Genomic DNA, 278,906 nt, shown 5'->3' with positions numbered 1-278,906 from the left:
GGGTCATGCGGGATCCCCCCACCTCCACAGGGCATGGAATATGAGAGCCGTGGTGATTAAGGCCCGTAATGTGCAGTGAGGCCTTTTGAAATCACATGATATGGACAAATGTGGCCATTTAATGGTAAGCGAGAGAGATGCTGTGAGCAGGCGGGGCTGTGGGGCGGCTGCGTCGAATGGAATGGATGACAACGGCATTTTTACAGCTTTGTTTTCTCAAACTGGTCATTGTGGGCTCAGGGAGGGGAAGAAAGGAGAGTAAATAAAACAGCCAAAGTAAATGTGTTTGGAAAATAACCCCTCAGAGTCCTTCGCCTTTCCTCTTGCATCAATAGCTGATTTCTTTGGTGAAGATTCTATCATCCATGCTTTGTTATCACCCAAAGTCTGCAGAAGCACGCCGCCGTTGTTTCTGCTGATCTCAGCCTGCAATATCACAGTTTGCCTGCTAATCCCACCCTTTGACCGAAGGATACTGTTATTGAGCAGGTGATGCCATTCGGTTCTTCCCAGTGATGAGACAAAGCAGGGTTGGGGGATTCTGGCATTGCTCCCACCCTCATAGGAGGATTTGAAATCGAGCTTGCTGTTATCTTGTGATAGGGCAGTATGTTCACTTCTAGCTACTGCCTGTGGATGTCATTGTGGAGCTCTCTCTCATGTGCTGCTGGAAGGCCAATTCATACTTCACTTTCCCCCGTGTGCTTTCAGTTGTAGACAAGGGCACACGATGTAATTTTGTCATCAGGGGTTGGCTGCAGCGTGAAGCCCAGATTTCTATGCCTAGCAGAAACTTTGCACATCCTTGCACATCGATCATGCATGTGCAAGATAATTCATTAGGTATTTCCAGTAGGCAGCAGCGTGAAATTTCACAGATCAGCGGTCAACGATGTTAAAGTAGAGAAAGAATAGCTGTTTTTGTTGCAGTAGTTAAAATTCACTAGTAAAATTCACCGTTGGGGGCTGGGTTGGGGGGCTAATTTTGTCATAAAGATTTCAGAATACTGTGGTCTTCCTTAGTGCAATACCGCCAAGCCTTGACTAATAACTTCAAAACTGTTCATAAAAGTTTACCAGTTTCACTCCACTGTTTGTATTTGTGTTTATTCCTTGTTGCCCTCTCCTGGTCTAATGGTATGCCATGTGGAGATCCGTCTGCAGCCCGAAAGCACAAGAAAGAACATGAAAGCGCACGCTGGAGTATGAATGAGGCTTGAGGCTCTGAGGAAGAAAGATATAAATAAGTGGTATATTTATACAGGACTTCTCATGACTCCCAAAGCACTTCACAGAGGTTGCTTCAACCACCTGGATAATGCAATAGTGGCCATTCTGCTCACCATATAGTAGCTAAGATCTTTTATGCCCTCAGAGAGTCAGGAACTCAGTTTCATGTCTCATCTAACAACCAGATCACAGGATGAGCTACCCTGTCACTATATTCGGGGATTAGAATCCACACAGACCACAGGATCAGTTACCCTGTTGCCCACACCAACACCTCATCCAGCAGCAACTCAGCTTCCCTAGCTGGTCTCCCATCCAAGTACAAACCAGGTTCAAACCTGCTTAGCTTCAGATGGATTATCTAGCTTGAACCACAGGTGGCATATGTAGAATATACGGACTGAGGGGCCATTTTCCCCAGCATTAATATCCCCTGTATACTTTTTAACTTTTGTCAGATTCAAGCAGTTAGTTTGTATAAATGAAAAAGCATTTTGCACATTTATCATTTTTTAAGCTACAAAGAACTCAGTAAAGAAGTTTTTCATTGTAAACTGCACTCATTGCAATATGTGCACATGGAATTCTGACTAAAGAAATATTCATCGTAAAAAGCTTTATTTTAAACATTAGGTATTATTCATAACTAGTCATATTGTAACCATAGCAATGGAACTTAAACCAGACGGTGTGTGCCCAGTTCCCAGAACACCTGACTCCAGCCTTCAGGAGCTCTATATACCTTGCAGGTGTGTTGGGAACTGACTGTGATAAAACAAAACTGTGAGTCAATCCAATGTGACTCAGGGAAAAACTGAGGTAAGGTACAGATATGCTAGTTTGACCACTATTGAGAGCTGCAGATTTTGATGAAAGCCTTTCAGCAGTTAAAAACTTACACAAACCTTAACATGTTCTGTATTTTTCATTTCTGCTTTTCTCACAAGAGCTATATACTGAGAACAAACTTGTGCTGCTAGGAGGATCAGCAGAAACATTATCCCTTGTTGGCCTGGGTATCATATTAATGTCCACTGGAATCTGTGTTTCTTTTCCTCGTTCTCCCAGGGATTTAAATGTTTCTATACCAAGTACGTTTTTAGGCGAATCTTCTATTAAATCAAGTGCTATTTCCACATATGGTGACACAGAGTCATATGCAGATACAACCAGCATGAGAGCTTAAAACATCCAGCAAAGTCCTTAAGGAAACAACAAGGGGGAGGGACTGTCAGCAGAAGAATTCCTGATGTGGGGGCTGGTGTGAATTTGTTAGCTGATTACAGGGTATAAATAGCACTGCTTGCCTGTTTTTAGGCTTTGCTCTGGGATCCTTGTGTTCACTGACAAGCGAGCACTCCACAGTTCCCTGTCACCTTTTCTCCTGCCCCTCAGCTGTTATTACCGCCCTCTTTACTTTCTCCACTCCTTGTAATATTCTGGAAATCCTATAGCTTCTGAGCTTGGTTTTGTTTCGGTTTTCGCACCAGGGTTATTGCCACCTGTCCCAGGTCCCTAAGGGAGATAAAACACTTTGCGAGGGATAATGTTTATGCATGGAGGAAGTGAGATAAAACGAGAGGAATTCTTCTTCTTCTCCTGTCACATATTGATAACTTCAAAGCCCCGGTCTGTGCGCCTCCTTCCAGGGGTGTCGGGACAGGGCCGTGGCTAAACAGCATTGTGAGAGGTCACAGAGGACAGGTTGGCACTGTGTGGATTCCTTGTGGGAGGCTTGGGGGGGAGCATTTGCATAGCAGCAGAATTGCAGCCTGTGGAGAAGTCATGGGGGCATTAGATTATTAAGGCCATGAGGTCACCAGAAAGCTATCTGAGATTCCTCCTTGACCTTCCACCCGGGGGTCAGAAGGGGTACTATCAGGGAAACATGACATGAATTTCTGTTTTTTTTCTTTTACCCCTTTAAGGTTATCACAATTTCATTTATGGTTATTAGTTAATATTTAAAAAAAACAAAGAAATAACAGGCTTTTGTACTTAACACCAATTAATTTCTCTTCATTTGGACACAGTGCCCAGTGTGAGGTAGCTACAGCCAAGGGTGGCATGGTGACTCATTGGGTCGCTCTGTTTTTGTTTTTCGAGTCATATCATCAGGAGCTGATCTGATCATCCATGTATCCACCATTCTCTCCTCTTATCGAGAGAGTACAGGGTTGTGTGGGCAGAACAGGGCAGAAGGCAGGGGCTAGGCTTAGGTTTAGGGTTAGGTTTAGCCTGATGCTAGTCACAAGGCACACAGACACAAACACAGAGACACACACATACAGTGGTGGTTCTAGACCATTTCAACTGGGAGGGCCAGACCTGGGCCAGTTGTTCTGTTAGGGGGGGCAGATGCATTTGAGCTTAATGTCCTCCATGTATTACTTGCTTACTAGTTTTCTTACTCACTAGATTGCTGCATTAAGAAGCAAAAGACAATTTTGTAAACCGATAAGTTATTTATGAAATGCTTTGCAGTCATCCATCCATCCTCTACTGCTTGTTCGGGTTGGGTTGTGGGGGCAGCAGTTTAAGCAAGGAAACCCAGACTTCCCTCTCCCTGGCCACTTCATCCAACTCCTCCGGGGGAAATCTTAAGGCGTTTCCAGGCCAGCCGAGAGACATAGTCCCTCCAGCGTGTCCTGGGTCTTCCCCGGGGCCTCCTCCCAGTGGGATATGCCCGGAACACCTCACCAGGGAGGCGTCCAGGAGGCATCCTAAGCAGATGCCCGAGCCACCTCATCTGGCTCCTCTCAATGCAGGAGGAGCAGCGGCTCTACTCTGAGTCTCTCCCGAATGACCGAGCTCCTCACCCTATCTCTAAGGGAGAGCCAGGCCACCCTGCAGAGGAAACTCATTTCTTTGCAGTCACGTTTTACAATTTTTCCAAATATATAACTCATCCTAATTTCTTGTTTACACACAAGCTTGATTATTTTTTTCTGTCGTTAACTTTACTTTTCCCCAGCTCAAGCGAGCTGACCACCCAGCACAAAGAGTCTGTCAAGGAAATGTGCTTACGTTTGTGTTTCACCTGTTCCTAGCCTACAAAATTTTAGCCCATGTTGTCATGGGGGCACTGCTCCCCCCCAGAACCCAGAACCATGCACTATGGGCAACTTAGAGTTGATTTGTAACTGATTAATCTAGCTGCATGCCTTTGGACTGTGAGAAGAAACCAACATATTTAGAGAAAGAAAACCTACTCGACTCTAAGAAAACATACCTACTCAGCACACAGAGCAGAGGCAGATTTCAAACCCCAAGCCCCGGAGGCATGGCGTTCTGTTACTCACTGAGTCACAATAATTTAAACACCTTCCAGCTAACCCTTCACATCATCCATACAGCACAACCAGGAACAAAGGCCAAACAAAGATAACAGAAATATGGTACAAAAAGTTTATTTAGTAAGAGGTTTGTAAACATTTGAGGTAAATGAACATTTATGTCAACTTGTTCTTACAAAAATTCATACAGAAGGCACTTCTTTTGAGACAGCATTTACAGAGGCTGCCATTGTTGGCAGATGTAGGTGATTGCCACTCCCTGACTGGCCAGAGGAATCTCATTCTGTACAAGAAATTCAAAGTCAAAAGCAGACCATCCTTATCCTAGGGTGGGTGAGTTGCTATTCTTAGACCTTGTCACCTATATGACTGCATGTGCACGGGTGAGGATTGTCGACTGGAGAAGACTCCTGTAAATAAAAAAAGCTGAGATGTTTGTGTGAGCGAAGTGGGCTGTGGGGAGTTTACGTACCACCTAATTCTTTCAGTGTTTGTTTGATGTCGTAAGGACACAGTAACATTATTGTAATGTTGCAAATGTATTAGAGGAGCTTCTTATCAATGCATTGAGCAACCAGGAAGAGTCTCTTGGTCATTATTCCATTGTTAAAATTCACACTTTCTGCAGTCATTTCAGACAATATTAAGAGTCCAATACTCAACAAATAAGCAACTTAAATTATCAGCATAATTTTAAATCACATTCAATATATAGTTATTTTAATACTGTCCTTAATTCTAAGAACCATTGTGTCTGCTATTAAGACATTCTCTTTTAAAGAGTCATAAACATTGCAGAATCTCGTCCATCCCTAACAATATGAATTTCATAAAACAGCATGTTTGTCTAAATGTGCAAATCTTTACCTAAATACTAAAATGTAAACTTTTGAAATCAGAGGACATAATACCACACTTTCTTGTTTTTATACATTGAAATGTGTGAAAATGAAAGTGCACGTACATCTGAAAGGAAAAAAATATTCATTGTTTCGCAACGATAAAAGTAACCAAGTCTTGAGAGAATCACGGTATATTCTCCCATCTGCCTCTGCATAGTACAGTAGCTTAAACTGATTAGTTCTTGTTTGGCGTTGCATATATTTCTATTTAAGTAATATTCAGACACCACTGAATAATGTGCAATGTACCTAAAACCAGGCATGAGAAAATGACAAAAAGAACATGTCATACATTGGCAGGCCACCTCATTTAGCACCTTTAAAAATTGGCATTTGTTAAGAAGTGAACTCTGGATAGAAAACAAAGGCAAAGTTCATGATGGGTAAAAGAGAAAATACCTACCACTTTTTTCATACCCCCCCCCCCCCCCCCCCAGAAAAGTGAATCCATAATTTAGATCACTGCTTTGGGAGTGTATTAAACATAGAAACACACAAAAGCTTTGCTAGATATTGATTCTGGTTGATAGACCCCACTTCTGTTGACACTATAAACCAATAGCAATTGAATTATCACATATGCTATTAATCTACTTGTAGGCTACTAATCTATCCACAAGATTCTCCTTACTTAAAGAGGGATTAAAAATTAATAGCTCTATTGACAGTGGTTAGATTAAAAATAACAGTGCTCTCAGTCTTAAGGGTTTGTGTTTCATTTGAAATGATCAAATTATCTGATCTATTTTATTTTATTATTTAACTTCAGCAGATGAAGTCTGCAACTTAGCCTGAAGTTTGTACTGTCAAAGCCACTTTTCAATGGTTAATTGAAAAGTCATATTAACTGCAGGGTCTGGAGTTACAAATATTTTATGCTCGGTGATTTTCTTGCATAAACAGAGCAGATTCAATGTTTGGATTTCACTTTCTTTTCAGAATTGCACTGCAGCTGCATTCACGTTTTGCTCTATACGATGATATACATGTCTGTGTTATGAATATGTGGGAGGATGTGAACTTGCATGCTGACATGTTTACAGGTGTGTAAACAGCACAACTTGAGTGAACAACTGATCAATTTTCCATCAGCCTCATTTTCAGTTAATAAACTAATTAACAAACTGCTCCATTGCTCACAGGAACATTTGTCTGAGCAGCTGATACCAGATGTAAAACCAAAACGGTGAAATGCACTCAAATTGTTGCCAAAGCAATGACTTGTAGTTTCACCTGAACAGGTATCACCTGCATCATCAAACACTGACGTAAAAGGCATCCTTCCTTATACAAGCGGCTGAGCTACTGCAAGTCCACACAGATAGTAATATATCTGCGTGTCCATTAATGTCCATTAATATAGTGGACAAAATCACAATTTGTACTGATAGATAGATAAAAATAAGAGATGAATCAACTTAAAAAATAAAAAAGATAAAAAGTAATTTCACTGAAATATCCATTTCCTGTAACTGCTTGTCCTACTCAGGGGTGTGGGGGGATCTGGAGTCTATGGGTGCAAGGCAGGGAACCACCCAGGATGGGACACCAACCCGTCACAGAGACACTCTCACCAGCAATGAGGTAACTCTGATTGACCTCAGCATGTTTTGGGAGTTTGTGGCAGGGGGGAACCAGGGTATGCAGAGAAAAGCCCACGACAACACATGGGAGAACATGCAAACTGCACACAGAAAGAGCCATGGTAGAGACTTGAATTCTGGTCCCAGAGGTGTGAGGCAACAGTGCTATAACCACTACACCACCCCAGCTTCAGCAAAACATTTCAGCAATAAAAAAATTGCAAACCGGGCTACCTGTTCCTCTAACGCAATGTCATAAATGGCAGTATTCCTTTATGAATATGCAGAGCATGTTTCATATATATTTCTTGCAGCTCAAGGAACAGGAGATTCTTAAATTTACCATTAAGGTAAATCTGATCTTATGACCCTGTGCGGTGGAGTTGTAAGGTCCAACAGCTGGCCCCTGTTTAGGAAGGCCAAACCCATCATTTACTGAGGGGAGCTGGACAGCAAAGGCTGTCCAGTGTTTTCTAAAATTCTCAGAAAATGACCTGTCAAACTAAACTCCCACTTCTTCAGAGGCAAATTGAATTTTCAGGATGAATAACTGAAACAGTTAACAGTTAAATTAACAGAAGAGGTTTCACTGAGACTTACCAGCCCAAAAACAACCTAGTGCTCAGAATGCTTTTCCAGAAAATGAAATAAAATAAATTAATAAAAGAAAGGGAAATACATATTTCTGCACAAATTTCCTGACAAATCTGGAAATGCTGTTGAGGTTGTCCCCTACATCTCTATCTTCCTGCTATTCAACCGGTCCTCAGGTAACATTTGCATAAGCACCACAACTCCACAGATGGACCTGTTCACAAGATACTACAATCCACCAACCACAATGCAATGCTGCTGTTTACAGATTTATGTTGTGAGATTTGTACCCTCCAGTGCCCTGCTTTATGCTATTTTTCATTCATCATTTCCACTTTTTATATAAAAGTGGGATGGGCAGAGACAGCTGTCCGGGCTAGACAGACAGGTCATCTGACCGGGCCCTGGCGTGGGCGGCCTTGTTGAGGCACCGCATGTCCGTGACACCTGGGGGTGGCGGCTTGTGCATCTCAGCGATGGTGGTAAAGTGGCCCTGGGCTGGGCCTCCCGCAAGGTCGCCTGCACTCCCCCGGCTCAAGCCGGCAGGTGTCAATGAATCTGCATTCTTGGCCGGCCACAACTTCTGGCCATCGTGTCTGCTGCTGTCAGCGGAAGAGGGTGAGGTGGCAGCGGAGGAGGAAGATGAAACTGACATGACCTTACTCTCTGCAGTCTGCTGCTCAACAGCCACATTAACCCAGTTATGATTGGAGGCCTGGTTGTTGTTGTTACTTTTATTTTTAACTGCTGCCCAGTGAGATCCCCTGCTGCCCAGGTAGACCGTCGAGGGGGGGTCCCGTATTTCCTCCAGGAGGGGATCCATCTTATACTTACCCACAGGTAGGAAAGAAGCACCCCCACTCACCACCGCTGCATCCCTGTAATTAGGCAGGTAGCCAAGGGTCTGGGCATCCATGCCTGCTGTGGGCTTGGGGGAGGCCAGTATCTCTTCATCCATGCCTGTAAGGAGCGGGGACTCACGCTGAGCTGGGAGCTCGTTGTTCATGCCCTGCTTGAGCTTCTTCCAGCCTAGATGGTAGATCTCTAGCAGGTTCAACAGTAGTGAGGCACAGGCTACCCCAAGCATGAAGATGATGAAGATGGTCTTCTCTGTGGGCCGGGAGATGAAGCAGTCCACGGTGTTGGGACAGGGCCAACGGGAACACTTATACAGCGGCCTCAGCCGAAAGCCATAGAGAAAGTATTGGCCCAGGATGAAACCAACCTCAAATACCGTCTTGAAGATAATGTTGAACACATAAGTACGCAGCAGAGCCCCACGAATGCGGACCTTGCCATGTTCATCTCGAATGGGCAGCTTCTCCTTCCTGCCCTTTCCACCATCATCCCTCCATGAGCTTTCTCCAATTTTATAGAGGAGCTCGTCGGCCTCCTGAAGGTGTCCTGCCTTGCGCAGCTCCTCCTCCTTCTGCTTCTCCTCCATGTGGATGATGTGGAGCACATGGCCCAGGTAAATAAGAGTGGGCGTGGAGATAAAGATGATCTGTAACACCCAAAATCGAATGTGCGAGATGGGGAAGGCTTCGTCGTAGCAGACGTTCTCACAGCCGGGCTGCTGCGTGTTGCAGCTGAAGTCGGATTGCTCGTCGCCCCAGACCTCCTCCGCAGCTGCCCCAAGCACAAGAATGCGGAAGATGAACAGCACGGTGAGCCAGACCTTGCCGACCACAGTTGAGTGCTCCTGCGCATTTTCCAGCAGTCGTCCCAGGGAGCTCCAGTCCCCCATCCTGTGTGATCTGTGCCCTGTTTGTGCCCTGAGAAGAAAGTGTGGTGTAGTGTGAGAGAGGGACTGAAGCAGGTGATGAAGTGTGTTTGGATTTGGGGGGGGGGCACTCCTTCCCTCCATCTTTCAACTACTTTCAGAACATGTCTGTGGGGGGGGGCTATTCCAGACACAAAGCACAGGACCACCCTCAATGTCCATCACATTATACGATTATGCGCATTTATTTCTTAAGTCACAGCAACAGGTTATAGGCTGCTGATAACTTGGCTAGGTGGCCCAATGGTTAGGAAAGTGCCCTTGTGATTGAAAGGTTGCTTGTTTAAATCCCCGACTAGCAAGATACCAATAAGGTACCCTGTGTAAGGTACTGCTCCCTGGGCGATAAACAACAGCTACCCAATGCTATGTCACATAAGGTTTAATGCAGTGGATGCATTTTGTAGTGGCACACTGCGGTGAATCTACAATTAATCACTTTCACTAGATGTGTAATATGTTATTGCCTTTCTGGCTTCTGGAACAAGCTCAGGACCCCTACAAATCTGCACAGGGCAGGTGGGTATCAGCTGTGGATGGATATCACATTATTAATGAATTCCAATTTACTGTTACAATATCATATTATATAATATCATTATAATATATTATTATAATATAACTATGAAATGTATATGTCAGTACTATATGCAATCATTATACTTATTATAATTTTATATAATTTAGAGAGCTGTGGACAAAACAGTGGCTAGTACTATTGTCTCACAATTCCAGGTTTGGGGTTCAAACATTAAACATTACTATATGTTAAATATCTCTTTTTTTCCATTTTTTAAATTCATTTGCATATTATAGCAGACAGCAAAGTTCTCAGCAAGTACTAGTAAACATAATGGTAATGTTGGCTAACATAAAGTACAATTATCTAAAAAAGAAGAACACTTTTCATGGTATCGTATTACTTAAATTACCTAGCCTGCAATTTGCACAACAAAGTGCCCTGGATAGGTCGCATGTACTCTAGTGTATTTTAAAGTAGGCCTACCTCCCTCTTCGGCTCTACCTTCGGCTGTACCTGTTCGACAATTCTTCAAGCAGAAATGAATTCATTTATGTTACTTGTATTAATCGAACGAGTAAAATAAGTAATAACTGTTAATGAGAATGCAGTAAATAAAAAACGTTGATTTTTTAAAACTAAATTCTATATTAGATGCTTTACGCATGGACATATAATTTAAAGACAGGCCCAAATGCTTAAAATGGAAAACTTATTAATATGTCTTTGTATAATAAGCAACAAATACATGGACTGTGCTTGCGGTTAGTCATCTTAGGATAATGAATACATACACGCTACTCTAATTGTTCTGACAGGCAGAGTAATAGCATTTCCCAATACGATAAAATTAACTACGTTTATTTGTGATTATGAGTAATGCGCTGCTCTAATTTGAACTTTTACTAAAGTTCAAATTACTAAGTTTTACTAAGTTACTTTTTATACTTTTATTCACCGGAGGTAGTCGCTACAGAAAATAACAATAGCCTATAATTTGTGTATATTTGTACTGGACTTTGTGAATTTTATTTGATTTTAATACGAGGAATATAGTCATGTTAATTTAAATAACAAACCGGCAATTGCTTTCTTGGAGTTGAAACATGCACACCGTTTTCGAAGAAAACAAAACTAAATTATTAAAACAATTTCAATTTGAATATGCTTATTATTGAAAAATGGTCCTGCCCCGGCCGAATGCCGGTCTCATCAAATTCCGAAGTGCTGATGAACGAAAACATTTAATCGGATGAACAGACGCTAATTGAATCAGACGTACTTAGCTATACAAAAAGGAATGTATGCATGCGTTACATGTATAATGCTATACTGTTATTAACATATGTCGTTATAGGCTTAGTATAGTGTTTAGATAGATAGATAGATAGATAGATAGATAGATATGGTCATTTGCTATTTGGAATGGGAAACCATGTTATAGAGGTTAAAATAACGTATATGACTACTGTTATGATCTTATCACACATACAAACAAAAACAAAGACTAAATAAATTCTTGACGGTTCCTTCTGTGTAGTATTGTAACAATCACATACACAAATAGGCCATGAGCTAACAATATAAAGCCTTCTTTAAAACTTCTACACATTAATGGTATTGTGCACTGTAAGGACTTTTCAATTGAACTTTTGTGAAAATAATCCCATATATCCTTTATATATCATTGATTTTGAATAGTTGCACTAGGTCCCCTTACCCCCCCCCCCCCCCCCCTCCGGGGCAGCCATTAAAAAAATGACTGGTATTATAGTCACTGTCAAGAATGATCAGAACACGTAAAAATCTAGTGGGAATTAGGCCTTTGTTAATATTTTATCTGTTAATTTTGCCATTATGTAAAATATAATATAAAATAAAATCGCTTGTTCTGTCACTGGTATTATAGTTCTAAAGCATCATTGTAATTTGATTATTTAAATGGAATTCCCACAGTAAATGCAGACATGTTAAAATAAATTTCAACATAAATAAATGTATATGACAAAACTGGTGTCTCAAGATGTCATAACACCAGTGACAAACTGAGCATTTAATGCACTTTGCGCTAAAATATATTTAAATATATTATATATATATTATTATTTGTGCTACGTTAATTTTGTCTATGCTAGATTATTTTGCATTTTCATTTTAGATGTACTATAATTATACTAATCTAATAATTAAATGTTACTTGATTAAGCGTTAAAACTATTTTGAATGGACATGTTAATAAAAAAATATTCACAGCGTCTGACACCCCGACAATAGGGAAATTTCTAGTTTGTCTTAGTGACAGCAGTGAAAAATATATGCAAACCATGTCCTTTTTGTCTTGTTCATTGTTTATAGCCTTTGGTCTGATGGCTGGCAGCAACAGAAACTTTTAATTATCAATAATAAAAATAAGTCAACGAAATATATGCAAAATAATGATACTGTATTCTGATGCGAGCAACCAATTCTGGATCCACCTGAAATAAAAGTCCAGCATGGAAAGTGAAGCCTTGATCGATAATCACTACCTTACATTGGGCTAGGGAACTTTAGAAACTGAAATCAATAGCTTTCTGCCTGCGGTGCTGTATTTTGAGGGCGTTGTATATCATACAAAGCGTACTAGGCAGCGTAACCCTCCCTTTTCCGCACCCACGCAATGAAGTCCTAGCAGCTGTTCCGCTTTACCAACTGTCTGGAGAGCTGCCACGCAGCCGACTTACTAAATCGCGGGTCTCCTTCACACGTGGATTCAGGTCTTGCGCAGAAGGCTAGTTTTTCGTGGCGTGTGGGATTCGAGATGGGATCCGTTGAAGCGCAGCAGCCGCCCGTCCCCAGCCATCGCGACTGTCACATTGCATGACCATGCATGATCGAATCACAAGAGTCATCAGACTGCAAGAGCACATGCCACGCCCATGCCCACCACCAAAAACTGATCACCCGGTCTGCGAATAGGCCCTACTCCAAGCAGCGAGAAAAATAGGCTCAAAAGTGTTTTATTTTCTGTGTTCTTGGACTGCTGTATTTATTGTTATGGAGTACTGGGTTATAAAATGTTACAGCTATTAATCAGTTGGTTAAATTGTCTGCTGTATGATGAATAATCAGAATGTATTCTGAATTATCGATTGATGTGTCTTAATTGAAAGTGTTGTTAAACGGCATTACGAATGGATATTAATTAAAAAAACGTGCATCTTACTGAACCTCTGTCCGTTGCAGGGACACAAGAAGATGTAAAAAGCAAGAAATACTAATAAAGGAAGCCAGAGAGCGCGAATGAGTTTTTTCCATGTACAGAATGTGTTGTCAATATGTTATAGTATACTGCACGTTTTGTATTTAATATTATCCTACAATTTTAATTACTTTTTGTAGACCTATTAGTCAGCATTTAATAATGAGGTACCACTTTTTAAGTCTATAAAACTATGGACGTGAATTATGCTGTTTATTGATTTAGGTTATATGAATGGAAAACACCTCATAGTTAGATGACCGAATCAAATTTACCTGGTTGGGGAAAAAAACGTCAAAACACCTTAAACTGTCTATTGTCGCCCTCTTCTGACCGCCCTCTGAAATTTTACACTGGCGACTTGGTTGCAACCGTGGGGAATACTGTAAACACGTAAATTTATCTAAATATTTCTGTGACAGTATAAAAGGCAATATCGTTAAATAACTCAGATAAATGGATCATTAGACATTTCAGTAAAAACTATAATAAACACAAACTCCAAGGTGATACTTTTATTAAAGCCGTTGTAACAAAATGTTTTGTATTCGCACTGGAATAAAATGTAGCTTGTAGTTTGCATATACAAATTTTAAACAATGCAATTATAAACGATAAAATAACATAGATATGACCACTGCTATGGTCATATCACACATATAGGCTATGTATAGACTAAATAAATTTTAAACGATTTCTTGTGGGCAGCATGTGAACAATCACATAGTTTTCATTATTATGGACAAACATACAAGCCGTAAACTTACGTTCAGACTGCATATAGAAATCGCTACAGTTACGGTTCCCGACGAGCTCACTTGTCAGCATGTTCTCGCAGTAGGAGAATAACCTAGACTCACCGTCAGTCACTAACGACGAAATTTTCTAATTATTCTCATGTGCGCATATCACAAAGACTGGAAGATTGGGAGCAATGGCATCTGTAAGAGTATCGCAAGCTTCCAGACGGAATAAGATATATACTAGCAAGAGAATGCTGTATCAGTATAGCACCTTCAAACACTGAGCAGGCGAGAGGAGATGAATACCTTTAAATCGGAAAGCAAGGAGACATTACAGTGAATTATTTCTCAGATATCAATTTCAATATAATTAACTCCCTGCCCCTACTTTAAACGTTCAAAAAAAACTCAATAAACATGACTCTACTTGGTTATCATTGTAATCCTTTATCCTTCACATAATAAATTCTTTACTAAACTAGACTTCTTGGAGGAAGGCTGGTGTAATAGTAGGCTACTAGCAAGTCAAAGGGTACACGACATACACCTGACTGTACGATAACAGTTTGAGGCATGTGGCTTTGGTTTCTTGGACTTGGTGTAACTGGTTAAGTATAGTTCTTTAACTGTTATACCAACTAGAAATCCATCAACAAAAGAACAGGAGCTGAGTATTAGCCTATTTGCTTTCTAACACTGAACGCCAATTTCATTGATCCACAAGCTGAAAACTACCTAAGTCCTAAGCCATACCTACTTATAGAGGCAGAGCCACACAAAATTAAATACTTCCCTTTTGACTGAGCAACTGACACAGTTAAGTTCACTGAGAGAAAACATTTAATAATCCTGTCAGATTTTTTCCTGCAATTTAGCCTTAGACCCAAATTTATTCATCTGCTTTCAATCATAAGTGAAAGTTTGGGATGTGAAGGTGTTTTAAGTAACATAGAATATGGAGGGTGTCAGTTAGCATCAATGACAAAGGCAATCCTTCTTCAGATTCTGACTTTTTCATAGCCATCTTTACGAAGTTATTGCATCGCGGAAAGTGCTTTTGTTACACGGCAGGGTATCTAACACTTCAATTATACGGAAGGAATACTATGGGTCTGTGTATTTGCAAGTCTTTGTGTAATGCTAAAGTGCACCACTAGATGTCCCCACGAGGACAAGCCCTCTGGCTCAAGTCACTGATTTGGCAGTTGAAGTACTGAAAAAACGAGAAAAAAAGGAAATCAATCGCATCTCTGTGAACATAAACTAAACCAGCACTTATTTCACGTTTTATTTGGAGTGGCGAGGATAGAAATTATAATACAAATAAAACAAAAAGCAAGCAAATACAAATGGTCCTATCCAGTCTTCTTGTGAGAGAGTAACAAAGCTGGATTGTGGGGAAGTTAAGCCGTTAAGGTGGTGGACAACAACCTCTCATTCCGTATGTTCTGTCGGCAGGCCTTATCCTTGACCCTTCTATCTGAGGCAGCATAAGAGTCCCCAGAACACCTAATCAGTGCCTTAGCAATCAGGTAAAACAGCTCTGCCACATTGAGAACGATGCAAAGGCCCGAGGAAGCCACCATGAAGATGGTGAAGATGGTCTTTTCTGTTGGACGGGAGATGAAACAGTCAACCTTGTTGGGACATGGCCACTGCTCGCACTTGACCAGCCGCGGCATTCGGAAGCCATCGTAGACAAAGTAGAGGCCGTACATGAAGCCCGCCTCAAATATCAGGCGGAAGAGCAGACTCATGGCGTATGTCCACCAGAGTGGCCCAGTAATGGAGATGCGCCTGTTTTTCAGGGTTTTCAGGTCATCCTCAGCTTTGTCGCCCCTGGCGCGGAGGATGCTCCGCTTGGCTTCACGCTTGCTGTAGGCCACATGCATCGCCACAAGCAGTGCAGGTGTGGAGACGAAGATCAGCTGAAGACACCACAGACGGATGTGTGAGACGGGAAAAAAATGGTCGTAGCACACATTCTTGCAGCCGGGCTGTTGCGTGTTGCATGTGAAGTCAGACTGTTCATCGCCCCACACGCTCTCTGCCGCCACCACCAGAATCATGATGCGGAAGATGAAGATCACTGACAGCCAGACCTTTCCCAGGCTGGTGGAATGCCTGTTCACTCCTCCTAGCTGCACATACAGCGCCGCCCAATTCATGCTGTCTGCAGCACCTTACGGCTCCTGCAAGGGATAGGGTTAAGAGTTCACAGGGTAAAATAAAGAAAAAAAACAGGCACAAAATTAAAACAGAGCTTATTCCAGTTCACACAAGTATTTACTTTTAGTTGCTCGCCTAGTATAATAATTTCGATCAGACCAAGAGCTTTGAAGATGTAAGGGTGGGTGTACGTTCCCCCTAAGGCTTCTATTCATAGCAAGACCGTCTTACCCACTTGTACAGCTGAGTATTGTGCTAGGGTACTTCCCATTAAATCTCAGTGAAAGTTACAGCAGCTGGACATGAGCTGGCAACGTGCTGCACTGCAGTCATAGTAAAAACTTTACTTCACTGATTTCTAAGCCTCGTTATGTCCGAAGCTTGTAAAGTATGCACTGGTAATTTACGAGCAATCGACACCACTCATTAAAATGTGCGTCGAAAACAAACAAACAGTATTGTTTTATAACATAGTTCGTTAATGAATCATTTCTCCGAAACAATGCCGCATAACGTATAATTACCAATGACGGAATCTTACGAAACAAACGAATTTGTGCTGAATGCGCGTTATATGCACGTCTTCAGCCCCAAACGTTTATGCCTTAAAACCGCATTCGTTACATCAATAGAACAAAAACTCCGCAAACCAAGGACATATTTAATTAAGAAGTAGTGCTCAATAGCAAGGCTGGCCCGCCCTATAGGCCGATCGCCTACGGCACCATTTGATTAGGGGGCGCAAGAGAGAGAGTTTAATAATTAGTAATACCTCTGGTTGCATTCTGTGACATTACAGTTATTTACAGTAGATGTAATATTTCAATATTTTTCTTGTGAAACAGACGCGAGGTACTGAGCAGCCAAATACCCCGTGTTACTGAAATGTTTTTAATATAGCGGAGTCTCGCCTACGGCGCAAGAACACCCAGGGCCGGCCCTGCTAAGTAGTGATACATCTCAAATTGTCATTTATTACCTCTCATCTTTAACTAAATCCTCGCTATTAGACGGTCATTGTCACTTCATTATTGTAATGTGTAATTAATCTTGCAGGTTAAGTGCCACCCTCCATACGCCAAGCGTTTTTTGTTCATCCCAGTTATGTCAGATTCGAGGAAAAAAGGACACTGATTATTGAGCACAATATCATATAGCAATTTTTCAGCGAGAGTTTGTAGTTGGTTTTACAGTGAATGTAAGTGCAAAGTATTTTAATCGAAGCTGGTACTGCAATTACAATTACATCCTAGATAAACGATTGACCAGAAGAAAATGTCGGCTGAGCTATACATCAAGAAAACTGTGTTCTTGCTTTAGTTTAAAGAAGCGCTGTTAATATCGACTCAACCTGCACAGGGCAAAATCATATTTTTAAATTTCTGAATAGCTTTTGACCAGAATAAAACCCGTGTTTTATAGGTCGGTACGTGATTAAGTAAACAAATAGTTTCTGAGGCATAAATGGTTATTCTTTCATGAAGATTGGAGTAATGTATCATATAAACCATTTATTTTTAAGCATTTCGTCCAAGTCAATACTTATGTGGTAGCGTTGTGTGGATATAAAACGTCTTAGTAAAAGTTTTGTTATTTCATAAAATAACTACTCATTGGTCGGGATATCGTAATGCCTCAATATACAATTATATAATAAGTAAATCAGACTGCCCTAATTTGTCTGTCTTACCTTCGTCCAGGTTTCAGCACACATCCATCAAAATTCAGCTCACTCTTCGCTGCCGCGACGTACGCGAGTAAGCAGAGTGAAATTAAGTAGCAATTATCAAATGTCAGACACCGACGTAAAACAGGTCAGATTTACTTATGAAGTTTTAGACGGCTCACTTGATCTGCCAGTTCTCCCTCTTAAGTGTCCACCTGCTTTAATCTGATGAGGGCGGGGCAAATTCTGGCACAGTACATTATGAATGCAGCTTTTTTTTTTTTTTTTACTTTCCACTACTTATATAGTCCTAGAAAAAATACGTTTAATATATTGTTTCACATAGTCTATTCACAAATCAGTCTTGGATGAGGTTCTCTTGTTACGTCTTACATGCTTAAACGTATTTGCTTCAATGAAACCCCCACGGGCATGTGAATTTGGTATGGTAAACGGTGAATTAAATGAAAAACAAATTAACTACATAAACAAAACATGTTCCGGTGGAATGACTTTCAACATTTTTTTAATATTAGCCTATAGCGCACTTCTATCACATCCGACGATATCAAATCAGCAACAGGAGAAACTGTTAGAAATGGTCATGTTATAAAGCACACTACATAACGCTAAATCAAAATACTACCAAACCATATTGGATAATTTATTTCAAAATTAAGTAATGCGGCTTAATCAGTATTTCATACTTAGACGAATACTTTCATATATTTTTCTTTTTCTGTTTGTTGGATGTTAGAAGGTATATGAGCTATTTTAACGACGTTAACCATTTAGTTTATATTAATGACACAATTTCTAAAAAAAAACGCATCGCACCAATTAGGCTGTTCAAGCCAGTATCGTTCAATTACATGAAAAAATAAGCCAACGATTAAATCACGAATTTGCACAAATTAAAGGATAATTATGCAATTTGTCTAATTTATTAAATATTACTGAATGGCTACATTGTTTTATGATAATGACGATTAAATTTGTTCTTGAGTTTTATTTTTTAGTCCTTTGAATTAGTTTGGAAAAACAATTACCCCTGGCACAACTTGTACCAAGCTGTGAGGGGCGATAAACCCACCTGTAGGATTTTGCTCTAACCATTGTATATTTACCGTAAAACGATTCACTACGTTACGTGAAATTAACTGAGAAAGATTTTCTACCGCCGCCCACTGCCCTCAAACAAACCAAACGGTGTTTAACCACGTTCTGCAATGCTGGAACCATAATATTTTAAAGACATAGAAGATACTAAATCTGATATGGGGATGAATAAGAATTTCCTTTGACTGAAAAGGTATGCTGTTTCTTCCTTTTGCTTTACCGTGAATTTACCCATTCAAGGTTAAAGGCTAAGTCATCAACCTCGTGCCATTGCCCACTACAGCTTCCTGCATGCCAGTCTCCATGAGGGTGAGTTTTGTGACGAATTGTAAGTGCAGGTGCTGTTCTCTCTCTTTTGCTGTTAAAAAGCTTAAACTTCACATTATTAGTCATTGAATGCAGAGTCTATCGCGGACCCCTAAAGAGTCCACGTTTTTGCAAGCTTTGTCTGTGGGGTGTGGTCCGCTATTTATGAATTTCATTTTTGTAGTGAAAACGGGCATTTTGGTGCTCTGTGAAGAACCCCAGTAAACAGGAGAAAATCTTATTGCACTAATTGCATTTTGTAATTGTAATATGGTTCCATAGGCTAGATGTCTGTGCCTGTGATTGGTAAGTTGCCAGTGCAAATCCTACATACTGATTTTTCTGATGGGCCCTTGAGGAAGACTCTAACCCCCAGTTTCCCCAGGGATGCTGATCCTGGTCTCTCAATAAATGTGTGTCATTTTGGGCAAATGCCTTCTAAGTAAAATGTGAATTAATAATTAATAATTGTTTTGTATTAATCAAGGGAGTTAAGTCAAGGTGAAAGAATGTATAATAAAAAAGACTCACAAGAGATTCACAAAAAGGTTATTGATGGTCTTGTTTGATCATGATTGAGTTTTAAAACTTAATTATCAAGTAGCCCTGTAAACAGTTCAACCACAGAGCAGCATAGAGGATAGAGTAGATTTATTGATATTCTGACCTTCCAGGACTGGGGTATAATTACATCATCCATTGAAACCAAATCTTAGCATGATGATCAGTGTGTTCATTTTTGCATTTCTCTACCAGCTCACAAAGTATTTCAGAAACTTGACAACATACCTCAAAATCCTTAATGTGTTGCCATTCCACTATAGGTACAAAGCCTAAAAATACCACCCAATATCCAAGATGAAGATGTTAATTCCCCTGGGCTGACAAAAGAGTAACATGTCGGTCCTCTGTCCCACTTTGGGAAGCAGATCTTTGGTAAGAGAAGGAAAGCTGCCAGCACGACTTAAGTATTAGATTTCCGATCCAAGTGGCAGCCTTTTGGAGACTAAGATTTTCTGCTTTTGTTTACTATGGTGAAAGCACTTCAAAGATAACTGCTAATGCAAAACATTTTATTCCCAACTTCATGAAGCAGACAGAAGCAGGACTTTGTTCAAAATAACACTGAAAGACAACCATGACATGGACAAGTGGTTGAAAGGTGGATTGGTTTGATGGATGGATGGATTGAACTAAATTATTTAATTGCTAATCAGCATACCAAAGCAGGACACACACACACACACAGGTTTGCAATTTTATCTTTGTGGGGACTCTCTATTAATTTTTATGGGGAAAACCCTAATCCCAACAAGAACAACCTTAACCCCTACCCAGCCCTAACCTTAACCATAAGTAACCAAACAAAATATGAGGCTTTTGGCACTTTTAGATTTTTCATTGCATTCACAGACCTTTGCGGGGACCTGAAAAATGTTCCTCGTAATGTAGTGTGAACATAATGTATGTATGTCTTTGTGGAGACTCTCAGTTCATTTCTATGGTCATAACCCTAATCCAAGCTATGGAAACCTACCCAGCACTAACCTTAACTGTAAGTAACCAAGCAGAATAGAAGACTTTTGGCATTTAGTTTTTTGATTGTGTTCAGAGATTTTTTATATGAATATTGCACTTTATATAGCACTTTTCAAGAGACCCAAAGTGCATTACAGAAACATTGGGGAGCCACTGCAGCCACCACCACTATGTAGCCCCCACCTAGATGATGCGATGGCAGCCATTTTGTGCCAGTATGCACACAACACAGTAGCTAAGGTGGTGAAGGGGACGGAGAGAATTCACTCCTTAGATGTAGGGGATGCATAGGAGGCCAGATCTGAAAGGGCCACAGGTGGCAATTTTAGCCCGGGGTACCACCCCTAATCTTTCAAAAGACGCCCAGGGATCTTTTGTGACCTCAGAGAGCCAGAACCTTGGTTTTACATGCCTTCTGAAGGATGGCACCGTTTTTTACAGCACAGTGTTCACGTCATTGCACCGGGGCGTTGGGATCCACACAGACCACAGGATGGGCTAACCTGTTGGCCACACCAACAACACCTCTTCCACCCGCTTTCCAAGGTGTTCTCCTATTCAAGTAATGACCAGGCCCAAACCTCCTTAGCTTCAGGGGATTAACTAGTCTGAACTACAGGTGGTATGGCTGGTTGGCATGTAACCGTGTTACACATTGACAAGACAAAAAAATGGTCCCCCTAATGCCAAAATAAGTTGTTTTTTTTTTTACCTCATTGTGGGAATATTTGGCCCCACAACATAATATATACCTAACCCGCACAAACATGCAGAAATATGTATTCAAAAGCCATTCATGCATGTGTATGCATTTTTAGAAACCCTTCACAAACAAAACACACACATACAGAAAGAAGCATACACTGTAGACAGAAAGACACAGCAGTACAAAGGAGGCTCAGTACACCGTTTTTGTATCATTCTTCATTTACACGAATCTGAGTAGGGTCCAGCTCTTGGGTTACTGATGTGAGAACCACATTCAGTTGGAGATCAAAGGGGACTGTTGTTTTCTCACAGTCTAACAGAGCATACCAATCCAAGAAACTGGGCTCACCTTCATAAACTCCAGTGCTGCGCTCTACCCCATTTCTCCACAACCGTTTCTGTACAAAAACTGGTGGTAGTAGTCATCAAAATATTGATGGTATGCAGCTGCAAACTGCTGTAGTAATAATATTCATTATGACCCCCCTGTGATGTCACAAGGCCAAAGGCAGACAGTGCTGATCTAAAGGTTCTCTGTCTCAATTAAAGACAGGAAGCTATAAAGAGGCCCATTGTGTAACAGAACATAAAATAAGGTTAAACTGGCTGGAACTGAAAGAGCTTAACATGGTGCTATAAAGACCTAAAATCAATTTAAATATGTGAATTAAAATACTGAAGCCAGCTCATTGTAACCCTTGGCTTGGCAGTTAAGACAATTTCAGAAAGCATTCTGTCCCTTGACTTCAAGCAGCCAGTTTATCCCTGTCCCCATCCCAGAGCTGAGCGGTTTCATCAGGACTGGCTTGACTTCTTTAGCTGAGACATCTGTAGGCATGGGCTGGTGATTAATTTCCACAGTAACACACAGTCAGCAAAGCTCTCGTGCCTCGTCTTCTACCTCCCAATGGCTCACAATAGACAAAAGTGCATTATGTTTAGGATTTTTTCATTAACTGGCACACCTGTGAGGTGTGTCTTAAAGCTACACACAAAGCAACAAAGATGCACTAAATTACCACAGGGAAAGCCAAAAACAACCCGCTTCAAAATCACCCAGACTCTGGTTGTTTGCTCGAGTCGGGTCCATGACCCCATAGCGTTGAAACAATCAAGCACCCATTACAGATTTCCTAACTGCATTTTATTCTGCAATGTCCTCAAGCAGAGACAGAGGTTTCTGAGAACAGCGAATGGACCATGTGACATACGGATTGGGCAGGGAATATGAGATTTCCCATCAGGGTTTAGAGGGATGGGAGGAGCAACACAATACAGAAAGGAAACCCAAAAATAAACAAAGGAGTCATACCAGCTAAGATAAAGACAAAGACACGCACACTCGAACAAAACTGAATCACTGCAGTATCTGCAAAGGATGTCAGGAGTTTCTTTGTGGTCACAGGGGGGCAAGAAAGAACAGAATACACCAAAATATGAAGGAGGGATGGGGGATGAATAACAGAACAGCCCCTGTCACCTGACTCTCCCACCCAGGAGAGCCACGCCCCCCCCCCCCCTTCTTAAGGCTTTTGTTCAGCAAAACGACAGGAAGACCTTTTCTGAAAGCGTGTTGGAGTATGCACTCTCCAGTGTTTACCCTGATTAAATTCACACTTATCTCAAAATATCTAATGCATTTCTTCAACTGCAAATTATGAATAGGGCAACTATTTGAAAGGGAATCAGGAGAAAATTAGGAGAAAGGAAATTGAAATAATGAAACCCATTCTACATTCTGTGGCAAAGTGGGGGGGTGGGGGGGGGGGATCTGTCCAGGCAACCCATGAGGATTCAGAAAACCTACTGCCCAGTTTTAAATGCCCCCCCCCCCCCCCCCCCCCCCAGAAAAAGGTCTGCAAACAAACGCTCATCTGTCTTTAGGTTATGGGAACCCAGAGATGGGTGTTGTGAAACCCAGAGAGCTTCCATTTTACTTTCCTTTTATGACACAGCCCTCATCCCAGCATATTTCATTACTGTGATCCTCTGTCCCCTACAGTAATAGGAAGGCCCCATGTAGGGTGAGGATGTAGGGTCGCTGTCATTGTCCTCTTGGGTTACCTGGCCAACAAGCAGCAGAGATGGAATTGGAAGGTGGGAGGGGTACTTGTGCACAATGTTGTCTTTGTTGCCCATTATCCCAGCGTTATCGCCACTGGCCTGGCCCAGCTCAGAGGGTTGCTACCCTCAGGGGAGGCCGGTGGAGAGAAGCCATTCTGTTCTCCAATCACCAGGGAGGATACAGCTGGCTCAATTCACAGGCGCTGACCTCGTGGGGAGCTGGAGGCCGGGAAGGGAAAGTGGATAGCAAACTAATTCACTGGTACCCATAGTCTCCCTCTGGTCCCGTAGAGAAGAGTAAAATGGCTGCTTTTCATAGAAAATACACTCACCGTGCATCATTTGTGCGTTCCTGAGCACAACAACATATGCATTCACCAGGGTTAAAGGAAAGCCTACATCAGGACCAGTGCTGAGTCAGGTTACCCTGTGCAGATTCTGCACTTAATTTTGTGTGAGTGAGGTTCAGTTTGACATCTCCCCATCTGGCCCTGGACAGTGAATCAGCAGACTGCAGAGCTTTGCCTAACTTTTCTGCCATCTTACTCTTGTTCTTCCTTGTCCTTCCATCTTACTCGTCTTATGTACAAATGATCCTTGTTTCCCCCCAGTAAACCTGACTCAGGGGTCATTGACTGTGCCGCAAGATGTTTTGTCTGATTTTCCACGAAATGACATTTGCTTTTACACCACAAGTATTTTTGTTCTTTGTATTACGTAGTTTACTCCACCCTCTCGCCCCTCTCCCCTGCCAATAAGAGCTTTGCCTCTGTACAGGTTCTTTTATGCACATTTACAATGTAGGGGTTCTTAGCCAAGCCTAAGTTGCGAGAAAATTCCACCAAGCCATTGACCTGCCCTGGCTGCATTTTTTGGCCTCTGACTATACAATAGCATTTTTACAGCTTGGTACTAGAACAACCTGATGGGTCAGGATTGCATAAGTTCTTGAAATTATACAGGCACTGTAACAATGACAGCAATGCCAGACCATTTGTTTTCCATGTTCAGTGCCACAGTGTCTATGATAAAAAAAAAAAAACTGTCTTGTCATCCTGTAAATTACAACCACAGAAAAATCTGTGGGATATCTTACATACAAAAAAAATATTTCACGCCCCTAAACCTGAGAGTACAATCTGAATCTGACAATTGACAGAATGTTCACTGTACTGTAAACATAGATCATTATGTCCTCAGAAACCAACTTTAGCTTTTAATTGTACTTGTTCCTGGCTATTAATACAAACATTTAAATTTTTAATGACTTTAACAAACTTAATCTTTGACATTTTCTGTAAATAAACTCAGTATGTGATTCAGCAAAATGACAGAGGAATGCCCTGAAGCTAGGTAGAGTCAAACTCTGATGATGTATGGAAAAAGCTGGTTTTACGCTGAAGAATGTGTGAAGTGTTTTGGAGTCATTTCTTTTGATGGATCGCATGTCAATACGCTGAAGTGAACATTCATTTGGTCTGATTTTTGCAAAGGTACTTTGGGTTTGTTACTGGGCTCATTCTTGGCCTTGAGAAAATATAACATTTAAGTCTTTTTTGACTAGGAGGTTGGCTGATACAAAAGCAGATGCACCAGCTACCTGCAGTGATGAGATATTAGAGCCTGGGAAAGTTGACTGACATTTAGCTCAATAGAACAATTATCTAAATGTGGTAGCTGATTCACAAAGCCAAACCACCTACTTCTGGAATGTACAATCTCTATTCAAATGTGGAAATGACGTGTACATTACCTAAATAGGCTTCATTTATTCTCTGTGGTAGATATCTGTCTATCAGAATATTAACATAAGAGTAAACGGTTACTTTCCCTTTTAAGTCAACATAAAGGAAACTGTCCCATTACAAACAACTAACTCTGCCATAACTGGTGTGTGACACATATGACAAGCTTCAGAATAACATTGGTATTATGCTTCCATTAAGAGTAATTGCCACTTATGTGCTAATTGTTAAACATGGCCTATGTATATCCTGAGTGTCATATAACAGGACCTGCTGAAAGCTACATTTTGTTTGCTGTTGTGAGTAGCATGACTACAGCAACCATCAACACAATGGGTAGCTTTCTTTTCAGGTAGAAAGAATGCGGAACCAAGTTACCAGGGAGGATGTGTGTGTCCCTGGATGGAGGGGGGTGTTGCCCCTACTCACTGTGTAGAGGAAGAACAATTTCATCTTTATTTGCCTGCCGTCTTCCTGGCACCAGCTATGGAGGAGCCGTTTATCCTGGTTAGCATTTCCGCCTGCAGAGGTTGGGCAGGTGAGATGTTCCATCGCCTACTTGGCATCAGGCATCCTGGTGGACCTGTGGGAAAAGTGAATGCATGGACATAAATTATGGGGGGTGGAGGGTTGTAACCCCCCCCCCTCCCCCCAAGGAATGGAAACCAGCCAATATAATGCCTCCCTTAAAACACAAACAAGCTAGCAAACATATAGGCAACATATACATGCTGTGAACATATCATGCTGCTGACTGACACAACAGGATGATTACGGTCATCAGCACTACTGCGACATTGCAGACCCTGGGATTTTTTATCCTACAATGCAGGGGTCAAAAATAGTAGTAAATGATAAAACAGCATCATCTCTCATTTCCTTAGACATTTCATTTCCGCAAAACTGCACCACAGAGCCATGTCTCTAGTCTGTTTGCAGAAACTGTCACAGGAGACCTTGTAAAGAATCACGATAGATGCGGATTAATGTTTAAGAAACATTTTTAGGTAAATAGGGAAGGACTTACAGTCGCATTCTGGCTGGAAGTTATGATTAGATTAACGATCAAATAGCATGTTGCCCCCTGGGTATTTACACAGGCCCTGTGCTAAAAATAATTTACTAGGATTTTTTTTTTTTTAACAAAAACTTGCCAGGTGGAATTCAGTAGCTTGCAAGTACGGGTCAAAGTCCTTTCTTGTTTTTACTTTGACATCTTATGTTCTGGCATTATGTGACATTGGCTTTAGCCGCTGAAAACTTTATCAGAAAACACTGATTTGAGAAGCTGGGGTTGGAAGGGGTTTATAGGAGACCTGTAGATATGAGTAGGAATCCGATATGATAGAAAGCATAAGCAAGCAGATAGTGGTTGAATTCTGTATGAAAAGTAGTGCAGAATACTTTGGAGACCTATATGCAATATGAAGGTGGACATTTAGGTGAATTTTCAATAATGAAACAGAGGGACAGGGGTTGACATTGCACAGTGCGTCACTGGGCAGTGTACGTCTCTGGACAGCAGGCCTGACGCAGTGCTGTTCCACTTCCCCTGGGGCCTTCAAAATCTCTCCTGGATTTTACTACAGCAGTGGGAGGAAAAAGGCAGAATGGCGGGAAAAATTCTTTCAGTCTTACCCACAATTCCTTTTTGGCTTCCTGTCAGGTCTCTGCCCCCTGGTGAAACTGTTAAAACAGTGTCATTGTTCCTTATCATGGCACTGCATCATGGGCCAGGAGACAGGACAACGGCACCCAGTGTCGCAGGCCTCGGAGCAGGCTGGTAACGCCCCACGCGTCCAGCATGTGACCTGTGCTACAGGGCTGTCCAGCAGGTCCAAGCGTGACTGCCCCTTGTTCTGTTCCTCGCATTTCAAGTGCTTGGCATTGCCAGTGCGGCCCTAGCGGGGGCTGCAGGGGGCGCTGTAACCCAGGGGTTATCCCCTCTACACTCACATAATCACACACGCAACATCTGACCCAGTTGCTCCACTTACAAATAGTAATTCACATAACATTATATGTTGCACAAACACAGATACTGATGCACATGCAGCCATGAACACACTTACACAAAGTCACACAATGGAAGGGAAAGTACAAGTGAGTGCTTTAATAAAAAAAGAATGATAATGATGTCCTATTGTACTGCCCATCTTTATGCAAAAGAGATGCCATTAACAGTACAGTGAGGAAGGAAAATATATATGGCTGTTATGATCTAAAAGCCAATCATACTGGCAGACCTCACTAATTTGTGAAACTTAGACATGGCATGCAACTTTGTTGAATAATTAGAGAATTAAGAATTAATCATCTCCCAGTTAGTCCTGTCTTCTTCACTTATACATTTCAACAGAGACACACTGCTGCCGGACTTCTGGCCTAAATGACTAGGGTGCAGTTACATAAAAATGCATCTATTGGCTTTCACCAACCTAGTCCAAAACAGGACACCCCAAACTGGGCCAACTAGCTCTTCTGTTTACTGGCCTCTGAGACCTTAAGACAGCGTACTATAGAAAACAGGTAATCAATGGGACACTGGGATGCTGACTAGATGGGCACTTCCAGGATAAGGTGCACAAAAGACAGACCCAAGTGAAGGGGACTAGAGAACAGGAACAGGGACCGGGAAACAGGAAGCAGGCCTAATACACAAAACCAGAGTAATCAGGCAAATCTAAGAATAAGACATGAGTGGCCTGATCACACCAGCTTCAGAACTCTAGCTAACCAGGGTCATGAATCCAGGAACAAGGCACTGGCTTTCAATTTTTCATTCTAGGAATCAAACGTTACGATTAAGGTATGGAAATGCTCAAAGAGTCCAGTTTCCCAGAACTTCATCTCACCACTACAACTAAGAAAAATAATGCAGAAGCCAGTGAAGGGCATGGTACAGCAGTGGGTAATACTATTGCTTTGCTCCTCAGAGGTCATGGGTTCAAGGTTGGAGTGTGTTCGTAGGTTACACAAATAGCACTTTTCTGGGAATGTTCCCTGTCAGCTGGGAACCTGACCACCGTCCGGAACCTTTATGATGCCACAGCTAAAAATCTGCAAGCAAGACAACTGCTGAGTCCCCCCACATGGGCAGCTGTGTCATCGATGCACTCCCTCCCAGGAAGAGACTCTGGACCACAAGACATGGAAGCAGATTCTTACCTCAAACAATATCTTTGTCGGCCAAATTTGTCTCCGACCTGCATAATTAGTCACATCTCACTTAAGCGATCATTCCGATTAACTGCTAGAACAGGAATTTTGTGTTTTTTTTTTAGCTGGGTTCCTTGTATCTCACAAAACACATAACTTATAGCACTTTGCAAAAATTATGTATATAGATATTTATTTGGCAATATGTGCATATTTGCTCAGAAAAATATATAATTTAATATTAGAATGTGTACAACTGTACAGTAATACAATAAAAAGCTATGAGAATTTTCTTTTTTTCTCCAAAAAATATCTTGGATAGCTAGAAGAACACAACTTTGTTTTCCACATTTATCTTTGGAGGTATAGCAGCCATTTTGTGTATTTGTTGCATTTCACCACCAGCTCACTTAAGTAACAGAATTAAGCCATGTGGGCCTTGTGACCTGGAATAGAACAAACAGGTATAGAACATGGATGGTATTGATTAGCCAAACAAGATGCGCTAGTGGTTGAGTTCACCAAATATGTTGGATGGATTTGAAGAGAGATTTAAAGATGGCTAAGCTGACACACTTTAACAGATTTAAAATAGTTTTATGGCAATATAAAGATCCTTTAAATAATTTCCAAATATACTTTACTTGAGGAGGCACAAGTAACTTAGTCACTCAGTTACTACTCAAATACTGTGGGAGCCATTTATAACTTTGGGGTGTATTTGTATTTTGGCCACTGCGGGTTGTATTGTATGTGGTGGTATGATCTCGTGAGGATAGGTGGGTATGTGGTCATGTGAGGACAGGTGGGTATGAATGCGTGTTGTCCGCTTGGACGGTGTGGATGGCGGAGGGAACAAGGTTCTTACCATAGCACCTATAAGACAGCATGGTACAAACAGCACGCCGCCAGCACATCATACAGCACAAGTGTTGTAGGTTAAAGCAAAAGGTCCTTTTTATGTGAACCAAAGATTTGGAATAAACGGGAACATCACCCGATTGCAGAGACCGCTTGGACTTTGGTTATTTAAAGCTACGCGTTGAGAACACTTGGCCATCCACTCTGAGGCTTACAGGAAAGCCTCTACAAATACAAATCATGAATGAATATAATAACTGCATGAAATACATGAATCTTTATGATTAATGATGAATAAATATAACAAATGCTTCTGATTAATGAATACATTAAGTAAGATTATACTGCTACATTATTTGTGCCTTCTGAAGTAGTGTCACCAAATTTCCTTTGTTGGCTTGACGCTTGTGTACTGTACTGTACCATTTATAATATCTTTATTGTATAAAGAAACATTTGACACCATAATAAGAATTAGTAACATACTGTGCTAAAAAAATCATCATTAATTCTAAATGATTTCTCTGTTAATTAGATGTAAGAGGAGAACAGTCAGAATCACAAAAGCTAACAGGAAGGCCACAAAAATAATGGCTTAGTATAGCATTCACTTCTGCAGTCTGGTATGAGGTTTTGCAGCATTAGAATGCTGCTGATTCTGTCCCAAACTATTCATATCATCAATAGCTAAATCTGGGTACTGCAATATTAGAGGTTTTGCACTTCATGTGAATTGTACTGTCAAAATTGTTGTTTCACTGCATTATGGCATGTCTATTGTCTAATTATTTATTTGTGCTGTGTTGTTCTTTATACTGGGTGTCACTGAATGAGTAAGCCTGTTGAATCTTGAAATGCGTATGTAACCTAATTATGTCAGTTTCAGACTGAGTAATGCCCCAGCAGCATCTCATATTCAAATACTATTTTAACAAAATTATGTGAGTTGTTAAGAGACAATTGTGTGAATTTATAGAACCTTTGCTCCCCCTGTTGGTAAATATGCCATATAAAGTATATAGACAATTCTAGGGTGGAGGTAATGATTAAACTGTTAACATTTAATGTAGGGGTATGCAAATCCTCAGATGATACAACACACAAAGTGGTACATGGATCATGATCGAATTAGATTTTTCATCCTTATGTTGGGGGGGGGGGGGGAACTTGGTGGGCTGGGGTATGTCAGATTGAGAAGAAAATTAAACAGAATTTTAAGATATGTTTCTGTCCAAATTATAAGACAGTTGAAAGGCATTAAAAACGAAAGAGGGTTGCACGCTTACTTTCTATTGCAGCAATGTAAGGTGGCTGCAACCTTAATATGGAACGTGTGCTTCCAAGAGGTGTGTGTGTCAAAGCTGTTAGGGGTGTGTAGTCACAGTTATGCTTTTATATATTTATGATTCAGAGACTTTAGCAGTGACAGGACATGCCCTTTCTAGTGAAAAATCACGCCTTTCCCACGTATCCTGCTGTGCCGGCTGTTACAACATACAGAGTTCTTAGTCAGCAGTAGCTCTTGAGGGGGTGTCGGGGGGGTCGCCAAAAAAGCATGCTCAATTAGCATGGCATAAAGAGTTCTTCTTTTTGACAGAACCCTTATGGCTTATTGAGGGTCCTCGACGCCACTCAGAACCCCAGCATTCTGATCTGTGACGACGTTAATCCAGTCATTAAATAATTTATCGATGGCTTGCCCTGCACCGGGTTGTTACTTATAGTATGTTTTAATTCACTGCTAACATAATTTTGCACTGTAATACAAACAGTACAGTCTGTTAGAACTGTCTGTTCTCTGATCCTCACTTGTATGTCACTTTGGACAAAGGCATTTGTTAAATAAACGTTAATTTAACGGACCCACAGGTGTTCCCAAGCCAGCCCTGAAACGTATCCCCACCCGTTTCCTGGGTCCACCCTAAAGGAACATGGATGATGGAAAATGTCTCACCATTATACACACTGCCTCTCTGGGTGTTTTCATGTAATTTTTAAAATATGTGTGTTTCTGGTAGGTAGGGAGTGTTTTGTGTGTATTTTTCTATGCTTGGGGCTGTTATCTGTTTGTGTATATCCAGTGGCTGGGTGTAGAAAGTGACTGACCTCTTGTCCAGGCAGTCAGTGTCCAGGTGTGAGGGCAGATCCTGCAGACACTACGTAAGGAGTGTGTGTATTTTTTTTTCTGGGTATAGGGTGTGCTTGCTTTTGCATGTACAGAGAGAAAAGACAGAGAAACACTCTCGACCATGTATATAGTGACATAAAATGTGTGTTCAAGGCTGTACCCCACCTGCCATTTCTGGGTCAGTCTGGTTCGGAAACTGCTCTTCAGAGAACAGCAAAGCCCTGCAGTGTGTGGTAAAACTGCCCCAACCATTTCAGGGACAGCTCTACCAGCTCTGGTGAGCATTTACCACCCCAAGCTCATCAGGGGGACCCACAGCATCATAAAGGACAGTACCCACCCCTGCACAGCCAATTCACACTCCCATCACCAGGAAGGTGCTGCAGGAGTGTGATATCAAGGACCACGAGATTACAGGACTGTTTCTACACGCAGGCCATTAGGCTTGTGAACAACTCATGTCCACTGCCCCCCCCCCCCCGCCCCCCCACTCCCTACACCCCGATTCCATTGATGCGATCCACCTAGAACCAATGAGATGCTCTTTTTTGGCACTAATACTCTGGCACATATGGTTGGCCAGCTATCTACCTCTACCTCCCTCTCCGTTTAAATTGTTTGCTATGTTTGCATTACACGACATGTTACATTGCATGTCTATGTATTTATTGTGATAATTTTCATTATATTTATTCTGTTACTGTGCTTGCACCTTAAGTTGTACTTGCACCTTAATCTGTACCCCAGGCCTGTGCTTTGTGTTAATTTGTGTTTAGTGGAAGGGCATGTACAGTAACATTTTCATTGCATAGAGTAACTGACTGTTTACAGTGAACATTACAAATAGCATTTTTGGATGCTACACAGTGATGAAGTGGCTCCCCATTGCTTCTGTAAAAGCACTTTGGACGTCTTGAAAAGTGCTATGTAAATGCAACATTCATTCATAAACTCTTGAATCTTGAATATACAGGACTCCTGTTGCTGTTTAGAGTATTCAGAGCTGAGTTAAGCATCAGAAATTCTTTGAATAAGGATGCATTTTACTGCATATGTAATGCTTTACAACAAATGATAAAATTACGCGTGTACTGTAGCGGCACACTTTTAATTATTGTTGTGACTTTTTACTTCAGGTCTGTGACAGGCATCTCTTGCTGGTTTGTTTGCTCTCCTGCAACCTGGCAAGAGTCTCATCCCACTGTTATAACCATATTTAGTTAAATTCATTGAAATATACTGTATGTGGCAACATGCTTGGTTTTAGATGCAGGTTATGGTTTTGTGATTAAAAATTTTACTTCTTTTTTTCATTGACTAGATCAGATTGAATTTGGTTCAGTAGCAATTTTGGCTGCAGTTGTATTATATCAGGCCATTTGTGTTTCATCACAACACCATCAGGAACCAGCAGAGGGCGTGTGCAGCCTCTCTGCAGAGTTCCACTATGAGCTCACCTAACTGCTTCTACCGGTTCTGATCGGCACACCTGCCTCTAGTTCCCACATTCCCCTCTGTCTGTTTAAGCCCTGGGTTCCCAGTAGTCCTTGTTTGGACACTGAACTGCTGGTCTGTGTTTCCCTATCTGTCTTAGTCCTTGTTCTCTTACCCCATGTTTCTCCTTTTTTTACATTTACTGTACATTGTTCACATTTTTTAGGATGCAAACAATAAATAAGAAGTGTACACCGCTGTTAAAATGCTTTGTAAGCTCTCTGCGAACCATGGCTTTTGCTGTAGGATGCAACTGAGTAAATGTCAGGAAAATCCTACTAGGACAGCTGAACTATATTTGGGGTTAATCAGTCACTTTACCTGATGGCTGTTGTGTATCCAAAAAGACTGAATGCTGTAATTAAACTAAAAGGTGCTTCAATAAAGTACTAGTTTTACACACTTATGCATCAAGCTTATTGTATGTTTTTATTTTTTATATTTTGTTTTTCAATTGAATTGTACAGGTTAAAGGTCACATTAAAGGTGGGAAAAGTTTTGAAATGATTTATCATGGTCTCATTTTTTTACATCACAAAAACCTTGCATTTTACCAGGGGTGTGTACACTTTTTATTTCCACTGTACATGTGGACGTGTCTGCGGGAACATTTATGATGCGAATGAAGTAAATGTGGTTCTCTGTGGTTAAATGCTTGCAGTATCGGAATTCTGTATCTGTGTGGCCACCGACCGCAGCGATCCACAACAACTGTGCATGTTTGACACGGCCACAAAAACAACGCTTTTGGGTGCTCATTGAATTTCAAGCTTGGTACCGTGATAGGATGCCACCTGTGGAATAAGTCCATTCATGAAATTTCCTCAATTGTTAGTGCTATTATAACCAGGGGTAGAAAGTTCAGGCGCAGAAAGTACAAATCCAGACTAAGATTTTGTTTCAACCAACCAGTTGCGTATGAAGAGTCGCACTCAACTGGTTGGTTGAAACAAAATTTTGGTCTGGATTTATACTTTCTGCACTTAAAGTTTCCACACCTAATTATAACAAAGTGGAAGCAACAGGGAACAATGGCAACTCAGCCACGAAGTGGTAGGCCACATAAAATCACAGAGCGGGGGCCACGCATGCTGAGGCACACAGTGTGCAGAAGTCGCCAACTGACTGCAGAGTCAAAAGCTACTGACCTCCAAACTTTGTGTGGCCTTCAGATTAGCTCAAGAGAGCTTCATGGAATGGGATTCCATGGCTGAGCAGCTGCATCCAAGCCTTATGAGACCGCACAACCAGATGGAATACCTTTCATTTTAATAAGACTACACAAGAGACGTGATTTCCCCACATACAAATACAGATGTTTATTCAACAATGTAACAAGGCAGGTTAAAACAATTACAACCAGTAGATAAAACCATAACTCCCAGGACTTCTAAGTCCTGATTGGTCATGAAACATAAACAAACTGAGCTGAAACGTATAACAAACACAATTCTCCTGCTCCATTGGTTCACCTTGGTAGCAAGGTAAAGTCCACCCATTGTACGCAACTTACTGGAGACAGCCTCGGCTTCTAGACTCTCCTTGAGATATGTATATAGATATTAATTATATGACATTGAATCACTATTAATGATTGGGTGTTCCATTGATTAATGATTAACACATTGACATATTGTCACTGAATCACTTAAAACACATGGTTAACATATGATTAGTATGATGCGATCAACTGCGTAACATATTATATATTGACTACTACTACTATTCATTAAGCTATAACTCTTTGTGCACCAGTTGGGGTGGCTTCGAGTCTCTTCCTGCAAGTGGTTTCTCTCCCCCCTTTGCTCCACTGTCTGCTCCTCCAAGGTCCGAGCTTCTGCGGAACCACCTGCAGGCAGCTATCACAAAGCGAGGTCACACAGTATTCAAAACAATCTCTTCTGGCCTAAGGCCTAAGACATAACAGACCCAATATGCCTCCCCTCCCGCGCCTACTAATGTCCAATTTTACTTCCACACTGTAAAGCACGCCGCCACTGGACTCTAGAGCAGTGGAGATGTGTTCTCTGGAGTGACGAATCACGCTTTTCTGTCTGAAAATCCGATGGATGAGTCTGGGTTTGGCGGTTGCCAAGAGAATGGTACTTGCCTGACTGCATTGTGCCAAGTGTAAAGTTTGGTGGAGGGGGAATTATGGTGTGGGGTTGTTTTTCAGGGGTTGGACTTGGCCCCATAGTTCTAGTGAAAGGAATTTGTAATACTGCAGAATTCTAAGCCATTTTGCACAATTTCATGCTCCCAACTTTGTGGGAACAGTTTGGGGATGGCCCCTTCCTGTTCTAACATGACTGCGCACCAGTGCACAAAGCAAGTTCCATAAGGACGTGGATGAACTTGACTGGCCTGCACAGAGCCCTGACCTAAACCCGATAGAACACCTTTGGGATGAATTATAGCGTAGACTGCGAGCCAGGCCTTCTCATGTTCTTCTGGAAGAATGCTCAACAATTCCTATAAACACACTCCTAAACCTTGTGGACAGCCTTCCCAGAAGAGTTGAAGCTGTTATATCTGCAAAGGGTGGGTCAACTCCATATTAAAGTCTATGTACAGTATTAAGAATGGGATGTCATTAAAGTTAATGTGTGTGTAAAGGCAGGTGTCCCAATACTTTTGACAATATAGTGTACTTTGCAATTGTGGTAACTGTTTAACATATGAATCCATGTCCGGATTATGTGTGCAGACTCATGAACAATCTGCGTGCAGAGAGTATCTCCAGGCCTTCAGTTTTGTCTTATTCTGATTGCCCTGTTTTCCAGTTTGCCCCAGTTACCCTGATCTTTTTGGTCCAGTCCAATGCCCAGATTTGACCTTTATTAAACCTAGTTCTCATCCAGCCTTGCCCCTGGATCTCTGCCTCCTTGTCCACCACCAATTGTACCTGACAGAGTTCTAACTTCATTGTCTGCTGTATGTGGCACATCAAAGTGCTGCAAACCCACCACACACCACCAGGGCGCATTCAGCACCACACAGGCCAATGTTAACCATGGTTTCCTTACCGTTGGCCTACAGGGGTGATACCTGGACATGACTAGCAACTAGTACTTGCCCTAACCAAGGGGTGGGGCAGTCCTCCACAGTAACGTTTCCCATGCAGGGAAGAATCTGTATGGGAGAGAAGAGAAGGACCAGCAAATTGGACTCGCTGACCTTTTCTTAAGGAAAACTGGGGGACTGCCACCTATTACCAAATGCTCCCCACAATGTAATAAAAACCTGTTATTTTGATGCTGTGGGGACCATTTCTCAGGTCCCCACAAAGATCTGTGAATGCAATCAAAAAACTAAAAATAGCTCTAGTACTTTGTTTATCTACTTATGGTTAAGGTTAGGGCTGGGTAGGGGTTAAGGTCGTCATGTTGGGATTACAGTGTTCCCCATAGAAATGAATGAAGAGTCCCCATATGTATGCGTGTGAGTGTATGTGCCTTTTGAATAACTAGCACCCAATCCAGAATGTACCCTGTACATGCCCTGTTCCCTGTGCTTTCTGGGAATTAAAGAAATTAAATGGTGGCCGTACTGTGCTTATATGGACTGTAACTGAAGCATCATGACAACTGTGCCTTGTTCTGTGCATGTATGTATTGGTGATGAGTGGTGAAGGGACACCATTTGGCCTCTCCCCTAGAGCACCAAAATGGTCAGAGAGGAGCCTATAGGAAATGTGATAGCTAAGGATAATTTAATTTATTGAAATGGAACAGGTGATTAGAATTGGAAGCTGCCTCCTGTCTTACAGTGTTTCTCCAAGCTGCCCCAAGACACAGAGAAGTCTTCCTCATCCAAGCCAAGGAGACCTTTGAAATTGGCCCGATAACGAAAACACAGAGATGGCTTGGATCCTCAGCAGGCTGAGTCAGACAGATATGTCAGGAGGCTATGGAAAGCCTGTATAGCTATAGCTTTGGTGCAGATAAGGATCAGTTCAGTATGGAGATTATGTGCTTGTTGGGGGAGGTGAAAAAGCTTCAACCTTTCTCAAATTCAGATGAGAGGTCCTTCTTTGTCCATAGATACATATCCATGGAGGAACTCTCTGTGCAATTGTTTGTGTACAGGCAGGCAGGCAATGGAGAGGGTACACATTGGTGTGCACCAATGCAGATTATCAGAATCCAATGTAGATTTCACTTATTTGTGTTCTACCAGATAGCATGAACAATGCAGATTAACAGAATCCAATGTAGATTTCACTTATTTGTGTCCTACCAGATAGCATACCCAGGTATGGGCCTCCAGAAAGATCCTGATGCCCCTCTCTCAAAAGTTCATCCTGCTGCCAAGTGCCCTGAGAGAATGGATCTGAGGGTCTCTGAGGTGGGTTAGTTCCTTACCAGTTACTGTTACCCAACCTGTGGAAACAGCCAAGAGCCTAGTCATTATGGATTTTACAAATATTATTAATCCATTTCATTAAAAAATAAAGCAGATGTATGAACAGTGCTTGTAGTGGGCCGGAACGCAGCGGAACACAGTTCCGGAACTTCTGTATTTTCGTCTTTTGGGTTCCACCACTTTTTTCTGCGTTCTGGTACTTACTGAAACTGATCCAACGCAGCAACAGTGGCCCGAGAATAGACAATATCACAAGACCGATAAAAGACTACATTACCCACGAGCCACGACAGTGCCCTATCATATGCATTCACTGAGTCCCAACCAATCGCATCAATAGCCCTAGTCTATTGTTAGGCCACAAGTATCACACTGGTCTGGTTCATGTTGTTTAAATGGTTTTTCAGTATTCCATTTGTGAATTAGAAAAAAGTAGCCTATGCCTATAGGTTATTGCTTGGAAGAATGATTAAATTAAAATAGTTTTTGAACCAACACATCCTAAAGACTTAATTGTTTTTCAACGCACAAATGTCAAATGTCGGAAAATTAGAGTTCCTGCACTTATTTTTTCCCACTTCAAGCACTGCGTATGAATATGACTTGTCAAAAAGGCCCAGCAGAGAATGTACTTCCTATGGCTAAAAAAAAATCAGCCAACCTCAAAGCATACCAGTTAAACACCCAATCTGTCCTAATCATCTCCTCTAACTACAGCACTATTCTAACTGGTAGCAAGCACATTCCATTTTTTTTGTTTGCTTCCGGCCCAGCCCCAAGTGGCTGCCTGCTATAGTCATTCCCATATGTTTGTTTTCTTTATTTTATATATTGCAAGTGTGTATTTTTATCTATAACTTTTAATATACACTATATTGCCAAAAGTATTGGGACACCTGCCTTTAAACACACATGAACTTTAATGACATACCATTCTTAATACATAGGCTTTAATATGGAGTTGGCCCACCGTTTGCAGTTATAACAGCTTCAACTGTCCTTATGGACCTTGCTTTGTGTACTGGTGTGCAGTCATGTTGAAACAGGAATGGGCCATCCCCAAATTGTTCCCACAAAGTTGGGAGCGTGAAATTGTGCAAAATGATGGCAAATTAATGGAACTATGGGGGCAAGTCCAACCCCTGAAAAAAAAACCCACACCATAATCCCCCCTCCACCAAACTTGGCACAATGCAGTCAGGCAAGTACCATTCTCTTGGTAACCACCAAACTCAGACTCGACCGTAGGTTTTCCAGACAAATAAGCGTGATTCGTCACTCCAGAGAACACGGCTCCACTGCTCTAGAGTCCAGTGGCGGCGTGCTTTACAGCACTGCATCTGACGCTTTGCATTGCACTTGGTGATGTAAGCTGCTTGGCCATGGAAACCCATTCGATGAAGTTCTCTACACACTGTTATTGAGCTAATCTGAAGGCCATACAAAGTTTGGAGGTCTGTAGCTATTGACTCTGCAGACAGTTGGTGACTTCTGCACACTGTGTGCCTCAACATACATTGTCCCTGCTCTGTGATTTTACATGGCCTGCCACTTCGTGGCTGTGTTGTTGTTGTTCCCAATTGCTTCCACTTTGTTGTAATACCACTAATAGTTGACCATGGAATATTTAGTAGCAAGGAAATTTCATGAATGGACTTATTGCACAGGTGGCATCCTATCATGGTACCACTGAGCTCCTGAGATTGAGCCATTCTTTTGCAAATGTTTGTAGAAGCAATCTGCATGCCTATGTGCTATATTTTATATACCTGTGGCTATGGAAGTGATTGGAACACCTGAAGTCAATGATTTGGAGGGGTGTCCCAATACTTTTGGCAATATAGTGTACGTTTACCATTACCATGGTGTGACACAGGAATATTTTCCTGCTTTTTATGGCCATTAGTGTACTTATTTCAATCACAGATAGCAGAATATGTGAGTAGGGATTGAGATTTCTCTACACATGAAAGGACCAGCTGGATCTCCACCCCCTGTCCCCGCCAAAGCTGGCAGTGCCGGCCGAACTGCCAGCGGAGCCAGTGCGGCACCCCAGGGGAAGAAAGCTAAAGCTTAGTTGTGGAACAAAGACAGGAGGCACAAACCTTACCTGCCTTCTATTATCATGCGCAAGTATGTTCACTGGCAAACAAGTCAGGAAAGTTATCAGCTCTGACCAGGAGCTACATGGAGTACAAACACTGCAACTTCATGTGCTTGTCAGAAACCTGAGCCAGTGCTGGACTTTTTCCAGCATTTCCGCGCATTTCCACTGCAAGAAACTGGCCCTGGCCCAGAAAAATGGCACCACAGAAAAACTGGTCTCAGAATTTGGAACTGTTGGCGTAGCCATTTACTTTAGGCGTATGTAGAGATAGATCATATATCACTTTATATGGAGGAAAAACACACTTCATACATCGGTTCTCCGTAAACCGGAAAAGGGGGGCTTCTTTATTGGTACAGGTGCATTTATACAAAAAGGTACATTGTACACATGACGTATGAGATCACATACGTTAACACCCCCACTTGATCTCATACAATACAGAATACAACAACAACAACAAATTTATTTTTGTATAGCGCATTATCACAACATTACATTGGCCCAAAGCGCTTTACAGCATCCCAACCCAAAGCCCCCAGTGAGTAAGCCATAGGCGACAGTGGCAAGGAAAAACTCCCCAGAAGGAAGAAACCTTGGGAGGGACCAGACTCAAAGGGGGAGCCCATCCTCCAGGGGCCGGCAGGGAGAGTCAAATACAGTTAAGTCTGAAACACAAACGGGGAGCAGGGGGGAGATGACAAGCCGGTGCCACCACTCCCTCCAATCGCCAGGCAGCCAGAAGGCAGGGAGCGGGTCATACAAGGAAGATGACACAGGCAGAATGGCGAGCTGGATGCACGGTCGTCATATCGACTACTGCAACAGTATAACAGAGACACTAATATCTCTTAATTGGGGTTGTTTGTATTTTACACACCAAACATAAATTTCACAAATCTCTCCACCTTAAACTTAGTCATGGGCTTAGTCATAACGTCTGCCACCATATCCACTGTAGGACAGTACTCAATCAAAATCTTCCCATAAGTAACAGCTGAACAAACAAAATGATACGTAATGTCAATGTGCTTACATCTTTGGCGGCAAACTGGATCTTTGGACAACGCTATCGTGCCTTGATTGTCCTCAAAGATTTTTACTGGTGCATACTGACAATTATTCTCCATCCCATTCATCAGTTGTATAAGATACAGACTCTCCTGTGTAGTCACAGCTAGTGCCATGTATTCAGCTTCACATGTTGATTAAGCAATTAACTGTGGCCTGCTTTTTGGACTTCCACAAAATCAGTGGACCATCTTTAGTAAGACTAAAGCAATATCCTGTGCTGCTTCGTCTATCATTTAAATCAGCTGCCCAATCGGAATCGCTATATGCCACAAGTTTCAGATTTGTCTCACTTTTTCATTATGTACTTTTTCTGACTCATTTTACCATTATCCTGTTCAAAATCAATTCCAAGGAAATGTCTCAGTTTTTCAAGATCCTTCATCTTAAATTTTACAGCAAGTGTCTTCTTTATATCATTCAACAAATCATCATTGCTAGCAGCAATAAGTAAATCATCAACCCAAATTACAAGTATTGCTCTCTCATTCCCAATTTCTTTTGTATAGACACAATGGTCTGCAGGGTTTTGTGCAAAACCATTTTCAGTTAAGTAATCACTAAGCATTCTGTTCCAGTTTCTACCGGATTGTTTGAGACCATAAAGTGACTTGTTTAGTTTACAGACTAACTTTTCACCCATGTCAGATTTTACCTCAAATCCCTCTGGTTGTTCCATATATACATCACAATCAATAGGAGCATGCAAATATGCCGTCTTAACATCCATCTGGTGTAAATTAAGATCATATTGTGCTGCTAATTGCATCAGAACACGTATTGAGGTAAGACTGGCAGTTGGAGAGAAAGTCTCATTGTAGTCCACCCCCATCACCTGATTGTAACCTTTAGCGACATATCTGGCCTTATAGGTTTCTGTCTGATCTGCATTACTTTTGACAGCATAGACCCATCTACCCCCCCTTCATGTTTGCCCTCTGTTAGGGTAGTTAGTGTAAATGTATTGTTCTCCTGAAGAGAATCCATCTCATCTTTCATAGCTTTACCCTAAATCTCTGCTTTAGGTGAGCTCATAGCTTCTTTGAATGTTTGTGGTACATCACACATCCTATAACAGTAGTCAATGCTAATTGATACCTGATCATTAGACCTTGCATCAGTAACATACTCAGAGAGGTACTGTAGAGCCCTCCTATCTCTTTTGGGGTAGCGAGACTCAATTCCCTCAATCTGAGTTGTATCTGTCATATCCCAGCTATCAGAAGTACCCTGGGATTGTTTTACCTTCCCTTCCTTCTGCTTAGTTACAGTTACCATCGGTCTAGATGACACATATCATTCCTCAAGAAAATCCTCATCAATCATCAATGGGTCTGTCTGAGTTTCCTTCTCACTTACATTCTTTGTGACAAACCTCACCAGTCGGTGTTTCAGAACTTTCTTTGTGTCAGGGTAGTAGACTAGATATGCAGGGCTGTTTTTGTCATAACCTACGAAAATTCCCTTATCACATCTTGTGTCTAACTTCTTCTTATCATGCTTGTATGCATAACATACAGATCCAAATACTCTCATCCTAGAAAAGTTGGGTTTCTTGCCTGTAAGCATGTAGTTAGAGTTTAGATTCTCTGCCCGAGCCCGAGCCCAGACCCGACCCGACCCGACCCGTGGGCCGGGTCGGGCCGATATTTCCTGCCACTATCTTCGGGCCGGGCCGGGCTGGGCCGGGCCGGGCCATGATCAAGCATTTGTGTGTGTTTTTTTTTTTTTAAATCATTACTTAATTAGCCTAATTGGGTGGAGAGCTATGCCATAATTATAAATGTAGCTCCCTCCCGTAAGGCACGAGCACAAGAGTCCTTTGCATTTAACTGAGCCGACGGTTTATTCGAAAGACAGTGGCTTCGTTATTATCACCATCATGGCAGACGTGAGAACTAAATACAGATACGGAAACACAAAATCAAGCACATTTACTTACAATATTAGCTAACAAACATTGAAATTCAAATGAAATATAAACATAAATAACAATAAAGACAGCTTAGAGAATTCATATACAGTTAACACGAACCTCAGTTAGCATTTACATTTACATGGCTAAATACAACAAACTTAACTAAAACTTAATTAACACATACCTCGTTGGCTGCTTACGGAAGGATTTAACCTTTTTCTTAACCCTTTACTTAAAGTTCGATGCCGAGCACACAAACTGGTTCCAGCAGCAAGCGAACTGGATAAGTGAAAACGTGCTTTTCTTCTAAACGTGTCTCAAAAATCCATTCTGAATAAACAAACAATGCAGTTTACATGCTTCGTCCTTGTTGCATTTTTCATTAAGATAAATCTAAACTAATTTCTGTAGTTCAAACAACTTAGAATTGTAGTTGAGAACGTCTGTTACAACGGCTCACGTATTAAAAAATAGTCGGGTTTAAATCGGGCTCGGGCTCATAATTACAGTTAATGTGTCGGACCGGGTCGGGCTCGGACACAAGGTGCACGGGCTCGGGTAGGGTCGGGTTTAATTTTTTGGGCCCAATCTAAGCTCTACATGTAGTAGGGCGTTTGCCTTGTTCTGCTATTAAAGCATCTATTGCGTATCACTGCAGCTGTCATTATAGCATACGTCCACAACTCTTTTGGTAGATTACACTCAATTAACATGCACCTCGACATGTCAAATAGTGTGCGTCAAATCCTCTCTACTGTGCCATTTTGATGTGGCGAATACGGTGCAGAGGACTCATGTCTAATGCTATTCTTACTAAGCAAAGACTGAAATTCCTGTCCCGTAAACTCAGTGCCATTATGAGACCTAATGCATTTCACATTCCCATAAGGGGTTACATCGGCTAGAAATCTTTCTGCAGCTTTCGCTGTGTCACTCTTAGCTTTCAGGAAATATACAAACACTGTACCTGAATAGTCATCTGAAAGCAAGAGCATACTTAAATCCATCTTTTGCTATAGGGTCTATAGGACCGGCCAAATCAGTATGAATGAGCTCAAGTGCTGCTTTCGCACGAGCATCTGCTTCCCTGTTTCTGCTTTGCACAAATTTACCTTGTGTGCATACCTCACAATTCAGTTTAGACTTGTCAAATTTACCCTTAATCTGTATTCCCTCTACAACATCCTGCAACCTGGAAACATCATAATTGCAGTGACCTAGTATTTCGTGCCAAGCTTGAATATCATAACAACTATTACAAAAATCACTGGTGCCATTACTTTCACTAACAGTGTCCAAGTAATACAGTCTATTATATTCTTTTATCTCAAACTTTGTACCACTTTGATGGATGAGTTCATCATGTCCCTGCTCGAACTTGATTGAAGCTCCGCTGGTTGTCGCCACTTTTACCGAGAAGATGTCTTGTGGATATGTCGGGATGAACAGCGCGTCTCTCAGTGTAGCCTTCACTCGCTCTCCCTCGCAGTTCATCAGGTTCACCTCCGCATCGCCTCTTTTGAGCGCAACACCGTTTGCCCTGGTGCCATCGGGCAATTCAATAAAGTGTTTCTCTGACCGGAAAGTGTGATCAAACTTCTTGAACTTTGCGACGTTGCTCCGGTATCAACCATCAGGCCTCTGTCTTTCAGTCCGCTTGGTTGGAGATGGCTGGCCATGAACGTATATGTGCTCGCATTCAGCCTCATCAGCCACTTGTTTCACAATGTCCTTTCTCTTACGCCTGCAAAGTGCATCTGTGTGTGTCGCGCTTTTGCAGTGCCCGCACCATTGCTTTCTCTGTCATTCGCTTGGACATGCCCGGGCCTTGTGTCCCTTCACTCCGCAGTTGTAACAGACAATGTCGGAGCCTGTAACGATCCTTCTCCCTCGAAAAGTAGCATTTGCTTTCATCACGTTATCATCCGAGCTGGTGCGATATTTCTCAGTGTCCTCTCAGTTTTGTTTTAAATTCTGCGAATGTTAAATTCTTGTCGCCTTCAGTAACGTGGATAACGAATGGCTTAAACAACTCCGGCAAACCTTTCAGAATCACCGCAATCAAAAGTCCATCACTCAGTTTTTCTTCAGCATTTCTAAGTGCTGTAATTGCCGTTTCAGCTTTAATAATATAATCCGTATTACTTTCATCAGTATTTTTCTGTAGAGAAGTTAACTCCGTGTACAGGCTAATCACTCTAGGTTTCCCTTTACCTGTGTAATAGTCTCTTAAATTAATATCTAAAGAGCTTTTCTTCCGTTATCTGTTGTATCTCTCATAACTAATGAGAGGCTTTTATCATCCAAGAACTGAATCATTTCTGCATATACCTCTTCATTTTTCTTTCTGTCGTTTTCAAAATCGTCGTCCTCATCGTCTGAGGTGGGCTCACTCAGGATGGTATCCTTCAGCCCCAGCAAGCGCAGATGGCCTAAAAACTTTGTCTCCCAAAGTTCATAAAAAGCACAACCTATGCCACCTACTTCCTACATCTCGTGCCCTGGGCCCATAACCTGTTGGCGTAGCCATTTACTTTAGGCGTATGTAGGGATAGATCATATATCACTTTACATGGAGGAAAAACACACTTCATACATCGGTTCTCCGTAAACCGGAAAAGGGGGGCTTCTTTATTGGTACAGGCGCATTTATACAAAAAGGTATGTTGTACACATGACGTATGAGACTGCAAGATGCTATCCTATCAATATGGGCCAACATTTCTAAAGAATGCTTTCAGCACCTTGTTGAATCAATGCCACGAAGAATTAAGGCAGTTCTGAAGGCGAAAGGGGGTCAAACACCGTATGGTGTTCCTAATAATCCTTTAGGTGAGTGTATAATGCAACTACAATTACAAGCCATCTCAGCATCCAGCCTGTCTTCTCTGTTTGGCCACAACACTTCATCAACATCTACAGTCTTGTCTTCCAAGGCAGAGGGAGAACTTTCTTGAATGTCGCATACACCCTTGGCATGTTTCCATGGAGATGTCTTCACAAGCAGCATCCATTGCCCCCAGTAAAGACAACTGGTCATGGGGCCAATGGTCATATACATGCCACCTCCATGCTGAGAAGAATTTCTCTATTGGGTTGAGGAAGGGGCAGTAAGGTGGTAAGAACACCACTGATGTGCGGTAATGGGCAGTGAACCATTCCCTGATGAGATTGGAGTGGTGAAAACCGACATTGTCCCAAGTAACTCCATATTGTAGCATATCAGGTCTCACCATTCCCCCCTCATTCTCAGGAATGTGAGCATCACAAAACCAAGGAGACGAGCTGTGTTATTGGGTCCAATGGTGGGAGCGTGGAGTATGACCCCATCCTCTGACAGTGCTGTACACATGGTTATATTACTGCCACAATAATCTGGCACACCCACTGTGGCTCAGTGGACGATAATGTTTCAGGCACATTGCCTGACTTTGTTCAGGTTGAATCCTGCACCAGCATGAATCCACGAGTTCAACAGTACAAATATCGATTACAGTATTACCAGATCACAGAAACAGTAAAAAATACATGCTATATGCAGGATTTTGGTTATACAGTGGTCCCTCGTTAATCGCGGGAGTTACGTTCTAAAAATAACCCGCAATAGGCGAAATCCGCGAAGTAGGATTCTTTATTTATAAATCGAATATTTTCGTAGTTAGAGCACTGGAAACCTCTTTACGACCTTCTAAAAACAGTTTTTAACATTATTAGAACCCTCTAGACATGAAATAACACCCTTTAGTCACCATTACTTTATGACTGCTGGACATGGAAGCTGGAATGGGGAGACGAGGAATCAGGATTGAAGGGTTTATTTGGAATCACTCCAAATGCAGGACACAGGAACATGTAACATCAAAACGTCAATGACAGACCTGGGGTTATACTGAAGTGGACTGGTCACAATGTGTGGTTAATAAGGGGGCGTGGCACACAAGAGGATCGGACAGGCATGTCATGACAATTACACTCGTATTACCCAAAATATTAGAAAAAATAATAGAAAATAAGAAATATTAGACGTTATAAATATCATATTGTTATTATTGTACATTTAATTACGAAGAGCAAAGATGCTTCCGATGCGTAGCTTTGTATCATTTTCATTGTCTCGATCAACTTTTTAATCAGACAAAAAATCGCGATAGAGTGAAGCCGCGAAAGTTGAAGCGCGAAGTGGCGAGAGACGATTGTATACCTGTTTTCATTTTTGAACATTCGTATTATGGATGCCCATGAGGTGCGACTTAGTTGTGGCTGGACCCTTCACCCAGCCTCAGCCGCGCTTAGGTCATGGTTTATTACATGGTCAACAATGGTGGCCCTGATTTCATTTGATATGTTTAGTCTCCTTTGACGCCCCCTGCCTCTTCCTCGTACTCTCGGCTCTCCTCTCACCCCTCCACCACACATTCTGAAATGTCTGTCTCTTGCCCTTGCATTTGCTACTTGCTCCATTGTTTTCCTGCAACAACACTGGGGTAGACCTACAAAGGTTTGTACTTAGTAATTGGATAGAATTTGCCATGATATACACATGTAGAATGGAGGGGTGCTCGTTATTCTTATATACCTTCTAACAAACTGCCAAATAAATACACTGCTCGTTGTACATTATATTTAACATACAACGATTTATACAATGACCCATTGTGCTGATATGAATGAGAAATATAAATTCCAAAACAGCAGCTTAGAAAAACTTAAAATCTGAAACAAATCAAAATGAATAAAAAAAAATGGAATGCATATGAACCATTACTTTATTCTCACGTCTGCCTGTGTAACATTTCCGTTCCATTCTTTTTTTTAAACCAGTGGAAATGTGGGCAGATTCTCAAAAGGCTGGAAAAAACTTCACACTGTTCCATTCCATTCGAACTGATGTGGTGCTGAGGTATTGCCCACCGCACACCTGGACTTAAGTTCTCATTCCTGAGGTGATTTGTCATGTGGTGGGTGCAGCAATGTGCTATATCAGTGAGTGCTTCTTACCTCGCAAAGGCACCAAGCGAGAACCAGCCCAGTATTGGCACCAGGCTGGTGGAAATAGGGCATATAAGGTAAGAGTCAGAGTTCCCTGTGAGGTATGGGCAAGAGTCCCTGGTGAAGTAGGGGCTAGAGTCCCCTGTGAGGTAAGTAGAATCCCCTGTGAGGGAGAGGCAAAGAGTTCCTTGTTACATAGATTTAACTTGTTGATATTCTAAAAATCAATTCTTGTTAATCCCATATCTTTTAACTAATATGTGAAAGGGGATAAAGTCTATTTCTTCGAATATATGTTCCAAGTATTTAATACCTTTACAACTCCAATCCGGGAAATTTATCATATTATTGTTTAGTAGTACATCAGGGTTTTTCCAGATCGGAGTACGTTTGCATGGGATTAATGACGACTCAGTCGTTTTTTAGAAACTCCCACCATGCTGTCAGAAAAGAGCTGATACTGATGCTTTTGAAGCATTCGTGTCGTTTAATGTTTGAGCTAATGAATGGTAGAACCGAAATCTCTATATTATTGCATAATGCCTGTTCTACGTCTAGCTAAGGTTCGTCTAAGAGGGTATGTTTTAGCCACCCTGAGATGTTTTGAAGCATGTTGGCTAAGAAGTAGTGGTGAAAGTTAGGCAGATCTAGTCCTCCTTTGTCCTTGGCCCTTTGCAGCGTTTTTAAGGTAATATGCAGGGGTTTATCTTTCCAAAGGAATTTAGAGATGGCGGAGTCCAGAGATCTAAAAATGATGGTTTGCTCGGGATCATTGCAAATAAATAATTAATTCTTGGCAAAACCATCATTTTTATTGAGGTGACCCTTCCCATCAGTGATATGGGTAGGGACTTCCATCTAACCAGATCATCCTCTGCCTTCTTTAAAAGTGGGATGTGGTTTAATTTTGTTAAATCTGCCAGCCTAGGTGAAACATTAATACCTAAATATTTAATATCTCCAGATTGCGGTGGAGTGGAGGAAGAATTCTGAAAGGAGCAGTTAATTGGAAGAACTGTAGATTTTAAGCAGTTTATCGAATAATCTGAGACTCTCAAGAAAGAGTTTATTAATGTAATTACCTCAGAGAGAGTGGTTTGTGAATGCTGGAGCAAGAGTAACACATCATCCGCATAAAGACTGACCTTATGTTCTACATTCTTGCATTTAATGCCTTTAATCACTATAGCCTGTCTAATTTCTGCTGCTAGTGGTTCAATAAAAATTGCGAACAGTGAGGGGGAGAGAGGGCATCCCTGCCTGGTGCCCCTCTTGAGACAGAAGCTGGAGGATGTTTGGTCATTTGTCCTAACACATGCTGTTGGGGAACTTTATAATATTTTTAACCTGTTTCCAAAACCAAATTTGTGTAACACTGCAAATAAAAAATTCCAGTTAACTCAATCAAATGCTTTTTCTGCATCTAGAGACAATATTGTAATTTGAAGGTTTTTATTGCACGAATAGTCTATCAGATTAAGTAATCTACGTGTGTTTGTTGATGAGTGCCTCCCTTTTATGAAACCAGTTTGGTCAGGATGAATTATGTGAGGGGTTATCTTCTCTATTCTTTTTGAGAGAGCTTTGCAGATTATTTTAAGGTCAACAGTAATAAGGGATATTGGATGATAGCTGGTAGGCAATATAGGGTCTTTGCCTGGTTTTAGCAAGAGACTAATGTTGGCAGAATTCATATTTGGTGGTAGTCTACCATTTTCCTTGGTTTCCTGCAACATTCTGTAGAATGTTGGTGACAGAATTGTCCAGAATTCTTTATAGAATTCTACTGGAAATCCATCTGGGCCTGGAGCCTTATTATTGGGCATACTATTCAAAGCTTCCTGGAGTTCACCTGGTGTCAATAGAGAATCCAGTGCCATCGTTTGATTATCTGATAATTTCGGAAGGGTTATACTATCAAGAAATTGATCAATTTCATCTTTAGATGGGTTTATCTGTGGTGAGTATAAAGATTTGTAGAAGTCCCTGAAAGTGTTGTTTATTCTTTCAGGGTCATATACTGTATCCCCAGTTAAGTCTTTAACAGCACATATAGTTGTTTTTTCTTTATTTATTTTTAACCATGTCCACTTTTTCAAAACACTTAACACATGCACCATACCATTGGACTATGTGAGCTAAACTATGTACTAGTGATGTGCAGGTCGACCCGTGACATAACCAAAGTCGTTATCTCGAGATCATGACTTATTTTTTTCTTATTTTTCTTTCAAACATCACCCGGTAACCATGGAGACGTCCCGGACTCTCCAGTTGGTTGGTAATGAAACTGACTACTTGTTCAGGCTCACTATAATTTCTCTGATGGTATAGCTGCAAATTTCGGAGCCTCCTTCTCAAATGACGAACACTAATATGACAATTTTCTAGCACCGACAGACAGTGTTATTTCCTTGTATCCATGATTCGGTGCAATTTATCTTGACTTTTTCCCACAGTTTCAAGTCTAACTTGGTTTTACAAACAAGTGCAATATAACCACTTATGATATTGGTGCAATATACTTTTACTTTTCCTGTAACTTTTGAGCAAAGGTACTTTAGATTCCTGTACAGAGATTTTCTATCTTATTTTATTTATTAGAATGTTTAACAGTGCCGTAATTTGTTTTACACTTCATTCCTATTTTTATACTTGTATTGTTCTTGTCTTCTTGTTTATATGTGATTGTGCAGTCGCAATGTGAACAATTTCCTCCAGGATTAATAAAGTCTTCTGATTATGATTATGATTGGGACAGTCCACAATCAAAGTAAAATCTGATGCATTCGTCCATGAGGATAATACTAAACCTCGAGATCATGGGAAAGTAACATGGGTTATGTCGAGATCACGAGAAAAATAAGTCGTGATCTCGAGATAACGACTTTGGTTGTAACGCCCAGTGAGGATGGAGGAGGCGGACCCCGGAATGCGGTGGCAAGCAGGTTCATTGAGAAACTCGTGTGCAAACAAAACCAGGAGGGGAATCCGAAATCGAGGTCGAGTCACAGGCGTGGGTCAAGTACTGGAGAGATCAATCCTACAAAGACTGACGAGTCGAGGGTCCGATGGGAAGGGATGAAAGGGACCGGGCAGGATGGGCAGGACGGGCAGGCAGAAGACAGCAGGCAGGACAAACTGGGGAGACAGGAGACAGAGAAATTGCTCAGCAAGGCGCATTCGGAAATGGCAACAATACTTCTAGGAGAAGTCGGTTCAAATAGTAGCGCTAGTAGCGCTATTGGCTGTCGATTGGTCACCGGTGCTCAGCCCCGCCTTTGTGGGCGTGACATTGGTTATGTCGAAATCACAAGAAAAATAAGTCGTGATCTCAAGATAACGAAAAGAAAAAAAAGTCTATGCAAGTCCTCCACAGACTTCCGTACGAGCAGGTCAAAAAGTTACAAAACGCATTTCATTATCGATCAAAACGTGTTGTAAATGGGGTCCGAATTACCACGAGGATCTCCTAGTTCCACTCGCAATCACAATCAGGGAAAGAATTAACCAGACACTCAGAAAATATTATTCTTGGATAGCCTGCGCAGCACACGTAATCAACACCGTTCTGAAGCATACATTCGAAGAAAGGGATGCACCATATTTTATGAGCGACGTGACTGACCAAATTACTCAATGCAAGCATCTGGTTGCTTACCTTAAAAAATCTGGTAGCACACTCAGCCTTCCGCATGCTGTGGTTCAGGAGAGCGAAACAAGGTGGAACACTAAGGCCGAGATGCTGAAATGAATCGCGAGGCAACACAGTGAGATTCGATGACTACTCGAAGACAAGGGTCAAGAGGGCATACAGATGGAGGTCCTCAATGCAGTTGGCGAATTCTTGACCCCCTTCAAACATGCCTCAGAGGATATGGAGGGAAACCGCTATCCAACTATCAATTCAGTTTTGTTGTGGCACCACAGGCTACGAAGACTGTGAGCCTAGGTGCGGGGACGCATTGTACATGCAGCACATCCGCAGATGTGCCGGAGAGCTCTTGAACGAAAAGATCATGGGGAAGCTATCATCTCCCCTATCCCCTATCCCTATCCTATCCAGACCCTAAAGATGCTCGTGCCAGATGAAAGCTTGGCAGTCCACGTTGAAACAAGGAGACTGACAACAGCCCTCATTCCAGCTCTGCAGGCTCAGTCTGTGCAAAGTACAAGTCAAGGTAAACTGAAGCCTCAGTTAGCTTCCAGCTAAGTTCTACTAAGTTCATTTAAATCTGATAGAGTTCTCAGATCTGATGTTACATCAGATGTTACAGTTTTGACAACTAGTGTGTTTTGCATACATGCACGCTTGTGTGTGTTTGTGAGTGTGCGAGAGAGATGTCTTTCGTGCAATTTTCCGCGACCCTTCAATAAATAACGACATAAAAATCAATCTTTCGGTTTCTTTGTTGTTGTTTGGTACACAGTTAATCTTGCATAAAATTGTGTCATCATCTTCAATGCAAACCTAGCACAAATCTATGTCATCTATGGGTTACAGTGTCACAAATGACACTTCATTGGTAGGTTCCATGGCAATACAGCCTCACTGGTGTTTTTTTTTTTTCCTCGGGTCGGGTCAGGTTTTGGGTCATTATCCACACGTATTTTTGCGGGTTGGGCGGGGCGGTTTGGATCTCCTGACGGGTCGGTTTGGGGCGGGTGTTAAAAAAAGCCGACCCGCGCAACACTACTATGTATACTTTTACATTGCTTTGACACAATATGCATTCAATCATCACTTCCCCCAAATTTCATGAATACTTCTCTCAGTCAGTGTTCGCCACCAGCAAAACTTTGTACAACTACAGCCGATTTTTCAGACGTTTAGATAATCTGTTCAAAACAGTTAACTTTCAGGTCAAAACCTAATGAAATTTAGAGCACTGTAAATTGAAATATGCTGCATTTTGACAGACAAAGAACACTATGCACTTGCACTAACATAAATACAGTTTTTCTTAGTTGTTTACACACAATTACTTGTACTTGAGACACAATGACTACGACATGTAACTGATGCACCAACCCCCTGAACCAATTCTGCTAAACTACAAGCACAATTCCTGCTTTACACTCAAATTGCAGTTTTAAAACACACTTTTTTCAAAATGCTAAACACAATTCTCTCCATTTGGCACAATTTTCATGAAGAAAATCTCTTGTTTTCACAAGGAACACACTGTCATTCAAAATTGTAAAGTCAGTTGCCCTACTTTGCATACTAACTCATCACATGGGTAAACACCTGTCACACATAATTGCAATTTAGAAATCAGAGCTTTATAAAAGGGCAACAGGTGAGCTCTTCTGTTTTGGAGCAATGGATGCCAATGTTTGAAACAGAGGCAGAGCCAGAGGAGTGAGAGTAAGAGGAGGAGAACGGGGAGGACGAAGACGAGGAAGGCCAAGGAACTGATGAGATCAAAGCCACTTTGGTTGACCATGTGGTCAAACATGGTCTAACAATGAGGGAGGTTGGGCAAAGAGTACAGCCAAATTCGAGCAGGTACACTGTAGCATCCATCATCCGGACTTTCCGAAATGAGAATAGGTAAGAAATCTCACTGTACTCAATGAGTACATTACTGTAGTACATTATTGCCTGTGGACTGTTCTGTAGACTGTGAAAATACTGTAAAGTATGTTTCAAGTATTTGGGAAATGTATTCCTACTTTGTATTCCTACACAGTAGGCCTATTTACAGTATTTTACAGTATACTATTTGCATTGCAGACTGAAAGATTACCAACACGAGGTGGTCGGGAACGTCTTCTGTCTCCTGAACAGGAGACTGAAATCATAAACATAGTTCTAGAAAAAACAACATACAGTGGTACCTCAGAACTCGAATTTACAGTTTTTTCCAATTGCTAACACACTAAAATCTAATGTAAAGCTCAACTGCAGAAACTGACACTCAGAGAGCAAAATCTCTCCTCACATTTGCTATATTCAAAACACAAATCACACCTTTGAACACAATAAGCAATTAACTTGACTTCTTTTGCATTAGAGTACACACACTTTCCTACAGAAAACACAGGAATCTCACACCAAGACACTTTTAGGCATTTCCAAACACACCCAATCAGAAAGCCACACCCATGTGCCCATTAGGCTAAAACAAATGTCACCTGGTCAAACACCTGACTGCTTATTAGTTAACTCAGCAATCAGAATGTGAGAACTATAAAACTCCACAGATTTACCAACATTAAAGAACAATGGAAGCCGGAGGGAGAGGAAGAGACGTTAGAGGTAGAGGACGCGTAAGAGGTGGAGGTGGAGGTAGGGGTAGGGGTAGGGGTAGGGGTAGGGGTGCACAGAGAGGTGAAAGAGGACAAAGACAAAGAAGACAAGCACTCTCCAATGAAATTCGGGCAACATTAGTCGACCATGTTATAAATCATGGATTGACAATGAGAGAGGCTGGACAGAGAGTCCAACCCAACCTGAGTCGATTTACTGTTGCTTCTGTCATCCGTACATTTCGACTTGAGAACAGGTATGTTCTGTAACACCTACTCTGTATATATACAGCAATTCAAAGTATCTACAGTATGTATATTGTATATAGAGTAGGCTAATACTGCATTCTATATTTACAGTATATGTGTATGTGTTCTTTACTTGTACAATACTACTGCATAATCTTCATTATAAGCAAGAGAGGCTGCATACCAATATATACATTGTTGTCTTCTCTAAGGACTGAGAGACAAGTAGGACGTGGTGGAAGAGGTCGGATGTTCACAGAGGCACAGGAGCTAGAGATCATAAACATGGTTTTGGCAAATAATGCCATAAGACTTAGGGAAATTCAAAGCCACATTGTGAGAGACGACACTGTTTTTGGCAACATTAGGCAAGTTGCCTTGTCTACCCTCGCTCGTGTTCTCCAGCGACACCAGGTACGAATGAAACAGATATACCGGGTGCCTTTTGAGAGGAACTCCGAAAGAGTCAAAGAACTGAGGCACAATTACGTGCAGGTAACTATTAGACTACAGGACGCTACATATAATGCTGCATTTCTCCAGTACTAAACATAAACCTAAACCATTGCTTATGTAATCTTTTTTTTTTGTTTTCAGACAGTGCTGGAAATGGATTCAAATGTGATCCCACATGAGTTCATTTTTATTGATGAGGCTGGCTTCAACCTTACCAGAACCAGAAGAAGGGGAAGAAACATAATAGGTCACAGAGCTATTGTGAATGTTCCTGGCGTACGTGGGGGAAACATCACAATGTGTGCTGCCATCACAGGACATGGAGTTCTACACCACCATGCCATTCTTGGTCCATACAACACAGGGTTGATCCTGACATTTCTGGACAGATTGAGAGACATCGTAGAACAGGCAAACCACACAGATGATGAAGGGCAACAGCACAGATATGTTGTAGTGTGGGACAATGTGGCTTTTCATCGTGCAGCCATGGTGCAAAATTGGTTTGCCAACAACCCACATTTTATAGTGCTTTACCTTCCCCCTTATTCTCCATTTCTGAACCCAATAGAAGAGTTCTTTTCAGCATGGCGTTGGAAGGTCTATGATCATCAACCCCATGTGCGTGAGGGGCTTCTACAAGCAATGGAGGAGGCATGTGAGGAAGTTGACGTAGGAGCCATCCAGGGATGGATAAGACACTCCCGACGCTTCTTTCCTCGCTGTCTAGCAAGGGAAGATGTCGCATGTGAAGTGGATGAGGTGCTGTGGCCAGATCCACTGAGAAGACATGACGCTGCATAAATCTTGTTTCGTTTTTCATTTGTTTTTTCACTTGCACGTTTCTCATTCTGTTTTCAAAGGTTTAGAATTTGTTGAATTGTACAGTAATATGGATTTTGTTGGTTTTTCTGTTGCAAATTGTAGCTAAATAAATGATTTGTTGGAACCGAATTTATTTCTGCACATATGTCTCTGTGTCCAATTCTCAGCATTTGCAGTTCTGACAGTCCCTAAAGAGATAAAAGTGTTTTGGATTTTACATAGTGGTGTTTGGTTGGTTGGAGGAAAAATTTAGGCATGGGAAAGAAATGTTTACTATTTGGGGCAAAAGTTTGGTTTTCATAAGTGTTTATATAGTTTTGACTGGAGAGCTTCATTTTGCAGGATATGTGAGGTGTTTTGCTCTTTGGGTGAGGTGTTTTGTGAATTGTGCTAAATGATTTGCAAAAATGAGCCTTGTTGTCAAAATTGTGCTTTAGCAATTGGAAAAAACTGTAATCCATTCAGAACTCCAGATCAAATCCTAAAGAGTTCGAGTTGTGATCGAATTTTCCCTATAAAAAATAATGGAAAACCAATTAATTGGTTCCCGGCCCCGAAAAAATACATCTAAATATGTTTTTTTTTAGCATTTTAACACAACATGAACTGGATAAAACAAGAATAGAATATACTGTACTAAACATATCTAAGCACATTTATCAAAACAGTAATTTGTAAAGTAAGAAAATAAATGTATCCAAACAATGTGTAAAGTTAAAAAAAACAATGTGTCCTGCCCCGATCGTCCGCTCCTTCTGTGTGCCACGCCCCCTCGTTAACCCCATGTGGAATCCCCTTGTGATCAGCTGTTTCTGGTTGTTGTCATTAGTCCTCTGTATTTCGTCCACGTTTCAGTTTATTTCCCCAGCCCGGTCATTGTATTGTCCATCTGCGTTTTGCCTGCCTTACCTGTAATTAAACCCAGTATTCCCTGTTACCCTGACGTCTGCGTCTTTGTCTCCGTTCCATCCCCGCTCGGCACGACAATATTATTATAATTAAATGTATTAATGGTTTATTATTAATATTAAAATAATTAATAAGTAATCTTTATTTTTAAATGTATTTTATTATATAATAATTACTGTTACTGTCTATCATTGTCTAAATGTATTTTTACTGTCTAAATATACTGTATGTATTCAGCTAGTGTAAACATGCATGATGCTATCACAGCGAATGCGAGGCTGAAACTGAAGCGTTACCCTATGTTTCCGCTGAGAGACATGCCGCGTGACTCATTTCCCCACGTGTACAAGTTATCTTAGGTCGGCGTTCATGGTTTGACTTCTGAGATTCAGATCGAGTTCTAAGTAATTTTTTTTTTTAACTGGTTGGTTCGACTTTTAAGAAATTCGAGTTCTAATGAGTTTGAGAACTGAGGTACCACTGTATTTCAAAATATTGATAGGGTAAGCTTATCAACACTGGACCGTCTCTTGCACAGAAATAATCTGAAGATGAAGCAGGTCTACAGGGTGCCATTTGAACGCAATTCAGAAAGAGTCAAAGAATTGCGATATAACTATGTGCAAGTAAGTCCCATACAATCCCACAATTGATGCATACTCTCAACACTGTATAAATTACAGTTGACATATTTCAGTACTGTACAGTAATCATACTCTGATTGTGCTTCACAATAGTGACCACTCCAAGTCTGTATTACATATCATGTGTGTTTCAGAGAGTCCTTGAGGTAGAGGTGGCTGCAGTGGAGCACCAGTTCATCTTCATTGATGAGGTTGGATTCAACCTCACAAAAAGACGAAGGTGGGGAAGGAATGTCATTGGCCAGTGTGCCATTGTTGAAGTCCCTGGCCAGCGTGGTGGGAACATCACAATGTGTGCAGCAATTACCAACTATGGTGTCATCCATCACCATGCTACCCTTGGCCCCTACAACACTGCCCATCTGATCACATTCCTGGAAATCCTACACAACACACTCATTCCACCAGATCAGATAGATGGCCCAGAGCAGCTCAGGTATGTTGTCATTTGGGACAACGTAAGTTTCCACCGGGCTGCTCTGGTTCGTAACTGGTTCACTGCCCACCCACGTTTTTTAGTTGTTTATCTCCCTCCATATTCAATCTCAAAGCTATTGAGGAATTTTTTTCTGCCTGGAGATGGAAAGTGCATGACCGAAATCCACACACACGTATACCCCTTCTCCAAGCTATGGAAGATGCATGTGGAGATATAGCAGTTGATGCTTTTCATGGCTGGATTCGCCATGCTAGGCGATATTTCCCCCGCTGCTTGGCCAGGGCAAACATTGCTTGTGATGTGGATGAGGTGCTGTGGCCAGACCGAAACAGAAGAGAGGATGCAGCATAGTTGTTTTTTTTACTGTAACTGTATTCAGTAAATTCTTCTGTTGTTTGTATATGTAGACCACGGTATGTGCAACTTTGTGTTGGTTGGGATGAACACTGTGTCGCCTGCTTATCACGACACGAACACCAAAATCCAGGCAACCAGGTTTATTGGGGGAAGTACAGCGAGTCGTCAGTAGCCAAGTCCGGGTCGTAGCCAAAATCTGGCCGAGAAGAGCACCAAAAGCCGGGGGGTCGTCCAAAATCGTAGTCGGGTGAAAGGATTCCAGGGGTCGGTTAGCCAGGAGGTCAATCCGGAGACATGGATGGCACACACAGGTAAAGACATGGGGAAAGTCACGGGAGGGGCGGACTGGCAGGAGGCGCGGGAGGTTCGGGAAGGGCCAGGAAGACAGATCGTAACTGGGGAGACAAAACGAAGTTAGACCGCTCAGTAAGTGCATAGCAACAATACCTCGCACCGTGCTGTTGTCAGTGCAAGGTTTAAGTATCGTCTGTTCAATTGACAGTGGGAGGCGCTTGTTGGGCTGTGGGCGTGACAGAGCCCCCCCTCTGATGGCCGCCTCCTGGAGGGGGGACGGCCGTGGGGCCGGACGGCCCAGGTGGGCCCTGTGGAATTGAGCGATGAGGGAGGGATCCAGGACGTCCTTAGCAGGGATCCAGCTCCGCTCGTCAGGGCCAAAACCCTCCCAGTCCACCAGGTACTGGATTTGGCCCCGCCGGCGGCGAGAATCCAACAGTTCGCGGACAGCGTAAACGTCCTCACCTTGAATGGGAAGGGGAGCAGGGACGTCCAGGGGCCCACAGGGGGGATGGTTTGAGTAGGGACACATGAAAAGTGGGATTAATACTATATACACGAAGGAGTTGCAGGCGGTAGGTCACTGGTCCCACTCGTCTAGTCACCCAGAAGGGCCCGATAAACTTGGGACCCAGCTTGCGTCCTGCAGGGAGACGGAGATTTTCAGTTGCCAACCAGACTCTGTCACCTTCCTTGAACCGGGGTCCAGGTCGTCGTCTGCGATCCTGGAAGGTCTTGGTCCTAGTGGCTCCTTGTTCCAGTAAATGATGCATCTGCTCCCATATTTGCTTGCTGCGTCGATACCAGTCTTCAAGGGCGGGAACGTCAATGGAAGTGGGACTCCAAGGGAACAAGGGGGGCTGGAAGCCGAGAACACACTGGAAAGGGGTTAGACCGGTCACTGCGTGCGGTATTGAGTTGAAGGCATACTCCGCCCATGGGAGGAAGCGCGACCATTCGTGGGAGTTGGATATACACATAATCCTGAGCATCTTCCCTACCTCTTGGTTGGTCCTCTCCATTTGGCCATTGGTCTGGGGGTGGTAGGCTGAGGAGAGACTGAGTGAGATGTTCAATTGCGAACACATACCCCTGAAGACGCGGGAGGTAAACTGGGGTCCTCTGTCCGATACTATGTCTTCTGGGAGCCCATAGTACCGAAAGACTCCTTGTAACAGCAAATCAGCCAACTCGAAGGACATTGGTAACTTCGGTAAGGGAAATAGTCGGCACATCTTCGAAAAGCGGTCAACTAAGGTCAGGGCCATGCACAGACCTTTTGAGGGGCATGTGCTGAAACTGAAAAAAGGGCAACCCCCAACCCCTCCACGAACCCCTCCACCAACAGTAGTAAACCATGTTTTTCTATGTTTATACATGTGAAGACGAGCGGGGAGTATACAATACTAGATTTAAAAAAAAATCTAGCCAGCAAACACATGCATAATATAATTGCATCGTAAACTTTAACCTACCATGCTGTGTGACCATAGGCTATATAATATGATGAAATGTTAATAAATTACATGCATCAGCATGCACATTCAGCAGATAGCCATAAAATCAAAATAGAAATTTCTTATAATATATTTTACCTAGCTGACAAGGATCACTCGGTTGCTTTGTGTCAAACTCAAATGCAGTTACACCGCGGGTTTTTGACCAGCGAATGTGTGCAATTTGTCCATCATTTAAACGACGACATCACATTACGTCAACATCACACCAGTGTGGTGATGCATTATATGAACCTTTATAGACATACTAGTGTTTATTTCATAAAGACAACGTTGCGCTTATTCAAACAACAAGATATTTTACCGTTACAAGACGAAGACGTTCATCTGCTTCTGCTCTATGACTCTGTCTCTGATGTGCTGAAACGTAAGTTTGCGGCGCTCAGGGGGCAGAGTTGTGAAGTTTGACTGACAGTTTGAGCGGTTCTAAGAGATGCGCTTTTTAATGCCTTTAATTGGTTAAATATTTGTTAAAAAGACAAACAGACATAAAGGGTTACCAATAGCATTGATTTTTTATTTTTTTTTTAAAACTCCCCAAAAAAAAGGGCACTTCCGAGTGTAATTACAAAAAGGGCATGTGCTCTGCACAGGTTGAGCCCTACCTGTGCACGTGCCTGACTAAGGTGAGGATGGTGACGCGATATGGGACTAAGGGCGATTGGGCACCGGGAGAGGTTGTAGGAGCCCCGCGGGTGGACCCGTGAGGGTTTTATGTTGCGCAGAGAGGGGACATGAGAGGACATACCTTTCCGTCTTTTTTTTTCCACCCCGGCCACCAATAGTACTTCTCCAGAATGCGAATGGTGGCTTTCACCCCGGGATGTCCAGAGCCTAGCAAAGTGTGTACCCATTGAAGTACCTCATTTCACAGCTGAGAGGGAACAAAGGTTTTTTCTGGTGGACATTCAGGAGGAGGCGGCATCTTCTGGTTCCACTCCAGCAGACGTGGTTCCAAATCCCAGGTCACAGGGCTCAGAAAGCAGGAGGGAGGTAAGATAGGTGAGATGGGTTCGAGGATCCTGTTCGAGGGAAATAGACGTGAGAGGGCATCCGCCTTGGCGTTCTTGGACCCTGGGAGGTAGGTGACCTTAAAATCAAAATGGGTAAAAAACAGAGCCCAGCGAGACTGGCGTGCGCTAAGACGTTTGGCTTCCCGGAGATATTGCAAGTTGCGGTGATCCGTAACTACTTGGAAGGGGTGTAATGCCCCTTCCAGCCAGTGTCTCCATTCCTCTAATGCCCTTTTTATGGCTAACAGTTCACGATTCCCAACGTCGTAATTACATTCTGCTGCAGTTAGTTTACGGGACAGGAAGGCACATGGATGGGTCTTACCGGTAAGAGGGTCCTTTTAGGCCAGGACTGCCCCGATGCCTGCCTCTGAGTCATCTACTTCCACCAGGAACGGGAGTTGGGGGTCGGGCTGTCTCAGGATAGGAGCCGACGAACCGTTGTTTGAGATTCTCGAAGGCGAGAAGTGCCTCTGGTGTCCGTTTCAGCCTTCTTTCTCCATGTTTAATCAGATCTGTGCATGGGGCGGCTACGGTACTGAAGTTCTGAATAAACCTTCTATAAAAATTTGCAAAACCCAAGAATCGTTGAAGGGCCTTGACTGTCATAGGCTGAGGCCAATCTCGTACAGCGGCGACCTTGTCTTGGTCCATAGCCACACCCCCAGGGGAGATTACATACCCCAGGAACTTCACGGTGTGACGATGGAACTGGCACTTCTCACCTGTAAAGTTGAGCTGATTCTGTCTAAGGCGCTGGAGTACTTTTCGGACATGCTCGACATGCTGTTCCTCTGTGTCAGAATAAATCAGAATATCATCAATATAGGCAATTACAAACATGTTCAGCATGTCCCCCAATATGCCATTGATAAAGGACTGAAAGACCGAGGGGCTATTAGAGAGCCCATAAGGCATCACGAGATACTCGTATTGCCCAGTAGTAGTGATGAACGAGGTCTTCCACTTGTCACCCTCCTTTATTCTGATTAGATTATACGCACTCCGTAAATCCAACTTGGTAATAATACGAGCAGATCGATGTTGCTCTAAGGCTGAGGGGATTAATGGAAGGGGCTCTCTTCTTCTCTGTGTAATCTTGTTCAGGGCTCGATAGTCTATACAAGGCCTAAGTCCACCGTCCTTTTTAGCCACAAAAAAGAACCCGGATGCAAAGGGGGACGTGGAGGGACGTATGATTCCCTGTTTCAGGGATTCCTGTATATATGTTTTCATGGCCTCTTCTTCCGGGCGAGACAGAGAGAAGAGACGTCTCCGGGGAAGTACAGCATTCTCGACGAGGTCAATCGCACAGTCGGAGGGGCGATGAGGCGGGAGACCGCAAGCTTGGGCTTTACTAAACACATCACTAAAATCACTGTAAATTTCCAGAATACCTGACAGATCCTCGGGGCAAGGGCTCTCGATGGAGGAGACTCGACAGGGTATGCTTAAACATCCCATAAAGCAGTCCGATGACCAGGCCTGGATCTCCCCGCTTCTCCAATCTATTTTGCGATTGTGGCAGCGCAACCAAGGGAATCCGAGAATGACCTTATCTCGTAGAGAATGAACCACAATTAATCGGATAGTTTCAGTGTGCAATACTCCCGTCTTAACTCTCTGGGGTCGAGTATGTCGACATCGCGTACTTTTCGCATCTATTTCAGTTTATATCTCGCTGAAATCTTAATGTAGAATCATGAAAAAAACGCTGGATAAATCCGTAATCTGTCTTCTTTTCAAAACGTCCATTGTCAGAAGTATTAAAGTTTTTTTAATTAGGTTAAATCGGCAAAAAAGTAAACCTTGTCATCTTACTTTGTTTTACCTGCATCGGGGGCGTGTATACCGCTCTCACCTGAAGATCACTATTCACATTCTAAATAGCCGCATTAGCGCGTATTCAAATCGTTTTCGCATGGTAATTTGATTAACAGCGCAACGGTGAAACGCGATCCAGATACATCCCCTTCAGCGCCATAAAAGGGGGTTGGGGACGTGGCCAGGTGACAATGGCTCATTCATACACATGAAAGTTGCTACATATTCAATGAAAGGAGCCAGAAATAGTTACATGAGTTAGGTTTTTCTTATTTATTTATCCAAATGAATGTTGCAACTACACCATTTAGTCATCTTCATGTAGCCAAGACTTTGGTGATCAGATATCTGGGATCAAAACAAACTGCCAGCATTGCTTACTATGTACTTTTATAATGTTTCTGCAAATGTTCCAAACTGCATTTTGCAATGTCTATATTTTGATGTCAAATTTCAAACTTAACAAAAATCTGACATATTTACAATATATATTAAAATAAAGATGAGTGTGATGGCAAAACAAATATATAAGAAATAATTTATTTTTCATGAATTAAGTTTATGATATTTGAAGAAATGTGTGATCATGCCCCAGTCAGTGAAAGTGTGTTTCCTACCCCTAGGCTCCAGAGGGTTAAGGGTCAGGGGTACAGTCTGATGGGTCACCAGACCAGAAGAGAGGGGTCTACCATCTACACCCCTTACTACTAATGGCTGAGACATTTCCTCCAGGGGAATTTGATGCGATCGTGCAAATTCGGTGCCCACAAAATTTCCAGCGGCACCCGAATCTAGCAGGCCTACCCCCTTAACATTACTCGTTTCCCAACATAGTATGATCGGCACTACTAACTGTGTTTTAGTCAGATCAGGAGGAATTAATGTCCTTACTTGCATCTCTCCTGCGGGGCTCCATGGGGTTCGTTTAGGACAAAGGCGCACGAAATGCCCCGCTTCTCCGCAGTAAATACACAAGCCTCTGCTCTGCCGTCTTTCACGCTCTTCCGGGGTGAGCGCCGCACGCCCTAACACCATAGGTTCCGGTTCCCTCTGACGTGATAATGGGGTTGACGCTATAGCCTCCACCCGGGCTGGTGTGCATCTTTGCTCCCGGAGAATGGTATCCAGGGTGATAGACAGCCGTACATATTCTCCGAAGGTATAGGTTGGTCCGCGACAAGCTAATTCAGCCCGGAGTTCAGGGCGAAGAGCGCGCCGGTAGAGAGTCTGCAGACAGTCCGTGGTCCAATCCAGGCCGCCGGTTAAGGTCCTGAATTCCAGGGAGAAGTCAGCCACCGAACGGTTTCCCTGTCGCATGTCTAACAGCTGATCGCCGATGTTCCGTCGTACTGCTAGATGATCGAAGACCTCCTTGAATGCCCATTGGAACTCGCGTGAGGACTGAAGCAAAATGCTGCCTTCTGACCATAAAGCGGTGGCCCAGGTAATCGCTTTTCCACCAAGTAAAGACATCAGAAAGTGAACTTGGTCTTCATCGGAGGCGAACAGGTCAGGGTGATGTTCGATGTACAATCCACATTGTATCAAAAAGGCTTTGCAATGGTCAGGATTCCCATCGTACCTGTTCGGGAGAGCCACAGGCACGGAAGGTCGAGGAGGTATCGCAGCTGCTCCGGTAAGCTGTAGTTGCCGCACTGCGTCTGTAAGACGGGAGATTTGCTCTTGGGCTTGCTGGAGCTGATCCTGCACCTCCTGGTCCATGTTTTGGGTGAGGTATTCTCTCCTGCTTATCACGACACAAACACCAAAATCCAGGCAACCAGGTTTATTGGGGGAAGTACAGCGAGTCGTCAGTAGCCAAGTCCGGGTCGTAGCCAAAATACACACCCGCCTGTAATTTCAGCTAAGCTCCTATCTAGGAATTTGTGTGGTTAGTGCCAATTTGCCATATGTACAAAAGGGGCCATCTTTGGATTGGCATTTTCCATTGCCATTTTTCTTTAGCTAGTGAAAAATGGATGCTGCAAGAGGCAGAGGAAGAGCAAGAAGACATCAACGAAGAGAAAGAGGAAGAACCATGTTTACTGATGAAATCAGAGCCACAGTAATTGACCATGTTGTAACTCATGGTCTGTCCCTGAGGGAAGCGGGTCTAAGAGTTCAACCCCACCTGCCTAGATCCACAGTGGCATCAATTGTCAGGATTTTTAGACAAAGCAACAGATACTGTACTATACACTATTTAAAGCATTCTGACTGAAGGCATTTGCTTGATGTATATATTACTGTAGTGGTGTGATTTGAGGAAAGTCTCTGGGGAAAAAACTGATGCTTCGGTATACATTTGTCTTTACTGTAACCTACTAATGTGGGATTTAGCGTTTACCTCCCACAGGAGGGAGAGGAAGAATTTACCAGTATTTGTGATTGTGTGGGACAATGTGGCCTTTCATCATTCCCGCCAAGTCACAGAGTGGTTTATTGCCCATCCCAGGATAATGTCATTATTCTTGCCACCATACTCTCCATTCCTCAACCCCATTGAAGAATTTTTTTCTGCATGGGGATGGAAGGTATATGACCATCGGCCACATGATAAGATGTTGCTTTTAGATGCAATGGCTGCTGGGTGTATGGACATCCATGTGGAGGACATCCAGAGCTGGATAAGGCACTTTTCAAGATTTTTTCCTCGGTGTATTGAAAATATTCTGTGTGATGTCGATGAAAATTTATGGCCAAATGCGAAGGACCGAATGGATCAGGCCAGGTCAACAGTATACTTGACTGTTTACAGTGAAACTTTGCTATTTAGTGTTTTTTTATTGAATGTAATGTACTTTCAGTAGGTGGTTGTAATGTATTTTTTTTTCTTTTCCAGTGTAATGCGCAGCAGAATTTATTTACTGTATTACAATGTTTACTGTAAGAAATGTCATACGTTTTTCTTTTATTTTGCAATAAACTGTGTGAAAATATAGGATACAACAACACATCATATATATGCATTTTGCAGTGCTTCAAATTGTTTGTGTTTTTTCATGCATTGTACTTTGTGTGACAAAGTCGTCTTGTGAGAGTGTGCATGTGCTATAGTTTTGGCAGCATGAGTCACTTTTGGGTGAAGTGTGAAGTGTTTTGGTGGTTTTAGTGCATTTTGCACCAAAAGTTAACTGATATGCTCAGGTGCAAGTTTGTAAAGTTCACAGTGTGAAGTGTTTTGAAAAAGTGGACATGGTGTTGAGACAAGTGTGAAAATGATTGGAAAAAACTGTAATTTCTTTTTCTTTTAAAAGCACTTAAACCCTGTAATTGAAACGGTGCCGTATAAATAAAGACTGATTAATGTCACGGGGGTTATTGCACACCGTTGTTTTGGCCCTCGTTGGCAGATACTGCAGTAAGCATGGAGAAAACATCAACCATGTTTCACTCTCCTCCACCTTCACCAATGTTTAGTAGATTGACTGCACCACTAGGGGAAATGGGACATTCGATTTTGTTATATACTTATGCTAAGGAAGCATGCCAGTCTGTCTCTCTGCCACCCTTTTCGAGCTCAGATCATAACATAATTCATCTTACCCCAATCTACAAACTAGCAGTTCAACGACTACCAGCACGGGAAGGAAGTGGATGAAGGATGCTGAGCAGGCTCTGCAGGACAGGAAACAAACTGGGACATGCTCTGTGAATCATATGGGGCGAACACTGAGTGACTCATCCACTGTATCCTGGACTACGTCTAGTTCTGTGTGGATAACACAGTCCCCATAAAGTCAGTGCGCTGCTTTCCTAATAAACCCTGAAAGCGGGTGCAGGAGGAACTGAAGATTCAACTTCTCCAGGGGAAAATACGCTACAGGGTCAAGAAGGAGAAAAAGCTACAGCAGAACAGCCTGAAGGAGGTGAGCAATGGGATGAGAACCATCATGAGCTAGAAGCAATGAGGCACCATTGTGGTAAAAGGAAGCAAGGACAGGGCTAATTGGCTGAATCTGCTTTTCAACAGACATGATTCTCATGAGTCAATCCAGCCCTCCCCTGATGCCATCAGCCTCAGTGTGCTGCCTGAGGGGGTTCCAGGCCCCACACTTCTGCCTGAGCACGCTTTTGCCAGCACTTTATGACTTATTTGTGTTGAAGAAAACATAGGTAGGAAAGCGCCATTGCACAGCAGAATGTAATTCATGATTAATATCCTTATTTTGTGGCTTATTTGGAGTGGTTTTGGGCATGACTGCACATATAGATTTATCAAGTATAAGAAGATAGTCCTACATTTTACCAAATATCTCATTTTAGTAGTGCAGCCTAATGTTGCATATGATACCGCTACTGAAAAGGTACCGTGGTATCGCATTTGTGCAAGCTGTTCAGTATTACATTTCTTTAGTACTGGTACTAATTACAGTATTACAGACATTGCTAACACCATTTATAGGTAACAGTAACCATAAATTCAGAACCATGTATGTCTGAATCAGTGTCACCAACTTTGGTCAGCTGGCAGGTTTTCAATTCAAGACGAGTGCACACTCATTTACATGAATGCAACAGTTTTTATCAACTTACATGTAGTCTGTAGGTTTGCAAACTACCACACACTTTCGACTTCTGGGAGTTGGTAACCCTACTGAACCACTGCTGAAACTTAGTTATATCCTATCTCAGAACTGCATGCATCATGTTATATATAATATTAAAATGTTAAATATCATCTCTCTAGCTTCAAGTCAGTGATTTATGAAAGGGATCTTATAATATAGCAAGATCTTACAATATAGCATCTGTACCTACAGGTTATTATGCTACATTATGTTTTAAGCAGTTAGACAAGCATAATGCATTGTTATCCTTGCAGTATTTTGGTATCCTTGCAGTACTTTGGTATCCTTGCAGAATTGTGAAACCTAAAGTACTGTAGTTAAAATTTTGGTATCATGACAACACCACCGTAGACCAAAGTGATCCTTTGCTGCCATGTTTGTGAAATGCTTGTTGCTACCTGATATGTATATGTCTTTATATATATATATATATATATATATATATATATATATATATATAAAATACGGCCTACCCGATCCATTCCTTCTGGATACTGGACACTGTGTTATGTACAGTGTGCGCGTGCGTATGCGTATGCGTATGTCAGTCGCATCATTGATGTCATGTCTGTTCCGTGTTCAGGTATGATTAGTGATCACCAGGGGCGTTTCTAGGATTTTCATTTAAGGGGTGCTCAGCCCCCATAGATGTTTAACACATATTTGGCTTGTTCAGAATCAGTACTCAAATGAGTCTTCCTGATTCCTCATAAATAAGACAGTAGGTTCTACATTCAACCCTTTAAAACATTATATCTACTAGGCTATTTATTCCAATTCATTAATATAGACAAACATTGTTTTAATGTAATTAAACAAAACATCTTTTTTATATCATTCTTCTTTTGTTTCTATTCATTAAAAAAGTAACTTTTTCTAAATCAAAGTGACAAAAAACGCTACTCTAAGGCTAATAAATGTTTTTTACGATCTGGGACATTATTTAATACAATATTTATTACAAAAAAACAGGATTTTTCTATCTCTGTAAATCACACTGCTATGCAGTTAAAACGAGTGTATTGAATGCTGTCTGTCACTGTTTTTAATCATTTATGTGCATAACTCTATGGCAGTTAATGCCATGCACTGTGTAATGTTTTATATAGACAGTTAGGTTTTCCAATTAAAACAGCATCATTGTTTTATAAAGTAGACTATAGGTTAATTGGGTAAGTATTAAGGGCTTCCTATTCGCTAGAGGAAACAGCTGGTGTGATGACGTAACACAGCGAAAATTTTGACATTTTTTGTAAACTGTATTTATGAAAAAGGACTGCACTGATGCAGATATAATAATTTATCGAAAAACACACACCTTGGTTTAATCCTCGCTCTGTGATGCCGCAGTCTGTGATGCTTCAGTTGAAGACCGCGCTGAAAGACGTTGCGGAGCCGAAGTCTGCCGCCGTTTTCATATGAAATTTAAAGGGGACGTGGCCGATCACCAATTTGTGTAAAGTTTATGGAGAATTTTTAGGGGGGCTGAGTCCAAATGTTAGGGGGGCTAAATCCCATGGTGATCACCTTGCCTGAAATTCAATAATAATACTAACAGCCCTGCCTGGCACATCCCTCACCATGGAGTATATCACCAATTTGTGATGTCAAAATGGGGTCACAGGCAAAAAAAGGTTGGGAACCATTGCACTAATGAGTACATATAATCAACAGTAGAAATATGAGCCCAGGAGTTATTTGTATTTTTTTATGTTTTAATGTAAGTTAAATGTAATTACACGCGTCTGCAGCATCAAAGCCGGAACTCCACTACCCCCTCCCCCCACGGGCACACACCTACTACATACCTCTCCTAACTCAGCCAAAGACGAAAGCTGCGTGTGCGTGCATCATAATATCACCATCTCTAATGTATTTTTCTCCTTCCAACGTTATGGTTGCGCTCGTGCGCAAAGCGCATTTCCTTCGGCCGCTCTCTGAGCTCGATGGAAATTTCTGCGCTCGCGTTCTGCCGGGGGGAGGTTTTGACAGTTTGGGGGCGGAGTCATGCCGTTTCTGACAGCGAACGCTATTGGCGGATGAAGTATGGTTTATCTATGTTATAAGTATAATTTCACTGACTTCATTGCCCCCTTGCCTGTTTCCCCATCAATATAAAACAGATGCAGTTACAGAATGCAGCGACACATGTAATTGGGATGCTGAGGCAGGCATTAGGTTCGGCATCTCCATACGCTACAGTATAACGTTATCATGTGTTACGAGATTCCAAAGACCATACATAATTTCTACACCTCGTCATTCCTCGGCAGGAATAAATGGAAGCAAGTATGGGACAAATACATAGTGGAACATTATGGAGAGACAGAGTTCAGCCAATTATGTTTTGTCCCAAAATTATTAAACATCTGAGATGGATACAAAACTTTTGATTGAGTTAGCAGAGCACACCACATGCTACTGTTTTGGTAATATCATATATATAGTGATAATTATTGATATTGAACGATACAAAAAAGTATTATGATAAATTATTTTGCCCTATTGCCCAGCCTTAATGTTAATTGTTGCAGTTATGTTAAAGGGATTCTATAAGTCGATCAGTAGTGATTAGCTAGGCTAACAGTCCCTGCTGCATTCTTTGGCAAATTTTGAGGGTTTGGTTTTCATTTACCTTAATTATAATTGTTTTAACCTGCCTAGTACTTAAATTTATAGACACATTGTTATGATAACGGAGAAGAAAAGACACTAGCGCGGAAATCAGGAGCGAGGAGCAGCTTTATTATAGATTGAAACCTCTCCAAAAAGCGATGGGAGCGAAAAAATAACTCGTCGTAAATCCAAAACGGCAGACAGAGATCGTATAGTCAGACAGGCGGGGTTCGGGCGGTGAGTGTCGGCGATCGGAGGGCTAGGCAGGTAATCGGTGGTCAATGGACAGGCAGAGGTCGGTCTCGGGGTCTCAGAAGGGTAATCCTCGTCGGGGTCTCCCCGAGGGCGTGGTCCTCCCAATGTTACTAGAGGATCTCCGGGGTTGGTCCGTGACACACATACGTTTCTGTCCAGTTATTTTCTATCTAGTTATTCTTAGTTAACCTAATGTTATTCTGCCAACATTTTTCCTTCTCGTGAATTGGATTGTTTTTTAATTGTTATTCATTAATTTACCGATGCCTTATCCTATACAAGGTGGGGGGCAGTGTAGTATGACCCGCACCACCCCCAGCCCTAAGTTACATGAAAATACCAGTTCACATTTTGTTGCACTGAATGAAATCTCTTTATAATTTGTGGTTCATAGTAAATGGTGTATTTCACATACTATTTGGACCATTACATTGAAAATCAACAAGTACAGTGTAAATCTCAGGCAAATCTATTCCCAGTGGGCACAACATGTGTAATCCACGTGGATTTTTGGTGGATATTTGGTGAAGTGGTGGATCCACCAGTTTTCACCTGATATCCACGTAGATTCCATGTGATTTTAGGCACGTGGAAAACCTGTTCTAAATTAACGTGGAATACATGTGGAGTTTTACATCTCATTCCACTGTACGTGGAACTCACGTAGATATCACGTGGAAAATAAGGAACCATTCTCGTACTCATCCTATTGATGGTTGATTGACCTAATTTGTGGTATAATCTCAGTTCAAACAAGAATTTTTGTATGTTTTACATAAATGTGGCAATCATTAATTAAACATTAAACATCTCACTACCAAAATTGTCCAAAGCCCTAGCTGGTGCACACTGATGGAATAAAGCAAACTTAGTGTTCATAAGTATTAATAGATGTATTAATTGCATATACATCTATTCATTTCTTGTGTATTTGGGTATAATTATAGAATATTTACCATTGCAATTGCACATTCAATCCTAATTGTAAATCTGTGAAAAGAAAATCAGAGAACAGAGAATTAGAAAATTCATAAATGTCAAACATTTTGTGTGTTTTGTGTGTGTGATTGTATAATGTAATTCAGTAAATTGTATTAAAAGCCAAAAAAGACTAGAACACATCCCCTCTTTTGCAAAATATATTAACATCTGAAATATCTAGTTTTTAACTTTTTGTATTTTTGTGCTAATACAAATAATACAGATAGGCTTTACTTGCCCTGGACAGCTTAAACTCAAGCTGGCAACCCGTGGATTTTTGGTGGATATTTGGTGAAGTGGCGGATCCAAGTGATTTTATCCACGTAGATTCCACGTGATGTTATAGACATGCAGCATGTTCTAAATTAACGTGGAATTCATGTGCAATCCACGTGAAATCCATTTAGATCCATTTCCTTCACCCTCTGAACATGGAAGTCAATATCCTACAAACAATATAATATAATACTTTGTTCTACATATTAAACATTCATTTAGTTCAGTTATTTTTATTTGATATTCTAATCACTGTTTAACAGTTTTTTTTTTTTGGATTGACATCTTAAGCTGGCAAACGGTAAGCATTAACAAGCAGGAGACTGGTGGGGGCGGGGCTTATACATTTCGTCGTATAAGCGTCGCAAACGTTTGACGCCATCCAATTTTGAACCGGTATTAACTAGTTTTAACGTACGCAAACTGCATCCCTGAAAGTAGTCTTACGCGCTGGTTTCTCCTGTCTGCTGTTACCTCCTGAGCGATTATCAGGTTTTCCCATGTGAGTAATTCAGATTTTAGTAATTTTCAAGACTGTTTTTTATTGAATTTTCTCATTTTAAATTTCAGCTAAAATCACTTATAAAAGTGACTAGCGCATAATATTACATTTTAAAAATAAGCAATTTCGGTCGATTCTGATGTGATTTTGATGTTATCTTGTATCCCTCACTAAAATATCTGCTTATAATATGAAATCACACTCGTATCTACAACAATTGTGTCAGACATTAATTGATACAATAATTTCCTTAGATCATAGTTTGAATACCAGGTAGATCTTATTTGCCTTTTGTTAATCATGTGAAATAGTTCTGTTCTCTTCTAGATTCTTTACCAATTCACTTATGCGTCAACTAAACATGAAGGGATCACGAGGGGATAAAATATCATTTGAGAAGACAGCGCTGTGCAAATTAATAACTGGTAAGTAATTGAACAGTGCCTTATGTGGTCGTGTCTTTTTTTATATCGACATAATGATTGTATTGATACATTGAAGTCCATGCATCTGAATTATACTAAACATTTTTGTCCTTTGATTGACAGACAGAGTAGTAAAGGCCCATGATGTTACAGGAGCCTTTGCCCTCAGCATCATTGCCAACCGGTTGAGAAATGCACCTAAGAGGAAAGAAAGACTGGACACAGTGTAAATGTTACTGTATTTTTGTTTATTTTGGTGTTTTAGACAGTTGTCTATCTTGTCTTAGCTGTTCTGTTTGTTTCATTAGTCTTAATTAGTATTGGCATTTTTATAAGTTATGTCAGTATTATGCACTACACCCAGTTTTTATGTGCATTTTGTATTGTTTGTTTTGAAATATGACTAAATAATTGATAAAAATATGACAAAACTTTTATGTGATTTGTGTCTGCTTTGTAGACATTTTGAACTTTGTGGAATTTACGTTGAACACAACATGTATTTTCCACGGGCCAACATCCACGTGAATTCAACTTGCCTTTACACCTAAATTCCACGTCTTTTCCACGTGGTGAAAACACGTGGATTCCATGTGTCAACATCCACGTGGAATTCAACTTGCCTTTTACGCCTAAATTACCCATCTTTTCCACGTGGTGAAAACACATCTTTTCCACGTGGATTCCATGAGTGTGTGCCCACTGGGTTGTTACCTAAATCTTTCAGGTGGTTATACATTTAACCATACAAAATATGGTTAAAAAATACATTTGTTTAAATATGTAAAATATATCTAACAGTGCATAGCTACATGTTAATTTGACTGGGCATCTTAGCAGATTAATACCAGAGTCCCTCCTGAACATATTTTGGTATCACACCTCAAATCTTCTATTAACTGCCCATGTGTGCATGTATATAAGTGTCTGTTTATACAGTACTATATAAAGGAGAGGATGACCCTGTATGGGACAAGCAGATATGGGAAGTGGATGGAGGCCTTCCAAATGATGCTTCAAAAGTTACTCAGGCTAAGGCCCAGGCGCATGGGCGCCAGTGCCATTAAATCTGAAGGGGACGTGTCCCCCTCACATTTCATAATTATTCATTTGGACCCCCCCCCTCCCCCACATTTAACATAAAATATTAGTTTTATGCCAGTGTGTCCCCCCCACATTCAAAATGCTTCGGATGCCCCTGCCCAGGTGGCAGTGTGCTCCATCCCTGGTGGTAAAAGTAGCTGATGTAGTGGTTTATGGCTTTGCTACTTTAAACATTTCTAGTGTAACTCCCAAAAGTTGTCCTTTTGTAATACCTACTTAATTAGCCTGAATTAATCGAGTAAAATATTTATCCATACTAATGGTTAAAATTTAGAAGCTGTTTAGGATAGTAATGTCAAGCAAGCAGATGAAGATTTAAAGATATGCACATTTTGAGGCCTTACAGCAGGCAAATGAACAGATATTTAGATGGACAGTGGCTAAGGTAGCAAAACAGGAACCACCCCCAGTACTGAACTACCATCCCACCCAGCAGGCCTACTATGAAGTATCTTTAAGGCTTAAGCTTATCTCAGACGTATCGTTGCTGGTTTCGGAACCTGGTAGCAAAACTACAATTCTACTAAACCCAACTTCTGTATTTGAGGAGGCCTTTGTTTTCAGGTCAAAAAAACTTTGATTTTGATGTAGCACACCAAAATTGATTCAAATTTTGAGTGAATTGAAGTACAAATCATAAACAAATATGGTAACTGCATGAAATATATGAACTGTTATGACTGATTAATGATGAACAAACATGGAATCAGTACAGAACATTTAGATTCTGGTTAACTAGTACATTAAGTAAGAGTGTACTACTACATTACTTGTGGCTCCTAAACTAAAATGATTTGCAACCTTGCCAGCGAAAAGGGCATTCAATAATACTGCTCATATTCACTTTTGTTAATTTCTCTGAACCTGGAAGACAAATCTTGTTTTATGAATAGTTTTTTTGTTGTTGAAGAAGAATAAGAAATTGTCATTTTATCAGTAACTCCTTTGGGAAAGGAGTCACTTCAATATTTGGGACTTGTCTGTTTTTCCATGGGAATCGTCTCCTCAAACTTACTGGCTAAATGGTTGCAATCCTGCCTTCTGTTGGAGAGCTGAAAGCTCCGTATCAGTGCCTTAGCAATCAGGTAGAAGAGTTCAGCTAGGTTGAGCAAAATACATAGACTTGAGGACACCACCATGAAGATGGTGAATATGGTCTTTTCGGTGGGACGAGAAATATAGCAATTTGCTTGGTTTTCACAGGGCTTTACATTGCACAGCACAGCTCGACTGATGTAGAAGCTACCGTAGATGGTGTACAGGGCATACATGAAGCCCCCCTCAAACAGGAGCCGGAGAAGCAGGCTGAAAAAGTAGATCCACCAGAGCTGTCCGGTGATGGGCAGACGTTTATTCTTCAGAGCCTTCAGGTCTCCCTCTATGTTTTCATTGCCTGAGCGCAGAATAACTCTTTTGGTTCCATGCTTGTTGTATGCTACGTACATGGCCACAAGCAAAGCTGGCGTGGACACGAAGATCAGCTGCAGGCACCACAGGCGTATGTGTGAAATGGGGAAGTAATGGTCGTAGCAGACACTTTCGCAACCAGGGCTCAACGTGTTGCATGAAAATTCTGATTTTTCATCTCCCCATACTTTCTCAGCCGCCAGCATTAGAATCATGATACGGAAGAATAACAGTACAGAGAGCCAGACCTTCCCAAGGCTGGTAGAGTGTTTGTTTACTCCGGTCAGCTGGGAGTACAGCGTTAGCCAGCTCATCTTGTTTGATGGCAAATCACAGTTCCTGCAGAAAACATTGTTGGGGTAAGTCGAGGTAAGATATGATGGAGCAGGGATCATAGTATTACAGTGAAAATTACTTTGCAAAAGCAGAGTGGATATTCTTCCTTCTCACAAAACTAAAAGTCAAGCCAAGCACATTTTCTTTTCATCCCAAACACCATGGAAATTGGTCGCATACAAGACACTGATTCTGAAAAGCTGATGAACGGGTCTCCTTAGCAGTGATTTTTCAAACCATATAGTTTGTAGTGTATTAATGTTTCTAGCTTCTTAATGTTTCATTAAACTAAATAATATTTATGAATACGTCATGAACATTATGTTCGATATCTGATGTTTTGATCTATTTGTATATTTATTATGGCCCTTGTAAGCCAAAACGTAGGAATATTCATACTGATTTATTTATACAAAAAACGCATCACATAAGATTTTACTGTGTTAAGAAATTATTTGTGTTCTGTCCCTTTTTTGTTAGAATGATAACGGTATTCATCTGTTGTAATGCGGCTTTAATTTTTAACTGAATAATTATGAAAATATGCTACAAACAGATTTGCTCTGATTATGAGAATATTCTATTTATTGGTGAAAGAAACAACAGTGACCATAAAGTAACGACAGACAACTTAAAAGTATATTATGATTATCCAAATGGTATATAGTACGTCTTACCTTTCAAAACCGGTTTTCTTTCCTTTGCTAATATCAAGGAATTCCCAAGTATAATGTACTGTATCAAAGGAGACAAAATTCAACTTAGGTATCTACAACTTTCTTTGCTGATACTGTCTTTCCCAGTCTTTCCACCACGCTCTTAGCTTATGACTTTTCACCAATGGGGCGGAGCTAAATTGACCTCATTTAGGAATAAATTAAATTATATGCAGTATAGTGAACAGTATAACAATCGCCTTCGTTAAGCCATTTTTGTTTATGAATAACGGAAGATTGGTTAAAAATATCTGAAATTCTTTACCGCAGTCCCGATCAAATAGCTGGGAAATTTAAAGATAAATGACCTGATTTTGTAACACGTACGATTGGATAATGAAATACAATAACAATAATAATGGTTCAAACTGGTCACACCTTTCATATAGTTCATAAAGAATTAACCGCAATGAAGTGCGAGAATCACATCCATTTCCTGTAAATTTAGTTTATAAACCAAAGTATTTAAAATGAACACATTTTCGTGAAATAATATAAGGTGTATCTAAGCAGCAAGCCTCTCTGGACAGCAATGGCAATATCTGTAATTCTTTTACAATTATATCCTCCTGAGACCCAAGGAAAAAAGTGTCCTTCAATTATAGGTTATTTGTCTTTGGAGGAAATAAGACATCTTACAATTTAGATTTTTTCAAATGTATTTTTATTTTTAATTTCACAGTGTTCTTTAGTGTACAACAGGAATAAATATGTTTCCTTACATCAGTGAAAAGATAGATGCAAAAACAACATGCCCACTACAATGGACATAAATGAATGGGTGGGGTCTCAGGAGGATATTTGAATTTACTTGAACAAACAAATAAGTGAAAACTTTGTCTAGAAGTTAATTCAAAATGCAATTTGTAGCCAAAATATGGTCAATGCTTAGTCAGTTGAGACCCAAGTGGGAAACTATGCTTTTAATTATTTAGCATGTGCTGAATAGGAGAGGAGATTTGGCAAAGTAAAGACAGAGCCATGCTGCATGTAGGAATGGAGCAGATTGCATTGATTACAATCATCTACAGTAAGACTGGGGGAGGTAAGATGCAGTGGAAACTTATTCATGGTTTTTACACGTAATTCCAAAAAAAAAAAAAAAAAAAGTCATAAACTCCCACACCCTAGCTGACAGTAGATATCATGACAGAGTAGTAGGGGCTAGTTTCCATCTACTGCAGGGGTGGCCAATCTTATCTGCAAAGGGTTAGTGTGTTTGCAGGTTTTAGGGGTAACCTTTAGGTCAGCTGTTCAAATCGGGGTGTGGACTCTTCAGCCAATCAGTCCTCTAATTAGTAATCTAATTATGGAGTTGCAGTGAAAACCCGCACCACGGCCCTTCCTGGATAAGATTGGCCACCCCTGAGCTATTGCTTACGCGGACGCACCACAGCACACGCAGCTGTTGTGACATAATTCTTGTCACAGATGTTGAGAGCAAAGATTGCATTTAGCAGCTTTGCGCAAGGGTGATGTTACATAAACATTGAAACAATTTGAAATTTATTGTAAAATTTCAACTTTTGTATAAATATTTGGCAAGGAGGGCTCGAATTTAAACATTGATGGTCTGGTCAAGAGTTAGTGGAGTTATTTAAATGAAATGCATTGGTATTAAATGGTGTCAGTGCTTGCATGACTGATAACGAAAAGATTTTTCGCCTCATCTCTTAGAGGGGATTATTTTTTGGTTTTTTTAGATTGACAGTGTTGACTTAAGTATTGTTTTCAAGACTCAAACTGTATATCTGGGTAATGAGACTGTCCTTCCATCCATCCATCCATCCATTTACTTCTGCTTATCCGAGGTCGGGTCGCGGGGGCAGCAGGAAAACCCAGACTTCCCCCTCCCTGGCCACTTCATTCAGCTCCTCTGGGGGGATCCCGAGGCGTTCCCAGGCCAGCCGAGAGACATAGTCCCTCCAGCGTGTCCTGGGTCTTCCCCGGGGCCTCCTCCCAGTGGGACATGCCCAGAACACCTCACCAGGGAGGCGTCCTGGAGGCATCCTAAGCAGATGCCCGAGCCACCTCATCTGGCTCCTCTCAATGCGGAGGAGCAGCGGCTCTACTCTGAGTCTCTCCCGAATGACCGAGCCACCCTGCGGAGAAAACTCATTTCAGCCGCTTGCACTCGTGATCTCGTTCTTTCGGTCACTACCCACAGCTCATGACCATAGGTGAGGGTAGGAACGTAGATTGAGATTTGCCTTTTGGCTCAGCTCCTTCTTCACCACGACAGACCGATGCAGCACCCGCATCACTGCTGATGCCGCACCGATCCGCCTGTCGATCTCCCGCTCCATCCTTCCCTCACTCGTGAACAAGACCCCGAGATACTTAAACTCCTCCACTTGGGGAAGGACCTCCTCCCCGACCTGGAGAGAGCACTCCACCCTTTTCCGGCTGAGGACCATGGTCTCGGATTTGGAGGTGCTGATTTTCATTCCAGCCGCTTCACACTCGGCTGCGAACTGTTCCAGTGAGAGCCGAAGGTCACGGTCTGATGAGGCCAACAGAACCACATCATCTGCAAAAAGCAGAGACCTAATCCTGATGTCACCAAACCGGACACCCTCAACGCCCTGGTTGCGCCTAGAAATTCTGTCCATAAAGGTTATGAACAGAATCGGTGATAAAGGGCAGCCCTGGCGGAGTCCAACCCTCACCGGGAACGAGTCCGACTTACTACCGGCAATGCGGACCAAGCTCTGACACTGGTCGTACAGGGACCGAAGAGCCCTTATAAGGCAGTCCGGCACCCCGTACTCCCGGAGCACTCCCCACAGGACTCCCCGAAGGACGCGGTCGAATGCCTTCTCCAAGTCCACAAAGCACATGTAGACTGGTTGGGCAAACTCCCACGCACCCTCCAGGACCCTGCCGAGAGTATAGAGCTGGTCCACTGTTCCACGGCCAGGACGAAAACCACACTGCTCCTCCTGAATCCGAGGTTCGACTATCCGACGGACCCTCCTCTCCAGCACCCCCGAATAGACCTTACCAGGGAGGCTGAGGAGTGTGATCCCCCTATAGTTGGAACACACCCTCCAGTCTCCCTTCTTAAAGATGGGGACCACCACCCCGGTCTGCCAATCCAGAGGCACCGCCCCCGATGTCCACGCAATGCCGCAGATGCGTGTCAACCAAGACAGCCCCGCAACATCCAGAGCCTTGAGGAACTCCGGGCGGAACTCATCCACCCCCGGGGCCCGGCCACCAAGGAGCTTTTTAACCACCTCAGCAACCTCTGCCCCAGAGATAGGTAAGTCCACCCCCAAGTCCCCAGACTCTGCTTCCTCATTGGAAGGCGTGTCGGTGGGATTGAGGGGGTCTTCGAAGTATTCCTTCCACCGACCCACAACTTCCCGAGCTGAGGTCAGCAGCGCACCATCCACACCATAAACAGTGTTGATGCTGCACCGCTTTCCCGCCCTGAGACGCCGGATGGTGGACCAGAATCTCCTCGAAGCCGTCCGGAAGTCATTCTCCATGGCCTCGCCAAACTTCTCCCATACCCGAGTTTTTGCCTCAGCGACCGCCGAAGCCGCGTTCCACTTAGCCTGCCGGTACTCATCAGCTGCTTCCGGAGTCCCACAGGCTAAAAAGGCCCGAAGACTCCTTCTTCAGCTTGACGGCATCCCTCACCACCAGTGTCCACCAGCGGGTTCGGGGATTGCCGCCGCGACCAGCACCGACCACCTTACAGCCACAGCTCCGGTCAGCCGCCTCCACAATGGAGGCGCGGAACATGGCCCATTCGGACTCTATGTCCCCCGCCTCCCCCGGAACATGGGAGAAGTTCTGCCGGAGGTAGGAGTTGAAACTCCCTCTGACAGGGGATTCCGCCAGACGTTCCCAACAGACCCTCACTATACGCTTGGGCCTACCAGGCCTGGCCGGCTTCCTCCCCCACCAGCGGAGCCAACCCACCACCAGGTAGTGATCAGTTGACAGCTCCGCCCCTCTCTTCACCCGAGTGTCTAAGACATGTGGCCGCGAGTCCGATGACAGAACTACAAAGTCGATCATCGAACTGCGGCCTAGGGTGTCCTGGTGCCAAGTGCACATATGAACACCCTTATGCCTGAACATGGTGTTCGTTATGGACAATCCGTGACGAGCACAGAAGTCCAACAACAGAACACCACTCGGGTTCAAATCGGGGGGGCCGTTCCTCCCAATCACGCCACTCCAGGTCTCACTGTCATTGCCCACGTGGGCATTGAAGTCCTCCAGCAGAACAAGAGAGTCCCCGGGGGGAGCGCTCTCCAACACCCATTCCAAGGACTCCAAAAAGGGTGGGTATTCTGAACTGCCGTTTGGCGCATAAGCACAAACAACAGTCAGGACCCGTCCCCCCACTCGAAGGCGAAGGGAGGCTACCCTCTCGTCTACTGCGGTAAACCCCAATGTACAGGCGCCCAGCCAGGGAGCAATAAATATGCCCACCCCAGCTCGGCGCTTCTCCCCGTGAGCAACTCCAGAGTGGAAGAGGGTCCAACCCCCTTCGAGGAGACTGGTTCCAGAGCCCAAGCCGTGCGTCGAGGCGAGCCCAACTATATCTAGTCGGAACCTCGCAGCCTCGCGCACCAGCTCAGGCTCCTTCCCCACCAGAGAGGTGACATTCCATGTCCCTAGAGCTAGCTTCTGCAGCCGAGGATCGGACCGCCAAAGTCCTCACCTTTGGCCACTGCCCAGCTCACAACGCACCCGACCCCTATGGCCCTTCCTACAGGTGGTGAGCCCATTGGAGGGGGGACCCACGTACCTTGTTCGGGCTGTGCCCGACCAGGCCCCATGGGTGTAGGCCTGGCCACCAGGCGCTCGCCATCGAGCCCCACCCCCAGGCCTGGCTCCAGGAGGGGGCCCCGGTGATCCGCGTCCGGGCAAGGGAAATCGTGAATCCATGTTTGTATTCATCATAAGGGTCTGACGAGCCGCACTTTGTCTGGTTCCTCACCCAGGACCTGTTTGCCTTGGGTGACCCTACCAGGGGCATAAAGCCCCGGGCAACTTAGCTCCTGGGATCATTGGAACACGCAAACCCCTCCACCATGATAAGGTGTCGGCAACCGGAGAGGAGACTGTCCTTGTTAGCAGTAAACATGTTATTCACTCAGCATAGTATATAAAGTTGAATATAGAAATTAATTGCATCAGTGAAGTAGCTGTTTTCCAATTCACCAAGCAGAGAATTGTCAGGGCCTAGAACACTCACAGAGACAGAAGTGCACGATACCCTTATCTATACTTAAACAAGGGGCAAACGCTAGCAAAATCAGCACACTGAAGCTTGGCTGGGCCCACTGAGCTCTGGGTCTGGAAAGCCAATGTGGGGGATTCAAGCCGACTCAAAAAACATATGACAGAGGTCTGCACTCAGCAGGGATTCAAGGAGTTGGGGTACAGATTGGAACTCGGTAGGCAGGACAGGATCAGGGCTGGATGGAGAACAAGGAAGATCTGCTCAGTTAGTCACAGTAACATCAGCAATACCTCACAGTGGGTGCAAGTTCACTCTTTTAAGGAGCTGGATACAGGTGCAGCTGATTCCCACTAATCAGCTCTCAGGATGGGCATGACAAGAATAAGCTCAGAAAGAACCTTCTGGAATACCAGACAACTCCATAGTTCATAAACACACATTTAGGCCCACATAATCATCCACATACAGTTTTTCTCAACTGTAATTACTTATTAATTTTTTTTGTATTAGTCTGTTACCATTGTATCTTGCTTGTAAAACATACCTTTATAATATAGTGACTTCATAAAAAAATTGAATGTAATTTGAAGTTTATCTTTAAACACTGAAGGGATGTGGTCATATGTCTTTGTCTTAGTTTCCTCTATTGTTCCTGAAAATCCTGAGTCACAAATTGCTTTGTAACTACAAATGTTTGTTTCAGGTTACTGCCCTGCTTATGACCTCTGATGTCAGATGATGCTCAGAAGTGTCATCTACACCTAACAACAGAATAATGAAAAAAAGTGCATCATGCAGAGTCATTTAGCAGCTCCCACCTGTGTGCGTGCACACAGAAAGCTCACACTCTTGTGCAATTGTTTCAGGAGAAAAAGCAGTAGATAATTCAGCCGCAAACTACATTCTGGCTGCTTGCTCAAATAAGGACATTTTCAGGTCAATGTCATAATCTGGTCCATGATCCTGTACAAATGAGAACCAAACTTGCCAGCTAAAAAGCAAGGATGAGGTGAACATGTTAATATTCCCTAGTTCTGCTTCAAGACCACCCATAGTAAGCAGCCCTGCTTTAGTCCTTCATGTGCATATAGATGGCTGATAATCATTTGACTGGTAGGAGAACATGTAGTCCTCTTGAGACCATAAACTGAAATGTCTAAGTTTCTTTATACATATAATATGTTGAAAATATTGACCGTTTGGGGAGGGTGTGTGTTTTCACATTTATATTATGATGCCTGTTATGCAGTTGAGCAACTCACATGATAATATCCAACAATGACACTCAGCACCAAGTGTTGAAGTGTTTTCATGTTCTATTGTCTGTATGACATGTACTGTATAGTGTGTGTGTGTGCGTGTGATGCTTGTGAAATAACTATTGTCCATGGGAAATCAAAAAGGGCATGGAGTGGAATAAAAAAGAGTAGAATTAAAAGGTAAAATAGCAATTTTTTTTTCATGCACAACCCTTTAACCCCCAATTGTATTAGATACATTGATTACACAGGACAACAAAAAAAATTCTGCTACTTGGCAAAATGTATGTGTCCTATACTAAATCGAGCGTGCTGATTCCAAATCTGAAGTCAGATTTATTGTAGCACGTCAGAATTTAAAGTTAAGTCAACTCGTTTAAAAATTAATCTGTACATTACGCAAAACTAAAACTTGGTACATCATCATCATCCCATTGATGCATTCACAGTAACAAAACAGCTAAAGATTCAACTTGGGCTTATTGAATAGGCCTAGTGTTTAAAGCATTTGCTTTTGCGTTTGTGGATGGTAGTAGTATCCTGTTGTAGAAACCAACAGTAGTCGCCCATCATGTTGGGATTAAAGTGGCCTTGATATCTTGTTTCCATGAGCGAAATATCTTGATGGAATCTCTCTCCATGTTGATCGCTTACATCACCCAAATTTGGTGGAAAGAAATCCAGATGGGAGGCACTTGCATTGACCAGACATATTATATTTTCCACAAATGTAACAGAAATTGTCGAGATGATTTATGCAGCTGCGCCTATCCATTTTGAATTCAAAATCGACAAGTTATCTAACTAATAAAATCTTAGGAATTTGATGCAGTTTGCCTAGTCATATATATTCACTACTGACTGTTAGCAGACCTGGCGTCAGCTAGTCACTGCTGACTCAGCAGTTCTGACGTCAGCATGCTGAACTGCCCAAACTTGTCTGTGAAGTTTCAGGGAAGTATTCATTGCCAACATTGCACGGGTGGAGGGAAGAATGGATTCCACTAAATACCAGCAAATTCTGGAAGCAAACATCACACCATCTGTAAAAAAGCTGAAGCTGAAAAGAGGCTGGCTTCTACAACAGGACAATGATCCTAAATAAACCTTGAAATCCACCATGGACTCAAGAGATGCAAGCTGAAGGTCTTGGAATGGCCATCACAGTCCCCTGATTTAAACATCATTGAAAATTTGTAGGTAGATCTTAAGAGCTGTGCATGCAAGACGACCAAAGAATATTACAGTACTAGAAGCCTTTTGCAAGGAAGAAAGGGAGAAAATCCAAAGTACGAGAAGTGAAAGACTTTTAGCTGGCTATAAAAAGCATTTGCAAGCTGTTATATCTGCCAGAGGAGGTGCTACTAAGTACTGATTATATAGGGTGCCCAAACTTTTGCAGAGTGCCACAGTAATGTTTTTATTTTTTATCTTTGTTCAATTTATGACATGAAAAATAACTATGCATCAGTGCTTGCTGAAAATATTGTACATTTTTTCCATTTCATAGAAAGACTTTGTTTACATCTTTTCAATTAAAAAATTACCAAAATATATTTGAGGGGTGGCCAAACTTTTGCATAAGTGACTTCCAGTTACTTATCCAGGTTATTAAGACAGACTTATCCCTGAAAGCACAAGGTACCAGGTTAGATGCACTATAAATGGGATGCTGGATTATCACAGGGCAGACACACAAACACATATGCACACAAATACAGACTAGAAGAAACTGGACTATGGGAGCAAATTGGAGGACCTGTTAGGAATCTCATACAAACCAAGGGAGAACAGACAAACCCCCCACACACAGAGCTGTTAGAACTGAATCTCTGACTCTGGAAGTATGAAGCCACCACAATGCCCAGAATGCTCAACACAGTTAATCAGTTAACTGGTCAGTTCTGCATGTCAGTGTGCTGGTGTTGATGTGAAATTTGAGTACATGAAGTCATGAGAAGATTCTGTATCTCACTGATCATTGGTAATTAAGTGGATGGAAAAAAGAATTCAGAGGAATTGTAAAGAAATAGCATTTGCTTATTCTGCAGATTATGGGTAAAAAAAGAAGAAGTGTAATTGATGACACATCCCTATTGACCAGGATCTGCAGTTATAACACAATCATATGATGAAATCCACTGGTGTTTTTCTACCAAAGCACAAGTTTTCTTGTATCCATGACCGTTTTTAGCCTGCAGTTGTCATGGAGAGTGTCTGTTCTGACCCCGACCTCTTCCTCTTCCCTATCTGGCCAGCAGGTATTACGGGCCATTCTGCCTTTTCCCCTCTCTGTAGTTGAACCCTGTGTGGCTCGGTCTGTCAATCCACACAGTGTGTTGATTAGTTCCACCTGTTACCCATTACCTTGTGTTTTCTGTGACTGGTCGATTAGTTAATGTTGCACTTCTGTGTCTTCATTAGCCCAGGTCAGTTTGGTGTATTTAGGTTCCTTTCTGTGTCCAGTACCACAGCGAGTCATTGTATGTGATTTTGTAAGTGTTATGCTGTATGTCTGTTTGTATGCCTTATTTAGTCAATAAACCCCTTGTGTCGTCTTCTTTATGCCTGCCCCATGCCCCCCTGCTTCTAACCCCGCCCTCATGCTCACAGCTATAATCCGTAGTTTTCTCTTTCACACATCCACGCACACATTCATCACAAAATTCCAACGTTAAAAAGCGGTTACTTCCCTGGAGGTCACACCCGGCTCCCCCGCGTTCTCCTGGGGAGGGTGATTCAAGTTCCTCAGTCGACAGGGCTTGTATCATTCCTCAGGTCCTCGCTGCCAGCCCTAAAACAAATGCAGTTCCCATTCTTCCCCCCCAATAACTAACTATCTTCATCCATGGCCGGTCTAACACCAGTGACGGACACACTGCGTTTTCCCCCAAAATGCTGACAGCAGTCCCAGCCCAAAGTTTCTCATACAGTCTCTATTCATTACTGCCAGCCATTCCCCCGCCTTTCCCCAACTTGGCATCCTATTTATAAATTCCCCCCCCATCCCAGTCACAGGTGTTCCTCATTTACATGCAGGGAGCAACCACACCCAGAGCCGTTCACTACATACAGGCCTGGGTGAACTCCCCCTAAACCCCCCCCCCCCAGGCAACAAAAATCGTGTGTCCAACAACATTGGGCATTGTCAGTTTTATTAAGACATTTAGAATGATACAAATAATGATAATTTTAAAATAAATACATAATGGTGCTTGAACGTTAGTGAAACCTTCAGAATTGTTCATATTCCTGCATAAATATGACTTAAAACATCATCAGGGCGCATATTCACAAAGCATTTTATCTTACCACTAAGAGCACTCCAAAGTCATAGTCAAAGTTTCTAAGTTTTCTCCTAAATCCTATTCACAAAGCTGCTCAGATTAACTTTTACTAAGGAAAAACAGGAACTCCTAAGCTAAGAGTGAGACACTGATGCTATGGCTGACGTCAGTTCTCATGCACGAGCTTCCCTGCAATAACCACGGGATTGGTTGATGAGAGGCCAGTATGTGCTGGTGAAAATGTACGTGCACCATCCCATGAGCGCAAATACAGTGGAAAAAGCGTATAGTGATCATGGATATGGAGTTAAACTGCTTATATGGATCAAAAAGCTTGGGACAGAATCATTCCTGTACAAATACTGTTTAATAACTTCATTTGGTTATAGTAATCAAGTAGTCCGCTTACAGTCTTCATCTTGGGTATTTTTAAACATGATAACATACGGAAAAAATGAAACTGCAGTAATTCTTTTTTTTTCTTTACCCTGATAAGCCTACTTTGCCTTGCAGTAACACATCTGCTTCTGGCTACCTAAGGCTAGACACAGAAAACATGATGGGAAAAAGAAAGTAATTTTCTCTTAATGACAAATAAAGACTCATCAAAGCTTATGATAAACTGCCAAAAACGAGCCATGGAGGTGCTTCAGTGAAATCACAGTAAGCTGTATTTTATGTACAGTACTGTACTGTATTATAGCATATTTCAATTATACACAGTTCAGTAATTTAATCTTAATTTGAGAAACGTTTGAAACAACTGTATTGTATTTTGAAAGAGTCAATAAAATTCAGTAAATAGTGACGCTGTCCGGTTTATTACCTTATATTGATATAATAAATATACAAATGTCAATTGAATGGTAATCTGCCTGAGACATAAAGAAAACGAAAAAAATTGGTTATAATGATCACAAGCGGTTTCCACTGTATATGATTGGGTTGTTTTGGTTTGTTGGAGATGTTATTGCATCCCTCACAAGCTCCACAACAATCATTATTTCCTCCCGACTGAGGCTGTATCCTTTAAGTAATTTAGTGTTCGTTTAATGTTTCCATGACATTGCGACTTGGATTGACAGCAGCCATTTTGTGACTGTTTGTGAGTTGGTCTTAGTGACTTAGTCCTCCCGAGTACTTTTTAGTTCTCCCAGACTTAAATGCTACTTTTAGCATAAGGTGCTTTGTGAATTGCTCTTAGTAAAATAAAAAAAATAGGAGTCCTACATTTAAGACTGACACACCCATTATTTTTTAGGAGTTTCTCGTAAATAGGCAAGTTAGGAGCTACTTTTAGCCTTAAGATGCTTTGTGAATATGGGCCCAGGGGCGGTATGCATAGAACTTCTCAGAAATGCTCTTAAGAATAGTCCTACACTTTGAATTAAGAGATTGAAAAATCTCACCAAAAAGTCAGACCCAAGAGCTTTGTATAAAGCTCAGCAAAGTCTAAGCCCAATTCTTAAGTGCTGACAGAGCAAACACTTAAGTGTCATGAAAAAAGAACTACAAATAAATGCCCACCTCAACTACTGAGTCAGCCAATAGAGGGCATGCATGGGTAATATATCACAGTGACATCATACCTTTCATGAAAAAAAGACTGCAAATAAACACCCGCCTCAACTACTGAGACAGCCAATAGAGGACCAGCATGAGTGATTTATTATAGTGACATCACACCTTTTATCTATGGTTTTATATAAGACCCCTTGTTGTGATTACCCTGTAATAGCTAATACTAATGTCTACCAATTACAAGTCAGTTTCCACTAACAAATGCATATTTTGTATATATTATGGGTCAAAGACTGAAGTCATCTCAAAATACAGTGTATTCTAAAAAAACTGAAACAGCCCTCTTGGCACAGTTAGTGCTTAAATGGAAGGAAGTAGTGCTTGGAAAATTTGGCCCAATTGCTACAAGCAAGGACAAAGGAAATGCTTGACAAGCCATTGCAAGCTCCATAAATGCCGTATTTCCTCAGACAAGGCGTACAGCAGGGAACCTTTCTTCGCTGGAAAGTGTGCAGTCTCCATCTGATTTTAAAACAAAAAAGTAGGTGAAAACGACACAATTGAACAAATGAGACGAAAATATCGTACTTGGTCATTCATTTATTGAGGAAAATGATCCAGTGTTACAAATCTGTGGGTGGCAAAAATATGTGAACCTTTGCTTTTAGTATTTGGTGTGACCCCCTTTTGCAGCAATAACGGCAAATAAACATTTCCGATAGATCATCATCAGTCCTGCACATTGGCTTGGAAGAATTTTATCTCATTCCTCCATACAGAATTGCCTCAATTCAGGGATGTTGTTGGGTTTTCTCAAATGAATGGCACACTTCAGGTCCTTCCACAACATTTATATTGGGTTAAGGACAGGATTTTGACTTGGCCGTTCAAAAACCTTTATTTTATTCTTCTTCAACCAATCTTTGGTAGAATGACTTGTGTGCTTGGGGCTGTTGTCTTGCTGCATGATCCAGTTTCTCTTGAGACGTAGTCCATAGAGAGATGTCCTGAAATTTTCCTTTAAAATTCCCTGGCATAATTCAGAATTCATTGTCCCGTCGACAATGGCAAGCTGTCCTGGTCCAGATGCAAAACAAGCCCAAAGCATGATACTACAGCTACCATGTTTCACAGATGCTGCGAGGACCCCGAGAGAGAAAAAGGAAAAAGGGGAAAAAAGTTTTTCATAGGTTAGCTTTTAAAAGGACAGTGTGTTTTGAGTTTGGTTTTTATGCTGATTTCCTTAGTTTAATTAGAATTTAAGTTATTGTACAAGGGCTATCCTATACACTATTCTCTGACATGTGAGGATCGTATTTAAAGTTTAAGGACTAATTTACATGACTGCACCTTTGGGAGAGCAGAGCGAGGTATGAGACTCGAATACTGTATGTATGAGTGCATTCCTTTATTATTGAAATTGTTTGCTGTGAAGCTGCAACTGAACATTTGTGCATTTGAGCGTTTGTTTTTTTTTTTTCTCTCTCCAGTTTTCACAGTGTTCAACACGGAAGCAATAAATGCTCATATCACCCGTTGAGACTCTCCGAATTAGTTAAGTCATCCAAACCAAAGGGCTGTTACACAAAGGTTAATTAAGGGCCTTGCTCAAGGACCCAGTGGAGTAGAATCACTCCAGGCATTCATGGGATTCAAACCAGCAACCTTTTGATTGCCAGCACATATCCATAGCCTCAGAACCATCACTCCACCTACAATTAATTGTTTTTTTTCACAGTTAATCTGGAAACCTTAATGTGCTGTTTTGTTTTTAACACAAACTTGATAGCGGCTCACCCTCCAGCGACCAAAGCAGTCTGGTTTTACGCCTAACAAGCAACCTGGCACTGAGGGGTTCTCATCGAACGCAAACATGAATATCGGTACAGGTTCTTTGCAGCCTTTGTCGATTTTCATAAGGCATTTGACTCTGTGCAACATCCTGAGTCTTTGCTGGATCCCCCCAAAGTTGCTGAATGTCATGGCTGGCCTGTTCACTGATACTGTGAGTGCTGTGGAGGAAGAACCTCCGCGTTCTTCCCAGTTGATTCTGGGGTTCTCAAGGGGAGTGTTCTTGATCCTGCTCTGTTCAATGCTTGTATGGACTGGGTGTTGGGCAGGGTCATGGGGACCAGTGGCTGTGGGGCATCTGTTGGTGAAGAAAGATTTACTGATTTTGACTTTGCCGATGATGCTGTGATCTTCGCGAAGTCAATGGAGGCTCTTATCAAGGCTCTGAAGAGACTGAGTGAGGAGTCTGAGTGTCTGGGATTGCGGGTGTCCTGGATAAAAAGATCCGCACCTTTAACGACTTCTCAGGCACAGCCAGCAGTAGTGTGTCTGTCTGTGGGGAGAATGTCGACCTCATCGAAAACTTCACTCACCTTGGCAACAATATTCACGTGTCTGGTGACTCTTCCTATGAAGTCAGTAGACAGATTGCAAGAGCATGGAAAAGGGTGTGTGGCGTTCCCGATATCTTTGCAGAAGGACGAAGGTCCAAGTCTTTAGAATCCTGGTGCTCCCTGTCTTGCTGTATGGCTGTGAGACATGGACGCTATCCAGTGAGCTGAGACTACCTAAATTTGCCAGTGATAGCATCCAATCCCCGTGGTTATTGCATAAATAGTGTTGTCAATATTAATATCACACAGCGTGCAAGCCTAGGTTGAGGGCAGCAAAGTGAGTAACACCCCAGAAGTGCCTAAATTAACCATATATGTGGATGAGTAAGTGGGCACCTTGCAGTGGGGCCCCACCCTGTATATTATATTATATTATATTACATATAAACATTGATTCAGTTAATCATCAAATTAATTGTTAGATTACTCGATTATTAATATAATTAAAAGTAAGAAGCCTACATAAATATTGTGGCTTTATAAAGGTAATTCACAGGGTACAGTATACAGAAAACAGGGCATCTTCTGTGTCAACTGTTTTAAGGTCAGAATGACAAAAAATTCCTGCAACACACAGATTTGCAAATGAGCAGTACTAGCTAAATGGCCTCATAAATGCCACAATGTTTGAGTATGAATGTATAGAAAAGTGTGGACTTCCCTTGTCTGTGCTGTTGGTTCTTATTTCTGGCAGTGTGCTGTTAATAAACACAGAACTAACATTACGTTATTATAAAAAAACTGTCTCCGCTTTGTCATTAAAAGCATGATCCACCATACAAATAGCTGTAAACTTGAATAGCTGTAAACTTGCAAATAGGAAAGGAAACTGCATTTGTGACATTCAATTTAATTCAATTCAATTCAATTCAATTCATTTTTATATAGCACCTTTCACAACAAAGTCGTCCCAAAGTGCTTTACATGGATGTGTTGTGATATATAAAACATTATTAGAGAGAGATACAGAATGGGAAAAGGGGAAGGAAAGAAATTAAATAAAGCCAGAAGACAATGGAGGAGAGGAACCAAAAACTCCTAAGTAAGGAGAAAAAGAACCTTTGGGGGTCTAAGGTCTAGTGGCCGCCCAACCCCCCTGGGTATACTAACATTACTGAAAACAGAAAAGAGTGGACATGCTTGCTAAAAGGTAGGTATAAGCTGTGATTAGAATAAAGACTAAATCCATTAATGGGTCTGTTATCCATGTTGACCTGTGAAGGGTGGCCAAAGTCCGGGCACCATCCAGACATGTGGGAAGGCAGAGAGCATGGATGGTCAGATCATGCATTGACACATAAACGTACAAGCATAGTAGATAAAAATGACATGTACAGCAGCACCAACAGCCATAGTTCTGTTGTGTTAGGTTGCGGATAAGCTAAACTGAAGTAATAGGTCTTCAGTCGAGATTTAAAGACATCGGCATCCCGACCATCCATCCATCCATCTCCTACCGCTTTTCTGGGTCGGGTCGCGGAGGCAGCAGTCTAAGCATGGAAACCCAGACTTCCCTCTCACCAGCCACTTCGTCCAGCTCCTCTGGGGGAATCCCGAGGCGTTCCCAGACCAGCCGAGAGACATAGTCTCTCCAGTGAGTCCTGGGTCTTCCCCGGGGCCTCCTCCCCGTCCAGGAGGCATCCTGAGCAGATGCCCGAGCCACCTCATCTGGCTCCTCTCTATGCGGAGGAGCAGCAGCACTGCTTTGAGTCCCTCCCGAATGACTGACCTCCTCACTCTCTAAGGGAGAGCCCAGCCACCCTGCGGAGGAAACTCATTTCAAGTGTTTGAATAGTTAAACAAGCTGATTGGTAGCTGCAATCAGGTGATCTCTGGGAGTGGGAGACTAGACACATTCAAAACACAGGTATTGGGAACAATGAGCCAGAACACCACCAGGGGGCAGCACAGACAGGACAAAACATATCAGAAACTGCTGACTTAAAACACATGAAAAACTACATGGAAAATGATCCCTCACTTATATGGCAGTTCGGCTTTCGTGCCCCCGCTATATTGCGGATTTTTCCCCAACATCACAGTTCTCTGCGATGTGTGTATATATGTATACATATACATTACATATTGTAGCGCAGAGGTACCAGCAGCATGTTGGACTGATGCCAGTTGTAAACAGTTCGCAGTAATCACTTCCCACATAGCAAGATGAGTATGAAATGGGTCTGGGCCAAATGTTGTTCAGAAATTGACACAGATCCGTAAACCAGATCTGGCCCAGTGTCTTTTTGCACAACGGACCAATACTGGTCTGAATCCGTTTTCTGGATTTGAAACAGATAAGGGCCACATGTGGGCCAGAGTTACATTGAATGTTACCAAATCTGGATCGTATCGGCACCAGAGTCAAAAGTTAAATTCAGAGCAGCTTCCAGTGGCGGCAGTGAGTGGCTCTGTGGGCTGGTTCAGGCCCTGGCCTCAGCAGAGAATGCTGCAGGTTAGGTGGCCCTGCACTGTGATCCCCAAGCTATGAAGGGTGAGATGATGGTAGTGAAGAGAAGCATTCCAATGTATATGTACCTGATGCAATTTTTGAACAACATTTGGCCCAGACCCGGTTCAGACTCATTTCGCTATGTGGGACGATTGTCCTTCAGATTCTTAGCTTATCAGCTGTGCATCTGGGAAGTGAGTGATCATACATATACGGCCAGGCGAATGTGCGCTGGATCTTCGAAGCATATACAGACCAACAGTATCATTTAGAACTCTGGACAGATTCTGGTGCAGACTCTCTTGCCCAGACGTCACCGGTGCCGGAATTTAAGGAGATGCAGGCAGATCTGGCCCAGAATCACTTGTTATGTGGGTAATTGTGTCGTTGTAAATGTGCTGTGTGTTATGTCATGTATAGTAGTTAATGTTTATTGTTGTACGTAGTGTGTGTGAGTATGTGTGTGTGCGCCCACCGTGTGTATGAGGAGTAAATGGAGTGATGAGCACGGAAGGCAGTGTGAGTGTGTGTTTTGCAGTGGTATGGGCGTAATAAACGCCATCTGGTGATGAACTGTCTCTGCTGTCCAATTATTGAGAACATGGCTCAGTGACCCACTGTTACAATATTGTCATTATGTTACTCATATCCTTAGCCCGACGTCCACATATCATATGTGTTTACACAGTGTGTTCTGGGGGGCAGCATGTGGCTCAGCAGGCTAAGCCCGTGTGCCTGTAATCACAAGGTCACTGGTTGAAACCCAGCCTCAGCACGTCTGCAGGTCCTTGAGCAAGGCCCTTAACCCCCAGCTCTCTGGGCACCTCAACAGGTGGCTGCCCTTCACGGACAGCTTGAGGGAGACTCTGGATGAGCTTAAGGCCGCTATCGAAGCATCCTGGGCCTCCATAACACCTCAGCAGTGCCACAGGCTGATTGCCTCCATGCCACGCCGCATTGAAGCAGTCATTTCTGCAAAAGGATTCCCGACCAAGTATTGAGTGCATAACTGAACATAATTATTTGAAGGTTGACTTTTTTTGTATTAAAAACACTTTCCTTTTATTGGTCGGATGAAATATGCTAATTTTTTGAGATAGGAATTTTGGGTTTTCATGAGCTGTATGCCAAAATCATCAATATTAAAACAATAAAAGGCTTGAACTACTTCAGTTGTGTGTAATGAATCTAACATATATGAAAGTCTAATGTTTATCAGTCTATTACAGAAAATAATGAACTTTATCACAATATGCTAATTTTTTGAGAAGGACCTGTATTACACATTCTTCCAGGCCGATGGTGAGCATAAAATGCAACGAAATTTCGTTCTGTTGTGCACTAACCGGTGTATTTCTGAATTACAATAAAAGTGGCCATTCTATTCTATTCTATTCATAATGCTCATCAGGTTTGATAATGGAAACAGCTACAGTATGCTGTTATAATCTTCTAGTTTTAATAAGTTCAAAAATTCAAAATTTTATTGTCATATATACAAAAGTACTGTGTACAGAGTACAATGAAATTCTTACCTGAATGCTTCTTCAGAGACTAGACAACAATTAACAGTGCAGTGTAACATAACAGTAACATTAAATCAACAACAGACAGGTAACAACTAACAAATAACGTATGCTATTGACAGGGTGCCCATGACTGACCATAAGAGTGCAGGTGTCAAATTTTTTTAAATAGTCTGTAGCATATGTGTAGTGTGTGTTAGCAATATTGCACATAAGGTTGTTCAACACACTGTTAGTATACAGTATATTGCACATTATACTGCACATCGTAAGCATCATTATTATTGTATGTTGAACAGTCTAACAACACTGGAGTAAAAGCTATCCCTAAATCTTTTGTGTGGAATGAACCCAAAAATCAGCTAAATATGAGGAATCTCTATGGCGTCGTCATTTGGTTTCTTTGGTTTAACTTTTGATTTTTTTCTAGAAAGTTTATTTCGACTCTTGAAATGCATTATATTTTTTCCATTTAGGTGGCCCTAATACTGTTCCGTAGAAAGCGATCAAATAACCCGTAAGACAATATCTTGCTTGTAATCTGTGTAATCGCCACGAATGAAATTTGCTTCTGGGAATTCGCAGTAAGCGTGTCTCCTTTTCTGTATCCTAGCAACAGGTATAGTTCGTTCTTAACCAATTACTTTATCTTAAGACACCTTTGAAAATGAATGACTTACCAATTCTCCAATCCACGTATCTAAAATAGTTTGAGGTTACGCCCAGTCTATTGCATTATGGGACTGCATGGTTTTCTTACTGTAAACAAGATTTCTCACTAGAGAGCGAGGAAGCCAGTTAGTCTTATATCTGTTGAGATCTTTTATTAAATGGTTGTTGCCCAGGAAATGTGAAGTTGCTAGAGATGTGCTTAACATTTCTATGAAATTTTGCATTCGCTACACATTGGATAGCATTTAGACGGCTAACATGCTAAGTTACCGATAACAGCATATAGCTATCAATAGAACAAAATTTAAAAAATAAGTTTTTTCTTATTTCTGCCGGAAAATAAATGAGACCCCACAAGTTTGTAAATTGTCGGTGAGTTTTAAAGAACTGTGGCATTTTGCAGCATTTGTGTTGACAAAGTTGAATATAATTGCTTGCGAAAAAACAGTCATTTGCAGGATAATGTATATATTGTATCTTCATCGCGATTCATTATTGTAGCAAAACGTTCTCTTCGTATATTTGTGTGTAGTTCATATGCATTTTAATATTTATGGCTAGGGTCGAATTATAACGTTTTGTACGTCAAGTGCAATTAAGTACACGTTTTTAAAATAATGTAATGGTTTTTTTTTTATTAGACTATGACTTTTGAAGTTATCACATATATAGCTTCTTAAATACCGAAAAATGTTTTTTAACCATCAATAGTTATCCGTTGCCATGATGGAAAACGTCCACCTAGCTGGAGAGGAAGACGATGATTTGTATTCGGGATATAATGACTACAATCCGACATTTGACACTGAGGTAGGGCCACTGGGTGTTACAGTGGTTAAGGACTTACTGTATATCCAAGGATATTTACAGAAAGGAATCTACTATTGTGTTCTTGTGCTTTAATATACCGAAATATTACTTAAAAAAATGTTTTTCCTTGTTTATTTTTAACTTGATGGTATTTTAAAGTGTTTTTGCTATACAGCACTTTGTGACCTCTTTTCTTTGAACAATACTTTATAAATAAGTTTTACTGTACTTATTTACTTATGTACCCAAAAGTCATATACTTTGATAAATCAGATGAGACTATACTGTAACAGTCAATCAGTGTCAAAGTTCAGGGTATTCTGAAACACCATTGCATGTTTTCAGGAGCTTGACAATGATGTTGGCTTCCAACAAGCACTGCGGACAAGCCACGGAAGGCGGCCTCCGGTAATGTTGGATCATTGTGTCATTGTACTGCTATACTTAGACGTCCATCCGTCCGTCCATCCCTCCATCCATTTTCTGTTACAGCTTGTCCTATTCAAGATTCAGATATCATTTAAACTTCTAATTACCTTCTGGCTACCATCTTGCCAGAAACAGGTCTATTAAGCACGGGTATCATTTACCAGAATTCTGTATGGCTGGTTTCTTTCTCAGATGACCGCAAAGTTTCCTGGTACTGCAGTTGGAACACGGGTCCTGGGAACAGCATTTAATGTGAGTGAAATTTGTTTGTATGGTCCTTTTTTCCTCCATCTCCTGCTCAGGCAACACTAGATTGACCACTTACCATATAATTAAGAATCATAAAGGGTTTCCAGTGATGTTTAGATCTCTAAAGGCTAAGTTGGTTAATAAAGCTTTCGATGGCCAGTCAGACAGATAAGCTTTTCACATTCTTAATTGAGCCAAGCCTTATGTCACTGTGAAAATGCTAAATTCAACAAATTTCCAAAACATTTTTGCACCACCATTTTTGATTTTGATGAAATTTAGCATGTGAATTACACATACCTTCCTGGGCAGAGAAATGTTTTTTTTCCAATTCCTTTTGAGATTTAGTGCCTTTTCAGCATCCCAGGTAGCAAAAAGTATGATAAGAAATACTTATACCATGAAAATGTACTCTCTTTGAATTTTCCAACAAGCTATAGCTGAGCCATGTAGCTGTAAAATTTAAAAAATACAGCTAATAAGAACAGCCTGAATGAAATATTTTTGCTACCCAGGTGTAGAAAAGGATTTTTTTTAAATAAACAACAAACATTTCTGAGGTCTGAAAGGTATGTCTAATTCACACGCCTAATTTCATTAAAATCAAAAATGGTAATGCAAATGTCATTTGTTTAATTAAAATGTAATGATCAATATTGTTTTGATTTATATATTTATTGATAAAGTGTACTTCTTCATCTGGAATTCTTCTTTTTTTCCTTCTTACAAAACACAAAGTCACGGGTGCCTATGAGCTCCTCTATGGGTCGACCCATGACAGGTTCTGTACAGGTGAGAGGATCCAGGCTACATATTATCCCTGCTTGCATGTGTTGTGCATTTCCTATCACAGTGTTTAGACCTTAAGGACATCCTACCTCAGCAATAAGGCTCTTCGTTGAACAATTAGTTGAAAGCTTTGTAGCCCATTTAACATTTAGTGCCCCACAATGTTGGAATATCTCCAGAAACTAATAGTGCCAGCTCAGTGAAAAGAGTCTGTTTGTTTTTCTGTGTTGATATGCGTACTGATCTAATGTTGGCCGATTGAATGTTGGTGGCTTCGGCAAACCATGCTCTTGTGTGTTTCATTTGGCCTGGATGTTGCTCCTGTCTGTCTCAGTGTCGTCTCACTGCATCCTTCTTTTTGATAGGATGGAGTGGCTCGGCCCATGACAGCAGTGCGAGCAGCTGGGTACTCCTCAGCCATGTCAAGAGGTTAGTTTGGCCTCCAGAGGAGAGAAAGGTGAAACACTAGGGAAAGCAGAGTCTATGCTAATGGTTAAGATTTTGACTTAGACTTTGTAACTGTAATGTTTTGAGTATTTCTGAGAGATATTTCTTTAGTCTGTTGTTTAGTATTACATATTTTTTGTATATTCTTGTTTTGTTACTGCATCACCTTTTTATTTGCAATGTGGCTCCCATGTACTAGGAGAATGAGGCTGGACCTGGACTCCAAGGTCTGTTTTTAATGGGTTTGCACTCAGTTTGTGTGAGGAATTTGCATACTTAGGTGTGACAGGTGGTGAACCAGCTGGGGATAGGGAAGGCTGCAGGGATCTGTGGCATCCGGGGTGAACTTCTCCAAGCTGATGGTAAAGCTATCTTCGTGGAGTTGCAAGCAGTCCTTGCTTCCAGTTGAGAGGCAGACATCATCCCAACCAAATGCATAATGGGACTTGTTGTCTTTATCTGGAAAGGGAAGGGTGATTGCCTGGATTGCGGCAACTACACTGCTGTCAGTGCCAGGCAAGGTCCTTGCTACAGTCATTCTTAACAGGGTTCATGACCACTTAGTCACCTGTCAACGATTGGAGTAGTCTGGTTTTACGCCTAAGAAATCTACCATCATCCACCTCCTGGCATGGAAGATTCTTATCGAGCACAAACACCAGGGTTTCTTTGCAGCCTTTGTATTTTTCGGAAAGGGTTTGACCCTTATGGGGTCAATAGAGGCTCTGCTAATAATAATCAATAATTTCCCCAGGGGGAAATTCTTTTTTACACCTCCCTTAACTTGCTCTTTGCAGAGTAAGTTGTCTGCGAAGGGCAGCCACCCGTAGCGGCACCCAGGGAGCTGGGGGTTAAGGGCCTTGCTCAAGGACCCACAGACGTGCTAAGGCTGGGTTTGAACCGGCAACCTTGTGATTATAGGCACACAGGCTTAGCCCACTGAGCTACACACTGCCCTCCCCGATCGGGGGCCTCCAGAGACTGAGTGTGGAGTCTGTGTCTTTGGCTTTGCGAGTGTCCTGGATCAAAACTAAGATCCAGGGGCCAGTTGCACAAAAAACCTAGACCAAGGGGTTGACCCACATAACACCTCACTGACATAGAGATAGATGGGCATTTCCGGAGGGTGGATCTGGAACAAGTTGTTTCGTTGTGGTGGGCTTGGCCACGTGCTGTATAAGTGCATGTGCCCCAACTTGACCTGACCTGTGGCTTCCTTGGATAATTGTGTAAATTTGTAGAAACATTTTGGTTTAGAAATACTGATGTATTGCATACACACTTAGCCTGACCACACCTGATACAGTAGGTTCTCCAGTGTAAATTTATTCTATTATGCATGTGAGATGTGAGGGCTGGCACAATTCAGCTAGAAGTTGCAGAAATACTTGTTCCAGCCTTTTTAGTTCAGCTTCTATTTTCTGGAAGGCCATTAGTATTACCATTATTTTGTTGTGCTTTCTAGGCTCTACGTTTGACCCGCTGGGCCAGTCCAAAGGACCCGCACCTCCACTGGAATCTAAAAATGAGGACACGTAGGTTAATTTTATAATTGATATATTGCTTTGCATTAGTTTGTGTCAAGAAAAACATGCTGATGTGTCTAACAGTTGTACTTTTTCTGTATGTACCATTAAGCTGTGCTGGTTTTTGATATGCATTGTGTGCATTGGTGAAATGTTTCTATAGCATAATTCCTTGGTAATATAATGTTATGTTTATGATAGTGGTGCCCTGATGTGGACATTTTGGCTGATACCCATATCAATATATTATTGTCTAATACGGCCGATTAGCTAACCACTGAACTCCCCAAGTCTGTAGTGAAACTGATGTTTCACTAGTGTAACCACATCATATAATGCAGGCAGTGAGGCATCAACAAAGTAGCACTGACTTGGGAGACTGTAGGGAGCTTCTAAGTGGTGAATGAGCTGACGAAATCTCTTGTCTTCCACAATGGACAACAGCTGATCAGTCATCCCCATTATTTTTCTAGTTATGTCTTAAGCTCTTGTGCCGCTAACTTTGAATATCGACTAAAGTCTACATATTGGCTGTCCGATGTTTTGATACCGATACCAAAATATCATGCATCTCATTTAACATTATTGTGATATATTACATCATCAATCTTCTGCATTATGTTGCCTGTTGCAGTGGGCTCACAGAAATCTCCTGTCTAACCATGTTCTTTCAGACCTGAGGAAAAAATTAAGATTCTGGAGAAGAAGGTGAACGACTTGATTGAGGAGAGTTGCATTGCTCATGTTCGAGGTGACTTGCAGCTGGTAGGTGTGTGTGTGTGGATTGGAACTCACGTGTTTGTTTGAATCTGTGTGTATGTGTATGTATGTGTGTGTGTGTGTGTGTGTGTGTGTGTGTGTGTGTGAGCGGGTATACCTTACCTTATGGGGACATAATGTCCCCACAATGTGATGAATCCCCATTTTTTTTCCCTTATGGGGACCAGTTTCCTGGTCAACTCAATTTAATAAAAATCTGTGACTGCAATGAAGAAACTAAAAATGCAAAAACCCTTGTATTTTGTTTGGTTACTTATGGTTATGGTTAGGGCTGGGTAGGGGTTAAGCTTGTCATAGTTAGCGTTAGCATTTTTCCCATAGAAATGAATGAGCGGTGTTACGCACTCCCTGGTCTAGGGCAGGGTAGCGAACATGAGGATGTGGGACCAATTCACCAAATGTGCAAAGGCAGCCATTAACAAGCCCAAACACGCCACAGGATACAAGAGATTGTTTACATATAATCTGTTATTCTGTTTACACCCACATTAACAGTATCTTGTGGAGGAGCAGAAGGCGACGCTAAATCAAAGAAATAAGCAAACAATACTTACCCTAGATCGTTTAACTGTCTAATTACCAAACCTAGCTAACTAAGCTAACTGACCCTTTAAAACTTACAGGGGTTGGCACCCGCCTACTTTACCAAGTGTGAATAGACAGGTTCCGTTCTACGGATGATTATGTAAGTGCGCGTAAAACTAATTTACCTACATATAATTTACAAGTACATATAAAAACATCATTATAAATCCAAGCCTCCCAAGGTATATAAAAGTTTACAATCCCACCAAAGTCACATATACCAGTACAAAGAACAATCTCAGCCCAAACAAAGCAAAGCCTATCACACAGAAGGGCGACAGCGTGGAACTGAACGCCGCCATCTTGCCACGCCAGTATATTCATATATGCCAAGCACCGCCCCCAGTACACATCTGGTTGGATAAGGACGGTGTCAGTCTTCATTATTTTGTCACCACCAGGACAACATAAGACACACCTGAAAAACAAACACACGTGCCCTCGACAAGCATGTAACAGTGGTCCTCATAAGGATATCCTCATAAGGTTTACCTGTGTGTGTGTGTGTGTGTGTGTGCGTGTGCGTGTGCAGTGGGTATAGCACCCCCTTTTAAAAAAATCACATTTTGTCACTTCATTTTCTGCTTCAGTCTCAAGCTGGTCATTTGACCTGGAATATATATTTCCTGAAAACATAGCAAAATTACCCAGTTTTACTACACAGTCCCAATATTTTTGCTTCTCGCTGTATGCATCTGTCTCTGACTGTATGTGTTTGTTTGTGTGCACAAACTGGCTGTTGGTTTCCAGGCACTGGAAAAGGCCAAGGATGCTGGGCGGAAGGAGAGGACTCTGGTCAGGCAGAGGGACCAAACAGGGACAGCTGATCACATTAACCTGGACTTAACCTACTCTGTAAGTCTGTCATGTGATACAAGGAGAGAGCCGAGAGGAAGGTGTTGTATAATGGCATTGTTAAGTTTTTCTGGTTTCTGTCCAGGTTCTCTTTAATTTGGCCAACCAATACGCCAACAATGACATGTTCCCAGAAGCTCTTAACACCTACCAGGTTATTGTGAAGAACAAGATGTTTACTAATGCAGGTAAGCTATGGAAGACTGACCATGCAGGTTCAGAATACAGTACAAATGTGTCCTTTAAAAAGGTATATATCTAGCTTTGTTAGAGACAACATTTTGCAATAATGAGACAATGACTGTTTTAGTGTTTATCTCAGCTCATATTTATTGTGTTTTTTAATACCTGTAGAGACTTCTTCAAACATCTTCTTTATTTTTGTACAGGTTTAAGCTGAACAGTGTGTATTACGAGGCGTGTACCTGATGCTCATTTTGTTTCTGCAGGACGTTTGAAAGTGAACATGGCTAACATTTACTTCAAACAGAAGAACTACCCAAAGGCTATTAAGTTCTACCGAATGGCACTGGATCAGATCTCTAACACACACAAGGACATGCGGTGAGCTGGGGTCTACCCCCCAAACCCACGGGTGGGCAGTGGCCAAAGGCGGGGACCCTGGCGGTCCGATCCTCGGCTGCAGAAGCTAGCTCTTGGGACATGGAATGTCACCTCTCTGATGGGGAAGGAGCCTGAGCTGGTGCGCGAGATTGTGAAGTTCCGGCTAGATATAGTTGGACTCGCCTCGAGGCATGGCTTGGGCTCCTTGAGGGGGGTTGGACCCTCTTCCACTCTGGAGTTGCCCGTGGGGAGAGGCGCCGAGTTGGCGTGGGCATACTTATTGGCCCCTGGCTGGACACCTGTACATTGGGGTTTACCGCAGTGGACGAGAGGGTAGCCTCCCTTCACCTTTGGGTGGGGGGACGGGTCCTAACTGTTGTTTGCGCTTATGCGCCAAGCGGCAGTTCAGAATACCCACCCTTTTTGGAGTCCTTGGAAGGGGTGTTGGAGAGCACTCCTCCTGGGGACTCTCTTTTTCTGCTGGGGGACTTCAATGCTCACGTGGGCAATGGCAGTGAAACCTGGAGTGGCGTGATTGGGAGGAACAGCCCCCCCGATCTGAACCCAAGTGGTGCTTTGTTGTTGGACTTCTGTGCTTGTCACGGATTGTCCATAATGAACACCATGTTCAGGCATAAGGGTGTCCATATGTGCACTTAGCACCAGGACACCCTAGGCCGCAGTTCAATGATCGACTTTGTAGTCATGTCATCGGACTTGCGGCCGCATGTCTTGGACACTCGGGTGAAGAGAGGGGCGGAGCTGTCAATTGATCACTACCTGGTGGACGGTTGGCTCCGCTGGTGGGGGAGGAAGCTGGCCAGGCCTGGCAGGCCCAAACGTATAGTGAGGAATCACCTGTCAGGAGGAGTTTCAACTCCTACCTCCAGCAGAACTTCTCCCATGTCCCGGGGGAGGCAGGATAATGTATATATTATCCCAGTAACTGTTGGCCCTACACACTCCATTGTGTAGGCGGCTGACCAGAGCTGTGACCGTAAGGTGGTCGCTGCCTGTCGCGGCAGCAATCCCTGAACCCACCAGTGGTGAGGGATGCTGTCAAGCTGAAGAAGGAGTCCTATCGGGCCTTTTTAGCCTGTGGGACTCCAGAGGCAGCTGACGGGTATCGGCAGGCCAAGCGGGATGTGGCTTCGACGATCACTGAGGCAAAAACTCGGGTTTGGGAGGAGTTTGGCGAGGCCATGGAAAACGACTTCCGGACGGCTTCGAGGCGATTCTGGTCCACCATCCAGCGGCTCCGGGCAGGAAAGCGGTACAACATCAACACTTTAAGATGGGGATGGGGTGCTGCTGACCTCAACTCAGGACATTTTGGGTCGGTGGAGGGAGTACTTCGAAGACCTCCTCAATCCCACCGACACGCCTTCCAATGTGGAAGCAGAGTATGGGGACTTTGGTGTGGACTCCCCTATCTCTGGGGCAGAGGTTGCTGAGGTAGTTAAAAAGCTCCTCAGTGGCCGGACCCCGGGGGTGGATGAGATTCGCCCGGAGTTCCTCAAGGCTCTGGATGCTGTGGAGCTGTCCTGGTTGACACGCATCTGCAGCATCACGTGGACATCGGGGGCAGTGCTTCTGGACTGGCAGACTGGGGTGGTGGTCCCCCTCTTTAAGAAGGGGGGGACCAGAGGGTGTGCTCCAACTATAGGGGGATCACACTCCTCAGCCTCCCTGGTAAGGTCTATTCGGGGGTTCTGGAGAGGAGGGTCCGCCGGATTGTCGAACCTCGGATTCAGGAGGAGCAGTGTGGTTTTCGCCCTGGCCGTGGAACAGTGGACCAGCTCTATACTCTCTGCAGGGTTTTGGAGGGTTCATGGGAGTTTTCCCAACCAGTCTACATGTGTTTTGTGGAATTGGAGAAGGCATTCAACCGTGTCTCTCGGGGAGTCCTGTGGGAGGTGCTCCGGGAGTATGGGGTGCCGGGCTTCCTTTTAAGGGCTGTTCGGTCCTTGTATGACCGGTGCCACAGCCTGGTCCGCATGGGCGGCAATAAGTCGGACTTGTTTCCAGTGAGGGTTGGACTCCGTCAGGGCTGCCCTTTGTCACCGATTCTGTTCATAGTTTTTATGGACAGAATTTCTAGGCGCAGCCAGGGCGTTGAGGGTGTCCGGTTTGGTGACCTCAGGATTAGATCTCTGCTTTTTGCAGATGATGTGGTTCTGTTGGCCTCATCGGACCGTGACCTTCACCTCTCACTGGGACAGTTCGCAGCCGAGTGTGAAGCAGCTGGGATGAGACTCAGCACCTCCAAATCCGAGACCGTGGTCCTCAGCTGGAAAAGGGTAGAATGCTCTCTCCGGGTCAGGGATGGGGTCCTCCCTTAAGTGGAGGAGTTTAAGTATCTCAGGGTTTTGTTCACGAGTGAGGGGACAATGGAATGGGAGATCGACAGGCGGATCGGTGCGGCATCCGCAGTGATGCGGGCGCTGTATCGGTCTGTCAAGGTGAAGAAAGAGCTGAGCCAAAAGGCAAAGCTCTCGATTTACCAGTCGATCTACGTTACTTCCCTCACCTATGGTCACGAGCTGTGGGTAGTGACCGAAAGAACGAGATCGCGAGTGCAAGCGGCCGAAATGAGTTTCCTCCGCAGGGTGGCTGGGCTCTCCCTTCGAGATAGGGTAAGGAGCTCGGTCATTCGGGAGGGACTCAGAGTAGAGCCGCTGCTCCTCTGCACTGAGAGGAGCAAGATGAGGTGGCTCGGGCATCTGATTAGGATGCCTCCTGGACGCCTCCCTGGTGAGGTGTTCCGAGCATGTCCCATTGGTAGGAGGCCCCGGGGAAGACCCAGGGCACGCTGGAGGGACTATGTCTCTCGGCTGACCTGGGAACGCCTCGGGATTCCCCCAGAGGAGCTGAATGAAGTGGCCAGGGAGAGGGAAGTCTGGGTTTCCCTGCTAAGACTGCTGCCCCCGCGACCCGACCTTGGATTCAGCGAGATAATGGATGGATAGATGGATGATGTTCACTTCAGTTTCAAATGTTGCAAAGCAGGGTCCCTGTAATGACATGCTGTCTCCAATTCCTTGTACAGGATAAAAATAATGCAGAACATTGGGGTAGTTTTCATCTGCATGGGTCAATACTCAGATGCCATCAGCTCTTTTGAGCACATCATGACGGAAAGTCCCAACATCAGGACAGGTTTCAACCTGATCCTGTGTTACTATGCCATCGGTGACCGTGAACGGATGAAGAAGGCCTTCCAAAAGCTCATCTATGTTCCACTGGGGATTGAGGATGAAGAGAAGTACACTCCCTCCAATGTGAGTACAGTGCATGTGCTCCAGCTGTTTGTTGGCAGTGCTGGCCTTTGTTTCACGCAGACATTTTCTCAGAAGTACAGTGGTACCTCAGAACTCGAATTTAATCCGTTCAGAACTCCGGATCGAATCCTAAAAAGTTCGAGTTGTGATCGAATTTTCCCCGTAAGAAATAATGGAAAACCAATTAATTGGTTCCCGGCACCAAAAAATTACACCCAAATATGTTTTTTTTAGCATTTAAACATTAAGATGAACCGGATTAAACAAGAAGAGCATATACTGTACTAAACACATCTAAGCACATTTATCAAAACAGTAATTTGTAAAGTAAGAAAATAAATGTATCCAAACAATGTGTCCTGCCCCGATCGTCCGCTCCTTCCGTGTGCCACGCCCCCTCGTTAACCCCGTGTGGAATCCCCGTGTGATCAGCTGTTTCTGGTTGTTGTCATTAGTCCTCTGTATTTAGTCCGCGTTTCAGTTTGTTTCCCCAGTCTGGTCATTGTATTGTTCTTCTGTGTTTCCCTGCCTTACCTGTAATTAAACTCCGTAGTCCCCGATAGCCTGACGTCTGCGCCTTTGTCTCCGATCCATCCCCGCTGGGCACAATAGTATTATAATTAAATGTATTAATGGTTTATTATTAATATTAAAATAATGAATAAGAAATCTTTTTTAGGGCAGCGTGTGGCTCAGTGGGCTAAGCCTGTGTGCCTGTAATCACAAGGTCGCCGGTTCAAACCCAGCCTCAGCACATCTGTGGGTCCTTGAGCAAGACCCTTAACCCCCAGCTCCCTGGGCGCCCCAACAGGTGGCTGCCCTTCACGGACAACTTACTCTACAAAGAGCAAGTTGAGGGAGGCGTAAAAAAAACAGTTTCCCCACGGGGATCAATAAAGTATCAATTATTATTATTATTATTATTATTATTATTTATTTTGAAATGTATTTTATTGTATAATAATTACTGTTACTGTCTATCATTGTCTAAATGTATTTTTACTGTCTAAATATATGTATTCAGCTAGTGTAAACATGCAGGATGCTATCACAGCGACTGCGAGGCTGAGACTGAAGCGTTACCCTTTGATTCTGCTGAGAGATGTGCTGCGTGACTCATTTCCCCGCGCGTACAAGTTATCTTAGGTCGGCGTTCACGGTTTGACTTCTGAGATTCAGATCAAGTTCCAGGTAAATTTTTTTCGAACTGGTTGGTTTGACTTTTAAGAAATTCGAGTTCTAATGAGTTCGAGAACTGAGGTACCACTGTATCTTTATAATGAAATGTTGGTATCTGTAGACAATGCTTATATACTGTATATAGTAGACAATAGTCTTCTAGTTATTTGATTAATAACCAATAATTAAAGTCACTTAAATTGATATGACAGTTAATTTAGTGAAGTTGGTTTAATTAACATACATAAGGAAGCAGAATCCATAGAGTCCTTCGACAGTGCAGTAATTCAGCTTAAAATTGAATAGTGATACTTATTAATCCCCATGGGATCATTTTCTTTCCGCTACCCCATCCTGCTCTCCATGAGACACACAGACACATGTACATGTGAGAGCAAGCTTGGGGATCAGCCAGCATGCTGCACCCCTGGAGCTGGGGGTTAAGGGCCTTGCTCAAGGGCCCACAGCCATGTGACTATTCTGCCGAGGCTGGGCCTTAGCCAACAACCTTCTAATCACAGTCACAGAGGCTTAGCTTAGTTGTGCAGTTAGTCTGAAGTTGAGGACTATAAGAGGTAGCTTTAGTGGGTGTTTTTCTGTTCTGGCATTGAACTGTTTCCAATAAATCAAACATGCATCTACAAATGAGAAAAATGTTTATACTCAAAGATAAAAGTTAACTTATGATGAGACTGCATGCAAAAATGTGTGAAGGGTTTGTTTTGTGCAAGACAGGATGAGATATGCCAAAATAAGAAAAGAATTTCTTTGTCCAGTAGTTCAGAAAAATAAATACATGTAACAAAGGATAATGTAAGTGCAAAACAGACAATAAGTATGTAAAGGAAAATCAGTAATAAACATAAAAATAGTCAGTTAAAAATTAGAACTATGCCAAAGAATGTACCACTATGGTAAATGCAGTGCAAAAATCGATGTTGGGCAAATGGCGCATGTACATTCAATGTGCATTCACAATATGGGTGCCATTGTGCAGTCGAATGGCAGTGGGTAAGAAAGAGCATCTGTAGTGGTTTCACATTTGGGGGGATGTGAGCCTGTGGTTCTGTTGGACAGTGACAATGCACATGTCTCTTGGTGTCCTTAATGTGGGACTGTTGTCTTTTCACAGGATGACCCTCATGCTAATCTTGTGATCGAAGCCATCAAGAATGATCAGCTCCACCAGATGGAAAGGGAGAGGTACTCTATCTTACTGTGATGATCAAAGAAACTGGTTCACATAAGGGGCTTACAGATCGCTTGCGGTTTTAACTTTTGATTAGCAGAACAGATTGTTGAAATTCACATAAGGAACAGTATAATGGTTTAGTGCATGAAGTGATTATAAACAGATAAACAACAAGCCCTGTATTTACCACAGAAAGGCGCTGGCAGAGAAGTACATCATGACAGCAGCGAAGCTTATTGCTCCGGCCATTGAGGCGTCCTTTGCCGCAGGGTTTGACTGGTGAGAGTGGAGATACCAACAGAGGGTGTGCTGTGGCCTGTGGCTGTTTGCATTGAATTGTTTTGTTTTTTTTATTTTTACTAGGTGTGTGGAAATGGTGAAGAGCTCCCAGTATGTGGAATTGGCCAATGATTTGGAGATCAGCAAAGCCATCACATACCTCAGGCAGAAGGAGTTCAATCAGGTAAGCCTGCAGCACATGAATGGTGATGTCTGCACTGGATCATGTAGGTGTGTTTGCCTTCTTGGTGGCCAATCCTTCTCCAATGTACCTGCCTGATTGTCTGGCATTTTCCCCCTTTTGCTTTATCAGCACATTCTCCATCCCATTTGTTTATTACAGTTTCTGTTCTGTTTCTTGCCCTCTGTCCGTCTCCACGGGCCTTAAGAGTGAGGTATGTCTAAGGTCTCTCTGTTTTTAAGGCCTCCATGTTACTGTAAGCTGTACTTGACTGAACTACCCATAGGTATTTATAACTGTCGTAGATCCATGTGAACTTGTAGATCCATAAAGCAATTTTAGTTTTGCTCATAACGCTGATGCTGAGGCCAACAGAGGATATAGCATTTAAGGATATCGAATTGTGAGAATTCACATGCTATAGAACTGCAGTGTGTTGAAGTTGCTTTGGGTAAATATTTGTTTTCAGGCTGTGGAGACACTGAAGATGTTTGAGAAGAAGGACACTAGAGTGAAAAGTGCTGCAGCAACCAACCTGTCCTTCCTCTACTTCCTGGTGAGAATGTGACCCTCTACTGAGCATGTCACTAAAACATGAATGCCCCCCACTTGTCTTTCCGTCACTTAGATATATGACATTCAATATTGCCATAACTGTTTAAAATAAGGCATACTGTCATTAAATAAATAACCAAGCAAAGTATTATGTGTTCTGCCTTATTAGTGTTAACTTATAAATGCTACTCAATGAACTGTTGTATAAAAGCAATAACATATTTGAAGTTGTGCGGTTGTACTCCAGTATATAACGGCTGTGATCATCTTTGGCAGTCGACCTGCAGCCTTGTGCCTACAACCGAATCACAACCGTGATATATTGCAGCGCAACTGCACTCCTCCTCGCATGTTATTGCTAAAATGTAAGGGTCTTCATTGTCACATAAATCCATGTGGTCCCAGCACTATTTTACATGGTTAAAGCAGTTTTCTGTGTATTGCCTTTAAGAGTCATGAGCTCCCCCTGACACCACTTCCAAGTCCCAACTCAAAATGGTATCATCTAGAAATGTCCTGTGCTTTCCTCAGGAGAAGGACTATGACCAGGCAGACCGCTATGCAGACCTGGCCATGATGGCTGACCGCTACAATCCTGCTGCCCTCATCAACAAGGGCAATACACTGTTTGTGCGAGGTGACCATGAGAAGGCTGGCGAGTTCTTTAAGGAGGCCTTGAGGAATGACTCCTCATGCACAGAGGCCCTCTACAACTTGGGTAAACTCAATATGCAGTAAAAATTTTTATTTTATACCCACACACACACAAGTTGGTCTTCCTATCTAAATGGGGACCGTCCTTTCATTTCTATGGTAAAAACCCTAATCACAATCATGACACCCTTAACCCCTACCCATCCCTAACCTTAACCATAAGTAACCAGCCCAAATACAAGACTTCTGTCATTTCTACTTTTTGATTGCATTCACAGATCTTTATAAAACTGAGGTTATCCAAATGGGGACCTCAAAAGATGTCCCCAAAAGTATGGAAATTTCAGGTTTTACTACACTTTGGTGACAATTTGGTCCTCAAATGTGATCTATGCAAACACACACACACACACACGAGGGCGCATCAAAAAGTAAAGGTGATTTGAAAATCATGCAGTAACTGCAATGCCTCCTGATGCTGTCCCTTGAAGTAAATGCAGGAGCTCCACAACTCCAGAAATATTGGCACCCTTCATGGAAAATATTGCTGTGTAAAAGGGGACCACACATACAATGAGTGATATTTTGTGCTTAAACAAGCCTCATGCTTTTATTGATTTTTGAAAATCAGTTTGAAAATAAAGTTTTCCTTTAGTAACACAAATTTTCAAAATAAAGCAGATTCCAAAAATATTGGCACCCCAAATGTGAGTAGCCTCCCCTTGTGAGAATGACAGCAAACACCCTCTTTCTATAGTGTTTATCAAGGTTGTAAAATACTTGTGGAGGGATCTTGGAAAACTCTTCCATGCAGAACATTTCCATGGACATTCTTGGGTTTTCTCTTGTTTTCTCTTCAATTGTGACCACAAATTTTCAATTGGATTTAAATCTGAAGACTGAGAGGACCATTGCAAAACCTTGATTCTTTGTTTCTGTGCCCAATTCTTTGTTGATTTTGATGTGTGCTTAGAATCATTATCTTGTTGTGAGACCCAGACACGGCCAGTTTTAGCATTCTCACAGAGGCAACGGCATTTTCGCCTAAAATATTCTGGCATTAGGCGGCTCTGTGGCACAGTGGTTAGCCCTGCTGCCTCACCGCAAGAAGGTCCAGGGTTCAGTCCCTGGGTCGGACGTACAACCTTTCTGCGGGGAGTTCGCATGCTCTCCCCATGTTCGTGTGGTTTTTCCACCGGGGATCTGGTTTCTTCCCACAGTCCAAAAGCGTGCGCCCTGGTTAACTGTGTACCCCCTGTGGTGTGTTGGCGCCTGCCTAGGGTTGGTTCCTGCCTGTACCCGTTGTTCCTGGGATAGGCTCTGGTCCCCCCGTGACCCCGGTTGGGATTAAGCTGTTACGATGATGGATGTTTTGGTATTTAATGGAATTCACTATGCCACTGACCTTAACAAGAGTCCCTGGTCCACTGGCAACAAAACAGCTCCAAAGCATTAAAAAGCCACCATCATATTTTACCATGGGTATGAGGTGCCCTGCTTTGTATGTAGTTCTTTTTTTTGCCAAACATGGTGTGTATGGCCAAAAAGGCCAGTTGTATCTCCACTGTTGCTTGACAAAGTTAAAGAGTTCAGGAGAGGCTGCTTTCGTTCCACTTGTCCGTGAAGCTTCTGGTCATGTGTCCCCTTCCTGGCATATTTTCAACAGTTCCAAGCTTTTCAAACTTATTTATTATGGCCCTGATCGTGCGTACTGGTAATTTCAATTGAATACCTATCTTTTTGTAAAACTTCCCCAATCTATGCAGATCAACAACTTTTTTTCTCATTAGAGTTGAGAACTCTTTGGATTTACCCTTGGTGATGGGTGAAAAAAGGATTTTACCTGTGTGTTACCTCATATTGATACCCCAGTGAAACAGGAAATGACCATAGAAAACAGTTCTGAAGCACCAAAACTTCCCAGATACTAAAAGCAACATCAAGAAACATTTTTTCCCCCAAGATGCAGTATTCTTCAAGGGTGCCAATAATGTTTCCGCATACTGTATGTATTTGACAAGATAAACTATTCTGTAGATATAACTGCACTTGCAGGTGGTGTTTTCATTAAGTAAATAGTCAAGAATTTATCCAAACATTTGAGGAATATTAGAATCATTGTATGTATTATCTGTATTATATTAATGTTGTTTTTGTTCAATTTTTTTTGAGGGGTGCCAATATTTCTGGAGTTGACTATGTATGTATGTAAAAGCAGCACATATTCAGGAATTCTGATAAATTTCAGAAGAGAAGGGCAGATTGTGGAAAAAAATGCTAAATGCTAAAAATAATAGCTAAATGTTGTTACGAAGGCAGTGTTCCCCACGCTTGATCCCCAGGCCTGACTTATAAGCGATTGGGCCGCCTAGAAGAGGCTCTGGACTGCTTTCTGAAACTGCACGCTATCCTGAGAAACAATGCCCAGGTCATGTACCAGCTTGCTAGCCTGTATCCTTCTACCAAAAGCTGTTGCCGCTTAGTGATACGTCAGATGGGTTCAGATATGTTATAATATGAGGTTTATGTCTGTAGCACGATAATAATTCATACACATTTCTAAATCACACAGTAAAATGTTGATTGGAGATGCTGTCCGATGTCTAGATCAATGATGGCTTGCAGGATACCTGCAAGATCACTCCTCTGACTCCTGACTCTAACATGAAAAGTTCTAGGTTATGGTCCGTAACACACATCCTTCAGATATGAGGTACTGGATGACCCCAACCAGGCGATCCAGTGGCTGATGCAACTCATCAGTGTCACGCCTACGGACGCCCAGGTTCTGGCCAAGCTGGGAGAGCTATACGATGGGGAGGGGGACAAGTCCCAAGCCTTTCAGTACTACTACGAGGTAGGTTCTGGTCAGTTCCACATGGTGATGTGACTAAGGTTAATGTTCCAAGAGGACTGAGTAGGTAAACTTTTTTATGAACAATTTTAAAGTTGTTCATCTAGGTTGGGTGATATTAAGGTAATACAGCATACTGTGGCATTTTGAAATCTCTGTGACAAAATTAGCCAAGACCTGTAAACCATGGACCCATGTACCACAGTATAATGTTTGGACAATAGAAAACTATCATCCTTCGACTCTTCGTTGATCTCTGTTCTGTGAAAATCAGATTTGCCACCTACTGGAATCACCTAGTCAATTTCCGTGCACGTGCACAGTCGAGATGCACTGAGGCACATGATGTTCACCAGACATAAAAATCTGGGCTACACTACACAGTCCATCACACACCCCTGGTGAAGAACTTTACTTTACTCACCCGGTCTGTGGACTGTAAGTGCTTGAGAAATAGTGAAGCAAGAACGCAAATAACCAAAACTTAAAAATATATTCTAGAATTTTAAATTTGAGGGTGCAAGAAGTAAATTGTGTGCACATTTTAGGGATTATGTGAGCTTGACTGAGTATTTTGTGGGAATGTTAAACTAAATCGTGCGACCATCTAATCCATGCCCACAAAAAAACAACTGTCCATGGTCCTCCAGGGCTGCATTTACACCATTTGTGTGTTGCAGTTCTCACTGTTATGTTATGTTGGTTGAAGTGCAAATGAGAAATAGATTGAATATAAATACGTAGACCCAAAAGTATGAATAATATAAGTGACATTTTAAGACATGGACATTAAGACATATACAAAGAAATGCAGGTAACCTAATCGGTGGGGAGATGTTCTGAAAATTGGCATGTAAGAGGAATACACAATATATGACAAGGTTTAGTTTCAGATTTACTTTTCACAAGCATTCGGGTAAAAACACATTTATTGGCTTTTATATTTCCAATTGATCCATTCAGTACTTCTAGAATTGTAGAGTTTGGTGAATATAGGAGGAATACAGATTAGATGGATGGAGCAGGTGACGGGGCTGTCTGGGGAATACAGTGATGTCATTCCAATAGCCCCCTATTCTAGTTATGTCATGGGATCTTTAAATTTTGAGGTCAGTGCCTAAGGTGTTGCACAAATAGGATTGCAACAGTAACCGGGTGGTTTACAACAGGCTCCAAGTAAATGTAGGAACTCCGTCAGTCCCTCTCCTTCGATTCTCCCAGTCATTTAGGTACTTTCCTTCCAACATTGACGTCATTGAGTGGTTGGGGGCCTACTACATAGACACCCAGTTCTGTGAAAAAGCCATCCAGTATTTCGAGAGAGCCACACTCATTCAGTAAGTATTTAATTTAACTCTCCACACAATTTTTCTAAGTGGGGCAAAGAAGTTTGAGTTTCTATTGTCTGCCTTTGTGAATTTGCAGGCCCACTCAGGTGAAATGGCAGCTCATGGTGGCCAGTTGCTATAGGAGAAGTGGTAAGATCTATGCTATTTTCTATTCTATTGGTTGGAAGCCTACCCTCAGACAGACTGCTAAGGATACAGTTGTTGTTCTGATAGATTATGAACATTCACAAAGAAATCTCTCAGTGTCTGAGAAATTAACTCAAACACCCCTTAAATGTACTGCATATCATACTGTAACCTCCATATTTACCCAGTTGCTGATATTGTGTAATCAAGAATTTAGATCACTTAAATCATGTTTATGGTTCTTCTGTGTTTTGTGCCTGCTGATATGTACACTGCTCAAAAAAATTAAAGGAGCACTTTGGAAACACATCAGATCTCAATGGGGAAAAAAAGTCATGCTAGATATCTATACTGATATGGACTGGGTAATGTGTTAGGAACAAAAAGATGCCACACCGTTTGATAGAAATGAAGATTATCAACCTACAGAGGGCTGAATTCAAAGATACCCCGAAAATCTAAGTGAAAAAATGATGCAGCAGGCTAGTCCTTTTTGCTGAAAATTCATTGCAGCAACTCAAAATCGTACTCAGTAGTTTGTATGGCCCCCATGTGCTTGTATGCATGCCTGACATTGTCAGGACATCCTCCTAATGAGATGATGGATGGTGTCCTGGGGGATCTCCTCCCAGATCTGGACCAGGGCATCACTGAGCTCCTGGACAGTCTGAGGTGCAGCCTGGTGGCGTTGGATGGACCGAAACATAATGTCCCAGAGGTGTTCTATTGGATGTAGGTCATGCAAACCTGGGGACCCGACAATGGTATCAATTCCTTCATGTTCCAGGAACTGCCTGCATACTCTCGCCACATGAGGCTGGGCATTGTCGTGCACCAGGAGGAACCCAGGACCCACTGCACCAGCAAAGGGTCTGACATTGGGTCCAAGGATTTCATCCTGATACCTAATGGCAGTCAAGGTGCCATTGTCTAGCCTGTAGGGGTATGTGTGTCCCTCCATGGATATGCCTCCCCAGACCATCACTGACCCCCCACCAAACCGGTCATGCTGAACAATGTTACAGGCAGCATAATGTTCTCCGCAGCTTCTCCAGACCTTTTCACTTCTGTCGCATGTGCTCAGGGTGAATCTGCTGTCATCTGTGAAAGGCACAGGGTGCCAGTGACGGACCTGTCAATACCGGTATTCTATGGCAAATGCCAATCGAGCTCCACGGTGCCGGGCAGTGAGCACAGGGCCCACTTGAGGATGTCGGGCCCTCAGGTCACCCTCATGATGTCTATTTCTGATTGTTTGGTCAGAGACATGCACACCAGTGGCCTGCTGGAGGTCATTTTGTAGGGCTCTGGCAGTGTTCATCCTGTTCCTCCTTGCACAAAGGAGCAGATACCAATCCTGCTGATGGGTTAAGGACCTTCTATGGCCCTGTCCATCTCTCCTAGAGTAACTGCCTGTCTCATGGAATCTCCTCCATGCCCTTGAGACTGTGCTGGGAGACGCAGCAAAACTTTTGGCAATGACACATCAGTATGCGCCATCCTGGAGGAGTCGGACTACCTGTGCAACCTCTGTAGGGTCCAGGTTTCACCTCATGCTACCAGTAGTGACACTGACCGTAGCCAAATGAAATACTAGTGAAAAAGCAGTCAGAAGAGATTAGGACGGAAAAATGTCAGTGGCCCCCACCTGTTAAACCATTCCTGCTTTGGGGGTCGTCTCATTGTTGCCTCTCTAGTGCACCTGTTGTTAATTTCATTAACACCAAAGCAGCTGAAACTGATTAACAACCCCCTCTGCTACTTAACTGACCAGATGAATATACAGAAGTTTAGTTTACTTGATGCTATACTCTGATTAATAAGCGTTCCTTTAATTTTTTTGAGCAGTGTATTTTAGGGCCACGAATTGGCTTGTTTTTTCATGTAAGACTACTCTGTGCAGTGATAAGCTATGCTGTCCTGTTTGTGTGTGATACCTCTGTCCTTGGGGGACCTCAAGTGCGCAGGTGTGAGTGGTAAGCTATGTACTATGCGCCATACTGAATGGGTGTTTTTTCTGTTCGTCAGGAAACTACCAGAAGGCCTTGGAGACATACAAAGATATCCATCGCAAGTTCCCAGAGAACACAGAATGTAAAGGATCGTTCCGTATTCTTTAGCCGGCTTGTTGAGTAGTAAAGTGCTGCCTTAGCTGAAGTGTGGATCCTTAGCATGTTCTGTACCTACAGACTGGGAATCCTTTGGCTGTATGTTTGTTACCTGCAGGTTTGCGATTCCTGGTGAGACTTTGCACTGACATGGGTCTGAAGGAGGTACAGGACTATGCCACCAAATTAAAGAAGGTGGAGAAGATGAAGGAGATCAAGGAGCAGGTAGGGCGCTCTCCAGACTCAGAGAGTGTGAGTAGATGTGCTGCACTAAGAATACCTCAGCCTTGTGCCGTCATGTTTAATGTTGTAAACATAGGCTATCGCTTGGTTCTTGCCCAGTATTACTCTAACAACTAAACAGCTTACCTGCAGAGGAAAAGAAATTGGGCTCCTACAGGGGTTTTCCTGTAGTGAGCAGGCAGACACAATGTAAGCAGCTGCGAAACTACCCGGGCTGGCAGGATCCAAGGTGACCTGCTTAATGGACCTTAACTCTCTTTGAGTTTAAATGCAAGAGGATTATCCTAATTAGCGTGTTTGCCTCTGCCTGTCTGCAGCGGGTGAAGTCTGCCAGAGACAACAGTGCCCGGGGGCGCAGAGAGGGCAGTGCCAGCAGTGGTGAGTACAGTGGGTATGTGGCTCACTGGGTTAAGCCTCTACCTGGTCGCTGGTTTGAGCCCAGCCTTGGCAGAATAACCAAACGTCAGTGGGCCCTTGTGTGTGAGGCCTTTAACCTCATTCTCCATGGGTACCACAAGTGGCTGACCCTTCACTGTCACCCACAAGCCGCATATGCCTCTGCATGTCTCATTGAGGGCAAGGCGAGGTAGATGAAAAGAGAATTATCCCATGAGGATTAATAAAGCGTCATAAAATTATTAATACCATGTATGGCACTCTGGGTATCGAAGACTGTTAAGAAACTAATTGGAAGGGCATACAGATTGAGTGCTAGTGGATGCTAGTCTGACACAGATTTTAGGGTAGGGGGGGCTTTGTGGGGCATGGAACTGGCAGTGCGGTGGGAGGTGTAGACAGTAACACGTGGAGGGGAGTGAGAAGAATCCATGGGCTTCTACCTGGCTCTCACAACAGTCAAAGTGTATATGACTGGAAGGTCTGGTGCCCTGCAGTCCTTTCTGATTTAAATGGTCTTATCCTTCCTCATTAGGGACTCTTGTTCCCCATACTTGTGTGATGGCCTGTGAAAGGTCTGTGTGAATTCTGCGTTCTTGTTTTTCCTGTCTTTGTTCCACTCTTTCTTCGTGCTTTAAAGTCAGTACAGCCTTATACTGTTTCTCTTCACTTCTCATTGTCTTTCCACATCCGTCTTATGCCTGTTGCTCATCCAGTGGACTCGCCTATCAGCACTCCATCCAGGAAGACCAGTGGTATGATTCATTCTTTCTCACCCTAGACTGCATAGCTCTATCCTAGATCACTTATGCTCCCACACTTTGCGTGGGGGAGTGAGCAGTGGTAGGTCAAGACTGATTTATATTTATTTTTAACATTAATCACAGGGCTTTTCTTAGGTACTAAAGGTTACCCGTGTAGAACTTCTATAGGGACCTGATTTGGGAACCTTGAAGTTTAGAGTCTGTGAACTTAATCACTTTGCTCTCTGCTAACACCAATAGTGTATCCTGGCTCCCTCCAAGCTTCCTTCTTGCCTTGGGGTCAGGAATGTAAGACTTCAGTGGGGAGTGATGGAACAGTGGGCCTCTATTTGAGTGGGAACTGCAGAAACCCGTAAATGTTGCATGGAAGTATCAGCATTCTGGCAATTCGCTGTTCTTACGTCATTTGGTTGCCAGCGTCACCTGTGTGCCTTTGCTTTTGCTTGTTTGTACCGGCTTCTATGTGTTGTTCATGCATGTTTCCAAGCCGGACACTGAAACAGTTGTGTAGCTGATGTTACTGGTATTTAGCTCTTAATTAATTGACATGTTTTTTCGACTTTTAACTTCAGAAGTGGATAGGAAAACAGGTCGGTACTTCTTAAATGTAGATTGCGACTGTCTTGGAAGGACTATTTTCTGTTACTTTCTGTATTAGGACTGTGTGTGTGGTTTTTTTATATTACATTGTGGGGACCTAATGTGATTAAAAACCTGATAGAAACTTTTTACCTTGTGGAGACATTTCTCCAGTCCCTGCAAGGAGAAAATCTACTTTATACAAATCTGTGAATGCAATCAAAAAACTACAAGTACCAAACGTCTTGAATTTTGTTTGGTTACTTATGGTTAAGGTTAAGGCTGGGTAGGGGTTAAGGTTGTCACAGTTGGGATTAGGATTTTTCCCATATAAATTAATGATGAGTCCCCACAAAGATATAGATAGCTAATCTGTGTGTGTGTTTCAGCTCTCTGCTATGAGGGTATTTGTGAACTGCTGTCTTTGTTTTGGACCTCATTTCACTTTCCTAAAGTTTGAAACACTCTACATAAATGTGTTGTATTTCTCTGCTTTTTCCACGCCTCTCTTCTGTTAGTGGGCTCCTCATCCCCAAGAAGCACCCCTCCCAAGAAGGCCAATGGTATGACCAGCCCATCCCTAACCCATTGTGTCGCATTCCCCACGAGTTTGTGCCTTTGGACCTACTCAAATATTTACAGTAAAATTCTGTTTTTCCTAAATATGTCTGTCTACTTAATCATTTAAATCAACATTACTTAAGAAATCAAAAGGATGAAGTAAAAATATTGGATGAGACATGGTCCAGCAGGACAAGGCTTTTAGGCTGGGAAACACCTTGGTCAGGTGCCAGTCCACTGCGGGTCACATCCATGCTTGCACTCAGTCATATAACATGGATGATTTAGAGGAAACCTCCAACCCATGGGGAGAAGATGCAAACCCCACACACGCTCAGGACAGAAGTGGGATTTGATGCAGTGCAGTACTACTTACTGGAACCTCAACACCACGATATTGCTACAAACCTAAATGTACTGATTTGACATATCACACATGTGCTCTCCAGCACTTCTCGTACCGATTTCATTTTATTTACTATTCTAGAGACTGCAAGTAGCCTTTAAATAAAAAATCTGTTCAGAACTGAACACAAATACCATCACGGCGTTCTTTTCCAATGCAAGGTTGCAACGAACATGGAGCCTGGCCCAGGCAATAGTGCTGCCCACTGATGTTAAACCATTTGTGACAAAGCAGTAAGCTGGTCAATGGGATGTACAGATTTTCTTTATTCCGGAAAGTCATTTAAGCTTGACTAAGCCTCTTTTTCCATCTTCTGCTGTCCCTTTTGATGTGCTGTGCTGTGCTCTGTATGGACTCTATCAACCCTCCTTTCTGTCAGTCTGTCTTGGCTGGTTGTCTGCATCCAGCCCTCTGCTCTGATGCTGGGGCTAGCCCCCTACTAGAGCAGTGCAGGGCAGATAGGTTACCCTGCCTGCTACAGGCTCCCATCCGGATCAGTTTGTTCCCTTATGGATGTGTTTAAGTGGAAAACTAGCTGTTTTTTTTTTTCCTTTTCATTTACTACATCTTTACAGGTTTGGTATAGTTTCACTAGACCTTGTGCTACTGTGACCTGAAGGTATAATTTTGGGATGCTTAACTTATGAACAGCAAAGGTGTAGACTGACGCTGTATGATCTGTTGGATCGCTACTAACTGAGCATTTTGAAGGTTGTTGATTTGTACTGTATCACTGTTTGTTTGGCTCATTTACGCTTCACGGCTGTTTCCTCAGATAGTGGACACAGCAGCCGTGGTCCCAGTGCCAGGGGGGAGCGGCTGAGCGCCAGGTTGAGATCGCTCCCTGACAGCAACGAGCCGTATGAGGCCAGCAGTCAGCGTGACATCGGTCAGTGTCTCCCCATGCCTCCCTTACCAGGCTCCATCGCCTTTTTATCCCTGTCATCTCATCTCTCTCTGAAGCACATATGTATCTCCCACCTCGCCCCCCCTCCCAAAAAAAATCCATACCTTTAACTTACAGTAGGTTTAACTTATTTTTATCTGTCTATCCATCCATCCGTCCATCTGTCTGTCTATATTTTATTAACGTCAAATCATTGGAAAGGAAAGACAGGACAGAAGAAAGATAGGGGAAAAAAAATAATACAAAAACACAATGACAGAACCATCGTGCGATATCATGCAGTAAATATTTGTAGACTGTTGTGGTTGTAGTGAGACAAACTAGAATCTTGGGAAGTGCTGGGATTGGGGGGTTGTTGACACATACAGGGCCTCAGCTCAAAACAGTAGGGGGACCTGTGAAAACTCAAATAGCACAAGGGCTTCTGACCATGTTAATTTGCCTCTGCTGATCAGTATTTTTCTATTCAAATCACAAATAAGAATTAAGGGTATTACAGTGACTTAATATCATCACAGTGGTCCTTGGATAAAGTTATATGGCAATTTAGCAAATGCTTCAAATTTCTTCTTGTCTCAGATGAAATAGTCAAGAGACAGGACTTGGGATCAGAAGAGTCAGCATGTTAAACCTCATGGAGGAACCAGTCTGTAAAGCAAAGAACTGTTGGATTAAGTGAATGCACGTGTCCATTAGGCTGAAAAGATCTAAGTCTTAATGTAGTAAGCTAAGGATCCGAATAATATAACATTAAGGCCAAGGGCATCTGTATCCCTTTTCCAGATGCCTCCTACCTAGATCCACTGGGACCTCAACTAGAGAGACCTAAAACGGCAGCCAAGAAGCGTATTGAGGAAGATGAGTTTGCTGATGAAGAGTTAGGAGACGACCTGCTCCCAGACTAGCTGGTCATCTACTAATCTACTCGTACTATAGCTGGCATCATCTCATGTCTCTTGGCTTAGGAAGGACCCTTAGCTGTTCTTACTGCTCCTGACTAAAAAGTGTATGAACAGTAACTTTTACATGACTTGTTTTTTGCATTATTTTGTTGACAGTTCACAGAAAATGTTCATAAGTTATTTTGATGTTCTTTTTGGCTCAGTAATGATGTCTGTATGCACTACATGTTTTCTGAAAATTAATATAAATTTGTAAAACTGTCAAAAGGTGATGGATTGTTGAAATGGCTTACTGCAGCTGGTAAATTTATCAGCATAAATCTTGCCAATTTTATAACAGGACATCATTCAGAGCTAAAGCACTGGATTTCCAACTGAGTGACTTCCTTGCTTTGCTCGTGTAAAACTACTCATAAACAAGTACCCACCCGTCTTCCACCTAGAAATGCACCGATCCGATATTCCAATCCAGACCTATTTGACGGATCAGGTATCGGCCATGCGTGACCGATCCATGTCCTATACTTACTTATTTAGTTTTTGGCAATCTCTAAAAAGATAGCTCCTATTTCGTGTTAAATCTATTTGTACAATCAATCGCACGACAGCTCTTTCCCATTTTACATGTGTTTTTTGCAGCATTCAAATCGAACGCTAACGCTGCCCCTCAGTCTTTTTTGCTACTCAGTGGGTGTGAGTACAGTAACTTCCGGCTGCTGTGACGTCATGCGCATACCCTTTGCAGTACGAGGAGCGTAAGATAAGACGTGACGATCTGGGAGTATTTTACACTTTTAACAGAAACCAGTAGCACAGCAATTTTCAATCTTTGTAAAATAAAGTTTTGAGAGCTGGGAATAGCATTTAATGGACAATCCCACTTAACAAAGCGCACGCAACTGTGACAGACAAAAAAAAGCAACTTAAAAAAGTAACTTGGACTGTTTTGCAACAAAGTGTAACTGAGCTGACGCCAATGGAAGAAAAATTGTGTTAAAATTTTAACCATTCACCACTTGTGTATAATTGCTTTGAAGATATTCATATTGAACTGCAAAAGCCTCAGAAACGCTTAAAACAAAACGTACAAACGAGGTGGAACAGTACGTTATGTATGTTTGTAGTACTATAGTAGCCTAATTAAATATTTTTTTGTCATACATTTTTTCCATCTGTATTTACTAGCTTAAAAAATAATACATAAAGTATAACAAGATAAAAAGTGCTCTTGTATCGGAATCTATATCAGTATCGGCAATTGTGTATCGGAATCAGATCGGAACTGAAAAAATGTGGATCGGCTCATCCCTACTTCCACCTGCTTAGCCAGTCCAGGATCACAGTGAGCCTGGAGCCTTTTGCTGGACATGCAAGGCAGGGAAACAACCTGGAAAAGATTACAAGACATACAGTTTGGAAGTGTTAATTCACTAAGCCGCACATTTTTGGTGTATGGGATTAATCCGAGTCCCCGGGGGAAATGCACACAACACATGGAGATCATGCAAACTCCACATACACAGCTGGGGTGGGATTTGAACCCCTTGCTTGGGAGACATGAGTGAATAGAGTGACGAATCACACTTCTCCATCTAGCAATCTGATGGACAGGTTCGGGTTTGGTGGATGCCAGGAGAACATTACCTGCCTGACCGTGTTGTGCCAAATGTAAAGTTTGTTGAAAGAGGGATAATGGTATGGGTTGTTTTTCAGGGGTTGGGCTAGGCCCCTTAGTTCCAGCTTCAGCATACCAAGACATTTTGGACAATTTTATGCATCTATCTTTGTGAGAACAATTTGGCAAGGCCCTTTTCTGTTCTAGTGTGACTGTGCCCTAGTGCACAAAACAGGGTCCATCAAGACATTGTTGGGTAAGTTTGGTGAGGAAGAATTTGATTGGCCTGCATAGAACCCTAGCCTCAACCCCATCAAACACCTTTGGGATGAACTAGAACTGAGATTGTGAGCCAGACCTTCACACTCAACATCAGTTCCTGACCTCACAAATGCTCTTCTGGATGAATGGGCAAAAATTCCCAAAGACACACTCCAAAATCTAGTGGAAAGCCTAAAGCCCATTGCAGAAAGCATAAGGCAGGGGACAGTACAAAGTCTGCAATATAATGTACAGGACTGTCACAGAAAATTAGAATATTGTGATAAAGTTCTTTATTGTCCGTAATGCAATTAAAAAAACAAAAATGTCATACATTCTGGATTCATTACACATCAACTGAAATATTGCAAGCCTTTTATTGTTTTAATAGTGCTGATTATGCCATACAGCTTAGGAAAATTCAAAAATCCTATGTCAAAAAATTAGAATATCATGAAAAACTATACTAGCAGGCTATTTAACTAATCACTTGAATCGTCTAATTAACTCGAAACACCTGCAAGGGTTTCCCTGAGCCTTTAAAAACAGTCAGCTTGGTTCAGTAAACTAAATCACAAGTATGGGGAAGACTGCTGACCTGACTGCTGTCCAGAGGACCATCATTGACACTCTCCATCAGGAGGGTAAGACACAAAAAGAAATCTCCAAAAGAGCAGGCTGTTCACAGAGTGCAGTTTCAAAGCACATTCACAAAAAGTCTGTTGGAAGGAAGAAATGTGGCAGGAAACGCTGCACAACCAAGAGAGAGGACCGCAGACTTAACAGCATTGTGAAGAAGAGCCGCTTCCAGAATTTGGGTGAGCTTCAAAGACAGTGGACTGAAGCCGGAGTTCAGGTATCAAAAGCCACTGTTCACAGACGTGTCCGGGAAATGGGCTACAATAGCCGTATTCCCATGGTCAAGCCACTCCTGAACTCAAGACAACGGAAGAAGCGTCTGACCTGGGCTATGGAAAAGAAGCACTGGACAGTTGCAGAGTGGTCCAGAGTCCTGTTTTCAGATGAAAGCAAGTTTTGTATTTCATTTGGAAGTCAAGGCGCTAGAGTCTGGAGGAAGGCTGGAGAGGAGCAAAATCCAAGTTGCTTGAAATCCAGTGTGAAGTTCCCACAGTCAGCAATGGTTTGGGGAGCTGTGTCAGCTGCTGGTGTTGGTCCGTTGTGTTTCATCAAGTCCAGAGTCAATGCAGCTGTGTACCAAGAGATTTTGGAGCACTACATGCTTCCATCTGTTGAACAGCTCTATGGAGATAATGATTTCATTTTCCAGCATGATCTGGCACCTGCCCACAGTGCCAAAACCACCAGTAACTGGTGTATTGACCATGGCATCACTGTCCTCGATTGGCCTGCCAACTCCCCTGACCTGAACCCTATAGAGAATTTGTGGGGTATTGTGAAGAGGAAGCTGAAACACACCAGACCCAATAATGCAGTTGAGCTAAAGGCCGCTATTGAAGCATCCTGGGCATCCATAACACATCAGCAATGCCACAGGTTGATTGCCTCCATGCCACGCCGAATTGATGCAGTAATCCGTGCAAAAGGATTCCCAACCAAGTACTGAGTGCATTAATTGACATTTTCAAATGTTTGATTTTGTTTTGCTGTTACAAATCTTATTTTTTTACTTGGACTGAGGAAATATTCTAATTTTCTGAGATGGGATTTTTGAGTTTTCCTAAGCTGTATGGCATAATCAGCACTATTAAAACAATAAAAGGCTTGCAATATTTCAGTTGATGTGTAATGAATCCAGAATGTATGACATTTTTGTTTTTTTAATTGCATTACAGACAATAAAGAACTTTATCACAATATTCTAATTTTCTGTGACAGTCCTGTATGTGGAAGGTACTTTCAGGACTACAAAAATGAGTACAGTGAAACTTTGAAGTATTGCAAACTACAAAGCAGACATGAATCTAAGTCCCATATGCACAAGTCACAAGTAAGTCACAAATCCTAACCATCAAGTCTCAATTCATGCTTCCTAGAATTAAGCAAGTCAAGTCATGGTGGATCCTTAAATAATTTCACCCTCACTAACTAAAATAAATGTAATAGTAATTAATTGAATAATTATTTAATACTTTATTAGTTATTCATTTAATACTAATTATTTTAATGTGTATTAATATTTGCATCTCCTTAAGAGTTCCTGTAATAATTCAGGTAAGCAGAAATAAAATATTGTGGTGTTTTTATTTTGGAATAGACATATTTGCCATTGCATTTTAACAGCTTTCAGCAATTCACACCTAAATCAATTCTAATAAAAATATAGACTGAAAAATGTTTTAAATCACACACTGTATTTTTAAAGTGATTTTTTCCTTGGTTAGCCCGTGAATAATATGACATACTCCAAACACGCCCATGCTTGACATACACATTTCTGATTGCTTCCCCTTTCTAAGGCATCCCCTCTAGTTCCACCCAGAGGTCAGCTGTCTGCCCAATGCCAGCCCATGACTCCTTGATTTTGCATAGCAATATTTTTGTAACCCATAATTATTTTTGCTATTTTCTGTTAGAATTAGGAGATCAGTGTAGACACACAACAACAAGATGTATCCTCTGCATTTAACCCATACATGACATTGTAACATAGCAGGGGGCAGCTAATTCAGCACCCAGGGAGCAATGCTTGGGGGCAGTATCTTGCTCAGGGTACCTTGCTGGTCAGGCTTTGAACCAGCAATCTTTCAATTCCGAGTGCACTTCCCTAACCATTAGGCCACCATTGCCCCTACTGAACTAATCAACTAGTTATCCTTCACATGATGCCAATGCTAGTTCAGTCATTAAAACCGTCCTGTGTGCCGTGTCTTCCAACTTTGGTCAGAGGATAGTCATCCTAGCAGCTATCACCACCTACTTTGGGTCGCCGTACCACAACACCAGGATATAAAAAAAACCACTTTCCTACCTTCAATAAAATTATATTCCCAGCATAAATTGCTCTAAAAACATCCGCAACTGTGAGGAGGGCAGTCTTGGTCAAGTGTCTCCTTAATGGAAGTAACGATTGCCTGCAATGCCAGGAGGACAGCCTTACCACCAGCCTGGAGAAGTTCACTCCAGATACAACAGATCCCTGCGGCCTTCCCTACCCCCAGCTGATTCAACACTCGTGCAATCTCAATCTCAATGAGACTGGGTGGTTCACAGCTGATTGGAGGATCAGCCTCAAGAACTGTGGACCCAGAGATGTCCAATATCCTAGCTAGAGGGTCAGCTTTAAACAACTGCTCAAAGTAGCTGGCCTGGCGGTCACAACTGCAGTGTCATCCATAAGGACCGTCCCATCACCCGCCCTGACTGCAAATCTCCAAGGAACAGATTCAGATGTACGTAATGCTTTGACTCCTCTGTAAGCAGGACATGGGTTACTAGACCACAGATAATGTGTCACCTGCTCACAGATTCTAAGAAACGCCTCCTTATCTGCCCTCAGAGCCCTCACAGCCATCCTTCTCAGTTCCTGGTACAGACTGGAGTTGCCACCAAGTCATGCACTACGACTCCTCCCAATAATATCCAGGGTGACACCGGTAACACCAACACAACCCTCAGCAACCTTCAGGATCTTGATACAGCAGGTCTCCCACATTACATTAGTCGATCTTGGAGTCTTGCCAAGTCAAGCTTCATTAATTCCTAGTAGGTGGTAGCCTACTGGATCTAAGCTGAATCTTCAGAGTAGCAAAAACAAGTCTGTGGTCAGAATTCACTTCTGTAGATCGTGCAGTTCTGCTGGAGCCTCCAGTATCTGTCTATAAGGATGTGATCGATCTCCTTCTCAGCACCACCAGTACTGGAACAAGAAGTCCAATGATGCAGCTCAGGACGTTGGAACCAGGATCAAGCGACACGCAGCCCCTGACCTTTTGCAAAGTCAAGGAACATGGAGCCAGTTTCACCCTGGTCACCAGACACATGGGGACCGGCACAATCCTCATAGCCCACCCAGTCAGTTCCAGCGGTTGCACTGAAGTCATCCGTTACCAGGGGAGTATCACCTCGTGGGCACCCATCAACCACTTGGTGAAGTTGCAAGTAAAATATCTCCCTCAACAAGACATCACTCACCATGGTCAGAGCATACACTAAGACAACAGACAAGACACCGAAGGAGTGCCTTAGCCTGACTCTCATAATACGCTCGTTGAAAGGAATGACGAGACACCATCATGAGGAGTCGATCCGCCACAGCAACAGCTACTCCTTGCGTATGGCAGCCATCTGAGCAACCAGACCAAAAGTAGGGATACCCACCTGCAGAGATCCGGCCATTCTCTGGTCTGTGTACCTCAGAGTGCTGCCATCGAAATGCGGAGTTTACGAAGCTCCCCCGGCACCAGAGGAAGATTGTCATCTTGCCAGAGAGACAAGACGTTCCATGCTCCAACCCGAATGGGTTGCCTCACACTAGGACACAAGTGCCGCCATGCAGTGGATAACACCTCAGCAACACACCAGCTCCAATCCCTAACAGGCCTGACCCTATTAGCTCTCCAATGGTTTCTGCATGCAGTCTGATTATCAGCAGGAACAGGGGTGATGATGATTGTAAATAATTAATACTATCATCTTAACTCTCTATGGACCCCATAAAGTCTTGGTGTTGACTCGGACTCTACCCTTCAAAGTCTTGGCTTTGAATTGGACTCAATATAGGTGGTCTCATCCCCATCTCTATAAATTACATCTAATGAAATATGGTTTTACACATTAAACTGACATCATACATAGGGTTAACAAAGAAAGGTATCTGAAGAAAAAATGTGGCACCTGTACATTCAAAGTCAAAATCAAGGCACAGAGCCAGATACAGCATGATATGTAACTAGGAGGCTAACCTTGCTGTGAAAAAGTGCAACAACATATTTCCTAATATGTGTTTCAAATAGGAGTCTTTACAACAACGTATGAAGTATTTTGGCTTGATAAGCCTTCTCCCTTTTGCCCCACCAGCTTGACCTTGTTAAATGGTGCATTGAATTCTGCCAAAAGATGGCTACATTATCATTTTACACACATTTATATAATACATTGTGTAACGGATTAATGGTAACAGAAACATTCATGTAACATTTTGCAATTGAACAAGTTTATTATTTATTCATTGTTCATTTTCCTTCCCATACTAGTTTTAACCTCCCATAACCACAGGTCAGTCAACTGTTGTACATTGAATTCTAAAGAAATTATATCAAGTGTGATACAAATGTGGATATTGTGTAATGAATGTAAATTGTCTTGTGCTTTTGAGTCACAAACAGTGGTCTGGTGAAGCACGTACGGTTTCTTCTTCATCTGAGAGAAGTCAGTGAGCTAAAGATAAAGTATATGGGTTTGAGATATGAGAATGTGGCGTGCAACAGGAGTATTCAGGCCCTAAAGTTGGATTGCTATTGACTTATGTTTGACAAGTGAAACAGTAGAACAATAATAGTGTAGAATTCTATTTTAACAGGTACCACCATAGGCGTTCAAAGGTATGAAAAATTAGTCTGTAGAGAAAGCTCTGGAACATATTTAACCAGTTAATATGTGGGATAACACAAGGCACATAACAGTGTTTTCCTTTAAAATTTAGCAGAAGATTAATCTCTATTATGGAAAATATTTACATACTTTTAAAATATTACCATGTATTATTTGGATATAGTATATCAAAAAGAAATATCCATAACAGACATCAGGAGTCCAGCCGGGATGGGTAATTGACAAAACAGCGGAACTCGTTGGCCAGATTCCGGTTGTGTTTAGGTAGAAAACTACAGACTTTGACACCCAGCAACTTTGCTGCATCGTCCTCCATGATGGCTCCTGAAACAGTGCAGACACACAGAGGTTATCCTGTATGGTCTTCCCACATAGTATACTGTTTATCCCAAAAATTTAACATGGCAGATATACATTTAATGTGTTCCAGTTGCTAACAATTTCATTCTTTGATGTTTAACCAAATTATATAGTTCACAGAGTATGCCTCATTGCTATATTTCATCATTATATGATACAGTAATACCCTGCAGAAAATGATGCTATTGCAATTAAAGAGTGGCACACCTGCTCCCTCTTGTGGCAATATTTAAAAATGTCACTATCATAGCAGTTGTCACACAATCATTTATATAATAGTCCATAAATACAATGGATTGGCATCACAAACAGGGAGCCCCCTGTGTCGTACCCTATCTTCCTAAATTTGGCTAAAGATCACCAATAGCTTGCATTGGACGAGTATGAATGGCAATATAAAATTCATGTAATACGTTATGAATAGCTTAAGACTCTGATTTAATTTGGGTGTATTGTTGCAGATGCGTGCTGGATACCAACATAATGAGTTTTGTTTTGGATAACATAGGGTTGAGAGCATTAATACTCCGGCAATCAGAGAACTGGGTGCTGGTGGTGAGCTTTGCCCACTGGGAGAGAACACGGGCGGATTGATCATCAGGTTTAATAAGTAATGCTAGTCTTGTATCTTTGGGCTGTTCACCAGTGGCCTGTACTACGAAGGGGGTTTAACCAAATCAGACTTAACCCCGAGGTAATTTGCTAACGCAAGGTTGACAATCATCAACATCAGGTTGTCTCCATCGGGGCTAATCAGTACTACGACGCCAGTTAAGAAGTTGATTTGTTAAAACGGTGTTAACTGCATTGGAGTTTGTGCGCGTTCACATATATGGAGCATGTTCGGCAACGCAAAGCACTGTTTGACTCGTAGCGCGATCTCCATATGTTTCACGGAGGAAGACTGCATGCTAATAATGCAGGGTTATGAGGAGTTTAAATCAACACTGTAAAGAAAGTCCAATACCACTGCAGCCAACAAAAGCAGGCAGGTTTGTTGGCAACGTATTGACGACAGAGAAAATGCATACATACATTTTCACGGTCATAAAACGTGGTCTAAAATATCTCACGGCCGAGTATTAGACAATGAAGTACGTGTTTTCTGAAAAGAATTGAAATACTGTTAATAATTACAGAGGCGAATACATGCGACACAATTCAGAAGTTACCTATTATATGCTTCTAAGTAATGTAATGCTCCCTGAAGTTCCATTACTGTAATGTTACTCATAATGTAAACCTAATAACAATAACTGATCCGATTTCAAATGCAATAATAAAGCGTACGTGGCAGCAAGTCAAAATGAAATATAAAACATAATGTCAAGTGGTAGGGCTATGTATTTATAATTCTACTCATTATGAAAGATTTGTTGTGTCTATAGCATCCACTTAATAGCGTGTTTCTATGTTTTACAGCTTATAATAAAAAGGTGTCTGTTCATATGACACTTAATAGAAGGTGAGCCACAGTTTAACAAACAATTAAATGATTTACAACAGGACAAAGCAGAAGCAAATGTGTAGTGAGAAAACGACTAGGAACCTGTCACCGCGGTTAAGTTAGCCTCATATTCCATATTCAGATTTCTGGCTTTAATATCTTTACGGAAGTAAAGTGGGCGTTTTTAATGACAGAATTGTGATGTCCAGTACCCAGACATCGATGCACACCGATTCTTTTTCCGCTTCAAAACATTTTGTGATTTGTGCAAAATCATGTTAATAGCTAATAGCCTATAATATAGGTCCTTTTAGCTGTAATGACATGGTGGTTTAGTATTTTGGGCTCATGGCGACTGCTGCACACCCCTTTGTTTCCCAGATTGCTTTACATGCGAATTTTAATTATATTTTGAATGTTCGAATGTATCTGTATACTGTGCAGTCGACAATACATGAATGGATTAATAACTTTAAAACTAGACAAGACAGGCACATCTAGTGAAGTGTGCTTTGATCAGTGGACAATGCACACCCCTTGGGTTTTCAGAATAACTTTCTCTGTAACAGTTATTAATTAATACATTGTATGCATATTATATGCCATTGCTCCATTTAATACATATTAACAGAGAGAGCCCCTCACGATTCACGCGTCAATGTCGTACGGATCATCCAGGTACACCGGCATTGTCTTCGGAGAAATTGTAGCGGGAGGGGCGGTGCTCATATAGGGCTGGCTTACGCGGAAACCTAGACTTAACCGAGAACAAAAACTGCTCGGAGCAGTTTTGAGACTTAGCGTAAATTGCCATAGCAACATGTCTCAACTAAAACCTATCCACCTTTCGTAGTACGGGTTAATCGCGAAGTTACACCACACGTCATCAAGTTACTCGCAAAGTTACCTCGATAAGCCAGTTACCCCGCTTCGTAGTACAGGCCCCAGGGCTCCCCCTCATGTCATCAATGTTTTAGTATTTCACTACTTTTCTAGCAGCCCGGTACCCTGTGCTACTGAAATGATTTTAATATAAATTAACTGACAACATTTGTTTTTCTGCTGCTCTGGGGGTGGGGGGCAGTCAGCAGAATCTGGTCTAGGGCACCTGGATACCCCAGGCTGGCCCCGCCATTCTCTTCTGCCATTAGGCCACGTTGTGCTGGTTTGCTTGGCATTAACGTTTGCCTATACTGAAAACTGTCACAATAAATTCTAACAACAGAACAGAAATGTAACTGTAATTTAAATTATCATATTAACTTAAATCCATAAAAGTAACTTCTGGAAAATCTGTCATCATGGGGGCCCTGGCTTTTGGGGGCCCTAGAGGCTGTTGTCTCCAGTGACTGGGGGTAGTGAACCTTGGTTTAGCGTCGCTGATGGAATCTGGATCACATGGAAAAATATTTGAGTACTGCTTGGCCTAGAGTCACCTTACCAGTGAGTTCTACAATCCCAACTCAGGTAGACTGGTTAGATTTCTAACCAGGTGGAAAATATTTCTCCCTGGGAATAGGCAGCTCACCTGTGCATAAGAACACCTTCCCCTTGCTAAGGAACTTGACGGTGAGGGCCACCTTGCTGAGGCACTCCTGGGACAGATATGGTGGGTCTGCAATGACGATATCAAAGCTCTGGCCGTTGATGTGGGCCGGCAAGCACAGGGGGTTGGTGTAATCGTAGAAGATGAACTCATCACCATAGACAGAGAAGCGACTGTCGTACTCCAGAAGCACCACAGATGCATCCACAGCCTGTTGCTTCAGTTTTTGGTAAACGCTGGGGGTACTCAGGCAAGCTATTCTGTCACAGGATTCAGTTGAAAGAGAAAATGAGATGGAGAAATACTTTCAATTTTAGCCTGCTGTGTGTCAAATGTGACTAACCGTTTAAATCCAAAGCTCTTCAAGCTGTGGAAACCTAGCATTGTTTTTGCAAATTTTATTCCCGGTATATAACAGAACACGCCATGGCAAGCAGTATACAACATATACAAATACCAGGATATAGCATATCAGACAGCATGAAGAACTGAGCCACTACACACCTGCCTCCTTTGCCTGCTTCATGTGCGAGTTCCTCGGCCAGCCGTTCCGCAGTCTCGTCGCTGTACCAAAACTGACTCATGCGCTATAAGTCAATAGAGAATTCAATTGAAGTTCTTATTCACTGACTTGAATTTCTAGAAAACAAAACAGCTACAACCTCTATGTAATAGTACCTCTTTGCTTTTAAACGTGAATAGAAACGGAGCAATCACGAACCTGTCTTCATCTACGTCGGTTTAAGGTAACACTGCACGTGTCATTTCTCCTGAGATCGCGACACAGTATTGGTAATCCTTAGCTCCTTACCCAGTCCTCCTGCACCGCTCCGACCGAAAATTTGTCTACCGGTGCGGCTTCTTCGGAGGGGTCGCACTGCTGCTCGGCGTAAAACTCCCGCAGCGCTGCGAGGGTAGCCGCGGACAACCGGGGTATGTCATCGTCACTGTCGCTCATGGCAGGACGTCGATTTTCTGCCAGGAAAATTGTGGGATTCTGTGCCGACAATGAAGATTCAGAACAGACACACGTCCTAAACAGCAGCAGCCATATTTACACCGAATAACATACTACGGATGTCGAGAAGGGCCAAACAAGCTGCTGTTTGCTCGCGTACCGTGAAGGCGAAGAGTGTGAATTTGGTGATAATTACACTCCGTTTACGAGTATTAGGCAAGTACTATTCCAGGAAATAATATTTAGCTAAATTTAGTCAGTAGTTTTCTTTGGCTCGAGAAAATGTTACATTAGTTTGTAACACAAAAAAAAGAAAAACACTTGATCAGTGTGCACAATTATTAAGCAATCAGTGGATTTGCCTCCCTTCGCCACCAACATAAATAATAATAATAATAATAATAATAATAATAATAATAATAATAATAATAATAATAAAAGATTTGGTTATTCAATCTATATAAGGAATAACAAACTATCTACTGTCCATACAGTACACTTTGCCAAGTTTAATGTTTAGTATAGCCGCCTTTCTTCTCAATGATCATCATAAGAACATAAGAAAAGGAGGCCATTCAGCCCATCAAGCTCGTTTGGGGAGAACTCAACTAATAACTCGTAGTTGTTAAAATCTTATCTAGCTCTGATTTAAAGGAGCCCAAGGTTTTAGCTTGCACTACACTAACAGGAAGACTATCCCATACTCTAACTACACGCTGTGTAAAGAAGTGCTTCCTCAAATTCATTTTAAAATGTTCTCCCGCTACTTTCCACTTATGGCCACGAGTTCTAGTATTTAAACTAGTATTTAAACTTTGACCAAACCTGCACACAATATTCAAGGTGGGGTCTTACAAAGGAATTGTATAATCTTGGCATCACCTTCCTTGACTTAACTCCATGTACTTGCCATACTATTGAAAAGGCCCACATGGCTAGTAAATATGGCTAATAAATGCCCTTCATTCATCAGAGGTGAGTGAGGTGTGCACACACCTAGAGGTGTAACCCAACATCCTATTGGCCTTTTTTATTGCTTCACCACACTGGTGAGAGTGGGACCTGGAAGGATCAACATACACACCAATATAGAAAGCCGTTTGAGCATTTATTCTGATATCAGTGATATCAAGCCCGCTTTGCTCTACTAGTTCGGACTTTAGCCGTACTAGTAAGACATCCTAGTGCACTAGTACGCGACTAGGTCATACCAGTACTGCAAAAATGCTTACTAGTCAAGCTTTTTCATCAACTTGTTAATGTGTGGGCCTGAAATTTGCTACACTAGTTAACTAGTAAGGCTTAAAATGCTCACTAGTAGCATTAGTATAGGCCAAAATGTCCACTAGTGGCACAAGTAAAGGCAAAAATCTCCACTAGTGACACTAGTAAAGGCCAAAATATCCACTAGTTGCACTAGTGAGGATGTTTTGACCTCACTAGTGTGACTAGTAAGGGGCAATTATCCACTAGTGACACTAGTGAGTCTATTTGCCTTTACTAGTTACACTAGTGAAGGACAAAACGAACACTAGATAACTAGTTGAAGTGTCTTTTGCCCTACTAGTTACACTAGTGAGGCTAAAAGTGTTTACTAGTAGTACTAGTAAAAGCCAAAATGCTCACTAGTAGTACTACTTGCACAAAATTCTAATCAGGAGGCGGGAAAGGGGCAAACATTGAAGCTTCCTATTGGTTCCCCAGCAAAAGCTCCACCCAGTCAAAATGTAACCCTATAAAGCCTGGTCAGTTTTTACTGTCATTAGCTGCCTGCTCCTATAGCTTACAATCCATGCAGAATAAAGCATGAACTAAAAACATATTAAATCATTTCAATGTTTGTGCCGATTCACTTCTTGCTTTATTCTTCTTTTCTTTTTAATGATTTAAAGTGTTTGTTGTTTTGTTAATGTGCTGCGCGTACATGTCAACTAGTAAACACTTTGACTGTACGCGTAAGGCATAGTCGTGGACTAGTGCGCCAAAAACGCCAACTAGTAAGGCCAAGTCGTCGACTAGTGGACCGTTTTTAGAGTTTACCAGATTACGTGTAAAAAAAATGTGTGTCACTAGATAACATGTAAGGCCAAAAAGAGCCCTACTAGTGGAACTAGTGGACAATTTGGCACTCATTAGTTAACATGTAAGCTGTAAGATAATGTCACTAGTTCTACTAGTAGCACTAGTACACTGCATGCAAATGAAGCAGGCAGGAGAAAGATTTTGATTGGTCAGAATTAAAACTGCGAGCTGGATAGCCTTAAAGGGCATACTCTGAATTGTGCTGAACTGTATAGCGGCAGCCTTTTGTGGTAGTGTGATTCATTAGACCAAACTGTATCTAACCGCAGCTTTGGACCCGACTATTGACAGTGAATAAAATAATCCAGTACAGTGGTACCTCAGAACTCGGACTTAATCCGTTCAGAACTCCAGATCGAATCCTAAAAAGTTCGAGTTCTGATCGAATTTTCCGTATAAGAAATAATGGAAAACCAATTAATTGGTTCCCGGCCCCAAAAAATTACACCTAAATATGTTTTTTTTTTTTTTACATTCAAACACAAAGTGAACCAGATAAAACGAGAAGAGCATACTGTATACTGTACTAAACACATCTAAGCACATTCATCAAAACAGTAATTTGTAAAGTAAGAAAATAAATGTGTCCGAACAATGTGTAAAGTTAGAAAAAAATCAATATGTCCTGCCCCGATTGTCCGCTCCTTCCGTGTGCCACGCCCCCTCGTTAACCCCGTGTGGAATCCCTGTGTGATCAGCTGTTTCTGGTTGTTGTCATTAGTCCTCTGTATTTAGTCCGCGTTTCAGTTTGTTTCCCCAGTCCGGTCATTGTATTGTCTGTCTGCATTTCCCTGCCTTACCTGTAATTAAACCCCGTATTCCCCGATACCCTGACATCTGCGCCTTTGTCTCCCTTGCATCCAGGCTCGGCACTACAATATTATTATAATTAAATGTATTAATGGTTTTTTATTATTATTATTATTATTAAAATAATGAATAATAAATCTTTATTTTAAAATGTATTTTATTATATAATAATAATAACTGTTACTGTATCACTGTCTAAATGTATTTTTACTGTCTAAATATATATATATTCAGCTAGTGTAAACATGCACGATGCTATCACAGCGAATATGCTAGGCTGAGACTGAAGCTTTACCTTTTGTTTCCGCTGACTCGCTAAGAGACGTGCAGCGTGACTTATTTCCCCACGCGTACCAGTTATCTTAGGTCGGTGTTCACGGTTTGACTTCTGAGATTCAGATCGAGCTCTAGGTATTTTTTCGACTTTCGATGGTTCGACTTTTAAGAAATTCGAGTTCTAATGAATTTGAGAATTGTGGTACAGTACCACTGTATAATATGCATCGGGTCCTTGCGTAGGTAATGCATAGGAAGCGAGTAGTTATAAGAGGCACAATGTCACAGTGGGCCTGTGTTCATAGTGGGGTACCGCAGGGTTCAATTTTAGGACCACTATTGTTCCTAATTTACATAAATGATATAGACACCAATATATACAGTAAACTGGTGAAATTTGCAGATGACACCAAGGTGGGTGGTGTAGCAGATACTGAACTAGCAGCTCAGCAGCTACAGCGGGATCTTGATTTAATTAGTGACTGGGCTGATACCTGGCAGATGAAATTTAACATAGACAAATGTAAGGTGCTCCATGTAGGGAGCAGACATATAAAGTACAGGTATTTTATGGGACCTACTGAAATAAAGGTAGCTGATTATGAGAAAGACCTTGGTGTGTATGAAGATGCTTCCATGTCTCATTCTTGCCAGTGCGGGGAAGCAATAAAAAAAAGCCAATAGGATGTTGGGGTATATCTCCAGGTGTGTGGAGTTTAAGTCAAGGGAGGTAATGCTAAGATTATACAATTCCTTGGTGAGACCTCACCTAGAATATTGTGTGCAGGTTTGGTCACCAAATCGTAAAAAAAACTTTGCGGCCTTAGAAAAGGTGCAATGTAGGGCCCACAAGAATGATTCCTGGTCTTAGAGGAATGTCATATGAGGAAAGGTTAGTTGAGCTAAATCTGTTCAGCCTCAAGCAAAGGAGACTGAGGGGGGACATGATCCAGGTCTATAAGATTCTAACAGGTTTGGATGCTGTTCAACCGAATAGTTACTTCAACATTTGTTCAAATACAAGAACTCGTGGCCATAGGTGGAAATTAGCGGGAGAACATTTCAAACTGGATTTAAGGAAGCACTTCTTTACACAGCGTGTAGTCAGAGTATGGAATAGTCTTCCTGATAACATAGTGCAAGCTGAATCCTTGGGTTCCTTTAAATCAGAGCTAGATAAGATTTTAACAACTATTAGTTAAGTTCTCCCCAAGCGAGCTCGATGGGCCGAATGGCCTCATCTTGTTTGTATAGTTCTTATGTTCTTAATGCTGTAAGTGAGACACAAGGGTAATAATTTGTTTTATGTGCCCGTTTTACTGCACCCTCACTGAGTTTAGACCACTGATCAAGGACTTTCTCTCCCGTTTCTCCCATAAATGAGCCTGACGTCTCTCCGCAGACTGGACCGTAGTGGGAGAGAGCGGTGTCTCTGTTTGTAGATGGCATGATCGCCGATATTCTCCTATTTGTTGTTGTTTATGTTGTTTTGTTGTATATTTTGTTTGCAGTGTGAATCTATGTGAGTTCAGTTAGATTAATGTAGTTATAGCAGCAACCACATAAAGCTGATCGTTTAAATAAAATACAGTACAGAGTCACTATAACAGTGACAATGTAAAGCGAGAAATACAGAAGCCTGCACGGTTAGATGCTCGGTTTGTTTCATCTATTTCGTTTAGGTTGAACTTGGAGGCTCAAAAAAAGGAACGATCGAGGTCCGAAACAACTCAGCTGATCGTTTGCAAGTTTCCTCCAAATATTATTTGAGGTCTTACTGGCCTTTTAGAAGACTGTTGACTTTGTTGGAAATACGAATGTTACTTGTGTTTCACTCGTGCTGTATCCTGAAGCTTGAATTAAAAGGTTTGTTTTTCTTGTGTCAGTGTCTTTCTCCTGTTTTTCTGTTGGCGTTTTAGTTGGCATTTAATTTTTCTTGTGAGAATATACGTTGAAGATTACCTGAATATATTACTGATTGCTTATTGATTTATCGGCACATATAGCGCCAATTCTTTTCTCAAATGAGAAAATGGGACTTCGGAAAATCACTCGACGCATCAACCTCTTCACTTACTTTCCCACTATTTTCTATACGTAAATAAATTCCCAAATATTGACAGCTCTGGAAAAAATTATCCGTTTTTCTGATATTACTTTTTACATGTATATGTATTTGAGCAACATGAATGTTTTTGATTTATTCCATAAACTTCTGTTTCCCCCACAGAAACTGGAATGTCATACATAGATGCTGATTTAAGAAATAGTTAAAGTGGTTTTTAAATTTTCCCCGAGCTGTACAGTATGTGGGTTGCTTTTAGACATATTTATTAGGCCCATGTATGCATGTGTTAAATAATCTGAATGTAAATATTAAATAATGTGAAGGCCAGGGCAATGATTACACTTTGGAGGCTTGAACTGTGTTGGACTATTATCAGTGTAAAATAAGATGTTTCATAAGTCCACAATGACATTTTAACAGTTTTCATAATAATTTTAATAATGCTGATTGGCTCCAGTTATGTTCATTTAATTATTATTGCACTTATTTCTGATTAAGATCTAATTTCATGTCCAGATTCTATAAAAATCTACATCTATGGTTTAGTATAGGCACATGGCATTGCTTAGTTTTTGTCCAGTTTGGTGTCTCATATTTGCAATGAAGCAGTTTTGTTTTAGCCTATGTGCTCAATAGATAGATACATTTTTGTGTTTCATTGTCAAAGAAAAAAAAAAGAATAAAGCAAGAAGTGAATTTGCACAAACATTAAAATGGTTTAATATGTTTTTGGTTCATTTTCATGCTTTATTCTCCCTGTTGCTGGGCACTTACGAGCTTTCCAAGACAGAGCGCGTGCACTACTTGCTCGCGCTGCCCGGGCTGGGTGATTCACAGCCCTTCGGAGCTGATGGATCACATATAGGCTCTCCTAGGTGACCATCAGCCCTGCTTTATTTTTAGGGAGCTTTTCATGCAACAGCTGCCCGCAGAGGTGCGGGGGGCGTTAGCTAACCTCCCACTTAAAGACTGTAGGGAGCTTGCTAGGCTGACAGAGTACACACCGCCAGGCTGGCAGCTTGTGCAGCCGTGTGTGCTCGGAGCTCGGATAGCTCCCCGCCGCTTGCCGATGCTACTGTTTCTGCCACGCAGCGGAACGGTATACCAGGCCTCTGCTTCTACCATGCAAGTTTCGGTGACAAAGCAAAAAAATGCACCCCCCTTGCCATTTTAACGGGACAGGAAACGCATGGCCCGCGCTCGTTAGCGGCAGCGAGCGTCTGCATTTCCGGCAGCCTGCTCTTCATCACGGATGCTGTGTCTGGCCGCCGTTTCCTCTGCGAAACAAGTGCGCAGGTCAATGTTTTGCCTGCGTCGGTGGCGGATACGCGCTCCGGGACGAAGGGCTCAATGTTGGAGGCTGCTAATGGCAGCAGTATTATGATTTTTGGTGGCCAGCGGTTCCGGTGGTTTTTCGTGCTGGCGAAGGTGTCCACCCCCCTGCTGGGTGCCGATTTTTATTGTGCTAACAACCTGCTGGTGGACATAAAACACCAGCGCCTGGTTGATGCCAGGACTTTTCATTCGGTGCTGTGCTCGCGAAGCAGGGCTGGTTCCTCTCAGCTGTCTAGCGCCTTGGCGGCAAATAACACTTTCGCCCACCTGCTGGCGGAGTTTCCAGTCCTCACCCGGCCCACCTTTACATCGGTCATGGCCAAGCACGGTGTTGAACACCACATTGTTACAACAGGGCCGCCGGTCCATGCCCGAGCCCGACGCCTTGATGCAGGTAAATTGGCCATCGCTAGGGCAGAGTTTGCTGCATTGGAGAGCCTTGGTATTGTTCACCGTTCCAGCAGCGCCTCGGCCTCCCCTCTGCACATGGTGCCCAAGGCAGGTGGGGGTTGGCGCCCGTGTGGCGATTACCGCCGGTTTAATGACGCCACAACCCCAGATCGCTACCCGATCCCACACATCCAGGACTTTTCTTCCCGGTTGGCGGGGGCATCCATTTTTTCGAAGGTTGACCTGGTGCGTGGCTACCATCAGGTCCCAGTACATCCAGGGTACATTGTGAAGACTGCGGTCATCACCCCATTTGGGCTTTTCGAGTTTCTTCGGATGCCTTTTGGGCTTAAAAATGCTGCCCAGTCTTTCCAGCGGCTCATGGACAGTTTCCTGAAGGACCTTCCGTTCCTGTTTGTGTATCTGGATGACATTTTGGTGGCCAGTAACTCCAGGGCTGACCACATAGCTCACCTTCGGACTCTTTTTGAGCATCTGAGCAGTCATGGATTAATTATCAACCCACAAAAGTGCCAGTTTGGTTTATCCTCCATTGATTTCCTCGGCCACCGCATCACGGGCAACGGGGCAATTCCTCTGCCTGCCAAAGTGGAGGCCATCTCTGCGTTTCCGCAGCCTGCTACAGCCAGGGCCCTGCAGGAGTTCTTGGGCATGGTTACTTTCTACCATCGCTTTATCCCACGGGCCGCTCAGCTGATGCAGCCGCTGTATGAGGCTCTCAGGGGTAGGATGGCCAAGCAGGTTCTTGAGTGGACTGCTGAGCAGACCCAGGCTTTTGTACCTACCAAGTCTGCTCTGGCAAACGCGACCATGCTGGCCCACCTATTGTCTGGTGCCCTGGTCGCATTCACCACTGACGCCTCAGACTATGCTGTGGGGGCTGTGCACGAGCAGTTCGTGGATGGTGCCTGGTAGCCGCTGGCCTTTTTCAGCCGACAACTCAGGCCGCATGAGCGGAAGTACAGCACCTTTGACCGGGAACTTCTTGGCCTGTACTTGCCTGTGCGTCACTTCCGGTTCCTCATAGAGGGCCGCCCAATCATGGTTTTTGTTGACCACAAACCCCTAACGTAGTCACCAGTGGTTCACGACTGACATCCGGCATGTGGCAGGGAAGCATAACCATGTTGCGGACTGTCTCTCCCGCTCGGTGGCAGGTGCTGTGCACTTGGGAGTGGATTATGCTCTATTGGCAGCGGATCAGCGGGTCGATCCAGAGGTGCAGGCATATAGGACCACAGTCACCAGTCTGCAGCTGGCTGATGTTCCCTTCCTTGACTGTGGTGCCACCCTCCTGTGTGATATCTCAACCGGTCTGGCTAGGCCTATCTTGCCGGCTGGTTGGCGTCGTCACATCTTCGAGATGGTGCACAGGCTTTCACGCCCAGGCAAACGAGCGTCTCAGCATCTGAAGGCCGCCAAGTTTGTCTGGCATGGGCTGCGGAAGGATGTCCGTAGTTGGGCCGCCTCCTGTGTTCCGTGTCAGCGTGCTAAGGTGCACCAACATACCAAGGCACCGCTGGTGCCTTTTGTGGTGCCTGAGCACCGTTTTGACCACATTCATGTGGACCTGGTCAGGCCTCTTCCCCCTTCCTTGGGTTTTACTCACTTGCTAACAGTGGTGGACAGGTCTACTCGGTGGCCAGAGGCCATACCTTTGTCATCCACCACCACGGCAGACGTGGCCAGGGCTTTCATCGGTGGTTGGGTGTCCCGTTTCGGGGTTCCATCTGATGTGTCTTCGGACCGTGGAACCCAGTTCACCTCTTAGCTTTGGGCTGCAGTGGCCCAGGTTTTGGGGGTTTCCCAATGGGCTGTGCGAGCGTTTTCACCACTCCCTGAAAGCCGCTCTTCAGGTCAGCCTCAGGCTGGGTGAACAGGCTTCCCTGGGTTTTGTTGGGCCTCCGGACCGCTCTCAAGTCAGACCTGCAATCCTTGTCGGCCGAGTTAGTCTACGGGCAGACTCTGCGTGTGCCAGGGGATTTCCTGCCCACCACCACAGCCACTTGGTGCGCTGAACACCAGCGCTCTGCAGGACTTAGTTGGGGCTTTCGCTCCAGTACCCACGACTCAACATGGGGTGCCCCAGACACATATTCCGGAGGGTTTGGCCGAGGCCGCATATGTCTTTGTCCACCATGTTGCTCATTGGGGACCGCTGCGGCCACCTTATGATGGGCCCTTCTGTGTGCTACAATCCGGGGACAAGTTTTTCACACTGGAGATTAGGGGCAAGCCGGACCGGGTTTCGGTGGACCGCCTGAAACCTGCCCATTTGGATGTGGACACCCCGGCAACCCCCCCCCCCTCCCCCCAGCTACTGTGTGTGCGCAGGGGACTGCTCCGGCGACGGCTGGGCACCCAACCTCCCCAGCCTCACAGCCTATTGTGACTCGTTCTGGTCGGGTGGCCCGGCCTCCCCGCAAGTTGGACTTGTCTGTGTTTGTGAATTCTGCGGGGGCGTGTGTAGGGGCTCCTACCTTTTAGACAGAATTCATTCTCCCTTACCTTTGCTCATGCATGCAGGGTGTGGTGTTGACGCATGCCCACCGCGGGTTCTTTTGGGGTGTTTAGGCACGCTGAAATAAGCACACTTGTTTTTTTGGCGCTCTGCTTGTGCTGACTGCCTCTTTCCATTTTCTGCTGCACCGCAGCTCCACAATGCCATATAACGGCTCTTCTCAGAATGCATTCACATTTTCATGTGAATATTATGATAATATTTTCATAAATACAAATAATTTATGTATGGGTTAATATTATATTATTCATTTATATATTTCTTTAGCTATATGTGAATGACGCAGTCCATCGCGGTTCTGTACGTGATGTCTTAATGTCATCATTTACATCTTCAACAAAGTCATTCTCAACGACGAGATTATGTCTCCGGTCAAATGAAATGCTCTCCAGAGTTTTCTTCAGAACCTGAGATTGGATGTACGCTTTATTGGGATTCCTAATTCTTTCATATACTATTCGTAGTAAATCGTCACCATGCCTTCCCAGATCTTCGTAGGATTATTATATTTTCTCTGATTTACATATTATAGCCAGGTGAGTTTGGAGTGGTGAGGACATTTGGCGCTCCTCAGTCAGCACAGTTACAAGTAGTGAAGTGGAGAGTGAAGGGCAGACAACTGCAGAGCCGAACGAACTTTAGTGAGGGTGAAGACTATCGCCACGTACAGAACTGAACAATATTGTTCAATATTGTTACCTTTGTGCTGTTGCGCATCCGAGTGATTTAAAGCTGAGAACACCCCAAAATTGTTTTTCTTTATTTTTTGTAAGTACAGTGGTACCTCGGTTCTCGAACTCACTAGAACTCGAATTTATTGAAAGTCGAACAAACCAGTTTGACCTAGAACTCGATCTGAATATCAGAAGTCGAACCGTGAACGATGACCTAATATAAATTGTACGCGCCAGGAAATGAGTCATACTACAATGCAATTCTTACTTGACTGCCTTCTTCACAGACTGGACGATTAACCAAATAAAGCAACGCAACATTACAGTAACTAACAATAAACAAACCACTAACTTACGTGTACTATTAGAGCATTTATGTCATTTATTTAAACTTTATTTTACCAGGTAAATTAACTGAAAACCAGTTCTCACTACTTTATGTGATATTCGGGAGAAATAGCAGATTACGCATCGGAACTGCCTGGGATACAAACGTCATGCGTGTAACTAAACTCTTCAGTCAATAAGGGCAAAGGTGTGTCGTCACGGAGGCGGTTCCAGTTTGTGCAGCCGGGTGAGAGGTCGCAATGCATCTAACCGTAATGCATTGCGTCAGGATCAGAATGTGTTTCTTTCAGCCAGTGCTGTAAGCAAGTCGAACACACCCAATGACCGGACTGGGAAAACAAACTGAAACGTGGAATTAATACAGAGGACTAATGACAACAACCAGAAACAGCTGATCACATGGGGATCCCACACGAGGTTAACGAGGGGGCGTGGCACACGGAAGGAGCGGACGATCGGGGCAGGACATGGGTAATGTTGGGATAAGATCTTTATCGTTTTGGAAGCCATTAAGAAAAAAAATGCTCTTCTTGTTTTATCCTGTTAATTTTGTGTTTAAATGCTAAAAAAAAAAAAAAAAAAAAAAAACATATTTAGGTGTAATTTTGGGGGGCCGGGAACCAATTAATTGGTTTTCCATTATTTCTTATGGGAAAAATTTGATCAGAACTTGAACTTTTTAGGATTCGATCCGGAGTCCGGAACGGATTAAGTTCAAGAACCGAGGTACCACTGTACTTGAAGTTTTGTTTTTCTGTTAAATGCATATATACCAATATCGCTTTAAAAATCGTAGCTCAAATCCCCTTCTCTATCCCTTCTCTCTTTGTAAATCTTTGTAAATCAGACATTTAGGATAAAATGGCTCTTTGCTTTAAAAAGGTTGCCGACCTCTGATCTATATTTAGTTATATGACTACGTAATATGGAATATTTAGCAGGTCAACGTACTGATCTGCTGTTAGGTTTGAGTTTTTCTTAAGTGATGAAGGGATTCTGATGACCTTTGGACAATCTTTGTTGTTGTTTATTGTTGGTAATTGATTTCCAATAATAAATGCATACAAATGCATAAAGCAATAATGCCATGCCATCTCTAATATTGATAAGAATATTAACACATGAAAAATCTCTTAATGGTAAATGTTGAATAAATTCACAATTTAATTTGCGATTAAATTGTGATCAACTATGGACAGTTGTGCGATTAATCACGATTAATTATTTTAATCTATTGACAGCCCTAAGTGGAACCCATAAAATATCTGTACATTATATCTCTGCTCCCTGCATGGATTACCTTACATATGTCTACCTTAAATTCCATCTGCCAGGCATCAGCCCAGTCACTAATTAAATCAAGATCCCAGTCTAGCGTCTGTATCGCTAGTTCAGTACACTAGGGTCATTCCATGCCAAATAATCACACTTTCGGACCTCATCGTCATGGATTTTAACGAAACTTGGCATGCTGATTTGGTCACATGAGTAACTCATGAAACTGAAATTGGGCGTGTCTTGGATCAATACTGAGGGAGATTTAAGCGAACAAAGTTTTAACTTTTTTGGGGACGGACTATGATTTTGACTAGATATATTTACCTTAATACAAGCTGCACAGAAATGGTCCTCATATTGTTTTAAAGCTATTGTCCAGCTCTATAGATTGAACAAATAATATGCCATCCCCATATGAATAATTACTATGTAATAACTGATCAAAATATTAAAAATTCAATAACAAAAAAACCTATTTTTCAAAACTGGCCGCTAAACACTCGATTGTATGGTGATGACGTTTTAAAAGTTTGCATCCGTCTGACTGACACTTTACCATTTTGTTTCTGTTTTGGCCCATTTTCACAGTAATAATTTGCTTAATTCTGCACAGAGAAGTATCTTACTCCAAAGTACTCAGACCAAATACTGAGCATGCTCTATTTTTAAACAGTCCATTCTTAATTGGGGATTAATCTGGACTGAAATTATTAGGTAGAAGAAAATATATAAGCAAAATACACACTTGCCTAATACTAATGTACACCATGTGCAGAATTAAACATTTTAGTAATTATAGGTATTTGTTTTTCATATTTTTTCCAATTAATAGTTAGATATTAATATAAATCTTTAGTGGTATCAGATTAGAATTTTTAAAAATCAGTTACTTAGAAACCTTAAAACACAATTCTATAACCAGTTAGGGTGCTTTTCCACCGCACCAGGTACCAAAAGTATGGTACTTCTTTTGTTTCAGTTTTCCACTAGCGTAAAAACTGGTACCGGCGCCAAATGACATCATCAGTGATGTGTTGGTTTTCCTGTCCGTGCCACTCCTGTTATGATCCTTCACTTTCCTGTAGTCCTGCTTAAGTTTTTTGATTTTCAATCGGCATTGTTCGGTGTTTCGCGTGTGCCCCATTTCTTCCAAGCGGCTTGCTATTTTAGCAAATACTTTTTTATTTCGAGTTGTGCCATCCAAATCCCGATGGATCTGTTCATCCGACCATATGGCAATTAAAGCCTGTGTTTCATCATTTATCCATCCTTCCATTTGACTTTTTTATGTTTTTGTTTCTACTGCTTTTTGTTTTGTTTCTCGCTGTTCACTGTGTGTTTCAAAAGATGGCAGTTGTATTTTGTGTTTCAGCGGCAGGCTATTTGCATAACCAATCGACAGCAAATATGTTTCCAAGTCTCACCCCAAAGTACCGAAGTAGTACCCCAGCTGGTTTGGCACTTTCGGTACTGGTACTCGACCGGAAGTCAATGGAAAAGCAAAAGTACTGTAACTTTGTGCTGCGGAAAAGCGTATGTACTGCAAGGAATTGGAAACAGTTGACCTGATTAAACTGTTATTGGTCTCATGCATTAACAAAAGCCCAAGAGACTGCTGACTTGAGACTTGTAGATAATGGTGGGATACAGACAGCACACAGAGGTAATGGTGGGGGCAAATTTTGGTTCTGGTAGTGTGTTTAATACCCTCGCATGGAAAAAATCTAATCCCAACATGACTACCTTAACCCCTGCCCAGCCCTAACCTTAACTATAAGTAACCAAACAATATAAGTCTTTTGGCTTTTTTTTTGTTAATAAAAATAAGGTTATCCAAATGGTGACCTGAAAAATACCCCCAAAAATAAGGAAGTTTCAGGTTACACCACATTTTGGTTCCCAAATGTGATCTGTGCAAACCCCCCTCCACAGACACAGACACAGACACACACACCAAGCTCTAAAGCCATACATATCAAACACATATGAACTGACAGACCACAGCAGGACATAGAGTGGAGCAGGCCACTCTGCCTTTTCAGGGCTCCTAGACAGAGCTTTACTTAGGAGGCCCCCCTAAAATGAAAACGAATGATTCGGGAATGATAATCTGGGGGCCCTAGACAACTATAATAGCTAAAGCAGGTTCTATAGTGGATGACTTACTGCGACACCTGAATTTAGGAGCATGCAAGGCAACTTAACAGGGACTGCACATGTACACAAAGAAAATGCAACAGGATAAAAGTCTATAAATGTAAAAGTGTGTGCATTTTATTTGATGTTTTGGTTAAGGTTCACGTCAGACGAGAGAAACTCAGTAAGCTCCATGGTCTGTGGAACAATATACAATAACTCTGAAGCGCATGTGAAAGATCTGTTTGTATTTCCTTTCTAACAAGAACCTGGAACCAAACAAAGGCAGCATCAGGAAGAGAAAACCGGACTTCAACATAGTGCACTTCAGTACTGAAAATTGTGCCCTCATTGCTTGCAAACAAAAATAAATTCTTGGAAGTGAACTGAACCCCCCTCCCTCAAAAAGTATTACTCCAGCTGTGGAAAGTACAGCATGGCATACCATATACTTCACAGAAAACCTGCACTCACAAAGTATGATATAAGATTATATACACTTTTACATTTCTTCCTGGCAATCCACATTAAATATCAGAAAGGGGCAGAAATAAAAAAAAAAAAAAAACTAATGCCCAAGCTAAAACAGATGGTGTTACAGTCTCTGTGTTGATTTATTTTTTTGGTTCATTATTGCTTCTGCAATATGGTTTGCCACCTTTGCTGCATTTTGGGTTTACGGCTGTTTAAAAAAATAATTAAAAAAAAAAAGCATAAGCACAGCTTCCGGGCCCTCGTGCGACTTCCGTCTCAGGGGACATGGGTGATTTTCTTGGGATGTGCCCTCCCCCACACACCATCCCAGGGGCCCCAGGGCCACATGTGTCACTGAGCCCCTCCAGTCCAGGAGCCTTGAAGCATCTACTGCCCTTTGCCTAGTGAGGGAACTATGCCCACCCCTCGCTGGAGCACCGAGACGGACAGGAAGCAGCCTCAGAGCAGCAGCCATTTAGGGTTAAGAAAGCATAATGAGGGGAGGGGGAGCTCCTCACCTCACCCCCCAAAAAAATAAAAAACACAAATTGGAATAATAAATGTCTCTTGACATTCAGTCATATAAAAACTCCCACCCCTGTTGTGAAAATATGTACACCCTTGATGAACAGATGAAGAATGATTTGGTTATTTGTCCTCGCCAGTGAGTACAGGGCTTCCGGAGACCGGGGCCTGTCATCACGGTGGTGTGAGCCTGTCCCTCCCCCTGCCCCCCCCCCCCCTCAGACAGCACGCCAACCTTCTCCACATGTCGCTAAAATGGCCTGTGAAGCTCCAGCTTCCACTGGCTCTAAGACAACAATGTGCAAACAAAGGCACTCGGGGAAGGGGGAGGGAGGAGGATGATGTGAATTTGGAGCGGCTGGGTGCATCATTCTTCCTGTTCTGAATGCGTGGCAGGACTCTCTCCAGCAACAAAGACAACGAGGGCCAGGAGGTCTTACAGCGAGGAAGATGGCTGACACCACAAAGATGGCTCCCATGCAGCCCTCTCAGTTACTTTATCACGTGGGAGGCTGGGCTTTGGGTGCATCCATTTAAAGGCCTCCCCATTTCCAGCTCCAGCACCGCTGCAGTCCGACAGGGCGGTTTCAACACCATGGTCAAGATGGTATAGGTTATGTTGTGCAGCAAGGAGGGGTGTGAGCTGAAGGAGGCAGGGGTCTCTAGTCATTGGAGGAAGGGCAGTAGTTATTTGACGCACAGCAGTCCCCCCACATTGGCCACGAACTCCTCCAAGCTCTTGAGGAAGGCCACCTTCTGTTTGCGGTCCATGGTTGGGGGGGTGCTGCTGGCGCTCAGCTTGTTGAAGGCATCAGCCAGCCGCTGGTAGATCACCGCATCCCGCTGGCTGGACAGTAGCGTCTCCACCAGCTCCGAGTACTCGGCCTGCATGGGGATAGAGGTGAGGCGTTATCGGCAAAGACGGCAATCAAGGCAGCATGACTGCACAATCAGCGCAGTGTATGTATGTGTCAGGGCGCCGCATCATACCTGATGCAGGCACACAAGGGTGTAGAGCGCCTCTCCAGCTGCCACCGTCATCTCAGTGTTGTGTTTCTGCAGCACCAGCATGTCAAACACAAGCTAGAAAAGGGACAGAGGTATTGGCCACGCGTGCAAACCAGACGCTCTATCACGGGAAGGGGGCTGGAGTCTGACCTTGAGGAAGTGGCGTGTGGCGATGAAGAGAGGCGTGTCAGTCTCCTGGCTTTTGGCACACTGCTCGGCCAGAGGGGTCAGTGCCTCCAGGCACAGCTGGCTGACTTCTGAGCTCATCCTGCAGCACGCACGTTAAGTCACTCTAAACCCTTACCCAGCTGAACAAAGTTAGCGGCAATTGCAAACTACATATTAAAAGTGTTGTATAAATGAGGGTCAGTGGGCTAAGTCTCTGTGCCTGTGATTGGAAGGTTGCTGGTTCAAGGCTTAGCCTCAACAGAACAGTCACATGTCTGTGGGCCCTTGAGCAAGGCCCTTAACCCCCAGCTCCAGGGGCACTGCACAATGGTTGACCCTGTGCTGTGACCCCCAAGCAAGATGGGGTTGGCAAAGAGATAAGTTCTTATGTACCTGGACTCATACTTGTGCGACGGCCAATAAAGGATTATTACTGAATTTCACAATTATGTCCTTGATCAAGGCCATTTACCCTAAGCGCTCAAGAGACAAATTTCATACAACTTACTTCCTGAAATTTCACCTGGACAAATACATTTTCAATTTGAATTTGAAACTGAATTCAGCATGATCCAGGCCCACAACAGAGCACCATGCTAACCCCTCCCAAAAGAAGGATACGAGGTCATCCCCAGCTCCAAGGAAAACATCAAACTTTTAAAAAGCTCTTCGGGTAACTGTGGGATCTTCTCTGGGAATATCTCACAGATGAAGGTGATGAGCTTGTAGTACTGGTTACAGAGAGAAGGAAACTGGGAAAGAGAGAGAGAGAGAGACCCCAAGCTATTAGTTACTGAAAGAAAAATATTGGTCAGTCCAGGACAAACCACTACCCAAGTGCACAGAGAGGTACAGGCTGAACACTCACCTTCAGCAGGTCTTGAGACATCAGTGGCAGCACAATGTTGACCCCATAGAGAACCACGTCTGCGGCCGACACCGAGCGCCCAGCCCCTGGGCCTTGATCCTGTCCCCGGAACACCTCATCTAAGGAAAGCAGCATATCCTGTCAATGGTGGTAGCTTACATGCCAACACAAACTATGGCACATCATTTGGGAGAGAGACCCGGCAAGGCACACGCAGAAGCAGGCAGTACCGGTGTCACTGAAGTCAATGAACTCCTTGGAGAGCAGGTTGGTGAGGAGCTCCATGATGAGCAACAAGTCCTGGTACTGGTCCTCCTCTGCCGTCACGTCTACACGCTGGCGACCCAGGTTGTTCTTGGAGTAAACCTGTAGTAGCGTCAGGCACGCCTCATAGAGCTTCATAGATTTGGACTGGGAGGGTAAACAGCAGGAAGAACATGCAGGTCAGGACAGCTGCTTGTAGCAGGGAGAGCAGTCACTCACGGTGACGTCAGCAGTAACTTCACAGTGTGTGAACTAAATCATTAATGTTAATCAGATACTAGGACGGCATGGTAAGTAGCATGAATGTCATGGTGTAGGTTGCCATGCATATGTATTTAACCAGAAGCCGGCTTCCACCCTCATTCCACTCACCTCCCCCAGGTAGCAGATTTGCTTGTGTGCCACTTCCACAAACACCTCAATGATGAGATTAACAGTCTCGGGTGTGTTCCTGTACACCTCCATGAGGCCAATGCAGTTGGACAAGAAGTCCACCAGGAAGCTGAACAGGGCCGCTACATTGTCAATCTGCGTGGCCTCAGCAATGCCACACAATGCCTCCAGAGTGGCCACGATCTCCTGCTTTACTTCCTCTTCCTGGCAGATCTGCTGGAAGTTCTCCTGGTTGATGACATTGAGGAATCGCTGTTGCAGCGGCTGAAGGACCTGGGGGAGGAAGGGGATAAGAAGGGTTAATTGGGGAACAGGAATTTCACAGGCCACAGGAGAGAACAGGTATTCTTTGCCTCCTTTTCACATAAAACTGGTAACACCTGAACTCCCAAAGGCATAAGGTTCAATACAGCCATAATGTAATGTGTTTAAGAGTGCAGTAATTACTGTGCGTACAACTAATAATAATAATAATAAATTTAATTTATAATGCACTTTACATTTTACATAGAAGACTTTTAAATACGGTCATATCTCACAGAACTATGATGCTTTTAATGCAGGACGCAAATCCTATGGAAAAATGAGATCAGCATTTTTTGGTTGAGCCCTATAGATTATGGATTAAATTTCCAATACTCAAAGGCGGGTCAGGAAGTACACACAAGGTGCTGTAACTGTGGGATGACCCCACACTGACCTCGCTCCAGTACTGCTGCTTAGTGTCAGAGTCCATGTGGGCGAAGCCGCCCAGCACCAGTGCCTTCATCAGGGTGCGTTGCACAGAGCTGGACAGGAGGTGGAGTGGAGGTCTGCGACTGGCAAACTGCTTTGCCAGATTCCACCAGCTCTCACACTGGATCACAATGTTGGCCCTGGAACACAGGACAGGGCTTACCTGAAGTGTATTCCTCTTTGCTTGTGTGACAAATGCTTTTATCAATTCCACAACAATGTCTTTCAGGTGTGGTGTAGTGGGCGTTTAGTGTCCAATTAATTTACACCCATTGGGCCCCCCCCCCCCCCCCGTTAAAACAGGTATACAGCAACCCTGGGCCTCGGCACTAATAACAATACTGTATTCACATGTAATAATGTGATTTTCAGACATTTCACATACCTCTGCTTTAATATTAGGGGAAACATTATTTCCTGATAGACAGGAGAAACATAGGGAAACTGAATTGCCTGGAACACCGTAATACCAAGAAGAAATGGGGCACACGCGAAACACCGATCAATGCCGCTTGAAAATCAAAGAACATAATTAAATAATTTGTTTGCTTTCAAAAGACTGAATTAACAGTAAGTTAATTCTTACTGCTTTGATCGGCTTAGCCAAAGTAAGTGTACCTACGTAAATGTAAATGATGGCAGCATTCATGCAATTTGGATATTACTGAATCTTATACTGTGATAGAAGGTGACATAACATGACATAACAATAAACCGCATTTTCCAGCCTAAACTTAGTTTTAATTTTGGGCTGTTTTTTTTGTTTTTTAATTATGATTTAAGCTGCGCGTTGTGACGATGTCAGTCAGGGGCGGTCACTGATGATGTCATTTGGCGCAGGTACCATTTTTTACGCCAGTGGAAAACCGTGGACTCCAAAAACTTTATGGAAGTACCGAAAGTACCGAAAGTACGGTACCTGGTGAGGTGGAAAAACACCCTTAGTGACACTACTTCTCACCAGGTGACGACACTATACTTTACCTCTCTCTTCTCTCCACCAGAGTGACCAGCAGCTCCACTGTGTCCTTCGCCAGGTCCTGCTCCGAGCTCCACACAGACAAGTTGTTGATTACCTTCTCCAGCAGGTATCCCACAATCCATTGGGCACCTTCAGTGTCTGCTCCAAAGGCAGTGCTGAGTGGAATGCTGATCTGCAAGGGGTACATTTATTTAGATATCCCAATACAAAGAAATAGTAGTACTCCCACAGAGGTTAACAGAGAACTGCTAATTCAAGTTCAATTCTCAGGAGGTATCTTCAAGCAAGATGCTTAACAGGAACTTCTTCAGTAGAACAACCATCAGTTTAAAAGGACAGTTTAAAAGTGTCAACTAATGACAGGCCTATAAAAATGTACTGACCAGAGGCCACCTTACATCAATTGGTGCTTTTCCACCTGAGCTGTACCAAAGCTGAACCGTGAAATTTCTCATTGTAAATTATGTAAGCTGTACCACAGCCGTAACCACGGTGACATGAGCATTCTTACTAGCAGGGCCAAAACCATGACCAAACAGATTGGTCGAAATGCACGGAGATACTGATGTTCTGCGCATGAATTATATGGAGGAAAAAAGGGCACATACTATATATTATTCATTATTGAAGCATCGCACATCGTGATGTACCCATGTATTTCTGATAACCTGGAACCTGGCAATTTCCAGTTTACTCCTTGATGAACATGGATTCATAATGCAAATTTACACAAGCAAACACTAATATGCTAGGCCTTTGATCCCAACGTAAAACTGAGTCTCACAGACTTGCAAGCGGAAATTAGCACATAGTAAATCATCATGTACACTGTGTGAACAGCAAATGTGCCTTTCGTTTTACGTCACTGTCAATCTCCAAATTTGGCAAAGCCTCTACCAAGCCCACCCTTCCTGCAGTCAAAAATCGAAGCAAGCTGGAACCAAAGTGTAATTAGTGTCTCCAGAAATGTACAGGTCATGTATGGCCTGGTTCCGGTATGCTGGTGGAAAAGCGCCAAAAGTCTCTGCCAATTTCACTCAAGCCTACTCAGCTGGATAGTCACTCTAATTCTGACCTTTTCTCAGAAAGTGAAGCACATTATTGACCAGATCCTGCAACCCATTACCCCACATCTGGCTCTTTACACACTACACCAAACATGAGCTGTGATGTCATCTAGGCTGGGACCCATCACTGCTACTTCAGCCATCTTACCTGGCTGTACAGTTTGTCATCCACAAGCAGATAGGTCTTCGCCCAGCGCCGAAGAAACCACACAATGTCCTTGCCCATCTGTGGACTCAGTAGGCTTGTTAGGCTGGCCCTCGTGGCCCGCGACTCCACTTCAGACGTCCGGAGCACTGCCGACAGTAACCTGAGTCGAAGGTCATAAAGCTGGTCAGCACCCTCATGTAAACATTTGTTGAACAAAACTATGCAAGCTTTCTGCAAGGCAAGGCATCAGTTCTTCCCATTTCTCCAAGCTTCAGTGCTGCCTGCTTGAGTTATAATTCAACAATGAACAACTGGGGTGGGATTTCAGCTGCCACCTGAGACAAGGACACTGTAAGCTCCCCACTGCGTGCTTGGCATGGTGGGCAGTGTGCCAGGAGATGCATACATGTATGTATGTATGGGATATTCAGATATCCTGGATCTTTTACTGTTATTATTGAGCCTAGTGTCAGTGACACAAAAGCAATAGAACAGCTAGAAAGTATGCCAAATACCTACCAGAAATAACTACAGTTGCAGCCCTTGAGCAGCTATGACTCACCTGATTACTGAGTCAGTCCTATTGCATCCTGGGATAGAAGAGGCCTTCTCACCAGGTGAGCCCAAGATCTGGAGGGTGGTGTTGATGTCCACCTCTGTGGAGTGCTTAATGGAGTATTCCATCACTTCTGAGGGTATGAGGGGGGTCTCACCTTGAGGGTCATCAGCCAACAGGTAGCCTATGTAGCACATACACCACACCACCACAAAGTTGCATTTAGGAAGACATTTACTGTACAAGCAGTGCTCCTGTGTGTTTGACGCAAAACTAGCCACTGACTAAGCCCAATACAGTCTTGTGCCCTGCATTAGCCAGAGAGCACGCATCTATCTGACCTGTGACCAGAATCAGCCAGTGGATATCTTCATAGAGGTCATCCAGGACCTTCCGGTCCAGTGACCCAGGGTCTGGTTCAGAGAGGAGGTGTTGCTGGTGCCGCTGGAGCTGCCCATGTAGCCTTGTAACCCGGTCCTCCAACAGGCTGACACAGACGATGAAGAAGGCAAGAGGTTAAAAGATGATAGTCTGGCTCGTGTTTAGGCACAACATAGGTATCAAAGACAATCAAGCTTGATACAAGCGCAAACCCTTCAACATGTACAGTGGGCAAAAAAAATAGGTCAAACCCAAATTGCATTAAGCCCACAGCCCATATACATGTACATGCTGACAGAAGTTGGCAGTGAAGAGCTGGGCATCACCATAACCATCAAGCTGACGGTATGCATGCACATGTAGGCCGGGTGGCCGAGATCATTGCTGCCACACCTGGTGAGCAGTGGGATGCAGTGGTCAGCCGCTATTCGCCCCAGCATGCCTATACTAGCCAGCTGATCCGAGAACAGCTCCCGGTCATCCTCCTGTAGCTCGTTAATCTCGTCCTCGTCATGAGACACCACTCCATTTGCTGTCTGAGGTAAAGAAGGAGAGGACTTAATGAGACAGAAAGGTGACAAGGCACTCAACAAATCAGCATGCATCAGTGTCCACAGCAGAACGGTTTTCAGCATGAATGGATTCATGGCAAATAAATGAATGAACCTTTGATAGAGGAGGACACTTGCACAAGCAAAAGGGCGGAATAAGGATGAAGGATGGGTCATGATGGAGAATAGAACAGGTGAGCAATGGCATTCAAAGAAGCGACAGGCGGGCCTCACCAGGTTGCGGGTGCCGTCGGGGGCTGCCAGGTGGCACTGTATGTATGAGTTAAAGACCTGCACGGCGGGCTGAACAAAGCAGCCGCGCGGGAAATGCTCCTCGTCCCGCACCAGTGTCAGCCATGACTCCAGCAGCTTGTCATAGGCCTCCATGTACACCATGTCATCCTTGTCCAGCTGCAGACATACGGCCTTGTTAAGACGCTCGTCCTATCCCAGCCCAAGCTTACGGCTCACCCAAACGCTCCTCTGCTTTCATGCGGGCTTTCGCTGTATCCAGCTCAAACTAAACATGCTTTATCTCCTCCAATCTTTACAAAAATATAAAAAAAATTATTCCTTAAAGATATGTTTGGCTACAGTTTATTTAGGGTACATTTTCAACTATTTATCGGAAAAATTTATTATTTCATAATGTGAATTTTTCACATTGAATATCATTCAGCCCTAGTTTCAAGGATATTTTTAATGTTAAGTTATCCTTTTGCAGTATGATGTCTCATTTTGTAAGGAAATTAAGGTAGTAACCTATAAACCAGAAGTATTGATAAGACTGAATTGGTAAAAAAAAAAAATAATCCATTCACCTTAACTGCCCAAAGCACAGGATGTTAAATGTTATTGTCTGCTACTGCACTTGCCCTCTTTCTTCAGTTTAATTTAATTTATTGAAGCTACTTAATGTTCTATCCTTTTGCAGCAATGAATATCATTTTGGAAGGAAAGAAAAATATTTTGAGCTTTACTGCATGCACATTTCTCCATGTGCACGATGGGGATGGAGACAGGGTTAATCGCATATTATTTAAATACCGACAGGCAAAATTCAACAAGGAATTCTGCCCGAAATGCCCATCCCTACACTACACCTACTTGTGTGTCAGCCATAAGACCACCATATATAAGTGTTTTAATGGGGCAATTACAGAACAAATACTTTGAATATGTGCCCAGTTTCATGCTGATGTAAGCAGCAGCTCTGCAAGAAACTACAATGCTCACCACTTCCTCGAGGGCAGCACTGCTTCCGAAGGAGCAGGTGAGGTGCGTCAGGCAGTTGACAAAGGAGGAGAACAGCTCGCTGGGAAGGGCGGTCAGGTTCCTCCGGGGGAATGTGGTGATCAAGTTACTGATTATGTTGGAGATTCCCACGGCCTCAGAATCTTCAATCTCAATCCTGGGGTTAGGGGAATGTAATCACAGCCATCAGCATCAAGCACCATCTCAGGACAAATGAAGAGCGTCTTTATTGTTTAGGCAGGCAAGTAAATGACTAGGATGCATTAGAGGGGGGAATCCATATGCAAGTAATCATTTCAATTCAAAATGAAACCAGGGTCAGCCTCTTGATTAAAGAGTACATAGATGGACCGTAAATCTCATCATCAGGTACTTTAGCTGTTAGTCTGGTGTTAAAATGTGCAAGACTCCTGTCCAGTAGGATTCTAGAGGATAGAGGATTTAAAGTGACTGCTTTAGGTGCCTCTTGGGTAGCAGGTGTAATGTGTGTTAGATGCCCCTTGGGAAGTTGGACTGAGGCCACTGCTTTAGGCACTCAGTGGATAGTGAGTCTTAGGCCGCTGCTTTAGGTGCCCTTTGGGTTAGCAGGTCTTAGGCCGCTGCTTTAGGTGCCCTTTGGGTTAGCAGGTCTTAGGCCGCTGCTTTAGGTGCCCTTTGGGTTAGCAGGTCTTAGGCCGCTGCTTTAGGTGCCCTTTGGGTTAGCAGGTCTTAGGCCGCTGCTTTAGGTGCCCTTTGGGTTAGCAGGTCTTAGGCCGCTGCTTTAGGTGCCCTTTGGGTTAGCAGGTCTTAGGCCACTGCTTTGAGCCACAGTGATGCAACTGGAAAAAGTCCCTGAAATAGGCACCATCGTAGCAGGACAGCCTCTCCCCACAACACCCCCCTCCCAAAACTCATTCCTGTGCCTGAGTCACACATTCCAAATGGGGGCTATTGAGGGGGGTGGGGGGGGGGGCTATTTATACTTCAGAGAAAAGGCTTTGCAATACTCCTGTACCCTCGTGTCTGATATAGGCCCTCTCCCAGTTCCGCTCAGACAAAACCCTTACGTCTTCTGGTGACTCTCATGCAGTGATCTCACTGCTTGATCCGAACACACACACACACACACACACACACACACACACACACACACACACACACACACACACAATCCCCTGAAGCATACACAGTTCTTCTACAGCTCTTCCTTGTTTACCTAGAACATGCTTGTACTCATCCATTTAACCAGTTACAACCACCACACATTTTTTGGAAGTGGGGGGAGTGTTAGAGGTTATCACTACACTCACCCATTGATCATATTCAGCAGGCCCTCCACCATGTGGGCTAAGTAAGACACCTGTGCACTCTCGTCGGGGAAGATGGGTCCGTGCATGGAGGCCAGCTGGGCCAGGCACTGCAGAGAGTCTTGTGCCATGTCCGAGTCCTCGCGGATCTTCCTGTGCACCTGATAAGACAGCCAAGGACACCAGTCACACCCGGTCCAAACACCTTATCAAACCTGGTTCACCCCCTAAACCTCACCTGGCCCAACCTGAAGCCTCTGCCTCAAAAACCCCATCAATCCTGGCCCATTCCATATACCTAACCCTGCCCAGGTAAAATTAAGATGAAGACATCATATTGGTCCATAAAATATGGAAATATATAGTAAACAATTTCCCCTGTTCAGAACACAAGACAGGCATGAACGTCTTCACTTGGCTGAGAACAAGCAAGGGCTTATGAGGGCAAGTGGGGCAGAACACAGACACCCTCTACACCAGCTGCTCAGGTCCACCAATTTCTCTTGAGAATTAAAGAGTGATCAAACGAACAGCAGGCAATTCCACGGGGCTACAGACGCGAGCGGGCTCTGCGCACCGGCAGCTGGGCCCTAGGGCAGTCAGCGCTGACTTGTCCATGTGGTGCTAATCCCTGACAAGTGAGCTCACCTTGTGAGGACCGCGTGCAGCTCCTCCAGCACCTTGGCTTTGGGGTGGGTGGGGCAGGTGAGTTGGCCCCCTTCGTCCTGCTGCTGTACCAATGCACTACGGCTGGACAACGGGCCCCGCAAACCCTCCAGCTCACAGGAGGTCCAGCAGTCTGTCTGTGTGACCGTTCCCGAATAAGGACTAGCGTCCCACTCACCTCAGATGCCAGTATGCACCCGGGCATGAGCACCCAACACGCCTCGGCAACTGTCTCCAAGGACACCACGTACGGTGCGGGCAACAGGGCCGCAGTCTGGGAGAGCTGCTCTCGGCAGTGTGCTAAATCTTTCCTCTGGAAAGTGTGAGGGCTGTCAGGGCTGGGGGCGTGGAAAGCCATGCCAGATGTCAGCCGGCCGGCCGGCCAGGCGGCTGCACGCGTTCTAAAATCGGCCGTAATGACAGCCAGCCGCAGTACTCCAAGCATGCCGAACCCAAGCTTTAATTAGAAAAGGGGGGGCACAAATCAAAACAACTAGCCGAGAAGCCTCCGCACAGAATAGGGAGTATTTATAGGAACAACAAACAAAGCATGTGAGCATTACTCCCACCCTCTGAAAAACACACCTGTCACTTCCAGAATTGCAGGTCGAACAAACACCGGAACAGACCTAATGGAAGCCACGCACAAGCTGGTGCTGTCCATTACAGTACAACAGAGTGGCCTGGCACCCAATGAAAGTCCTCTTGTGACTACCGCCGCCAAGTGTTACGCAGGGGAGCCGTGACGTGGCGAGAAAATCAATACTCGGGAAGCTGTGATCCAGTTATGGCCACGAGATGCCAAACCGCAGGGGAACAAGGAACGGATCCGGTTTCCAGTCGCGACAACGTTTGCTCAGCAACTCAATTCAATACTTTGGTTGCTGAAACCTTAAGTAAACAACTGTTACTTAAAGTTATGCCAGGACTCCTTGCTATCTCAGTTTCAAACACTCTGATCTCAGCCTTGGCCAATTCAGTCAGAAAGCCTGGGAGAGAGTGTCTTAAAACGAGAGGTGGGGATGGGTAGCCCAAATGAACACACCACGGCCTTGACGATACAAGCCTCTCAGATGACATGTTAAAAGGAGAAGGCCGAGACCCTGCGGGCCGCCACAGGGGTGAACAGGGAGGCACGAGCCAGGCATGTTGGGGCGGCGTCCCCTTAATCCTGGGGTCAGGCTCTAATCCCTCTATGGGTCCACTGTGACCCTGACTCCAGTGGCGCGTGTCAGGGGCATGTCTCAGGGACTGGGGGTGGGGCCGCAATGGGGGAATGTGGCTTGCAGGGGACAACAAAGCGAGATGGCTCAGAAAGACGAAGGCACGTTCGGACCTCAACCTTACTGCGATCTCCTGGAGTACTGCCTGGCATCAGCACTTGTGCCAATTTTCAGCCTGACACGCATGACCATCCAGTTCCGTGGCATTTTGAGACACCTACAATGTACTCATATCCCTTTGCCAGGGTTGTGCCTTACTGCTACTCTTGATGGGACATCTCAGCACAGAAAACCATACTGCTTAGAGTTTACTAGTATGCTAACACTGAAATAACAAGTGTGCTCATGTACAGCACCACTGATTGTCCTGACTTGATAACTTATCTGTATGTTACATAGTTACATATTCAATAGGCCTGGAGAAAACAGATCACAGGGCGAGCAAGAAGAAATGAAAAGGGAGAAAGGAGGAAAAAGGGAAGGGAGAGAAAGAGCAGGAAGGAGGAGGATGAGAGTCAGGAGGAGAGCAGGAAGCAACTAAAGAGGAAGTTCAAGGAAAAGAAAGAGCAAACTGATCCCCTGGGGGGGTTTACCCAGCATCATTACGAAAATAAGAAACTCACAGCATAATAGTCCCCCAATAACTAGGCAAACAAGAATATTGACAAGGCAGAAAAGGGAGGAGCAGAAGCAGTGCAAGATGGCGTGTGAGGGCTAGATTATATGGGGGTGGGGGGAGACTCACAGTGAGGAAGAGGTCCATGACACGCGTGTCCAGCAGCGCCTCCCTCCAGGACTCGGGTGGCTTCAGGGTGACGTTCTGGGTGGACTCGAACATGGCGATGTAGTGCCGACCGAGTGCAGCAGGAATGAAGGCTAACAGCAGCATCTCCAGTGCAGAGCAGAGGCACGGCACGCTGTCCTTTATAGCCCCCTCTGTCCATCACCCAAACCTCACAGGCGTCTTACTTCAACTTCACCGACCCCTCCCCCCTTCTGACACCTCCCACAACCTCAATCCCAGCCACTCCCTGTCCAGACGCTTCTCTGGGGCCGGCCTGAGCCCTGTTAACACTCAGGGGCTCTACAGCGTGCCTCAGATGGATTTTGGTGAAAGGAGGCCTCACAGGAAGATTTACAGGACAGCTACACAGACTGTCCCCCAAGTGATCATTCAATTAAACTGATTTTTACATAGCGTCTTCCACGAGTGACACCTCGGGGCACTTCACAAGACTGGGCGGCAGTGCATTATTACATGCGTTATAAAAGATGATAATCAGACTGGTCCTGAACCTGGCTCCCAGGACCCTCCCAGTCACACAAGACAGGGGACACGTGTATGGACCATGGCACAAACACATTTGCATAGCAGATTCTGGCTGTGTGTTACACACACACATAGGCTATGGGCAATGATCAACAGATAGCAAGGCCCCCCAGCACAACAAGTGAAATAACATTTCAGGAATGTTACCCACTTCTGTCGCCCCCTTAAAAGGCTCCTCTGGTTTCAGAGACAGGGCGGGGAGGGGAGGGGTGGCTCCAGTCACCCACATGGGGTCTGACACGGCGAGCAGGCAGCTGGCCCATGTGTCTCTCCTCGGCTCTGCCGTGAGACTAACAAAGCAAGCGGGGGAGTCAGGGGGCCATCTTCCTGACTGGCAAGAGCAGAGAGGCCACCAGGAAGTCCCCCGGGAGGACATCAAGCTCCCCGACCTCAGAAAAGTGAGATGTCGTTGCACACGCCTGCCATTCCTGAGGTCTCCCCCACTAAAACCTTAAAACTCCGTCCACAACCCAGAGCCAGGTCCAAACATTCACCCACATTAAAGAAATGGCTCAACATTAAACACTCTACAGAACCCCTATCACCTAACCAGCCAATCATGCTGGGGTCACCACTCTCGCCCACCTTTCTGCGACAACGCCCCAGGCAGAAGGATATGGTTGGGTGGAAGAAAGTTCCAGCTAAGCACCTGGTTGGCCAGGGCCAGGTAGCGCTGGAAGACCGAGGACATCTGGGCATTGAGGTTCTCTCTGCGGCTGAACTCCTGAAGCACTTCCATAGTGATCATGAATATCTGCTTCAGGCCGTCTTCCTAGAAGGGGCAACAGCCACAGGGAGAAAATGAGCAGAGCCTTACTAGAGTACCGAGAAACATGAAAGAAAAGGGGGGCCCTGGAAAATAAGGGGGGATTCTCACCTGGAAAAGGCGCTTACAGCTGCCATGGAACTCCATACTGAGGCCGATGTTGCTGGTCTTACTTGAGCTGGAGAACTCGCTGAGGAGGGCCGTCAAGATGGAGCAGGCCAACGTTTGCTGTGGAGTTAAAGCAAAAAAAAGGGCTCCTCAGTGAAGGCTGGGGACGGGGTACAAAATTGCCTTCAGAGAGCTGAGATGGTCATGCAAGACTCAAATGTGAAATATCGCCCCAGTCACCTCCAGTAGGTACCGAGCACGGGACTGGTTAAGGACAGGATTTATAAGCAAAGAATAACCAGTTCAAATACTGCTGTCACCTGAGAGAGAAGCTTCCAGATCCTCTGGAATGCCTCACAATCAAACATTCTATAGATTCCCACATTTACTTTTGAGTTTCTCAAACTTCCTCTGAGAGATCAAGCACAAAGTACTTTATTATAATCTCTCTCTGATACTGCAACTTTAAGGAAACTCCAATTAACACTGTGACCATGGCAGAGAATTTCAAAGCTTAAATACAGGAGTAAGGGAGATACCCAGAGCCCAAGTCATGAGTCCAGCGGTCACTTGAAAGGAGGGCAGCCAGCCTGTGTGTGTGTGAGCATGAGGTTACACACCGCATGCCACAAATTACAGCAAGCGCACAGTAGGGATAGCCCACTTCCATCAAACGCGAAGTTCAGCTGTCACCAGCCGGCCCCCGATTCATGGCCATCACACTGAGCGAAACCCCAGGTCTGTCCTCAAGCATAAATTCATCGGGAAAATGTTTGGAGCCACTTGTCAATACTACAGTCTTCTTCCAATTTACCAATTTTGCTGTCACTGTCAGAATTCTGGCACAAATACAAAATTTAATGCAGGCATATACAAAATCTACCGCCAACACACAGCAGAATCACATCTTATGTCACCTTCAGAATGGTATATTGCAAATAAAATCTGAGGTGCCAATAATTTTAACTAAGCCATACTCTGCATAGTGTCGTAGGAGTTATGCCATTACGAGGCTCTAATTTGAAATGGATACCAAGCGCCATCTCATGGGGAAGCAGTGCAACAGACAGATGAAGCAACCAAACACAAACAAGTCATCATTAAGCTTCTCTGACAAACAATGAAATTATTCTCAGTTTTGTTAAAACTTGTTCAATTGAACAAGAACTCAGGAACAGTAATGACCTCTACAGCAGTCCTGCTATGTTCAAGCCCAAAATTCCTATGACTACAGTGTGGTTCTGCGTTATGGCCGCTTCTGAGCCCAGCATTCCTTACCCCAAGGAGGTTCTACTGTGTCCGCATCTGACCCCAGCCAGCGTTCCTCACCCCAGTGTGGTTCTGCCGTGTCTGCGTCCCACCCCAGCGTTCCTCACCCCAGTGTGGTTCTGCTGTGTGTCTGCGTCCCACCCCAGCGTTCCTCACCCCAGTGTGGTTCTGCTGTGTGTCTGCGTCCCACCCCAGCGTTCCTCACCCCAGTGTGGTTCTGCTGTGTGTCTGCGTCCCACCCCAGCGTTCCTCACCCCAGTGTGGTTCTGCTGTGTGTCTGCGTCCCACCCCAGCGTTCCTCACCCCAGTGTGGTTCTGCTGTGTGTCTGCGTCCCACCCCAGCGTTCCTCACCCCAGTGTGGTTCTGCTGTGTGTCTGCGTCCCACCCCAGCGTTCCTCACCCCAGTGTGGTTCTGCTGTGTGTCTGCGTCCCACCCCAGCGTTCCTCACCCCAGTGTGGTTCTGCTGTGTGTCTGCGTCCCACCCCAGCGTTCCTCACCCCAGTGTGGTTCTGCTGTGTGTCTGCGTCCCACCCCAGCGTTCCTCACCCCAGTGTGGTTCTGCTGTGTGTCTGCGTCCCACCCCAGCGTTCCTCACCCCAGTGTGGTTCTGCTGTGTGTCTGCGTCCCACCCCAGCGTTCCTCACCCCAGTGTGGTTCTGCTGTGTGTCTGCGTCCCACCCCAGCGTTCCTCACCCCAGTGTGGTTCTGCTGTGTGTCTGCGTCCCACCCCAGCGTTCCTCACCCCAGTGTGGTTCTGCTGTGTGTCTGCGTCCCACCCCAGCGTTCCTCACCCCAGTGTGGTTCTGCTGTGTGTCTGCGTCCCACCCCAGCGTTCCTCACCCCAGTGTGGTTCTGCTGTGTGTCTGCGTCCCACCCCAGCGTTCCTCACCCCAGTGTGGTTCTGCTGTGTGTCTGCGTCCCACCCCAGCGTTCCTCACCCCAGTGTGGTTCTGCTGTGTGTCTGCGTCCCACCCCAGCGTTCCTCACCCCAGTGTGGTTCTGCTGTGTGTCTGCGTCCCACCCCAGCGTTCCTCACCCCAGTGTGGTTCTGCTGTGTGTCTGCGTCCCACCCCAGCGTTCCTCACCCCAGTGTGGTTCTGCTGTGTGTCTGCGTCCCACCCCAGCGTTCCTCACCCCAGTGTGGTTCTGCTGTGTGTCTGCGTCCCACCCCAGCGTTCCTCACCCCAGTGTGGTTCTGCTGTGTGTCTGCGTCCCACCCCAGCGTTCCTCACCCCAGTGTGGTTCTGCTGTGTGTCTGCGTCCCACCCCAGCGTTCCTCACCCCAGTGTGGTTCTGCTGTGTGTCTGCGTCCCACCCCAGCGTTCCTCACCCCAGTGTGGTTCTGCTGTGTGTCTGCGTCCCACCCCAGCGTTCCTCACCCCAGTGTGGTTCTGCTGTGTGTCTGCGTCCCACCCCAGCGTTCCTCACCCCAGTGTGGTTCTGCTGTGTCTGCGTCCCACCCCAGCGTTCCTCACCCCAGTGTGGTTCTGCTGTGTCTGCGTCCCACCCCAGCGTTCCTCACCCCAGTGTGGTTCTGCTGTGTCTGCGTCCCACCCCAGCGTTCCTCACCCCAGTGTGGTTCTGCTGTGTCTGCGTCCCACCCCAGCGTTCCTCACCCCAGTGTGGTTCTGCTGTGTCTGCGTCCCACCCCAGCGTTCCTCACCCCAGTGTGGTTCTGCTGTGTCTGCGTCCCACCCCAGCATTCCTCACCCCAGTGTGGTTCTGCTGTGTCTGCGTCCCACCCCAGCGTTCCTCACCCCAGTGTGGTTCTGCTGTGTCTGCGTCCCACCCCAGCGTTCCTTACCACAGTGTGGTTCCCGCTGCTGATAAGCTGGTTAACTTCATGGAAGATGCCCTTGCAGTCGATGGACTTGTCCAGGGAGCCACGCTTCACAATAACAGCCACTGCCAAGAGAATCTGCTCCCTCACGTATTTTTGGAGGCTGAGAGCCGCAATGAATGGGGAGAAGAGTAGGAGGACATTAAAACAGGAAGCAAGAAAAGATGTCAGCTCCTGTCAAGCTTTACTTAATGTAAAGCTTCCTGTGCGAACACTGACATACCAGCCGAACACCAACCCAGCACGTTGATATTAGTTCCACCTTTAACAGTGGCTCAGGACTTCAACACTGTAGCTCAGACTCATGCTTGCAATTTTTTATGATAGTTGTCATAGATTTTAAGGTAATGATGACTTGATTCACAAATACAGTTCTAAAAAATTAAGAGAACAACATATTTAAGAATCTGCATTGTTAAATCCTGGTTTAATCCTGGTTCTGTTGGCAGAAGGCTATGCTTCCAGGCTCAAACTTTCTAAGACTACAGTGCACAAGAATAAGGTGAAGCAGGAGGCACTGGGAACAACCAAAAACTAGCCAGGTAGAGGGCAGAAATTACTTTAATTCCAGAAACGACCATCAACTTATCCAACAGTGCCTTATGAATGATGACCATCAAGAGGAAAGGGAAATATTTAGTGGTGTGCACTGCTAGGACTGGTTCGTGACAGGCTCCTCGAAGCAGGACTGAAGTCCCATAAAACAAGGAAGAAGCTTTTACACAGATTCATACCCATAAATTGAGAAATAAGTGAAGCTAAAAATGTTGCTGTGGTCTCTACATTTTTTCCTTAGCTGTATACTATAATTATGGAAAAAAGCAGGCCCAAAGGTGACAGCAGGACCCATGAAGACACCAAGTCCCAGAAAGGAACTCACTTCGGCCGCTGTAAGACATAGGTGAGGAGGAATGTTCTGAGGGATTCTATGCTGGACTTCTCCAGCAGAATCCACTCTCGCACGACAGCCTCCATGATGGCGGTTGCTGCCTGGAACAGCACATAGTCCACGCGGCTGGTCTCTGGGCGGGAGAGCAAGAGGCAGACACATTTCATCAGATTGTAAAAATTAAAAAAAAATAATAAAGTTGTGTGGATTCTCGTGCCACTATTGTTGGAGCCAGTGAGTTGCCACAACTGACACGTTCCAGGGAAAGCCTGGCTGCTGGAGGGGTAATGAACGAGTGACAGGCCAAGTGTTTACAAGGACCTAATAATTCAGGACTGCCTGATTTTACAAACTACACAAGCACAATCAGCGCAAAACCTAAACGTTTATTCAGCATAAGAGAACAGATGGACGTAACCAGCAGTAATCTAGGGAGAGACAGGCAGGAAACCAGGATTACTCTGAAACAAATGCTGGACTTGCAGTAGTTCTCAACAGGTATAAGCCGGCATGAGTCGTATGACTTCATTTCAGTAAGCTGGATCCTAGCTGAGAGCAGACTCAAGCACAACCAGAAAGGATGTTGTCAGAGCATCCTGGGACAGTGCCCCCCCCCCCCTCCTCAATCAAATCAAAATCATCAGTTTGCAGAGCCGCACCACCACACCACACGCAGTTATAGACCAACAGTTATGGGACGGAAGTTTAGAGGTGGAACAAACCAGAGATTTTTCCAAAAAATATGTAGAATATAACCAGGTTATTTAGAGTCTCCACCTTCATTTGAGGTATTACTTTAGGTGTTAATTCAGGAATTTAAAAAATCGCAATGCCTTCGAAAAAGTAACTGGAAAGTAAGGATGCCATGATACCAGAAATTTAGCAGTTGATACAAACAACAGAGAAATTCCACGATTCTAGATACCAAACACAATACCGCGATAAAATTCCATGTGCCTCAACATACACCCCTTCATAAACACTTGCACATTACAAAAACAGTAGCATAGTCTTTAAGTAATAAACTACTATAAACATTACAAAACATGAACAGCAGCATGTAGACTTCAAGTATTTAAGCCAAGTAATACTGCACTTAAAATACTAAGTATTAGTATTTTGCGACAACTTTTCAAAGCACAACATTACAATTGCAGTAGCTGGCTGAAAAATGAAAAAATACTGAAGTACAAGGTAACACAAAGTTATTACAAAAAAAAACATGGATAGTGCCTCGCACATGTACAGAATTACTTTCCTAAAGTAGGCTATTAAGCCAGAAATGGAAGGCAGAACAACAAACACAAGGCGAAGCAATTATTTACATATTAATGTACAGTTTTCAAGATGGGTTGAGGGAAAATCAAAGGCGACAAAAGCGATCATGTCGCCAACTGCAAATAACTTAAAAACAAATGTAATGTAGGTGAGTAAATTTGAATTAAAGTATTTTTCAACTGTATAAGTAACAGTTTAAGAAATCAGCTAACATTTAGTGACTGTCAGGTAGAGGAGGGCGATAAATCGATTATCAATTAATTCAAATTTACAGTTCAGGACGATGTGTTTTTATGAAAATTGATCTTATTACTTATTTTACATGCGAGCGCCAAAAGCAGAACTAATGTGACGCACCATTCTTCATGGGTAAATTAGCAAAAACACTCTAGTGGATTCAGAAACAACACGGCAATGGTTCGGTTTTGCGCCATCGTACACAGACCAAACAAGTCCTCGTTGCAAAGTCTGTTTAAAAACTAAGCAGCACGACAAATTTATTCCAGCACCTAAAGCAGAGGCACACAGCGGAGTGGGAGAAGTGCAGCTCCCAGCGAAATGAAAATACCCGCAGCACCAGCACAACATCCAAAGTTAAGCAAGCAACCGTCCCTGACATGTTTTCGAACTGTGTGCCATATGATAAGAATGGGGCACGGTGGAAGGCAATAAACACAGTCGCGATGTATATTGCAAAAGACATGGTGCCCATACATACTGTGGAAAAGCCAGGATTCATTAACATGCTAAAAGTTTTTACAAGTTTCTAAAAGTGTTTACAACGGCGTGGGCTGCCATCTCACTTTCACGCATATTTTTTGGCTTGTCAGATTGCACTTTAACTCTAAAGTAAAAAAACAACAAAAAAAAAAAAACTTAAAACTTGTTTTGAACAATTTATTTGTCATCTGTAGTTTGATTGAGTAGGGGAGGGGAAATCGATTAAAATCGAAAATCAGATTTAATGTGAAAAATCAGAGATTTTATTTTTAGGACATATCGCCCAGCTCTACTGTCAGGATTTGAACCAGAGCATGTTTATGTATGTAGTACAAGTGGTTCAAGAGTAATAAGCATTTAATTTATGGAATGTCCAATTTTTTTGAATACGGATTAAATGGCCAAACTGACATGAAGTAGTATAACAAGCACAGGTATAAGTAATATCATTAAGGTTACAAATATGCTACAATGAAATTTCATGGAAGCTTCATTAATGTCATTGCAGACGCATGCACTTGCCATACTATTGAAAAGGCCCACATGGCTAGTAAATATGGCTAATAAATGCCCTCCATTCATCAGAAGTGAGTGAGGTGTGCAAATTGGTCCCAGTGTAAGTAAACACTTAGGGAATCACTCGACTTTGCAAGCATCAGAGGTTATGTCGTGGCTGCATATGATAATTGGTGGCTAGGATGGGTTGAATAAACTATGCCCAGCACAACCTTAATACTATTTCATGTCAGTTTGGCTGCCATTAAAAAGGCCCATTAGTGATATGAAACCATGTGACGCTACCTTTAAGTCAAGATATCTCAGCAACACCTTAAAAACCAAAGACCAAATTTTCTTGAGATATTCATGACATTATGATATAGCTTTAGAAAAAAACTGATCAAATTTGAAATAGGTTTTTTATTATTGAATTTTTAAGATTTTAATTGGTTACTACATAGTAATTATTCATATGGGGATGGCATACTATTTGTTCAATCTATAGAGCTGGACAATAGCTTTAAAACAATATAGGACCACAACTGTGCAGCTTACAATAAGTTAAATATAGCCAGTCAAAGTCATAACCCCCCCCCCCCAAGAAGTTGAAGCTTTGTTCACTTAAATCTCCCTCTATACTGATCCCAGACAAGTTTTGTTAAAATCCATGACGATGAGGTCCGAAAATGTGATGGTTTGACATGGAATGACCCATATGCAAGATCGAGGCTTTACCTAGGATGTGCTTGCACACAGCAAAGGGCGATTTGGACTTGCGGAAGGAGAGGAACACGTGCTCTGCATGCTGGCGCTGCTCGGTGCTGACCATGGATGGCGGCGCCTGGGGAATGACATGGAGCGAGACAGTCAGGACAACTACAGCACAAAGCACTAAACAGGCTAAGGAACCACCAGTCACAGGTAAATGTACACATTAGGGATGTGCGATATGACCTAAAACTATTATCACTGTATTTTTCACTTTTGGACGGTGACGGTATTATATCACTATTACTTTTTTCCAAGTTTTGGGAGGATAAGTATGTCCTGTCCCTTTATACAAGTTAAAAGAAATATTTCATACTATACAAGTAATTTACACTTTACAGTTGGGTATGGGCGGTTTTATTTTGAAAAGATACAAAAAGTGACACAGGTAATGTTCTCATATTTGTTTTATAATTGTCGGAGTAACAATGCAAAGGGAATGACAAGCTGTTTCAGCCAAAAACAATGCATTTTACTTTTCATTTCAAATAAAATGCAGGGTTGCCAACTTTGGTCAGCTGTCTTGAGTGAGACTTTCAATTCGAGAGAAGTCTGCACACACATGCAAAAGTATTTACATGTAAGAGTTTTTTTTCCCTTGTAAATGGTATGTAGGGTTTGCAAACTACCCCAGCACTTTTAATGTAGCTAATTTTAGGTTTATAATGGAATACAGATTTGCCATAAGATTTCTTGCCTGAGCTGATTTGTATAAAACAATAACTAATATAAAACACAAACTTTGATGAACATGAAGTTACCAATAAACTACGTCTATTTGTTTAACATCTTATAAAATACTGCTTTTAAAAACTTTTCAGCTGTACGATTACAAGACAGAGCAGCTACTCTTAGGAACATTTTGACTTTTTGGTTGAGGGTGATCGCTACTGTTAACACTAACAGTACATTAGCTCAAACAAAAGGGATGCATATATCGAGGACGTCTTGCTCGAAGGTGTATAATTACACAAACTTTATTTTGAATTTGATAATTTGCTATCACGAAACCCTGTCAGAGTATGTAATGGAAAAATCACACAATGTAGATAAACCAGTTACACAGACTATATAAGGATAAGTACAACAGAAGCTTTGATGAAAATAAAATGCTTTATTTTTCATAAATAGACTGTTGTATAATTAGGCTGTAACGTTACCAGTATAATGCAAATCTATATCGTAGTGTACAATCATGACTATGACACCGGTGTAACGCCCATCAAAGTACACACACACAGACCAACACGCACAGCGCATCAGATGACAATTAAATAGTACTGGTCAACAAAGATGCGTCTTAAGCATGTATGGGCACAATAAAGATTCATTTAAGAAAACTTATTTTATTTCTATTTGTGCCATTAAGATTTCACAGAAGGGTGCAAGTACCGTAAGTCTGCTATAACATTTAGACACGTTGAGACAGGATCTCTCTCACTAATATGGAAAAACAATATCAAGGCAAGCTGAGCCTCAGTATGCACACTGATTTCTGCTGGACCCTTAATGCGGAATGTTCCTGAGGCCAAGTATAGCTGAAAATCATACACTTCTACCTTTCAGATGAATCACCAGGAACACATACTGAAAATATACTTATAAGTGTTTATGTGCCACTCAAAATTACAGCATGATATGGAAATTCTGATTATATATTCCAATTCAGCTCAAAATTGTTGTAAGACTCACCTATTTTGATTTGCGTTACAAAAGAAAGATTTGTGGACCAGTAGAGCCCACTATGAAAATCAAATAGCAAGAGGACACAGATGCTGAAACCCAAACAAAGGCCACAGTACTAGTCATATTGAAATGAATGCTACTGGGCAATTGCTACAGTGGCTGCAGGTGAACACTGACCGTAAGGAGCAGAAGCTGCCTTAGATTAATTCATAAGCAAATAAATCAACGTCATAAGCCAGTACCTCGCTACACTATATTTTATATTTTAAATATTATATAGAACCATAAGAACAGAGAAGGACTGATTTAAACTCATTTTCTTCCCATTGTATTATAAACCATTCAGGCAAAAGCAGACCATGACATACAAAACCTCCAGTTTATATCTTAAGTAAAGAAATGTCGGTGTTTGCCTTGACATACAATTTAATCAAAATTGGTCCAAATGTTTTCAGTTTTTGTACATAGTGTCCCTAGTTGAAACCATTCAAAACAGCAAAAAAAAAATCATACAAGTGGAGACTCTTCAGTGCCATTGGCACAAACAGATATTTTGACTCTCAGCATCCTGAAGTGGAGTGAAGGACCAGTTTAATATACTTATCCTACTATGTCAATAACAACCAAGCACATGTCCTCAAATCTGGAGTGGAAAACGATAAACACACAACAAATCAAAGTCAATATAATAGCTAACCTACTGCAAATTCCTAATTGAAAGCCAACCAGGTTACCAGGTATGACAGTTACTGTAGATGTAGAAAATTGTCATGACAACAGTTGTGTGTGAGACGCTATCAGTGTTCAGATTTTAGTCTCTCAATGGGACTGCAAATCAGTACATGAGCACTCAGTCCAGACCAATGGGTTCTTAAACAGGCAATAAATTATCGCAACAATTAACATCAATAGTCAAGATAAAGTGGTTTCACTTATGGAAATCAGCAATGAGGACAATTTGTTAGTGTTAAGTGTTGTAGTGTGGCATGCATCTTAATAACTAATAATAAATAATATTTAAAACCCACTCATATCACCACCACAGCCTCCAGTGGTGCAAGCACACAAGGAAAAGCTTCACTTCAGGAAAATTCACTTACAGTTTAACACCTGGACACACACCGGGCTATATAGCATCCTCGGAAAAGTGGAACCTTTTCTGGAATGTGATCTGACAGGGCTTTGTGCACGAGCCAGGCGCTTAACCAGCAGGATGGAGCTCCTTCGGTGTGCCATGCAATACCTCAGGTTTTTTGTACAGCACACAGCCTGTCCAGTACTTAACTAAAAGCTCCACAAAGTTTGGAAAGAATATCAGTTCCTAAGTAACTGATGTGACAATTCATTTAAGTAATCAAAATCAAATTACTCACTGGTATTGATATCAAGCATCAAAGCGGTTAACAGTTGACAAGTCCTCAAAACATCCAGGGGGAATTTACAATTCTTTCAGATGCTAAATGCATTTAACTTTACTTATCAGGATAGTACCAACAGTATTAGACATGTTAATTAAATGACTTCTTAGATCTTTGAGGAAGAAAATTTCCTCCTGAGCAATTCAAATTGCTTGATTTATCTTTTAAAAAAAAAAAGTTACCCTGTTTGGAAACATTGAAACTACAATAACTGATCGACAATCTCAATGGCATTTGTCCTCCATATATTACCCACAATAAGATTAGTTTTAAAAATTATGAGGCATTAAAGTAGAAAGAACTAATAGCCATTTAGTTCATTAAATCACAACCTCTGAAAAGGAGTCCAATTAGGTGCCATTACTACTAGCTTTCTCAGGAGTAAAGCCAGATGAACTATAAAGTGTCAATTTTTCTTAAGGCAAAAGCACTCACACAGAACAGGGCATTTCTTAATCCATTGAGAGAGAAAACTGTGGAATGATAAAGCAACACAGAAGGAAAACATAGCTCACATATGAAAGTGTAGATATAAGGCCACAATACAATATTCCTCTACACTGCTTAAGAAAAATCCCATTAAGTTGATACATTGCTATAAGACAAGAACCCTTAACACAGCACAACATGCTTTACTACATATAGCAGCCTGGAATGCAATTATGTCCACAGTGACTTCAGCTCAACCAGCAAGGCAATTAAGTTGCACCTTGTTCAAAGGTTCCTCATAGGACTTGAACCTGAAAACAAATTCTACTAAACTTTCATATGCTCCAGCCAAAACAACCAATCCAAACATTATTACACTCCACTAGTTTTAGAGACGCTAGTGAAAGAACTCAAATTCAATATTTTCAAAATCAGAAAACTTTATCCCTGAAGAAATTTTGGAGTAAAGTATACATTCCCAGGTAAAGCGAGGCCTTAGAAAGCCCCAGTAAGCACTGCCAAACCACATATTCAATAAATACATTCATAAAAGCTTAAAACTCGTGAACCCTCAGCTCCATGGGTGCATCATGCTGGCTGATCCCCAAGCTTGCTCTCACCTGTACATGTGTCTGTGTGTCTCATGGAGAGCAGGATGGGGTAGGAGAAAGAAAATTATCCCATGTGGATTAATAAGTATCACTATTCTAATGGCTCATTTTTTAGCTTTTGGTAAAAATAATTGAAATAGCTCAATACTGTTAAAAATAAAACCGTGTGTAAATCCTCTAACCGGCAACAATGAGACCACAAAAATAGGCAATTAAAATCAAAAGTCTAAGCTAATTTCTTACTGTATGTCCAATTAAACCCCAACACTTTGTGTTTCAACTTTTATGAACCGAACACGATTTAACCCCCAAACCGTCAGAGCTCGCACAAAGTTAATCTTAAACTCATAAATCTAACTCAAAAAGCAAATGTGTCCAGGAGACAGATAGCTGATTAGTACTTAATAAAAGTTACCGCATTTGAAACTCACGGACTGTGTTGCTAGTTAACTGTAGCAACAGGATATATATGCGGCACACGGTTTTTCCGCGAAGCCGCAATCTGGCGAACGACGGCAGGAGCAAAAGGATAAAGCCCGGGTCTGAGGTTATGCCGCCGGCTTGTAGTCGTGCGGTGCTCGAGAGCCGTCTGTCGTACAGCGGCTGTACAGATTTATCTAAACATATTGAAGCGGAGAAGCAAACAAGGCTGCGGCATTAACCCAGGCTTCGGCACCTGCAAACACAACGAACTATTCTAAAGTAAGCGGGAGACTGGTGGACACGGCGGGTTTGTCGACTGGTTTTGCGGGATGGAGCGGGAGCTGGAGCGCTGCGCCACGCACAGCCTTCTCCCGAGCGAAGACAAACCAGCCCGGCGCCATTAAAGCCTCGCCTCCTACGGCTCGACATTTCAGCGTAACGTGAACAACCCAGCCCGACCGACTGCCTGCGCGGAAAAACAGCATTCTCTCCCTCACCATTAAAACTTTGGCAGCGCTTTCCAGCTGTGAGATCACTTCTGGTGCACCGACCGCCGCCATCATGGTCTCTGTTCAATGACGCGCCTTGCAGTGCATTGTGGGATCGAGCGGCCCTCCGGGCCAATGAGGTCACAAGTACTTTGGGCCGCATTCTCTTCCTCCTGTGCGGTCACGCAGTAGGCGAACACCACACGTAGAGACTGCGGCGCGAAATGATGTCCCGGGGTATGTCAGGGTGCGATATTCTTACCCAGCATCTAATTAATGGTGTCTTGTGTGCAGGGCTCCAGTTGTCTTGGGATGCACGTGGATGCCTACCCCCCTGAGGGAAAAATCACTAAAATCATCCATTCTCGTTTGCCCTCCCAACTCAGTAAATTTAACTGCTGGGACCCCCCTCTGGCTGACAAAGATTTTACCCCCATCATCCCCCTTGAAATATCTTTTTGACTTGACTACTGTATGTATGCTGATATCTGAATACCAATGACTCCATACACTTACGATTTCATGAAATAATGTTTTTAGTATAAAATAGTTATTATAGCTATTTATATCTATTAAATGTGGTACTACATACTGTTACACATAGCCTAGGTACATCTTCACTCTGTCAGTCACTTCTCACATTCATCTTCCTAAAGTAGATAAGCTTGGGCTCCTTGGGGTAGCCTGAAACAGTGGACATCCACCTCATGTTGACATGATCTAGTACATGGGTTCCAAAACTTTTAAGCCCATGACAGCCCAAATAACAGTGCCCAAGGCTCACAAACCAGGGGTGGGGTTGGTCCCCCTCGGTTCATTTGGCACTGACCGGGGGGAAAGTCCCCCTTAGTAGATTTATCCTAATGGACCAGTTATAATGCATTTTTTCAGGTTTTCCAGTTGTTATTATTAACAGAATTTGAAAATCATCTCACGACCACTCCAGGGTTCACTACCCTCATTTTGGGAACCCCTGATCTAATATAGTGGTCGGCAACCGGTCTCTCATAATTGACTACTGGATTGCCAAGACATTTCTATTCAATCATGACACAACTGCAACCCACCCATCAACAAAATGTACCCCCGGGGACCCCTGGTCAGCAAAATATACCATCATGATTTAGTAGCTCGCCAGTGTATTTTCGGTGTAAAAGCAGTTCTCACTGTAAAAATGGTTGGCAACCATTAATCTTGTACCTGATGAGCAGAATATCTTAGATCTTCTCTGAAGAACTGTTTTGATCGTCACTCTCTCCAGCTTTTTCTATATTGGCAATTTAAATGTATAAAGTGAAAAGATTTCAAGGCTGTCAAGCTGGGGTCTTTCTGCATGTATTTGCATATGAACAGAATCAGGATTCTAGGTCTGGTACCCAAAATACTTTTTGACAGCAGTTACGTCTCGTCTCATCAATTTTAAGCCATTATTTTGTGATGGTCAGTTCAACTTAGGGTCAGATCAAATTTAGAATACTTGTTCAGTCATAAACTTTGAACTTGATCTAAGGTGTGACCAAGCAATTCAAAGAGCATGAATAAAATGTAGTTTGGTCTAAAGACATGAACTTAGAATTATATTGAATGTCAAAAGATTTCACATGTCTTATATTAAGTAGTTACTTTCAATGTAGTTATTCCTGTAGTCAGCTTAGTCATTCATGCTGTTTTGGCTACCTGAAATATAAACAAATGTCAATTTAAAATTAATGTGTTTGTTTTTATCATTGTGGTAAATCTCAAGAATCATGGCCTCTGTTTTACAGCATGAAGCAAAACAAAACAAAGTTGGTTTGAGTGAAAAATGTGAAACCAGTGAAATAAAAGACTTTAGCAGGGTTAAGAATGTTTGTATGTAGATGTTTTGAAAAGTATTGTATTTCAAAATAATTGTGGTCCCTACAGAGATTTCTAGTTTTTCTTGACATATATTTTATACAGCTAATGTATTTTTATAAAATGAACTAATCAAAATGATTATATTATATCCATGTGAAATAAAAACACAAGACAAGGCATAATGTTGAAGTTTATTTATACAGATACATTTTTACATGTGACAGACAAAAAAATTCTTTACAAATAGTAATTTCATAAATGTAAAAAAATGAAGAGGCGTGTCTCATGTTGATGTTTATGTTCATATTGATTGTGCTGTTAATGAAGGTTAATGCTGTCTGACAGAAGATTAAGGGTATAGGTAAAAGACATAGAAGTATCTGTATAAATATGTCTTCAAGAGTAACAATATTGCTTTTATACATTAAAGGGTATCAAGGGAGACAGAGAGATTCCACCAAATTAAAAATATAAGTATTATGCACAGTGGGAAAGTTAAATAAAAGCCTATATCAAAGTAAGGCATCCAGTCTGTCAAGGATTGTCAGTCAACACTTATATCCAAGACACACACACACACACGCACACACACACACACACAAAATAAGATTTATAATAATTCATTTTTAATATATATATATATACCACTGATTCTCATTAAGCACTCCATTTGAATGAATGAATATGAATTGGCCCAAGTCTTTGCCCTCATGTGCTGAGGTCAGAGGGATTCTCAAGCCTGCAAGCTGAGCACTTTCCTCATCGTCCTTTGCTAAATAATCCTGATTGATCACAAGCCTGTTAAGACCCATTCGGTTTCTTATTGGTTCATTGTTATTCATTTTTGTTTTTGTTGTCCTTTACTCCTTGGTGTCCTGCAATACATTCTTTTCTCCATTAACCACTTTCCTATATATCACTCATGATAATGTAGAAGAGGACTTGATATTCCTGCCAGTAGACACTGCAAGTATCTGGTGCTAATGAAGCTTTTGTGTAGTTTCAGTCCTGCATATTTGGTCATCAATTTTTAACCTTGGTTTTATGAATTTATATATTGTAAACTACGTATTACTTATTATTAACTAGCCTGAGCACTAAAGGTAAAAAAGGTGTACTGATGTTGATAATAATTTACTCAGTTTGGTTTTTGGTTGGTCAGATTGTGATGCTTCAGGTTTTACCATATACCACAAAAGCCTAACTCCAGAGATGGCCACCATTGCTGTTTATTTTCAAGCTGGTCTGTGTGCTTCTGTCACTTGAGGACTGCCCAACTACAAGCCTCTGCCACTGGGATGATGTCATTCAGCATTTCATAACAGGTACATGATGTCATAAAGTGTGATTTATGAATAACTCAGGAGTGACTGGTATAAGGCTGCAATTATTTAATACCCTCTACCAAGTTACCGTCAAATATGAGGGTGATTTTTGTCCTCATTATTTTTACAGCTAAATTTGAACCAGGGGCCACACCCAGTTCACCCCCCCCCCCCCCATTCTTGCCCATAGTTACTATGGTAACTGTACTCGGTGATTCTCATATGCAATCTTGTGATCTCATCTCAATTTGTCTACTGCTTAAAATTTGTCCCATTGAAACAAATGTTAATTACATGTTCGACTAGCTGATTAATTACATGTCTGACTTGCACTAAAGTAGGGGGATACCTGTAGTTCCCAAGCTGGAAAAAAAATAGAAATAGTTAATGCAACTAATGGGAACTTGTGCAGGTGTCTGCCAACATGCTTACAAGATGACATGGGACAACATAAGCCTCAAGAAAACTAACATTGGTAAATTTTGCTCTTTCAATGTTAATCTTGCTTTTCCCTGGGAAGTGAAAGATGTAGTCATCGTTTTAGGTTATAAATGTGCATGTACATTATTTGTCTTTCTCTCTCCATTCCCCATTCCCTCTCTCCCTCTCAAGCATCTGCACAGGACCAGCCCATGAATGACCAGAGGGGGCACTCTCCACTCCTTACCCACAATGCGACACGTTCATTCAGATGCACTCAGCTCATCACCATCACACCTCTCACACTGTTAACAAACCCATTTTTTACAAGAAAAGTGAAAAAAGAAACAACAATACAATAAAATTATTATTAATAATAATGAAAAAATAAAAATAATAAGCAGCTTTATGTCATGAAACTATATTCAAAGGTATAAACAGGTATATATATGTGATATATATATACACATCACACAACAAAAACATAACATGAAAAAACAGGGTATTTGTTGTGTGCAGGTATATATACATATACCTATACACACACGCACACACATGATACACGCACATCCTGTTTTGTATGTATATATGATAATTTCAGTATTGCACGTTTTCTTACTATATTGTGTTATCTGCAATAGCTTGTTTCACCCCAGGCTCCACCTACCCCTCCTTCCACACTGAGAAGTTTGTTAGAGACATTAACTTGTCCAGCTGAGTGGGTCTCGCTTGTCTTTGCTTTTGCATAATACTGAAAAGTGCCCAGGCTTACAACAGCTGCTATTCCACTTTGGACTGGGCCTCTATGGGTCTAGTGGGCCCATGAAATCGTCCTTCTTCTGCCGCCAAGCTCCCACTGCCCTGTAACGGCCAGGATGTGTGGGTCAGGGCTGGGAAAAGCTGCACCGATTCACACCGCACCCTGTGACAATCTGGGTGAGGAGCCAGCGCACCCCAAGACCCCCTCTGAGGTCACAAGCGCAACAAAAGTCATCTGCATTTGGACACAGCTCCCATGGAAAAAACAAACTTCAGAAGTAACAAAACCTGAGGGGAATTTCAAAATTGAATAGCGAGGACTTGGATTGCATGTCGGGGGGGGATCCTCAGAATTTCTGACCTGGTCCCATTCTTCTTCCTGATGTGTACAGTTTATGCTGGGTAGGAATCATCCATGCCTGTCATGTTTTCACAGCATTGTATGAAACTGCAGCAACAGCAAGTCAGCCATGTGACCCTAATGGCTGGTGGGGTTCTGGAGGTCAGGCTCCACCCATGACCTGCTGCCGCTGCTTTGAACACCTGCCCATGTGCCCCCACACCATGCTCTGACCATGGAGCAAGATCAGTAGGCTGGGGGCTGCTCCCTTTGCCTGTTGGGTGGCTTCTCTTGCATGGATAATGGCACCACATGTGCCCCCCCCACCCTCATACACATCATGTGACACGCCATCTCTCTCTTTCATTCCTCCACCTCCTTAATCACTCTTGCTCTACTGCTTGATTTTCTCTCCCTTGTCTCTCTTTGTCTCATTGTCCATCATTTTGCTGATAAATCAACTTAAAGAGCCCCTTGTCTGTTTTCGCGGCCCCCGGAGCTGTGGTGTGAGGTCTCCTGAACTCAGGGGCACCTTTCATTATTAACGCCGCTGTCAGGCAAGAGGGACCCCCCCCCCCTCCCAAATAAGCACATTTTAAAAACCCACAGACAAACACAGACACACACACAGTGCTGCTCCGGAAAGGGTATTGTTGAGAGTGGATGCGAAGGCCACTCGGACTGGGGGTGGGGGGTCACACATACACCGGCTCACAGACCTCAGTTGGCTCCTCCTCAGGACTGGAGCCACTAATCAGAGGCAGACCCTCCTCAGGTGGCTTCGGGCAGCGGAAGGGGCATCCATTGTCATCGAAGAAACGGCGGAAAGTGAACTCATAGAACGCATGTTCAGGTTCGCCCAGCTTGCCTTGGGTGGGGCCCAGTGTGTCGCCCCCGCTACCGCTCCAGGCTTCCGGCCCATCCCCCTCCACCGGGTCAAAGTTGGAGGTATCCATGGGGTGGCTGATCCTAGGCCGATAGGGTGCCGGCTGTGTGCGCAGGTTGCTGGAGAAGTCAATCTGGCTGAAGAAGGAGTGGGCCTTGATCTCTCCAGCGCCGTTACCGCCGAGCCGGTCCTCGGCTGAGCAGCACAGGCGGCTGATGATGTCTACTGCCTCGGCACTCAACTTCACCTGGGGCGGCACCTGCAGCGTGCTCTCCCAGTTGATGACCTAAGGGACAGAGACCATCACACTAATCACGGCAGACATAATCTCACTGACCATCACAGTCATGGTCACTCCATCACACTGATCATCATCACAGTCAGACTCCATCACACTGATCATCATCACAGTCAGACTCAATCAAACTGATCGTCATCACAGAGTCTCCATCACACCGATCATCATAACAGTCAGACTCCAACACACTAATCATCCTCATGGTCTCGATCACAATAACCATCATCACAGTCAGTCTCCATCACATTGATCATCATCACAGACTTTCCATGACACTGATCATCATCATCACAGAATCTTCATCACAATTGAACAATACAAAAACTCAGAGATCTTTGGTAAGATATCAGATTATCTCTTTGTACGTTCAGTACAAATAAATAAAAACTGCTGCATTGCATACTAGATAAATCTATATGAGAGCCATGTGTCATTGTATCACCCCATTCATGCTCAGACACTGTATGAGGCAACTGGGCCAAGTGTGAGTACACCCTCAGTCTAAATCACAGTGATCATCACAGAGTCTCCATCACATCATCATAAAACATTTGCCATCTTTCTTTACATGTTGATATTGCTGTTTTTTTAAACTGAGTACCTGTGGATCCCTGTACTAGGAAACTAAATGGCAAACTGCTTCAGACTGGAAGGTTGGACTGCTTGTTCCCTCCTGGGGTTTGAACTTCAGTAAAAGTGACTTCAGTAAAATATTCAGCTGCATGTTGTGTTTATCAAAGGCAATTATTACAACTAATTAATGCTATTGATCCAGGTGTAGTTTTAGTAGAAGCCTGACAGCAGGCTGTCTCCTGACACTCAAACCTGTAACATTCTGGGCAAAAGCCAGCTACCCCACCCAGATTCCACTGTGGAACAGATGCTTTCAGCCAACCTTGATCTGGGTCTCTGTGGGGGTGGGGGCCAGGAACGGGGGTTGTCCCACCAGCATCTCAAAGAGGATTACACCCACACTCCACCAGTCACACAGTTGGGTGTAACCTGCAGAGAACAGAGGCATTCATCTTCTAGGGTGAGGCTTGATGTGGCACTTTATTCTTATTAATCAAAAGTTATTTCTTTCAAGATGTCATAACAAATAACTTCCTCCTCTGATCCTTTGACTAACAGCTGTTTTTTTCACAATGATACATCATCTATTTTATTTGATATATAATTGAAGGTGCACCACATATTTTGCTTTCTACCCCTTGATGTGAAACAGTTAACTGTTAAATTCTGTGTCAGGGAAGTCATAGGTGCAGATCTCCTTTGCTCCCCATCTCCAGCTCCACCTTCTGGCTCAAATCCCACCGCATGCGACCCACCTTTGCGTAACAGCACCTCGGGGGCAATGTAGTTGGGTGTGCCCACCAAGGAGTGGGCCAGGCAGCGCTGGTGCTGCCTCATGGCCCTCTGCTCCAGGCTGGCCAGCCGGTCACCGCAGCGGCAGTTGGACATGTCATCCCACAGCTCGCTCGGCTCCATGCTGTCCTGACGGGTGTGGCTTCCTGAAGCGAAGACATGATTTGATGTGTTTGAATATAGAATTTTTTTGGGAGTTTCTGGGAGTTTTGTGAACGTCTCAGACAACAAGCGAAGGCCAACACACAATATACAAAAAGTTTAACCCATAAATGCATTCATCTACGTACAGTGCTGTTTTGGAGGACAACAAGCATGTTTACGGCAGCGTCTGGCATGAAATCTTGCAGTGATCAACCCCCAACCCCCCCAGTTCGAGGTGCTTGCTTCGCTTTCCAAGGGGACCAATGGGACAAAAACTTTCAACACTTTTACCAAATTTGGGGGGGGGGAGGGGGGCTGCTTGAATTTCCATAAGTGATTTTAAACTACATAAAGACAAGTTTGGTAGTTTCTCCTCAACTTTTAGAAACTTTCCAGGGGCCAGTTTAACTCACAACAAAACAATATGACACACTGATCACAGAAGATCACACATTACTATCAGAGCTGCCCAAAGCCCATTTAGTGCCCCAGGGAACCTTCACTACCCAACTTAACTAAACTGGATGGGGCTAAACAGCAAATCTGTTGAAGAGGCATGGGAATTTTTTAAAAGCACATTGTTGCAATTGCAAGAGGACTCCATGCCTGTTTCCAGCAAAACTAAATCTAGGAACCTGCAGCCAAGGTGGTTTACTAAGGAAATTAAGAATAAAGTCAGGAGAAAAAGGGCTGTCTTCCATAAATGGAAGTTAACTAACGATTTCAAAATAAAGCAGGAGTATCTAAGTCTACAGGTTGAGTTAAAAAATAACATTAGACTCGCTAAGAGGAATGTAGAAAGGAAGATTGCATTGGAGGCTAAGGATGACATTAAAAGCTTCTTCCAATATTTTAACTCCAAAAGAGCTCTAAAAGCTGAAATCACTAATCTGCAGGATAGTAAGGGTCTTATGATTGAAAATGAAATTGATATAGTAAATGATTATTTTACACGGGTGTTCACAGTAAAGAACACAAGTAATTTGCCACCATTTACTACAAATACAGTGTTGTCTATGACCAATATATGTATAACTGAGGCTGATGTGGTACAAAGCCTAGCTAAGCTCAAATGTGGGCAGTGGTAGCTTGATGGTTAGGGGTTGCACACTTGTAATTGAAAGATTGCAGGTTTGAATCCCTGACCAGCAAGACACCACTGAGGTACCCTGAGCAAGGTACCGCCCCCAAGCACTGCTCCCCGGGTGCTGAATTAGCTGCCCCCTGCTGTGTCACATATGGGTTAAATGCAGAGAACACATTTTGTTGTTATGCAGTGTGCTGTGTCAACAATGACAATTAATCACTAAATTCTAATTAAAAAAATAAATAAATTGCAGGGCCCTGATGGCATCTTACCTATAGTTTTAAAAGAGATGAGGGATATTATTAGCCAACCTTTAACATAATTTTTTCAGAAATCCTGAAAAATTAAGATGTAGGGATTTTAGGAACTGTAGAAGCTTGGATCGAAAACTGGTTAACAGAATGGAAGCAGCGGGTAATTATTAGAGAAACAATGTCACAGTGGGCCTGCATTCATAGTAGGGTACCGCAGGGTTCAATTTTAGGACCACTATTGTTCCTAATTTACATTAATGATATTGACACCAATGCATAAAGTAAACTGGTTAAATTTGCAGATGACACCAAGGTGGGTGGTGTAGCAGATACTAAACTAGCAGCACAGAGGAACCAATTAAAAAGGCCAATAGGTTACATCTCTAGGTAAATGAACTGCATTTATATAGTGCTTTTGTACTCGTACAAGGACTTTGCAATTCATGCCTCACATTCACCCATTCATACACTGGTGGCGAAGGCCGCCACACAAGGCTCCAACCTGCACACTGTGAGCAACTTGGGGTTCAGTGTCTTACTCAAGGACACTTTGATGAGGTCAGGAGGAACCAGGGCTTGAACCTACAACCCTCTGGTTGCCAAATGATAGCACTAACTCCAGCGCCACCATCTTCCCCGGAAAAGCAGACAAAAATATCTAATTCCCCTCCCAAAGCTATAAACCAAAAGGAAACACTGTCCAGGTATATAAGATTCTAACAGGTCTCGATGCTGTTCAGCCAAATGGGTACTTTAATATTAGTTTAAATATTAGAACTCGTGGCCATAGGTGGAAATTAGCGGGAGAACATTTTAAACTGAATTTGAGAAAACACTTCTTTACACAGCGTGTAGTTAGAGTATGGAATAGTCTTCCTGCTAGTGTAGTGCAAGCAAAAACCCCGAGTTCCTTTAAATCAGAGCTAGATAAGATTTTAATAACTCTGAGCTATTAGTTAAGTTCTCCCCAAACGAGCTTGATGGACTGAATGGCCTCCTCTCCTTTGCGAATTTCTTATGTTCTTATCTCAGACAGTAGCATCGCCAGCTGCTAAGTTGGCACCCTGTCAGCGGATGGCACCCAAGACTCCCACCTATGTGGCTGAATGGGTTGACTGGCACTGATTAGCATAAATATGGGCATTGCACTTCAGGCTGCGTATTCACAAAGCATGCAAGTGGAGAGCCAACGTATAACCTTATCACAATGTTTCTGCAATGCAAACATCAGCCTCCCCTTACCTTTCTGGTAATACTTGGAGTTATGTGTCCAGCGGAAGCCAGTGCACAAACCAAAGTCGGTGAGCTTGATGTGGCCGTCCAGGTCAATGAGGATGTTATCAGGTTTGATGTCGCGGTGGATGAATCCCATCCGGTGCACGCTTTCAATGGCCAGTGTCAGTTCAGCCACATAGAAGCGGGCCAGGTTCTCAGGGAAGACTCCCATGCGGATCAGCAGGTTCATCATGTCCCCGCCGGGGATGTAGTCCATGACGAAGTACAGGCTGTCGCGATCCTGGAAGGAGTAGTAGAGGCGTACTACCCACTCGTTGTCGGCTTCTGCCAGAATGTCGCGCTCGGCTTTGACGTGAGCCACCTGGTTCCTCAGCAGCACATCCTTCTTGCGCAGTGTTTTCATGGCATACAGGGCGTTTGTATCCACCTTGCGTGTCAGACACACTTCACCAAAGGCACCGATGCCCAGAGTCTTGATCTTCACGAACATGGATTTGTCCATCTTGGCACGCTTCAGTCGGTTGTAATTCGATTCCTTCTGATAGAGCATCTTTCTCATCTGTTCTTGCTCAGCCTCAGAGAGGCCAGCCTGGGGGGGTGGGTGGGGGTAGAGGTGAGGAACATGTGATATAGCAGTTCAGGACATGACATGAACTTCTAACCAACTGGTGATCTGTAGAAATGCCAGGAAGACGGTATTAAGTTGCACTGATTGATAATAATCTATGATAAACTTAACCATAACCCAAAGATGCAAAAAGAAGCTTGTCTGGGTCAATGTGAAGGACCTATCAATTAATGAGGTAGAAATGAAGTCTTTGCTTAACATCTGTGCTATGGTGGTTCAAAAGGAGCCAGGTCCATCCATCCATTAGTTTTCGCCAACTTCTTATCCTATTCAAGGTCGTGGGGGTTCCGGAGCCTATCCCAAAGGCTACAGGCCCAAGGCAGGGAACAACCCATGACAGGGCACCAACCAATCACAGGGCACACTCACACACACATGCATACCTATGGGCAATTTGGTAACTCCAATTTAACCTCAGCACGTTTTTTGGTCTGTGGGGGGAAACCAGAGTACCTGGAGAAAACCCCATAGGGAGAACCTACAAGCTCCACACACATGGAGCCATGATGGAGACTCAAACCCTGGTCCCAGAAGTAGGAGACAACAGTGCTAACCACTGTTCCACCATGCCACCCTGAGTTAGGTCATTCACCATAATTTTTATCATCCGCAATTCATTTGCCTACAATAGGCAAACAGCAGATACTAAGGTATTCTGTTAAGTACACATAAAATCAGACAGAGACACACATGTGCACGGACACACACAGCTTCAGGCTCTCACCTTGGACATCTCTTGTTCCAACTGCATTCTCCTGTTTAGCTTCTGCTGGTAAGTCTTCATTACATTCTCCACGTGCTGCTCCATGTAGAACTTGAAGGCAAAGGGCGAGTAACTCTTGATGCGGGATTCCCGCTTCTCTGTGTCACGGGCATTCTTCCGCACAGGCACCGGTGACGTCTGGATCTGCTTCTTGTCTTTGGCTGCCTTCTCAGCCTTGTTGCCCTTGGCTTTGTCCTTGGTGAGGGCCTCCCCAGCCTTTGCGCTATTGCTGGGCTCCACAGTGGAGTTTCCAGGGGCACCGTCTAAAGGTGCTGACTCAGGGCCCATCCCAGGCATCATGAGATTTTTGGGGTAGGGTGGAGGTGGGCAGCGAGGCTCTGGGGTAGGCTCTAGGGGATAAGAGTGTGGTTCAGGTGTGTCCTGGGTTTGAGCAGCTAGCCAGCCTGGGTGGCAAGGTCCCACAGCGGTCTTGGGCTCTGGTCTCAGAACCCGGATGCTCTTGACAGGCTGCTGGATAGGTGGTGAGGTCACAGCTGTGATGGTGTGAGGTGGCCCCAGGGCGGTGTCCTGCTTGACCGTGGAAGGCCTAACTGCCATTCCAGTGCCTCCCGTCCCGGTGCCACCAACCTTTTGTGGATTGTTAAAGGAGTTGGTCCTACTGGGGATGCGGACCTCCCCCCTAAAGGGCCCCTGTGGTCCCTGGGGAGGTCGAGCAGAAGCTGCCTCTGAGGGGCCAGGCTGGGCCCAGTGGTGCTCAAACAGGTCCAGATTGACACTGGCCCTGGAGGGTGTTAGAAGGGCCTGGGTGACATCAGCATAGTCGGGACCCACCGCTGCAGTGGCCTGCCGGTGGGGGATCATGTGGACCTGGTGGGGATGTGGATGGCCATGTGGTGGGAGGTACAAGCCAGGAGAGTACCCAGCTGCCCCCCCACTGCTTTGTCCCAATGCCCCTTTGCTTTGCAGACCCCCGTACCCATCTGAAGGTGATGATGCCACTGGCATCTTGTTCTGAAAGGAGGAGCTCCTCTGGACAGGATAGCCTGATGACTCCATTACATGTGGCCGGCTGGGTCCATAGTGTGCTCCGCTAGGACCCCCTGGTGGAGAAGACTGGAGCTGTAGGGGCTGCCCAGAAACGGTATAACCCATTAGGGCCTCATTTGGTGGATAGGCCTTCTGCTGGGCACCGGAAGGGAACATAGGAGCCCCAGTTGGGTTCTGGGCAGCCATTGAAGGGGGGTATGGCCCCATGCTGGGAGGGCGGCCCAAGGGATTGCTCATGGGCGGGCCTTGGTTAGAGGGTGGTGGGATCATGTAGCTCACAACTGGGCCACCAATATAGGGTCTGGGCATATCCCCCAAGCCAGGGGCACTCTCTGCTCCGTACCCAGGCCCATCATACATGATTGGACCCATCTGGTGATATGGAGGCATGGCGCTATCTGCCCCCCCATCCAGTGCTGGCCGGTGATCCATGGAGTTTGGCACACTCCCTTGGCCTGATAAGAAAATGAGTATGATGGTTAGTGAAGTATGTACACTATCATGGCCACTTGTATCTACACTAAAGTATGTAGTAATAAATTCACAGAAACAGGCACAGAATGCCGCAAAATCAATTACTCATACGGTCAAGCTCTTTCACCATAACATAAACATTTTACTCTACAATATGCAAAATATTTCTTATGGTACATATTACAGTTTCTGCATTCTTAGTTATCATACAGAATTTGTATTAGTACAGACCCTAAATGTAGACTTCAACATGTAAACATTAACAATTATTGTGTTCCCAAGCTGGGGCAGACCATTGTTGCCGTAAACGCTTTGGTATGTAAGGCTATAACTCAAAAATTGATTTGCGGAACTTTTTCAAACTTTGCAGGCATATTGTCTGGGTGATGAACTGGAAGTGGATCTAAATAGCGACTGGGCTGATACCTGGCAAATTAAATTTAAGGTAGATAAATGTAAGGTAATCCATGCAGGGAGCAGAAATATGAAGTACAGATATTTTATGGGTTCCACTGAAATAAAGGTAGCTGATTATGAGAAAGACCTTGGTGTGTATGTTGATGCTTCCATGTCCCACTCTCGCCAGTGTGGGGAAGCAATTAAAAAGGCCAATAGGATGTTGGGCCACATCTCTAGGTGTGTGGAGTTTAAGCCAAGGGAAGTGATGCTACAATTATATAATTCCTTAGTAAAACTCCACCTAGAATAATGTGTGCAGGTTTGGTCACCATACCTTAAGAAGGACATTGCTGCCTTAGAAAAGGTGCAACGGAGGGCTACGAGAATGATTCCTGGTCTTAGAGGAATGTCTTATGAGGAGAGGTTAGCTGAGCTAAATCTGTTCAGCCTCAAGCAAAGGAGACTGAGGGGGGACATGATCCAGGTCTATAAGATTCGAACGGGTCTGGATGCTGTTCAGCCAAATGGCTATTTCAATATTAGTTTAAATACTAGAACTCGTGGTCATAGGTGGAAATAAGCGGGAGAACATTTTAAACTGAATTTGAGAAAACACTTCTTTACACAGCGTGTAGTTAGAGTATGGAATAGTCTTCCTGCTAGTGTAGTGCAAGCTAAAACCCTGAGTTCCTTTAAATCAGAGCTAGATAAGATTTTAATAACTCTGAGCTATTAGTTAAGTTCTCCCCAAACGAGCTTGATGGGCCGAATGGCCTCCTCTCGTTTGTAAATTTCTTATGTTCTTAATTTTGTGACAGATTGGATTTTGAGACAATTTTTGTAGCAGTGCCACATAGTGATACCAAAAAAGGGCAGTTTCAGACATTTAATCCTATTAGTGCAATAACTCAATAAGTCAAACGAATAACAAAAATCATTTTCACCATTTGCCAACATGTTGTAAGGGTGAAGATCTGGACCTGGTCAAATTTTGAGACAAATTGTACTAAAATTGAAGCAACATTGCTTAGTGACAGTAAAGTAAAAGATGATTTAAATAAGATGCTTAACCTTGTGAGCAGTATAACTCTATTTGATATTATTACACTATTAAATCTTTAATGGATTACCCGTGGATTTTCGCCTTCCTGCCTCATCTTTCCCCGCTAACGTAACAATTACTGCTTCACAAAAACATTATATGGATGAAATCCTACACTTGAAAATCTACACCTGACAGACCTAAGATCTAAGTCCCAAAGCTGAAATTGCAGCCAAGGGTGAAAATGGAGGCTTGGAGACACCATCTAGTGAACAAAGCCACTGCCATCTAAATGTATTCCATGGAACTTTTTGCAAACTTTCCAGGAACACTGTACAGGTTAGTGATTGTAATGTTGTGGGGAGCAAGATGATTTTCTAAATATTCTAAAATAAACTTTCGATTTTTTTTCATCACCAGCACCCATGCTCTGTAAATTTTATTAGTGGCAGTCCGGTGGTCAGTCAATGAAATTCATAATGGGGAACTTGGTGAAATTGACCATGGGGGAAATTAATTGTGTCACATAGCCCAAGTGCAAGTCAGTGGTCAAGATGAAAGAACAGGTGCAGATCTGGTGAACCAGATTACATTAAGACAAGTCAACAAGTCACACAAATGGTGCCAGAGGTACCAGAAAAATAGCCCAACCCCTCACTACGACCCCAAGCAGTATAGGGCACAAGGCTGGGGTACACCCTGGATGGGATGCCAGTTCATAGCAGAGTACATACAATCATACTCTGTAGGTATTCAGAAACACTAATTAGCCAGTTGGAGGCAATTGGAGGACCTAGAGGAAACCCACTCCACACTCGACCACCATGCCCCCAATTTGTGTGTGTTTATTTTTTGCAGTTTACAGGAATATAACATAAATGGAACTCACCCGGTGAGGTCTGCCTGATGACGCGCACGATCTGCTCGTTCCTGGGGTCCAGGTAGCCCATCTTGCTGATGAACTCCAGCGCTGCTTCGATATTCCTGCTTCCTGTCTGCTTCAGGGCACGCACCGCCATTTCCTGTGTGCCACAGGGATGCATAAGGCCAGTGGGAAAATGCAGGAGAAAAAAAAACAGCGAGCTAAACAATGCGGCATGTCATAATGTCTTGGTGTTCCCACTTCCGGAAACCTGACACCGGAAAAGACAAAAGTGAGGAATGTTAGAGTGCCAAAACAAGAAAACTACTAATCTACCATACGAATAACTTTTAAACATTTATATTAATATATTTTATAAATAATCATTTGCTGCAATAATACCAAGAAAAAAATCGCGGTGTGTGTAAAATTGATTCACACTGATGGGAGGCAATTCATGAAAACTCTGACAAAGTACTTTTCATAACTGCATTTTCTTCAGCGCTCAACACCTCACATTCTGGTCTTTATGTTGTTAGCTCTGCCTTTCAGAGGTTTCATTCAAGTGAGAGATGCTTGACTCAGCTGTAATCTGAGGTCCTCACAGAGTGTATTATTGATTGGCTTCCCTCTGTTCAGAGATGTTTAGTATAAAAAGAAAGCCACTATAAATAGCTAGCGATATGAAACGACTCAAAATGCAGAGGTCTCTTCCCCAGATACTTGAGATCGAGCAATCACAAGTGTTATTGGGGAGCTCATCCTATATAGCGCATGACTTCACTACAGAGACATTTGGCAAAACCGTAGTTTTACACATAACACAACTATTCTGATATACTGCATTTAATGGTTCAACAACAGAACTGCAAGCAAACTACAAAAGTAGAGCCATGTGGATGGACAGCATAGCACTGCCTGAGCTTTTACAGACTATAGCGACTGGCAGTCTATCTTAAAATCAGAAAGAAAAACAAGATCACCATCCTGTTATTTTTAATGTGCTGCTTAGCTAAAACTGAGAAAACATGTTTAATGCTGGATGTTTGAAAGCAGTATGAGGTTCTCAAGGGTGCAACAGCAAAACCCTTTACAGGAGTTCAGCTAACAGCTGTCAGGTTACAGTCTATGTCCTTAACCACCATGCAAGTTGCTCAGACCCCAGGCTGACCTGCAGTGCAGTCAAACACAACTCTTCTGGGCTCCCCAAGACATCCCCCGGACACTAACTGCACCGGACACGCTTAGACTGCTCTATTGGGCACTACTGCCATCAGCTAAGACATTATGTCATGTGACCAGTAAGAAAGCAGCCTGGAATTCACAGGACAACTGGACAGAATGCAAAGAAGGGAGCAGGGGGGTGTATTTTAAGAACCACAACCCCACCAAAAAAAACATAGACATACACACATACACATGTAGCAAACCAACACTCCATGTCTATTTATGGTCACCGGTTGTAGAAGGCCAGTTGGTTGCCTGGCTGTATATCTCCGTAGCAACAACCAACCTTTTCACATCCTCTCTACATTTATGCTTCTGCTTTTTGCCAACAGGGGGAGAAAAATATTGGTTCAGTCTCCAAAAGAGGGGTAGTGATTCGAAGAATCCCTCACTCCCAAGGAGCCACTCTCAGACTTCATTTTCTGACCAGGAATACAGCCACATCTAGGTGTCTCCTCTTCATTTTTTCATTTATTGTCTTAACATTAGCTCAATGGATTCCAAGTCTTTGATACAGCAGGAAGTTTATAAAGCTCCAGGGTGATTGATACTAGTTGGCATTTTTACAAGGATTCCACTAATACACCAATGGTCTGGAAGGGTCACTTAGAAGCCCTCTTGACTGACGGAGGCCAAAGTGTTTGATTATACTTCTCATAATTGACAATATGATGTAAGAGCTGTGGAGCCATATTTTTCAAACTCACTTAAAGTTCACATAATGCTGGTAAGTAATAAGACATAGTGATAGTAATAAGACTAGCAACTGAAGGTCGACCATCAGAAACGGCTTCTCTTGAATTTCTTGTTTCTATACTGTGCTGCGGTCATCTGAAAGACTTCTGGCAAGGAAGTGAGCCACGTTTGTTTTCGCCATTTCACATATTCACATATATTCTTAAAAATACACACTAATATAAGGTTAGCTTTTCATTTCACACTGCGAAAAACACAAACCACCGCAACAATGAGCCTTGGTCACTCCTCCCCATGATAAGTCACCTCCCCCCCTTCCGGAACATTCCATCCTGAGCACACATAAAATTTTGCCTTGACTCCTTCTCACACAAAACATTCCACCCTGACTCACACAAAACGCCATACATTGACTCCACCTGACATACAGCACATTCCGTCCCAGATTCTCTCTTCCCTAAGAGTCCCAGAATTCCTCACTTGCAGCATGTTAAACATTTCTACCCTGAAGAACTCTGCAAGAAGGTGTTCCATTCAAGCTCTTCCTTCCTCCCAGACCACAGTACATCTCTACACTCTACAGTTCACTCCATAGCATATACGCCGCCTGCCCTGGCTCCACCCCCAAGGCCTAGCCCCGCCTGTTGTGCCTCCTGTGAGGTACTGGACCTGGCATCTGAGTGATGCTCTGCACTGTCATACAAGGCCTTCATTGTGCTGTCTGCTTCTAGCAGGAAGAAGCCCCTTAGACACACAAGCCTTTCTGACACTGCATAACCACACGAGCCCCCCCAGCCCCAGACTTCAGTGACCCATTCAGGTCTTAAAATAGGAAACAGGGGGGAGAGTCTGCAGGAGTATCTGCCAGTAAAGTAGCAAACACATTGCTGCTACCTAGTCCAGACCACAAACACCGACTGCAAAGACACATTAAAACTGACACAAGCATGAACAGAATGGCCAGGTCAAACACACACACTATAAACTGACCACAAATACACAGAGCAAGACCACGCTATAAATTGACCACAATCACACATAGCAAGGCCACGCTAAAAACTGACCACAATCACATAGAGCAAGGCCATACCAAAAACTGACCACAATCACACATAGCAAGGCCACCCTAAAAACTGACCACAAACACACATAGCAAGGCCACGCTAAAAACTGACCACAAACACACATAGCAAGGCCACGCTAAAAACTGACCACAAACACACATAGCAAGGCCACGCTAAAAACTGACCACAATCACACATAGCAAGGCCATGCTAAAAACTGACCACAATCACACATAGCAAGACCACGTTAAAAACTGACCACAATCACACATAGCAAGGTCACGGTAAAATCTGACCACAAACACACATAGCAAGGCCACGCTAAAAACTGACCACAAACACACATAGCAAGGCCACGCTAAAAACTGACCACAATCACACATAGCAAGGCCATGCTAAAAACTGACCACAATCACACATAGCAAGACCACGTTAAAAACTGACCACAAACACACATAGCAAGGCCACACTAAAATCTGACCACAAACACACATAGCAAGGCCACGCTAAAAACTGACCACAAACACACAGAGCAAGACCACGCTAAAAACTGACGACAAACACACATAGCAAGGCCACGCTAAAAACTGACGACAAACACACAGAGCAAGACCACGCTAAAAACTGACGACAAACACACATAGCAAGGCCACGCTAAAAACTGACCACAAACACACAGAGCAAGGCCACGCTAACAACTGACCACAATCACACATAGCAAGACCACGTTAAAAACTGACCACAAACACACATAGCAAGGCCACGCTAAAAACTGACCACAAACACAAACTGACGACAAACACACATAGCAAGGCCACGCTAAAAACTGACGACAAACACACAGAGCAAGACCACGCTAAAAACTGACCACAAACACACAAAGTAAGGCCATGCTAAAAACTGACCACAATCACACATAGCAAGGTCACGCCAAAAACTGACCACAATCACACATAGCAAGGCCACGTTAAAAACTGACCACAAACACACATAGCAAGGTCACGGTAAAATCTGACCACAAACACACATAGCAAGGCCACGCTAAAAACTGACCACAAACACACAGAGCAAGACCACGCTAAAAACTGACCACAATCATACATAGCAAGGCCACGCTAAAAACTGACCACAAACACACAGAGCAAGACCACGCTAAAAACTGACCACAATCATACATAGCAAGGCCACGCTAAAAACTGACCACAAACATACAGAGCAAGGCCACGCTAAAAACTGACTACAATCACACATAGCAAGGTCATGCTAAAAACTGACCAGAAACAGAATTAGCTGACCGCATGTAACATTAATAATAATCATATTAAAATTTCTTCTGAAACATTTGCATTAATTCAACGTAACTCTAATTATAATTTCAATGGTGTTGTTTTACCTTGTACCAGGACAGAATAGCTTAAATTGTGGCCTTTCATATCACCCAGAATGTTTTTACAAACAGTCCCTCTCTCATACACACACAGGCATTATAAACCTCATCAGATGTTCTTTCATTCACCAGTTTCACTTTCAGGTGAGATGCCATCGTCAGATTATGAAACTGAAAACCATGAATAAAATCCAGTCATTGCCACTGTCATTCCAGTTACAATGTGTCGACCACAATAAGGTGTTGGTAAGCCTTTCCCCCTCTCAGTCAATCCATCAATCCATCCATCAACACCAAGCATCATGGTGTAAAAATGTGCTGTGAGTTGGAAAGTCATAGTGGCTGCCCCCCAGCACTCCCCAGCACCCAGGCCTGTGGAGTACTATGACAGTGTATCTGCCTGATACTCATTGAAAAACTGCATTGAGTTCCCGGCAGTGTGCCCCAGCCCATGCTCTCCTCCCAAACTAAACACACAGCACAGTGTTAACAAGAACAAGAGACACCAGGCTGCCAACGAGCACTCAGACAGCCATGACATTTCTGTCAGGCCCATCTGGTCGATTTTACCGCGATATAATATAACTTATTTCTTACTGCTGCATCGTGCATGTGTTGAATTCCATGGGCTTTAGGTCATCCGTGCCACTGGTATCAAACTCAAGGCCAGAGGGCCGAAAATGGACTCATTACTTGCAGTCTGCATAAACTTACGAAAAATAACATATGGGCTGTAATCATGCCCACAACAGAATTCTGAAATACGAACTAATGGATTTAAAAAATGTTGCACAATTTTAAAAGTAAAAAGCCCTGCTATTCTTCATGTTTCCACTGGGAGGGTTCTGGAGTGCTGAAGGATGAGTCAGGCTCTTGTCAAATGCGGTTGCAGACAAGATTTTAGATCTTGTCTATTTTCATGTGTCTTCATTTATTCATTCATGAACTGCATAATAACTACATGGTGATGCACTGCATAAACCATGCTGAATGGCAGCAACAGAGCCACCTTACTGAAACTGGGACTGCAGGCAGGGAAAGTTCCTCTTACATGAAGTGGCACAGTTTTTTTTTTACCAAGTGTCATTGATTGTGTGTTATGGCAGCAATCACATTTTGATCAGCATTGATTGTGTGTTATGGCAGCAATCACATTTTGATCAGCATTGATTGTGTGTTAATCACATTTTGTTTAGCACCTGCCTTAGTCCCCCTTAGATGTTTATGAGGGCAACCTATATGGGGGAAACCGCTAAACCTCACTGGGATTAAAAATGTTCAGAGGGACTCCTGCCCAGAACAGAAAACATTCAATATTGATGACTAGTGCTGTCCCAAACGATTATTCATTAAACAATTAATCTAGTGATTATTTTTTTCAATTATTCGACTAATCTAACAACTGATTTTTTTATTGATCTGATGATAAATTTATTGATAAGCAATTATTTTCAAGTTAGTCATTTAATACAATTCACCTTCACCCTCTCCCCCACACACACAAATCTGAAATTCTCATTAACATTTCAATTTATTAAAACATTTCTTAAACAGTAGAGCATTATTAACAAAAAAGGCAAATCTTAAGAGATCCAATAGGATTTCTGTTAGACTGAAGTTGATAATCACTGCAATAGTTTTTACTTAATTATTTCAGTACACCAGTTTGACTTTAATGTTGAAATAAATGCTAAAAAATGGAATGATTTCATGAAACATATTTAACAAACACTAGCAAAGGTAGCTTATAGTTAAGCTTACTTCAACGAGCAAGGAACGATTTAGGCTACAGTGTTTAAGAGTAGTCTTAAACGAAGTCTCAAAATTGTCTTAAAAGACAGAATAAGTAAACAGAAAATATGAAATGGTTGAAACAGCGTCATTAACGTCAGCTACAGTAGAGGTGCAGAAAAGATTTCATGACTAAATTGGGAGGGCAATATAAAAAATAAAAAAAAAAATACAAAAAGTTTTCCCAAACACTGGAAGACCACGTGCCAGCCTTTTTTGCTGCGTGTTTACCCAGAGGCTCCCGAGCTTTGCTGGTAGATGCAGCTATGTTGCGTCATGCCCGGGGGTGGGGGGGGGGGGGGCAGGGTGGCAAATTTCCTTTTTGCAGGGTGGTAGGAGATGTCTCATTAATATTTAAGAGAGAAGTGCTACATGATTGGCCAGTGCATGCCTTACAAAATAGTGTGGCACTGCTGGCACCGGCAATATTAGACAAAACTATATTGGAATTCAGTCTATAATTGATATAGTTTTAACGGTGCCAGCAGTGAAACAACTAGCCAGCTTATTAGTGGAATAACTTTGTATAGTAAATGAAAAGCAGGTCCAATAAATAAAATATTGTAGCTCTCGAGTGGTGAAGAGATCATCAGGTGGACAGTAAAGTTCACTTATTAGCAGACTGCTTTATTGCGCGATTCTTAGAAGGACAGCGTGAACATGGTCCCGAGGGGATAAAGTACTTTCCCTTACAATACGTTTAGCTTATCACTTAGTGCATTGCAGTTACAAAACATTTACGTAGTTTTACACAACGTGTCGACACTAAAATTCCACGTCGACGCATATTTATAATCGACATCGTCGATTATGTCGAATAATCGTCCCAACCCTATTTATAACTATAATTTCCTGGGCTGGTTTATATTGCCAATCCAAATATTAAAGGTGTTGCTAAGGTCTGTGCCTATTACACAGAGATTGACCCACATGAGATTAGACTGGATCCAAAGTAGCCATTTAAATGTAATGTTAATCTGCGTGAACTGAGTTGTGCACCTCTCTCAGCTCTGTGCTCACCACACGTTTTCAGACAGGCTTCCACACAGCTGCAAATGTGTGTGTACATGCATGCATTTCCTATTTCTGATCGCTGCCTAAAATGGTTATTGTCCTTCAAGCATAAATGTCTTCATTCCTGTTGTCCAATGGCTCAAAATTCAAGATGCCATTGTGTGCAAGGCGGCAAACCCCAGGGGTTCCATTCGCCATAAACACCACTTAAAGGCTTTGGTTACCTCAAAGAAGTGACCTTGCCTTCGAAAAAGGCTCATTATGAAAGAGCAATTCATGTCATGCACCCTAAAGGCTCGTTTACATTTTCCGTCAGTAGCCTCCATGGTCTCTGCTGCACATGCATGACAGACGCGCACAGGTCCATGTGGACACAAACATCGGGAGGCACACATTCTAGGTTGCATTCGACTGCGTGGTTACGTCTGATGACAGAAATTGCATCACTTGACCGTTTGGGACCCTTGCGGCTGAACGGATGTGCAAAGCATGAACAAGCTTTAGATATATCGCAAAACGTACCCAAACCTGAATACTGAGAAGTGTTTGTGAGTTATTCTTTAGTGTTTTTTGTCTAGTGCAGTTCTGTAATTCTGGAAATATAAATTCATGTTCTTCAGTTAGTCAATTGAGGTTTTCTATTAAAACACAAAATTATATTGATACTAGAAGTAGGATTTGCAAGAAAGCAGTCCTGAGAAATTAGCTTTTTTTTGGCATTTTTCAAAATGTTGTAGTGTTTGGTAAGTGAAGTTCTAAATCGTTGGATTTTATTTTAATGGTACAAAGGCAATTTGGCCTACAGCATGAAGCAGTTTGTTCAATGCTGATGACTTGGTCTACGTGTCCATAGCCCCATTCTCCTGCACACTAACTACTCTGTGAGGATCCACTGTGCACCTTAACCTTGAAAAAGTGCCTACAAATATTTTTCTTTTTGTGTGGTGACACATACCATACCTGCTGAAATGTCGACAGATTCCCACAGACACTATTGTGACTGGACAGGTGTGTAGTGGGAAACAGAAAGGCTGGTTTGCCTTTCAATAAAAGCAGCAGCATTTCAAAAATCACTAGCAGCTAGCCTGCTGTACAGCAGAAAGAGGCAGAAATGTGGTCAAAGCCAGGGTTGTGTTGTACAGAGGCACATCCTGTGAGAAAAGTCAACACTTTCCTGTGGGCTGCTTGTTCTCTACCGAATCACAGGGTGGTAAGAGGAGGAAAGTGCTCTGGAAGCCTTGGATGCATCCTTCCCCCAACCGCAACCTCGGCTGTCACGGCAGCAGATGTTCCAGAACATTCCAGGAGCTGAGAGATTCCAGCCATTTGGAAATCCCCTTCGATCTCTCTCTCTCTCTCTCTCTCTGTCTCCTCATTCTTCAGGTCATCTACGTTCTGCTAAAGAACCCATGCAGAGCTCCATACTGAACTGTAGTGCAAATTTGGGGAATTGTTTTTATCTTCTTTCTTTCGGATCGGTCTGTATGCAATATTTTGCTGAGATATTAGTGAATTAATGTTATTGTTATTATGTGGACATTTTTCATTGAATCACTTCTGTTATTTGACAATAGCTAAATAAATCAATACAGATTGCATCCACTGCACCATTCTCTGTGTATCCTTAACATACCAAAGCTTTCTTGAAAACCGTTCATATAACCTCTACCCCATAATTACAGGCTCCCGAGAGGTATGATCTTTTAAAGTGAGTCTCATGACCCAATTACCCTTGCTGGAAAAAACAACAATAACGGCAAAAGATATTCTAACAGAATTGAGTGAGACATCAAAAAGTGTTATTTCATAATAAATCAGTATTCTGACTAGGAAAAAAAGACCCATCTATCAGTTTTCTGACCAACAAGTCTAAAAGTGAGACATATTCCTGATGGAAACCGATGATGGAAGCAGCCATTATAGACTATGTGACTGAACTGAACGTGGTCAATACCAAGGGAGAGAGAATGAAAAGGGAGGCAAAGGGTGTTTTTCCAACATACCAGGTACCATACTTTTGGTACATCGAGAAAGTACCCGAAGTACGGTACTTCAAGGTGTTGGTTTTCACCAGGTTTTACTGGTACCAGCACCGAATGACATCACAACTTGAGGCAGGGCATTTTGTACTGAATTCGAAAAATGGCTATAGTATATAACAGCACTGGATGACGTGCGATATTAATACCAACATCGCATGTTGTGCAGATCCAATTCTTACATCGCTAGTCAGATAGATTAAGATCAGGCTTTTTCTTACTGTCAATTTTGTATGGACATTATACCACAGGGGGTTAAAGTTTCTATGTTACTCAGTCATAGGAAAAAACTTAGCAAGCTTTGCTATTTTAATTATTACTCCTTTTATAGATTCTTATGTATTTAAAAATTTATTTAAAATACCGAAGTACCAAAGAAGTATCCCAGCTGGTTTGGCACTTTCGGTACTGGACCATTTGGTGATGGTACTCGACCAGAAATTAATGGAAAAGCGAAAGTACCAAAAGTACCATACTTGGTGCAGTGGAAAGGCACCCAAAGAGTGAGGGAGATGAAGAAGACAAAGAAGAAGCAGAAGAAGCAGAGGAGGAGGAGAGACTAGGGCTTTCAAGATTGGTTGTAGTGACACAGTGACCCCGTTAGCCACTCCATTTTAGTGAAGGTTACATCCCCCACATGGACGTACACTCATGCAGGCACACACGAGCACACACCTGCACACATCAGCACACACCGGGACACACCGGCACACACCTGCACACATCAGCACACACAGGGAGACACCGGCACACACCTGCACACACCAGCACACACAGGGACACACCGGGACACACCTGCACACACCTGCACACACCGGGACACACCTGCACACATCAGCACACACCGGGACACACCTGCACACATCAGCACACACCTGCACACATCAGCACACACCGGGACACACTGGCACACATCAGCACCCACTGGCACAACAGGGCACACACTGGCACACACCAGCACATGCCAGCAGCATGCCATCAGCGGCCCCAGGATGTCATTCTCACACTGTCAGATCCAGTCTGAAGGTGATGCTCTCCTCCATTCCACTTCCAGAAAAGACACACAGCACTGGTACATTATTCTAGAATGACACTTAACTTTAAACTATTCGCTGAATGAAAAGAATTTGGTCTAATGGCATTTCAGTCTTTTAGTCTCAGCCTCAAAGTCATAGTCTGAGACTCAGAGCATCTCAAAGAAGTCTCAGTCACATAGTCTGAGTCACATGACTAGGGAACCTAAGACACAGTAGAATGGCTGCCTCTTATCAGAGCTTGGGAGTCTCAGGAATGTGTCGTTACACAAGTGTCCGCTCCGGCAGTCCTCCACAGCGGCTGGGAATGTAGAACATTCCTCACTGAGCATGTGCACCCGCACACACAGCATCACAAAGAGGCACACACACACACACACACACATACACACAGGTTTGTAATTATATCTTTGCGGGGACTCTATTAGTATATTAATTTCTATGGGGAAATGCTAATCCCTACCCAGCCCTAGCCTTAACCAGAAGTAACCAAAATTCAAGACTTTTTTCATTTTTACTTTTTGATTGCATTCACAGATCTTTGTGGGAACCTGAAAAATGATCCCCACAACGTCAAAATAACAGGTTTTTATCTCATTGTGTGGGATATTTGGTCCCCCGCAATGTAATATAAACATAATCCACACAGACACAGACACGCACACTCACACACCACAGAACCACAATAACCAAACCTACACTAGCAAATATTAATTGAACTTGTCCGTAGAATTAGTTTAAAAATCCATTTAAATGGCCTTTTCAAAAGATGGCGGACAGGAAGGAAGAACCTTCTCCCCCCTCCTCTCGATCCCCGCAAAAACATTTCCGTCTCCAAGCGGGTTATGTAACGAGCAGCTTAGTGGCTGCCGTGAGGGTTGGCTGATAAGGATCGGCTCGTGGGACAGAGACATTTCTGGGAAAAGCCCCAGGGGTCATGAAGACTAGTCACCCTCCCATCCGCGGAATGTGCCGGAGAAGTACATGCAGGGGGATGGAAGGGGAATGATGGGAGGGCAGTGGATTAAGAACCCAGGCCTTCCCACGAATCGAACCTGCTGCTCGGGATGGGAGGTCATGTGGCCTCACAATGCAACACGCTTTGTATGACTCTGGGCTGGTGAGCTCTGAGTATTCCTTAGTCACCTATTTTTTGGGGGGGGAGGCAGGTCACAAATTACTCTCAGTCCCCCTCTAGATAAACTCTCCTACACACTGGTACCAGTGTCCACCCTGGACACAAGACTGGTTACACAGGCTGCAAAGCTTGTTTTAACAGACACTACTGCACAGCTGGGTACACACCTAATAACAAAGGCATTTCTACAGTTCCAAGCTGTTCCTGGCAAATTTATCCCTAAAAGTGGCAATTTTCATTTATAGAAACAAAAAAAGGCTCAAAACATCAATCCATTTTCTATACCCACTTGTCCTATGTGGGGTCATGGGGGTCCAGAGCCGGCCACAGAAGCTATGGGCACAAGGCAAGGAATAACCCAGGACAGACCGCCAACCCATCGCAGGGGACACTCACACACAACATTTGTACATACAGACAATTCGGCAAATCCAATTCATCTTAGCATGTTTTTGGACTGTGGAGGAAAGACATGCAAACTCCACACATATGGAGTCATGAGAGAGGCAGCAGTACTAACCAAATGCACCACCACACCACCCAGCTCAAAATTCATATTTTAACCAACTAACCATAGGAATACATTGTAAATATCAAAACTTAATTTAATGTAACCACACGTGCTACACTGACAGTAGGTAAGTGGTTAGCACTGTTGCCTCAGAGAATTAGTGTGTGTGCTGTCCTATCCTGGGTGTCCCTCGTCTTTTACCTCGTGCTTCCTGATACAGGCGACAGGGTCACAGTACTATATAAGAGGCTAGGGACAAGTGGACTGATGTCACATTAAGGGAAAATGTCCCTGCTGTGTACAGCCAGGACTACAATGACTCAGCCTCAGATGGAAGATCCATCACAACAGTTCCCTGAGCAACAAATATAGTGTATCTAAAACACACAATAATCTTCCACATGAGCAATCCCATTAAAGTTTTAACATATAAATTTAACAGACCCTGGAAAGCCAGAAACCTCGTTTCCCAGCACATACTCCTTAAATAATAAGAATATATTGGAATATATTGGAATAGTTCCAATGGTACTTTCCAGGGAATTTCCACAAGTTTTTCATTACCAATGAAATTATTTAGTGACAAAAGCATCAATAACAAAGCAAAGCATCACTGATGAGAATTCCTTTGAACATGCAGAAGGACTGTACCTGGTCACAACCAGCGTTGACCAGCTCCTGCAGCATTTGCCTGTTGACTTCTCCACTGGTGTGGGCGGATCCAGAACCAGAGGCAGGGCCCGAGTCATTAGCAAAGGGCATCAGGGACTTGCGGATCTCACGCAGGGCACTCTGGTATTGGTTGAACTTCTGCGGTGGACGTGCCTGCTGCTGTTGCTGCTGCTGATGAGGCTGCTGCTGTTGGGAAGTTGGCCGACTGGCGGGGTCTTTGCCTTTGCCATCACTGGCACCTCGGCCGGCCCCGCCGTGCAAGGCTTGGCTCACCAGCTTAGCTGGCTGCTTCAGGCCTTCCTTGATCTCCTGCAGACGCTGTCGTGTGTTTCCCACATAAGGAGCGGCAGGGAATGTCTTTGGCCGCATGGTCGACCCAACGTCCCCTCCTTCTGTACACTAGGTCCGTCTCTCAGGCACACACACACATGCACACACGTGATTCTCTCTCTGTCCTATCAGAAATCTCAGGATGGCACACCGTGGCAGTTGAAGCTCTCCTGTTCAGGTGACCCGTATCACAGCTCGTTCTGGAAGATTTATACTTGTTGTTTTTGTCGCTGTCTCTATGGGAGTTGGGGTTCAGGCCAGCTGATCCTGGGGTCTCTGCTGCTGCATGGCCTTAGGGGTCCAGTCTCTCTGGGTCCAACATCATGTGCAGATGCTCACATTCAGGGTCGCGCTGTCTCATTGTAGCCTTTGACACTTTCCTAAGGACACAGGAAGCACAGCCATTGGAGTGAGGGTTAGGTTTGGGTGTGGTCATCTCTGCATGGCTGGGCTGTGACAGCTACAGTGTGATTTGAATTTGGATATGAAGACATAACTGGGGGGTGGAGTTTGGGTGTGGCCAAAAGAGTTTTCTATATATTCGACCGACTGAGTGTGGTTAGGGCACAGCCATTATGGTGTGATTTGGGTTTGACTATGCAGAGGAGGCACGTACATCCACAGACCTCCTGAACATGAGACCTGCATTAAAAATACATATAAACTTACGGACATGCCAGGATATTGACATTAATCAAATACACAAAATGGTTTGGGTAGAGGTCACTCACCTCCAGCACCCAAAGAAAAATTGTTTCCGAGACTTAAACACAAGATATAAAATATCAGAGCATCTGGATCTTGACACCACAGCGTTCAGTGTGCATCAGTAATCCATACTGACCACAATGACCACAAGAACATACAACAAGACGCTGCTCCAAATTTCCTGTTTTAGACAAGCATTTGCAGCAATAGAAAAAAATATACAGACTGACACAAAGCTAACTGCTAGTGTAGACAGTTAATTTTTAAAACTGCTAAACTAATTTAGGCTACCCTATCAGACAAACTGGAAGATGTTTCTTTCACCATTACTCTTTCATTAAATCTATGAATTGTCTGCTTAAACACAAGAAGAGTTCCCTTATTCTCAGCAAGGAGAAAGACCAACAGCACACAAATACGAGTGACTCCTAGTCCATGTCCGTCGGCATCCAAAACACAGAGCCATTATTGACCACTGCAGAACAGTCACTGCATCATACATAGCCAAACAGAAATGTGCAGAAAGGGAAAGCAGCCCCATCTCGCATAGGCCAACACAGACCATCCAAAAAATGATGGTGAGCATCTGCCAACTTCCAACTGTGCCTGTGAGCCAGCTGGAGGTACAATTATATTCCACAGCAAAAGAGCAATGCAAATGTGCAAATTATTGTACTGACATAAGAACCTCAGGAACACACTGTGGAACCTGGAAGAGCTGTCTGCATGGCTTCACGCTGTGTGTTCCCTGTATAGGCAAACAGTTCATAAATTTACTTGTGAGAAACAGATGAGATGTGCTGGTTAGCAGTTTGAATACCACTTACTTATTTTGAAATCTTTCTGTAAAAAAGAAAACAAATTCTTCATCTTAGCACTTCCTGTGCTGCAGTGTGAAAAGCATTCAAAACTGTGTATTGCCTCAGATTTCTGAGCTATCTGACCATCCAGAGATCAAGCCCGCCTCACCCAGACGTCAGGTATCTAACATAGCTGGATAAGGAATTTTTGGGGTGGTGTGTAGCTCAATGGGATAGGGGCTCTGGCAGGTCATGGGTTCAAATCCTGCGGCTGGCAGAATGATCACATCATTCTGCTGGGCCCTTGGGGAAGGCTCACACCCCCAACTGCTCTCAAGTCACTGGCTGCTCACGCTTTCTGATTCCATGTATTGCTCACCTGTACACTGCTTTGCACCAGATAAATGCAAAATAAAAACAAACACTGGCAAGCCGCTTTCATGGAAAAGAGCTGTCCTTTCTAGCTGTCAAACAATAATCTTATTTACGGCACACGTTTTTGTATAAAATGTCTGTAAAAAAAATGTAATGTTCTTTCTTTTTTGTCTGATGTTCTGATGCACTAATCTTTCTGAGACGTTCACAAAGTGGCATTGGCAAGAATGAAAACGTCGAAAAAGAGCGCATCCATCGATGTGTATCACACGGATCCTAAGGTCCAACTATTATCCCGCAGTGAGAGGAGAAACGTTTTCTGTGTCGTTTTGGATCTTAGTCCTGCTAAGAGAATTCGGCTTATGGGACAGTTTAATGTGACGAGCAGATGTAGGGCGGCAGTTGCCCAATCTCCGGCTCCTTCGCGAAACTCCCATGACTCCCCGCCTTCTTCTCGCCCTCGCTGAGCTTAACAGCAGGCATTCCTTTCCACAAGTAACGACAAGAACTTTCATAGCATCCGATCCCCGGAGGAAGGCAACAACAAAAAAAGGGTACAAGCGGGCGATGCATGCAGTGTCACTTAAAGACGTGTGTATGCAAACTAGGCGCAAGGTCGGATTCCTATATATAATAGCATTTGCAGGGTTGTTGACTTGGGTCCGGGGTTTGAATCCCGCATGTGGTTTGCGTTTCTGCGTGTTCCACCCTAATTTTACAATTTTCCTTCCTCACTATAAAGACAGGCACTTTTGTTAACTGCCGTGTCTGCGGGTGCCCTGTGATGGATTTACATCACGCAGAGGATGCCCCTTGTTTTTTGCCCCACATTACTTGGAACAGCCTCCAACTCTGTCCAGGATAAGCGGTAGGAAAACGGCTGGATGTTTTCGTCATATTTGTTACCCACACATCCCGTAGATGCACGACCGTCAATAACGAAGTTACATCTATGTATTACCCGTGATTACTTGCAAATATCAGACGATCACTACTTATTTCATTCGTTAAATTTGCCTACTTTTAGGTTTATTACTTTGTCAGGTGGTTGTTGAGTGAAGTGTGGATCTTGGGATTTCCTGTCATTTACATTGTGAATATTTTTTTCCAGTTTTTATTTTATTCGCACGATGATCGTTTTCTGGAGGCGTACTTGGTATAGTCAGTCTAAATTGCGTGTCTTCGCGATGCGGTAATTGATTCTTGCATACACATGCTTTTAGACATGGAAACCTTTCATTTGCCTTTAGAAGTCCCTAAGAATTTCTTTTGCATTCTTCTCAAGAAAAAAAGGAAAAAATTGTAAAGCAGATATTTCAGTCTTTATCGGTTCTCTGAAATCTAAAGTTTACTAACTAATGGTAATATTTCACCAAAATAAAAGCCATTAGGCTACAATGAAAACGTAATTTCTAAATCTAAAATCTAACATCTTAATGAAACAGAGCAATTCATGGCTATTATTAATCTGGGCAGTTTACAATTGAAAGTTGCCAATCGTACCACACAGCAGTATTGCTTCATTTAATCGCCATGCTTTATTGTGGTCTTCCCAATTTCACGTCACGCTCAATATTCCGCATGCAAACGTGATCCCATATAGATATACCGCTAAAGTAAAATGCACAGCTTCACTAAACTGCAAACTACGTGGCCACTTAAAAACAGAAAAAAGAAAGACGTATTTCTCTGGTATTCGGAATGTTTCCGTAACTTAAGCACGGGGACATACGATGTATCCTGCATCAAAATGAAATCACTAGATAGTATTTCCACATAATCAGACAAACATACGTAATCATCCTTGTTAATCCCTTGTCAGTACAGAAATGATAAACTCCAAAAAAACGTAATCAAAAACTATGTCTATTTACAAGTATTGTAAATTTCTGCCATTGAGAAAACATTGCGTTCTTTAAAAAAAATGTGCCTCACTGCACTTTCTGTACTACCCGGGCCAACTAATGAAAACAAAAACTTCAAAAATTACATTACCACGGCAAGATGACTTTCATAAAATATATCCAATTGCGCCTCCTTCGCCTCATTATTTTTATATACTTCCCTGACCAGATCGAAAGCATTTGGGAAAGGTACAAGTCGCCACAAAGCTTCCAAAGTCTTCTTAACTTGAAGCTCAAAGTTTTTAGCTCTCTGGAGCGAGTGGAACGCGGCTTCCACGAAGGAAGCGCTACATTCCAATTTAGGGTGAATTTCAACTTATGTCAGCGCTCTTTCTCTAAGCCTGTTGAAACGCGCTGAAAACTGTACTCATAATCCATTCAGTCAATTCTTTGACAACAATGATTAAATATATGTTCTTCGCACAGTGGAACTGTATGTTTTAAATACACATCGCTTTGAAGTAACCGAAAATGTTCGCAAAGCATTACCAGTGGTCACCAGAATAAAGTAATGGAAAATAGCAGGAAGGAAACCGAGAAGCGAATTAAACAAAACCACAATTACCTTCCCTCCAGACCCAAAGCTATCCGACTGTGTTGTACGATCAAGGAAAGGCGACAAATCATATGAAGTGCAGGAATTCTAGTTTGTGATGGGACTCCATTTTCTCGCGACTCTGGGCCGATTTAGAATGTTGGACACTTAACTGCATTGTTAACATTCCAGAGGAGTCACGTGGCGACCCGATGCGCGTCAGCGCTGCACATATCGCAGGCGGGGCTTCCTCCTGTACAAATGCTATTTTATACAGCCTGTCCATTCCCAGCCAGAGAAATGCTCCGCGCGAAACAAAACAGCATTTAATCAGATGAAAGTAGACGTTTTATGCAGGCCTGTTTAACTTTTGAAATTGAGTTTAAAAAATAATACACTTTGTGATTATTATATTTCTCAATCGATAGGCCTACATGTCAGGTATTGTTTTCTTTATGAATCATTGCTGTGCGCAATATTCTGGACAGGCTTTTAAATGCACCTATGCTTAGCTGGTGTACAGGACATGTACTTATAGGAACCCTTACTCACCCAACACAATTTCTCGGCAAGTATGAGTATGTACTGAGTGCATGAAATTACCTCACCTGGTGCTCAAACTGTAATTTTAAGTTTGCCACACACCAACTGCAAACACACCCATTAAAGTTTCCTGGGAGAAGCCAACGAATTTTTTTCCTGCAGTTATGTCCCAGTGCTCTGTCTCCTTATTTTCAAGTTTAAATGCTGATTTGTCAGGTAGCCTATATGTCACTTGCAAGCCTTTGCACCTTTGATATTGTATTGTGTCTCATGTCACCTCCTATCACTTTTGGGTCTGGTTCCTCCCAAGGTTTCTTCCTTCTAGGGAGTGAGGCTTGCTCACTGGGGGGTTTTGGGCAGTGATAATTTAAAGCACTTTGAGACAATGTAATATTGGGAAATGTGCTATGCAAATAAAACCGAATTGAAAATTGAATTGGATACGGGAGGGGAATAGTAGACCAGGAGCATTGCTACGATCTTAAGACATCTGGGGCTTAGCCTTAGTTCTCAAAATGAGAGAGTGTTTCTTAAATCATCTGACCTAAGCAAATCGCTCGGGGCTTCATTTGGAGCTTCAGCCCCCAGTGCCCCAGCCCTGTGATGCCTGTCGCCAGCACAACAGACCTCTGCTTTTTAGCACATTTCCTCAAAGAAAATGGTAACTGAATGTCAGCTTTATGAAACTTTTAGAGGTAACTCTGGACCATGAGTCTATTGTCCTTCACAAATATAACTGGTGTGTGTGTATGTGTGCGTGTGTATGTATATATACAGTATACACACACACACACACACACACACTTATATATAGCCTTTTAAGTCATAATACAAAAAAAAAACCTGCCATTTTTTATTTTTCATCAGGCAGCACTATCAACTGCTAGGATGCCTTTTCAGGGTGTTCCTGTTCCTTGTGCCATGTGCTTCCTGTGAGAAGTGCTAGGATAGGGCTCCCCAGTTCCGGTCTTGGAGGGCCAGTTTGCAGATTTCCCTGCTCAAACAAACCTTTTTCAGCTCAACAGCAAATTGCCATGTTCAGTAGGTGTGTTTGAGCAGGGAAATCTGTGAACCATGTTGCAGACTTGCCCTCCAGGACAGGAACTGGGGAACCCTGTTCTAGGGTCTCTGCTACAGGAGCAACTGCTACACTGGTTAAACAGTTGGAAGATGAATAGGAAGATTAGAAAGGATTTAGGACGCCATGCATCAGAGCTAAGGAGCTTATAGAAGATGTGTGTCTTCATTGCTGGCATCCACAAGCACACACAGCATACACTGACCCATGGCACACTGCAATCCCAGGATAAGGTGAGTGTATTCACAGCAGGAACAACCTGCATCCCTCATGACTTCAGTGGCAAGTCACTTACGTTAGGAACAAATACTTCAGAGCAATGTGACACTTGATATTTTGTGGATGAAAATATGCATTTGCCATAAGAACATCTTTCCCGAGCTCACTGCTTAACAAGCCTTTCTCATGAGCTCTTAAAAAATAATTACAAATAAATATTTCAATACAGACAACGTTCAACATAACAGACTGTCCCCTTTAAGTGAGAGGTGCTCTCATCAGTTTGCATTCTCTCTACAGATAAAGGAAAACAGAGACAAAGAGAAATCCACAGCTTATTTTCATACAGTCGTGATATTTAAATTAAGGTTTCATAAGTGATATCAGTACCTGCGGATACATCACCTAAAATATCCAGTTTCCCAGCTACTTCATGATGAAGAAATAAGACTTTATAACAATAATTGGTCACATTGAGTGTAATGGGGATGCATCCAGTGAGCACATAATGAAAATGTTTTACATTGTTTCATATTAGCACGGCATGATGCTGAAATTAGCACAATGATATGTGATGGATCTCGCAGTTCGGCTGACCAGCACCTTGACAAACAATAAACAACATGACAGTGAATAAAAAGAAAAAATAGATATATAAGCACAGTCAGTGTGGTGTGCAATTTAACCCACCTATCCATCATTGCCCACACCATAATCAACAGCACACCTGTACTGACCTACAGCAATGCATCTCAGCTCTGATCCCGGGAAACCATGAGTTATCCTCCCCAATGAAACTGGTAGTTAATGAGGCTTGACTGTGAAGTTCCAAAAGAAGGAACATCCAGATCTATCCAATAGTAATCAAGTTCAAAAGTCACATGTCCTAAACTAGCTTGATTTACTTGTACACTTCAAACAGAAATATAAATATTCAACTTAAGATCATTTTTTGAGACCAAAGCCACTGAGTAAATAATTATTTGTCAAAAATGTATTTGTCTTCTGTTGTGTTTGATTGCTGTAATAGCTGAAGCAGGTGAATTAATTAATTAATATATATAAACGTCCATTTATGTTCAGTTACAATGATAACTCATTTGTGTCCAAGAAAATAAAAGCAGACAGTGTTTCTCCAGGAGCAGGGCTGAAATACACTTCTATAATATGCAACTGTCGACTGTCATTGACTGGCAACTGGATCTCAAAATGACTCACTTTAAGGCACAAGCTCCAGAGAAACAGTGCTAGCGTCCACAGAGGGACTAGGTATGCCTTGCTTGGCAAATTAAAGCAGTAACACATCTGGAGGTCATCCCCCCCACAACCTCGGCTCATATCATTGTCCTCCCCATATGTGACTGGAAGAATGACCACTCTGTTTTTCTGTTTCAAAGTTTTTAAGTATCTCACAAAGAAAATCCCCCCACTAACCAAGGCTTATATCTGCTACCCTTGTAACTGGACCACAGATACCTCCATAGCCCCAGTTTCACTACCACAGCAAGACTTTTTAAATATCCCTGGAAGAGCAAAGGGAGTTGACGTTCATACGAAGGCTGCAGGTGTGTGTACAGCTTTCAAGAAATACCACGGTTCACTGCAGTGGTTAAGGATCTAGGATCAATTAAGTCAAAGGGGATTTGGCTTAAAAACAATAGTGATAAAAGTCATTCTAGAGGTGTGGCTGATATGCACAGGTTGTTCAAGGCACACGCCACGCGGACAATCCTGTCGAAGGTGTTCATATCAAAGGTGTTTTCCACCAGGCCATTAAGCATGGCATACCTCCGCTTGACCATGGCGATCACCCGCTCCACGTGTCTCCTCAGCACCGCTCTCTCCTCCCCCTCTCCCCCCACATCCCCCCTGGAGTTTGCAATCCTGATCTGGGCCCCCCGGGCAGCAACCGCCTCGTCGGCGTCCAGATTACGGCCAGCCAGCACAACATCCCCTGGGAGCAACTTGGCTAGGAAGCCACAGTTCTCCACCAGCTCCCTGTCGCTGACGTGACCCGGAGAGCCCCTGGACACAAAGGTAACAACACCCTGCGGGGCCACACCAATAAGGTACTTCAAGGCCCCACCAATCACACCAGATTCACTGGAACCTTCCAAGGCTACCGTGAAGCAGTCCACGATGGCAACGCAGTCCGGACAGGCAGATTGGATCGCTGTTGGAAGGTTTCGCCGCAACTCCTCCCGGGACGGCCAGAACACGGCAGTAGGCACCAGCGTTGAAGACATGGCATCCACGACGCTGCGGACCGTCTGAGCCACAATTCCGACCTGTACACCAAACCTGTAGGCCAAGTCCTGGTTCCTAAGGTCCAGTCGCAGGCGCATGAGGGTGATGAGCAGCTGCTGGAAGCGGGACAGTTTGACGGTCTTGTCGGCCCGCATCCGTGGCGACAGCAGCCATAGGATTGTCTCGAGCACAAAGTAGCTGGGCAGCCCCGTATAGAAACGCACCTTCACTGGGTCATTCCTGAGCGAGGCCTCTGTGAGAGATGCCCGTTCCGCCAGCTCTCGTAGTGCCCGGTTCTCCCGACGGAGACGCTCTACCTCCTCCTCATAGTCTATAGCGTCATTGACGGAAGACATTTCGTCCCCGTCACTACTGGGCGGACTCTCAGCTGGGGTCACAATGTCTCTCGACCGCATGGGGACATTGATGGCACTGCCGCTGCTTGCAGATGCGACGCTCTCCGCACCGTCATGCTCTAGGTAATGCCCTGGCTGGGAACCCATCTCCAGAGCCTGCCCTTGCAGAAAGAGCAGGGCGTTGGCCGCCTCCACCTGAGCCTGCTGCTTGTCAGAAAAATCAAAGGCCCCTGTCTGGTCTGGCGTTCCAGTCATCGAAGATGTCCTGAACACAGATGGAACATAGTCTGGGGACCGAGGGTTCTTCACCTGCTTACCTTTAGAGAAAATATTAACAACAAACCTCAAAAAATATTTTGGGATAGCAACAGTAGCCAGAAACATTTCAACCGAAACTATTGGATCAGCTCAATACATTAATATTTCAATGTTGTTTTTAATCACTGTTTTTACTTTAGACTTATGTTTTGCGGAAAACATGCAATTAAGACCAATGAGAAACTACTAAAGAAAAATAAAACCATGACGTTTTATTTAATTCAGTCATATTCACATTGTTACAACACCACAAAAAACGCGCAGAACTTTTACACGTAACTTTTCCGATCCTATTGATAACGAAGGAGGATGAGAGTTAATCGTGACCCCGCAGTCACATGTCCAGACGATCCAGACTCCCACCTGAGATGAAGTGAGTACTGCACAGTCTGCTGCCCTCGTTCGGCTGCCACCCTTCGCGGTTCACCGCAGCGATCCAGCGCTGCTTTCTCTCTGGATCGCGGGGGAATCGGTAGAAAGACAGCGTGGTGCCGGGAGTCCTTCTGTTCCGGCAGCCTACCACCACGCACGTGTGGACCATCTTGTTATCGATCGCGAAACGGGCGGACCTCCAGTTCTGCTCCAGACTCTCAACACATTGCCTGACTCCCAAAATGGCGTCCCGAGCGCTGTGAAGTACGAGGGTTTTGTGTCGTCATTTGGCGGGGAGGCGCTCTTCTCCCGGGGCGTCACGTTTTTGTGATTCGCAAGCAAGTGGGCGACCCTCCGTTCTTGTTATATGGCAAAAACTAAATATTGGTTTGTTCTCCACTGAGCAATCGTAACCCACCGAGAACCGATGATAATACCTCAACTCACCCAACTGGATCTCTAACTCAATAAGTCGTTTCCATTCTCAAGAGCGATTGCCCCTGTACTGTTGCACTAAACATCTAACAGTATAAACGTAAAATGTGGCAAATGATCTGGAAAAAAACGTCATCTAAGTAGACTGCACGTTAACGAGACCATGTACATATATTCCGAATACTGAATTTGAAGAAAGAATTTTGTAACTTTTATTTAAATATTTCTTTCAGTACAGTATGTCGTTGACACTCCAGAAGATAATGAATTGATGTGTTCAAAATGTCGATTCTGTATTTTATTTAATTTGCTTGTAGATACTATTTCGATATGATTACCAGCGATACTGGGTTGCAAACTTTGTTTGACGTAACCTTCACCCCCAGCGGGGAGGGTTGTGCTTAAAGCGGAAAAGGGTCCGCCTTAGGTCAGGCGCTAATGAACGCCGTGAACCGGAAGTAGTAACGGTCGTGTCGGTGTTTGGCGTGGGGTGGTAGCTAGTGGAATAGTGGAACTCGCTTTTTGAAAAGCACAGAAAATGGCTGTTGAATCAAGAGTAACACAAGAAGAAATTAAAAAGGAGCCCGAGAAGCCCGTTGACAGAGAAAAGGTTAGTTTTGATTATAATTTGTACATGCGCTGAGTGATTTACATTTTGTTGACCAATGGCTAGTATTTCGTTTTAGCTTGTAGGTAACTTAATGTGCTGTGTTGGTTTTTCCATTTCTGGGTTATCTAATTATCATTGCATGTACATCGGGCGACTAATATGACAAAAAAGAATTCGGTACGCTTATTTCTGTGTGTTATCTTGTTTTTATTACAATTTACAAATTTGGGTTCCAGTCCAAGCGTTGCTTAAACCTATAGTCAACTTTAATCAACGACCTGTATCATTGTGGTCAGCATATAAGTTCACAAACGCAAGCTTTTTCTTGTTTGCAGACTTGTCCTCTGCTTCTGCGGGTTTTCACCACGAACAACGGCAGGCATCACAGGATGGACGAGTTTGCTCGGGGTAACGTCCCCTCTAGCGAGCTGCAAATATACACCTGGTATGTTTGTGCGTCTACTTCGCTGTTTCCAAGAAATAAACACATCTCCCCTGGCCACGACTAACCCCGTCGTGAGCGAAAGGAATACATTTTAGTTCCTTTTGTACATCGTACTGGAGCAGTTCAAACGACGTACGTTTAACAGGTGCAATATAATTTTCCCTCTTTGCCTGGGAACTTCTTGAACCTTTAAGTCTGGGTTTAACGTCTAGTTTTCAAGATTCATAATTTTGTAATGTGTGTAATTTGAGTGGTTCCCGAGTCCGGAATGAAATGGGCACGTTTCTTTCAGCGGCTGGGCATGTACAGAAGATATTGTAACAAATGGTGTCTGGATGTTTCTGCCTTGTAACAGGATGGATGCTACTCTGAAGGAGCTGACCAGTCTGGTAAAAGAGGTTTATCCTGAGGCTCGAAAAAAAGGCACACATTTTGGCTTTGCCATAGTCTACCCAGACCCCAAAAGGCAGGGGTATAGGTAAGGATAAGTTAATGTAGTCCCAATTATAATGAACAACGTTTACCAAGTACATGACTGCTCTTTTTGTTTAGTTAACTACGAAGATGTGGGCTGTAATGAAATATCTAGTGTAGTTCCAGCTAACACCAATTTTACATCCCCTGGATAACTGCAATCTAGAAATGTCGAAATAGTTTGTAGTTTAAAAGAATGAAGATAGTTGTGAGTGTGATTTTGAAATGTGAGGCCTTGGTTTGGTGGGAACAGTAGGAGGTGGTGCCTGATATCATTGCATCACTGATGTCTGGGTGTTAGAGGTTGGGGAATCTTTGGGATTAAGTGGTGGTTGCACGACCATCACCAGTTTGTGTTAAATGGATGCTTACTTACGCCCATAATTTGGTAAACAGGTTAGTGTTGGGCCAAAAATATCAAGACTTAGTAATCTATATAAATTCAGCATATCCTTATGTTTACATGTGACATACTGTTCTGGTAAATCATGGAGGTGATTTAAAAAAAAAGACACCAGTGGTGTGGTGATACTTTTTGCAGTTTAAAGTCCGACATTTATTAAACTTAAGGATACACCTAATTTATACAGATGACCAGCTTTTGGTTCCCACTATGCCTCTTGCTAACGTTTTAAGGGTATTGCTAATCTGCTTGCTGTAGGCATAGGTAAACTCCCGAAAAGCCGGCATTCGGACAAATGTTAAAGCCAGTCATCTGAAGCCCTGGTGATTATTGCGCATGCGCCATATAATAGTTATGTGATACTGTGCAGCCCGAAATGTAGGTATATTGCTTTAAGCCATTTTGATGGTGTTGTTTGACGTTATTGTAGCCACACTTCAGAATATCCTACCAAGGTTAAGGTCAACCAGAAACATTAATAGTTTGACAGATTGTATCTCTAGAGACCAGGCAGTAGTGTAGAAAGTGGAGTTGAATGAGTAGCCTTGTGACACACTGGCAGTTAGACACCTAGCTAAATGACAAATTTGATTAAACTTAAGGAATATGTCAATTGGGACAGTTTGGTTTTGAGATTTTTGGGCAAATTTGTGTTTTCATGGAATCCCACAGATGTGCAGTTGTAATGAGGGCTCTTGGTATCTATTGTTCATACACCCATTGGTCTTGTGTGTAAACCAGAGCCTGCAGATCTGTAACTAATGGTCTTATTTTTCTTCCATGGTACAAAATATTGAGTAGTTTCAATTCAGAGGGAACAATTCAAGTTTTGGTGGTGTTTGCATGGTAGATGGCAATTGGTTCCATTTTCAATCCATTTAAAGGCCCTTCCAGACAGAAGATGTAGTTGAGCGAGTGCCACCTTATTGTTTTAACTCTGATTCCAGTGAGTACTCCTGAGCTATCTGTACCATTTCCTTATGTGAAAACTGTTGAATTTCTATAGAAGTGTGGCAGGCACACCTTTAGTAGATTGTGTATATGTCTGTGGTATTTAAATCTGTATGGCATCAGTTTTAATCTTGTTTCTACCTTTGCAGAGTGAAGGACATTGGCAATACTGTGTCGGGTCGGAAAGGTGCTGATGATTCCATGACTCTACAGTCGCAACGTTTCCAGATTGGTGACTACCTGGATATTGCCATCACGCCTCCTAACAGAGCCCCACCCCTTCCTAGTCGCATGAGGCCCTACTGACACCCCCTTCAGTTTTGTATTGCATAGGTTGTACAGGTGTTGTCATGGAGTTGTCTCCCTCTGACTTGTTCGATATGCTTACATCTGAAACTTCCTGTGTTATATTCCAACCCTTTTGACTTGTTGCCATTATAAAGCAATGGCCAGAGAACTTGTTACAATGTGATTTTTCAATAAAATTTTAAATGTATTAATCTGGAATGGATTTCATACATCCTGTGACCTTGTGAATTAGGGCAAATTTTAGCACGTTTCAATCATCCAATTGAAGCAAACTTACAATGCAAAGCTTTATTCACAGATTACATGGAGGCACACTCACTGTTGGCTAGTGCAGAGCTAGTATAATTACATCTTTACATGGGGGCTACACTATCATGGAAGTAGAGCTGCTTCAGCATGAGCATCAGATTCGGCTGCATACTCTAAACACAGAGCTGGACCCCTCACCCAGCACACACTCCAGCCTCTTGAGTTCAGTGAGGCAGAGGAAATACACGTGGGCCTTCAGACCTGCACCTGTGATGCTCGTCAGCTCATCTAGCAGGAAGAGTCCAGGCTCTGTACTGCCCCCTGTGTTATGTTAGAGGAAAAAGTCCAACATTAGTCATTTTACTTCCAGGAAGGACCATCTCACAGCTGATTTAGTGTATATCTGACAATTCAAAACAAAAAAACCAAACATGCTTTGCCATGGGCACATTGGAATGATTCACTTTGCCAACCCAGTCTTGGCCTCCATAGCTTGAGGTTTAAGGGCCTTGCTCAAGGGTCCATGGACTTATGACTCTTCTGCCGATTCAGTAAATGTAGCCAATATAGATATCTGCATAAACAATCCAGTCCACAGTCCTCATTAAAATAAAGCTCTGGAAACGTGTGTGATCAAGGCAAACGAGAAGTCTCCAGCACCGCACTTGGACAATATTATGCAGTCAGCACAATATTTTTACTTTGACATGATAATCAGCAATTGAAATTCAGTTGTGCATAGATGTTTGTCAGCACTGCAAAAAAATCCAGCTATAAAGTCAAGAAATGTAGCCTATATTTAGACCTTTGACAGTAAGACAGGTGAGTGACCTGGTTGGGAAAAAGGCAACTGCAGTGATTTGGTTTCAAGCAAAGTCTCTTGCCACATCTACTGAAAAGACATTAAAAAAAGAGAGCACCACTACAACCCAGCACTCATTTTAGAGTTCATTACCTTGCTGAATATGCAAAGATAAGCAAGGCTATTTCACGTCAGGTTTAGCACCAGATGTCAAAGTACACTCCGGGCAGAAACAGCTACCAGGAACTGGAACTGTGTAAAGGAAACAGTTCAACTCCATCATGCAGCTGTGCAGATTTTTTATTTTTTTTGCATCTTTGAATGCAAACAATAATACTGTGTTCAAAAACGGCCAAATCAGTGATCTCACTCCACTCTATTAGTAACTTAGATCCAAATGTAAATGCTACAGCTCTCTTAACAGGCAGTTGTACAAACTGGATGTCAAATCAAGCTTAAACGAAGTGGGTCATTCTCCATTCGAAGCAGGAAACCATGTCATAGAAATTACAGGGCTTTAAACATGCTTAAAATATTAGTCACAGCTCCAAGAATCACCATGTACATTCACATAGTTGATGTATGATTAAATAGGACATTTCCCTCGTGATTTGTTTGATGTTTCTATGTTTCCTGCTCCAAACTTGTAAAATTGCTTATCACACAACCAAATTACACCATCTGAGAAGTCATTTTTAAGATGAAACAATATTTCTAAAAGGTGTAATTTGAATAAAATTATTTAAAAGAGTTCTATTTTACTGCGTACATCACTAACATTGTACTACATTCAAAAATATATAATTCATTAAAAAAAACATTTGTCAACGATTTTGGTCACTGCTGCTACTGGGACACATTACATTACACAATTACATACTAATTATTGCTCTATTACACTGCTTCATTGGGTCAAGAGTCATCATAGAGGAAACATCTCAAGGAATGAGAAGCAGAGTCTACTTGATCTTTTTATAAAAACAATATATTATTGATCATTTTGTTTCATGGGCAACATGCAAGTTTTGCACATCACTGGTGTTATACGCGTAAGGTAATTGAATTTTGTAAGAGTAAATTGTCCTGGGTAATTGAATTTGTGTAAAAAAAAAAATCCATATATGACTGATTTTAATTAGTTGTACAAGGTCACCTTACCCTCCCCCCAAAGGGGCAGCAATTAAGAAAATAAAATCATCCATTTTACTCAGAATGTCACTGGTGTTACACCATATCTGTGACACCAGCTTAATGATCTGAACAATTAAAAAGCTAAATATAGCAAGCAGCAAAAATGGGGCCAAGCATACAACCAAGGCATGGGTGGCATGGAAAGAATTAAAAAAAGACTGGCAGAGACCAATCTTAACAATCCCCAGACATTTGCCTGTGGGAAATCGTTACATTTTCAATAAAATCCAATATGGTGTCCGCATCAATTAGACAAACATAAATTTGGTAGTGGAGAGGACTGGGGATGTACCATGGTGTTAGAAGACAGAAGAATTGTTTTTCTATGTGAAATCCTTCCACAATTATCAGCCAAAACACATTTTTGCTTATTTCAGTGCCGCCTAGTGGTGGAATGGCGCCATTTTTGGTGAATGCCTTTGGAATTGGGTCACAAGTCTAAATTCTAAATTTGGTTTTGACAACTCACAGCATTTCGGAGATATGGCCTCACTTACTATTTGGTTTAGCATAATGCTTTGAACAAGTTTTGGTTGGGACTGACTGTAGATGATGCACATCAATGACTTAGGATGAGTTCACAAAAGTAGTTTTGCAGAAAATTCAATGTGGCAAAAAACCCCATACGGTTGAAATTAACAACAATGGGTGCATTTGAATTGGGAGGACCCAAGACTTCAGGGGAATTAAAGATCACAATTCTAGGCCAAAGGGTTTAAAAGTTATATGCAAAAACGTATCTTGACATTTGGCCTGATGGTGGCACTAGAGGGATAGACCCCACATTTGGTGAGGGCATACTGTGGCTTAGTCCCTACCAATATGCCAAATTTCAAAGGTGAAGATTGGATCAATTTTGTGTCATGTGGAAAATACTGGAATTTTGACTAAAATCCAATATGGTGGCCGCATGAATTCTGGGGACATTAACCTTCCCAGGTGTCAACCTGGGGCCATCCCACAGAATTAGAAAATACAAGACTTATTTTTCTCCAACAAACAGATCAACAGTTATTAGTCAAAATGTATTTTTGCCAATGGTAGCGCCCCCTAGTGGTGCAATGGCACCATGTTTGTTGGTTGACCTCAGAATTGGATCCCATGTCTATATCCCAAATTTGGTTTTGATACATGATATCGTTGCTGAGATATGGCCTCATTTCCTGTTTGGTGACTTCGTCCTCAAATTCATTGGACAACAGGGGCCACACCATTTAACTTAGCATAATTCTTTGAATTGCTTGTTCCTTCACTGGTATTAATTATGAAAGCGTTCAGTTACGACAAATTTTGCAAGCTCTTAATTTTGCAAGTATGATAATAGAATATGTTAAACAGATTTAAGGTGGATTAATGAAACTGATTTTTTTTTATTTTTGACTCAAAAAAATCACAATGTACTTTGTCCTGTGTTTCTGGAGGGTCGCTAAGGAAAATGAACATGATTAAAAATCAGGTATGAATAACTTCACAATTGAGCCTCTCCATCCACCTGATAAAGCAGGTCTGTTGACAGGCTTTTTTGATTGGAAGGCAGCTGCAAACCAGCTGAATGACATCCTTTTTTATCCTCATTGGATAACCGGAAATGCAAATTATAAATCAAAACCTCACTTGCACACAGAAGGGGCAATAATAGACAAAGTGGGAAAAGATGTAGTGCTAAGAACAGATCCTGATTTGACAATAAGTCTGATGTAGATTAATGAATCTGGAGAGGCACACAGTACAAGTTAGCATCTAGTGCTGAATGTGATGCTCCAAAATATAATTATGATCCAATAAATTAACAAATCAGAAGGATTTGACAAAAATGATTAATACAAGCTAAAATGTAAACTTCCTAAAAATTGGAGGTACATATATGAATTAAAGCAAATTAATTCACCATCTTCATAAACCCTATTATAGCATGCAGATGCCATGCAATGCTGATTAATAAATCAAATGCAAAGTGTATCCTCCAGGACAGGGGTGGGTAAACCCTGCTGGAAAACCCAAACAATGTGACATGGGTGTCCACAGCTCACTCACCCCACTGACGGCCCTCTAGAGCAGTGTTAATCTTCCCAATGGCCTGGTTGAGGCTTGACAGGGGCATCTGTCTCAGGTATCCTGGAAGCCCCCAGAATTCCTCTTCCAACACCAGGTTGAGAGCCTGCACTCTAAAGGGGGGGGGGGGGGGTTCAGTAAGATTCAACACAGCCTCCTCTGCAGAGTAAGTTGTCACCAGCCATGGAAATATACACCTGTACCTTGTATTGTATTCATTTTCTGTCATATCAGTACCTTCACACTGAGATAATTACTCAGTCAATTCTAAGAATCCTGGCCAATTGTATCATGAATTATTGTTATTAATTAATTTGTCTGTGGCAGCAAGCCTAACAGAAGCTTGCTGTACCGGCCAGTAACCTTGGCTACACACATCACAGGCAGAGCACAGCTTTGACAGTTAAAAGTCTTGAGCTGTAATCACCATGCCAGCTTGGCCTGCTAATTATGAGTGAAACACTGCTTCTCACCGGTTCTCTTTTCTGCTTGGTGTGGCTGACTGTAGGGCTGTGGTTTTGGGAGTGGCTGTAATTGCACTAGCGGACGTGATGTTATCCTGAGATATGAGCTGGAATGGCAACAGAGCAAAGTGATGAGACAAAAAAAAATTAGAATGTAGAATAGTTGATGAAATTGAACCTTAATACTGATACCACAATATGGACAGACATAGGGACTGGATACACATCATCCACTGTGGCAGCCACTCAACTTTAAAGATGTCCTGTGTAAAGGAGCTGATGTCCGGCATATCAGGGGTCTTTGGGTGTGGAGCGAGGCTGCTCTGGCCTGGAGGGGATAATAAGGTCCTTTCATGGTCCTGCAGCTCCCGATTAGCCCCCAGGTCAGGCAACAAAGGCTCCTTCAGGCCGAATGAGCCCCCAGATGCCTTGTTGGTCACAAGTGGTGAAGCCCCATCAGCATTCTGGGCAAACCACAGAAACAACATTCAGTGGCATTCAGAGAAAAAGCAAGCACTGCATCTGATATAAAAATCCAAACATCACTCACACGAGGGCAAGAGCTTAGAAACAACTCTAGGGTTGGCATTTCAAGTGTGTTCTCATCCTTTGGTGTGGCTCTGACTGGCATGCGGGGGATGTCAGGCTGATAAACAAAACTTCTACTGGAGAATACTTTGCTGGGACGGGCCTCTTCATCCTGAGTAGAAAGTGCATTCTCAGTCTTCCTCTTAGCTGGCCTGACAGTCTCCAAATACAATTAATCAGGCCTCAAAAGTGTCACAAAGACCATGTTGCTGCTGCTCACAATCACAGACAACCCAGAACTACTACACATTGTGTTAGAAATGTGGACTGTCTAGCAGGGAGCTGGGAGGGAGCAAAAACATGTACTGTCTGGCAGTCCCCAAGAAATGGGTTGAGAAATATTGCTTTAGATACATTTACATTAACTGAGCTGATTCACAGTAACACAAATACAAGTCAAATACAAATATACATATGAGAAGTCATCTGTGCCTCTCACTCTGACAAGCTTCTTCACATAGGGGGTCTCAAATGCAGGGGGTTCTGGTGTCAGATGCAGATCTGGCAGCTGGGTGGTGTCCGAATCCAATAGAGAAGCAGCATGGGACTTCGTTTTTGTGATCTTTAACCCGGGAGTACAGAGAGCTGGAGGCTGAGGGGAAGCCACATCTGTTAAATGTTGAAAAGAAAAATATACAAGAATAATCATTATTTAAAAAAATGAAATAGGGATTATCATTATGAATAAGTTCTTCCATTAACACCTCTAGGACTATGAAGCAAACAACAAATATAGCAGCTGACACCTCCCATCCTGAGTATGAGCATTCATCTCCTGTAAGAGGATGAGGTCCATCAAGACCAAAACCATGCATCTAAAGAACAGGTGGTACCTCTTTAATAAGGCTCCCTTTTGCCACTTGTAACTGGTAGTAACTCATTAATAAAAAGAAAACTGTTATAACTTGTTTAAAATTGTCTATTAATAATTTACAAAGTGGTACCACCTAATTAATAACCAGATTAGAAACCATTCATAAACCCTTTATATGGGTAGCCTTATTGTAAAGTGGCACTGAACAGGTTTTTCCCTATGGAAGTAGGCATTACCAACATTGATTATGTCAGTCCCCCTGCCCTAGCCCATTTAAGGAACCTGCTGCTACGGTGCATGGCACTAACTGGTTAGAACAGATGCTTTTAAAGATCCCCATGGGAAAATTCTCTTTACGTCTCCCCCAACTTGCTCTCTGCAGGTGAGAGCAATCGGGTAGCAAAGGGCAGCCAGCCACAGTAGCACCCAGGGAGCTGGGAATTAAGGGCCTTTTTCAAGGACCCACAGATGTGCTGAGGCCAGGCTTGAATCGGTAACCTTCCAATAACAGGCACAGAGGCTTAGCCCACCGAGGCACATGTGGCCCTATCGGCATTAAGCACATTTTACTTATGTAGATAATTTCTTATGTGGACAGTCTTGATTGCTGTTGCTTGTTTTACATGATACCCCAAATTAAATTCCTTGTATTTTAAAGTACTTGGCAATAAATAAATTGTTTTGATAACTTTTATGTATATTTTCAATGAATAAACCTATATACATAGTTACAATGAATAAATCATGTACTACAAAATTAAGGTACACTTAAAAAAGAACTGAAATAAATTTTTGTCAAATGGATGCTGTAGGGTGAGGGTATTTGCAGATCATGATGGGATACCATTGGCCTCCGAGTCACTGGTCACTGAAGCTGGCATGGGTGAGAGAAGGTAATTGTCCAGTTTTGGAGAAGGTACAGGATCCAGATCCACAGATGTCACTGCATCACTGTCAAAACATCAGGAATGTCAGATAAAATTTTGCTTATAGCTACTTCTATCATAGTTAATCTGTTTCCTTTCCTGTCAAACATATACAAGCCACCTTAACATCTTTACCATTTGTTTAATCCTTCAATTTTTTGTTACCTATATAGCTGGATATTTCAGTACTTTGCAAGGTACTTAACCTCAAAAGATGCATGAAACTCTTAGGTTAAAATTGATGTTCATAATCACTGTCCTAATCACTGAGGGATTCTGAAGTACACTATTTATAAAAAAGAAGAACACTGATGGGGAGAGTATAGTGACCATTATCACCCTTTAAGCCATTCTAGGCATCCATCAATTAGATACAAACAGCTTACACAGCAAGACAATTTGCTAGAACACCACATAATACAGGAGATCAGTGTCCCTAAACTGATAGCGCATAACAAACCCTTCTATCAAAAATGATTAGTAGACTTCAGAAGTACTATGAACACAGTTTCAAGATCAGAAATATTACCACAATATCTGTTAAGCTATAAATGATCTTCCATTTAATTAACAGATGCTATATGCAGCTAGAGGATTGGAATTACAGGAAAAATCACTGTCACATACATTGATTACCTATAAATAAAACACTGGTTACAACGACAGCACAAATACACATCTAGATCAGGATCACATCAATAAATTATTCATTGAAAGGAGATCTGTAGTTGCAGTTTCTCTTCTCCTTCCTGCACTAATGATCATGCAATAAAAACCAGGGAAAGCAAGAGGTGCACTGATACAGCATGTACCTGTGGAGTCGGGAGGGTTTCTTCCGCAGCAGATCCATAGTGAAGTCATTATTAAGGCACATGGTGTGCTCTGAGATGCCAAAGTCCTCCAGTCGGGGTGTGAGGGCCTCCTCGTCCATCTTCAGAGCACACTTTGGGGTCTTGGGTACCCTGGGCAGGGAGGAGAGAGCAGGGGGCTCGGCCGTAGGGGGAGCAAATGCCACAGGTGGTGCCGGTTCACCCAGTGGTGCAAGCAGATGAAACCCAGAAAGGCCAAAGTCAGAAAGGCGGGGAGTGCGCATAGGGTCAGCCGTCCGAGGAGGCGGCTTGGCAGGAGTCATGCAAACGGGGGCTGCGTCTGTCTCTCCGTCCACTGCTAAATGTTGCTCTCTCTCTTCCTCCACTTCTTGCTCCTCCTCTTCACTATCTTTGCTCTCTTGAGTCTTCTCGGCCTTTTGATCATCTTTGTGACCTTTCACCTCTACCAGCAGAGGGAGACCAGTAATATTTAAGCAAAATTAAAACATAGAGGGACTCCATGTCACAGAATGGAATTCTACAAGAATTCTGTATGCCAGAAATGCATTTTAGAAGAACTTCCATCATACAAAGTCATGTATCCAAGTGTGTGTATTAGCAAGCACTGGGTATTAAGGTTCTGATAAAATTTCATGGCTGCTCATTCATCTGTGAAACTGACAAATCCTAACTTTGCCCCTTAACAATAAAAGCATTCAGATTCATGTGTGCACCAGAGTTCCAGTAATCCTCCATCTATCATTCAAGTGCAAAATGAAATGTATTCTCCCAAGCCTGCCGGAATATGGCCCTCACAAATCAGAGCTGGTGACCGTGGTTTAAAATGCTAATTTACAATGCTCAGAGCTCAGAGGTTCATGTAGGCCTCAGGATCACAAATGCTGGAAGCTTTTCTGTCTAACTGTCAGGTACCAGAGCATGTGAGCGGAGTGGAGCAAGCGGAATTTGGTCAGAGCGTGGAGCGGTTTTTAAATTAAGACTGGAGCGGTCGCTCTGTCTCGCTCCAATTTCGCTCCGATACCGCTCACACTACGACTCTGAGGTGTGCCCAAATCTACCCAGAAGTCATCTGTACAATTATCAAGACTGTTACACAAATTGGCCGAGATTGAATTTTATATTTTACAAAGGAAACTGATAGATCATACAGGTGCACTATTCTTATCAAACGTATAGATGACAATAATGTAGAGCAAGAATAACAAGGTGGTGAAACTGTTTCAGTGACTAAAGATTCACTTTGGAATCACTTTTCTCAGAAACATGAGAGTGTGCTACGCAAACAGGTGGAAGCCAGAGCAAAATGTGAGCAAGTTTTATATGGTTGCAGCATAGCAAGTATATATATAAAAGTATAAAAGCCTATAAAGTAAAAATTGGTAATCAAATAAATTAGTTTTGTCATTCAAAGTAGGTCTAATAGGATTTTTTAATTTCACGTAACACTGTCAGTGAAGTTTTATTTTATAGAGACGCAGCAGCAGCATCAACAGAAAAAAAATTGAGGAATTTAAGATGTGGATGCTTAGTCTGTATATTTTTTAGGCTATTAAGCCCACTGATTCCTTTATTTTTAAACTTATTTTTGCGTGGAATGGCATTGCCAAACCTGTCCGTTGTTGCCTATATGTTGTTTAAAAATAAATATTTTCTTTTCTGAGTGACAATGTTGCCGTTGCTCATATTTCTTTATGATATAAGGCTTTGGTTTAAGGTGACATTTGTTAGGCATGCAGATTATTTGTCCCTCTTTTAAATTGGAGCGAGCATGGAGCGATTTGACTGGAGCGGGAGGAAATTCTAGTGGAGCGAGGAGCGGTGTTGAGCGGAGCGGCTTAGTGCGAATTAGAGCGGAGGAGCCAACAGCTCCACTCTGCTGACATGCTCTGTCAGGTACATGTTAATCACGGTTTTAGTTCTGCTGATTGTTACAGCATAATGAGATTAAAGTTCTTAAATTCAGTTCTATGCAGTTGCTAGATTATTGAGACCACTGGTGCTTATTATAAGCCTGAGTACACACAGTATGGTTTGCCATTGCTAAGGTGCTTTCTGGAGAGCACGGCTGCAGCACTACCCCATAGCAGGACGCTTCAACAGGAGGTGGCAGTGCAGATGCTCACAATAAAAGGACACCTACCAGAGGGCGCTTTGTACCCATATTTCTCATAGTGCCTCCTCAGCAGCCGGAGGTCCTCCGTGGTTCGCTGCTTCAGAACCATGCACGCCTGCATGAAGGACCGCATCTCGCGGTCCTCCACTCTGCAACATACCAGCTGGTCACGGACCTGGACCTGCAGGAGACATAACAGCATGGTCACCTGCAGGGCTCTATGCTAATGTTCCCCCCCCCCCCCCCAAGTAGTACTTGTGCCCCTAAGTTAAAGAAATTAGGAGCACAGACAAAAATTTGGGAGCACAGTCAGTTCTGTTTTTTAAGCACTCAAACTTAATGCATCATAATAATACAATTTCACATATAAGCTAGTGGAATTAAAAGGTTAAGCATGACAGACAAAACTGACAAGAAACTAGATTGATAATTTTGTATTTCTTTTAATGTTTTATCATATTTCACAATACAACTCATACTGTAATTAAAGTCCAACTGGCTTGGCCAAGCTTTGCACGTATAGTAGGCCTATATGTAACCGGTTTATCTGTGAATTTTCTATTAAACACACTCTAATGCCATGGCCTGATAGCAAATTAAATTCAAAATAAACAGATCTTGTGTATACACATGAAACAAAAATAATCAGGTTACATACATAGATAGTAGCAAATTATAAAGTAAAACATTCACTACTTCAGCATATATAGTCATGGCCAAAAATTCTGTGAATGACAAAACTAATGGTTTTCACAAAGTATACTGCTTCAGTGTTTGTAGATATTTTGTCAGATGTTTCTATGGTATACTGAAGTATAATTACAAGCATTTCATAAGTGTCAAATGCTTTTATTGGCAATTACATTAAGTGTATGCAAAGTTTATCAGAATTTTTTGTTCATCCACCTGTCTCTTGAGGATTGACCACAAGTTCTCATTGGGATTAAAGTCTGGGGAGTTTCCTGGCCATGGACCCAAAATGTCGATGTTTTGTTCCCCGAGGCATTTAGTTATCACTTTTGCCTTATGGCACGGTCCATCATCATGCTGGAAAAGGCATTGTTCATCACCAAACTGTTCTTGGACGGCTAGAAGAAGTTGCTCTCGGAGGATGTTTTGGTACCATTCTTTATTTATGGCTGTGTTCATAGGCAAAATTGTGATTGAGCCCACTCCCTTGGCTAAGAAGCAACCCCACATATGAATGGTCTCAGGATGCTTTACTGTTGGCATGACACGGGACTGATGGTAGCTCTCACCTTTACCTCCGGACAATTTTTTTCCGGATACCCCAAACAACCTCTCTCCTTGAAGTTATTGATAATACAATAAATGGTTGATTTAGGTGCAATCTTACTAGCAGTAATATCCTTGCCTGTGAAACCCTTTTTGTGCAAAGCAATGATGGCTGCACATGTTTCCTTGCAAGTAACCATGGTTAACAGAGGAAGAACAATGATTTCAAGCACCACCCTTCTTTTAAAGCATCCAGTCTGCTATTCTAACTCAATCAGCATGACAAAGTGATCTCCAGCCTTGTCCTCATCAACACACTCACCCATGTTAATGAGAGAATCACTGAAAGCCAGTAGGTTCTTCTGGGGCAGGGCTGAAATGCAGTAGAAATTTTGAGTATAGTATTTTTGGGATGAAATTTTCATGGCAAAGAGGGACTTTGCAATTAATTGCAATTCTTCTGATCACTCTTCATAACATTCTGGAGTATATGCAAATTGCCATCATAAATACTGAAGTAGCAGACTTAGTGAAAATTAATATTTGTGTCATTCTCAAAACTTTTGGCCACGACTGTATATGCCCTGCTGCCTTCATGCAAGGTGCGCGGTAAAAGGCACAACTCCCAGGTAACACTAGAACCGTCAGTTTCCCATACCAATGAATAGCAAACTCATTTAACCTCAAAGCAAGACGAAGTTCAACATGTGCAGCCGTTTTGTGTACTCTAATGTGCCATTTGTGTTAACATAACAGCAGCGAAACCCCAGCAAACACAGAACACTCAGGGAACGTTCCCTAAAGGTTTCCCGAAGGTTCCGACCTTTAGAGAACGTTCTAAAAACTTTCCACAAAATGTGACCTTTTACGATCGCTCCTAGAACATTTTGTGGAACCTTGGGAGAACCTTTAGGGAATGTTTCCTGAAGGTTCTACAAAGGTTATGTTCTTGTATCCTTTTACGGACGTTCTGTGAATCGTTCCCTTGTGGTTATTTTTTATAGAACCATAAAATAACCTTTAGGGCATATGGGTTAAATGCAGAAGACAGATTTTATTGTGCACTGTGTGCTGTGGTGTGTCTATCAACACTTATCTCTAAATTTGAATGCCCATTAAAATTGTCTCCAGTGTGTACTCTATTAAATCCAAAAAACGAAAGCCCATCCGGGTATTCCATCAGTACTTGACATATGAACTTAATCGACTGGTTCCTGATAGGGCGCCAGATTTGAAATAAGAGGATGCGCGCTCGTGGGCGTTACTCATTGTCAGGGAAGCAGCGGCTTAGAGACGGGTGATGTAAATGTATAAAATGTCTAACTATGTATGTCATATTATATGAAATGATTTGAGAAGATTTCATGTAGCATTTTTACCATTACACATATTAATCTGACAGGATTTCTAAGTTTTTTTTTTAACTATTTGATTCACATATTTAACTTCACGTAAGCTAGCTATGCTAACCTGACAGGATATCTGAGAGAATTATATGTAATACCCCGAAACTCTAACTAGAAGCAATGAGCTTCAACATGATGTTTTCTGCACTTACATTTAGTCATACATGACCATTGAAAAATGTATTATCATGTTAATGTTATAATACTGGAAAAAATATTATGACACGCAGGGCTCTCAAGTTTCATTGAATGTTTTGAGTGAGATTACATCTGTTAGGGCCGGGGTACTTGAAATGTTCATTTTGGCTGTGGTGACCCCTCTGCCCCAACCATTTCTTTACAATGTTATTTTATTAACTTATTTTAAATGTTTTTTGGTATGTATCATTATAAATATACAAATGTATAATACATGTTGTATAATAAAAACATATTTGAACAAGCTAAGTGAAATGTTTAATTTCTGTTTCTGATATTTAGTTATGTAGTTCTGATAATTCGTTAAGTTGTTTTACATTTGTATATTTTTGGGATTACTTTGGACTTTTGGTAAATTTGGTAGGCTGGTTTGGTGTTTTACTAATCCTCATCAGGAACTGGGTAGAGAATCACTACAATATTGAATTATTTGAATCCAGGGGCAGTAATTTCATAATGCCAACTTTGGATATTTGAACTCCAAATATCCATCTGTGCTAAGAAATTTGAACTTATAAATGTTACACGGACCGTACTTTGAACAATATGCGGGTGCTGTAGGGTCATTCCAAGTCAAATCATCACACTTTCACTTTCAGGCCACGGATATTAACAAAACTTGGCATGCTGATTTGATCACATGAGTAACTCATGAAACTGAAATTGGGCGTGTCTGGGACCAATATTGAGGGAGATTTAAGTGAACAAATTTTAACTTTTTTTTTTTGGGGGGGGGGGGGTATGACTTTGGTTATATTTACCTTAATGCAAGCTGCACAAAAGTGGTACTTATATTGTTTTAAAGCTATTGTCCAGCTCTATATTGAAAAGGCCCACATGGCTAGTAAATATGGCTAATAAATGCCCTGCATTCATCAGAGGTGAGTGAGGTGTGCAAATCTGTCCCAGTATAAGTGCACACTTAGGGAATCACTCGACTTTGCAAGCATCAGTGGTTATGTCGTGGCTGCATATGATGATAATTGGTGGCTAGGATGTGTTGAAGAAACTATGCCCAGCACTGGAGAAACTGGTGAAACAAAAAAATACATTTTCATGGTTCCCAACTCTCAGGCATCTGGCACAACACTAATGTCATTATAAACATAAAATTAGCAACATCAAAAGCAAATATAATTTTAGGTCACTCGCAGCAGCGTGCCTAACGCTTTTTTCAGGTCCACACACCAATATTTTACTCACATATGCGAGCGAAACTGGCGTACTGTAGAGCCCTGACCTGTCAAGCAAACATGCAGATGTGATGGAGGAGGATAGGCTGCATCAGTACACTTTTAGTAAGGGGGAAAGTCAAGATTAGACTTTGGTAACAGAACTGCACCTGATGGAAAAGATGTGGGTTTAAATTCAACCTGGGAATTCAACCTGGGCAGACAATTATCTGTACCGAAATGCCCACTTTTATAAGGAGTAACAATACAAAACAATATTTACATACGTAAATATCACATCACCCGTCAAGTTCATGACAAGCTCGTCTTGGCAATTCCATTTTTGTTCTGAGCTATAATTAATATTCAGAAGACTTTTTCCCCCAGAGAGTGTGACATTTCATTAAGTTCCTTGTTCAAAAATACGTCCCGCTGCCGGGTTGCACCCTGTAACACACCGATAAAGAATGACTGATACGAACCTTCAGGTCCCTGACTTCGGTGTGCAGTTCGTGCAGAACCTTCACCGTCCCCTCGGTGCCTTCTGTGAAGCAGACTCATTAAAATCCGTTCAGAGTAAGGAAGACTGATCAATAGTAGATCTAGCTATCCAAGTCAGTACCGTGGTGGGGGTTCTTATGAGCTCGATGCAGTTCGGCCGTTTCAGTCTCCAGGAGAAGCGCCAGGTTGCGGAGCTTTCCGAAGACGCCAGCTGAAGTTTCCATCCTATAATAGCATCATTCGTAAACACAACGAAAACAACCAAATAAAGGAATACTGTTACATAACCCAAATTCCGAAAATACTCAGTTAAAACCGGAAACCGGTTTTTAGACAGCTAGCCGATAAACTATATTAAGATTCGTAAGCGACACAACTTGGTCAGCTTTTTATTCGCTGCTATGGAAGACTAAAAAGCATCAAAAGCGCATTGCTCTGAAACATTTACTGGAGAGTTACCTTATATATAATCGATAATCGAATATACACGACTATAAAGCGCAGTCGTTAACTACTCCCAACCCGCAGCTTCCACCAGCGTTACCCTCCGTCGCTTTCGAATTTGGCGCCATTGCCGTGTCCATGGCTCCTCCTTTTCCGTACCCATAGTTTCTCCTCTTCCGCTGTTCGATTCAAACACATCGAGTACTTCGAATAACATTAATTAATATTTTCCAGACATAAACCAGAACGTCTGGATACTGTTACTATCAAGTTACAGCACCATTCTACCTCCAGAACCACCTCAAGGGTAAATTAATTGTGGGAAGTGACTGGCCGATGTAGCTTCAGGGAGTTTTCGAGGCGTTCCGTTCCTCAGAACATGCAAGAGCGTGTTTCAGGGCATCGAATCAACCCTATGGAGACACCTAGTGGGTTTCAGAATGTATAGCAACGCTTTGAACAATCTGAGAATGAAGTTTCTGCGTTTGTACTGAATGAATAATGTTGCTACTATGACAGCGGGGTCTTGTCGTGTTGATTATAATCTAACATAATACTTTAGGTGTTTCTTTTAATTTGCTCATAATTATTTTCAGTTATTATGTATTTACAATAAAATACTGTGATGGACCTGGGACAAACTCATTAATAATTGTTCAGTTGTTGCCAGGGTGCTGCAATGGGTTATATTAAATGAAAATGCAGTGACTTCAATCAATGTCCAGATGATAATGAAGACAGATACCCCCCTAAAACAAACCAAGCTTCAGAGAGCAATAATCTAATTTTGTTGCTTTACCCCAGTCTCTCTCTGACTGATGCATGGGACTTCTTCAACCCAAGTATAAAAGAATTCACCAGGTAATAGTAAATTGACCTTCAAGTCAAGAATTGATTTGTTTTTCATCTCTTTCTCTATCCTTCAGGTAATCATCTTTATGCCCCATTTTCACACCACTATTAAACAGGTTCTACCCAAGAGGCTTCTGTAATTCGAGGGCATTGGCAAGTTAACGATTCTGTTTTAATTGATGACTCTTTTAAGGGAAATGTTAAGAAATTAGTGGTTGAAATTCTTAACGATCTCAGCAATGACTATAGGAAAAAAGGGAAATCTTTAAATACAGGGCCAGTGCACATTAAGATGTGCAATATTATTATCCATGATTTGGTGCAATATACCTCTGTTTTTTCCCACAGTTTAAAGTCTAACTTGGTTTTACCAACATTTGCAATATAACTACTTATGATAATGATGCAATATACACTCACCTAAAGGATTATTAGGAACACCTGTTCAATTTCTCATTAATGCAATTATCTAATCAACCAATCACATGGCAGTTGCTTCAATGCATTTAGGGGTGTGGTCCTGGTCAAGACAATCTCCTGAACTCCAAACTGAATGTCAGAATGGGAAAGAAAGGTGATTTAAGCAATTTTGAGCGTGGCATGGTTGTTGGTGCCAGACGGGCTGGTCTGCATGGGCTTCTCTTCTCCTGGGCTTCTCCTCTCCTGGGCTTCTCCTCTCCTGGGCTGTTCTCTGCCTCTCTTTTCGGGCTGATGGTCTTTCTGCTCCCCTTTGTTCTGAGGTGCCAGGGTTTTATGGTGTAAAGTTCATGAATAGGGATGACCAGGAATTCGACTCCTGGACCAATGGCTGACCATCCATTTGGCGGGCTTTCGGAAGGGGGTCTATCAGTCCTTTTGGGATTTATGACCAGACTGATTCCCCCTTTACTGATGATTTTCATTAAGCTGGTATAGCTTTTGATACATCCACTTTCATGTTAATCAGGAGTGATTGTCCATCAGTTTGACACCAAACATGCCATACCAGCTTCACAGGTTCACACCTCATACTGTTACGATCACGTGTAAGCGCCCGGGAGCACAGACAAATATGCAGGAAGCCAGGGATCAGGAACACGGGGTTTAATCGGAGCACTAAGCAGGCAACAGTACAACATCACATCACATCAATGACCGGACTGGGGAAACAAACGGAAACGCGAACTAAATACAATGGACTAATGACAACAATCAGGAACAGCTGTAAAACACTGGGATTCCACATGAGGTTAATGAGGGGGCGTGGCACATTCAATTCAATTCAATTTTATTTATATAGCGCATTATCACAACATTACATTGTCTCAATGCGCTGTACATTTCTGCCTCGTAAGGACCCCCCATTGAGTAAGCCAAAGGCAACGGTGGCAAGGAAAAACTCCATAAGAGGAAGAAACCTTGGGAGGAACCAGACCCAAAGGGGGAGCTCATCCTCCAGGGGCCGGCAGATGAGTCAAACAAACAAGATGATATGACTAAGCTAATACAGGGGTTGAAATATATGTCTCAATGCAGCGGCCGACCGGTGCAGGCACGTGGTACTTGATGAACGATGGCAGGATTAATAGAGGCACAGCCACATCGAAGGATGGCGAGGCATCGCGTTAAGCCAAGGGCAGGCAGGTTGGAGGGTAGTTGCCGGAGGTGGAGGTAGTTGTCTTGCAGTAAGACAATGTATCATGCAGTAAGACAATGACCCAAAACACACTGCCAAAGCAACCAGGGAGTTCATCAGTGGAAAGAAGTGGACGAGAGGAGCGGACGATCGGGGCATGACACATACCATCTGTATTAATTAATTAACAATTACTTATATTATGTACAGTCCCCTCCACAAGTATTGGAAGAGCAAAGTCAATTCCTGTATTTTTGCTGTACACGTAAAACATTTGGGTATGACATCAAAAGATGAATATGAGACAAGAGATCAATATTTCATCTTTTATTTCCAGGTATTTACATCTAGATCTGTTGAACAACTAAGATGATAACATTGTTTGTAACGGAACACAAAGTTTTTAGGTGAGCAAAATTATTGCATGCAGGCCCAAGCCATAACATTACCTCCACCGTGCTTCACAGAAGAGCTTGTGTGTTTGGGATCATGAGCGGATCCTTTCTTTCTCCATACTTTAGCCTTTCCATCACTTTGGTAAAGGTTAATCTTTGTCTCATCAGTCCATAAAACTTTGTCCCAGAACTTTTGAGCCTTGTCTCTGTACTTTTTGCAGGGTTCTTGCAGGTTTCAGTAAGTTAAATTTAAGACCTTTTTAAGACATTTTAAGACCATTATGAGTAAAATTTAAGACCAACACGATGCATTACTAGAAACATTCGAATGATACCAGAATTTCTCATATTTTATGTCACTCATATCCTTAGCCCAACATCCACATATCATATGTGTTTACAAAGTGCGTTTTAATAAGTTCACATGTGTTTAAAGCATGTGGGAGTGGTATTTTAAGGCTAAAACTATAAAAAGTTTATGTATATGGTCTTTCTATATCGCGGATTTTCACCTATTGCTGATGGGTCTGGAACGTACAGTAACTTCCGCGATAGGCGGGGGATCCAGACCCATCAGCGATAGGTGAAAATATATAGTGATCCCCCGCCTATCACGGAAGTTACGTTCCAGACCCATCAACGATAATGAAAACAACTGGAAACAGCTGATAAACACGGGGTTAACGAGGGGGCTTGGCACACGGGAGGAACGGACGAGCAGGGCAGGACATACTGCACTTTTAATCAGATTTTTTAGCTTTTCTAAGCAATTTTTATTCAAATAAGTTTTTTTTCCATCTCTATTTTGCTTTTTTTTGTCTTGGTTTAACTTTTTAAAATCTTGTTTTTATAAAGCACATTAAATAACTCCTGTGTATGATAATAAAAACTTGCCTTGCCTTATCATAAGGAGACTGAGAAACGTTCTCCTCAAGACCACACGAACAACTAAAAACTATATGCTGGAAACTAAGACATTCACAAGGTAACTCCATGAAAAGCTCTGTAAAAGGAGAAATGTGTTTATTTTAATTATAATTTAAGATAACGTGAGCCAACTGGCTAGTAGTTGCCTTTTAACTGAAAAAAATTTGCGCCAGTCATCAGAGAAAAAAGTTACTACATCAAAACATTTACATTGCAATACTGTATGGCATGAAACAAACTTGTAACTATGTCATTCAGTAATACAAATAATAAAACAACATACCGTTCACATTGGCCTCAAGAACTAAGTTAGCGCTTGATTCCCCTGCACTTCCTGTTGTAGCTGAGCGTGCACCTGACGTCAGTGGCTGAAAGTGCACGTTCTGCAGCCAGACCCTTCTCAAACTGTTTGTTTCAAGAGCATCTGGCTGCAATCTCCACTAGGAGGATCTCCACTACAGGGACGGAAACACGTGAACTCCACAAGTGAGTCCGGACATGACGTCATGCAAACTTACGCCATGGAGGCAGCACCAGATATCACATGATCTCCACGCACAGCTTGGATTTGTCAGTGGGAGGGTGTTTAGCTTTGTCGAGAGAAAAAAGTGGGTAGAACAAGCAATAACGGTAGCATTCGATCGGTGATTTTTTTTCTCCAAATTTAGCTTTAAATTGGTTACTTAAACTAAGACTGACTGTCTACTGAAAAAGAAAAAATATTTATAAAATTATAAATAAATGTATAAATATTTGTCTTGTGCGCACAAGTTATTATTTGGAAGGAATAGATTAGCTGCGTATAGCTGTCATGTAATAAGAGGTTTATTTCAGGACGCCGTACTACGTTTGCTAGACCTGGCATTAGGGTACAGTAAGATACAACAGCCTTGTAATTAATATTACTGGAAGGAGTAAATACAACGCTGCCGCGTACTACTTTGACATTAAGGCTGAGGTATACAGTCCGTATGAATGGTCGTGACAGGTTGAAGCGATATGAACAATATTTTTTTCTTTCATTATCGGTAGTCAATAATAAAACAGGTATAAACAGGTAAAATAAATACAATAAATAGGTGTCAGTAATGACAAGAAATGTTAGGGGAACTTGGTGAGGCGAACAAATCAACAAACCGAGTGGTAAACATAGTAGGTTACTGTATGTCTTGACGCAACCGAACCAAACATCAGTGTCAACAATATTAAAGATGCACAAAATATAGCCTGCGTGCAATAAATTGTGACCAAGTTATATGTTATTATGTAGTACTTTTGGATTATTTGAATATGATTCGCAAATTGACGGAATATAGGCCGGTTATGCCTACTAATATTGACACTGATGTTTTGTTCGGTTGCGTTAAGACAGATTATGTTTTCTACTTTAATTGGTTTGCTGATTTGTCCACCTCACCGAGTTTAAGTAACATTTTTTGATATTACTGACACCTATTTATTGTATTTACTGTACCTGTTTATCATAGTGTATTATTATGATTAACGATAATGACCGAAGGAAAAATATTGTCATGTCGCATGAATTCATGTCGCTTCACCTCTGTCGCGACCATAAACACGGACTGTATAATTCACCCTTAATGCCAAAGAAACAGTTTGCAGCATTAAAAAAAAATGGAAAATTAGTTCATGGTGTTACTTGTTCACTGTAAATAAATGTCTCTCCAGTTTGATTTGTTTAGACGTCGAGACATAGTTTTGGCAGACATAGTTCTCATATTACTCTCGGCCTCAAACACAGAGTAAATTATCTTGTGCGCACAGAATAACTTGTGAGCACAAGAAAATAACTTGTGCCACACGATTAAAAAAAAAATCACCCTATGGGACTTCAGGGGCTCCGTATTAAAGTGAGAATTGCACACGTACCGAAATAATAAAAATAACACATGCTATTAACATCCCTTCTTGTAGAATTAAAATACATTATTAACGTCCGTTTCCAATGTTAATAATATAATTTAAATCGATCACCAAAATAATAAGTATATACTTTAAAAGAATCGATTTCTGTTCGGTCGAGTTAAAGTCCGGGCTGTGTGTGAGGATTATGTGATATCTGGTACCACCTCCATGCATGTTTGCATAACGTCATGTTCGGATTCGCTTGTGGAGTTCACGTGTTTCCGTCCCTCTAGTGGAGTTTCTCGTTTGTTTGCCTGGCTGCAGTGATCACGCGATGGGATTTGTAGTTTTATTACCACGCAGACACCGGTGCAGACCAGAAAACACAAGCAACGGATTAGTTTTACAGCGATTTACTATTTTAATTTCTGCGGACAACGCTTTTTGGGATTGAACGGAGGTAAGAATTTTAAGACTTGGGTATATTGAATTTAAGACCTAGAATGAAAATCTGGGCATTTTTAAGACATTTTAAGGCCTTAAATTTAACTTTCTGAATTTTAGACTTTTTAAGACTTTTTAAGACCCCGCGGGAACCCTGTTTTTGGCAAATTCCAATCTGGCCTTCCTATTCTTATTGGTAATGAGTGGTTTGCATCTTCTGGTGTAGCCTCTGTACTTTTGTTCCTGAAGTCTTCTGCGAATGGTGGATTGTGATACCTTCACTCCTGCCCTCTGGAGGTTGTTGGTGATGTCACTGACTTGTTTTAGGGATTTTCTTCACAGTTCTCACAATGTTTCTGTCATCAACTGCTGATGTTTTCCTTGGTCTACCAGTTCGACGTCTGTTGTTTACAACACCAGTGGTTTCTTTCTTCTTCAGGACATTCCAAACAGTTGTACTGGCTATGGCTAATGTTCGTGCAATGTCTCTGATTGACTTTCCACCTTCTCTTTGTTTCAAAATTTTTGCTTTTCTCGCATAGACAGCTCTCTGGTCTTCATGTCGGTTACACCATTTTAACTATAAATGCAGTCTGCACAGGCAAAACCCAAAGCTGAAACTGAGAGTAGACATTCAGTACTATTTATTGTTTAAATAATCAATGTAATAGGACACACCTGGGCAATGAAACACACCTGTCAGTCACATGTTCCAATAATTTTGCTCACCTAAAAACTTTGTGTTCCGTTACAAACAATGTTATCTTCTTAGTTGTTTAACAGATCTAGATGTAAATACCTGGAAATAAAAGCTGAAATATTGATCTCTTGTCTCATATTCATCTTTTGATGTAATACCCAAATGTGTACAGCAAAAATACAGGAATTGACTTTGCTCATCCAATACTTTTGGAGGGGACTGTATGTGACTGACTCACATCAGTATATGATACAGGTGTTTTGGGTTGCACCTCAACAGATGTTACACTTTGTACAGACATTACATCACATATTCACATTAAAAACAGCACATCTTATCCTTAAATAGGTGTGGCCATTAGTTTGTGGTAATACCAATTTAAATTGCACATCTGGAAACAACATATTTTGGTTGGTGTGGCTCATCCCAATTGATCTTCTCCAGAATGGATAATGTACACCTTAATTCAGTTCTTTTAATATAGCATGGTAGAACACAAAAAGGTTGCTAACAGACCACCAAGATCAGATAAGGACCACAAAGGAATGTGGAAGGAAAAGGGGGGGGGTTGTTAAACAAAGAAGGAAGACTCTGAAATTTAGGACACACTGGTTACACTATTTAATTTTCCAGATTCTTCTGGTATAACCATGAGGACATATATGCAGTGGTAGCTATACCTATTTATTTATTCAAATTTATATAAGTGTTCAAGAGTGAGGGGTAAAATAGGTGATACTCCGTGAACATGGTTATAAGTGTGGCACACAAAACACTAAGATTTTTTAAGGACACATACAAACATAACCTATCTGTATATTGAGACTAGTAGTCATGAGTAAATCAATATACAGGGTATACAAAAGCCAAACTTAAAAGAAACTTTCTTTAGGGTGTTAGTCTGTTGGGTGAGTGGTATGTAAGGCAGGATGTCTGTGGAGGGGGTTGTGTGCCAAGTCGAAGGACCCCTGTCCTTGAGGTCCACTTTGCTGTCTGTAGGTCCCTAAATCTTTGGGCAATAAAAGATGGAGTGCTGGCCTCCCTTGTTATCTCTGTGTGTGTGTGTGTGTGTGTGTGTGTGTGGGGTCACTAACCCCCCTTTGGTGCCTAGGCCAATGTGTACCTCTTGTACCAGGCTAGGCCTTGTCTCAGGCCATCTGGAATTTAAGCTCTGTGACGTGCATATCTGATCCTACAGTGGGTATACTTACTTTTAGTCTGGTCAGTCTGATGACTATCATACTCAGGTATAAATCTATTTTTGACACAGTTGACTGGAAAGCTTTGTTGCTTCAAAGTAGGCTTCATCTCACCATCACTAATTCACACCCATGATGCCGGTATATACTGTATTTGAGCACATACATACATACATGGGTCATTCCATGCCAAATCATCACACTTTCGGGTCTCTTTCGGGTGGACCTCGTTCTTTCGGTCACTACCCACAACTCATGACCATAGGTAGGAATGTAGATCAACTGGTAAATCAAGAGCTTTGCCTTTTGGCTCAGCTCCTTCTTCACATGACACCATGCTGGCGTCGCACTGATCCACCTGTCGACCCTGAGAAAAAATATTAGTTGGTACTTTGGGTGGGGGCGATTTTGTGGGTGGAGCTTAAATGGGTTTTATGACATCCCACGTCATAAATGGGAGGGGCGTATCCCTTATTCTGATTGGTCGAGGGGTTATGTTCATAAATGGTATCATACATGCTTATGCCATGGTTGCGGATATGGGAATTATGTACATATATGGTATCATACATGCTTATGCTACGTGATGGGAGGGGGCACATGGTTTGGGTTGCCGTTAAACTTTAATAGAATGAAAATACATTACATAAGAACATAAGAGCATAAGAACTATACAAACGAGAGGAGGCCATTCGGCCCATCGAGCTCGCTTGGGGAGAACTTAACTAATAGCTCAGAGTTGTTAAAATCTTATCTAGCTCTGATTTAAAGGAACCCAAGGATTCAGCATGCACTACGTTATCAGGAAGACTATTCCATACTCTGACTACACGCTGTGTAAAGAAGTGCTTCCTTAAATCCAGTTTGAAATGTTCTCCCGCTAATTTCCACCTATGGCCACGAGTTCTTGTATTTGAACTAATGCTGAAGTAACTATTCGGTTGAACAGCATCCAAACCTGTTAGAATCTTATAGACCTGGATCATGTCCCCCCTCAGTCTCCTTTGCTTGAGGCTGAACAGATTTAGCTCAAATAACCTTTCCTCGTATGACATTCCTCTAAGACCAGGAATCATTCTTGTGGCCCTACGCTGTACCTTTTCTAAGGCCGCTATGTCCTTTTTAAGATATGGTGACCAAACCTGTACACAATATTCTAGGTGAGGTCTCACCAAGGAATTGTATAATCTTAGCATTACCTCCCTTGACTTAAACTCCACACACCTGGAGATATACCCCAACATCCTATTATAGTGTATGTATATACACAACAGAAAAAATATGGTATTTTATGTTTTGTCTTATCCTCTGTCCCTTACATTGGATTGGTTCTTTGCTGCATGATGTAAGCGTGGGGGGCGCGCGAGAGGGCGTAATTTAAATAACGGTTGCTCTTTTTGGGGAGCCATATTTATTGTTGTTCGTTGTCCTTGGTCAGCAAATAAAAGAACGTGGAATTCGGAAGAACCGTTGGAGTATTTGCTTTTATTATAGATACACAACAATATTGACGACGAGGATGGGATTCCTCCATTTCTTTTTTTAATAAGTGCAGTGGGTCGCTCCCGTTTTTTCTTTTTGACCAGGTGACTTGACTCCGGTTTTAGACAAACGTTGATAGTCAGTGACAACCATTCGACATGGCGCTGTATAGCAGTGATATTGGACTGCAATTTGATGAAACAGCAGAGAACTTCGACAATTATGAAGAAAGGCTCATGCAATTTTTGGCTGCAAATAAGATTGAGGAAGACCGGCGAAAGGCTGTATTTTTGTCCGTGGTTGGACCAAAGACGTTTGCCTTGCTGAAAGACTTGATATCACCTAAACAGTTTAGGGAAGTGACTCTTGCGAGTTTATTAGAATCATTAAGGAATTTTTATATGGCAAAGAAAAATGTACTGGCTGAAAGATTCGCTTTTAGAAGCCGCCGACAGCAGTCAGGTGAGACTTTTGCTGACTATATTGCTAGCTTAAAAGGATTAGTATCCACGGGCGATTTTGGTATGAGCCTGGAGGAGCAGCTGCGTGATCAGTTTGTGTGCGGAACATCCAACAACGAATTGCGGCGAAAGCTGCTGAATGCCGCCATTGGCAAGGGACTGACCTGGCAAAAGATGGTTGAAATAACAAATAATTTTGAGTGTACAAATGCTGGACTGGAGAGTATGCAGAAGGCACAAGTGTCAGCGCACCTGCGAGCAGACCACGTGGGAGTGAGGAGGCCGCGTGAGCCCAAGGCTGCACGAACCCCAACGGAGAAGGCTAACGACAGTAACCAGGACTGCTACCGCTGCCTGGGTAAAGGACACGGACCAGGAAGCTGCCGTTTCAAAGAGTTCCAGTGTCGCGGATGCGGAAGGCAGGGGCATCTGGAACGTGCCTGCCGAAGCAAACGCACTGACCAGGGGAGGGAGCAGGAGCGATGGCCGACTGGCTATTCAAGTGCTCACCCGCCTCTGGCTAGGAGCGGCCTGGAGGTCAAGTTCATGGACGAAGGTGCCGTGGCTCGCGAACCGGAGCGAGAGACTTATTCAGCTGAACGACAAACTGATATGAGACTGTATACAGTAAAGACGGAGTGTGAGTACGTGAAACCGTATAAGGCGATGGTGAAATGCAATGGGAATAGAATGTACATGGAGGTAGATACTGGGGCAGCAATGTCCGTGATCTCAGAGAGTTTGTACAAATCGAAACTAAAGGGGGCGAAGTTGCAGCCTTGTGACGTTACACTGAGAACATACACTGATCAACCGTTAGCCTTGTTGGGTAAAATTAGGGTGAATGTACAATGTGGGAAACGGCAATTGATGCTCCCCTTGTTAGTGTCACGGGGTAAGGCACCTGCTCTTATGGGCTGAGACTGGATTCGAGTGCAAAATTTAGACTGGTCCAAGATAAATCGGGTAGCCATATCTGATCCGGTAGAACAAGTGTGCTCAGAGCACAGGTCCGTGTTTGGTACAGAGCTAGGATGTGCAAAAGGCGTTACTGCCACCCTACGTGTGTCATCTGATGCAAAACCAAAGTTTTGCAAAGTGCGGCCAGTGCCTTATGCACTGCGCGAGGCTGTCGATAAGAAGTTGATTGAGCTGGAGCAACAGGGAGTAATTTCCCCAGTGCTACATAGTGAATGGGCCGCGCCTCTAGTGTGCATTCCCAAACGCGATGGATCAGTGCGCATTTGTGGGGATTATAAAGTGACGATAAACCAATGGCTAGATGTGGATCAGTATCCCCAGCCAAAAACACAGGACTTATTTTCTAGTTTAGCAGGTGGAAAACATTTTACCAAACTCGACTTGACACAGGCGTATACTCAGATCGAACTGGATGAGAAAAGTAAACCGTTTCTCACCATAAACACGCAGCGAGGTCTATATATGTGTAACCGCTTACCTTATGGGGTCGCGAGTGCGCCCACTATTTTTCAACGCACCATGGATGAAGTTTTACAAGGGCTTGATGGGGTAATATGCTACCTCGATGATATTCTAATTACGGGAAAAGACACTAATTCCCATGTAGACAACTTGAAGCGCGTGTTGCAGAGGCTTGAGGACTGTGGACTCAGGCTAAATAAAGAGAAATGCGCATTTTTTCAGAATAGCATAACTTACCTGGGACATGTAATTGATGCTGAAGGTGTACGCCCAATTAAAGAGAAAACTGAAGCTATTGAGAAGGCACCAGTGCCTAGAAACGTGTCCGAATTGAGGTCTTTTCTCGCCCTACTTAATTACTATGGGAAATTTATACCGAATCTGGCAAGTGAAATTAAGCCCATGACTGAGCTGTTGCATAAAGATAAAGAGTGGAACTGGTCAAAAAATGCCAGAATGCTTTTGAACACACAAAAGCACAGCTTGTAGCTGCACCAGTGTTAACACACTATGACCAAAAATTGCCTGTGATTTTGGCGTGCGATGCCTCGCCTTATGGCATTGGCGCCGTGATTTCACATCAGTTTCCAAATGGCAGTGAGAAGCCTATTGCGTATGCATCACGCACGCTCACTAAAACCGAAGTCAATTACTCCCAGATAGAGAAAGAGGCGCTTAGTATCATATTTGGTGTGTCAAAATTTAGGGATTATTTGTATGGACGTAAATTTACACTGCTGACTGACCACAAACCGTTACTTAAAATACTGGGACCGAAGACTGGCGTGCCTACATTAGCAGCAGCCAGGCTGCAGAGGTGGTCGTTAATCCTAGCAGCATATCAGTACGACATTTGCTACAAGCCTTCTGTGCAGCATGCCAATGCGGATGCCTTGTCACGTCTACCGCTACAGACAGAGGACCCAGATGCAGAGTATAGCTCTGTTTTTAGGATTTCTTTTCTGGATCAAGTCCCCATTTCTTCCAAAGAGTTAGCCAGACAAACAGAGTTGCATGCAATATTACAGAGAGTAAAGCACTTCACACTGAATGGCTGGCCCAAGTATGTGACTTCTGAAGAATTACGGCCTTATTTTATTAGACACACTGAGCTGACAGTTGAGTCCGACTGTGTGATGTGGGGATTTCGTGTGGTTATTCCAGAAGTGTTCAGGCCACAAATGCTGTGTGAATTACATGAAAATCACCAGGGGATTGTTAAGATGAAGGCCTTAGCCCATGGTCACTTCTGGTGGCCAAACCTAGATTCGGATATAGAATCTCTCGTGAGCAACTGCCAGTCTTGTCAGTTGAATAGGAACCAACCTACCACGGCTCCTGTGCATAATTGGAGCTGGCCAAATCGACCTTGGCAGAGAATACATACTGATTTTGCACAAAAAGGAAAGTACAACTTCCTAGTCGTCACTGACAGCTATTCACGCTGGCCAGAAGTAGCTTTGATGAGTAGCACAACCGCCGACAAAACCATAGAGGCTTTGAGGGGATATTTTGCCACTTAGGGTCTTCCGGATGAGCTTGTATCTGATAATGGACCACAATTTGTGTCTGCGCAGTTTGAAACATTTTTAAGGAACAATGGCGTAAAGCACATTAAGAGTTCTCCATATCATCCCGCTTCTAATGGCGCTGCGGAGCGCTTAGTTCAAAATCTTAAAAGGGCACTAGAAAAGGGACAGAGTAGTGGCATGACATTGCAACACTGCATCCACAATTTTCTTTTCTGTTACAGAAGTACACCACAGTCCACGACGGGAAAGACACCTGCAGAGTTGTTTCTGTGACGTCAGTTAAAAACCCGATTGTCTCTCACAAAACCCAGTTTTACTGAGTCAATGCAGCAGAAGCAGAATAGTCACCAGTCGAAACGAGCTGCTACACACATACGGGTGAGACAGTTCCTACCCAGACAAAAAGTTTTGGTTCGAAACCACAGGGGAGGGGAAGGTTGACACCTGTGCTGGGTACCTGGGACTATTGTAAAGGTGCTAGGTCCTGTGACATACCTGGTGAAGCTATATGGAAGGCTGTACAAGAGACATGTTAATCAGATGATTGACACTGACTTGGAGTTGTGTAGCGACAATGCCATGGAAAAGTGCAATGATTCTGAGGAGTTCACCGATCTGTGTGTTGTTCCAAAGGTGTCACATGCATGTGTTGCTATGCCTGTAAGTGTTATGGAGTCCACAGCTGTAGGGGACCCTTACGTTGCCAGTGATGGTGCTCCGATTTCTATGTCGGAGCCTGTACAGAGGCCAAGACGGCAGGTTAAGGCCCCAGAGAGATTAAATCTGTAAGAACCCAGTGTTGTTCTTGAAAATGTGTTTTTGTTTTTGTTGTTGTTGTACTGGGTTCAGATTTCAGGGGAGGAGTGCAGTGTATGTATATACACAACAGAAAAAATATGGTATTTTATGTTTTGTCTTATCCTTTACATTGGATTGGTTCTTCGCTGCATGATGTAAGCGTGGGGGGCACGCAAGAGGACGTAATTTAAATAACGGTTGCTCTTTTTGGGGAGCCAGATTTATTGTTGTTGGTTGTCCTTGGTCAGCAAATAAAAGAACGTGGAAGTCGGAAGAACCGTTGGAGTATTTGCTTTTATTTCGGTAGATACACAACACCTATTGGCCTTTTTTATTGCTTCCCCGCACTGGCGAGAATGAGACATGGAAGCATGAACATACACACCAAGGTCTTTCTCATAATCAGCTACCTTTATTTCAGTAGGTCCCATAAAATACCTGTACTTTATATTTCTGCTCTCTACATGGAGTACCTTACATTTGTCTATGTTAAATTTCATCTGCCAGGTGTCAGCCCAGTCACTAATTAAATTAAGATCCCGCTGTAGCTGCTGAGCCGCTAGTTCAGTATCTGCTACACCACCCACCTTGGTGTCATCTGCAAATTTCACCAGTTTACTGTATATATTGGTGTCTATATCATTTATATAAATTAGGAACAAAAAGTGGTCCTAAAATTGAACCCTGCGGTACCCCACTATGAACGCAGGCCCACTGTGACATCGAGCCTCTTATAACTACTCGCTGCTTCCTATCCGTTAACCAGTTATCAATCCAGGTCGCTACAGTTCCTAAAATACCTGTCGCTTTGAGTTTAAGTGAGAGCCTCTTGTGGGGAACAACATCAAAAGCCTTTTGGAAATCTAAGTAGATGACATCATGGGCCTTCTTATCATCAACTTCCTGAGTAGCTTCCTCAAAAAACTCCAACAGATTTGTTAAACAGGATCTACCTCTCCTAAATCCATGCTGGCTATCCCTCAAAATGTTATTTGAGTCCAGGTAATCTACCATTTTCTCTTTGATTATAGCCTCCATAACTTTACCAGTTATACAAGTTAGACTGATTGGCCTATAGTTTGACAAATGTAAAACATCAGCTTCAGTTATATATATATTAGTTATAGACGATGTTGGATTAGTAATAAGAACTGGTAAGTTACTAGTGTCCTCGACAGTGAATACCCGTGCAAAACTATCATTGAACTCATTTACTATGTCAATGTCGTTTTCAATTATAAGACCCTTACTATCCTGCAGATTAGTAATTTCAGCTTTTAGAGCTCTTTTAGAGTTAAAATACTGGAAGAAACTTTTAACGTCATCCTTAGCCTCCAATGCGATCTTCCTTTCGACATTCCTTTTAGCTCGTCTAATGTCATTTTTTAATTCAGCCTGTAGATTTAGATACTCTTGCTTTATTATGTCATCATCAGTTATTTTCCATCTCTGGAACAAAGCCCTTTTCCTCCTTACTTTATACTTTATTTCCCTATTAAACCACCTAGGTTGCAATTTCCTAGATTTATTCTTAAATGTTATTTTTAATTACATTTTAAGGAATAATAAAACATATAGCAGGATGAATGTAAGCAAGCGCGTACACAGTCAGCGGGGGTTCTGTCCGCAGTAGACACAAGCACACCGGCGTATTTTAGAAGAAGAAAGCACTTAAACTTATTACATTTAACCAAAATGTTTAAAGAAGAAAGACTTTAGTGTTATTTTTAAAAGAAAGAAAAGCTAAGAGCAGGCGGAATTTAAACAAGTACAAACATGCCCGAACGAAACACTGTCAGAGGAGCAAATGCTGAGTTTAAACAAGCACAAGTGACACGATGCAACGCGGAAGCAGGCGAATGAAGCCGTGAATAGGGGAACACGGGGTTTAATTCAACAAAAGGCAGGCAATAACACATCGACAACACAACGTTAATGACCGGACTGGGGAATACTGACTCAGACGCAGACTAAATACACAGGATAGGCAGAAAACAACAGGCAACAGGTGAAGACAATCAGGAATTAACATGAGGTAACAAGGGGGGTGTGGCACACACACGAGGATCGGACGAGCCGGGCGTGACAGAACCCCCCCCCCCAAAGGCGCGCACTCCGGGCGTGCCCCAGGGGAGGCGACGGACGACACGAGGGACACGGGACCTGAAAAACAAGACCAAAACATCAACGAGGGACCGGGAACAGGACGGACACACAGAACAAGCACAGGGGCTGAAACCAAGACAAAACCTGACAAAGGACGGGGAACGCGGACAGACAGACCAGAAAGGGAAACACAGGGGGATCACAGACAGGCAGAACAAAAGGGCCAGAAGCGAACACGGGAGACACCGAGGGACGAGGAGCAAAGACAGGAGGGACAAAGGGACCAGAAGGAAATGGAGGAGACACAGAGGGAGGAGGAGCAGAGACAGGAGGGAGAAAGGCAAAGGGAGGAGGAACCAGAGGAGCCCGAAGGAGCCAAGGCGGCAGCGGCCGGAGGGGCTGCAGGCGACAGGGAGGCAGGAGCAGGAGGGGACCACGCAGGGGGCAAGGAGACGGACGGAGGGACTGACAGAGGAGACAAGGAGGGAGCAGGAGAGGACAGCTGCGGCAGGCGACGGCGCAGCCGGAGCCGGGGAAGGCACCGTCCGACGCCAAGCCGAAGCAGGGGGACCCGGAGGCGGCCGACGAGGCGCCGGCGGAGGGACCGCAGGCGGACAACGAGGCACCAGAGGGGGACCCAGAGGCGACAGCCGAGCCAGAGACGCAGGACCCACAGGCAGCCACCGAGTCATGGCCAGGGGAAGCACGGGCGAGCCAGGGGGCAGGGCGGGCGGGACCCGCTTTTTCTTTGGCCGCCTTCCTGCAGTGGGCAGCGGCATTTGGGACACCTCCGGCAACTCAGAGAGCGGACCAAAAGGCAGTCCACTGGCGAGGGCTGCCTTCCACATGTTGGCTTCTGCTACCCCATGCCTCAGCCACCGCAAGTCATCGCGCACATTCCTAGTGAGGTGCGCGTCTCTGGGTAGGGATGTCTCCTCCAACACGTCCCTGCTCCGGCTGGCCATAGCCATAAGCAGGGGATCCTCCCGGACTTCGGGCTGGCGAAGCCAATACAAAACCTCGTTCACAAGGGCGAGGTATTCAGCCTCGTTCAGCTCCGCTGTCTTGTTTGGGAGTCCGGTCATTCTGTCATGATGCAACGTGGAAGCAGACGAATAAAGCCGCGATTAGGGGAACATGGGGTTTAATTCAACAAAAGGCAGGCAATAACACATTGACAATAACACACACGAGGATCGGATGAGCCGGGCATGACAACAAGTCCCGAGCGGAACCAATTAACATACAGCACGTCGTTTTAAAAGAAGAAAGCATTTAAACTCATTACATTTAACCAACATGTTTAAAGAATTAGAAAAACTTTAGCGGTATCTACCAGTGTTAGGTTGAAGAAGGCATTTAACAGCAAACTTTTAGGAGGAATAGTCCCGCAGCTCGGCCATGTGCGTGCGCTCCATTTGAACAATGCGGGGCAAAATGACGACCTAGGGGATCTGAAGCTTGCACATGCACACTCACGCAGACATTCCATTTCAAAACGGCGGCACCAACGGCGCACCTGCTATACGCTCAATGCACGTCACAGTTCCGGGTTGGTTTATACCGGCTGATTAACTTCCTGTAACACCGGCGTGACAGACATGGCTCCTTTTTACAGTCGCTGTCTTCAAGACCTACCTCGTCTGACAGTCAATGATGTGGACAGACTTGTCAGGACATCATGCCCCACTCCCTCCAGCAAACGGGAAAAGGGATTTAAGATGTATATCGGCAGCTACATCGACAATTATGAGGGTAAGTCGTTACATTGAAATGTTACGTCTTAGCAGCTATCGTTAAAATGCTATCGTTTAGATGGCTAAAGTAAAATTTAGCTGTTTTGTTTGAATAAGACCGACATACTTGTTAGCTAACTTTCGATTGTGAGTTGGTGTGTTTTCTTTCATACAGATACTATCAAGATACTGTATAGAAATGTAACGTTACTGTCTCAAATTGTCTGTTCATCGTCCTTCCTCCTAGTGTCAATGAAAAACAAGGTGACAGGAGAGGTCAGCGTGAGGGCAGTCTGTCATAGATCAATGAGGAAAAGTGAAAAGCCACACGACTTGAGAGTAGGGTTATTAATAGGGCAATGATTAGGCAAACTGATAAAGTGCTTGTCAGCCTAAAAGTAATATTATCCGAGCAAAATATGTTTCTAAGAATTAATGTATTTTGATATTTCGTCTGTTAACCTCATATAGAATTCAGCATAATTGTTCTTATTAATGCTTTAGCTGTCAAGCAATATCTCATCCAAGCTTCTTTTTCTCCCTAGATGGTGTTAAATCACTCAAAACCTGTTGTTTTGGTGAGCACCCATTGTTCCTGTGTGGCGGGCTCTGCCTTATGCAATCATTTGGTTGCACTTCTTTATCAGACTGCTCATTATTCGCAGCTAAACATTCCTGCTGTACCCCCGGTGCACAGCTGCACAGACACTGAGCAGATCTGGCATAAACCAAGGACACTGGTAAGTCATTTAACATGTCAACTGTACACATTATAGCTATTTCTGTGCACATTATAGCTATTGTTATGCCATGTTGAATGTGTCTCTGCTGTCAGGGTGTTAGGCCAGGCCCAGTTGGACAAATGGAGATTCGAAATCCCAGAAATTCCACAACAGACTGCGTAAGGTGAGATTATCTTAACTTTGTTTCTCAGTGTGGTTTTTACATGTAACCCGTTTTACATATGTTATGGCAGAAGTTTGGTAAAGTGATTTTTACTTTATATATATATATATATATATATATATATATACACAGACACACATACATTTTTTTTTTTACTGTTAATATTTTCAGAAGTTCCCTCTACAAGGCGTTGGATGGGGAAATGCCGAATCTTGCCATGTTGAGAGTATCAGAGGTGTACAAGGACTTTACCCCTTCACTTGCTCCCTTGGTAACAACAATGGGCATGTCGGCTGCTGTCCTGTTAGTCCAGTCTGCTTTCGGACCTGTCCAGGCAGGGAGCGTGCTGTCCTTTCAGCAGAAACAACAGGCAATGCGGGAAATCATCAACATCCCATCTGCCCCTGCCTTACCTTCCCTTCCCATCGACAGCTATAGACTCGAACCACCTTCCTGTGCCTATGTTCTATCAGCACAGGAACATTTGCATTTGAAGTCTCTGGAGGTGTCATTCAACATGGCACACAGGATAGAAGCTGCTACAAAAGGGCAGAGTTCATGCCAGGAGTGGCATCGTCTGAGAAGATTGAGAGTGACATCTACACGTTTCCATGAGATATACCATGTTGGTGGACATACATCTGCTGAGAATCTGGCTGAGAGGATTTTCAGGGGGACTGGTCAGACCCAGGACATGAGGAGAGGTATTGATATGGAGCCACTCGTAGTTAAAGAGTATTGCGTGCTTAAAAATGCGAACTATTCACCATGCGGATTCATTGTACACCCTGATGCTCCTTGGCTAGGTAGCTCTCCTGATGGAGTCATCTTTGATCCCTCTGGGAACCCACCTTTTGGTCTCCTTGAAATCAAATGCCCCAATGTCCAGAGCTATGTGGACTGCCCCTATATAAAAATGATAGGTGGTGCTTTGAAACTCAAGAGGCAGCACAAGTACTACTGTCAAGTTCAAGGTCAGATGCTCTTGACAGGGCTAGAGTGGTGTGATTTTGTTGTTTGTGCTCAGGAGGACATGCTAGTTGAGCGAATATATAAAGACCTTGATATAATGCAAACCATTAGAGACAGAGCAGATTATTTTTTCTTTTACCACTACATACAAAAGTGTTTGCAGTAAATCTCACCGACGCTGTATACTACTCTTGTTCCCAATTTTTTTTATACTACTATGTGAATGTTATGTAGGCTAGCATACAATTGTGATGTGCTCCAAAAGGGTCTTTTGTTTGCATGTGTGTATGCTTTAGTTATGTATCTATTTATTTAAATGATTGAAGGAATGTTATAGGTGACTGTCATAAGACATATATACACCACACACACATATTATGACTGAATATTCAAATAAACTAAAAAGCCATTTGCGATACTGTATTTTAGTCTTATCTTTCACCAAGTTACTCATTTTCTTAACTCTAAAAGAGCACTTAGATCCTCCAGCCAAATGTAGCCGAGGTCCCGTTTGAAGTATAGAGGAGATCGAGCTTTTGCAGTGGCAGCCCCTAGACTCTGGATTTTGTTGCAATTGCAGGTTTAAGTATGGCTGCTGTAACAAAGGAAGGAGACAAAGTCTGGATTGTAAACTTTTTTTAATGAACCAACTGGTCGAGAAGAAGATCAATCAGAAAGAATGTTGGTACAAATTGTATGTGGTAAGACAAAACGTGGCAACAAGCAAAAATAACAACAGGGCGTCATAGTAAGAATATTAGACAATTTGCAGATATTTATAGCACTATATTTACACTGCAATAGAATATTTACAACATACTGTTGCAGACCATATTTACAACAGTGTGTCGAATCACTGGACCCATGCTTTGACAAGTGGTCCACTCTGATAGTTAACGAGAAGATATGACACTGTAAACAATTGATTAATGCTACCAGAAATGGACAAGGGGATGACTGTATCAAACAGCTTGTGTTCCTTCACCCGCCGGATCAGGCGTTCAACATGCACTCTGAGCCTGGCCACAGACTGAGTGTGTCTCACCTCTCCAGCAGACATTTGTGCACCCTTGGTCACAAAAGCAGGCCGGTGGATTTTGCATGGTACTAGGCTTTCAATTAAGAAGCCCTTGTCCACCATTATGGCCATGTCAGGGGTAAGGACATTGATGATCCCTGATTGCTTGAACAGTTCCCGATCACTGATTGACCCCGCATACAGTCCAGAGATAAAAGTTAATGCGCCATGAGGTGCCATTCCTATCAAAGCCTTGAAGGTGCAGTGAGATTTGTAACTAGAAAATTCCTCACTCTGTAATAGCAGAGAGGAAGGCGTTTGACAGCGGAGCTCGGTGCAGTCCAGGGTAACCTGGGTGTCTCGATAATTCTCAAAATCCTCTGGCAGGTAGGCTCGTACAGTCTCTTTCGGCAACCAAATTTGCAAGGAGCCTAAAAGAAAATAGAGGAAGTTGGCCCAGGTTGTTATGATGCGGCTCACTGTAGTCTGATGGACAAAGAAGCGATGAGCCAGGTCTTTCTGCTTGAGGCCCAAAGCAAGATGCATCATGAAGAGGAAGAATTCATCAATTGCAGGAAGAGCCCGAGTCTTCACAGATAGCCCAGTCTCCCTGGTGACTTTGTGGCTGGTGATGCGAATCATCTTGTGCGCTGCAGGTTCAATCAGTTCCCAGAAGGCCTTCAGGTGTTTATAGGTTGCAAATCTGCAAAGAAAGAAGTTGTTTCTTTTAAAACATTTAATGCATAACACATAGATGGTACAATTAGATGATTACTACAGTATTAAACTGATTCTCAGATTATGAAAGTTATACTTGAATCACATAGGCCATTTCAGGTGCAAATATAAGAAATGCACTGAATTCAAACAAATACAATAAATCAGTCACAGTAGACCTACATCATGAGTATTGGCTGTATTCAGTAAATTATTCAAATGCCTTCATTTTTTCAAATACTTGCTGTTTGAGCTACTATAATAGACATACTGTTGTGTTAGGTTCACCGGGTGTAGTGGTAAAAAAGAGGTGGGTAAACAATTTCAGTGATTAGGGTAAGGTGGACGGACAAAGCACGTGATTATTTATGATGACATACAGAACATGTTCGATGATGGTTGGTAAAAACTATATATAAATAATAGTTACAGATAAAAAGTTTTACCTTGTGTAAAAGCGAATGTCCTCATCAGACCCCATGAATCTCTCTAGGACAAAGCGATGAACCATCTTCGCCTGCTCCAGCTGTTTCCGCAGATCTTCTATCTCTCTCTTCAACTTCTCATTTTCACACAATGTTAAGTCCACAGCTGCAGGCTCCGGAACTGAACAATAATCATGTCCAACTGTACGTAGATGATCAATTTCCATTTCGTTTTCTTCCAAATCTGATTCCGGCAGCGATGGTCGCTCTCGTCGTTCCCAAACACTTAACCTCGGCGGCTGCATTTGGCATTCACGGTTCCACTCAAATACGGTAGGGACAGCACCTTTTTTCAGACGCCTCCTACTTGATCCTTCCACAAAGTCATCGGGTCTGAAATGGACACTGCACACCTTTGTGTGTTTTGTTGTTTGGAAGTTGTCCCTTCTGATGTTCACTATCCATTTTTTCCTAATCTCCTCTTCCACAGGAAAGTAATGAAAACTTACACAGGAGTTGTACCGTGAAGATACCGAGCACAAAGGGACACTACAGTGCTCCGACGCTGCTTTAATTTGTTTTTGACGTCGCACAATCGTCTTCTCCATGGTTATGTAGAGTAAACACAAAACTTGTATTACATAAAACTTTTTTCGCTTTGTTATTTAAGTGAAGGCGCGATACTCCCACACAGCCGCTAGTTTCTCTTGCAAACCGGAAGCTTTCCTGCCGGTATAAAGTATGAGCGGAAATACGTCAGCATTCTCGTTGCATACCCCCTATTTCAAATAAACCCTTTAACTGTAACGCTTTTTAAGTAATAAAACACTTTTCTGACAATTTGAATAATAAAGTAAAGCGCCCTAAGCATTTCAACAACAAGAATCAAGGAATAACGTGGGTAATCCTTGTTAAAATGAGCGCATGCAATCACTCACCCTCCTGTAACGAATGCACGTAGAGACACACAGTATTTTCTTTAAAGAGCTGGCTGTCAAATTGGGGACAAAATGGCGGACAAATTGTTGCCGATCTCACAGGCCCAATCCCAAACCGGTCCCTACACACTCCGCCTCACCACTCCGCCTTCGTTTGCGCGTTCCCGAGACCCGTCGCCATGTTGAAGTGTGTCTCAAAGCAGCAAGGGCTAAGGGGGAGTGGTCGATTATGCCCTCCTTTAGCGAGTCGGCAACGATGGTGGCTCGCGCGATTTCACTACCTCTTCCATATCCCATAATTCCTAGCGCAAAGGAAACTGAACAGCGTGATAATTTAATAATTGGATTCTAACAGCACAGTGAAATACACATAGAAAGTCTATGTTACATGTTATAATTCATCGCTGCAGAAACAAAATTAGGAAAGCAGTTATTTATAGCTGGTCAGTACAGATAGATTTTATCGTGATCCGATTACGAGAGATTTTGTGTACTTTTCAAACTAGAAACCACGCGAAGAAACATTCGTACGCAAACTCGATCAACATCACACCAGCAATAACAATTTATGTTTCATATTTGCCTGTTTTTTTCTCTACATATCTGGATCTGGTATTTGGTACAGAAGTAATGCATAATGTTTTATGCGTGTAAACTAAGTTAGCTATGGTAGAAATTGTACATCGTCAATATGACACATGTACATACTTAAAATTGCTCAGTGCAATAAGACGACGTAGCCGTCGTCTTCTCGCATTAGATAAACTGTGCTTTTTTAAAATAACTGATATGTCATTAAAGAAAATACAATACAGCTTCTTGATGGATCCATTTCGTCAAATCACTACGTAATGCATTTCCTCTTTCCGGTAAAGAAGACTGTAAAAAGGCGCTGCGAGGGCAAGTCTGTCTCAAATCTTTCTTGTGACAATTTCCTTCAGTTTAAGTGTATAGGGCGTGTTGTGAGGGTGACTCGGCGGGAGTGTGACTCGAAATGAAGGCGGAGTGTCGAGGGTATAGTTTGGGATTGGGCCATAGACAGAGCCTGCAAGGAGTTCAACGACACCTCCCCGCAACTTAGCACTGCTAAACCCGACATGGGCTCCACGCAAGCCGCCAAGACAGCGCAAGCATGGCGCTCTATGTAGCATATTCTCACATAATGAATGTATCTGTATAAAACTTGAGAATTTTTTTTTAACAAAGTGTGGTTGGTGGGGGTCATTAGGTCAATCCAAATTCTGGCGACAACAGTCAATGAGACAAGAGAAGACTGTGCTTAACCATGTTGAAAGTGTATTAATACCTGGCCCTCCTGTGGATCAGCACTCAGGACGAGACACATCTCCCAGCGAGCAATGGCGAGCGATCAGACAGCTTTGACCGGCCCAACAGCCCCTGAAGACCCCATACTGGGGCCTGCGCCGTCACAGTCGTCATGGCTTCAGCCAACGACTTCTGGACTGCGGACTTGAGAGCTTTCTCCTCAACTCACCCCTCAGCAGGGTGCATCATATGGGGATCCGTGCCTGCCACTGGCACCCCCTTCGAGCCTGACATGGGCTCAATGGCCGCCGGCGGCTGATGTGACGGGTGTGCTCCCAGATGCATTCGTGGACACATCACGGCCCCTTGCGACAAGCTCTGCGAGCGTTTTGCGGTGCTGTCATTATCTGAAGATTCTGTGAATGGAAGCATCACCACCTCTGCCATGAAGATAATCAAAGGGGCACTGGCCTGTATTCTGGATCGAGTAATCAAGGAGGACATGCAGGAGACCTGTGTTGGGTGCTCTGTGAAACACCTGAGCCAGCGTCGGCACACGTGCCTGTACGACCCCGAGCCATTTTACTTCTTTAACAATTTTGAAAAGTTGATCAAAAAGCTGTATAGACCGTGGTTTAAATATGTCATCACGAAAGCGGTCGCGATGTTCAGTCCACACTCCCCGCCCATGAAAGTGCAGGGTGCTGTCGAGGCCATCATATGTGAGCTTAAAGGTGAAATAAATGTACGGGAGAAATTGCGCAAGTTGAAGCGTGATGTTGCAGGGAAAGATTATGAGTGTGCTGTAGATGGGGCAATTCATTTCTGGGATATGCACAAGTTTGAGCAGACTCTGGTTGGTGTGTAAACGCTGAACAATGCGACTGAATCTGTCAAAATGTGTGGCTGGCAATTTTTACACGCTTTCTAAATAAAATGAGTTGAGTCAAGAAAACACTGTGTCATTATTGCTAGAGGTTCACGATGGATGAAAAGCACTTGAAACGTGTCTATTATACGCCATCAAACCCTGGGTCTTCTGGAGGTCCCAATAGATTATACAGATCGCTGATAGATGAAGAAGGGGTGTATAATATAAATAAGAAGCAAGTTGCGACATGGCCCAGCAAACATTGGTCCGACGGCGACGTTGTGTCCCCGACCAAAAACAGTCGAGGTAAGACGGCATAAATCGGTAAAAATATGTGACACAGAACATTGCCTAAAAATGCATTCAGATACATTTGTACATGTCTACAGTTGTCTGGGGTTGCATGTATAGCTGTCACTTTGAGTTTTAGCTAAGTGCATTGTAATAGTGAGTGCATGTGTGAGCGAAGGTCCACTATGTGACGTCCTTTACACGTGCATTTACAGTCCATCATGATCCTTTATTAAATCCACTGTGAAATTGAGCACGAAACATGCAAATGCGATTGTGCTTACACCTTGGTTAATACTGCAATAAAAAGTAAGTGCCCTGAGTAGTTTTTAAGAGGTTGTGAAAAGACGGCCACTGACGTCCTTTACACGTCTATTCAAGCAAGACTCATTGTGGGGGGAAAAGGATATATTTTTTAAATGAAATGCACAATAATGTTTATTTACATATTGTTTTATGACAAATTATTCACAAAGTGCTCTGTGATTGTGAAGCCTCTGCATTTGGCATTATGCGCCCCGTGTTTTCGAATATTAAAAAATTATTTTATTATTTTTATTAAATTTATGCATTTACATATGAACAGGTATATATATCTGGTTACCATTTAAAGTCCGAATTGGTTGTGGATTGTCAAATAAAAAAAAAAGTTTACTCGCTTTACTCTGCGTGCGTTTTACTTCCCCATGTGGATACATAAAGTTTTTTAATTTGAATTTGGAAACAGTAGTTGGCAGTCTCGCGATATACCGCGATATTCCAGATTATTTTGAGAGAGAGAGAGAGGAAAAGTCTTATTTACTGACAAGAAGAGAGGAGGGTGAAAGTTAATATATCTATATAAAAAAAACTACTGTTGGGTAAGTCCATTTTGTATTGTTTTATAAATTTTACGTTTGACACGAAGGAACTAAAATGTAGTTTGAGTTTGGCTAAAATTAACTAGCAGGCTAAAAGTTAGTAGTGTTAACGTTAGGCTGCTCCTAAAAGCAAACTCTGTTAGCATGAGTTCGCAGGTATAAAGCCCCATGCGGTCTCTACACTTAAGTTGAGCAAACTTCTTGGTGGAAAACTGATAGCAAAATGACCAAGTCCCCAAAATGTTAAGTTTGCTGGATTTTGTCATTGGATTTTCACTGCCTTAAAAAATAATTACAAATGAGCAGAGCAGTTTCATGCTACTGCAGGAACATGGTGTAATAGATATGGGGTTCCCAACCCTGGTCCTCAAGGACACCTGGCCTAATTGTTTTCTAATTATCCCTGCCCTACCCACTGCTGGTTACCTGGATCAGGTGTGTTCAGTCAATCAGAAGCTGGAAGATATCATTTCAGATAAGATTGGAGTGGGGGAGAGCAAATCAGTAGTGCATTTGGTAGGGTAAGAAGTGCTGTTGTAAGTGCTTAAATTGACTTTAAAGCGAGATGTTTAGTGAAAGATCTTTTAAATAAAGTAAAAAAAAATAATTTGTTAAAACCCAAGCAAATGGTAAATATTGTAGTAGCTATGAAATGCAGTCGATAATAGCATACCAGTATGTTTTAATTATCCAGTAAGTTTTACTGTTCAATGTAGCCTTTTGAGATTTTTCAAAAAGTAAATTACCTGAAAGAGACTGTGAAATGTTGAGCAAAATGTAGGAAGAGCTCAAGAATAACATGGGCTGGCGTCTGTAAATGAATTTTAACATGGATGTTTTCAGTAACTACTTTTAAAATAATTTTGTCATTTTAGATTTGCTAAACATGTCCTCTGAGTACCAGAGGAAGTGGAGACGACGAAGGGCAAAGGTTGATTCCATAGTGGAATATGATAGCAGCTCTGATTCTGAGGGGTCAGTGGAGCCAGCCTTGGCGGGAGAGGGCAGTCCCCTCACGGAGGGATCAACACACGACGAAATACATCCTATGGTGGCCTGTAGTTCTTCTGTTAACACAGCAGTGGTGTCAATTAGACATGAAGAAGAATACAATTACAATACTGATTCTACTGAAACTGAGTCTGAGCAGTTGGATGAGGAAGGGCTGGACAATAATTCGATATCAATATATATCGCGATAGAATTTTTTTCAATAACGGTGATACGATTTTTAAACCATTTCCGATATTTCGATATACATTTTGAATATTATATATATTCACCGGCTTTTAAAAATGTATCACAAGTGCTAAACAGCGCGTATTCAAATCGCATTCACAGGGTAATTTGCTGAGCAACGTAGCTGTGAAACGTGATCCAGGTAAAACTTTTTTAGACAGCATAAATAATATTGAAGCATTTGTTTTCAAGCAGACTGTTAAAGGCAAAAGCAACAAAGCATTTTAGACTTTGTAAAGAAACCATAGTAACCGCGTGTATGATACTTTTCAGAGCTGTGTCAGAGCGAAATGACTCGTGAATTTAATTTTGACACTGGTTAGCTTTTTGTAAAAACGAACTACAGTACACCCCGCAGGTTTTTTGTGATTTTGTGAGCGATCTTTGTGTTTTCAATGTTGGAGAATATAATTAAAGGTTTGTATCAAGAAACGACGGTGGTTTTTATTGTATACTGGTAAATCTCTGCTGTTAGTTGGTGGTATGCCTTTTGTTAGCCAACATGTATGTCGGGGCCGGCTCTACGCTGGGGCAAGAGGGGGCAACGCCCCCTTAAGCAAACGTCCTACCCCCTTAAATCAAACTTTTAGAAGTTGAGGAAGAAAATAATAATTACCCACAAACTGAATATGGACAAGATTTACTACAGTAGCTGAAAAATCCACTGAAAAAGGCACAAACGAGATAAGTTTCACTTCTTGTTCGCTCTTTCCCTCCGCGTTCTGTTTGTGCGCGGGCTCACGCAGCACTCGGCAGATCCCCCACTCACCCTCCCCCCAGCTAAACATCCAATCACTGTTAGTATGCAAATGAGCCAGTTTCTCAGTAGGCAGGGCAGGGCGAAATGAGCTGCGTGATAGACCTTTTTCACAACTTCCGCATTTTTGACCGGAAATACGTAATCGTAGGGTATCTTTACTTCCGCCGGTGTAAAACAAATAGCGCATGCAGTGACCTCTTCTTCTTGCAGTGTACCGGGCTGTTCTTGTAATGCCCAAAAGCAGTCACATCTATCTTTTCATTCCTTCCCTGTTAATGGTGAAGTTCGACGTAAATGGATTCAGGTAGTGATGGCAAAACGAAGCTTTCCAAAGCACTGAAGCTTCCTTTTCAAGTGTGTCGAAAAATGGTTCAGTACTCGAAGCCTTCCGAAATGACCATTACTGACACCAAGTGGTCAAATAAGGAAATAACACTTAATTTTGAGTGAGTGCAGTGAATCTGAATATTGATAAATTGGCAAAAATGCCAATGGTCCGTTATGAACATTAATGACCTGGTGAAATTGAATGTGACTTCTTGGGAACTGGGAAACCATTGACTGAACTGGGAAGGGGTGCTTGTGTAACGGAAGAGGGGCCATTAGTCTACAGATTTTTATTCAGGAACAGTATTTGTTCAACAGTGCGGGGGCTAAGTTGGTTACGTTTTTTATTCACCACCTCTCCTGCTTTGGAGAATACACGCTCACATGGAACGGAGGACGCTGGAGTGCATAAAAACTGTACTGCAAGTTCGTATAAGTGTGGATACACAGCCTGCTGCATATCCCAGAACCCCAAAGGGTCTTCAGTACGTGGTACATTGGGGTCACTGAGGTACTTCCGAACCTCCACAGTAGCATCTGCTGTTGAACTCTTGATCCGTCTGCTTTCCCCCACATCACTGTCCAGAAGATCCCACAGACCTGGAATCACAATGACAAAGCATGAATCATTTTCTACACTATGCATTATGTACTGTGCAATAATTATATATCCCAATTCAGTGTAATTGAACCATATCATAAAAATGTGAAAGGCTGCAACAGTACCGGTGGCCATTGCAGTACCAGATGAGGTTCCTGCAGGCTCTGGTTCTGGTGGCTGAGTGTATGTGGAAGTGGATGGGTTCTGCTGGGCCTCCTGCGATCGTATGATGGATGCACATTCTGCTGTAAGCCGTTTCACAGCAGTCTGAGCATTAGATTGGTTGCAGAAACCTGCAGTTTTATATCTTGGATCCAGCAGTGTGGCCAGTGTCATAATGCTCATGGTTTCATAGACGGACAACCTCTCCATGAGCAACCTCAAGAGGTTCTTGCACAACTGCTGGGCCTTGATGTTCTGTGCCTGGGACAGTTTTATATTCACAGCATGTCTAAGCATGCGGATAAGAGGAATGACCTTGGATCCTGACACTCTCTTTTCTTCAGACAGTTCAACAGTTGCCTCATTGAAATGACATAACACACCCAGACACTCATGAATCATGTCATACTCCTCTGAGGTCAGGGTCGTGAGCTCTGTCTTCAAAGTGACCAATGCAGCACCAACTGGCTCTCTTTCACCATGCAATCGCTGTAGCATGGAATAGGTGCTATTCCAGCGGGTTTCCACTTCTTGAATCAATTTGAGAGTGGGCCTGCCCATCTGCTGTTGAATTTGGGAAAGCCTTTCTCTAGCAGTTGTACTGGTTCTGAAGTAAGCCACAATCTGTCTTGCCTTGGATCTGATATCACGAAGTCCTTCGGTCTGATCAATGGCCTTCTTCACGACCAAATTTAGTGCATGTGCAATGCAAGTTGTGTGTCTGACCTTTAAATTGCTGGCACAGGCAATCATGTTTGGTGCAGCATCAGTCACAAGGCATCGGACTTTATTCTGTATGCCCCACTCCTCCATCAAGGCTGCCTTGACTGCAGCTATGTTTTCTGCAGTATGAGAGTCTGGGAATTTCCCTACTCCTAATAGAATTGTAGACAGCTCAGTCTTTTCATTTATAAAATGGCATGTGACTGCTAAATAAGCATCCATATGTATGGATGTCCACATGTCAGAAGTTAGGCTTACTGCCTTAGCCTTTTTCACCTCTTCCTTTGCTTTCTCTTTTTCTGTCTTAAATTTCTCTGCTACCAAACCCTTTAATGTTTGCCTGGAGGGGAGAATGTAGGTTGGATCCAAGATACTCACAAACTCTCTAAATCCAGCATCATCCACAATGCTAAAGGGTTGTGAATCCTTTACAATCATATTGACCAAGGCCTCATCAATCTTTTGTTTCTTGGTCTCTGTGACGGGAATCGAAAACATACACAGTAACATTATACAGATTATAGGGTAATACCCTCACCCATGATTGATATTAGGTATTTGTACAATTAAGCTGTTCCTTGAACACAATCAAGACTAATTCATAATAACTATGCTTTTTTATTAATCATATTAGTTCTTCATTAAGAATACTAATTATAATAATTATTATTAGGAGTAGTAGTACGTTGTTGGTTATTATTAGTATAGCTGCAAGACTGTGCTATACCTGGACTTCTTGTAGATTGACTTGTGGATGGAATATTCTGGACATTCTCATGCTTTGCACGGAAATGTCTCAACATTGATGAGGTGTTCTTACTATAGGACAACTGCTGAGAGCACTCCAAACATTCCACCTGGACCAGGGCAGTACAAGAATTACAGAATCAATACTTTTACACACATAAATAAATATTACCAAATTTATCAAACAACACACCTTATTTGTTGATACAAGTTTGAAGTGTTGCCAAACTTCAGAACGACCTCTTTTCCTTTCTGGTTCCATTGCTCAAACACTTCCAATGCAGTGTGTTTGCTCCCACGAATGTACTCAACAACACGTTCGAAACCGGCACTAGGGTTCGCGCCTCATTTTCACTTTTCTGAAGCAGTCACGTGGTTGAGCGCAGAACGAAGCTTCGGATCACCATGGTCACGTGTTTCGGGTGGAACGGAAGAAGCATCGAAGTTCTGCTTCAGAACGCACTGTATCGTTTTTTTTGACACATGCCTCGGAGCTTCGGTGTCAAGCTTAACATCACTAGATTCAGGCTATCCGGCGGGATGAAGGACCAAACTTTACAGTTAAAAAAGGGAGCACTTACGTCTGCAGCAGACACTTCACCTCAGACAGAAGCAAACACCGTATTTTAAGCATAAATGACACAAGGCCCAAGCTTTTAAGCAACTAGAGGCATGGCCGAGCGAAACACTGTCAAAAAGAGCAAATGCGAAACAAGCACAAATATTTTAGCCCAAGTTTTTAAAAACGAGAGAAAGCCGTAATCAGCTTAACAGTTTTATTTCATTGTAAAATACAAAAAGTATTTCACCAAACGCCATTGTTTTAGATCCATTGATAGCGGCTCTGAGTTCCGTCGATGTGCTTAGAGTGTTTTATTTAAAATAACACATTTGTCGAAAAGTGCTTCATTACTTTAAAAATGCTATGGTTAAGGGGTTTATTTGAAACATGGCACTACCTATAGCTAATAAATGTAATTAGAAAAAACGGGGCCAACTTCTTTAAAATGAACAAAACACAGCTAAAATGTTTTTTGATGCTTGTTGCTAAATTTTGCTCACTAGTTCCTACAGCTACTCAATTCTTGTTGCCTAAATGATTTACATCACGCTCACACTATTTAAAAATTTCGCTACAACAAAGCGATCCTTATACATTTTAAGTGTTTTTTGATTTAGTTTGATTATCAAACTGTAAAGCCCCACTCTTGGTTGTGCGTTTGTGCAAATGTCCGGGCTTTTCTGTGTGCGTGTGTAGGTTGTTCATCTTGCGTCTAATGTTAAGGTATATATATTTATACTAATTTAAAATAACATATTTTTGTTTGCCTATTAACAAATACATCAACAACAACAATACAACAAGTTTTTCTACCTTTAAACATTAACAAAAGCCGTTAACGTCTTTCCTTTAAAAATTACATGTGGTGAGCAATTCAGTAACAGTTACCTTGATACTTATGGACAAATTCTTTGTGGAAAAATTTGTAGCCTTTATCAAGTTTGCTCTTTCTCGTGACGGAGATTTCCTCCACGAGTTTAGCAACATCCGCAAATGTAAATTTGGGCAAATTTGTCAGATAGGTTGTATATATTCTCTGCTGAATTTTCTCTGATCCCGGGTTTTCTAATGCATTGACGCTTGACCGGAACTAAGTTTACCCTACGATTATGTATTTCCGGTTTTCGTGAAAAAGGTCTATTGCGGGAGGTTTAGAGGAAGCAGCAATCTCTCTCGTCAAAATCATAGCGACTAGTGAGATCATGGTTCGAATTATTTTTGTCTATTTGGGGGGGTCTTGATCGGGGGGTACTGTATTCCCCAGTACCCCCCGATCAAGACCCCCCCCAAATAGACAAAAATAGCAGTTTGGGGGGGGGGTATTAACATTTTTCTTTTTTTTTTTAAAGAAAGATAACCTCACCTTGTAGGAAAATTTTATGTAAAACGATTTTAGACACCCCTAGTGTGGATCGTACCATTTGAACCACCTCGGCGCTAGAAGCAGCTTAGCCAGTCGGTTACGTCATTCATTGTCATTGAGCGACTTGTTCGTTGTGATTTCAAGATTTCAAGATTCTTTATTCGTCACATACATAGTTATAACAAGTACAACATGTAGTGAAATGAACCCTGACCGATCCTATTTTTCAGTTTTATATTTCAAGACTCGGTGAATTGATTTTTTCTTTTTCATAACTTAGCCTACCCTTTTTAGTTTTGGTAATATTGGCAATAGTAAAAAGTGTTTTGTTGGGTTCAAATATGTTTGATATAGGCCATCCGATTAAGGTAAATGTCATGTTTTTACTTGTTTTAATCTGATGAGGAATATTTTATTTTTTGTTGTTTTACTTTTCAGTTTTCCCCCTGAGGGATTGCCACCTTACTGTGGTCAGGGGCTTTGCGTGCCTCAGTGACCCTAAGAGCTACACCAGCAGAAGCTTAGCCTTCAGGTGGGACACCCAAGTTGGACAGGTCTTAGGGCAGAGGCCTGACAAAGTGCAATCCAATTACATGACAAAAACAGTTATCCAGAGCACCACCCCACCCCTTTCCCGCCTTTGTTGCCACCATGTGCCCCCTTCACATTTCTGTCTGCCCCCTCATATATGCATGTCTAGAACCGGCCCCGATGTATGTACATATTTATAGCATGCCGATCACGTCAAACAAATCGCGGCAATGCCAAAAACACCAAAAACCCGTGCATGTACATTCTCAGTTATTAACGCACATAAATAAATTTCAAGCACATGCTAATATATTGCTGCCATATTGGTTTTCGGTTATCTCGATCATCGGTTATCTCGACGCTTTTTGGCAACCCCCTAGGCCGGCGACATAACCGGGTTCGACTGTATATGAATAATCAGCCTGTTCTAGTTTAAATGGAAATATATTATTGTTAATAAGTCTGAGAGTTTTATTTATTTGATAGTTTATTTCACATTTCTTGTTTGTAAAGGCTAAATACAAATAAAAAGTGAACCTTTTTTTTTTGTACTGTTTTTATTTTAAAAAAAAATTATATAATTTTAATAGGAGGAGCCTGGAGGTATTATAGACTTTGCAAATTCAGTTTGCAGACATCCATTGTGTGTGTCCTCGGCAGTTTTTTCCTGAGGCTTTTTAATATTGTCCATATCGATATCGGAATTATATCGTATCGACCAAAATTAAGAAATATATCGTGATATAAATTTTTGCCATATCGTCCAGTCCTAGGATGAGGCTTCACGTTCAATTGTTGAAATTTTTTTTTTATTAATACAGATTTAATCTTTGACACATTATATCTCCTCACATACATGCCTATTTTCTAGTTCAGAAGGTTTTAGATGTCTACTGACTTAGTCTGCCAGACTGAAAACCAAAAAATCAAAACATAATTTCAGTGTAAGCCATTAATGACTAATTAGTTGTCTCAAAAAATGTGGATATGGATAAGAACATAGTTCAGGGAACTTGTTACCTGACAGATGAGTGGTTGTTAAAGTGTATGATTTAACATTGCATGCAAGTAACATGCTGATAATATTACAACTACAATAATTGTAATATTGACCTTACATGTAAATTTTCCTGATGGTGAAGTAATCCTGAGTAATTTCTTTCACAGAATCATTTCGAATGCCTTAATGGCAAAATTCAACATGAGGGGTGGTGGCCAACTGCAAAAGAAGCCATTTAGAGATACAATCATATTCAATATAATTCAAGGTAATTTTGGCCTTATGACGTGAAATTTTGTACTTTTTTTTAAATTTTATTTTTAATTTTTTTTATTGGTACCTTTTATCTATTCAAGGAATATTGTCTTAATGACCACAGAAATGTCCTGTTTACTTTCACACAGTTACACACCTACTTATGGAACTTGCTCAACCACAGTGGTTTTGAAGGGGAAGGGGACATGCTATTTTTTCATTCACCTAGCACACATTTAATGCAGAACATCTTTTATTAACCAAAGATTATTCAATAGTAATTAGCTTACATAAATTTCCCACCGTGTATGCGTCTTACAGTTCGTGGTCTGACAACTTTGTGTTTCTTGCATATAATTATATGTTTGGTGCTCGATGGGTACCTGATGTAATCCTTGTACGGATTATTAATTGAGTGGGTGTTCCCCGACAGGGTAGTCTCCGTGTTTCTCTGCTCGCGATACCTGCATCTGCCCGTCACAGCAATACGTTGTTTAAATTTAAGTTTTAATTGAAAGCATGGTGAAACTGTTCATTTATATATGAATTTAGTCGAGACAAGACATACACAATGTCTAAAAGTAGTCTGCTTTTGATTTTATAAGACGTTGAAAAGACGTCCACAACGACCACATTTGGACTATAAATAGCCCATACATGGAGGTCCCACGGCCATCAATACTAGACGTTCATTAGACGTCAAAAAAAGACGTCGCCTGGCGTTACAAAACAACCCCTTCAGTGTAAACAAAAATTTGACGTCCAAAAACGACATATTAAAGACGTCATTCCGACGTCACTTTGCGCAGTGGGTATAATCAGTGAAATGAATGAGGCTCTAGGAATGGCAAATCTAAAACTTGACTATAACGTGATAAAAAATAAAGTGTATATGGTCGGACCCGAATGCTAGGTTTCAAACCTGATGTATTTCATAAGATTGGCGTAGACCCTGAAGCCCTGCATCTGGCAGACATACACTCACCTAAAGGATTATTAGGAACACCTGTTCAATTTCTCATTAATGCAATTATCTAATCAACCAATCACATGGCAGTTGCTTCAATGCATTTAGGGGTGTGGTCCTGGTCAAGACAATCTCCTGAACTCCAAACTGAATGTCAGAATGGGAAAGAAAGGTGATTTAAGCAATTTTGAGTGTGGCATGGTTGTTGGTGCCAGACGGGCCGGTCTGAGTATTTCACAATCTGCTCAGTTACTGGGATTTTCACGCACAACCATTTCTAGGGTTTACAAAGAATGGTGTGCAAAGGGAAAAACATCCAGTATGCGGCAGTCCTGTGGGCAAAAATGCCTTGTCGATGCTAGAGGTCAGAGGAGAATGGGCCGAATGATTCAAGCTGATAGAAGAGCAACTTTGACTGAAATAACCACTCGTTACAACCGAGGTATGCAGCAAAGTATTTGTGAAGCCACAACACGCACAACCTTGAGGCGGATGGGCTACTACAGCAGAAGACCCCACCGGGTACCACTCATCTCCACTACAAATAGGAAAAAGAGGCTACAATTTGCACAAGCTCACCAAAATTGGACAGTTGAAGACTGGAAAAATGTTGCCTGGTCTGATGAGTCTCGATTTCTGTTGAGACATTCAAATGGTAGAGTCAGAATTTGGCGTAAACAGAATGAGAACATGGATCCATCATGCCTTCCCAGCAAACAATATGACGTTGAAATGACGTCTTTTAGACGTCTTGGCCTACCGTAGAAAAGACGTCTTCAGAGGGTGCAGAATGAAAGTTTTTATGACGTCTTTTTTAGACGTCCTCTGGATGTTCAGTTATGACAACTATAAGACGTCTGTATAAGGTGAAAAAACAGTCCGGAAATGGTTGGTGTAGACGTCGTTTTAACGTCACACTGTGATGGTTACCGAACGGACCCTGTTTCATGGAAGGGGATTTGGCCAAGGAAAATCAGAGTCAGCATGAGAATAAACTAAATTTAATTTCAAGAAACCATTACAAAATACTCCATCCACTAGCCTGCAACGGACAAATTACAACAGTTGCAGAGCCTCTGGGCTCACACGCCACATAACAAAAGAGAAAAAAAACCTCCCCCCATAAGACTAGACAAGCAAACATATAGCAGGTGGCCAGTACCATTTACAAACCATAGTGAACACATAAATCAATTAACCCTCTAGACAATAATAAAAGACTAAGATAAAAGCACACTCTCTTACATATACAGATAAGCAAATTTCCTAAATAAATACAAAACCAATCCATTCCTTATAGCACATGAAAAGACACCATACAGAGGTAGTTTGGTCAAGGCCACCCCTGTCATCCCCCTGGCCATAATGAACATAGACTAGGCCAATTAGGTCCAGAACCAAATAATAAGGCTTTGCTTCCTGAGGGAACCCTTTTGCTGCCAGACTGAAACCAAAACACCCACCGCACCAAATGGTAATCCCTCTTGAACGCTTTCCCTGTGCGGTCACTCTGTGACCGTCACACACCCCCCCCCTTCCGGTCTCACGCTGGAAGGCGGGAGAGGAAATCAGCGGTAGCGTTACTCCGGCCAGGAATATGGCGGATAGCGAAGCGATATGGCTGCATAGCCAAGTACCAGCGGGTAATGCGGGCATTAGAGTCCCGCATGCGTTCCATCCATTGCAGAGGCCGATGATCTGTCTCCAAAAGGAACTCGCGACCCAGGAGGTAGTACCTGAAGGTGTCAAGAGCCCATTTCACCGCCAGGCACTCCTTCTCAACTGTTGAATACCGGGTCTCCCTTGGATACAGTTTGCGGCTGATGTATGCCACTGGATACCTCTGGTCCGTTTCACCTTGGAGAAGCACCGCACCTATACCTGTGTCAGAGGCATCAGTCTGCAACACAAATGGCTCTTTGAAATTAGGACAGTACAATACAGGCTCATTACACAGCACGGTCTGTATGTCCTCAAAAGCCTTCCTGGCATCTTCAGACCACTGCACCTGGACTGGAGAAGTCTTGCGTGTCAAATCTGTAAGGGCAGCTGCCCTAACAGAAAAGTTGGGCACAAATCTTCTGTACCACCCGGCCATTCCCAGAAACGACCGTAATTGGGTCTTAGATTGAGGCAAGGGGCATCTCTGGATAGCCTCCAGCTTCTGCACCTGTGGCTTGATGACCCCCCCCCCCAATCACATAACCCAGGTACTCTGCCTCCCTCTTAGCCATGGCACACTTAGCAGGGTTGATGGTGAGACCTGCAGACTCAATCCTGCCCAGAACATCCTTCACGTGCTGGACATGATCTTCCCATGACGCGCTGTACACAATGACATCATCGAGATATGCCGCCGCGTAGCCATTGGTGCCAGCTAACACTTGGTCCATTAATCTCTGAAATGTGGCTGGGGCCCCATGCAGCCCAAAGGGCATTTTAGAAAAATGAAAGAGTCCCCAGGGTGTCCGAAATGCAGTCAGCTCCTTAACAGGATCACTAAGGGGTACCTGCCAATAACCTTTCGCAAGGTCCAGAGTAGTTACCCATTTGGCAAGTCCTAAAGAGTCAATGAGGTCATCAATTCGAGGGGTTGGATATGAATCAAATTTGGATACAGAATTTAAATACCTGAAATCAACGCAGAACCGGAGGGTCCCATCTTTCTTGGGTACCAACACTACCGGACTGCACCATTCACTTTTTGATCTTTCAATGATACCCATGGCCAGCATCTTATCGACCTCCTCCCTCAATTCAGCAAGGAGCCGTTCAGGGATGCGGTAGCTCATGCGTCGAGGTGCTGCACTCTCACAAAGGGTGATATGGTGGGTTACCAATGTGGTATGCCCTGGCTGCTCCTTAAACAGGGCTGGACCACAAAGACGGTTGATATCCGCTTGCTGAGCAGGGGAGAGATGGCTGAGGTCCAGGGCACCCCCCCTTGGCAAAGGTAGATACTGCTCCTCCACCTCATCCTCCTCTGGCACTCGTCGAATCATGAGTGCCTCAACACCCGAACCTGGTCGTTCCCGCCACTCTTTCAGAAGGTTGATATGCAAGACCCGCCTTGGGTGCTTCCGCCCCTGCCTAAACCTCATAAGTTGTAGACCCCAACTTCCGAGTGACCTCAAAAGGGCCTTGCCATTTCGCCAACAATTTGCTTGAGTCGCTTGGCAACATCACCAACACCTTGTCACCTTCTGCAAAACTCCGAGAACGAGCCCTCTGATCATAATAAAACTTTTGACGCAGCTGAGCCTGTTCAAGATTTTGCTGTGCCAGTTCCGCCATACCCTTCAATCTTTCTCGCATCTGCAATACATATGAGAGGATGTTCTGCGGCTGTGGCAGGCCTTCATCCTGCATCCAGGTTTCTTTTAATAACGCCAGGGGTCCCCGCACATCACGGCCATACAATAACTCAAAAGGTGAAAATCCCGTCGAAGCCTGTGGGACCTCCCGATAGGCAAAGAGAAGATAGGGGAGCCAGTTGTCCCAATCTGCACCGGTTTCACTAACGAACTTCCGTAACATCTGCTTGAGAGTCTGATTAAACCGCTCGGTCAAACCGTCGGTCTGCGGATGATAGGGTGTGGTCCGTATGCCCTTGATCCCTAACAACCAATAAGCCTGCTTAAGGAGCTTGGACATAAAGTTAGACCCCTGATCAGTAATTATGGCCCTAGGGAACCCCACCCTTGAAAACAACTGCACAAGACAGGTGGCTACCGTCCTGGCCTTCACCGCTTTCAAAGCAAAAACCTCGGGGTACCTAGTGGCATAATCTGTGATGACCAACATAAATCTATTCCCAGTTTTACTGCGCTCCAGGGGACCTACCACATCCATCCCCAACTGCTCAAAAGGTGTCCCCACTACAGGAAGTGGCTCTAAGGGGACCTTTGGGGCACATCTGCTGGTAGTTTTCTGGCATTCAGGACACGTTTGACAGAACTCAGCAATGTCCTTGGCCATATTAGGCCAGTAGAAATAACGGCTGACTCGAGAGATTGTCTTCTGTCTGCCTAAGTGGCCTGCCCAGGGAATAGAATGACCTAGGTCAAGAACTACCCCCCTAACTTCCTGAGGGACTACCATCCTTGCCTCTGCCCCTCCCCCTTTAAACAGCACCCCATTCTTAATAACTAACCCCTGTCTAGGAGTCTCTCCCCCAACCCCACTAAGCTGCTCTGCCTGAGCCTGTTGATATAAGGGCCCAACATCCGAGTCCCGCTGCTGCATTAAACTCATATCCTGGGGAAGCTCTAAAGGAACCTCCAACAGCTCTGGACAAACCTCTTCTTGACCCTCAACTACCCCAAACTGAAACTTCTCCTGTCTCCTATGTCTCTTTGTCTTCCTGGTCTTCCCAGGCTGAGATTCACTGTCTGCATGATAAAAAGGCAACACAGAAAGCAGTACTTCTTCCTCACTCTTCTTGGCCATCGCCCTCGTCACTGTCATATTGCACTCACTGCCACCAGGTACTAAATCAAGCAAAAAGGGAAAGTCCTGCCCCAAAATCATCTGATATGGCAAATTATCCACCACCCCAACCTCCAGTAAGCAAGTCTGTCCCAAGACCTGCACATACACACTTGCAGTTGGATACATTCTCTCCTCCCCATGAACACACTTCAATTGGGTCATTGCAGAGTAGTTCCTTAGCTGTAATGGGACCAAGTCAGAAGACACTAAAGACTGCATACTGCCAGTATCTACCAGTGCCCTAATCTCCCTTCCATTTAGGACTACAGCATGACAATAGAGGGCTACAGGCTTCTTGGGAGAGCCAGGCCTAGGTACTGTACATATACACGATTGGTTAGCTGGGTTATTGGGGCATTTTGGTTTTATGTGTCCTTCCTGTCCACACTGATAACACACTGGTGGTTTGGCACCCCCAGTCTTCAATACAAGCTTCTGTTTGGACGGACCACTCCTATCAGCCACAGACATACCCTCACTGCTGCTCTTCTTCAAAGGTAGAGGCTGCTGGATGGACCTGTTGGAATCTCTATTCCCTCTCCACCGGGCATATGTCCAAGGCCGGGCTTTCTGCCGGGCCGCCACAAAGACGTCCGCCAAAGCAACAGCAGCAGCAGCAGATGCAGGGTTACGTTCTTTAATCCACACCTGGAGTTCTGGAGAGACCAACCGCAGAAACTGTTCTAAAATAATCATCTCCCCAATCTCCTCTTTGGTCTGGCGTTGTGGCTGAACCCATCTCTGGTACAGATCGCGCAGACGGACGTAAAGCTCCTTTGGGGTCTCCTCTTCGCCCACCTCTGCTCCTCGGAACTGCAACCGATAAGTCTCCTGGTTAATATCATATTTCTCCAAGATAGCCTCCTTCAATAACGCATAACTTAAGGCGTCATCCTGGTCCATACTGACATAAGCAGCCCTAGCCTTGCCCGTCAGGAGGGGCGCTAATCTAACTGCCCAGTCAGTTGTCGGCCACTGACACGCCACAGCAATTCTCTCAAACATCACTAAATAGTGCTCAACATTATCAGTCTCACTCAATCGTTGCAGTCTAGGTTCCATCTCTATCTGGGCTCTAACTTGACTACTTGCCCGAGGTGCACCAGTGGGTGGTACTGGACGGCCCCCCATGGCTGACGTTCTCTCTGGTGCTTCGGATCCACCAGCAGCATTAACAATAACCCCAGGGTCTGGTGTAGTTCTTACGTACACCTCCCGCTGTAGGAGGCTGAACTGGTGTTGCAATGATTTCCACCGAGTCTCCTGACGTGCTGCCTCTTGCTCCAGCTGGACATCTCGCGCCTGCTGCCATGCCATATGGCTACGGAACATGTCCCGCAGCTCCTGCAAAGAAGGATCTTCAGCTACACCGGCCAACACGGGTTCCATTTCACCCTCATCTTCACCTCCCATGGCCCCTGTCTCCTGCAGGCCAGTTTTTTTCTCTGTGGTGGTAAGTCTCTTTGGCGCCATGGCATCCACAGTCGAAGGCCAAAATGACGGTGCAAAAAGAGCACTACAAACAAATCACCAGTACCAAAAAAAAAAAACTCCAAAACTCACTACTGCCCTCTCATGGCCATCCCATTTCTGACACCAGTTGTGATGGTTACCGAACGGACCCTGTTTCATGGAAGGGGATTTGGCCAAGGAAAATCAGAGTCAGCATGAGAATAAACTAAATTTAATTTCAAGAAACCATTACAAAATACTCCATCCACTAGCCTGCAACGGACAAATTACAACAGTTGCAGAGCCTCTGGGCTCACACGCCACATAACAAAAGAGAAAAAAAAACCTCCCCCCATAAGACTAGACAAGCAAACATATAGCAGGTGGCCAGTACCATTTACAAACCATAGTGAACACATAAATCAATTAACCCTCTAGACAATAATAAAAGACTAAGATAAAAGCACACTCTCTTACATATACAGATAAGCAAATTTCCTAAATAAATACAAAACCAATCCATTCCTTATAGCACATGAAAAGACACCATACAGAGGTAGTTTGGTCAAGGCCACCCCTGTCATCCCCCTGGCCATAATGAACATAGACTAGGCCAATTAGGCCCAGAACCAAATAATAAGGCTTTGCTTCCTGAGGGAACCCTTTTGCTGCCAGACTGAAACCAAAACACCCACCGCACCAAATGGTAATCCCTCTTGAACGCTTTCCCTGTGCGGTCACTCTGTGACCGTCACACACACATAGACTTACTTTAGACGTAATTTATGTATTTACAGCTTTATTCATTACAAAATAATCCCCACTATATATTCTAATACCATATTATGTTTCACCCCAATAACCTAGTATCATTAAGCAAATTCAGTACAAAAAGTCTCACACAGCATTCTTAATACATTTTTATTGGGAGTATCAGATCAGATGATAACACTGAATATAACCTCTCCTTGTGTCTTACATCACAGCAAAAATAAATACATTTAAACCAAAAACTAAGTGAATTTAAACATCAATAATTCACTCAATACACAATACACATAGTTACTGTGATGTTGCGCTGCTTTATTTGGTTTAATCGTCCAGTCTGAGAAGGCATTCAAGTAAGAATTGCATTGTACTGAGTACATGACAATAGTAACTTTGAATCCTTGAAATACATGTATTTGATAATTTTCCTGGCAGCTATCTTTTTACACAGAGCCACAATACACAATAATTTTATTCACTGCTAACAGTTTGTATCAGGAGTTGGTTATTGTAAAAGAAGTTATGTGCATGCAGGTGATTTTTGTATAGATTTATCTACACCCTTCTGGTAGTGCTGCCATTGCAGTCAGGTGTCACAGACTACGAGGAGTATAAGTAGTCCAACTTGGCTGCAGTCAGTTTATACTCCACCCTTGCAGCCGCCGGCAGATCGCGTTCCACGTCGCGTCAGCTGCAGACAGACCTAAGCCCAAGTAGAACGCACCCATTGATTCTTTTTTGGCTGTTTTGTTAGCGTTCAGTAAACCTCTGCTCGATAGGCCATCAAGTTGTCTGTCTCAGCGCATTCTATAAAACGGAGCCAACTTGGTTGATCGAGTTTTATAGTCTGTGTGTATCATCGTGATCATCCTCATTTTTTTATCGATAAAAAAAAATCGAGATCGTTTTATCGCCTAGCACTACTTCTTATTGTGAAATATGTATATATATTTTTTCAAAATCAGTATTTATTTCATAATGCCGTTTTTCATCATTTAATGATGCCTTATTTCATCATTTCATGACGCTGAATGATGAAATACTTTACTTTTCCCGCTTTACTGCAAAATGGAAGTCGTTCTGCGCTCACAAGAGCGCTAAAAATATATGAAATCATATTTCACAATAAGTAAATTTATATAACAGAATGCAATATATTTCACAATAATGAGCTGTATTTCACAATATCATTCTCATATATTTCATAATACTTTTGAACACTTTGGAGTTCCATATGTACAGATGTGTCTTACCTTCAGATTAATTATGTGGACATATTGGTTTGCAAAAAAAGTCAGCAATGCGATTATTAAACAATGTACACAACTAAACAATGCTAAATACTACTTACCTTAAACTTTAAACTTGTCCACAATGACGTGCAGTTTCTCACAACCGTTTTACTGCAAAAGAGCGCATGCGCGACAGCGTCGGCTTTTTTTTAGTTTTTTTTTTTTAGCGCTACGGCAACAGAACTTGGCCAGACCACACACCGGATGTGCATCGGCAAATTGTGATTATGGGATTTGCTTACGTGTAGCAGTTTATTTTTGGACATTTTAAAACATTAAAATTACAACAGCATGAGCTACAATAGGCACCAGAATTGACGCTGACAATGTTTACATGGAATTGACGATCTGTCTACAAATGTCCAAAAGTCACCTACCTAGACGTTCAGCTTGAACTACATATCTACGTCCAAGAGGAGTCAGAGTTAGACGTGCAGAGACTGCACCTGATTTGCACGTTGTGTAGACATCCAGATATGGTTCTGGACCGACCGACTCCATCTAGACATGATCTGCACGTCTGATGGACGTCTCATGTTTGGTGGGTTGTTACCACTGTGCAGGCTGCTGGTGGTGGTGTAATGGTGTGGGGGATGTTTTCTTGGCACACTTTAGGCCCCTTAGTGCCAATTGGGCATCGTTTAAATGCCACGACCTACCTGAGCATTGTTTCTGACCATGTCCATCCCTTTATGACCACCATGTACCCATCCTCTGATGGCTACTTCCAGCAGGATAATGCACCATGTCACAAAGCTCGAATCATTTCAAATTGGTTTCTTGAACATGACAATGAGTTCACTGTACTACAATGGCCCCCACAGTCACCAGATCTCAACCCAATTGAGCATCTTTGGGATGTGGTGGAACGGGAGCTTCGTGCCCTGGATGTGCATCCCACAAATCTCCATCAACTGCAAGATGCTATCCTATCAATATGGGCCAACATTTCTAAAGAATGCTTTCAGCACCTTGTTGAATCAATGCCACGTAGAATTAAGGCAGTTCTGAAGGCGAAAGGGGGTCAAACACCGTATTAGTATGGTGTTCCTAATAATCCTTTAGGTGAGTGTATGTGCCGGTTTTTACACGATTTACATGTATTCAGACATTGTCGAGCATCAAAGAGTGGGGGACTGTCATGGATCCGGACGGCACGGGAACGGGAGCGTGGCATGGTGCAGGCACAAAAAAGGGCGGACGACCCACTTGCGGCTCCAGGAAAACAAAACAGGGTTTATTAAATAAAACACAAAACACTATAAACACAAAACCAAAAGGACCACAGGGGGTCAAACACTAAAGGGAATAAACTAAGACTAAATATTACAAAACAAAAACCAGGAAGGAAAACACAGATCTAACCAAGACAAGCAATAACACACTCATAGACCAATCAACAATGAACCACTGAGGAACTGAACACAGGCAGGAACTAAAATACTAATGGGTAACGAGACTAACACAGGACAGGTGAGGCTAATTAACAAAACCAAGGAAACAGGGCACAGGTGAAACTAATGAACTCAAAAGGAACTGAAAACAGGGAAACTAATAACTAACCAAGGAAACAGAAACTAACACTGGGGAATCTAAACAGGTAAAGACACAAGCAGAGGGCACAAGGAACAAAACCAAAAACCATATACAAAATCACCAAATACAATAACTAGACAAACTCAACTGAAACACTAGGGAGCAAAATACAAAAACAGGAGGCAGGATTCAAACATAGGACGGAAGGGTACTCAAGACAGAAGGGTACACAGACAACCACATGCTCTACACATTGAGCCACAAGACCAGACAGGTAACAGGAGAAACTCAAAGACAAACATGAAGGACGGGATGACCAGCAATGCCTGCTGGTCAAACAGGGAAGGGACACGGAAGGACCACAGCAGGGGCTGACCCTGACAGGGGACAGCCACGTAGCCCTTTTACGGGATGTACAAATAGCGGGGGCTCACAACTCAATGGTCACAATATCATATGACAGGAGTAATTACGTGTCACTCTGCAAGAATCACATTGATAATATAGTCATCAAGTTAAAGTCTGACCAGAACAAGGCGATACCCTTCCGGTATGGAAAAACGATCGTGAAGCTGCATTTCAGGCCGGTTAAGCACTACCTCCAATAATAATAATGTACAGCGCCGACGGTTTTTCAGATCCACATAGATATGTGGAATACTACAGAAACCAAGCTGGTAACGGACTCCCCGGATACAACGGAGCACCCGTCATGTACGGAGGGGGTCTGGGGGGTCTTTTTCGAGGGCTCCTCAGAATGGCAGTACCATTTCTGAAAAGAACTTTCAGTATGGCGAAGCCACATTTAAAATCGGCAGCGCAAAATATAGCGAAGGATGTAATTTCAGGTGCGATTATGGGGCAATTAACAACACGGCCACAAGAGGGCTCGGGGCTCATGGTATTGGTGCGTGGTAAGCGTCAAAGGCCCCTCAGGGCTCGAATTACCGTTGCTAAAAAACGCAAGGTTTCCACCAAGAGAAGCTCAGTAGTCAAAAAGAAGCGAGAGAAGAAGAAGGTGTCCAAAAAAAACATATTCCTTTCTAGTTGTCATCTGGCTTTCTTTCTCTCTCTCTCTCTCTCTCTCTCTCATTGAAGACCTCATCTCATAACCAACAGTTACTTTAAGGAGCTGAAGTGCAAGCTTGACAAGCTAAGGTGCTGCCTTGCAAAGCCGATGTACTGCATTACACCAGCAGTGATATGGGTGACCTTGCTGTTCTTGGATGGCAGATACTGCAGCTGTGCTGCTACAGATTGGGAGGGAATGTATTTCAACATGGATAGCAATGCTGGAGTGAAATGGTGTAAATCTATGAAAGCAAATGAAACTGCACTGATGGAACTGAGGCTTCGCTTTGAAAAATTCACTTTTTATTCACAGGTAGGAATTGTGTGATAAATTGATAAAATGAACCAATTTTGAATCACATCTATTTATTTACTTATTTTGTTAATTATATCACAAACGCACAACATATTCCTTTTTGGTTCTTCTCCATTGTCATCTGGCTTTCTCTCTTTCCCTTCATCCCTCCTTTTCCCTGTTTTTGTCTTCTCTCATAAAGATGTACTGTATCACAACACACCAATGTAAAGTGCCTTGGGTGACTCTGTTGTGAAAGGCACTATATAAAATTGAATTTAATTGGTACTGACTGCTAAATACCTTTCTTTCTTATATTATTTAGGTCACAGGATTATTTCATTTAATTATTTAATTATTTTTCACAAGTACTGGCACAGAGATACAGACCGAAATGCCTACCAATCTGTGAGTAATTTGTAACCATATAATTCAGAGTCCTGGTCATCAGTGATTCTCAGAGATTTAATACATAGTATTTTTTATTAAATATATCCTTCCTTTGTAATCTATACTTTAATTCAAGTAAGAAAAATAAATGCAGACCAGTGTTAGAATTTTTATTCTTACATTATTTAATTGTTTTTATTTGAAATAAAGTTTAATTTTACTTAATTTTTAGTGTGGATTAAATATTTAAATATTTTATTTTCAGAGTTCTTCTGACCCACCTGAAGATGAAGAGAATCATTTCTCACCAGGAACATTAGCTTATTCCTGATGTTCTGTGTTTAAGTGAAAGTATGACATTTAGAGAGGATTAACAAAATGTTTGCTTCCTGGTTGATTTTTAAGGAACTACACTGCTCAAAAAAATTAAAGGAACACTTTTTAATCAGAGTATAGCATTGAGTCAATTTAACTTCTGGGATATTGATCTAGTATGGAAGTAAATTAATGACAAAAGTCGTTGATGAAAAAAGACACGTTGAATTACACTTATCGAATAAAAACGCATTGCATTAATGACGCTTTGAATTTTTGGGGACTGTAATTTAATATCTGCATACATTTAAACATTGAAAATTTCAACTGAAAACATTTTAATCGTAATTTCATTGCTTAAATATTCAGTACAAATATATTCGGCTTCCAAAATTCAGTTACAAAAGATACGTATTTTAAAGTGCATGTTTATAATTCAACCACATGAATTCAGTTAATTTAATTTCGCCTCAAAATAAATTTCAAAAGAACAAATTCAGTTGAAAATATTCCATGTGTTTTATTCGCATCTTTATTATTCAAGCAGTAACATTCAGTCCTCTTATTTCTGCTTTACAATATTCAGTCCCGTTATTTTCGCTGTTTCAAATACGCTGCCACAATTTCAGTGGTTTAAAATACGATCCGAAATTCAACCCTCTACATCCGGGACTAGCAGGATGAGCCATAGATTGCCGATAGAGTTCTCTTCGGGAACCGCGACCAAAATGGAGCAAGCGATCAGTACAAGTACTGATTGACTTGGCAGCAGATTTTTGTTGATTGTGTTATTTATGTTTCTTGTCGTTTACTGGTCAATACGATAACTTATTGCAACCCCAACTAGTAGGTTTTTATGTAAGTAATTCGCTAGCTACATTAATTATCACCAAACTTATCTTGCTAACGTAAGATGCCTGCGGGCAACTACAAGGTTTACACACCCAAGAGTTTAAATCAGCGTGATAAATTTATGATATTGACAGTCAGTTATGAAAGCTGCTGGCAACAGGCATAATGGCAAGGGCACCAGCAACTGACTTATACCTTGATGGAATTTGTATAAATAGTGCATTATAACTATTATGTAAGAAAACAAATGTTTAGCACGATATTATACACTGATGACGATATGAATGTTCATAAACACGACGCGATATTTCACGGCCCAGCCCTGTCCGATACCGTTTCATTGTCACCGTCTTTTCCTTTATTAATTAGGCATATCATACTTTCAAAGTGCTATTAAGGTCCCTTCTGGTGTCATCGCCGACGTCACGGACCTGTCAGTCCCCAAGTCGACTACTATCCCCCTGTTCCCCTTGCAAGCTAGCAAAGTGCTATTATGGTCCCTTCTGGTGTCATCGCCGACATCGCGCACCTGTCAGTCACCAAGTCGACTACTATCCCCCTGTTCCCCTTGCAAGCTAGCAAAGTGCTATTAAGGTCCCTTCTGGTGTCATCGCCGACATCGCGCACCTGTCAGTCCCCAAGTTCACTACTATCCCATCCCAATAAGTTTTCGTATTGACCAGTAAACGACAAGAAACATAAATAACACAATCAACAAAAATCTGCTACCAAGTCAATCAGTACTTGTACTGATCGCTTGCTCCATTTTGGTCGCGGTTCCCGAAGAGAACTCTATCGGCAATCTATGGCTCATCCTGCTAGTCCCGGATGTAGAGGGTTGAATTTCGGATCGTATTTCAAACCACTGAAATTGTGGCAGCGTATTTGAAACAGCGAAAATAACGGGACTGAATATTGTAAAGCAGAAATAAGAGGACTGAATGTTACTGCTTGAATAATAAAGATGCGAATAAAACACATGGAATATTTTCAACTGAATTTGTTCTTTTGAAATTTATTTTGAGGCGAAATTAAATTAACTGAATTCATGTGGTTGAATTATAAACATGCACTTTAAAATACGTATCTTTTGTAACTGAATTTTGGAAGCCGAATATATTTGTACTGAATATTTAAGCAATGAAATTACGATTGAAATGTTTTCAGTTGAAATTTTCAATGTTTAAATGTATGCAGATATTAAATTACAGTCCCCAAAAATTCAAAGCGTCATTAATGCAATGCGTTTTTATTCGATAAGTGTAATTCAACGTGTTTTTTTTCATCAACGACTTTTGTCATTAATTTACTTCCATAATCTAGTCCGTTAAGTAGCAATGGGGGTTGTTAATTGGGTTCAGCTGCTTTGGTGTTAAAGATGTTAACAACAGGTGCACTAGAGGGGCAACAATGAGATGACCCCCAAAACAGGAGTGGTTTAACAGGTGGAGGCCACTGACATTTTTCCCTCCTCATCTTTTCTGACAGTTTTTTTCACTAATTTTGCATTTGGCTACAGTCAGTGTCACTACTGGTAGCTTGAGGTGATACCTGGACCCTACAGAGGTTGCACAGGTAGTCCAACTCCTCCAGGATGGTGCATCAATATGTGCCATTGTCAGAAGGTTTACTGTGTCTCCCAGCCCAGTCTCAAGGCCATGGAGGACATTCCAGGAGATAGGCAGTTACTCTAGGAGAGATGGACAGGGCCGTAGAAGGTCCTTAACCCATAAGTAGGACCAGTATCTGCTTCTTTGTGCAAGGAGGAACAGGAAGAGCACTGCCAGAGCCCTGAGGGTGGCCTGAGGGCCCGACATCCTCTAGTGGGCCCTGTGCTCACTGCCCAGGACCGTGGAGCTCGATGGGCATTTGCCATAGAATACCAGAATTGGCAGGTCCACCACTGGCACCCTGTGCTTTTCACAGATGAGAGCAGGTTCACCCTGAGCAAATGTGACAGAAGTGAAAGGGTCTGGAGAAGCTGCGGAGAACATTACGCTGCCTGTGACATTGTTCAGCAAGACCATTTTGGTGGTGGGTCAGTGATGGTCTGGGGTGGCATATCCATGGAGGGACACAAAGACCTCTACAGGCTAGACAACGACACCTTGTCTGCCATTAGGTATCAGGATGAAATCCTTGGACCCATTGTCAGACCCTACGCTGGTGCAGTGGGTCCTGGGTTCCTCCTGGTGCACGACAATGCCCGGCCTCATGTGGCGAGAGTATGCAGGCAGTTCCTGGAGGAGGAAGGAATGGATACTGTTGACTGGCCCCCATGCTCGCCTGACCTAAATCCAATGGAACAACTCTGGGACATTATGTTTCAGTCCATCCAACGCCACCAGGTTGCACTTCAGACTGTCCAGGAGCTCAGTGATGCCCTGGTTCACATCTGGGAGGAGATCCCCCAGGACACCATCCATCATCTCATTAGGAGGATGCCCTGACATTGTTAGGCATGCCTACAAGCACGTGGGGGCCATACAAACTACTGAGTACGATTTTGAGTTGCTGCAATGAAATTTCGGCAAAATGGACCAGCCTACCGGATGATTTTTTCATTTTGATTTTTGGGGTGTCTTTGAATTCAGCCCTCTGTAGGTTTATCATTTTCATTTCCATCAAACAATGTGGCATCCTTTCATTCCTAACACATTACCCAGTCCATATCAGTATAGATATACAGCATGATTTTTCCCCCATTGAGATCTGATGTGTTTTCAAAGCGTTCCTTTAATTTTTTTGAGCAGTGTATATATGGTCAATCTGGAGAAGCAAATATTATCTCCTGATGAAGCATATTAATCTTAAAAAAAGGTTACAAATTTGAAATGGTATAATACCAGTTAAAAGTGAATTTTGTGGATGTCAAAAGATGGATGACTCTTGATTCCTGTGATTTGAAAAAGAAGTTTGTGTGTCACTTTTATGTGCTTGCAATAAAGAATACATGAATTAAATGTATGTCTTTATTTTATTTATCTTGGTCGTAAGTGATTACTAAAAATGGTTATTTGCACTGATGTCCCTGAGAACTCTGCCATCTCTGACATCTGCAAGTGTGGAAGATAAAACTACGACTCAAACAACCCATTTCCCTTACTGAAACAGTTGCTGAAGTTCTTGAAAATAATTCAACTTGAGACTTTCTGAAGTATAGAATAGAATAGAAATTGGGAGCGCTGCTCCAGTTGAGTGCATACTGTAAGAGATAAAAATGAAACCAGTTGTCACACCCCGATCGTGCTGATCCTCCTGTGCCACGCCCCCCTCGTTAACCTCATGTTGATTCCCAGTGTTTCACGGCTGTTTTCAATTGTCTGTATTAGTTCGATGTATTTAAGTCCACATCAGAGTTTGTTTCCCTAGTTCTGTTATTGTAGTGTCGTGCATTGTTCTATT

The 278,906-nt window shown here is 42.8% G+C and overlaps 10 protein-coding genes and 3 long non-coding RNA genes across 23 annotated transcripts; 5 read left to right on the top strand and 8 right to left on the bottom strand.

Moving 5' to 3' along the window:
* Nucleotides 1-4,624: 4,624 nt before the first annotated feature.
* gja3 (gap junction protein, alpha 3) lies at nucleotides 4,625-12,905 on the bottom strand. Of its 2 annotated transcripts, none has more exons than XM_023792916.2 (2): nucleotides 12,632-12,905; nucleotides 4,625-10,437 (listed from the first exon to the last, which is right to left on the bottom strand). In XM_023792916.2, the coding sequence occupies exon 2, from the start codon at nucleotides 9,470-9,472 to the stop codon at nucleotides 7,982-7,984; it is 1,491 nt and encodes a 496-aa protein (XP_023648684.2). In that variant the 5' UTR covers nucleotides 9,473-10,437; nucleotides 12,632-12,905; the 3' UTR covers nucleotides 4,625-7,981. The 2 variants fall into 2 exon arrangements, with proteins under 2 accessions (XP_023648684.2, XP_023648685.2); XM_023792917.2 differs by having other exon boundaries at nucleotides 4,625-9,380; nucleotides 12,632-12,904.
* A 744-nt stretch (nucleotides 12,906-13,649) lies between these two features.
* Nucleotides 13,650-17,955, bottom strand: LOC111834043 (gap junction beta-2 protein-like). The gene is made up of 2 exons (XM_023792910.2): nucleotides 17,752-17,955; nucleotides 13,650-16,084 (listed from the first exon to the last, which is right to left on the bottom strand). The coding sequence occupies exon 2, from the start codon at nucleotides 16,058-16,060 to the stop codon at nucleotides 15,296-15,298; it is 765 nt and encodes a 254-aa protein (XP_023648678.1). The 5' UTR covers nucleotides 16,061-16,084; nucleotides 17,752-17,955; the 3' UTR covers nucleotides 13,650-15,295.
* A 35,670-nt stretch (nucleotides 17,956-53,625) lies between these two features.
* On the top strand, nucleotides 53,626-55,209 carry LOC140578843 (uncharacterized). The gene is made up of 2 exons (XR_011983116.1): nucleotides 53,626-54,299; nucleotides 54,402-55,209. It is a non-coding gene; the product is annotated as an uncharacterized lncRNA (long non-coding RNA).
* Nucleotides 55,210-71,168: 15,959 nt separating this feature from the next.
* On the top strand, nucleotides 71,169-71,940 carry LOC140578841 (uncharacterized). The gene is made up of 3 exons (XR_011983112.1): nucleotides 71,169-71,283; nucleotides 71,611-71,708; nucleotides 71,832-71,940. It is a non-coding gene; the product is annotated as an uncharacterized lncRNA (long non-coding RNA).
* A 481-nt stretch (nucleotides 71,941-72,421) lies between these two features.
* LOC111837611 (gap junction beta-2 protein-like) lies at nucleotides 72,422-75,791 on the bottom strand. The gene is made up of 2 exons (XM_023799811.2): nucleotides 75,233-75,791; nucleotides 72,422-74,558 (listed from the first exon to the last, which is right to left on the bottom strand). Exon 2 carries the CDS (start codon nucleotides 74,531-74,533, stop codon nucleotides 73,775-73,777), a length of 759 nt encoding a protein of 252 aa, XP_023655579.2. The 5' UTR covers nucleotides 74,534-74,558; nucleotides 75,233-75,791; the 3' UTR covers nucleotides 72,422-73,774.
* A 17,874-nt stretch (nucleotides 75,792-93,665) lies between these two features.
* Nucleotides 93,666-120,391, top strand: ift88 (intraflagellar transport 88 homolog). 3 transcript variants are annotated; one of them, XM_023799826.2, is made up of 29 exons: nucleotides 93,666-93,974; nucleotides 94,314-94,412; nucleotides 94,758-94,820; nucleotides 95,034-95,093; nucleotides 95,829-95,882; nucleotides 96,245-96,308; nucleotides 97,792-97,861; nucleotides 98,527-98,617; nucleotides 99,968-100,072; nucleotides 100,158-100,260; nucleotides 100,522-100,636; nucleotides 103,686-103,917; nucleotides 106,229-106,299; nucleotides 106,481-106,567; nucleotides 106,652-106,751; nucleotides 107,218-107,304; nucleotides 107,835-108,021; nucleotides 110,300-110,408; nucleotides 110,664-110,814; nucleotides 112,033-112,148; nucleotides 112,237-112,289; nucleotides 114,315-114,380; nucleotides 114,513-114,619; nucleotides 114,955-115,015; nucleotides 115,750-115,788; nucleotides 116,370-116,387; nucleotides 116,895-116,939; nucleotides 118,119-118,232; nucleotides 119,034-120,391. In XM_023799826.2, exons 2-29 carry the CDS (start codon nucleotides 94,326-94,328, stop codon nucleotides 119,153-119,155), a joined length of 2,577 nt encoding a protein of 858 aa, XP_023655594.1. In that variant the 5' UTR covers nucleotides 93,666-93,974; nucleotides 94,314-94,325; the 3' UTR covers nucleotides 119,156-120,391. The 3 variants fall into 3 exon arrangements, with proteins under 3 accessions (XP_023655594.1, XP_023655595.1, XP_023655597.1); XM_023799827.2 differs by lacking the exon at nucleotides 116,370-116,387; XM_023799829.2 differs by lacking the exons at nucleotides 115,750-115,788; nucleotides 116,370-116,387; nucleotides 116,895-116,939.
* Nucleotides 120,392-126,145: 5,754 nt separating this feature from the next.
* On the bottom strand, nucleotides 126,146-131,038 carry eef1akmt1 (EEF1A lysine methyltransferase 1). Of its 2 annotated transcripts, XM_023799814.2 has the most exons (5): nucleotides 130,725-131,038; nucleotides 130,418-130,500; nucleotides 130,070-130,173; nucleotides 129,896-129,982; nucleotides 126,146-126,884 (listed from the first exon to the last, which is right to left on the bottom strand). In XM_023799814.2, the coding sequence occupies exons 1-5, from the start codon at nucleotides 130,869-130,871 to the stop codon at nucleotides 126,754-126,756; spliced, it is 552 nt and encodes a 183-aa protein (XP_023655582.2). In that variant the 5' UTR covers nucleotides 130,872-131,038; the 3' UTR covers nucleotides 126,146-126,753. The 2 variants fall into 2 exon arrangements, with proteins under 2 accessions (XP_023655582.2, XP_023655580.2); XM_023799812.2 differs by having other exon boundaries at nucleotides 129,896-130,173; nucleotides 130,725-131,036.
* Nucleotides 131,039-144,926: 13,888 nt separating this feature from the next.
* On the bottom strand, nucleotides 144,927-171,979 carry xpo4 (exportin 4). Of its 2 annotated transcripts, none has more exons than XM_072700842.1 (23): nucleotides 171,892-171,979; nucleotides 166,795-166,900; nucleotides 163,555-163,696; nucleotides 162,639-162,777; nucleotides 159,567-159,683; nucleotides 159,309-159,461; nucleotides 158,105-158,218; nucleotides 155,474-155,631; nucleotides 154,167-154,341; nucleotides 153,165-153,341; nucleotides 152,773-152,915; nucleotides 152,340-152,485; nucleotides 152,005-152,182; nucleotides 151,443-151,602; nucleotides 150,230-150,399; nucleotides 149,211-149,385; nucleotides 148,490-148,783; nucleotides 148,084-148,264; nucleotides 147,854-147,972; nucleotides 147,607-147,737; nucleotides 146,968-147,085; nucleotides 146,800-146,892; nucleotides 144,927-146,694 (listed from the first exon to the last, which is right to left on the bottom strand). In XM_072700842.1, exons 1-23 carry the CDS (start codon nucleotides 171,955-171,957, stop codon nucleotides 146,497-146,499), a joined length of 3,453 nt encoding a protein of 1,150 aa, XP_072556943.1. In that variant the 5' UTR covers nucleotides 171,958-171,979; the 3' UTR covers nucleotides 144,927-146,496. The 2 variants fall into 2 exon arrangements, with proteins under 2 accessions (XP_072556943.1, XP_072556944.1); XM_072700843.1 differs by lacking the exon at nucleotides 171,892-171,979 and adding an exon at nucleotides 170,981-171,835.
* A 1,921-nt stretch (nucleotides 171,980-173,900) lies between these two features.
* lats2 (large tumor suppressor kinase 2) lies at nucleotides 173,901-204,440 on the bottom strand. Its single transcript, XM_023799815.2, has 8 exons — nucleotides 204,267-204,440; nucleotides 199,564-200,294; nucleotides 187,039-187,171; nucleotides 183,188-184,689; nucleotides 181,842-182,424; nucleotides 179,078-179,260; nucleotides 178,645-178,751; nucleotides 173,901-177,737 (listed from the first exon to the last, which is right to left on the bottom strand). Exons 2-8 carry the CDS (start codon nucleotides 199,951-199,953, stop codon nucleotides 177,261-177,263), a joined length of 3,375 nt encoding a protein of 1,124 aa, XP_023655583.2. The 5' UTR covers nucleotides 199,954-200,294; nucleotides 204,267-204,440; the 3' UTR covers nucleotides 173,901-177,260.
* Nucleotides 204,441-206,167: 1,727 nt separating this feature from the next.
* Nucleotides 206,168-210,145, bottom strand: LOC111837615 (uncharacterized). The gene is made up of 2 exons (XM_023799821.2): nucleotides 209,361-210,145; nucleotides 206,168-208,996 (listed from the first exon to the last, which is right to left on the bottom strand). The coding sequence occupies exons 1-2, from the start codon at nucleotides 209,536-209,538 to the stop codon at nucleotides 207,747-207,749; spliced, it is 1,428 nt and encodes a 475-aa protein (XP_023655589.1). The 5' UTR covers nucleotides 209,539-210,145; the 3' UTR covers nucleotides 206,168-207,746.
* A 72-nt stretch (nucleotides 210,146-210,217) lies between these two features.
* Nucleotides 210,218-213,183, top strand: sap18 (Sin3A-associated protein). The gene is made up of 4 exons (XM_023799823.2): nucleotides 210,218-210,414; nucleotides 210,750-210,859; nucleotides 211,215-211,337; nucleotides 212,837-213,183. The coding sequence occupies exons 1-4, from the start codon at nucleotides 210,343-210,345 to the stop codon at nucleotides 212,991-212,993; spliced, it is 462 nt and encodes a 153-aa protein (XP_023655591.1). The 5' UTR covers nucleotides 210,218-210,342; the 3' UTR covers nucleotides 212,994-213,183.
* An 86-nt stretch (nucleotides 213,184-213,269) lies between these two features.
* Nucleotides 213,270-228,378, bottom strand: ska3 (spindle and kinetochore associated complex subunit 3). 6 transcript variants are annotated; one of them, XM_072700862.1, is made up of 14 exons: nucleotides 228,271-228,353; nucleotides 227,998-228,161; nucleotides 227,660-227,763; nucleotides 227,520-227,581; nucleotides 224,584-224,634; nucleotides 223,053-223,206; nucleotides 220,895-221,354; nucleotides 220,001-220,107; nucleotides 218,782-218,951; nucleotides 218,305-218,454; nucleotides 218,006-218,218; nucleotides 217,764-217,861; nucleotides 217,273-217,403; nucleotides 213,270-213,566 (listed from the first exon to the last, which is right to left on the bottom strand). In XM_072700862.1, the coding sequence occupies exons 3-14, from the start codon at nucleotides 227,760-227,762 to the stop codon at nucleotides 213,400-213,402; spliced, it is 1,866 nt and encodes a 621-aa protein (XP_072556963.1). In that variant the 5' UTR covers nucleotide 227,763; nucleotides 227,998-228,161; nucleotides 228,271-228,353; the 3' UTR covers nucleotides 213,270-213,399. The 6 variants fall into 6 exon arrangements, with proteins under 6 accessions (XP_072556963.1, XP_072556964.1, XP_072556960.1 ...); XM_072700863.1 differs by having other exon boundaries at nucleotides 227,520-227,578; nucleotides 227,998-228,378; XM_072700859.1 differs by having other exon boundaries at nucleotides 228,083-228,378.
* A 17,210-nt stretch (nucleotides 228,379-245,588) lies between these two features.
* LOC140578844 (uncharacterized) lies at nucleotides 245,589-246,978 on the top strand. The gene is made up of 3 exons (XR_011983117.1): nucleotides 245,589-246,278; nucleotides 246,374-246,444; nucleotides 246,616-246,978. It is a non-coding gene; the product is annotated as an uncharacterized lncRNA (long non-coding RNA).
* The last annotated feature ends 31,928 nt before the right edge of the window (nucleotides 246,979-278,906 follow it).

This window comes from Paramormyrops kingsleyae, chromosome 16 (genome assembly GCF_048594095.1).
Source record: "Paramormyrops kingsleyae isolate MSU_618 chromosome 16, PKINGS_0.4, whole genome shotgun sequence".
NCBI classification, from domain to species: Eukaryota; Metazoa; Chordata; class Actinopteri; order Osteoglossiformes; family Mormyridae; genus Paramormyrops; species Paramormyrops kingsleyae.
This window is presented reverse-complemented; position numbering and strand designations above follow the sequence as displayed.

What these genes read in the sequence shown, in the direction of transcription:
- gja3 (XM_023792916.2), bottom strand. Translation starts at nt 9,472, where the DNA reads ATGGAGGGAAGGAGTGCCCCCCCCCCAAATCCAAACACACTTCATCAC.
- ska3 (XM_072700859.1), bottom strand. Translation starts at nt 228,180, where the DNA reads ATGTGTTTGAATCGAACAGCGGAAGAGGAGAAACTATGGGTACGGAAA. An exon ending in CAGTGACTCGGAGGCCAATG is followed by an intron (nt 218,952 to 220,000) that starts GTATCCCATCAT and finishes AACATTTAACAG; the next exon opens with ATGTGGCTTCCCCTCAGCCT. An exon ending in TCTAGAGGGCCGTCAGTGGG is followed by an intron (nt 213,567 to 217,272) that starts GTGAGTGAGCTG and finishes AACATAACACAG; the next exon opens with GGGGCAGTACAGAGCCTGGA.
- LOC111837615 (XM_023799821.2), bottom strand. Translation starts at nt 209,538, where the DNA reads ATGGTCCACACGTGCGTGGTGGTAGGCTGCCGGAACAGAAGGACTCCC. An exon ending in CAGTACTCACTTCATCTCAG is followed by an intron (nt 208,997 to 209,360) that starts GTGGGAGTCTGG and finishes TTTTCTCTAAAG; the next exon opens with GTAAGCAGGTGAAGAACCCT.
- sap18 (XM_023799823.2), top strand. Translation starts at nt 210,343, where the DNA reads ATGGCTGTTGAATCAAGAGTAACACAAGAAGAAATTAAAAAGGAGCCC. An exon ending in GAGCTGCAAATATACACCTG is followed by an intron (nt 210,860 to 211,214) that starts GTATGTTTGTGC and finishes GCCTTGTAACAG; the next exon opens with GATGGATGCTACTCTGAAGG. An exon ending in CCCAAAAGGCAGGGGTATAG is followed by an intron (nt 211,338 to 212,836) that starts GTAAGGATAAGT and finishes CTACCTTTGCAG; the next exon opens with AGTGAAGGACATTGGCAATA.
- ift88 (XM_023799826.2), top strand. Translation starts at nt 94,326, where the DNA reads ATGATGGAAAACGTCCACCTAGCTGGAGAGGAAGACGATGATTTGTAT. An exon ending in TTCGAGGTGACTTGCAGCTG is followed by an intron (nt 98,618 to 99,967) that starts GTAGGTGTGTGT and finishes GTTGGTTTCCAG; the next exon opens with GCACTGGAAAAGGCCAAGGA. An exon ending in CCTTTCAGTACTACTACGAG is followed by an intron (nt 110,815 to 112,032) that starts GTAGGTTCTGGT and finishes CGATTCTCCCAG; the next exon opens with TCATTTAGGTACTTTCCTTC.
- xpo4 (XM_072700842.1), bottom strand. Translation starts at nt 171,957, where the DNA reads ATGATGGCGGCGGTCGGTGCACCAGAAGTGATCTCACAGCTGGAAAGC. An exon ending in GGAACTTTCTTCCACCCAAC is followed by an intron (nt 158,219 to 159,308) that starts CATATCCTTCTG and finishes ATTCCTGCTGCA; the next exon opens with CTCGGTCGGCACTACATCGC. An exon ending in AAATCTGCTACCTGGGGGAG is followed by an intron (nt 148,265 to 148,489) that starts GTGAGTGGAATG and finishes TTACCCTCCCAG; the next exon opens with TCCAAATCTATGAAGCTCTA.
- lats2 (XM_023799815.2), bottom strand. Translation starts at nt 199,953, where the DNA reads ATGCGGCCAAAGACATTCCCTGCCGCTCCTTATGTGGGAAACACACGA. An exon ending in CTCCAAGTATTACCAGAAAG is followed by an intron (nt 179,261 to 181,841) that starts GTAAGGGGAGGC and finishes TCTTCGCTTCAG; the next exon opens with GAAGCCACACCCGTCAGGAC. An exon ending in CGAGGTGCTGTTACGCAAAG is followed by an intron (nt 178,752 to 179,077) that starts GTGGGTCGCATG and finishes TGTTCTCTGCAG; the next exon opens with GTTACACCCAACTGTGTGAC.
- eef1akmt1 (XM_023799812.2), bottom strand. Translation starts at nt 130,871, where the DNA reads ATGAGCGACAGTGACGATGACATACCCCGGTTGTCCGCGGCTACCCTC. An exon ending in GAAGCAGGCAAAGGAGGCAG is followed by an intron (nt 130,174 to 130,417) that starts GTGTGTAGTGGC and finishes ATCCTGTGACAG; the next exon opens with AATAGCTTGCCTGAGTACCC. An exon ending in GAAGGTGTTCTTATGCACAG is followed by an intron (nt 126,885 to 129,895) that starts GTGAGCTGCCTA and finishes GCACTGTTTCAG; the next exon opens with GAGCCATCATGGAGGACGAT.
- LOC111837611 (XM_023799811.2), bottom strand. Translation starts at nt 74,533, where the DNA reads ATGAGCTGGCTAACGCTGTACTCCCAGCTGACCGGAGTAAACAAACAC.
- LOC111834043 (XM_023792910.2), bottom strand. Translation starts at nt 16,060, where the DNA reads ATGAATTGGGCGGCGCTGTATGTGCAGCTAGGAGGAGTGAACAGGCAT.